Source organism: Chiloscyllium plagiosum, unplaced genomic scaffold (assembly GCF_037043375.1).
Source record: "Chiloscyllium plagiosum isolate Xiang-an unplaced genomic scaffold, Cpla_swu_hap1 HiC_scaffold_3, whole genome shotgun sequence".
NCBI classification, from domain to species: domain Eukaryota; kingdom Metazoa; phylum Chordata; class Chondrichthyes; order Orectolobiformes; family Hemiscylliidae; genus Chiloscyllium; species Chiloscyllium plagiosum.
In genome coordinates this window covers 117584631-117828423 of record NW_028270141.1, presented here as the reverse complement: position 1 = coordinate 117828423, position 243793 = coordinate 117584631, and the positions used below count along the sequence as shown (strand labels likewise).

General features: G+C 41.5%; 1 protein-coding gene across 5 annotated transcripts; it reads left to right on the top strand.

Annotated features, from left to right (window-relative positions):
- The first annotated feature begins 474 nt into the window (after positions 1–474).
- Positions 475–162133, top strand: atg5 (ATG5 autophagy related 5 homolog (S. cerevisiae)). Of its 5 annotated transcripts, none has more exons than XM_087982685.1 (9): positions 475–602; positions 3864–4019; positions 10636–10763; positions 26836–26914; positions 34107–34269; positions 84040–84134; positions 122545–122662; positions 150894–151051; positions 159281–162133. In XM_087982685.1, exons 2-9 carry the CDS (start codon positions 3912–3914, stop codon positions 159302–159304), a joined length of 873 nt encoding a protein of 290 aa, XP_087838811.1. In that variant the 5' UTR covers positions 475–602; positions 3864–3911; the 3' UTR covers positions 159305–162133. The 5 variants fall into 5 exon arrangements, with proteins under 5 accessions (XP_087838811.1, XP_043542976.1, XP_087838822.1 ...); XM_087982696.1 differs by lacking the exon at positions 475–602 and adding an exon at positions 798–890; XM_087982706.1 differs by lacking the exon at positions 475–602 and adding an exon at positions 815–858.
- Positions 162134–243793: the final 81660 nt, after the last annotated feature.

Here is a 243793-nt window from a genome sequence, read left to right as displayed (position 1 = left end):
AAAGCTTTGCAAACTTCAACTACTGCTGGAGCCACCAGCTATGTAAACAACGCTTACAATGAGTGTCAGGTAAATTGCTTTTAAATCATGGATAGCAGCTGCTGGTAGCTCTACAATTCTGAAGAAGAATCACTGGACTTGAAACTTTAACTAGTTTACCCCCAAAAATACTTCCAGTTCTGGAATATGGAAATAGTGCAAAAAAGTAGCATTGATGTGGATGATCATCCAGGATCTAATTCAATGGTGGGGCAGGATCAATGGTCTGTTCCTGCTGTCATGTTTCCGGCTGACTGTCCCAGTTGACTTTGAAGATGCAAACTCGGCGTATTGAAGGCAGACTGGACCACAGCTGTTGGAGACTGGCAGTGGTGGTTCCTCCAAGACGGCAGCGGCGCTGTGGCACCACTCTCACTTGGCCCGCGCCCATCCTGCGGCCGGTGGTGATGACGTGTTTGAGGACGCAGGTTGTGCGCGAGGTCACGGCTCGTTGGGGGTTGGGGATCCTGCGGGCGGAAGGACGGACCGGTACATCCGTGTGGGAGGGAGCCGCCGTCACCGCTACTCGGGATTTGGAGGAGGAGGGGAGGGGAGAACCTCGGGTAAGATGGCAGGTCTCAAACCCCCGCGTGGGCCGCTTCCGCCTCTTCACTGTCTCTCAAGGCGGCCTGGAGGGAGGGAAGGGCGGGGTTAGGGCTGCGCTCGTCCCAGGGGACTGGGACTGCGCCTGCGCCTCCCTCGGTTGGGGGGGGAGAGGGGAGGAGGAGGAGCATGCGCGACCCCGGTGGGGGAGGCAGGGGAACGTGTGGTGTGCGCGTGTCAGGGTTCAGTTCGAGGTGCGCGTCCCCGGGGAGACAGGTGTGTTTACGCCTGTGCGCGTTCCCGCGGAGGTAGGCGGGGGGTGGTATGTCCGTCTGTCTTTTGGGGGGAATTGAGACCCACATTTTGATTGTTGAAGGAAGAAGCTGGGCTGTGGGGCGAGTGATATGGTTTGATGTGAATGACTGACACTTCCTTTGACTGTGGCTTTAAACCGTGAATATCAATGTCTGACTTTGCTCACAGCTGCCCGTTAGTTTGGAGCTGTTTAGTTAATTAAGTTTCTCTGCAAAAAATCAGACGATTCCACGTACGTATGTTTGAAACAGAACAAGTTTCCGGAAGGGTTGTTGTAAAAAAAAGTCGTGAATGCTGTCCGAAATTTTGTTACCCTTCCTCTTTTGTTTGACGATGTCGCGATATGCCATCCTTTCCTTGTATGTACATGTATCTGGGCCTAGGGATGAGGTTTGGATTGCTTCATCATTATACATTTGAGTTTCTGATACTCTTATCAATATTGGACTAAAAAATAAATGGAGTGCAATTGGGGAGATGTAGAGTAATCCTTAAGAATTTGCGACATTCAAGTTATTGAATGGTAATATATGTAGCTTTGTGCATACGAGGGTACAGCAAGCAATAGGAGAGAAACTAGTATGAGAGATTTTGTTTCAAAAGTGTTAGAGTACCAATGTGACAGTACTTCAAAAGCTAGTGTTTCCAAATAAACCTATTGGACCATAAACTGGTCTTGTATGATTTTTTAACTAAGTGTGACAATGTTTTAAAATTATCTTTGTTATTTATGAGAACAGAGTCACCTGTACATTTTTGACCTCCTTGTCTATGGAAGGATGTACTAGCCATGAAGCAAATATGGCACCAACAGAGAAAATGCTGGAAAATCTCAGCAGGTTTGGCAGCATCTGTAAGGAAAGAAAAGAGCTGACGTTTCACGTCTAACTGACCCTTTGTCAAAGCTCAAAACATCAGCTCTTTTCTCTCCTTACAGATGCTGCGAGACGTGCTGAGATTTTCCAGCATTTTCTCTTTTGGTTTCAGATTCCAGCATCCGCAGTAATTTGCTTTTAAGCAAACATGACAAATGTTCTGTGGACTGGTTCTTGGGCTGAAGGGAATTGTCTTAGGATTTGAGGTGGCATAGATGTAAAAGATTTGAGAGGCATCTAATTGAAACACACAAAATTCTTAAGGGACTTAATAGGATAAGTGAAGTCAACAATTAAGGCTCACTACCTCTGACTGAAGAAATCAGTTTCAAACTGCGATGAAACATTAGGTCAGGAATTGGTACTTTTAGGGATAAGGGAATCAAGCTATGGGAATAATGAAAGAAAGAGGAGTTAAAAGGTCAACCATGACTCTTTAAAAAGCAGTACAGATTCAAAAGTTTGCTTGGCCTACTCATTTTTTTAGAATCCCAGAAGAATTTACCTTGATTATGAAAGTGAGCTGCTTAGTTTTGAGTGCGAAATATGAAGTAATTGCTTGATGGTACAATTCTTGAATATAGCTAAAAAGAGGGATGTCTTCCTTCTGTATACATTATTTGATTGAAATTTAATGTGGAGGTCCCAGTGTTGGACAGGGGTGGACAAAGTTGGAAATCACACAACATTGAGTTTAGTCCAACAGGTTTACAGTACAGTCTTGATTATCCAAATTTCGGATTATCAAAACAATATCTCAAGGTCCTGTAAAAATGGCATTAGGCAACTCAGCATTCAGTTATCAGTTAAACGGCATGATGGCGTGCATTGCTGGATAACCGAGAAATGTTTGATAACCAGAACTGAAATGACCACTTGTTTATGATAGATCAGTTATTGATTAAACAGCATGATGGCATGCATTGCTGGATAACTGAGAAATGTTCGGATAACTGGCACTCGTAAATTACCATTTAATTATGATCAGATCAATTATCCAAACAAAATACTCCCCACCCGTCTCGTTCAGATAATCAAGGTTCTACCGTATTTTGAAATACAAGCTTTCAGAGCGCTGCTCCTTCATCAGATAGCTAGCTACCTGATGAAGGAGCAACGCTCTGAAAGTTAGTACTTTCAAATAAACCTGTTAGACTATAATCTGGTGTTGTGAGATTTTCAACTTGCTTGAAATTTAGCATTCTTACATTTGTTTTGAGTGTAAGACAAAATTTTGGCAACGTTATTCTTTTCAGCAATGGTCAAACTGTGATTTTTTTCTTAATGCAAAGGACGTTAGATATCTACTCTTTCGCCAGAAAAGTATAGGAATCAAGCCCATTGTAACTTGCAAAAGGTGTGTGGATAAATACACAAAAGTCAAGAAACTAGGCAATGAGTTTGCTTTGACATTATCAACTGAATGGCCGTGGGCGGCACGGTGGCACAGTGGTTAGCACTGCTGCCTCACAGCGCTAGAGACCCGGGTTCACTTCCCGCCTCAGGCGACTGACTGTGGAGTTTGCACGTTCTACCCGTGTCTGCGTGGGTTTCCTCCGGGTGCTCCGGTTTCCTCCCACAGTCCAAAGATGTGCAGGTCAGGTTAATTGGCCATGCTAAATTGCCCGTAGTGTTAGGTATGGATGGGTTACGCTTCGGCGGGGCAGTGTGGACTTGTTGGGCCGAAGGGCCTGTTTCCACACTGTAAGTAATCTAATCTAATCTAAAAAATTCAGTAATTCTAAGTCAGTAAATTAATACCAGAGATTTTTAGTTTCTCTTGCAGATTATTTATTATTTGGAATTTGAAGGTTGAAGCAAAACATTCAGGATATTAAGATGTGGCTATACACTGTAATAGATATTTGTTGTGTTCATTATGAATTCAAGAAGGTTGACGGAATGTGTTCATGGCTGTATGCTCACTTTTTACTCTCAGGTTTTTAAGTTCAATCATGCTATGATGAATTTATTCTGGATTAATGGGAAGGGAGAAAAATGTTAGAGCTGAACACAACACCAGTGTTACCCAAAGTTTCACCAGCTGAATGTACGCTCATTTTAAAATTTTTTTTCTTTTTACTCCCAAAGCTGTGACAGGCGCAACTGTCTCTATGTGCTACGTTGAATCTTGGAAAAATGACAGATGACAGAGATGTATTACGGGACGTTTGGTTTGGAAGAATACCAACCTGTTTCACTTTATCTCAGGATGAAATAACTGAAAGAGAGGCTGAACCTTATTATGTAAGTCTGAGGAAGGAGAACAGTTGTTTGTAATCTTTGGCTTTACAGAACGGGACAAGACCTGTTCAGTTTATGATTGAGGCATTCAGTGCAAATTACTCAAAATGAATGTAACGTTTCATACCCATAGGCTGTACTTTTCTATATTCTGTAGGGATATTTAACCATCTGATTTTGTTTTGAACAGTTTATTTGATGAAAAGCAAGTGCTGTATTTGTGTCAGAAAGATATTTTTCTCCTGCTTGTTGACTTCTTTCTTTTCTTCCACTGCCCACCATGCTGATAGAAACTGTCCAGGAATAGTTGACCCCCTCTAGTTTCAAATGTTTTAACCGCAGGCTAATTGGGACGGGGTCAACAAAATTAAAGAGGTAAATGTGTGGCTCAATGATTAAAGTGGGAGAAATGGGTTTGAATTTATAGGACATTGTAGACTGTAGGGAAATAGATGATGACATCTTGCAAAATGTCCAGATTATACAGGAGGAAGTGCTGGATGTCTTGAAACGGTTAAAAGTGGATAAATTCCCAGGACCTGATCAGGTGTACCCGAGAACTCTGTTGGAAGGTAGAGAAGTGATTGCTGGGCCTCTTGCTGAGATAGTTGTATCACCGATAGTCACAGGTGAAGTGCCGGAAGACTGGAAGTTGGCAACTGTGGTGCCACTGTTAAAAAAGGGCAGTAAAGTCAATCCAGGGAACTGTAGACTGGTGAGCCTGACCTCGGTGGTGGGCAAGCTGTTGGAGGGAATCCTGAGGGACAGGATGTACATGTATTTGTAAAGGCAAGGACTGATTAGGGATAGTCAACATGGCATTGTGCGTGGGAAATCATGTCTCACAAACTTGATTGAGTTTTTTGAAGAAGTAACAAAGAAGATTGATAAGGGTAGAGCAGTAGATGTGATCTATATGGACTTCAATAAGGTGTTCGACAAGGTTCCCCATGGAAGAATGAGTGGCAAGGTTAGATCTCATGGAATACAGGGAGAACTAGCCATTTGGATACAGAACTAGCTCAAAGGTAGAAGACAGAGGGTGGTGGTGGTGGGTTGTTTTTCAGACTGGAGGCCTGTGACCAGTGGAGTGCCACAAGGATCGGTGCTGGGCACTCTACTTTTTGTCATTTATATGAATGATTTGGATGCGAGCATAAGAGGTACAGTTAGTAAGTTTGCAGATGACAACAAAATTAGAGGTGTAGTAGACAGCGAAGAGGGTTACCTCAGATTACAACAGGATCTGGACCAGATGGGCCAATGGGCTGAGAAGTGGCAGATGGAGTTTAATTCAGATAAATGCGAGGTGCTGCATTTTGGGAAGGCAAATCTTAGCAGGACTTATACACTTAATGGTAAGGTCCTAGGGAGTGTTGCTGAACAAAGAGACCTTGAAGTGCAGGTTCATAACTCCTTGAAAGTGGAGTCGCAGGTAGATAGGATAGTGAAGAAGGTGTTTGGTATGCTTTCCATTATTGGTCAGAGTATTGAATACAGGGGTTGGGAGGTCATTGCAGCTGTATAGGACATTGGTTAGGCCACTATTGGAATATTGCGTGCAATTCTGGTCTCTTTCCTATTGGAAAGATGTTGTGAAACTTGAAAGGGTTCAGAAAAGATTTACAAGGATGTTGCCAGGGTTGGAGGATCTGAGCTACAGGGAGAGGCTGAACAGGCTGGTGCTGTTTTCCCTGGAGAGTCGGAGGCTGAGGGGTGACCTTATAGAGGTTTACAAAATTATGAGGGGCATGGATAGGATAAATAGACAAAGTCTTTTCCCTGGGGTAGGGGAGTCCAGAACTAGAGGGCATAGGTTTAGGGTGAGAGGGGAAAGATATAAAAGAGATCTAAGGGGCAACATTTTCATGCTGGGGTGGTACGTGTATGGAATGAGCTGCCAGAGGATGTGGTGGAGGCTGGTACAATTGCAACTTTTAAGAGGCATTTGGATGGGTATATGAATAGGAAGGGTTTGGAGGGATATGGGCCGGGTGCTGGCAGGTGGAACTAGATTAGGTTTGGATATCTGGTTGGCATGGATGGGTTGGACCGAAGGGTCTGTTTCCATGCTGTACATCTCTATGACTCTAGTACCAGTACTGAGGAAGGAGGGAGCTGTTTCAATGGGTTGGACTCAACATGAATCATGCTGAGGCCAGAGACCTGGCAAAATGAGCTGATTGGTGTGGATAGGGCTTTAATCTAAATAGTGGGGGTGAGTTCAGTTGCATGGAAAATTATGAAAAAAATTAAAGAGTGGGAGGGCTCAGCAGAGGTTATTTGTGTTTCCAAAATAAGTAATAGGACAGACAGTGTGGAAAGGCCCAGGAATTTAACTTGAGGCGCAGCAGAGATCGGGACAACTATGTGAAGGGGACAGTCAACACAGGACTGAGGATATTGTACTTAAATGCACACAATGTTGGAAAGAAGGTAAATGAGCTTGCAGCTCAGATTGAAATCGGCAGGTATAATGCTGTGGGCATCATAGATGTGGCTGCAAGGTGATCAGGGCTGGGAACTGAATATTCGGGGATTAATTGAAAGAATGGGCAGAGGAGATGGGATTTCCTTGTTAGTAAGAAATTAAATTTAAATTGATAGCAAGAAATGATATACAGTTGCAAGGCATGGAATCTGTGTAGATAGAGTTGAGGAACTGCAAAGGCCTCTTAGAATTGTCAGGATGTGAGGCAGACAATACATGAGAAAATGGAAAAGGCATGTAAGAAAGGTACTATTATAATAGTCATTGGGGACTACAATATGCAGGTGGACTAGGAAAATCAGGTTGGTAGCGAATCCAAGAAAAGGAGTTCTGAGATTTTATTTTGGAGCAGCCTGTGGTAGAGCTTGCTAAGGAGCAGGCCGTTTTGGATTTCGTGTAATGAGGCAGACTTGGTTAGGGAGCGAAAGATGAAGGAACCCTTAGGGAAGGCAGTATGTTAGAATTCACCTTGCAGTTTGAGAGGGAGAAGCTGGAAGCAGATGTAACAGTATTACAATTGAGTAAAGGTAACTACAAAGGCATGAGCTGATTGGAGGGGAACCTTCAAGAAAGACTATGGAGTAGCAATGACAGGAGATTCTGGAGAGTACATCAGAAATTCACTCCCAAAAAGAAATGTACAAAGGGAGAATGAGGCAACGGTGGCTGACCAGGGAAGTCTGGGACAGCATAAACGCAAAAGAAAAGGCAAAGCAAACAGTGTGGTGAAGTTTAGTGGGAAGCCTTCAAAAGCCAGCAGAAGATATCTAAAGAAAGCAATTAGTGGAGGGAAATCAAATGAAGGTAAGCTAACTCGTAATATAAAAGAACATTGCAGGTGTTCTTAGATATGTAAAAGTTAAGCGAGTGCAGCAGAGTGGACATTGGACTGCTAGAAAATGAAACTCGAACAGTAGTAATGGGAACCAAAGAAATAGTGGAATACTGAATAGTTACTTTGCATTAGTCTTCTCAGTGGAAGACAACATGAGTATACCAAAACTATAGAAGAGTCGGTGGCAGAGGTGAGTGTAGTGACCATCACCATGAATAAGATACTAGGGAAGCTGAGAGATCTGAAGGTAGATAAATCACCCAGACCAGATGGACGACATCCCAGAGTTCTGAACAAGATAGCTGAGGAGATTGGAGAAATGTTGTTAGTGAGCTGTCAGGAATCACTGGAGTCAGGAAGGGTACCAAAGGACTGGAAAATAGCTAATGTAACACCCCTGTTTAAAAAGGAAGAGTGATAGGAAACCGAAAATTATAGGCCAGTTAGCCTGACCTCGCTTGTTTGTAAGATTTTAGAGTCCATTATTAAGGATGAGATTGTGGAGTATTTGCAAGCATTGTAAAAGATTAGAGTCAGCATGGCTTCGTAAAGAGGAGGTCATGCCTAACAAATCTATTAGAATTCTTTGAGGAGGTAACAAACAATTTAGACAGAGAAGAGCCAGTGGATGTGATCTGTTTGCATTTCTACAGGCCTTTTGACAAGATGCTGAACACGAGGCTGCCAAAAAAGGTAAGAGCACATGGTGTAAGGGACAAAGTACTGGCATAGGTAGAGGATTGGCTGACTGGCATGAAGGCAGTGTGTGGTAATAAAGAGGTCATCTTCAGGATGACAGTTAGTGACTAGTAAAGTTCCACAGGTGTCCACGATGAGACCACAACATTGAATTCAACAACTTCAGATGATTATTCCAGTTTGAGCCCTCTGTTTTCATTCTGCTCTTTTATTTATCTTTTTTTTAAAAAAATTTCACTGTTCTGTACCTCTTATTTTTTGATTGTTCCTCTTTCTCTCGCTCCCCACTCTCTCATCACCTTTTTCCTCTCCTCTTGCCCCCTTTCTCCCCTGTTTTCCATTTTGCCTCTGCTTCACCCATTTCCCCCCATCCCCCACATATTTTGTCACATAGCACTGACTTCAGCCTTGGTCATTCACAGCTCCTAATCTCCCGAAAATCTCTCTATGCACTGTCATTATCACCTCTTTATTGCTACCTTTGCTTCTGGAGTCATGACTCACCTTCTCTCAGCCTAGTATGAATACCTCCATATTTCTCCCTTTATTTAGCTTTGACAAAGGGCCAGTTAGACTCGAAAAGTCAGCTCTTTCTCTTCTTAGAGATGCTGCCAGACCTGCTGAGATTTTCCAGCATTTTCTCTTTTGGTTTCAGATTCCAGCATTTGCAGTAATTTGCTTTTATTGAGACCACAACTATTTGTGTTAAACATGAATGATCTGGGTGAAGGAACTGAGGGCATTGTGGCTAGGTTTGCAGATGATTAAAAGATAGGTGGAGAGACAGGTTGTATTGAGGAAGCAGGGAAGCTACAGAAGGCCTTTGACAGGTTAGGAGAGTGAGCAAAGAAATGACAAATAGAATGAGGTAAAGTATGAGGAAATGCACTTTGATAAGAAGAATAGAGGTGTAAACTATTTTCTCAATGGAGAAAGGCTTCAGAAATCTGAATCATAAATTGCCTTAAGAGAATCCTGAACTAGGGCTCCTAATGTTACTATGCAGATTCAGTCAGCAGTTAGGAAGGCAAATGCAATGTTAGCATTCATTTCATGATGGCTGGATAGAAGAGCAGAGGTGTATTGCTGAAGGTGGTAAGGTTCTGGTCAGTCTGCATTTGGAACATTGTGAGCAGTTTTGGGCCTTGTATCTGAGGGAGGGTGTGCTGATTTTGGACCGGTCGAGAAGAGGTTTACAAGAAATTATCCCAGGGATAAAGGCCTTGTCATATAAGGAGTGGTTGAGGACTCTGGGTTTGTATTTGGAGTTGGGAATGAGGGAAGGATCTCATTGAAGCTTACAGGATACCAAGAGGCCTACTTAGAGTGGACATGGATAAGAAGTTTCCATTCAGTTGGAAATAGTGAGACCTGAGGGCATAGGCTCAATGAAGGGACAGCCATGAGATGAAAAAGAATTTCTTCAGCCAGAGGGTCTCAAATCTGAATTCATTATCGTAGAAGGCTGTGAAAGCCAAAGCCAGATATAAAAGAGACCTAAAGGGGCAACATTTTCACGCAGAGTGTGGTACGTGTATGGAATAAGCTGCCAGAGGATGTGGTGGAGGCTGGTACAGTTGCAACATTTAAGAGGCATTTGGATGGGTATATGAATAGGAAGGGTTTGGAGGGATATGGGCCGGGTGCTGGTAGGTGGGACTAGATTGTGTTGGGATATCTGGTCGGCATGGACAGGTTGGATCGAAGGGTCTGTTTCCATGCTGTACATCTCTATGACTCTATGACTGATAATGGGATCAAGGGTTACGGGGAGAGGGCAGGGGAATGGGATTGAGAGTTCTACATCTTTGAGGATGTAATAAGGATTGATAAAGAGGTGCCAGTAGTTGTATTTGGATTTCAAAAAATATATTTGGTAATGTGTTACACAAGATCAGAGCTCATGCTGTGTGTGATGTGGTCGCACGGATAGAAAATTGGCTTACTAAGGAGAAATGGAGAATTAGGTTAAATGAAACATTTTCATATTGGCACAATAGGCTTCCCATGTTGTATCATTCTTGGAATTAAGAGTGCTGTCATAATGAATCCCTGAAGCAGAGAAACATCTGAAGAAGGTTTATACAAAGCTTCTTGTCTGTATATGTAATCACAGCACAGACTGAAATAAATTTAAGAATGTAATAATATTGAGTGAAATGCCAGGTTTCTCCAAGTAAGAAAATTGAATAGTGAGCTTTCACCAAACTGTACTCTTACGGATCCTCATTGCCTCAAGGATCAACACCAAACATAATAGATGTGGGAAAGATCAACTTTGTGACTGGAGGAACAGGTACACGTGGTTATACCTTCCATTAAAAAAGTTTAGAAAAAAAGTGATTTTAAAAAAAATTGACATCTGTGACTATTTCAGATAAGGGTAAAATTGAATTTTCAATTAACCCTTGTTCAGAAAGGTTTCTCTGGAACATCTAAGTAACAGATGTCATTGGCACTTTTAGAGATTTTGACTGCCCATTTCCACAGAATTCCCTTCCTCACGTCCTATGATTCTGTCATGATAAAAACCAATCTGACTTTGGCATGTTTGCAAGCCTAGAAATGTGCTAACTTGCTGAATTTCTTTTCAGCTGCTGTTACCAAGAGTGAGTTATTTGATGCTGGTCACTGACAAAGCTAAAAAGCACTTCCAGAAAGTAATGAGACAAGAGGATGTAGGAGAGATGTGGTTTGAGTATGAAGGAGTACCATTGAAGTGGTGAGCTTCTGTTTCATGTCATATATACATATGTTTTGTTTTGTGAATTTTACAATGCTGGTTGGTAGTCTGGTTTCTGTGATTGATGCAAGTCTTTTCATAATGGAATTTTATACCCCATTAAAATACACATCACAATTGCTAGCAAGAGACTCAAATATATCTTTTCAAAAAAAAAATCGACTAACTTGTACATGGAATAAAGAGGAGAGTGCTGGAGAAACTCAGGTCTGGTGGCATCTTTGGAGGGAGAAACAGTTATCCTTTTGAGTCTGGTATGATTTCTGAACAGGAGAAAGTGAGGTCTGCAGATGCTGGAGATCAAAGTTGAAACTTTATTGCTGGAACAGCACAGCAGGTCAGGCAGCATCCAGGGAACAGGAGATTCGATGTTTCGGGCACAGGCCCTGAAGAAGGGCCTGTGCCCGAAACGTCGAATCTCCTGTTCCCTGGATGCTGCCTGACCTGCTATGATTTCTGAACACCAAGCATGTGTGATTTGGGATAAATCAGATTAGTCAGCCGGCGACAGACACATGATTGTATGTTTAATTCCGTTCGAACAGAAGTCATACTGGAGTGGTCAATATGTGTTTGTCAAAACCTGAAGTAATGCAGCAGTTCAAGAAGACCGTTCACCATCATTTTCTCAGAGGCATTGAGGGATGGACAAAAAAAAATGTGCGTCTACCTTCCATGTACTTTTGCTGCAACTGTTCCAGATTCAGAGTCATACTCGTAAAGAGTGCAGTACTCTGAGTGTCATTCGCTGATGTACTAGGACACTATAAATGGAGCATTTGTCCCATATTGTAAATCTAATGTGAAAATATTGATTGAATATTATGGAAAGTAGTAATGTAACACAGCCACAGGTCCCACAAGTCCTTGGATTTATCCTTGAAGTAATAATTTGCATAAGCTTGTCAGTAACCCCCTTTAATTGTCAAGTACTGGGTGGGGGGGAGTGGGAGAGGAGGAGAAGAGATATCTTGTCTGATTACCCTATCCATGCCCCTCATGATTTTATAAACCTCCATAAGGTCTCGTCTCAGTCTCCAATGCTCCAGAGAAAACAGCCCCACCCTATTCAGAATCTCCCTATAGCTCAAACCGTCCAACCCTGGCAACATCCTTGTGAATCTTTTCAAGTTTCACAACATCCTTCCCACAGAAGGGAGACCAGAGTTACACACTATACTCCAAAAATGGCTTAACCAATGTCTTGTCCAGCCGCAACATGACCTCAAATCCTATGCTCAAATGTTCTGACCAATAAAGGAAAGCATACAAAACACCGCCTTCACTATTCTATCCTTCACCTGCGACTCTACTTTCAAGGAACTGAACCTGCATTTCAACGTCTTTGTTCAGCAACAGTCCCCAGGACCTTTATCAATAAGTATATTGGTCCTGTCCTGATTTGCCTTTCTAAAATGCAGCATCCATTTATCTAAATTAAACTCCATCTGCCACTCCTTAGCTCATTGGCCCATCTGATTAAGAGGAGAAACTGAGGTCTGCAGATGCTGGAGATCAGAGCTGAAAATGTGTTGCTGGAAAAGCGCAGCAGGCCAGGCAGCATCCAGGGAACAGGAGAATCGACGTTTCGGGCATAAGCCCGAAACGTCGATTCTCCTGTTCCCTGGATGCTGTCTGGCCATCTGATTAAGATCCCATTGTACTCTAAGGTAACCTTCTTCACTGTCCACTACACTTCCAATTTTGGTGTCATCTGCAAACGTACTAATACCCCTAATGATCCAAATAATTTATATAAATGATGAAAAGTAGTGAACCCAGCACCGATCCTTGTGGCATACCACTGGTCACAGTCCTCCAGTCTGAATAGCAATACCCCACCACCTTCTATCATGTTGACTATCCCTAATCAGTCCTTGCCCATCCAAATACATGTAAATCTTGTCCCTCAGGATTCCCTCCAACAACTTGCTCAGTGGTCGAAAGTTCCCTGGCTTTTTCTTACCATCTTTCTTAAATACTGGCACCACGTTAGCCTACATCCAGTCTTTCAACACCTCACCCGTGATTATTAATGATACAAATATCTCAACAAGGGGCCCAGCAATCACTTCACTAGCTTCCCACAGAGTTCTAGGGCACACCTGATTAGGTTGTGGGGATTTTTCCACCTTTATGCATTTTAAGACATCCAGCACCACCACCTCTGTGGTCTGAGCATTTTTCAAGATGTCACCATTTATTTCCTTACATTCCACGTCCTTCTCCACAGTAAACACTGATGCAATATACTCATTTAGTATCTCCCCATCTCTCGCAGTTTCACACAGAGGCTGCCTTGCTGTACTTTGAGGGGTTCTGTTCTGTCCCTGGTTACCCTTTTATCCTTAATGTGTTTATGAAATCCCTTTGAATTCTCCTTAACCCTATTTGCCAAAGCTTTCTTGTGTCCCTGTTTTGCTCTCCTGATTTCTCTCTTAACCATACTCCTACTGCCTTTATACTCTTCTAAGGATTCACTCAATCTCTGCTGTCTATACTGACATATGCTTCCTTTTTCTTATGCAAAATCTCAATTTCTCTAGTCATCCCACATTCCCTACACCTACCAGCCTTGCCTTTCGCCCGAACAGGAATCTATTACATCTGGACTCGCGTTCTCATTTTTGAAGGCTTCCCATTTTCCAACCATCCGTTTACCTGCGAACATCCGCATCCAATCAACTGTTCAAAGTCCTTGCCTTATACCATCGAAATTGGCCTTCCTCTCCCTGCACCAGCTCCTCAACCATGCATTCATATGCTCTATCCTCTTATTCCTACCCTCACTAACTCGTGGCAATAGGAGGAATACAGGTATTACTACCATCAAGGGCCTCCTTTTAAAATTCCTGCCTAACTTCCTACATTCTCCCTTCAGAATCTCATCCTTTTCCATTCTATGTTAGTTCCATTCCACGTTAGTTCCAATGTGTGCAACAGCCTCCTGCTGATCTCACTCCCCTTTGAGAATATTCTGCATTATGTCTGAGAGATCCTAGATCCTGGCACTAGGGAAACAGCATACCATTCTGATTTCTCGCTTTTGCTTGCAGAAGCACCTGTCTGTGCCTCTGACTACAGACTCCCCTATCACAATCGATCGCTTATAACCTGACGTACCCCTCATTACACTAGAGCCAGTTTTGGCAACAGAAACTTGGCTGTTTGTGCTACTTTCCCCTGAGAATCCATCATTCCCTACATTTTCCAAAACAGACTACTTGTTTGAATAGCCACAGGAGACTCTTGCACTACCTGTTTCCCTCCTCTATCTGCAATTTTTCCTCCATTCCTATAACTGCCATCCATCACACCCCCTAGCTTCTGTAAATTCCTCAATGCCTCTAAATTCCAGTCCAACCGATTCCTTGTGATCTGATAGGATTCACCACCAAACACACTTCCAGCAGACGTAATCATCAGTAACATGGAAATCGCCCCTAGCCTCCCACATTTGACAGGAAGGGCACATCACTCTACTAGAGGCCATCTTTGCACCTGAACAGTCAGCAGATCCAGAAAATAGCATAGGCTTACTGCTGTAAAAAAACACTGCTTCAGGATAATTTAGTACCTATATTTTATATTTTTAAATCCTAATCAAGAGACAGATCTCAATAAAACATATAATCAAAAAGAACCTACTCAACTCCCTATTGTAGATTTACAAAAAAAAGCAACTTTACACTTAAAAGTCATGCACTTATCTGCTCCTGTGCTGTGAGCTGTCCCACACAGGTTCCTCCAAGATCTGCTGTGAGTTTTGTTGTTTGTTAATTTTTCTTAGATGCACTCCAATGTCCAGAGATACTTCAATTCGAAACAACAAAGGCAGATTCACTGCTGTGTCAGACAGCAGTGTAGGTTTCTCTTTTTCTTGCTTTCTCGCGCTCTCTTCCCCCCCCCCCCCCCCCCCCCCCCCCCCAACTCCGACCATGTAGTCTCTGCTATTGTCTCCCTTCTGTTTAAACTGACATTGTTTGATTTTTTCCCCCGAAGTTCTAAAATAATGCAATAGCGCATAAAATAGTAATTACTGTTCCTGAAATTTGACAAAATCAGCTCCACCAACTAAAATACCTCAAAAAAGGAGCAGCTCTGACGACCACAATTTTTTTTTCGTCTTCTATCTTGCATTACTCAGAAGGTGGTATTGGGTGTGGAGGAGTGGACAAAGGTGTCTGGAGGGAATGGTCTGTGCAGAAGGCTGACAAGAAGGGGAGGGGAGTATGTCTCTGGTGGCATCCTTCTGGAGGTGGTGGAAATGGCGGCTAAGGATTTGAATGCTGGTGGGATGGTGGGGGAGGACGAAAATGGCGAGGTAGTAATGGGAAACTCAGAAATGGCAGAGACACTAAACCAATATTTTCTCTGTTTTCACAGTGAAATAATTCCTTCCTAAAGACTTCAGAGGAACTTGATGAAATTACTATAACTAGGGAGAAGGTATTAAGTGAACTGATTGAATTAAAGTCAGATAAGTCCCTGGTTCCTGATGTCCCGCACCTTAAAATATAAAATGAGATGGCATTGGCAATAGTGAATGCATTAGTAATGATATTCCAAAACTCCCTGGAATCTGGAAAGGCACCAGTTGGCTGAAAATATGTTAATGTGACACCATGATTCAAAAAAGGAGATAGGCAAAAAGTGAGAAACTATAGACCAGTTAGTTTGACCTTTTGCTGGGGTCAATCTTAAGGGCGGAGATAACTGAACTCTTCGAAAAATAAAGCAGAATTCACCAGTGTCAGCACGGTTTCATGAGGGCAAGTCATAGTTGATAAACTTGCTGGAGTTCTCTGAGGATGTAACCAGCAAGGTGGATAATGGGAATTAGGTAGATGTGTATCTTGACTTCCAGAAGACATTAGAGAAGGTGCTGCATAAAGGACTGATCCAGATGATTAGATCCCAGGGATTAAAGGTAGAGTCTTGGCTTGGATCAAGGACTGGCTGACTGACAGAAAGAAGAGAGTTGGGATAGGTGGGTCTTTTCGCTGGATGAACTGTAGTAATGGGGTGTCACAGGGTTCAGTTCAGTTCTCAGACCTCCACGATTTATAATCATTTACCTTGACTTTATAAATGATTTGCTAGTAGGGACAGAGTGTAACAGCAAAATTTGCAGATGATAGCTGGGAAATCAGGCAGTGATAAGAGAGTTTACAGATGGATATTTATAGGCTAAGAGAATGGGCCAGAATCTAGCAGATTGAGTTTAAAAGGGCATATATAGGGGCCATATTACTATATAAATAGGAAGTAGGTTCAAAATGCATCAATGTAAAGGGACCTGGACTTCATTGTGCATGAATCGCAAAAAGTGGGTATGTAGGCTGAATTGGTATTGGAGGCAGTGTAAAGGATGTTCACCAAGTTGATTCCCAGGGATTAAAAGGCTGTCACACTAGGAGCAGTTGGAAAGCTTGTAATTGAAGTTCAGGATAATGATGAGGTGAGTTCTAATTGAGGTATATAAAATGCTAAAGGGGATTGATAAAGTGGATGTTGATCAGATGTTCCCCTTCTGGAAGTATCAAAGAAGAAGTCATAAATATAATGTGAGAGGAAGTAGCCTCAAACCTCATGAGGAGAAACTGCTTCTCTGCTTGTGGTGAATCTGTGGCGCTCATTGCCCCAGAGTGCAGTGGCGGCAGAATTAGTCGACAGATTCAAGAAATAAATAGATATGTTCTGATAAAAAGTGAGATAAAGGCTTGACGCATAGTTAAGTAAGTGGAGTTGAGACCAAGGTAAGATCAAGCCCTTCCTGAAGAAGGGCTCATGTCCGAAACGTCGATTCTCCTTCTCCTTGGATGCAGCCTGACCTGCTGCGCTTTTACAGCACCACATTTTTAAGCCAAGATAAGATCAGCCATGATCCTGTTTAATGGAGGAGCATATTGCTGTTATGGGAGGGAAGAGAGGGAATGAGGGCTGCAGTGCAGGATATGGGTTGAACACACCTGAAGCCATGATGGAGGTGGGGAGGAATTTCTCAGTTGAGAAGAAGGTGGACATTTCAGAGGCCCCTCTTGTCGAAATTGGTGTCATTAGAACGGATGAGATGGAAGAATGGGAAGCAGAGTGTGAGGATATATAGTCAAGGTAACTTGGAATCAGTGGATTTACAGTGGAATTTGGTGGCCAGGTAATCCTCAAAATTGAACCAAACTTGTCGAGGAAGGGAGGAGTCAGAGCTGGATCAAATGAAGGTGAGAGCAGGGTGGAAATTGGAAACTAAATTGGTAAACCTTTCCAGTTCTGGGCAAGAGAGGGAAGCAGCACTGACTATGTCATCAATACATCGGAGAAAAGAATGGGTAGGGGTCGAAAAGTATTGTTCCATGTACCCCACATAGAGATAGGAATATCTGAGACCTATGTGGTTACCGACAGCTTCCTTTTACCTGAAAGTGGTGGGAGGAGTTAAAGGAGAAGTTGCTGAAAGTGAGGACTCCCTTGGCCAGATAAAGGAGGGTGGTGGTGGATGGGGACAATTTAAGCCTTTTGAAATGAAATGAAAAATCTGATTAGTCTCAATATTGTAGACTTGTTTGATGATTGTCTTTTTGAAGGCTTGAAATTTGAAATCAGCTCCAGCAGCTTTGATGGTTTCTATCGTCAGATAGTTGTAGGTGTTCCCACAGGTGAATTCAGCTTTTAGGAGTGAGTGACTGAATTCTCCTTTGTTTTATTTTCATGGTTGTGTGGGTTGTGACTGTTGGCAATCTGATTCAGATCAGCAGACCTTTAGCTCATTTTCTGTCAAAGACTTACCCTCTCTCCCTGTTGAGAGCATTTGTTTCAGTGTCTCTGTCATGGTGTTCAGATGGCTTTCATTTGCATGGCTTTCCAACACCATGTTTATCACAATCAAACACAACGGCTGCAGATGTGTGGTGCTGGAAAAGCATAGCAGATCAGGCACCATCCAAGGAGCAGGAGAGTCGATGTTTAATTGTTTGTGATTGATTCTTAATATAATGCAATCTATCTGCTTTGGCTACAGTTGAACCCACAGGAGAAGTCATATGGTTCTGAAAGCCATTTAGGAAAATTATTTGTGTCCATTTTAAAGACATTAGCTTGCTATACAAAACATGAGGTGACTATGTTTGTAACAGATGGATGCAATGCTTTTGGTGTTCATTGCTCTGTTTTTAAGGATGTGCTTTAAGTTTCAACTTTATAACCTCTTTGTAAAAATAATATGGCATGTGGACATAACTTATGATTCTCGCATTTGTTGCACATCCTTAATTGCCTTAAGATGGTGATGAACTAAAATGACTTCTGTCTGTGTGGTGCTGGTACAACAAGAATGTTGTTAGGTTGTTCCAGGATTTTGACCAAGTAGCACTGAAGGAAAGTTGATTAAGTTCCAAGTTAGAATGGTGTGTGGCTTGGCGGGGATGTTGCAGCTTATGGTTTCCATGCACCAACGGCCCTTCTAAGTGGTAGAAGACAGAAGTTTGAAAGGTGATGTTAAAAGAAGCTTGATGAGCTGTTGCAGAGTACCTTGTAAATGTCACCCATTGTTACCACAAAATGTTGGCAGTGGAGGGATAAGTATTAGTAACGATGGGTGAGGTGCCACTCATTGTTCTGCTTTACTCTTGCTGTCAAACTTGACGATTGTTGGAGCTGCATTCATCCAGTCAAGGCACTTGAATGTCACTATCAACTATGATTGCAAAATGTATTCTCATGAGTTAGGAATTCACAAGTTTGAGGAAGTTTCTTACTGAGATGCATATAAAATTAGCTAAGTAAACATACATTTATGAATTAACTCATCTTGAAAGATTGCTATTTTTAATAAGTTTATGACAAAAGCTACATAATGTGATGAAATTCAGTGGATAATTTTTTTCTGCTTAATATAAGAGACATTTTACATGATATTACAATAAGTATTATATTAGCCATGGTATCACTACTAAACTGAATGAAACTTGCTAAGAGAAAAGGAATTAGATTAGATTAGATTTCCTGCAGTGTGGAAACAGGCCCTTCGGCCCAACAAGTCCACACCGACCCTCCAAAGAGCAACCCACCCAGACCCACTTCCCTCTGACTAATGCACCCGACACTATGGACAATTTAACATGGCCAGTTCACCTGACCTGCACATCTTTGGACTGTGGGAGGAAACCGGAGCACCCGGAGGAAACCCATGCAGATACGGGGAGAATGTGCAAACTCCACACAGACATTCACCCGAAGCTGGAATCGAACCTGAGTCCCTATGAGGCAGCAGTGCTAACCACTGAGCCACCATGTCGCCCCGAATTCTGATTATTTGAAGCAGATTTTGATATTTGGAAGGCATTATCACGAAAATAAAGATGAATTCTATACTTAACAGGCATTGATAGATATAATAGATGTTGGTTGTTTTGGACAGTCCTTCTCTGACTCTCACCTGTCCTATATGACATCTGAGCTGTATGAAATTGATGTTCATCTGATTCAGTTCTGGTCTGTAAACTCAAAATACTTCTCATCCATTATTTCTTCAAATTTTGTATAATAGTACATCTTCTGAAAAGATAGGGAAGTTATTTAATGAAATAGATTTCTTTTGAATGCACTGACTAAAGGAGGGCATTATTGGTCAATTGACAATTTGTGGTGCTAAATTAGGCTTTTGGAAAGGGTTCTATACCCATACAAAGTGAGGGAATTTTTCAGGCTTGACTCTCTATTAAACACATTATTGTCATAGCTTAGAGGTGTGTGGTAAGTTATGATTAGCTTGGACAATGGAAATGCTGCCTGAAGGGAGAGATTCATTCAAAAGGTGATGGCAGCAGATTGGATCTCCCCTTTTCAGAAGGGAATTGGGAATATGTTTGAAAGGAAAAAATTGGAGAGTAATGGGAAATGAGCAGGGGAATGAAACTTACTGGACAACTCAAAGAGCAGGAATGTTGGCAGAATGGTTCCCTTCTATGCAGCAAGATTCAGTGGCTGTTGTTTACTCCTTTAAAATAACCTAAGGAATGAATGACCTGAATTAGTAAAATCTTCCAGAAATAAGTTATATTACACAGTTATTATCAATTTGAGCTTTGTTTTACAAATTAGTAGAAATAACTATATCACAATTTGAGAATAAAGTTAACTATGATACTTTTGGAAAACCACATTTATTAAACAGTGGAGGAAATGCATATGATATTTAAGTGTGCTTTGTCCAAGTAATTTAATGCAATGTCATGTAGTAGCATGATACCCAATAAAATACTGTACTAGCATAGTTAGCAAGAAATAGATTATCAAAGTCAACCTTCTTTGACAAGGCTAAAAATCAGCATTTCGGGCATAAGCCCTTATGCCCGAAACGTCAATTCTCCTGCTCCTTGGATGCTGCCTGACCTGCGCTTTTCCAGCAACACATTTTTCAGCTCACATCTCCAGCATCTGCAGTCCTCACTTTCTCAAAATTAAAAATCATACAACACCAGGTTATCGTCCCAACAGATTTATTTGGAAGTACAAGCTTTTGGAGTGCTGCTCCTTCGTCAGGGTAGCTACCCTGATGAAGGATCAGCACTCTGAACGCTTGTACTTCCAAATAAATCTGTTGGACAATAACCTGGTGTTGTATGATTTTTAACTTTGTCCACCCCAGTCCATCACCAGCACCTCGACATCAAACTTCCTTTGAAACTTGGGCAGACCAGCGATACATGCTTATAGTTTTTCTGTATAGCTAACTTAATCTCCTTTCATAATTTGTGGATTATTAGATGATTATTCCATCAATTGTAATATTTTGTTTTCAAGAGGACTTGCAATGCAAATTTTGTCCAATAGCAGTGGATACAGATGGGACATGTGAGCTGGTCCCAGATATCCACCAAAATTTTTCTGAGGTTCTTTCACTAATTTTTGAGAGTTCTGGTTTGAAATTCTTGTTTTGAATTCAAACATTCATCAAGATTAGTTGAACCAAGTTTAGCAACCAAATTCACAAGTGAGGCTGTACAGTAAAATCCTATTTTATTCATTCAGCTATTGATAATGCGTCCAGGTGGTAGGGTGAATAAAATGTTTTCTGATTCTATTTTTGTGAAATATTTGATGTACTTGGAAGTGTTTGATTATGACAACGTAGTCTAGGCCAATGCCCTGCTAATGTTAAACAACCCGAGTGTCTGAGCATTTAAACACAATTTTCCCACCTGTCTCTCCCATTGATAAGGTAAAAACAATGACTGCAGATGCTGGAAACCAGATTCTGGATTAGTGGTGCTGGAAGAGCACAGCAGTTCAGGCAGCATCCAAGGAGCTTCGAAATCGACGTTTCAGGCAAAAGCCCTTCATCAGGAAGGGCTTTTGCCCGAAATGTGCTCTTCCAGCACCACTAATCCAGAATCTCCCATTGATAAGTTCTAGCTTCATTGTATGTGTGTACATGCTTGCCACTAGATGGTGCTAGAGTGTCATGTACAAAGTAATTGTTCCCTTTACAACGCAAGCATGGTCAACACAAATACAAAATTCTATGGATACTCAAAATCTAAAGTAAAAAAAAAAGCTGTTGGATTCTCAGCCGATCAGACAGTGCCTATGGAGAGAGATAGGCAGACATTTTAGTTAATGATATTTCATCAGCATTTTTATTCTATTTTTTCAATGCCAAAGGCACTGGATACTACAAAGGTTTTGCCAATAGAACTAAAATGACTGTTGTTCTAGAATGAGCATAAAGTTACCAAACCTGTTCCAATATAATAATAATACTGGCTTGTACACAGTGATTTGGAAAATGCCCAGGTCTGTCCTGTGCGCACACTGCAGGACAAGACAATCTGGTGAGTTACTAACGTATCAGTCTGCTTTTGATCATCAGTAAAGAAATGGAAGAGATAATTGACCATCATGCTTAACGATAACCTGGTTGCTCACTAATCAGTTTGGATTCTGCTGGGACCACTCATTTCCAGACTTCCTTGCATCCTTCACCGATACATAGACAAAAAATACTCTACATTTGAGGTGAGGGTGGCTCACCCTCGACATAAAAACCACATTCAATTGAGTTCTGACTCCATCAAGGAGCCCGAGCAAAACTGGAGTCAATGGGAATTGGGGCAGAAAACTGTGCTCGTTGGAATCATGCCAAATTGTAATAGAAACTGGTTGTGGATTTCGGAGGTGAATTGTTTTAGTCCAAGGTCACCATTTCAGGGCAGACCCTATTTGATTGGTACCCTATCCCCTGTCTTTAACATTTACTTCCTCTACTACAGACATTGCAGCAACTCTCCAAACTGCTATGATAATTCCTTTCAGATCTTCAACCTCTACACCCTAGAAGATCAGGGCCAAGAGATACGTGGAAGCACATCCGCACCCCTCCCCAACCACCCATCCTAATATCACATTATCTATCACTTGGAACTATATTGCCTTTCTTCACTTGCTGGATTAAAATCTTGGGAGTGCTTCCCTAACAGCATTGTGGGTGTACCTATACCACACAGAACTGGAGTGTTACAAGAAGGCTGCTCAGCACGACTTCCTACAGAGACATTTAGATGGGCAATGGCAGTGCAATGATGATGACATCCTGTGAATAAATTTAAGAAACGATCTTTGGATTATGCCTACACTGAAACAGTATTAGACATACCACTTCCCCATATTGCTGTACAAATAATGAGCAAAGATGTTATTTTGTTAATCAGAGTTGTTCAGTTTTACTGTTACATTTGCAACCATTATCCTAGCATTTATTCTATAGCCAGTTAATCCAATTTAAGTAAATCTTTCAAATAATGACTTTTGTATGAGAAGAAAATTTACCACAAGATCTAAGAGTCAGAGTTATACAGCTGGAAACAGACCCTTCACTCCAACTTGTCCATGCTGATCATGTTACCAAATTAAAGTAGTCCCATCTGCCTGCGTTTAGTCCATATCTCCTCAAACCTTTTCTATTCATGCACTTATCCAAATGTTTTTTTAAGTGTAACTGTTTCTCAGATCTACCACTTCCTCTGGCAGTTCATTCCACACCCAAACCACACTGTTTAAAAAAAAAGAGTTTCCCCTCATGTACTACTTAAAACTTTCTTCTCTCACCCTAAAAATATGCCCCCATGGTTTTGAACTTCTCCATCATAGGGAAATGACCCTTGCTGTTCACCTTATCAATGCTCCTCATGATTTTATAAGCCTCTATAAGGTCACCCCTCAACCTCCTATGCTCCAATGAAACAAGTTCCAACTTATCCAGCTTATTTTTATAACTCAAACCCTCCGTTCCCAGCATCATCCTGGTAAATCTTCTCTGAACCCTCTCCAATTTAATAATATCCTTCTTGCACATAGCAACACAGAAGATGTCTTAGCAACCTCAACATGACATTCCAACTCCTATACTTAAGGTTTGAACATTGAAGACAAGCATTCTAAATGCTGCTTTAACCACCCTATCTACCTGTGATACAAATTACAAATAATTATGTACCTGAACGCTTAGATCTCCCTGTTTTAGAACACAATTCAGGATATTACCATCAATTGTACTAGTCATGTCCTTGTTTGTTTTGCCAAAATGCAATACCTTGCATTAATCCAAATTAAACCTCATCTGCCAGTCCTCAGCCCATTGACCCAATTGATCACCTTCTGGAAAGAAGGGCAAATGTTACATTTTCAGATTTCAACACTGAATAAAAAGCAATATATATAAGCTACATTGAATCATCATTAATGTAACTGATGCATGTCACTTCGTGGTAGGCAGTGATCTGAATGATAGGCGAAGTGGGGCATGTTGTCAATTGGTAATTGGCAAGAAAAGCTACATAGATTATTCAGTTACGCTTCAGGCTGGAGGGTTTGGAAGCTAGTGAGCAGGTTGGAAGAGAAGGTGCTTTTGTAGCTACGGGTGTAGCTGTAGATATGATCCAACAGTTTGATGTATGTTCTGCAGATAATTTACTTGTATGTTTCTGGTGTGGAAGTTGGTTGACCTACTTTACAGGTGTTCATTACTTAGCCCCAAGCATGAAGTGCAAATTTATACATGGTGGATACTTGCTCCCTGTTGGACAGAGGGTGTGATATATAAGAGAAGCTTGCAAGGTTGATGGCACGTGATATGATTTCGTTGTTCTTTGCAGTTGGGGTTAGGCCTCTGGTGTGAGAGTTATTTTGGCAATTTGATTGTAACTCTTGCAAAGTTTCACTGCAAAGATTGGTTAAAATTCAAGTGGTTGGAGAGGATGAATTCTGTTTAGGGAATGATTCTTGAACTGGGCTTTTTCATTTTTCACCGGTGGATGATTCGACTTGACTGCTAGTCAGTGGGAATTGAGACCTTCATGTAGGCAATATAGCACGTTGAGGGCAAAATTCTCAGTAGTTACAGTGTAAAAGGGGGCCATTCAGACTATCACATCTGCACAGTCTTTTGAAAAAGAGTGCTATGACTTAGTACTATTCTCCTGCCTTTTCCTCATAATTGTGAGATTGTTTCAGTTTAAATAAGTATCAAATACTCTCTTGAATGCCTTGATTAAACCTGCATCACCATGCTTCCAGGCAGTGCATTCCAGACCCTAACCAAGGTGTAAGGTGCCATGGTCTAATTGGACCTGTAGACCTGCTCTCTCATTAGTGAGAAATGACTGGTAATGGCTTAATTGGTGAGTATCACCACACCTCAGGCAAGAGAGGGTGAGAAGGACAGTCATCCTAGGCAATCTTGGCCAGTGTGGGAGTTGAACGACCAAGTTGGCATCATTCTGCATTGTAAGCTAACCGTCCAGCAAACTGAGCTTACGAACCCCAGACCGTAACGACTTGTTGTGTGAAAAAGATTTTTTTTCTCTTGTATATGCTTCCATGGCAAATTAATTTAAATCTGTGTTCTGATAAATCTTTTATGGGTTCGAACTGTTTCGAACCCTCGGACGTGTGGCGACTGATTTTATGATCAAGGCAAAATAGTGTAATTTGTAGCATTGCTAAAGAATTTCATTGGAAGTTGGGGTGTGGTGGTGGGTGGTCATGCTGTCTTTGGGAAGTTATCACGCTTGTTTTGAACTGATACCTGACATAGGAACCTCTTCTTTTCAGGACGCGAAACAGCAGCCTGGCAATAGTGTCTCCTGTAATACAAAACAAAAAGAAATTATTTTCTCACAGCAGCTGTCCTCTCTCTCCCAGGCAGTAAGAATCTAGCTTCCAATGCGGATCCCCCCCTCCAAAAAAAATCATTACTGCTCCCACACCCGTGCATGTTTAGGATCCAACAGATTTTTCCTAGTTTGGTTACTGTGATTGACAGGAATATATAAGTTATAATAAACCATTTAACACTTAAATGTGTGGCAGAATTGAGAGCATGACTACTCTATGACTGGCTCCATATATCTGTCAGTGTCATGTATTGTTTAAAGTCCAAATCTTTGGGTGACATGAAATCTATCATAAGACATAGAGCATAAGTAGAGCACCTGATGAAGGGCTTATGCCCGAAAAGTCAATTCTCCTGCTCCTCTGATCCTGCCTGATCGTCTGTGCTTTTCCAGCACCACACTCTGGGCACTGTTCACCTCAATGAACATGCTCAGCCATTCAATGAAATTGTGGCTGATTCCGATGATCCTCAACTTCACTTTTCTGCCTTTTCCTTAAAACCCTTGATTACCTTATTGATTAAAAATCTGTTAGCCTTGAATATACTTAACTACCCAGCCTTGATAGCCATCTGTAGTAAAGACTTCCACAGAAGAAATCCTTCCTTGTCTTAAATGTGTAACCCCTTATTCTGAGAATATGCCCCCTGTTCCTAAATCTTTCCACAGGGAGAAAGGACATTTTTGTATCTGCCAGATCCCTTAAGAATCTTGTGTGTTTCAATAAGATTACCTGTCATCCTTCTAAATTCCCATGAGTACAGGCCAACACTATTCAACCTCTTCTCCTAAAATAGTTATGATTATTATCAGCCGAATGAACTTTCTCTGGACTGCCTTCAATGTCAGTATATTCTCCTCCTTGCATAACGGGCCCAAAACTGGTCTAGTGCCTTGTATAGTTTCAGCAAAATTCCTGAACTGTTATACTCCTCCATTCTTTTGAAATAAAGGACTCCATTTGCTTTCACTATCCCCCTGAAACTGCATGCAAACTTTTTGTTTTTCATGGATGAGGACTCTCACATCCCTCTGATCTGTAACTTTCTGCAGTCTTTCTCCATTTAAATAATATTCAATTCCTCTATCTTTTGCCCAAGTGCCTAACCTCACATTTTCCCACATTATATTCCAGCTCCCAAGTGTTTTCACTTTTGCTTAACCTGTCAATATTCCTCTGCAGACTCTCTTATCATAACTTGGCTTCCTAACATTTGTTGTCACCTGCAAACTTAACTATAGTGCATTCATTTTCCTCATCCCATTATTAATGTATATCATAAATAATTGTGGCTTAGCACTGATCCTTCTGCACTCCACTAGTTACAAGTTGCCAACCTGAAAATCAATCACTGTTTTAAAATTACAATTGCTGTTTGCAGAAGAAAATTACAGGTCTTCACTGCCTTTCTACTCAAATTGGTTTTATTTTAATGATGAAGAAATAACCCTAATGTTTCAGGCAATAGTACTCCATACCAGACTTAACTTCCAGTATGCTTATGCACAATGAATTTACTTATCATTACACTGTAATTGAGAAATTAACCTATTTATGGTATTAAAGCTTGGTGAAGTGCCCTCTTGTGGTACTGTCCCTACCCTGAACTGAGACACCCAGATTCAAGTCCCATCTGCTCCAGAGGTGTATGATAACATCTCTGTATAGGTTAATTAGAAAAAGCAGGTTACAGGTTGGTGAGTACTAATGATTTTAAAAAATCTGGTATTAATAAAGCATCAGATGTAAACAACTAATTTTCCCACTTAGTCGAATATGTTACAAAATGAAAATGGCTGAAATGTTCAGGGCATGAAATTATGTAGAGTATTTTTCTTCCTATTTCAGTGACCAATCTGGTTTCCTTTTCTTTCATTAGGCATTATCCAATTGGGTTACTTTTTGACCTTCATGCATCGAACACTGCACTACCATGGAACATTATAGTACATTTCAAGGTAATTTTGCTACCTTACTTCTGTGTTAAAATTGTGATATTGCAAGCAAGAGCCTTTTAAAGGCAAATCAGCTTGAAGCTTCATAATACAAATTGTGTTTTAATCAAACTAATATTTGAACTAATGTTTATAACAGCAATTCATTTGAATTTGGTAGATACCAATCATCAGCAATATAGAAATCTTGGCAGTTAATATTTTACCTATTGTAAATCATGCTTTGTTAGTTGCCTTAAAGCAAAACTGGCAAATTTCAGATCTTATAATGTGAAACAAAATGGGTGGAAAGTTTCTACTCTGATTTGCAAAAACAATTCTGGACAGCCAATATTCTGTCTGTAAACCTATGTTCATCTATATCTCTGCCTTTATTCTAAAATGCACTAGTTCCCATTTACCCAGTGAGTTGTACATTCTCTCCATATTGACGTTCACTTCATCAAACTTTCCATTTTAAAATGCTTATTCCTGTGTTAAAATCTAGTCCCTAATCTCAGGAATTTTCAGTCCAAACTATTCTTCCTCTTTAGCTTTCCTTTAAAATGCTGCTTAAAACTTACTACTGTGACCAAGGGGAGTTGGTGGCATAGTAGTATTGTTACTGGACTAGTAATCTACAAAGATAAGTCACGATCTCAGGACAGAGGATCACATCCTACCGTGGCTGGTAGAACTTTAAAATCCTGGTCTAATGGTGACCATGGAATTGTTGTTAATTGTCATGAAAACAATTCCCTTTGGGGAAGGAAATTTGCCGTCCTCAATTGGTCTAGCCTACATGTGACTTCAGATCCACATGAATGTGGTTGACTCTCAACTGCCTGTTGAAAGAGCCCTAGCAAGCCAGTCAGTTCAAGTGACAACTAGAAATGGATAATAACTCTGGCACCCAACAATGTTCACATCCCATGAATGAATGAATTTCAAAAAAGTGTAAGTAAGCCAAGTTGTGAGCTTAGCTGACCATCTTAAATTAATTGCTAATGTACGTATGAGAACATACAGATAGTTTAGCAAGTGCTACTCAGGTGTGGAATCACATTTTAACAGTACAGTACACCGTTTTTTGGGTTTGCAAGTGCAGGCTGATTGAGCCAGTCTGATGTCTGCCTATTATAAGCGACCAAACTACCATTTGAAGCCCCTATCTGCATGTTTGAATCAATCAGCCAACAGTTGGGAAGTATGATTTATATACCTAACTGGTGCTTACTTAACATTCCCACATGCTAATAACTACATTACCAATCCATTTAAATGAATCAGTCAGCTTGTAACTTTAGGTTTGCTAAAAGTGACATACATTGATTTGCAGGGACCCATTCTCTGCAAACATACGGAATATATATTCAAGCCTTGGGCCTTTTTGAATTACCTAGAAACTCGGTGAGTCTAACATTCTTGTGTTTCTGGCTGACACATTGCCACAGAAAATCAGAGTCAACTTGCTAAACAATCAGCATCTTTTTCCTTATACTGTAACTTGTTGTGATGGGACATTCTTCAATTGTCCTGATGAATGCAAGTAAGAAAGTTTTACAACATAGATAGGAACATACGAACATGAGTAGGCCTTTGACCTTGTTCCACCATTCAGTGAGATAATGGCTGATTTGCGTACTTGCCTTTGGCCTATATCCCTTAACAAAATCCCTGAAAACTTAGATTAAAATGAACAACTGATTCTAGTATCAGTGGCTGTTTGTGGTAGAGCATTCCAAACCTCTACCATCATCTGTGTAGAAGTGCTTCCTATCATCTGTCCTGAATGGTCTGACCCCAGTTCTCAGACTCTGCCACCTAATTCCAGAATCCCTAACCATTGAAAATAGTTTATCTTTATCCACCCTGTCTTTTCTTGTTAATGTATTGAAGACTTGATAGATCATCTCTTTTCCTTTTATATTTTTGAGGAAACTGACCTAATTTGCATAATCTCCTCACACAATACCTGAAGTTCAGATTCCATTCTTGTAAACCCTTTGTTGGAATCCCTCCAGGGCCAATAAATGCTTTCAAAGGTGTGTTGCTCAGATCTGCTCAAGTAGTCCCAAGTGGTGTCTAACCAAGGTTTTGTATAGCTGCTGCATAACTTCTGTGAGTTTATACTCCAATCCTCCAGATACAAAGACCAGCATTGCATTAGCCTCCTCGATCTCTTTTCAGCAATATTCAGATTTACTGTGATCAAGCAATTCTTTCCAAGATTTCAGTAAGATGCTGGTAATGGTTGCCCTTTGCTGGGATCAGTCTGCTGAGGACAAAGAAATAGCCATATTTCCACTATGCAGTGGAAACCTAGGCCAGAAACACAGTTAATGAGATCCATTCCAGTTTGGTGACATTCTTTGTAGGCCCATGAATTATGAAAGTTGTTGAAGTCTTCAACATGTTGAAATATGTTGAATTATTGTTTAAAGAGACACATTTCAAGTTTGTTTGTGCTTAATAAGCATTTGCCACTTGAAATTGGTTACTGTTACCATAGCTGAAAATGTGTTGCTGGAAAAGCGCAACAGGTCAGGCAGCATCCAAGGAGCAGGAGAATCGACGTTTCGGGTATGAGCCCTTCTTCAGGAATGAGGAAAGTGTGCCAAGCAGGCTAAGATAAAAGGTGGGGAGGGGCGTTTGAAATGTGATAGGTGGAAGGATGTTAAGGTGAGGGTGATAGGCCGGAGTGGGGGTGGGGGCGGTGAAGTCAGGAAGAAGATTACAGGTTAGGGAGGTGGTGCTGAGTTCGAGGGTTGGGACTGAGACAAGGTGGGGGGAGGGGAAATGAGGAAACTGGAGAAATCTGAGTTCATCCCTTGTGGTTGGAGGGTTCCTAGGCGGAAGATGAGGCACTCTTCCTCCAGCCATCGTGTTGCTATGGTCTGGTGATGGAGGAGTCCAAGGACCTGCATGTCCTTGGTGGAGTGGGAAGGGGAGTTAAAGTGTTCAGCCACGGAGTGGTTGGGTTGGTTGGTGCAGGTGTCCCAGAGGTGTTCTCTGTAACATTCCGCAAGTAGGCGGCCTGTCTCCCCAATATAGAGGAGGCCACATCGGGTGCAGCGGATGCAGTAAATGATGCGTGTGGAAGTGCAGGTGAATTTGTGGTGGATATGGAAGGATCCCTTGGGGCCTTGGAGGGAAGTAAGGGGGGAGGTGTGATGTTACCATATCACATTGTGGCAAGTAGTTTGTGTGGACCTTTGACCAGCATCAGCTTTTTAAAAAAATTTATATGTGCTATGGATACCTCTGGCATTTGTTTCCTGTTCCTAGTTATCTCAGAGGACAATTAAGAGTCAACCAAATTGCTCTGGGTCTGGGGTCACTATAGGCCAGGTAAGAATAGTAAAGTTCCTTGCCTAAAAGATGTTACTTAACCAGATGGGTTTTTATGACAAAAACAATGGTTACACAGTTGTAAATATGATTACATTTGTGGAATAGATCGTTTTTTTTAATTAGTAATGAGTAAGAGAGTTATGGAGACCAGGCAGGAAAATGAATTTGGGTCTGAAATGAGATCAACCGTGATCATATCAAATGAAGGAGCAGGCTTGTGGGGCTGAATTGCCTACCCCTGTTCCTAGTTCTTATATACTAATTGGGCCAGTTTATACTTGCAGATTTATTGAATTCAAATTTCACCATTCAAACCATGTCCCCAGCATGCGTTAGCCTGGTTTGCTGTATTAACCTGACTGCCCCAGCTGACCCATTGTCTCAGCCTGCTCCTGCCCCACTGAACTCATCTCTGCATACCTTGACACGGTCCTGTCCCCCTTAGTCCAAGAACTCCCCACCTACGTTCGGGACACCACCCACGCCCTCCACCTCCTCCATGATTTTCACTTCCCCGGCCCCCAACGCCTTATCTTCACCATGGACATCCAGTCCCTATACACCTCAATCCCCCATCACGAAGGCCTCAAAGCCCTCCGCTTCTTCCTTTCCCACCGAACCAACCAGTACCCTTCCACTGACACTCTCCTTCGGCTGACTGAACTGGTCCTCACTCTGAACAACTTCTCCTTCCAATCCTCCCACTTCCTCCAAACCAAAGGAGTAGCCATGGGCACCCGCATGGGCCCTAGCTATGCCTGCCTCTTTGTAGGATATGTGGAACAGTCCATCTTCCACAGCTACACTGGCACCACCCCCCACCTTTTCCTCCGCTACATTGATGACTGTATCGGCGCTACCTCGTGCTCCCACGAGGCGGTTGAACAGTTCATCCACTTTACTAACACCTTCCACTCCGACCTCAAATTTACCTGGACCGTCACAGACTCCTCCCTCCCCTTCCTAGACCTTTCCATCACTATCTCGGACGACCGACTCAACACGGACGTATACTATAAACCGACTGACTCCCACAGCTACCTAGATTACACCACCTCCCACCCTGCCCCCTGTAAAAAAGACATCCCATATTCCCAATTCCTTCGCCTTCGCCGCATCTGCTCCCAGGAGGACCAATTCCAATACCGAACAACCCAGATGGCCTCCTTCTTCAAAGACCGCAATTTCCCCCCAGACGTGGTTGATGATGCTCTCCACCGCATCTCCTCCACTTCCACTCTTCGCCCTTGAACCCCGCCCCTCCAATCGCCACCAGGACAGAACCCCACTGGTCCTCACCTACCACCCTACCAACCTCCAGATACATCAGATTATCCTTCGCCACCTCCAAACGGACCCCACCACCAAGGATATATTTCCCTCCCCACCTCTATCAGCGTTCCTGAAAGATCACTCCCTCCGCGACTCCCTTGTCAGATCCACACCCCCCACCAACCCAACCTTCACTCCCGGCACCTTCCCCTGCAACCGCAAAAAATGCAAAACTTGCGCCCACACCTTCCCCCTCACTTCCCTCCAAGGCCCCAAGGGATCCTTCAATATCCATCAGAAATTCACCTGCACCTCCACATACATCATTTACTGCATCCGCTGCACCCAATGTGGCCTCCTATACGTTGGGGAGACAGGCCGCCTATTTGCGGAACGTTTCAGAGAACACCTCTTGGACACCTGCACCAACCAACCCAACCGCCCCGTGCCTGAACACTTTAATTCCCCCTCCCACTCTGCCAAGGACATGCAGGTCCTTGGCCTCCTCCATCGCTAGACCATGGCAACACGACGCCTGGAGGAAGAGTGCCTCATCTTCCGCCTAGGAACCCTCCAACCACAAGGGCTGAATGCAGATTTCTCCAGCTTCCTCATTTTCCCTCCCCCCACCTTTTCTCAGTCCCAACCCTCGGACTCAGCACAGCCTTCTTGACCAGCAATCTTCTTCCCGACCTCTCCACCCCCACCTCCTCTCCGGCCTATCACCGTCATCTTAACCTCCTTCCACCTATCGCATTCCCAACGCCCCTCCCCCAAGTCCCTCCTCCCTACCTTTTATCTTAGCCTGCTTAGCACACCCTCCTCATTCCTGAAGAAGGGCTTATGCCCGAAACGTCGTTTCCCCTTCTCCTTTGATGCTGCCTGACCTGCTGCGCTTTTCCAGCAACACATTTTTAAGTTGCTGTATTAATAGACCAGAAACATCACTACACCACGAGCTCCTTTTAGATACTGTATCCATGTTTTCGATAGATATTGTAGCTCTCATGCGTCTTAGTTTAAGTTGAGTGGGAAGATGAGACAGGATAATGTCTATTTTATGAGCATCTGTAATGTTCTGTATGACTGAATTCCTTATACCTGTTAGCCCTTTGATATTGAGTGAATAATAAACGAAGGACGACTGGGATCTAGCAGCACCTGCTTTCAGAGTCATACAGCACGGAAACAGACCCTTCAGTCCAACCAGTCCATGCTGACCATAATCCTAAACTAAACTCATCCACCAGCCTTCTCCTGACCCATATCCCTCCAAACATTTCATATTCATATACTTATCCAAGTGTCTTTTAAACTGATCCTTTGCGAACTTCATTACATATTGAATAACGACTACCAACTCTTCAGTGTGTTGTATTAATTACTTTGAAGGAGCAAGAGAGAAGGTTTGAAGTTGTTTAGGTGTTATAACGTAAATAAGAGAATGTAATTATCTTGAACCCATCAGGTCAATGTTGAAGATGTGTTGTCATCATTTTGATGTCCCTTTTGCCTGTTTATAACAACATATTTTATTTTATCTTGTGTGTAAGTTGACTGTCGCATTTTTTCTAAATTATAGACATTACTTAACTGGCAATATATCAATGTATTTCATTGACTAAAAGCACTTTTTGGAGCATCCTGTTGTCATAAGTACCATATCAATATAGGGGTGCTGTTCCTCAATATATTTAAATGTTAATTTGCAAAAAAAAGGTGTGATTGAAAAGTTAAATTTTGTACTCCGCACTGTTTACCCTTGTACTTTGTGATGTATTCTAAATGATAACATGAAAGTGTGATTTACATTGTTTCTTTTGACTTTTTGTTTAATGAGGTGGTCTTTTGTGAGTGTTCACATCCACTTCCAGCAAGTAACTGAAGTTCCAGCAGTTAAGTGTGACTCGTACCTGATTTGAGTGGCGGCTAAATAATGCTTTTTCATAGGCCCACACTAAAGATAACCCTGTATAGACCAAAACTGTATCTGAGGCTTAACTAATTCTGAAAAGCTTAATTAGTTATTGAATGAATTCACTGAGCCATTAGGGGTAAAGTTTACTTTTGTTTTTAATAAACATAAGGTCTTAAAATTAGTGCTGTAATATTCTATCACTATTTAACTCATTTTCAGGAACATGTTCAAAATAAGGCTGACTTTGAATCGCTGCTGGGTGAGGGGCATGGATAGGGTAAATAGATAAGGTCTTTTCCCTGGAGTGGGGGAAGTCTAGAGCTAGAGGGCATAGATTTAGGGTGAGAGCAGAGAGATTTAAAAAGAACCTGAGGGGCAACTTTTTCACACAGGGTGGTGCGTATATGAAATGAACTGCCAGAGGAAGTGGTGGAGGCTGATACAATTGCAACATTTAAAAGACACCTGGATGGATATATGAATAAAAGAGTTTAGAGGGGAAAAGGGCAAAGTGCTGGCAAATGGGACTAGATTTGTTTAGGATATCTAGTCGGCATGGATGAGTTGGACAGATTTTAAAATCTGTTTTAAAATAAATTTCTACTCATTGTCTTGTGCTGCTTGATTGTACATTTGTTTACTTAGCACCTATTGTGCTTTCTATTTTTCCAGAACTTCCCTGAATCGGAACTGCTTCATTGCCTCACAAAAGATGCTGTTGAAGCTCATTTTATGTCTTGCGTTAAAGAAGCTGATGCCTTAAAGCACAAAAGTCAAGTAATCAATGAGATGCAGAAAAAGGATCATAAACAACTCTGGATGGGCTTGCAAAATGGTACTTAATTCACAATCTCTTATGAATGGCTTGTTTTGCTGACTGTGTTGCAGATGTTGCCACCTTCCTGTGTTAGTCTTAACATAAAGCTGAATGTTCCAGAATTCATTTCCCTCTTTCAAATTTGATGTTTTCCTAAATGATTGTTTACTATTTTTAACCAAGGACTCTAAACAATAGTGCACAAGTGCACAGAATAGGTGGGAAAAGTTTCCTCCAGGGTATTGAGGACAAATGCTACCCTACCGATTCACTTCCTATATCTTGAACCTGTGATTATTTAAAATATACTTGTTATTTGGCTATTATTTACATTCATTGGTGGGGTTAACTAAGTTGGAGAAATCTTAAAGTAATTTTAAGTTTGCTGTAAAACATAGTTCATCGGTTTTTGTAGTGTTATGCTCATGGATAGTTCTAAAAACTGAACAATAAACAGTTGAATGTACATTAGGTAGTTACTGTACCAGATGGCACCTTTGTGCAGCACTTCTGATTGCAAGCTAGGAACATGGAATAGAAGAATGGAAACTTTAGAGCAAAGAGAGTTGAGCAGTTTCAGCAGAAAGGTGATAATATCCCAACTTCAATTTGAGGCACGGATCTGATCTTTTTATAAGAATGTATGATTTCACTTAAGTTCATTGGTAAAGCAAAATCAAAGTTTTTCACTGGACTGACTTGGCTTTTTTGGATTTTCTGTTGCGTGTGCTACTGCTTCTGTTTCACTCCAGAGCTATAAATTATGGAGTGTTAAGCTATCATCAGATCTATCTGTATTCAGAAACTGTGTTTTACAAGGTCATTGTTGAAGGCTGTTAGAATATTTGCTCTTGAGATTCAGGCTTATTTCTAGATTTACTTATAAATGTCTTAAAGTTATTAAGCAATATTTGGAGAGGGAGTGACCAGGACCAGGTAGGTGGGACTAGTTTAGTTTGGGATTATGGTCGGCATGGACTGGTTGGACCGAAGGGTCTGTTTCTGTGCTGTATGACTCTATAACATTGTTGCACTGAGCAGTAATCAGACTTGTATTACAGATTAATCACCTGTCACCAAGAACAACGTAATATTGTAAATACATGTCTTTTTCCCACCGACTCTCTCCAGCCCATTAATGTCTGTGGCTGTGTTCCGGATGAGAGCTAGCTTCTTTCCAAATATGTTCTTTTGTAGCACTTGTATGTGGAGATCTTGTATTCCCGTGCATCCCTTGCATTGCTACATCTGTAGTTACAAAAGCAATACATCTGCTTTTTGCAAAATTTTAGCCATCATTACTAGCAGAAATGTAAATCCATAACAAATGATTTTAAGAGCACTTTATTGTGTAAAGTGATTTCTATGTTTCCAAAGCACATACAGTTATGAACAAAAAACATTTTTTTTATGTTTGTTATCCTAGTTAGAAATATAGGGCCCACTCAAGTTAACATGCAAATTTTTTCGAAATAAGAGAACCACAGCTTTTGGCAAATATGAATGCCACATAGCTCTTAAGAAAAGTCAGGCAAATTTTTTAGAAATCAGCGAAAAAGAAATAAAAACTTCTGAAACTGATACAACTCTTTTAGAACATGTAGCATCTTTCTTTACTTTTTATAGGATTCTCGCATAGCTTTTGAATATCTTCTCTTACTTATGAAACAGTGCACACAACCACAAATGTAAAAGAAAGTACAATTTAGGCCCACCGAGTCTCAGAACATGATACATCTGCAAGTGTTTTCTTGTATTGAAAAGAGAAGCAAAACTGATTCTGACAGTTGTTGAACAAATGTTGAAATAAGCTTGAACATTGTGCAGAAATGAAGCTTTTTTTTGTTAAATCATTATTGTATTTGGATAAACCAACTGAAATTGTGCCTGCAAATATGTCCCTTCAGATGATTCATTTTGAAAATTTATGTTTCAGTAACCTTTTCCTCGTCTCTGACTGAAAGCTAAAGTAAGGTATACATTTGAAAAACTCCTTTAGAAATCATACATTGCAAATGTAAAAGTCAATGATGGGCTGTTTTGTTTTTGGATTGGGAAATAGGCATGTCAGCAAATTTGATATTTGCAGAAACAAATTGCATCAACAGTAACTGTGGGATGGCTAGGAGTATTGGCTGAATTTTCACTTTTCCTCTCTAGCCATGAGATACTAAGGCAGTTAGAAGTTCTGTGCTTATGATGGAACTATGATAGATTAACTTCACATACTGTGGATTTGCCTGTGGAGCCTTCATGATAAAGTTGTTCAGAAACTTATCACCCCAATTATTCTTCTTCTTTGCCTTTTTTATAGCTTTTCCTCACACAGACCTTTGGAATGCTGAATGATTTTCTGCCAGTGGTTTAGAGGATTCTACGATGGTTGGTAAATCCACAATTTGAGCTGCAGACTCTGCTATTTCTAGTGCAAATTTGGGTGGCACGATGACTCAGACGTTAGCACTGCTGCCGCACAGTGCCAGGGACCCGGGTTTGGTTTGAGCCTCGGGAGAATGTGCAAACTCCACCCAGACAGTCTCCCCGTATCTGTGTGGGTTTCCTCCGGTGCTCTGGTTTCCTCCCATAGTCCAAACATGTGCAGATTAAGTGAATTGACCGTGCCAAATTGCCGATAGTGTTCAGGGATGTGTAGTTTAGGTATGTGATTCAGGGGTAAATATAGAGTAATTGTAGGGCAGTGGGTCTGTGTTGGTTACTCCTCGGAATTGGGCCAAATGGCCTGTTTCGACACTGTAGGGATTCTATGATTGTATGGTTGGACTGATGAGGTGTTCTGAGTTTGCCCTGTCTGATGGCTCATTGCACTTCTGCCTGGTCCCAGTGAATTCTCTTGTGTTAGGTCCCTTCCTGTGGACAAGTTCTCTAATGTGGTTGTTCACAAGGCAAGAAGATTGAGTTTAAAAATGAAAACGTAAGGTATGTTTAAACACTTGACTCATTTTTCCTAATTAATTAGATTCTAACGGCTGAATGATTGGCAATTATTGAAAAATATTCAGATAATATAAGTGCTTATTTAGAAAGGTGCAGATTACTCAATGGTGATTGTTAAAGCAAAGTTGTCTTGATTGAATTCTTTGAGAAGCAACAAGAAAAGACAATGATGACACCTTTAATATGGTTAAATTTTAAGATTTTTGATATAGTCCTACTTAGAAAAAATAAAAGCTTGTGGAATCCAAGGAAAGTCACAAGGTGGAGCTGCAATTGGCTCTGTTTCAGTAAGCAAAACATAGTAGGTTTGTAACATTGTTTCTTGCGGAATTGCACAGATCTTGGTATTGGTGCTCTAGCTTTTTCTGGTATCTAACTTAATTGTAGGGTTTTGGTTCATAGAAATATTACAACAAATAAGAGGGCAAAATTTGGTAAATGGAAATAGATGCATACAAATGCAAGATCTTTGTTTGAGCAGTGGCCAACAAAGCAAAGGAATGTACAACAAATGTAAGGACGCTGAAAGATAGAAGGAAATGGATACATCGGAATGCATGTCCACAGGTCATTGAAGGTTGGAGAACCAGTAGTTCTGGTCATTAAGAATATAGTATGCTTACTTTTTATTTGCTGAGGCTTAGAGCTGGGAGGCTATGCTGGAACCAATGTAAAACACAATTTGGGCTACATCTAGAGCACAGCATATAGTTTTGGTTATAGCATTACAATAAGTATTGCACTAGAGAATGTTCAGAGGAAGTGTACATGGAGTTGTCAGAGCTGCAGAAATTTTAGAGAAGTTAGTTAGCCTGTTGATTTTTCGTCAAAGTAGAGGAGGCTGATTTAATTGAGGTGAGAAAATTGAGTGGCCTACGTTGGCTGGATAGTAACAGATCAATAATCAGAGGGCATAGATTTAAAGTAACCAGCAGAAGAATGAGAGGAGATTTAAGATTTTTTTTCACCAGAGACTGATGGGTATCTGGTATTCACTACATGAAACTGTGACTATAGGCAGAAGCCTCCATTGTATTGAAAACAAAACTTGGATATGCACTGAAAGATTATGGAGGAAGACCTGGAAAATGGGAGAACTTTTCTTGATTGGAATTTGATGTACCAGAATTTGAATGGCCATCATCTGCTACTGCAAATTTTCTGTGCTGGTTTAATATTCTAATATTTTGGCATGGAAGGTCAAAATGCATAGTGCTCTTAAATTATTTCAGTTTTATAGTTATTGCCACAGTTATTGACCCAGTTGATTTTTAATTAGACCTTTTCCACTAGGTGGCATCATATTCATTTAATATCAAACTGTATACAGGCGGCTGCTAATTGGCAAACATGTATACTTCCAAACTAGAATCAATGTTAATTTTAAAACCCTGATGTGAATATTTTCTTCTGCTTGCAAGTGCTTATTTTATATTCAATTGTGTTAAGACTTGCTTACAAATCGACTCTCGAATATACTTGAGAATGGATCTCATTCGTAACCCAGTTACTGCGTGAGCATTTTAATAGGGATTAAATTAGCAGATGTACAGGCACTGAAAAAATGATTGCAATGAGAATTGGGGAAATTATTCTTTGCAAACAAATTACAGTTGCAGTATATAGTAAATTTTACATTTTATGAACGGAAAATGATAATTAGCTTTTTCAGAGCAACAAGGTTTTTGGGCTTATCTGCAATGAATTATTGGTTAGAAATCATGCGGCGGCCAAGTGCTTTGCCATGCGTTTTCAGTAAGAATCAATTAATAAAATCATTTTTCACTTTTGCAGGTAACATGACCCAGAGTGGTTTATGATCAAAGTTCTGACTAAATATGATTTAACTAAATTAAACTTACTTTAGTTTAGTTGATACATGATTGTTGGACTGTGTATTACTTAACACTGACTTTATTTTTCACATTCTTTAATGTGATGTGAATGGCTGGTCCTTATTTTGTTATCCATCCTTAGCTGCTCTCAAGATGTTGGTGAGCTATCTTGAACTGATATTGTCGATTTGATTGAAGTACACCCAAAATGCTTTTGGGGAGAGTGTTATCAGATTTTGACCGTGTAACTCTGAGTGAATGACAATATAATTCCAAGTCAGGATGGTGAGTAGCTTGCAGGGGAGTTTGCAAATGGTGATGTTCCCATGTATCTGCTACCCTTGTCCTTCTTGGTGGTAGTGGTCGTGGGTATGGAAGGTGTTGTTTCAGGATTCTTGATTAATTTCTGCTCTGCGTCCTGTCGTTGACACTTAATGCACTTACTGTTGGGTAGTATATGCTGGTTGCCCAGTGACAACCACATGGAGCGTATCAATATTAGAGATACCCACTGCTTGATAGTGGAGGGAATGCTTGTTTGTGGATATGATGCCAGTGAAGTAGGCTGCTTTATCCTGTATGATGTCAAAGTTCTTGTTGGACCTGCATTCATCCAGGCAAATGGATAGTATTCCAGGACACTTTTGGCTTGTGCCTTCGAGACAGGCTTTGGTGAGCCATGAGTTCAGTAACTCAATGCATTATTTAGTCATAGTATTAATATGGCTAATTTAGTTGAGTTTCTGGTCAATGGTAATCCCATTGTTAATGGTGGGGGAATTCAGTAATGGTGATGCAAGTCAATATCAAGTTACATTCTCATTGGAGATTGTCATTATTTGCCGCTTGTTAGCACAAACCTGAATATTTTCCAGCTCTTGCTGCATTTGGACATGGAATGCTTCAGCATCTTAGGAATCACGAATGGTGCTGAACATTCGATGGTATTACAATTAATGAGATCCAACTATTGCAATTCCTGGGATTTCTTTTAATACATATTGATTCCTGGGATGTAGTTGCCACTGGGCAAACCAGCATTTATTACTTATCTGTAATTGCATTAAGTGTCAACCGTATTGTGTGTTTGGAGTCTCACGTAGGTCAAACCAGATAAGAACAGCAGATTCCTTCTCGAAAGGACATGATGTGAAGGTGCGGGTGTTGGACTGATGGTGGACAAAGTTGAAAATCACACAACACCAGGTTTTAGTGCATCAGTTTTATTTGGAAGTACAAGCTTTCGGAGTGCTGCTTCTTCATCAGGTGACTTTCTCTGAAGGACGTTAGTGAACCAGATAGGTTTTTTCTGACAACCCCAACAGTGGTTTAATGGTCATCATTAGACTCCTAATTCCATATATTCATTGAATTCAAATTCCACCATCTGCCGTGGCAAGATTCTGACCCAGGTCTCCAGAATATTACCAGTCTCTGGATGAATGGTCTAGTGATAACACCACTAGGCCATCACTTCCGATTACCATGAAACAGAAAATGAACCAATCATATAAGTGCTGACTGCAATAACAGGTGAGAGGCTGGAAATCTTTGGACAAGCGACTAACCTCCAGATCCCTCAAAGCCTACCTAGCATATATTGTACACTAGTTGAGTCTGATGCAAAGCTGTCCACTTGTCTGAATGAGTGCAGTTCCAACAGCATTTGGGAAGCTTGATCTCACTCAGAGCAAAACATTATAGGAATTTCTTTCAACACTTTTTTAATAGTAACTCTCGCAGTGTGTACTATCTACAAAATGTGTTGCAGCAATTCAATTAAAGTTCTTCTGACCGCATCTTCTAAACCCAAGACCGCTACCATCTAGAAGGACAAGAGCAGCAGACACATGGGAATACCACCAGCAAATTCCCTTCCAAGTCACATTTGCTCTTCAGTTAGCTGTTTTCTTCATTCTTCCATTGTCAGTAGGTCAAAACCCTGGATCTTTTTCACTCAAAGCACTCCGTGTAGAACTAAGGAAGTGGACTGCAGCAATTCCAGAATGTGGCTCATCACCACCTCCTCTAGGGTGTTTAGAGATGGAAAATAATGCTGGCCTAGTCAGTGACACCCACATTGCATGAATGAATAAGAATAACTTAAATTGAAATTCTTATTTATTTCATAAATACAACTGTATAACTTTAGGCTATTGAACAGTAGTTCTGATGTTGAATTCATTAAGACATTTTATTGGATTGATTTTACTTGTTTTAAATACAATTGGACAAATTGATTTAGTCATTTTCAATTTTGCTTTTTTTCTGAAAATGATTAGCTTAGCTTTAAGAGGAAATGTTCTTCATTCTAGTTGAATTGCAAGGACAGTGCTGGTCTTTATTTCTCTCATGTTGTTTGCGTACTTCCAGTTGCATGTTAAATCCCATCTGCACTATTAAAACTGATTATATGCGTGAGATGAATAATTGAGTTAAAGTAAAAGTTGAATTATCAACTTGTTTTGCAGCTTTGACATGAGGTAGGAATATTAAAGAGACAGTCATGTTAGATTCTAAAGTTGTCTTTATACATTTATGTGAAGTTTTGTTTTGAAGAAAGATTTGTAATTACAAAACTGTGGCAGTTTCTCATTTGCATATCAAGTATTAAACTGAAACAGTAATTGCAGGTTGAAACAAGGCTGTAGTATCATCATGTTCATCATACACTTGGTATGTTGTCTGGAGAGAATTTTAATTAGTGGTTCATGCTATCCTATAGCCAGGCATGTATCATTATCTTCTTAATGAGTGTAAGGTCCAGCATATTTTTGAGCTTCTATCACAAGAGTTTGGGAAAGAAAATGTAGTTAATAAATTTTGAGAGGTTAATTCCTATTTCCCACCGCTTTTAAAAAGTTGCTTCACTTGGTTAAAGATAAATATAGACATTTTCATGTCCTGTCTTTCACTGAACAAATTTAATTCAAATTATCCCTTACAAATCTTAATGTGTCAAACGTATTGAAATGAGCCTGCATGACAGAACTGTTCAGCTATTTAAAAAGGTAATATGTAATAGAGGAATATAGTAGTTATTCAGATTTATGACCAAAGATATTTTGGAGTTTTGCTTGATTGACTGCAGATGTTGAGAAAAAGCTTCATAGAATTTCCTGTTGAGCATTGTGCACACGTTTAAACAATCAAACTTGATTTCCATACTTATGGAGTCTAGAGTTGTACAGCACAGAGACAGACCCCTTAATCCAATTCGTCCATGCCCACCAGATATCCTAAATTAATCTACTCCCATTTGCCAGCACATGGACTGTTTCCGTCTAAACTTCTCCTATTCTTATACCTATCCAGCTACCTTTTAAATGTTGTAATTGTACCAGCCTCTACCACTTCCTCTGGCAGCTTATTCCACATACACACCACCCATCGCATGAAGAAGTTGCCCCTTAGATCCCTTTATGTCTGTCTTCTCTCAACTTAAACCTATGCCTTCTAGTTTTGGACTTTTCTACGCTGGGAAGCAGACTTTGATTTTTCATCCTATCCATACCCCTCATGCTTTATAAACTTCTACATGGTTACCTCTCAGCCTCCTTCGCTGCAGGTTAAATAGCCACAGCCAATTCAACCTTTCCCTATAGCTCAAACCCTGCAACTCTGGCAACTTCCTTGTAAATCTTTTCTGAACCATTACATGTTTAACAACATCTTCCCTATAGCAGGTTAACCAGAATTGAATGCAGTTTTTCAAAAGTGGCCTAACCAATGTCCTATACAGAGCAATGTGACATTCCAACTCCTATGCTGAATTCACTGACCAATAAAGGTAAGCATACTAAATGCTGTCTTCGCTGCCCTGTCTGCCTGCGAGTCCACTTTCAAGAAACTATGAACCTGCATCCCAAGGTCTCTTTTTATTCACAAAGCTTCCCAGATCCCTCCCATTAAGTGTACAAGTCCTGCCATAATTTGCCTTCCAAAACGCCACACCTCATTTCCCTAAATTATATTCTCTCTGTCATTCTTCGTCCCATCTGTTCAAGGTCCCGTTGTACTCTGAGAAACTTCTTCACTCTTCATTACACCATCACCTTTGGTGTCATCTGCAAACTTATTAACCATGTCTCCTATTTTCACATCCAAATCATTTATGTAAATGATAAAAAAACCCGATCCTTGAAGCACACCATTGCTCACAGGCCTCCAATCTGAAAAGCAACCTCCCTGCCCATCACCACCCTCTATCTCCTACCTTCAAACCAATTTTTTATTCAAATGGCTAGCTGCCTTTGAATTCCATTTGATGTAATCTTGCTAACTAGTCTACCATGTGGAACCTTGTCGAAGGCCTTGTGAAAGTCCATGTGGGCATCCATCACTCAGCCTCCATCTATCTTCTTGGTCACGTCTTCAAAAAAATTCACTAAGATTTGAGCGATATGAGTTCCCACGCACAAACTCATACTGACTGTCCTTTAATCAGTCCTTGCCTTTCCGAATATGATATAACTGGTCTTTCAGAATTCCCTACAACAACTTACCTGCCATTGATGTGAAGCTCACCAGCCTGTAGTTCCTTGGCTTTTCTTTACAGGCTTTCTGAAATAATGGCGCAACATTCACCACCCTGTAGTCATCTGTCACCTCACCTGGTGGCTGTCGATGACAAAATTATCTCTGCTCGGGGCCCTGCAATTTCTTCCCTAGCTTCTCTCAATGTCCTAGATACATTTAGATAAATCCCCAGGATGTGATTATCTTTATGCATTTTAAGACCTCCAGCACCTCCTGATCCACAATGTGGACTCTTTTCAAGACATCGCTGTTTATTTCCTCGTGCTCCCTAGTTTCCATGTCTTTTTCCATGGTAAATACTGATGGAAAATATTCGTTTAGAATCTCCTCTATCTCCAGTGGTTCCAAACATAGATGGCTTATTGACCTTTAAGGAGCCCTGTTCTCAAACCGTATCCCATTGATCACCAAGCTTCTCTATTTTCACCTACAAAGCAATACCTAGACCTTTTCTGTTAAACCCCCCACTGCTACCAAATCTTCATCTGCTTGGCTTTGCTAACTTTAGATTTGATATTTCTAGTTCACTTGGTTCTGGCCTCTAAGGTTGTATTCATCCTGAACACACATTATCCAGACTTGCAATCACCACTTGCCAAGCTGCTAACCAATCTTTAACTTATATTTACTTCCTGATGTGCTAGTTTTTACATTCCATCAGAGTTGCTCATTTCTATTCTTCCAACTCTAATTCTCCAAGAGCAGGCTGTGAGACAGAATTAGTTAATGACCTCATAGTGAAGCTACCCCAAGACAGCAATGATCATAACATTTAATTTCACATTCAGTTTGAAATATAGAAGAATAGATAAAAGTCTAGTAAATTCAGGCCAATTATGAGTGCAGCAAGACCGAATTGACAAAAGTTAACCAGGAAATTAAGGATTAGGTCAGTAGAGGTGCAACAGCAGATGTTTCCAGACAGTTTAGAATGGCTAAAAAATGTACATTCCAGTGATTTTAAAAAAAGCTCTGAAGGAAGTCTTCACTATCTGTGCTGACCATGCAAGGTAAGTAGAGTATCAAATTGAAAGAAAAATCATACAATTCCACAAAGGTTAGCGACTGGTTGGAAATTAGATTGCAAAGAGTATCAAAAATGACTGAAAGATTAAGAAAGTAAGAGAAGTCCTCATACAAGAGAAAGCCAAGTTTTAAAAAAAAAACATTTCTTTAAGTATTTCAAATGGAACAGAGTAAGTAAAAATAAGTGGCTGCCGTTAACTGATGGAATGGTACAGGGGTCAGTGCTGGGGTGATAAGTCAGAGCACAGCTGGAAAACTGCACAATTTTGGGATCCCTTCTCTAGGGACAGATGTGTTGGCATTGAGGCAGTCTCAACATTCCTGAAGAAGGGCCTGTGCCCGAAACGTCGAATCTCCTGTTCCCTGGATGCTGCCTGACCTGCTGTGCTGTTCCAGCAATAAAGTTTCAACTTTGATCTCCAGCATCTGCAGACCTCACTTTCTCCTCGCAGTCTCAACAGTCTCAGGCAATCCTGCCTGAGGCGGGAATTGAACCCAGGTCTCTGGTGCTGTGAGGCAGCAGTGCTAACCACTGTGCCGCCGTGCCAATTGAGGAACAGAAAGTATTATTTCAGAGTGAGGAGTCAGATAAAGGCGAGGATTTTTTTAACGATTGATTCCAGGTTTGGAAGGATTGCCTTATCAGAAGAGATTGAGTAAGTTGGTGTACTTGATAGTGTTTAGAAGAATGGGAGGTGACTTTATTTGAACATACAGGATTCTAAGGTGGTTGGCAGGGTGGATTTTGAGGTTTCCTATCATCGGCGAATTAGATTAGATTAGATTACTACAATGTGGAAACAGGCCCTTCGGCACAACAAGTCCACACCGATCCTCCGAAGAGCAACCCACCCAGACCCATTCCCCTACATTTACCACTGGCAATTTAGCATGGCCAATTCACCTAACCTGCACATTTCTCCGGAGCACCCGGAGGAAACCCACGCAGACACGGGAAGAATGTGCAAACTCCACACAGACAGTTGCCTGAGGCGGGAATTGAACCCGGGTCTCTAGCGCTGTGAGGCAGCAGTGCTAGCCACTGTGCCAATTGAGGAACAGAAAGTATTATTTCAGAGTGAGGAGTCAGATAAAGGCGAGGATTTTTTTAACGATTGTGAATCTGTGGATTCCTTGCAGCTGAGGGCTCTTGAGGCTGACAGACAAATTTTTAATCATTAAGGGAATTGAAGGTTATCATGGTAAAATGAAAGTGGAGTTGTGGACTACTCAACCAGTCAAGATATCATTGGTGAAATATACTCAATACGGCAAATGGCCTACTTCTCTTTTGTCTCTATGGTCATCCAGGAATTATGATTTGGAGATGCCAGTGTTGGACTGGGGTGTACAAAGTTAAATATCACACAACACCAGGTTATAGTACAATAGTGACACAGGCCAGGATTTTACAATGGCCAAATATTCGTTTCTGCAGTGTGGGTGGGAACTCTGTATCCTTCCTTGTGGAATCCTTAAAGTAACTAAACCTTAGAGAGGAGAAAGATTTTTTAAAAAAGGCTTTTTTTTTTTGCAGAGATGATGGTTTGTGTATGGAATGAACTTCCAGAGGAAGTATTGGATGCAGGTACAGTTAAAATGTTTAAAAGACATTTAGACAAGTACATGAATAAAAAAATGTGTAGAAGGAATTGAGCCAAATACAGGCAAGTGGGACTAGTTTAGTTTGGAATAATGGCTGGCATAGACTGGCTGCACTGAAGGGTCTGTTTCCATGCTGTATGACTCTAAGACTCTGACTCTAAGGTTTATTTGGAAGGACTAGCTTTCGGAGCACTGTTCCTTTAGGTGGTTGTGGAGTACAAGGTCATAAGACACAGTATTTATAGCAAAAGTTTAGTGTGATGTAACTGAAATTATATATTGAAAAAGACCTGGATTGTTTAAGTCTCTCCTCTTTCAGAGTGAACATTTCGGTTTCAGTTCTTTATGCAAATCGCAGAACTTTTTTAAAATTACATTCTCAAGTAAACTTTAACAACTGGTGTCATGTCGGCCAAGATAATGCATTTAAGATGTGAGGTGTTCTGTGTGAGACTGTCTGTGCCACAATGTTCAGACTGATTCTAATCTAAAAAACGGATTTACAGAATCTTACATGGATTCATGCAGTCTTTGAGCAAAATACGATGTAATTCTGCAAGCACAAATTCACCCCACAAACTTGTACATGTGTGTGCATGTGGATGTGTGAAGGAGGGGTGTGGTTATGAGTGTCTGCGAGAGTGTGTATGTATGTGTGTGAGTATAAAGGGGTATAAGCTTGTGAGAGGGTGTGTATGAGAGAGTGTTTGTGTATGAGAGAGGGTCTGCATGGGTGTATGGATCTCTGTGTGTCTGTCTGTCTGGCTATGTGTCTGTGTAGTGCAGTGGGGTCACCTGTAGTGTGACGTGAACCCAAGTTCCCGATTGAGGCCATCCCCATGGGTACAAAACTTGGCTATTAGCCTATGCTTGGCCACTTTGCATTGTTGCCTGTCCTGAAGTCTGTCTTGGAGGACCTAAAGGGCAGAGGTCAAATTTCCGGACCGCTGAAGTGCCCTCCAACTAAGAGGGAACACTCCTGTCAGTTGATTGTTGTGCAGTGTCCATTCATCCGTTGCCGTAGCCTCTGCTCGGTCACGCCAATGTACCACAGAAGTGTTCACTTCTGCTCGCCACATTACCAAAAGGATGTGGATGCTTTGGAGGGGGTGCAGAGGAGGTTCACCAGGATGTTGTCTGGTATGGAGGGCACTAGCTATGAAGAGAGGTTGAATAGATTAGGATTATTTTCATTAGAAAGTTGGAGGTTGAGCGGGGAACCTGATTGAGGTCTACAAAATTATGAGAGGTATAGATAGAGTAGATAGCAAGAACCTTTTTCCCATAGTGCGGAACTCAATTACTAGGTGTCACGAGTTCAAAGTGAGAGGGGAAAGGTTCAGCTGAGATATGCGTGGAAAGTTCTTTACACACAGGGTGGTGAGAACCTGGAACATGTTACCAGCGAAGGTGGTAGGAGTGGGAACAATGGCATCATTTAAGATGTATCTAGACAGACACATGAATGGACAGGGAGCAAAGGGATACAGATCTTTAGAAAATAGACAGCAGGTTTGGATAGAGGATTTGGATAGGCGCAGGCTTGGACGGCCGAAGGGCCTGTTACTGTGCTGTAATCTTATATCTCTACTTTCAACTTTACAATGAAATGGTGATCATTGATAAAGTTGAGGAAGGTAGTTGTGCTGAGGACTCTACCCTGAGGAACTCCTATAGTGATATCTGAGCCTAGGATGATTGGTCTCTAACAAACACCACCATTAATGTTTATGCTGTGTATGTATGACTCCATCCAGTGGACAGTTTCATGATGTCGTTGACTTCAATTTTTCTAGGCCTGATTGGTACCTCACTCATTCAAATGTGGCGTTAATGTCAAGGGGCAATTATTCTCACTTTAATATATTTGTTCCATTGTTACTAACAAAGTCAGGAGCCATATAGCTCTGGTGGAACTAAGCTGACTATCAGTGAGAAGGTTGTTGCTGTATATCACTGATGCTCTCTGCCACTTTGAGTCTAGATGTGTTGGTTTTCAGCCATATTGAGATTGTCCTACTTTTTGTAGACAAGATGTACTTTAGTAATTTTATATATTATCAGGTAGGTGGCAATGCAATAAGTAAACTAGGTTTTTGGCAAGTTCTGGAGCACAAGTTAGTATCACAGGATCGTTGTCAGGACCTATAGTTTTTTGCTGTATCATTGCCTTCATCCAACTTGATTCACTTCATTTGATATTGAAAAAGATTGAAGACTGACGTCTGTGATGCTGGCTACATTGAGGAAGCCATTTGACACTTCTGGCTGATTGTAAGAAAGTCTTTAACTTCATCTTTTGTCCTGATCCAATCAGTCTGTTCTGCGGCAAACTGCATTCTATGACTTTTGCAACTTTAAGGAATCTTACGGTGGGGTACTGACTCATTGGCTGAGGTATAGGGAGACAGTAGGTTTATAATCAACATGTTTGATGTGGTCATGAGGTGGTCTGAGTTAAAAATTGAGAACTTGTGGTGCATAACTCTTCTCACTGTATAACACTGTGTTGACATCTCTGCTGGGTGTGCCCTGCTGTTTGGAAAGTTCATAGCTTGGGAAGATGGTAGGGTCTGGTAAGGTATGATTTAACGAGTATTACTATGTAAGACTATTGCTTTCTAATGTGAGATGTTTCACCAATTCGAACTCTGAGTTTTGCAGGGTCAGCGAGACTGAGTGTGTCATTATTGTTTCAATGCCTCAGTTGATGTCAAGTGGTCTATTAGATTTGTTTGCTTTTAGTTTTTTTATAACATCATGGTATAACGAGTCGTTTCTAGACCATTTCAGGGGGCAATAGTTGCTGTGGGTTTGGAGTCAAATGTAAGCTAGACTAGCTTAGAATAGTAGATTGCTTTCCACAAAGGACATTAATAAACTAGATGGGTTTTAACTATAATTGCTGGTAGTTTCATTGTCATAATTACTAAGCTTTCACTTCTAGCTTTATTAATTCATTGAATTTCAATAGGCTGAGTTTCTGAATTGCTACTGTGCTACCATGTCCCTCTGGATAACGTAATGGAGGTGAAAACTCTTGAATCTTTCAAGAAGCAATTGAATGATTTTTTTTGAGCTCTAAGGATTTTAAACCTCTTTCTTGATGCATGTACCAGGATAAATCAAATAAGTGTTTCTAATGTTGTGATTTTATACAAAGTTTTGAACTCTTCAAATCGAATGACTTGTGTTGATAATAACACCTTTGTACTTTGAGACGTCCGAAGGCAGCTGAGGTGGTGATGTTGTAATGTCAGAAGTACAGCAGTTTGCCACAGCAAGCGCTCTTAATTAGCAATGCCATAGTCAGGTCATCTATTTTAATTATGTTGATTGTTAGAGAAATAATTGGCCAGAATAGTTGGGATAAGTCCCTTTTTTATTCTTTTTAGTGCAATGTGGGCATCGCTGGCTAGCTAGTATTTATTGCCTGTCCCGAGTCGCCCTTGAGAATGTGGTGCTGAGCTGCCTTAAACTGCTGCAGTCCACCTGCTGTGGGTTGATCAATAATGCCATTAGGGAGAGAATTTCAGGATTTTAACCGAGTAACAGTGAAGGAACAGTGATATATTTCCAAGTCAGGGTGGTGAGTGGTTTGGAGGGGAACTTGAAAGTGGTGGTCTTCCCATTTATCTGTTGCACTTGTTCTTCTCGTTGGAAGTGGTCGTGGCTTTGGAAGGTGTTATCTGAAGATCTTTAGTGAATTTCTTAGTGCATCTTATAGATAGTGTGCATTGCTGGTATTGAGTATCACTGGTGGAGGGAGTAGATACTTTAGGAAGTAGTGCCAATCAAATGGAATACTTTGTCCTTGATGGTATCAAGCTTCTTGAGAGTTGCTGGGGCTGCACTCGTCCAGACAAGTGGGGAGTATTCTATCACACTCCTGACTTGTGTTTTGGAGTTGATGGACAGGCTTTCGGAAGGTGAATTTCTCCAGTATTCCTAGCCTCTGACCATCTCTTGTAACCACTGCGTTTATGTGTGAGTCCAGTTAAGTTTCTGATCAGTGCTAACTCCCAGGATGTTGACAGGGAGGGATTCAATGTTACGACATAGGGGTAAACTCCTCTGCTAATTTAAAGCCGACAGACAGAAGTTCACCTCATGCTGTATTCTGTTAGATTTCGACAGGCAAAGAACTATCCCAGATTTTACTATTTAAAGTAAAAATTAGCAACTTTATTCTTCAAGTCCAACAGAAAATATAAAAACCACTATTTACAACTCCTTTCTCTTAAACCTATCTTTTACCTCCCACTCTACGATCCACTAAAAAACCCCAATTAAGATTTACAAAAATAATTATATTTCAAAACCAGATGGCTTGGCCGGTTTTTTTCCTCGTCTCGGTTTTCCTCGTCTCGGTTTTCCTCGTCTCGGTTTTCCTCGTCTCGGTTTTCCTCGTCTCGGTTTTCCTCGTCTCGGTTTTCCTCGTCTCGGTTTTCCTCGTCTCGGTTTTCCTCGTCTCGGTTTTCCTCGTCTCGGTTTTCCTCGTCTCGGTTTTCCTCGTCTCGGTTTTCCTCGTCTCGGTTTTCCTCGTCTCGGTTTTCCTCGTCTCGGTTTTCCTCCTCTGTAGGTTTTCCTAGGTTGTCTCTTCTGCACAACCTTTCTTATGGACAGGTACCTTTCAGAGAGCTATTTGGCTAGCAGTTTATACTTGTTGGTCTTCTTGGCATTTCTCCCCCTAACTGTTCAAAATGTCCGATTTTATACCCCAAAACATCAGATCATTTCATTTGTTTGATGTAATCAAAACACTAAATTCAAATTCGATTGGATTTTGGTATCTGGGGCATAATTTAAATTGGCCATATTTGAATTTGTTTTTGTTCCATGGCAGCACAACTCCAGCTATTTTATTCAACCAAATGTTGCATTTTTACCTTGTTCAGCACTCCGTGCTTTTGGTCAGTTCTTGCTAGCTTCCTCTCTCTCGTAAAAGTACAATACACAGCTGCACCATCATAACATCAGTAATGGGAACACCATTGAATGTGAAGGTGCGGTGTTTAGATTTTCCCTTGTTGTTGATGGTCATAGCCTGGCATTTGTGTGACGTAAATGTTACTTGTCAGCCCAAACTTGGATATTGAATAGAACTTATTACATTTGAACGTGGACTGCTTCAGTGTCTGAATTGTCACAAACAGTGCTGAACATTGTGCAATCATCAGCAAATGTCCCCACTTCTGATCTTTTGATGGAGGGAAGGTCACTGCTGAAGCAGCTTAGGATGGTTAAACCTAGGACACTACCCTGAGGAACTCCTGCAGAGATGTCATAGAATTGCAATGACTGACCTCCAACACCCACGACCATCTTCTGATTTATCAGGTATGACTAACCACAGGAGAGTTTGGCTTCAATACCCATTTCAGTATTGGTAGGGCTCCTTGATGCCACAAGGGCTGTCACTCTTGCCCATCCCTGTGGAATTCAGCTCTTTTGTCCATGTTTGAATCAAGGCTGTAATGAGGTCAGGAGCTGAGTGGCCCTGGTGAAACCCAAATTGGGCATCACTGAGCAGGTGCTACTTGATACCACTGTTAATGTTACCTTGCATCACTTTATTGATGGTCAAGAGTTGACTGATTGGGCGGTTTTGGCCGGGTTGGATTTGTCCTGCTTTTTATGTATAGGATGTACTTGGGCAATTTTCCACATTTGTCTGGTAGATGCCAGTGTTGTAACCATACTGGAAAGCATCCAGGGAACAGGAGATTCGACGTTTCGGGCACAGGCCCTTCTTCAGGAATGAGCAGAGAGTGTTCAGCAGGAGAAGATAAAAGGTAGGGAGGAGGGACTTGGAGGAGGGGAGTTGGAAATGTGATAGGTGGAAAGAGGTCAAGGTGAGGGTGATAGGTCGGAGTAGGGTGGAGGCGGAGAGGTCAAGAAGAAGACTGCAGGTCAGGAAGGCGGTGCCGGGCTGGAAGGATCCGGCTGAGACAAGGTGGGGGGAGGGGGGATGAAGAAACTGGTGAAGTCCAAGTTCATCCCCTGCGGTTGGAGGGTTCCCAGTCGGAAGATAAGACGCTCCTCCTCCGACCGTCGGGTTGTTGTGGTTTGGCGGTGGATGAGTCCAATGACCTGCATATCCTCGGTGGAGTGGGAGGGGGAGTTGAAATGCTGTGCCACAGGTTGGTTGGGTTGGTTCGTCCGGGTGCCCCAGAGGTGCTCCCTGAATCGCTCCGCAAGTAGGCGGCCTGTCTCCCCAATATAGAGGAGGCCACACCGGCTGCAGCGGATGCAGTAGATGATGTGGGTGGAGGTGCAGGTGAATCTGTGGCGGATATGGAAGTTTCCCTTGGGGCCTTGGAGAGAAGTGAGGGGGGAGGTGTGGGCGCAAGTGTTGCACCTCCTGCGGTTGCAAGGGAAGGTGCCGGGAGTGGTGGTTGGGTCGGTGGGGGGTGTGGATCTGACAAGGGAGTCGCGGAGGGAGTGGTCTCTACGGAAAGCTGATAGGGGAGGGGAGGGAAATATATCCTTGGTGCTGGGGTCTGTTTGGAGGTGGCGGAAGTGACGGCGGATGATGCGCTGTACATGGAGATTGGTGGGGTGGTAGGTGAGGACCAGTGGGGTTCTGTCCTGGTGGCGGTTGGAGGGGCGGGGCTCAAGGGCGGAGGAGCGGGAAGTGGAGGAGATGCGGTGGAGGGCACCGTCGACCACGTCGGGGGGGAAATTGCGGTCCTTGAAGAAGGAGGCCATCTGTGTTGTACGTATTTTGAACTGGTCCTCCTGGGAGCAGATGCGGCGGAGACGAAGGAATTGGGAGAATGGGATGGCGTTTTTACAGGGGGCAGGATGGGAGGAGGTGTAGTCCAGGTAGCTGTGGGAGTCGGTAGGTTTGTAGTAGATGTCCGTGTTGATTCGGTCGCCTGAGATAGAAACAGAAAGGTCTAGGAAGGGGAGGGAGGAGTCCGAGACTGTCCAGGTGAATTTGAGGTCGGGGTGGAAGGTGTTGGTGTAGTGGATGAACTGTTCAACCTCCTCGTGGGAGCACGAGGTAGCGCCGATACAGTCATCAATGTAGCGAAGAAAAAGATGGGGGGTGGGGCCAGTGTAGTTGCGGAAGATGGATTGTTCCACATACCCTACGAAGAGGCAGGCATAGCTGGGGCCCATGCGGGTGCACATGGCTACTCCTTTTGTTTGGAGAAAGTGGGAGGATTGGAAAGAAAAGTTGTTCAGGGTGAGGACCAGTTCGGTCAGTCGAAGGAGGGTGTCGGTGGAAGGGTACTGGGTGGGAGTAGCCATGGGCACCCGCATGGGCCCCAGCTATGCCTGCCTCTTCGTAGGGTATGTGGAACAATCCATCTTCCGCAACTACACTGGCCCCACCCCCCATCTTTTTCTTCGCTACATTGATGACTGTATCGGCGCTACCTCGTGCTCCCACGAGGAGGTTGAACAGTTCATCCACTACACCAACACCTTCCACCCCGACCTCAAATTCACCTGGACAGTCTCGGACTCCTCCCTCCCCTTCCTAGACCTTTCTGTTTCTATCTCAGGCGACCGAATCAACACGGACATCTACTACAAACCTACCGACTCCCACAGCTACCTGGACTACACCTCCTCCCATCCTGCCCCCTGTAAAAACGCCATCCCATTCTCCCAATTCCTTCGTCTCCGCCGCATCTGCTCCCAGGAGGACCAGTTCAAAATACGTACAACACAGATGGCCTCCTTCTTCAAGGACCGCAATTTCCCCCCCGACGTGGTCGACGGTGCCCTCCACCGCATCTCCTCCACTTCCCGCTCCTCCGCCCTTGAGCCCCGCCCCTCCAACCGCCACCAGGACAGAACCCCACTGGTCCTCACCTACCACCCCACCAATCTCCATGTACAGCGCATCATCCGCCGTCACTTCCGCCACCTCCAAACAGACCCCAGCACCAAGGATATATTTCCCTCCCCTCCCCTATCAGCTTTCCGTAGAGACCACTCCCTCCGCGACTCCCTTGTCAGATCCACACCCCCCACCGACCCAACCACCACTCCCGGCACCTTCCCTTGCAACCGCAGGAGGTGCAACACTTGCGCCCACACCTCCCCCCTCACTTCTCTCCAAGGCCCCAAGGGAAACTTCCATATCCGCCACAGATTCACCTGCACCTCCACCCACATCATCTACTGCATCCGCTGCAGCCGGTGTGGCCTCCTCTATATTGGGGAGACAGGCCGCCTACTTGCGGAGCGATTCAGGGAGCACCTCTGGGCCACCCGGACGAACCAACCCAACCAACCTGTGGCACAGCATTTCAACTCCCCCTCCCACTCCACCGAGGATATGCAGGTCATTGGACTCATCCACCGCCAAACCACAACAACCCGACGGTCGGAGGAGGAGCGTCTTATCTTCCGACTGGGAACCCTCCAACCGCAGGGGATGAACTTGGACTTCACCAGTTTCTTCATCCCCCCTCCCCCCACCTTGTCTCAGCCGGATCCTTCCAGCCCGGCACCGCCTTCCTGACCTGCAGTCTTCTTCTTGACCTCTCCGCCTCCACCCTACTCCGACCTATCACCCTCACCTTGACCTCTTTCCACCTATCACATTTCCAACTCCCCTCCTCCAAGTCCCTCCTCCCTACCTTTTATCTTCTCCTGCTGAACACTCTCTGCTCATTCCTGAAGAAGGGCCTGTGCCCGAAACGTCGAATCTCCTGTTCCCTGGATGCTGCCTGACCTGCTGTGCTGTTCCAGCAATAAAGTTTCAACTTTGATCTCCAGCATCTGCAGACCTCACTTTCTCCACCATACTGGAAAGCCAGGTTAGGGGAACGGCAAGTTCTGGAGCACACACCTTCGGTACTGATGCCGGAGTGTTGTCAGAGCGCATAGCTATTGCAGTCTCTAGTGCCTCCAACTGTTTCTTGATATCATGTAGAGTGAATCGAATTTGCTGAAGACTGATATCAGTAATGCTGGGGTCCACTGGAGGAGGCCAAGATGGATTATGCACTTGGCACTTAGACAATAGACAATAGACGCAGGAGTAGGCCATTCAGCCCTTCGAGCCTGCACCGCCATTCAATATAATCATGGCTGATCATTCCTAATCAGTATCCTGTTCCTGCCTTATCTCCATAACCCTTGATTCCACTATCTTTGAGAGCTCTATCCAACTCCTTCTTAAATGAATCTGCCTGTGGCAGAGCATTCCACACAGCCACCACTCTCTGGGTGAAGAAGTTTCGCCTGAGCTCTGTCCTAAATGGTCTACCCCGTATTTTTAAGCTGTGTCCTCTGGTTTGGCACTCACCCATCAGTGGAAATATGTTTCCTACTGCCAGAGTGTCCAATCCTTTCATAATCTTCTACGTCTCAATCAGATCCCCTCTCAATCTTCGAAACTCAAGGGTATACAAGCCCAGTCGCTTCAGTCTTTCAGTGTATGGTAATCCTGCCATTCCAGGAATTGACCTCGTGAACCTACGCTGCACTCCCTCAATAGCCAGAATGTCTTTTCTCAAATTTGGAGACCAGAACTGCACACAGTACTCCAGGTGTGGTCTCACCAGGGCCCTGTACAGCTGCAGAAGCACCTCTTTGCTTCTATACTCAATTCCTCTTGTTATGAAGGCCAGCATGCTATTAGCCTTCTTCACTACCTGCTGTACCTGCATGCTTGCTTTCATTGACTGGTGTACAAGAACACCCAGATCTCTCTGTACTGCCCCTTTACATAAATTGATTCCATTGAGGTAGTAGTCTGCCTTCCTGTTCTTGCTACCAAAGTGGATAACCATACATTTATCCACATTAAACTGCATCTGCCATGCATCTGCCCACTCACCTAATTTGTCCAGGTCACCCTGTAATCTCCTAACATCCTCATCACTTTTCACCCTGCCACCCAGCTTTGTATTATCAGCAAATTTGCTAATGTTATTGCTGATACCATCTTCTATATCATTAACATATATTGTAAAAAGCTGTGGTCCCAGCACGGATCCCTGCGGTACCCCACTGGTCACTGCCTGCCATTCCGAAATGGAGCCGTTTATCACTACCCTCTGTTTCCTATTAGCCAACCAATTTTCAATCCAATCTAGTACTTTGACCCCAATACCATGCACCCTAATTTTACTCACTAACCTCCTGTGTGGGACTTTATCAAAAGCTTTCTGAAAGTCCAGGTACACTACATCTACTGGATTTTCCTCGTCCAACTTCATAGTTACATCCTCAAAAAATTCAAGAAGATCAGTCAAGCATGATTTCCCCTTCATAAATCCATGCTGACTCTGTCCTATCCTGTTACTACTATCCAGATGTGCAGTAATTTCATCCTTTATAATAGACTCCAGCATCTTTCCCACCACTGAGGTCAGACTAACTGGTCTATAATTACCTGCTTTCTCTCGCCCACCTTTCTTAAAAAGTGGTATAACATTTGCCACCCTCCAATCCTCAGGAACCGACCCCGAATCTATTGAACTCTGGAAAATAATCACCAACGCATCCACGATTTCCCGAGCCACCTCCTTCAGTACCCTGGGATGCAGACCATCAGGCCCCGGAGACTTATCAACCTTCAGACCTAACAGCTTCTCCAACACCAAATCCTGGCAAATATAAATTCCCTTAAGTTCAGGTCCTTCAGCCACTGTTAGATTAGATTAGCTTACAGTGTGGAAACAGGCCCTTCGGCCCAACAAGTCCACACCGACCCGCCGAAGCGAAACCCACCCATACCCCTACATTTACCCCTTACCTAGCACTACGGGCAATTTAGTATGGCCAATTCACCTGACCCTGCACATCTTTGTGATGTGGGAGGAAACCGGAGCACCCGGAGGAAACCCACGCAGACACGGGGAGAACGTGCAAACTCCACACAGTCAGTCGCCTGAGGCGGGAATTGAACCCGGGTCTCTGGCGCTGTGAGGCAGCAGTGCTAACCACTGTGCCACCGTGTTACCTCCGGGAGATTGCTTGTGTCTTCCCAAGTGAACACAGATCTGAAGTACCCATTTAATTCCTCTGCCATTTCTTTGTCCCTAGTAATATATTCCCCTGTTTCTGTCTTCAAGGGCCCAATTTTTGTCCTAACCATTTTTTTGCCTTGCACATACCTAAAAAAGCTTTTACTATCCTCCTTAATATTCTTGGCCAGTTTACTTTCGTACCTCATTTTTCCTCTGCGTATTTCCTTCTTAGTAATCCTCTGTTGCTCTTTAAAAGCTTCCCAGTCCTCAGTTTTCCCACTTATCTTAGCTATGTTATACTTTTTCTCTTTTAACTTTATATGTTTCTTTACTTCCCTCGTCAGCCACGGCCGCCCATGCCTCCTCCTGAGATCTTTCTTCCTTTTAGGAATGAACTGATCCTGCAACTTCTGCATTATACACAGAAATATCCGCCATTGTTCCTCCACGGTCATCCCTGCTAAGGTATTGCACCATTGAACTTTGGCCAGCTCCTCCCTCATAGCTCCATAATTCCCTTTATTCAACAGAAGTACTGTCACTTCCGACTGTACCCTCTCCCTCTCAAATTGCAGATTGAAGCTTATTGTATTATGGTCACTACTTCCCAATGGCTCCTTCACTTCGAGGTCTCTGACCAATTCTGGTTCGTTACACAATACCAGATCCAGAATTGCCTTCTCCCTGGTCGGCTCCAGCACCAGCTGCTCTAAGAATCCATCTCTGAGGCACTCCACAAAGTCTCTTTCTTTCTTTCTTGTGGCCCAATACCATCCTGGCTGAAGATTGCTGTGAAAGCTTCAGCGTTATCTTTTTGCACTGATGTGCTGTTTTCTTCCGTCGTTGAGGATGGGAATATTTGTGGAGCCACTGCTTCTGGTGAGTTGTTTAATTGTTCCCCACCATTCACAAGTGGATGTGGCAAACTGCGCAGTTTACATCTGATCTGTTGTGTTGTGAGATCGTTTAGTCTGTTTATCGCATGCTGCTTATGCTATTTGGCTTGCAAGTTGTCCTGCTTAGTGGCTTTACCAGATTGACACCTCATCTTCAGGTTTGCCTGGTACTGCTCCTGGCATGCCCTCCTGCACTTTCTGTTGAATCAGGGTTGCTTCGCTGGTTTGATGGGGGATATGCTAGGCCATGAGTTTTCAGATTGTGCTGGAGTACAATTCTGCTGCTTACAACCCACAGTGCCTCATGGATGCCTGATCTTGAGGTGGTAGATCTGTTCAAAGTCTGTCCCATTTAGCTACATAGCATGATGGATGTTATTCTCAATGTGAAGGTGGGACTTTGCTTCCACAAGGACTGTGTGGTGATCATTCTTACTGATACTGGCATGGGCAGATGCATCTGCAGCTGGCAGATTAGCAAGGATGAGGTCAAGTATGTTTTTCCTTCTTGTTGGTTTCTTCACCACCTGCTGCAGACCTAGTCTAGCAGCAATATTCTTTAGGATCCGACCAACTTGAGTAGTGGTACTGCTGTTGAGCCACTCTTGGTAGTGAACACTGGAATCCCCCACCCAGAGTATATTTTGTGCCCTTGCCATTCTCAGTGTTTATCCTGAAGCCATGAGACTTCATGGGGTCCAGAATCAATGTTGAGGATTCCCAGAGTAACTCCCTCTTGACTGTATACCACTGTGTTGCCACCTCTGCTGGGTTTCTCCTGCCAGTGAGACAGGACACTCAAGATGGTGATGGTGGTGCCTGGGATGATTCCATGAGTGTGACTATGACAGGCTGTTGCTTGACTAGTCTGTGTGACTGTTCTCCCAGTTTTGGCACACATTATAGAGGAGGACTTTGCAGGGTTGACAGGGCTATATCTGCCATTGTCTTTTCCGGTACTTAGGTCGATGCTAGGTGATCCGTCTAGTTTCATTTCTTCGAGACTTTGTAGTGATTGGTACAACTGAATGGCTTGCTAGGCCATTTCAGAGGGCAACTGAGAGTCAACCGCATTGTTATGGGTCTGGAGTCTCAATTAGGCCAGATGATGTAAGAATGGCAGATTTCCTTCCCTGGAGAACAACAGTGAACCAGGTAGATTTTTCTGACAATTGACAATGGTTTCATGATCATTGTTAGATCCTCAAATCCAGATTTTTTTTTTATTGAATTCAAAATTCCACCATCTACTGTGGCAGGATTCAGACCTTGATTCCCAGAACATTAAATGGGTCTTTGGATTAATAGTCTACCGATAATACCATTAGGCCATTGCCTTCCCTTGAACCTTTGCATTATTTACCATATGTCCATTTGGGTCTCTGTGTATGACATGTCCATTTGAAAGATACCGTCTCTGACCTTGCTCCGATCAATACTGCAGTAGAATAGCAATCTAGCTTTTTATGCATTTTAAATCTCTGGAATGTGATTTGAGCCAAAAACGTTTTGATGCAGGCAAGAATGCTGCCAAATGAGCCATGGCTGACATAACCTCAAACTGTTGACATGAGAATGTGCTATTTGGCCAGCAGTGGGTAGGGTCAAAGAAAAGGTGCCATAGTAGAAAGAAAATATAGCAGCATAAGGACCCATAATTTAGTACGATGCAAAATATAGCTATGATTATTGCTGTCTTAAAATCTGCAGCTTTTGATATTTGTTAAAGGACATTTCTGTAGAAGGTGGATTTTAACTGTTCCTTCCTGGTGGAAGCAGGTTGACCTCCCATTTTAGATCCAATCTGAACTTGCTTTCTGTTGAAGTGACCTAAAAATCACCACCTCTGAAGCTAAAATTCTCAACAAAGTATCTGAGATCACAGGAAACAACCATTGATTAAAATCTGACATCCCAGCAAAACAATGGTGGCTTTAACTCTTGCATATGGAGAAATGTTTCATTTCTGGACTTTTTAATCTTGGGTGAAATTAGTAATCCAAATATGCAGAAGTTGTCAGCCAAACATTGCAATGATACTTCACTGCTCCAGAGTATTTGTAGCCCATGTGTTCAGATGTGTTGACAGTTTAGTATTTCATTGCTGGCATTATTGAGCAAGTCTATTCTAGTACAGTCAATAAAAAGACCATTAAAGTTTGCAATGCAAGTGTCTTTTTATGACATTGTTGGCAGACATTTCAATCTCATCATTTTAATGTAGTAGTGTGGTCTGTTGTGTTTTAATTTAAATGTGATGATTCTCTATTTCAAGGTGATTTATTGGTTTTTGTATTAAAGCTCAGTTTACTTTCAGGTATAAAGTGTACTATTTTTAAATGATACAACAAGTTGAAAGGTAAACTGTACCACCTTCCAACTTGTCTTTTGCACGTAGGTTGAAATTTAAATGATGAAACAAGTGTGTGTCTGCTCAGTAACAAATCCTGAGACAGAGAGAGGGAGCAAGGCAGGCAGAGTGAGGAAAAAGAAAATTTCAGAAAACTCTGAGCCCCAGAGGAGAGGCATTGAATCAGTTATCTGAATAATGAATTATCCAAACGAAATAGTGCCTGCCCAGCTTGTCGGATAATCGAGGTTCCTCTATATATGGGTTTTGCTGGTCAAGCTAGCATTTGTTGCCCATTTCTAATTACCTAGAGGACATTGGTCATTTTTAGACTATTAATTCTAGATTTTCATTGAATTCAAATTCAACCATTTGTCATGATGTGATTGAAACCCAGGCCCCTAGAAGATCTCTGGGTTAATAGTCTAGTGATAAAATCACCTAGGCAGAAGTGGGTACTGCAGATGCTGGAGATTAGAGTCAAGATTAGAGTGGTGCTGGAAAAGCATATCAGGTTAGAATTCCTGATGAAGGGTTTTTGCCTGAAACGTCGATTTGCCTGCTCCTTAGATGGTGCCTGACCTGCTGTGCTTTTCCAGCACTACTTTAATCTTAAGAAAATCAACTAGGGAAATCTGATAGTACTTAACAAGATGAACTCTCAACCTCATGAATAACCTGAGGTCAGAAGTTGTAATATATATTTTAAAAGTGCACTGGCAATAAGTTACTTCCTCTGACATATACAACAACTATGGAAAACCCCATTGACTTCCTGGGGGGTTACCATTGACCAGAAACCTAGCTGGGCTAGCTGTTCAAACATTTGTGGCTATGAGAACCCATCAGAGAGTGGGAATTCTACAGCATTTAATTCTCACCTGACTACTCAGGATCTCAAAAATTGTAATTTCTGGATTACCACTGGTGTCACTGAGTGTAAAAATAGGCAGGTAGAGCAAATGAATGTGTGTAAGAAGAGGGCTTTGTATTCATGCATCACTAAGTCGGTTTTTGGGAAATGTGCAACCTGTGCAAGTACCCTGAGGCATTTGCTCATGCTGTTGGGGTTTTAAAATAATTTGGCAGGGGAATAGTATATGTATTGTACGTGCGATAGTCGGATGGTGCATAAACAGATATAGAAGAAAAGCCAAGTCTTTGCAGGCAGAGCAGGTGTCTTCAAGTTTTAAGGGAGCTTGGCAAGGTTGAATTGTGTTTATTTAATGTGAAGAGCCTTGCAAGTTAGATGTGGTGAGGGTGCTGGTGGAGACACATGGAGCTATGTCATAACTGCCATCATGGAGACATAGCTCAGGGAGGGGTAGGACTGAAAGTTCAATATTTCAGCATATAAGTTCTTTGGGTGAGACAGAGTGTAGTGTAAAAGAGGAGGTGTTTCACAGTATTGATCAGAGAGTCAACGGCAATAAGGAAGGATATTTTGGAGCATGCTGTGTGTATTCTGAATTGGGAGGGAGGGTGCGATGAGCAGCCAGAGGACATCGTCCATGTTGGAACTAACAACATAGGCAGAAAGAGAGATGAAGGCCTGCAAAGGGAATTCAGTGAGTTGGGTAGGAAGTTGAAAAGCAGGACCTCTAGGATTGTATTCGCAGAATTACTGCATGTGCCACGGTATCGTGAAGACAGAAGTAGATAATACAATTAAGTATGTGGCTAAAGAGCTTTTTCTTGAAATTCACTGTGTGATGTGGGCATCGCTGGCTGGGCCAGAATTTATTGCCTGTGTAGTTGCCCTTTAAGAAGGTGGTGGTGATCTACCGTCTTGAAGCATTGCAATCCAACTACTGTTGTTTGATCCAAAATGCCATTTGGGAGAGAATTCCAGGATTCCAGCCCAGCGAGAGTGAAAGAGAGGCAATACATTTCCAAGTCAGGGTAGTAAGTGGCTTGGAGGAGAACTTGAAGGTGGAGTTGTATTCTCATATATCTGTTGCCCTTGTCCTTCTAAATAGAAGTGGTTGTAGGTTTGGAAGATGTTGTCTGAGGATCTTTGGTGAATTTCTGTAGTACATCTTGTTGATACTACACAGTGCTGCTGCTAAGCATCAATGGTAGAGGGAGTGAACACTTGTGGATGTAGTACTAATCAAGCGGACTGCTTTGTCCTGGATGGTGTCAAGCTTCTTGAGTGTTGTTGGGGCTGCACTCATGCAGGCAATTGGGGAGTATTCTATCACATTTCTGACTTGTGTCTTGTAGATGGACAGGCTTTTGGGAGTTAGGAGGTGAGTATTCCTAGCCTTCTAGCTATTTGAGGAGGGGATTCAGTTATCTGGATCATTAGAATCTCTTCTAGGGCAGGTGCCAAGAAGGACAAGTTACACCTAGACTGGAAGGGTACCAATACTTTTGCAGGGAGGTTTGCTTATGCCACTTGGGAGGATTTAAAATAGTTTGGCAGCGGAGCAGGAACCAGAGCTCTACATCATTATCTGGAGTGTTTCAGTAGAAGAGAGAGACTAAATCAACTAAATCTAGGAGGAAGAACATATAGAGCTGAAGATGTGTTGCCGGAAAAGCGCAGCAGGTCAGGCAGCATCCAAGGAACAGAAGAATCGACGTTTCGGGCATAAGCCCTTCAGGAATGAGGAAAGTATGTGAGGAAGAACATATAGAGCCAGATTAGTGAACACTGTGGGGCTCTTGCTCTGAAGTGTATTCATTTTAATGCAAGTTAATAACAGATAAGGCAGATGTGCTTAGAGAAAGTGAGGACTGCAGATGCTGGAGATCAGAGCTGAAAAATGTGTTGCTGGCTCCTCTACATTGGGGAGACAGGCCGTCTACTTGCGGAACGTTTCAGAGAACACCTCTGGGACACCCGCACCAACCAACCCAGCCGCTCTGTGGCTGAACACTTTAACTCCCTCTCCCACTCTGCCAAGGCATGCAGGTCCTTGGCCTTCTCCATCGCCAGACCATGGCAACACCGACGCCTGGAGGAAGAGCGCCTCATCTTCCACCTAGGAACCCTCCAACCACAAGGGATGAATGCAGATTTCTCCAGCTTCCTCATTTCCCCTCCCCCCACCTTATCTCAGTCCCAACCCTCTGACTCAGCACCGCCGTCTTGACCTGCAATCATCTTCCCGACCTCTCCACCTCCACCCCTTCTCCGGCCTATCAACCTCATCTTAACCTCCTTCCACCTATCGCATTCCCAACGCCCCTCCCCCAAGTCCCTCCTCCCTACCTTTTATCTTAGCCTACTTGGCACCCCTTCCTCATTCCTGAAGAAGGGCTTATGCCCGAAACGTTGATTCTCCTGCTCCTCGGATGCTGCCTGACCTGCTGCGCTTTTCCAGCAACACATTTTTCAGATGTGCTTAGAGCCTGGATTAGTACCTAGGACTACAATGTGATAGCCATTACAGAAACTAGGTTGAAAGGATGGCAGAATTGGCACTCCAAATTCCAGGGTTTGAATGTTTCAGGTGTGATTGAGAGAGATGTGAATGGAATGAAGGAATTGCATTATTGATTAAGGAGAGTCTTGCAGCTGCACTAAAAGAGGATATCTTGGAGGGCTCATCCAGCGAGGCAATCTGGGAAGAATTTCGGAATAAGAAAAGTGCAATCATTATGATGGGGTTATGCTATATGCCTCTCAATAGCAAGTAGAGATTAGAGGAACATATATGGAAGCAGATGATGGAAAGATGTAAAATAAAAACTGGGTTGAGATAGTGGTTGACTGGGGCTCCCTTAGTTTCAGGGACGTAAATGGGGCAGAATGTTTTAGGTGGGTCCAGGAGGGATTCTTGAAACAATATCTAGATAATCCAGTGAGGAAAGAGATCTCGTGTTGGGGAATGAGCCTGGCCAGGTGACAAAAGTTTCCAAGGGGCAGTGTTTTGGGAACAGTGATCAAAGTTTTGCATGTTTTAGAACAGTTATGGAAAAGGATATGGTCTTCAGATGAAGGTGCTAAATTGGGGAGAAGGTTAATTACAACAGTATTAGGCAGGAACTGGAAGAATTGGATCGGGGGCAGCTTTTTGAAGACAAATCTGCATATGACACGTGGGAATCTTTTAAAAACTCGTTGGCCAGCATTCAGGATCAGCATGTTCCTGTGAAGATGAAAGGTAAGGGTAACCAGGATTGGGCACCTTGGATGACAGGGAATAAAAGTTTTAAGTTAAAGAGAGAAAGGAAGCATATGTAATCTTCAGGGAATAAATCAAATCAACTTGAGGAACATAAAGGAAACAGAAAAATGAAATTAGGATTTATAGGATTGGCCATGAAAGGTCCTTGGCAGATTGGATTAGGAAAATCCCAACGCTTTTTATTTGTATATTAGAAGCAGGAGTGCGACTAGAAAACATTCAAGGAAGGTGGAGGGAATTTGTGTGGAGCGAGAGGATGTGGGTGACTTTCTTAATGAGTATTCCATATTGGCATTCCCCAAGGAGAAAGACTTGGATGATGGTATGTTTAGAGCGGAGTTTGTTGATACTAAATCATGAAGATATTAAGGAAGAGGAAGTGTTGGGTGTCTTGAAAAACATTGAAGTGGATAAATCCCCAAGCCCTGATGGGATCTATCCCAGGTTACGGAAGGAGGCAAGAAAGGAGATTGCTGGGGCCTTGACAGAGATCTTTGTATCCTTTCACCACAGGGTGAGATCCCCGAAAAGTAGAAAGTAGCCGATGTTATTCCTTTGTTCAAGAAGGGCAATAGGATAATCCAACAAATTATATGCCAGTGAGCCTTGCATCAGTGGTAGGGAAATTATGGGAGAAGACTCTAGGGACAAATTCACTTGCATTTGGTGAAGAAGAGTCTTATTCGGGATAGTCAGCATGGCTTTGTGTGGGGGAAAGTCGTGTCTCACAAACTTGGTTGAGTTTTTTAAAGAAATGACAAAGATGATTCAGGTTAAGGCAATGGATGGTGTCTATATGGACTTTATTAAAACATTTGGTGATGTTCCTTGTGATAGGCTGGTCCAGAAGATCAAATCACATAGAGTCCAAGGGGTGGTGATAGAGGATTGCTTTTCAGACTGAGGTCTGTGACCAGCAGTGTGCCACAAGAATTGGTGTTGGGTCCACTACTTTTTATCATTTACATAAATGATTTGGATGTGAACATAGGAGGTATGGTTAATAGGTTTGCAGATGACACCAACATTGAAGCTGTAATGGACAGTGAGGAAGGTTACCTCAAATTACAATGGGATATTGATCAGATGAGTCAGTGGGCTGAGAATTGGCTGTTGGAGATTAATTTTGATAAATGTGAGGTGCTGCATTTTGGTAAAGCAAATCAGAGCAGGACTTATACACTTAATGGTCAGATCTTAGGGTGTGTTAATGAACAAAGAGACCTTGGAGTGCAGGTTCATTGTTCCTTGAAAGCAGAGTCGCAGTGAAGAAAGCATTTGCCATGCTTTCCTTTATTGGTCATAACATTGAGTTGGGAGGTCATGTTGTGGCTGTACAGGAGATTGGTTTGGCCACTTTTGGAATTTTGCGTACAATTCTGGCCTCCTTCCTATTGGAAGAATGTTGTGAAACTTGAAAGGGTTCAGAAAAGATTTACAAGGATATTGCCAGGGCTGGAGGATTTCAGCTTGAGGAGGAAGTGAATAGGCTGGGGCTATTTTCCCTGAAGCATCAGAGACTGAGGGTTGACCCTACAGAGGTTTATAAAATCATGAGGGCATGAATAAGATAAACAGACAAGATCTTTTCCCTGGGGTAGGGGATTCAGAACTAGAGGGCATAGGTTTAGGGTAGGGGGAAAGGTATAAAAGGGATCTAAGGGGCAACTTTTTCACACAGTGGGTAGTGTGTGTATGGAATGAGCTGCCAGAAGAAGTGAGAGAGGTTCGTACAATTACAGCATTTAAAAAACATCTGAATGGGTATCTGAATAGGAAGGGTTTAGAGGGATATGGGCCAAGTGCTGACAAGTGGAACTAGATAAGGACAGGATATCTGGTCGGCATTGACGAGTTTGACCGAAGGGTCTGTTTCTATGCTGTGTATCTCTATGATTCTAATTCATTCTATATGACCAAATATTTTGCAGTAAATCAGAACTTAATTGAAAATATGTGCTAACAATCTAGGGATAGACTAAAAGTGAAATCAACGAACGGTTTAATTGTTGAGAAATATCTCACTTTTATATTTAGAAATTAGAGCTAAAATAGTTTCCAAAAATGACACAACCTGGTGACAATTACAGTGAAATTGTGTGCGTGCGTTCTGTAACTTATTGTAGTTCAGATGATAAGCAATATACTTGCAGTGGCTGGGAGAGGAGGTAGGTGTCAATTAAGTACTTCATAATTTTATAGTAAATGAACAAGAGCCAAGCTTTAATGATAGTTCCTTGAAGAGGTTAACAAGTATGGTTTCATTTGTCACGATGAAAGCTTCAGATTCTAAGCAAATTTGAAACTCCGGAAACCAAACAAGTTTAGTGTCAAAAGAAATTCCAGTTATTTAAGCTCAGTGCTTTTTTGGGGGGGCACTTGAAACCTGAACTGCATTCCAAGCACACATCACTTGCATTCTCAACCAGACCTGTTCCCAGTCCAGAGCGTCTCAAGAAATAGTCAAACTATGTAAATCCTTCTCAGGCGCCTCAGCTCCATGTCTTTATAACATTCAGTTTTAATTACCTATCCTCCTTCAACTTGGTATCAATGCTTCTCCACTATACTCTGGGAAATGTCTGACATATTGAAAATGTTAAAGCTGCTTTGTGAATACAGGTTCTTTTTGTGAAAACTGAAGTTATTTGAATTGATAGTCGGTTAACCACACGGTAAACTTGAAATGATATATCCAAGAAGAATTGGTGAAAGCGAGGGTGTTTAAAATGTTTTTTTTAATTTACCGTTAAAACCAGACTTTCAAAACATTAGAATAAAGTTCCACCATGCTGGGAAAGCTTAGCAAGGAATCACTGGACAAGTGCAATTTTAGAAATAAATATGCTACCCATATCCAATAAAGAGCAACAGAAAAATACTTTAAGTCATTGCATTCCTTTGATTCTGACTTTTGCCCTTTGCTTAGCTAAAGTTTTAAATATCTAAAATGTTCAAATGCTCAAAATTGGTTAATTCAGTTGGGGAAGCAGGCCATTTGCCCATCAAATCCACATCGAGCCTTTGAAGAGCAACCTGCCCACACCCACCCCTTTACTCTGTGTCTATAATTCTGCATTTCCCATGGCTAATTGATCTAGCCTGCAAATCCTTGGACATTGTGGATTGGCCATGCTAAAGTACCCACAACCTGCGCATCTTGTGGGAGGAAACCCACACAGACACAGGGAGGATCGACCCCGGGTCCCTGGTGCTGTGAGGCAGCAGTGCTAGTCACTGAGTAGCCTTTAATGCTCACTCTATCCTTAGTATGCTCTTGTATACTGATTTTGTATAAATTTCAGAGTTTTGAAATGCGAGCACATTAATTTAACTTCTGACTACAGTCTCCTTTTACTTCTACAGCAGGAGGGAATGGAAATACACAGCCATTTTGCCCAGTAATTAAAAATTGCAGATTGTTCTTTTACTTCCTTGTTCCATTGAGTGGCTGGCTTTCTTGCATCGCTGCAAACCCACATATTTTTAAGCTACATGTGGCTTCCAGACATTGCACAAGACGCTTGTAGGAGAGATAAGGTCAAATGACAAAAAGCCAGCCAGTACATGAAGAGTGCCGTTGCATTTCTTGAAAGACTGTGGATACTAATCATCCAGGGAAAAAGGTTCCTGGCAATTCATCTGCATGAGAGCATGTAAAGGAAAGTTGAGAGTAGTATTGAAAATGTAACTATGGCTGTCTTAAACGCTGCTAGCATTTTTGTTTTAAAATAAATAAATTATCCATTGCATTTTCTATGTTACTTTGATGTGTGTATACACCAAACTGATGGTGACAGTGTTCAGAAAAATACTTCAAGATTTACCTCTGAGGAAGGGTCACTGGACCTGAAACATTAACTTGGATTTCTCTCCACAGATGTCAGACCTACTGAGCTTTTCCAGCAATTTCTGTTTTTGTTTTTCTGTAATTGATGGACATTTATGTCATCTTGGTACTTCTTTGGAATTCTTTCTTAAAACTCCTTTCGGGGAGGATCCAAGATGGCGGTGATCTAGAAGTATCACTGTGCTGAGCTCCACACCGCAATGCAGGTAGGACAGAACCTCAACTCATCCTATCCAAGTCATTTTGGTAAATTAGGACTCGGGTAGAATCTGAGTCCTGTAACCTTACTTATGTTCGTTTTAGCTGTCTAGGGATGCCAAGGAAAAGAGCAAGTTCATCCAAGGCCAGGGCTGCGGCCCAATCCACAGGTCTGTGGACCTGATCACTTACCAGGCCTTGGTCTCAGAGCTTACCAAGTCTCGGAAGATGTTGGGGAAGCAGATCAAGGACAACCTGGCATTGAACTCTGCTATGCTGCAGAAGCATGAACAGCAGCTGGAAGACCTCAGGAAAAGGTCGAATGAGTTCGAACGCCAAATCACAGAGGTGGAAGCTGTGACTGACTCTTCTAATGACCAGATCCAGGCCCTGGAGACGCAGGTCTGTAATTTGCTTAACTAGGTTGATGATCTGGGCAACAGGGGCACAAGGAAGAATCTTTGTATTGTTGGTCTGCTGGAGGGGAAGGAAGGTGAGCAGCTAGTGGAATTTGAGGATTAGCTGCCGAAATTCATTAACTTGGAGGCTGGAATGGGAAGTCTGAAGATTGAAAGAGCTCACCGGGTCATGGCACGGAGGCCAGGTCTGGACCAGTGCCCTCTCCCTATCCTGGTGTGGTTCCATAATTATAGAGACAAGCAGAGAATCATGGAAGCTTCCAGAATCCAGGGGAAAAGATCCAAAGGCTTTAGTTTACGAGGGTTCCAGGATCATGTTTTTTCCGACTTCTCAGTGGCGGAATATGGGAAAGGAAATCCTGTGATGGCATCAAGAAACAATTGAGGGAGCTCTGGATCCAGTATTCTCTAAGGTACTCAGTGGTGCTTTGGATTCCTGTTAATGGATCTGTACACTTCTTTGACTCACCAAAGAAAGCAAGAGACTTTGTGGACAAGCTAACTTAGGCTGGATGATTTAATAGGTATAGATAGGTATAGCATTGTTTGCATATGTTCTTTTTTTCTAAAAAGGAAGTCTTGATGAGGTTTTCTTTTTCTCCCTTTCCTTTTCTTTTGGCAATAATCTGGGTTAAATTGTGCTCTGGGATGGATGGAGTACTCAATTTTAACATCTAAGTTAAGCTATACCAGGAGATGGGTCGGGTATTCACTAATCACTTTTAACTTCTTAGTTTACATCGCTATTCTTTTTTTCTCTTTTCTCTTTATTTGCTTGTGTTTGGGCTGCAGCTCTAGCCAGGAGGAGGGAAAGTGGTTGGGATGGCTGGATGCCTATTTACGGGTAGTTTACTGTTTTTGGTATTTAAATACTCTGGTTGTTGTATTGGTAGCGGGATGGGAAGTAGGGTTTTGGGGTGTGTTGGTGCCCACTTTGGGTGGAGGGGAGGTGGTAAATTCCCCTATTCTGTGCCATTGGCGTTTTGTATGTTTTGTTTTTGATACTTTTGTAGGTTTGTTAACTCTAGTGGCTTTAGTTTGTGTAGTTTTTATGTCCTGTGGATTTTCTTTCATTGAGGCTCAGCAATTTGTAGTTCAAGTTCTTCCTTTCTGGAGTCTAAATGTTACTACAGAAGGTTATAGCTAATGATTTGTTTAAATGGTGTACCTGGAACAACAAGGGACGTCACTCGCCAGTCAAGAGGAAAAAAGTACTCTCTAGTCTTAAAATGGAAATGTTGAATATTGCCTTACTGCAGGACACTTGGATGATAGGGAACATTTGGAGTTACAGCAGAATGGGTTTGATTGGGTTTATGTTTCATCTTTTAATACTAGGAATAGGGGAGTTGGCCACACTTGTTAGGTGAAATCTCCAATTTAAATTACTAATGTGTGTTAAAGACACATACGGGGAGATTTGTAATCCTTTAAGCCTTGATAAATGGAGAAGGGTTTGGTATTTTAAATGTCTACTGTCCCCTGGCACATCCCCTTAAATGTCTGAAATATGTATTGTCTAAATTGATTAGTCTTGCATCTCAGCATATCATCGTAGGGAGAGATTTTAATTGTCCTATTGATCCCGTGATAGACAGGTTCCCCGAAAGCCCCCCGATACCCTCTTTACAAACTAAACAATTAATGGGTTTGTGTGTTGAGTTACAGTTGGTGAACATCTGGAGGCGTCTTCACCCTACAGGCAAGGATTTTAACTTTTTTTTTTCCCAATCCGCACAGGTGCTACCCTAGGATTGATTTCTTTTTGACTCCTGGAGCAATCCTGAACACTGACATTCTGTGCGATTGATAATGTTACCATTTCTGATCACGCTCCACTGTTCTTTGTTGGTTAAGATTAAGGTCAGTGTAGTGGGTCTGAGACACTGGCGAATGGATCCCTTTATCCTTAAGGATAGTAACCTTGTGGAGTATTTTTCCACTGTACTAGGGCTTTCCTAGACATAGTTCAGGTTCGGCTAGTAGCCCGTCCAATCTCTGGGAAACTGCTAAAGCCTATGCTGTGGGTTAGTTATTTCCTACTCCGCCAGTAAGAAGTGGCAGATGGGTAAGCAGCAATGGCTGCTCAAAACACAGTTGAAGGCAGCCGAGCAGGCGTACTTTGACAAGCCCTTGTTGACTAAGCTACAGAGGATCACAGCGCTTCGGTCTGCACTGAACTCCATGCTCATGCAGACAGTTAAGAAAGAGCTCACATTTGCAAAACAAAGGTTGTTTGAGCATGGTGACAAACCAAGCAAGTACTTTGCATATCTTGCCAGCAAAAAGAGTGCTCCTCAAGCCATTATGTAGATCAGGGAAGGTGCTGGAAACCTAACCTGTGATTCTAAAAAGATTAATGTGTCATTTCAGAGATTTTACTCTGAATTAAATCAGCCTGAAATTTGTGAGGATGGGCTAGGATGAGGTCTTTTTTTTTCCAAGAATCTGAAGCTCCCGGGTGTAACCCCAAAGAAGAGTCTTTTCTTAATGTCCCGTTATCAGTGCAGGAGGCTGTAAAGCAGTTTGAGTGGAAAGGCGTCTGGTCTTGATGGACTTCCCAGAGAGTTTTATAAAGAATTTATAAACATGCTGACAGGCCCAATGCTCAACATATACAATGATTCGTACAGTCATGATCGCCTCCTGCCATCTCTGAGAGGCCAATATCTCTCTCATTCTTAAAAAAAAAGGAAAGCCCTGGAAGACTGTGCTTCCTATAGGCCCATTTCACTTTTGAATGTTGATTTCAAACTCTTTTCTAAGAGCCTTGTGTTAAGGCTAGAAACTGTGTTGCCTTTTGTCATTAAAGAGGACCAGACGAGCTTTATAAAGGGCCGCAGATCTTCCAGTACTGTTAAGAGATTACTTAATGTGATCCAAGCATGTCAACAACATTCTGTACAGGGGTTAATGATCTCTCTAGGTGCAGGGAAGACATTTGATTGGGTCAAATGGCCATACCTTTTTTAATAGGAGCAAGTGAGGACTGCAGATGCTGGAGTATCAGAGTCGAGAATGTGGTGTTGGAAAAGCACAGCAGGTCAGGCAGCATCCAAGGAGCATGTTTCGGGCATTCCTGATGAAGGGCTTTTGCCCAAAACGTCGATTGCTCCTCAGATGCTGCCTGACCACCTGTGCTTTTCCAGCACCACACACTCATACCTTTTTTTATACTCTAGAGCAGTTCGGCTTAGGCAATGCCTTTACAAGATGGGTAAAGGTTTTCTATAGTGACCCTCTTACTGCAGCTCTCACCAATTTTAATATCTTCACGGGCTGTCGCCTTTCGCCATTGCTTTTCACACTGGTGATCAAGCCACTGGCGAAGGCCATTCGTGGGGATCCTAATATATAGGCTCCGGAAGTGGGGTCAAAATCTCACAAGATTTCATTGTACGCGGACGATGACCTCATCTTTTTGTCAAACCCAGTAGTTTCGGTGACTCATCTGATGCAATGTATCAACTTGTTTGGCACTTTTCAGGTTACAAGATTAACTTTGCAAAATCCAAGGCTATGTCTATGGGTGGTCTTACGAAAATGCCAGGTTTTGAGGACAGATCTATATTCCCTTTTAAATGGTCACAGGGGGATTTTCTTTATTTGGGTATATTCATTACTCCCATTTTTGATCCTCAGTTTGAAGCTAATTTTGATCTTTATTCGACAAAATCAAACAAGACCTTCGAAGATTGGACGCGCTTCTGGTTTCTTGGTTAGATCGGATAGCCCTCATTAAATGAATATTCTCCCCCACCTACTGTACCCCATGTGAATGCTCCCTTTGATTTCACTAGGCAAGCGTTCAGGAGACTGAACGGCTGGTTCACGTCTTTTATCTGGTATCATAAGCAGCCTCTTATTAAGCGAACTAAATTGTATCTACTCCCACAGACTGGAGGGGGTGGATCTTCTGGACATAAGATAAAAGCAAGCTTAATTGAATTTATTTAATGTGAGTGACTGGGCCTGTGGGGACCCTCTTTCAATCTGGTTAGAAATTGAAACTTCTCAGGCAAGGTGCCCTCTTACTCACCTGCTGTTCCTGGACAAAATGAGGACAGTTAATAAATATTGTCACAACTAAATAGTTATCAATATTGTTAAAGCATGGAGGGCAATGTGGCAGAGTTGAAGGCATTATTGCCAAAACATCATTTCTTATACTATAAGTGGTATGCTGGGTTTTCAACCGGGGCTGATGGATTCTGGGTTTAAACTCTAGGCAGCTAAGGATGTGTCTTGCCTGGGTGATTTATTTGAGGGGGACACAATTGTGTTTTTACCAGTTAGCTCAGAAATACAAGCTACCTAGCAGGGACCTCTTTGCTTTTTTACAAATTAGGGATTTCTTTCAAAAAAGGACTACACGCTTAACTGATTCCTACAGATCCAACGTAGAGAAGAGGGTGCTTGTTAGCATGCGTTATCACTTGTTGGGGGGGGGGAGGGGGTGGGAGTAGCCTCTCAGATGAGACCAAACGGCTTTGCAGGGTGTGGGAGAGAGCTTTGGGCACTGAGATCTCTTCGGAGTCATGGGAAGATATTTGGAAGAATGCAAGGAAGATTTCGATTTGCAGTAGAACCCATGCTTCACAGTTGAAGATTCTCCACACGGTTGACTTAGCTCCAGATTGTTTATGAAAATTTAAAGCAGGAGTATCTTCAACATGTACCAAGTGCAAATAGAGTACAGGCACTATGGCACTCATTGCCTCTGGTTCTGCTGCAGGCTCCAGGCATAATGGAGTGCTATAACAGTTACAATAGAGTGGATCTTAGGAGCAAGGGTGGAGATGGACCCAGTTTCTCCTCTTATTGGCCTGCCCAGTGTATTCCCCTTTGCGCATAAGAAAAAACTTTTCAATATTCTTAACTTATTGCGCAAGAAAGAATATTCTGCTAGTTTGGCTGTCTGAAAATCCTCTGGGCTTGTTGGGCTCTCATAAGATAGTTATGGAGCATATCCCTTTGGACTTCCTTACAAGTGTGGTGCTCCATAAAACTGAGAATTTCTATAAGAACTGGCAGCTCTTTTTGGACTACTGGACACAGATTTGTCTGCCACACTAATAAGTACTTTTATGAAGCCACAATAATTGTGTTTTATGAATCTAATACCCAGAGAGGAAGAACTATGAATGTATGAATATGTGTAAATTAATGCTGTTGATGGTGGAGGCCTAGTGTTTTGTCTTAGCTGTTTTATTATTTATTAATTAATTGTTATTTATTTATGTGTTTAGTTTTTTCTTATAAAGTTGTGTATTTGTATATGAGTGTAGTTTGGTTTTTTGCTCTACTGTTTTGAATTGTATTTGTAATATTAAAACATACCTATTTTTGCAATAAAAATATATTTTAAAAAACATCTTTCATTTTATTTTTGTGGTATTTTGTATGAAACCATTTTTTCCAACTTTGTTCACATCCCCTAGTTTTGTTTTGCTGTGTAATGCCTGTTTTCCTCTGAAATACTTTTAGTGAATAAAGGCGGCTTTTCAACATATATGTTGAATGATACCACTAAGGAGAGTGTGGTGCTGGAAGAGAACAGCAAGTCAGGCAGCATCCGAGGAGCAGGAGAATCAACATTTCAGGCACGACCCCTTCATCAGCAATCTGATACCAGTCTGATGTCAGCAGATCATATTATTCTTCACTTGTACTTCAGCATTGTAGCTTTCTGCAAGGAGCTGCTGACTCCTGTTTAATACTTGTACAGAATTTAATTTCTTTAACCCACCTGAATTTTAAGAATTATTTTTTAGCAGTTGTTGTAAAACTCAAATCAGCAATCTTGCAGTTAGAATAGATGCTATTGTGGACAGATGTATTTTGACTATTTGTTCTAAATATTTTTTATGTTGCTGAATCGATGAAAGGTTTTACCTGCAATCTTAAGATGATTGCTGTTTTGCATTGCAGAAGCAGGCAGTGATATCAAGGAAAATAAAGAGGTTTATGTGGCACCTTTTTAGGACTTCACAACTTGTTCAACTTTAAAACATTTTTGAAGCATAAATGTTGTGTTGGAAAAAGTGTAGTTAAATTGCATGCATTTATAATAGCCAAATAGTCTGTTTTAAATACCATTTGTGCGAAATATTGAGTGTGCACCGATGTTCTTTTTCAATCTAATACGTCTACTCAAAATATTTAATGTCTTACCTGAAAAATGAAACAATTGGCAGTGCAGGTTTCACTTAGTACTGTTCTGTCTGTGTGTTAGCTTGGATTTTGTGCTTGGGATTCAGAAGAGAATTTAAACCCACAACCTTTGCCTCAGAGGTAAGCGTGCTGCCAGCAGAGAAAAGGCTGACTCTGCAGCACAAGAGATGTGATTTCAAAAAAAATGTGGTTGTGCAGTTTGTAATAAAGTAATTTTTTTCTCCAAAGATTTCTCTAGATGAGTGAAAATATTTCTAAATGGATGAAATCTTCAATTTTTGATTGAAATTTGAATACCGGCACAAAATGAATTTAAAATTAACAGAAACTCTTAAGCAATTCGTTAACTGTTTTTATAGTTTCAACATGACACACTGAATTTTCTTGGCATTAGTCATACTGTCATTAAAATACTGCTGTTTGAAAGCACAACATGCAAATGTTTACCACTGTATTTTTATAACGTCAGTGTACTTTTACAATTATTGATGGTGTGCCCAAACTATAAAAGAAGCAATAGTTTTTTTTTCAAATGTTTATGGAACTTCAGATTCCTTATTTCAATAGCATCAACAGCCAACTTAATGTAATAAATCCACTAGGTGCAGGTTTTGCTTTGCTTTTCAAAGCCGTTGGTACAAGCTGCATTTAGTGCTGTGCTTCGCAAATAGTGTTTAAATCTGATGGGTATAGTTTTTATGTGAAAGTTGATGACGTTTAGAGTCCTAGAGCTGTGCAGCACGGAAACAGACATTGATATTTCTTTTAATCTATGGATTTTGCAGCTGACTGTTTATTATTGGAGTCTTTATTTCAGTTCTTTGTTTTAGCTGAGCTTGACTTAAAATTTAATTCTACATTATTACTTGTTATTATGTATGGACCCTTAAATATCCCATTCTTTTCTGAACTTGTTTTACTTGTTTTATCTGGTAAAGGCAAACGTTTCCAATATTAATAAATTTATCTTGTTTAAAAACCATAAAGTACTCACTTTGCTGGAGAAAGTAAATTTGAGCTATGTATTAAATACTCTCAGTTGTGACTATTGGCATAACAAGAGTAATGCTCATTTGAAAATGTATTACATAGTGATGACTACAAATAAATAATCTCTCCTAGTTTGGAGAGCACTCTCATCAGTCAGTTGCGACTAAAATTGATGATGAGCTTAAAAAACAAATGTAAGAATGGCCACTTCTTGAAAATATTCACTACTGCTGACATGACTTTCATCAAATTAACAACAATGTTACTTCATAAGTATCTCTGGGCTCAATAAATCCCAGAGCAGTCAATTTATAGTGAATGAAAGCAAACTCTGCAAAGGGTTGTATTAAATGAGTCAGTGAATACAGAGAAGTCCTTGCAGATTGGAAAGAGGATGACTTTTCAAAAAGATGAGAAAATAATGTGGCAACTTTAATAATTAATAATTTGCAAAGAAAATTCAAATTTGTCACATTAATTATCTATAATTGAAATTGCTAATCAAAAAAGATTGGTAACCTAACTTAAATTTGGAAAGAGCTAAGGAATGGTCAGAAGGTAATGAGACAATGAGTATTCAAATTATCGTTTCACAGTACACAATGGGTGTTACATTTTGTGAAAGCTTTCCATCTTGCACTCGTCAGAGCAATTCACAATCAATACCAAAGTAAATGGAAAACAGCATTTAACAATCAGCACTCTCCTTGTTTTCCCTTTCCTTTGGTACCTCTAGTGAATTGTCCTGATGAGTGCAAGAAGAAAAGTTTCAAGCAAATGTCTTTTTCAACATTATATTGGATATTAGTTATGCAAGCAAACAGTTGCACTGAACAATGGCTCAGTTTTAGCCTACTGGACCCGTCTAAGTTCAGAAATCTAAAACTTAATTCAAGGTATCCAATTTGTGTACGATTCTAAACTAGGAGAACGTTAGAGTCTGATGAAACAAGGAAAGAAGTGCACCCTTTTATTAATAGCTTTATAGTAATAAAGCATCTGAAGGCACTTCACACATAAAATGACAGTGTCATTCTGGATGTTAGGCAGATGACCAAAAAGCTGTTCAATCATTAATCTTGGAAATAAATTAATATCTTTACAATTGTTTTATGTTTTGTGGCCTACATTCATGATTTAATAATATACTTCTGGCTATTGTTTTCCATCCTGTAATTGTTTGATCATATTACTCTTCAAAAGTTCTATATTTTGAGTCTTTTTTTGTATTTGTGTTTCGGCAACATCTTATTATTCTGCTTTATACCTTATGTCAAATCTCTGTCAAAGGTCAATGTCCCATAAGACAATTTGGGCTGGATATTAAATGTTGACCTTGACAATGATGCTCACATCCCCAGAATGTTGTTGTTTTAAAAGTAATGTTGTTGTTTTAAAAGTAATGTTTTTTGTTGCCGATCTGACATATTGCATTAACTGATATAAAATTATTTGAATTAACTGTGGCCCTCCTTTTAAAAATAAGTCAATTTTACATTGGCTTTGTTGCAACCTCTAGCATGCACACACCATACTCAATAAATCGCTGAAATGTAAATTCTCTCAACAATTTTCCTGCCAGCGCATGTTATCTTGTAAATATCAGTGTTAAAGTTAACTCGACGACTAGTTTAATTCTTAGGATAATGTCCTTATTCTGTAGCTTTGCAATCTCTCTTTGTGCTGTATGCCACAAATCTTTCAGCTGAAACTCTGAGTTCTTCCTCCTCAATGAAAATTTACTTTGAAACAGTCTGATATTCTAGGTTTTGTACTGGCTTGTTCTCTTTCAAGTTAGTTCTTAACCGTTGCATATTGTCACCACAAATTTCAAAGTGTTTATTTCTGGCTTGTTTTATTACTCATAATCTGATCCAGTAATACCTCCACCCTTATAGCTTAGGAACATACTGCTCAAGGAAGAAGTCTTTTACATGTTTTATATCTTTTTTTCTATTCTGAACCAATAGTCATGAATAATGAAACTCTCTCAGAAATGTTATTCTAACTCATCTTGCTAACCTAACTCAAACTTGCTTTTCAATTTACTTCCTGCAATTGATGTCTGCAATACTCCTCTAAATATGTAATGGGCCTTCATTAGAAACAAACTGTTGAGGTGAAAACCTATTGACAATCTTTTTCTTGTCTATGTTAACACTTAAAAAGAAATAGCTATGACCTGTACAATTGTATAGTTTCATCAGATGCTAAATGGAATGACGAAGGTTTTTCTTGAACACCAATTTAACCTACACCACAATTAAAGCATGAGGCTTTGGAAATACTGGTATAAGAAATCACTTTGTCATGCCAGAGCATGATCAATAGCTGGAATGCTTAATTTGTAATGATGTTTTCTCCAGGTTGATTAGATAATTCTAAATCAGCACAAATTAAGATGGAAGATTTTTGATTCCTTTAGTAGAGTGGAACATGGGAGATTTCTTCTCTAGTTTTGTCTTTAGAGCGTGATGTTTCAGACTATATAAATGTGTTCATATCTTGTGGACATCACTGGCTAGGCCAACATTTACTGCCCTCGGGGTAGTGTTGGCAAGCTGACTTCTTGAATCTTTGCAGTCCTTGTGGTGTATGTGTACACACATTGGTTAGAGTAGGTATTCCAGGATTTTGTTTCAGTCACAAAAGAATGATATATTTCCAAATCCATGTGATGTACACCATTGGAGGAGAACTTCTCCCCTTCCTCTTGGTGATAGAATTTGTAAGATTGGAAATTACTGTCAAGCAGAGTGAGTGATTTTCAGCAATGCATCTTGCATATGGTTGATGTTGCTTCTAATATGCACTTGGGATGGACAATTTCAACATTGGAGTCATGGATGGGGTGCTGAACAAGCAGGCCACTTGTTTCTGGGTAGTGTCAAACCTATTTAGTGATTTGGAACTGCACTTATTCAGACAAGTGGAGAATATTCTATCAGGTTTTAGATTTGAGCTTTATAACTCATAAACAGGCTTTGGAAGTTGTGAAATTAGTTTATTGTCAAATTACTCCACTTGGCTGTTTGTTTTTGTAATACATCTGTATAAACTGGCCCTGCACAGTCTCTGGTTGATGATATCCCCAGGATACTGGTATAAGGAGATTCAGTGATGATAGTGTGTTTAAGATAGGAAAATTATGCTTTTTTTTTACTCTTAGAAATAAATCTGATGTGGTACTGTGTAGGAGTGAAATAATGTCAAAAGGCTATCAGTTTGCTTTTACCCTCTTTTCTTTTTCTGGAACCGATGCTTATCTCAGTTATTTAGGTATTCGCAAGGGTAGTTAAAGATGTAGACCAGCAGGCATGGGCCATTTAACCCATCAAGCCCTCTCTGCTGTTCATTGAGATGATGGCTGATCTGCAAATCCTCTACTTTCCTCCCTTATTCCAATAACTCTTGATTCCCTCACTGATTAGCAGCCTATCTATTTCAGCCTTTAAAATGCTTAGTATGATCCAGCTTCAACAACCCTCTGTGATAAAGAATTCTACAAATTCACTACCTTTGAAGAGAAGAAATTTGTCTTCTTCTCTGTTTTAAATTGGTGACCCATTACTCTGAGATTATGCCATAAAATCCCAGACTCTTTCAAGGGAACGGAATTTTCCCAACTACTTTCTTAAATTTCTTAAGAATATTTTATGTTCCAATAATATCACCTCTCAAACTTCTAAACTCCAATAAGTACAGTGCCAAACTACTCCTCTTTTGCTCATAACATTGTCCCTCCATACTCTGGATAAATCTAATGAACGTTTTCTGGACTGCCTCACATGGTAATGTATATTTATCTTTCCTTCGATAAGGAGATCAGAACTGTTCACAGTATTCCAAGTGTTCTCTGATGAGTTTGTATAGTTTTAGGAAAGACCATATTATTTTCATACTCCATTCCCTTTGAAATAAATGCCAGCATTCCATTTAGCTTCTCTATCACCCATTGAAGTTGTGTGCTCACGTTTTGAAGTTCATGCACAAGAATCCCCAATCCCTCTGAGCTGCAGCTATCTCCATTTGAGTAATATTCAACTTTTTAATTTTTCCTGTCAAGGTGCATAATCCCACATTATATTCCGTCAGCTAAGATTTTGCCCACTCCCTTAACTAATTTTCCTTCATTGAATCTTCATCCTCATGACTTGATTTCCCACCTATTTTTGTGGTATGGTAATTCATTTCCACCATCCATTGTAAATAATTATGGCTTCAGTATCAATCCCTGCAGCACTGCACTAGTATAGGTTGCCACCCTGAACATGACACCCCTGAAAGCACCCCCCACCCACACACACACACACACACACACACACACTTCCAACTCCATCTTCTTATTAGTTGTCAATGCTAGCTAATTAGTTTAATGTTTAGCCAAATTGGCTTGCTGAAAGAAGACAAAGGGTGGTGGTGGATGGGAAATGTTCATCCTGAAATCCACTTACCAGTGGTATACCGCAAGGATCGGTGTTGGGTCATTGATGAACTGCTGTTCGTCATTTTTATAAACGACCTGGATGAGGGCGTAGAAGCGTGGGTTAGTAAATTTGCAAACGACACTAAGGTCGGTGGAGTTGTGGATAGTGACGAAAGATATTGTAGGTTACAGAGGGACCTAGATAAGCTGCAGAGCTGGGCTGAGAGGTGGTAAATGGAGTTTAATGTGGGCAAGTGTGAGGTGATTCACTTTGGTTGGAGTAACCGGAATGCAAAGTACTGGGCTAATGGTAGGATTCTTGGTAGTGTCAATGAGCAGAGAGATCTCGGTGTCCAGGTACACAGATCCCTGAAAGTTGCCACGCAGGTTGACAGGGTTGTTAAGAAGGCATACAGTGTTTTAGCTTTTATTAATAGAGAGATCAAGTTCCAGAACCATGAGGTTATGCTACAGCTGTACAAAACTCCAGTGAAGCCGCACTTGGAGTATTGTGTACAGTTCTGGTCACCGCATTATAAGAAGGATGTGGAAGCTTTGGAAAGGGTGCAGAGGAGATTTACTAGGATGTTGCCTGGTATGGAGGGAAGGTCTTACAAGGAAAGGCTGAGGGACTTGAGGCTGTTTTCATTAGAGAGAAGAAGGTTGAGAGGTGACTTAATAGAGACATGTAAGATAATCAGAGGGTTAGATAGGGTGGACAGGGAGAGCCTTTTTCCAAGTATGGTGATGGCGAGCACGAGGGGGCATAGCTTTAAATTGGGGGGTGATAGATACAGGATAGATGTCAGAGGTAGTTTCTTTACTCTGAGAGTGGTAAGGGTATGGAATGCTTTGCCTGCAACAGTAGTAGATTCGCCAACTTTAAGTACATTTAAGTCGTCGTTGGCCAAGCATATGGACATACGTGGAATAGTGTAGGTTAGATGGGCTTCAGATTGGTATGACAGGTCGGCGCAACATTGAGGGCCGAAGGGCCTGTACTGCGCTGTAATGTTCTATGTTCTAAATTAGTTATCCCATTGTCTATGCACGCTAATGTTGTACCACTCCTAACTGCATGAACTCTCATCTTATTAAGTAGCCTACTTTATCAAATTCCATTTGGAAAGTCAAATGTATTACATTTAACTTGTTCCCCTTTATCTATTGTTACCTCAAAGAACACTAATAAAGTTGTCAGGCATGATTTACCTTTGAGGCCATGCTAACTTTGCTTGATTATATTATGTTTCTAAATATTCTTGTTATATGTTTTATAATAAACTGTAATGTTTTTCCAGTGACTGATATTAAGCTAACAACCTATAGTTAAGTGTTTTTGTTTCCCTTTTTAATGAGGATACATGAGTTGGGGACCTAGTAAAAAGCCTTGTGATGTGGTTCTGTCTCCAAGATGTTTTGGAGATGTTTGCTGACAGTCGTCCACGAACTCCTGTTATTTCCTCTGTCTTATTGCCATGTATTTTTGATAAAATGAATTGTCTTTGTTTTTGGCTGGGGAGATGCTGATGAGATCAAAGTAGTTACATGCAAGGAAACCTCGCAACTGGGCAACGTACTGTACTTCTGAGACAAATACTTGGGAATTCAGATATGATTTTTCTCACCCCCTTCAAGGTGATGAAGATTGCACGTCTGTTACCCAGAAAATAGGAGTAGAAGTAAGCCAGTTGCTGCTTCAAGCCTGCTACACTATTCATTATAATTCTGGCTGATCTTCTAACTTGATTCTGTTTACACTTTTCCCTTTTATCCATTGATTTCTTTAGCCTCCAGTGCTATATCTAACTCATTCTTGAAATCATACAATGTTTTAGATTAGATTACTTAGTGTGGAAACAGGCCCTTCGGCCCAATAAGTCCACACCGACCCGCTGAAGCGCAATCCACCCAGACCCATTCCCCTACACCTAACACTACGGGCAATTTATCATGGCCAATTCACCTAACCCGCACATTTTTGGACTGTGGGAGGAAACGGAGCACCCGGAGGAAACCCACGCAGACACTGGGTGAATGTGCAAACTCCACACAGTCAGTTGCCTGAGGCAGGAGTTGAACCCGGGTCTCTGGCGCTGTGAGGCAGCAGTGCTAGCCACCGTGCCGCTCACTTTTTCTGCAATATTTACAGGAAACAAAAATAAGTCAAACACGTTTTGTCCTTGACTACATTTGAATAGCACATTCCACAGGCTCACCACACTCTGGATGAAGAGATTTCTCCTCCGAATCAGTTGTACAGCACAGAGATAGATCCTTTGGCCTAACCTGTCTATGTCTACCAGCTTTACTAAACTGAACTAGTCCCATTTGTCGGTGTTTGGCCCATGTCCTTCTAAACTGTCCCTATCCATGTGCCTTTCAACATGTAATCTTATATTTCATTGTAAGTTGAGATTCTCATTCTCTTCAGGTCTCTGGCAACTATCTCACTTCATTCATTCATTGGCGGTCCCTCGCAGACGAAGATGACTCTATTGCACACTCGGTGAAGTCTGTAGCTGGCTGAAAAGGCTGGTGCAGCTACCACAGACACTCATACACTTGGGGGAGAAGGGATAGGTGGGTTTTTGATGTGGCAGCGCTGTCCTTTCGCTGTTTTCACCTGGCTTCCACTGTCTGAGTCCTGTCTATGAAATGTCTATGCATCTAAATACATTACCCCATCCATTGCTTTAATCTTATGCGCTTATCTCCTACATGACATTTTGTCAAAAACCTTCCGAAAGTCCAAATAACCACACCCACTTGCTCCCCAACATACACTGAGAGTTACTCCTCAAAACATTCCAGTAGATTTGTCTAACCCTATTTCCCTTTCGAAAATCTATGCTAACTCTGTCCAATCCTGCCTCAGTTTTCCAAATATTCAGGCATTATATCTTTTATCGTGGACTTCAATATTTTTTCCTGCCTACCGATGTCGGGCTGACTGGTCCTTCATTCCTAGTTTTGTCTCTGCTTAAGTAAGGGGGTCTATGTTAGCTACCCTCCAGGCTGTAGGAATTGTTCCAGTGTCAATAGAATCTTGGAAGATGACCACCAACGTATCCACTAGAGCTAGTGCACTACTTTAAATACACTGAGATGTAATTCCCAGGACCTGGGGGTTTATCAGCTGTAAATCCTATCAATTTCGCCAACACTACTTCCAAACAAATCCTGATTTCCTCAGTTTGTCCCTCTCACTGAACTCTGTTCATCAACATTTCTGTTATGTTATTTGTGTCCTCCTTTCTGAAGGAGAAAGTAGCTGCAAATGGTGGAGCTGGCCTTTCAAGACTTGAGGAAGACTGCGGTCCTAGACTTTAATCAATTGAGTTAACCAAACAGCTGCATTTCAAATTTAATCAGACAAAATTAGTTTTGATTGTAATTTAAATGCTGAAACAAATATTGAAGTTTAATTTTTCTTTCTCTAGATAAGTTTGACCAGTTTTGGGCCATCAATCGAAAACTTATGGAGTATCCAACAGAGGAAGGAGGATTCCGATATATTCCTTTCAGGATATATCAGGTAACAGCCTTTATTGTGTAATAGATACATCATAGCTTATACGCTTTTCTCTAGTAAGGAAATTCTCTACTTTTTTTTCTATATTTCTGCAAAATTTGAAGTAGTCATTTGTCTACCTTTTAGGTGTTTGAAAGCAGTTGGGTTAACCACACTAAGTTAGGTTTTCCTATCATGTCAAAGAAATTGCTATTTTATTTTTCCTTCAGATAGAAATTTAATTTGACCCAGCGGCATCCAGTGTCATTCTGTGAGCTGTCACTTGATCTGTGAGCTTGTCAATTGATCATTTATTTGTAAAGGAGTGTACCTTCTTACAACTTATCAAAGCAATTCAAGAAGGCAACTCCCCACAATCTTCTCAACAGTTAAGGCCCGACAGTAAATGCTGCTCCAGCCAACGATGCCCATATCATGTTTAGATTTTTTTTAAAAAAGAAGCTTTGCATTGTCTGTCTTCGTAATATCAGATCAGACTTGATCACTTGCCTCCTCCTCTCATGTGTTATACTATGATGGAAAGAGTAGTGTTTTCTAAAATTAATGTGCATTAATTTTTATTTTGAGTCTCCTATTGTCTCTAAATACACTGCTGTTAGTGTGTGTTGGTGAAAGGATTGAATGTTGAAGCTAATTGGTGCCAATCAAGTGGGCAGTTTTGTCCTGAATGGTCCCTAGATAGTGGCAATCTTTCCATATGTGGAAGTGTATAAAACAAATTATTACTCAAGTCACTGCCATATTGTATATTAGAATTCAGCTCAACGTATTAAATGCATGATCCATCTGTTTCCCCTTGAGGCCCCACCATCTCACATGCTAGGGTTGAGAGGGAAATGGACTAAGTGCTGGCAAATGGGACTAGATTAATTTAGGATACCTGGTTGGCAGGGAAGAGTTGAACCGAAGGGTCTCTTTCCGTGCTGTACGTCTCTATGACTCTAGGTCCTTCTAGCTCCACAGATGTGTAATGACACTTCTGAACAAATTGATTTAAAAATATAAAAGTTTATGAATGCTCATGTGGCTCAATGGTAATGTTTCCTTTGAGCTGAAAAACTTGGGTTCAAGACCTATGTGCTCCAGAAGTATATCTAGACAAGTTGAGTGGAAAATTTAAACAATTTTTTTTGTCAAATAAGTTGTCTGTCAGTAGAGCAGGCTAGGGATATGTTTTCAAGGAGCTGGTTGGAAGAGTACTTGTAAAGAGCAACCTTTTTTTGTGAAGAATGAAGATAATCCTAGCAAATGGGTAACCTATTATTCAGAAATATTATAGACAAATTGTTTGGAACATACAGTTAACATTTACAAACTGCTAAATCAGAGACAGTCAAAAAATTGCATTGTGTACTTTCCAATAAAAAGATTTAATTTTGTATGACTTTGAGTAGTCAGTTTTTCCATTCTAGTAATTTGAATTTAGGATGACGGCTATTGAGCAGCTTGTTTCAGTTTATTTGACCTTGGAGTCAGTCGGCATGTTTTTAAACTCATGTATCATGGATTAATCTGCAAAGTTGCATTTTCACTAAGCACAACTGACTCATGAAACTAGAATGAACCAAAAGAGGAAGTACAAAACTCAATATAGGAAAGCATACTGAAGTAACTTAGTTTGCTGAAGTTCTTGGTAGTTAGTGATATATATGGGGTATTCTGCATTTCCTTTTGGTCTTGTAAGTCCTGTCTTAGAGTAAAGGAAGGTGTATATTGGTCACTTCTCGTAAAAAATAACTGTGCACCATAGATCAGATACTGTTCCTGGAAGCATTAAACATTCCATTTCATAGAAAACCTTTTTTTGCCTGCATTTGCTGTCATCACAATCCATGCTTGTGGAGTTGCCTGTATCTAAACATTTCCTTATGTGTAAAGTTTGCCAGAAAATGTCCCTTCCCACTATCAGAATTCCGAATTAGAAAATGTAATGCATTTGCCTCAATTATTTTTTCAAAAGCTCCTATTTATAAGTCTACACACAATGTTTTACCTGGTAGAACCTTTGGAAAGTTCCCTTCCTGCCTCTCTTGCTGCTATGGTCCCTGGAAGTAGCAGCAAATGGCGACAAGTGAAGCAGAGAACGGCAGCAGCCACAGATGTACAACAATGACTTAAGCACAGACCTCCTGTTTCAGCATGCTGGCGGACGGTAGTGTTTATGGCTATTTTATATCAAACTGTAATTAATTTTTCTTATTCGTTTATGGAATGTGGATGTAGCTGGCTCATACAGCATTTATTCCCTTCTGTAATTATCCTGATGAAGGTGATGGTGAACTGCTTTCCTGAACTTTTGCAGTCCTTGTGTGTAGGGATGCTCACAATGTTTTTGGAAGGAATTACCAGGATTTTGACCCAGCAGTAGAGAAGGAATGGCTCTATTGTTCCAAGTCAGAATATGAATGTACTGGAGGAGAACCTGCAGATGGTGGTGTTCCTGTGCATCTGCTGTCCTAGTCCTGCTAGTTGGTAGTGATTTTGAAAGTGCACTTGGGGGAGTTTTGATGAGTTACTGCAGCTCGTGTTATAGATGCTGTGCTGCTGCCTTTGTGTTGGTAGTGAAGGGGGAAGACAATATTCAGGGTGATGAATGGGATACCAGTAAGGTTATCACTTTGTCCTGGATGGTGTCAACCTTCTTGATTGTTATGGAACTGCACTCAACCAGGTACGTTGAAAGTATTCATCACGCTGCTGTCTCATGCTTTGTAGATAATGGCATTAGAAAGACCAGAGTTGCTGTGAAAATTACTTAATGCAGAATCATCAATCTCTGAACTGCTTTTGTGGACACAGTATTTATACGGATGGTCTAGTTCACCACCTTGCCAATGGTAATCCCCTAGTTATTATTAGTGGGTGGTTCAGTAATGAAACTGAGTATCGAAGGGTTATGGTTAGGGTTATGGACAGGATTGTGTTTGCCATTGTTGTTTCGGGCTCATAGGTTAATGCTAGGTGGTTCATCAGGCTTTATCCCTTTAGACTTGATAGTGGCTTCATACAACTGGGGCTGAAGACCCATGTAAGGCTGGCAGATTTCCTTTTGCTACAAATAGTAGGAAACCAGATGGGCTTTAATAGTTGTTATTAGGCTAATTTTTAATTCCAGATTTTTTTGAATTCAAACATCACAATCTAGTATGGAGGTTTTCGAATCCTTTTCTAGTAGCAATATTACTATGCCAACACATCATTTGGATGAATAATTTGAGTTTTTAATCTGTCCTCTCCAAGGATGCCCTATTGAAGCTATTTCTGCACACCGTGCAATGAGAAAGTAAGTACAAGCTGTGACCAACTCCATGTTGTGTGTGGAAGTACCATATCATTTAGTCTTCAGTTTAGTACCATTCTACTAGGCCATTCTCCTTGCCATTCTGTTGTTTAGTGCAGAATCCTGGCTTTTCCAGAGCTTTGATATGGCATTTGTGGAAAAGTTTCATCAAGGACACCTGAGCATAAGACATAAGAGCAGAAGTTGGCCATTCAGCCTGTCGAATCTGCTCTGCCATTTGTTGAGATCATGGCTGATGATGATCCTCAACTGCATTTTCCTGCTCAAGTGATTGGAATGAGGTCCAGGTGGAGTTCACTGACTAATACCCTTGATTGGGGTTGTTAACCTCGCCAATCAAGGAACCCTGGCTGACAGATATAAATTGGCAATTCAAGAGAGTCTCCCCATTATAGCAACTGGCTCTCTGCATCTCCTGTTTATATCTGTCAGCCAGTGCTCTCTGATTGGGGTTGTTAACCTTGGAGAAAGTGAGGACTGCAGATGCTGGAGTTCGAGTCAAAGTGTGGCACTGTAAAAGCACAGCAAATCAGGCAGCATCCGAGGAGCAGGTGAGTCGACATTTCGGACATAACCTTGGTGAATCCAGGATTTCACAGTCAATGAGATCCACCTGGCCCTCATTCCAATCACTGCACTCACCTTTTCCTCAATCCGATTCCCTTAACTGATTAAGAATCTACCTTTTATCGACTTAATAATCAAGCTTGGTCACATCTTATTGCTGTCTATAAAACTTGGCCATGTGCAAATTAGCTGCTATATCTACCTGCCCCAACAACAACTTCTTTTCAGAACCAACTAATTACTTTTGACATTCTTCAGGCCATTCCATACAAATAAAAATACTTCCTTAAGAGAAATATTAAAAAGTTATTTATAAAATTTAACAACTTTCAAAAGGTAGGTCACCTTGAAGTCATTCCAATTTCTTAGTTTCTCATCCTAAAAGTGACAGTCTGTAAACACAATCTTGGCTTTAGGAATGGTGGAATAGGTTGCGAGGGAAATTATTGAAACAGGCAACACCCAAAGTTCCAGAGATGGCTAAATACATTTTTAGAGACCAACACTTTTTGAGGTAGAGAGCTGGGAAAGAAACAGATGAATTTAGGATTAATTACATGCCTTTAATTATTTTAAGCCTGAAATATTCGCTATTAAACTGAATACTAATGTGAACGTTAAACTCTCAAAATACAACAGAAGCAAATGATTTAGGGAAGACAAAGTATTATGACATGGCAAATGAAACAAATGACAGAGATGGCAACAAAGTCAGCTCCTGATTGAATGTGTAACTTATTCATATATTTCCAAAACACCCTTAGAAATTTCTGAAAAAAATGCAAGGATGAACTCTGAAATGGCACAGAGTGCACTTAGATAATCATTAATATAGAATTTTACAAAGTAGAAGGCCATTCAGCCCATTGTGCCTGGGATTGCTTGCCATACTTTCACCACAAATGGACTAATTTTACTTGCGCATCTGATTATCTTATCAAGAGATTGGGTTTGAGAGCAGCCTTGATCGAATGGTTGAGCAGACTTTATGGGCTGAATGGCCTAATACTGATCTTATATCTTATGGTTTTACAGTCACAAGAAATATAGGACTGTTGACTTTGCCTTGTCCGTGGTCCCATGTTCTGAAAGCCACGTGATAAAACCAGATCCTAAACTACACCAGCAACCTTGTGAACACCCACAAGACGAGCTGCATTAGGACCCTTTTCAAATGAGGAGCAACACACTGCAGCAACTCAGAACTGTGAAGAGAGGAAGAACACCTACACAAAGTCTTTGCTAAAAACGGATACCCCCACAGCTTCATCCGCAGATATCTAGCGGACGAGCAACACCAAGACAACAAGACATGCTCCAACCCAATGGCTACTCTCCCATACATTAAACATATTTTGGAACTGACAACTAGACCACTAGTGACCTTGACAACACACAAACTGACAGCCACACTCAAACTGCGGCTCACCAGAATAAAGGACACAATACCCACTATATGCAGGATGAATGTAATTTACAAAATCCATGCAGCAACTGCACGAAGTGCAATTCAGGACAAACAGGCAGGCAGCGACCTGCAACTATGAAAACCAACTAGCAAATAAGCGACATAACCAACTTTCTATGGTATCCATACACATGGACAACAAGAACCATGAGTTTGACTGAGACGACACAACGATACTAGGACAGGCTAAACAAAGAGCAGCAAGGGAATTCCTGGAAGCATGGTACTAATCCTCAGACTCCACTACCAAACACATTGACCTGGACCTGAAATACAAGTTGCTGCAATGGGAAAGTGGAAGCGGAACTGGCAACTGGAAAAAGCTCAATCAGAACCACATCATTTCAGAGCAGAACAGTACAGCAGTGCTTCACAGGAGGCAACACAGCACTGATGATGTTACCTAGAAAGGGGGGGGCAAAACGTCTGCCAACAAACCTACCAGCTCAGCAAACAGACCAACAACGAATCCAACCAACTCCCAAGCAACAGATCTTCACAAAAATCTTTAAATAAAACCAGCGTTTGACTTATTCAATCAGAAGAATATTGGATCTAATTATAAAAAGGATAAAACCGATCGATAAAATTCTAACTTTGCATGAATACAAAGATCATAATTTGACCAAAATCAATTTTAAAAAATGATCATTTTGTTTAAAGCTAACTTTAACCTCAAAATCAAGTAAATACTCTCACCCTTAAACTAATTTTAATCACATTAATTTTAAGACCAAAATCAGCCATTAGAAGTTGTTAAGCTTTAACAAAATAATAGTTTAAAAAAATGTTGAAAGTCTCAATGACAATTCACAAGAATATCTATAAGGGAAAAATGAACATTTATATTGTATGAGAGAAGGTAGTCAGCATGAAATACAATTCATATTTAGCTGTACTACAGCACCCTCTGTGCCCCTCATCATAGCACCTAAGCATCCTACTCAAAATAAATACCCACAGTTATTTATTCGCAGCCAAGAAGAAAAGTTAATAAGAGAGCACAACAGCAAAGGATGCAAAATTGCAAATGTAACTTCAGAAGTTGTATCATTTGGCTGGCCAGTGGTAGTTAACTGTTATGACATCTGTCAGTGTTGCCCATCTCTCAATTTGTATTAAGAAATTATTTCTACTTCAGAAACCACACCCAAACATTAACTGGCATGTTGACAGTCAGATAAGGACAGTTCATTTCATGAATGAAGTTACATAATTTTTAGCATGTTTTGAATACTTGGACCAGATGTAGCTTCCATTTGAGTGTCTGGGAAAAAACAATGAAGTTATGAAAGCATACATTTAAAAGGAGGAATGTTAACAAAGCAATGTACCACAAGATAAAGGGTAAAGCTGCCAAAGTCTGACCAGACCATGGAGATGCTTTGTCCTTGGAGAGAAAGGACTGGTGTACCACAATTTGAAGAACAGGTCCTGCATTTACACATGCAATACAAACAGGAACGTTTGCCAACAAGTTGTAGCATGTTTTGTCAAAAGAGAAGTGAATACAGATTAATAGTTTCAGTTTGGGGATTTTAATCCTCATTGGAAAAAGCCTTCAGCTTATTAATTTTACAAATACAGACAAATCCTAAATTAACTTCACTCCATGAAAAATATTGGAATTTTGAGTTAATTGTATTTCAATATTCACTTTACCTTTCTAACGTTTGAAATTAAACCAGACTTTTAGGTTAATTTGTGACTTGCTTTGTTTTTTAGAAATGGCAAATTAAGAAGTTAGGGATCTCTGTACATGGAACACATTGTGCAATACAAACTACAAGTGAGAAACGTAATATAGAACATGTCAAAGAGTAAAAGAATCTTGTATATGGGAGCAGAGGAGTGGGAAACACATGGTACAAAGAGAAAAATCTAAAATACAATGTAGCATTGTTTCAAATTGTATTGTATAATAGTGCACTATCTTGAAAATAAATTACTTGCATTTATGTCTATCAAGAAAAGGAAGTTCTAACTGCTGAGATCACTGAAGCCTGACAATTGCGCAAGCTAAACAGATCGTACAATCTGATATGTGGCCTTTTGAAAGACCACAACATTTGTGTAATGTAACGCTCAGTGCTTTTCAAAATGATTCTTGGAAGATAATGAATGAAGATGCAGTTACAAGTAGTTGTCAACCAGCCTAACCAATGTCAAGTTTGAGACCACTGTGTCTTTTATACATAAAGACATTTAGTCTACAATGTATGACTGTACCATGTTCAGTGAACATATTGCACCTGTAAGGCATTCAACTGCTCGTTCTGGACAACCTTTTGAAGGCAATGGTTGAATGCTCCATTGGACATTTCATTAATTACATGTTTCTACTGTATACTTATGAAGTCAATAAATTTTAGGTTGGCAGGTAATTTTATCAGATCCTTTCAAATTGTGCTTGGAGACAAAGTGAGCAAAATCAGAAGGATGCATCATGCTGTTTCCATGAAGAATCTGCCTACTTCTATATGAATGTACAAATTAGGTGAATTCCAGATGAACTTCCTGTATGGTCACGCTTTGGAAACTGAACCTTTAAATGGTATTATTTGGTACCAATGGTCAAAAATATTCTTTTTCTGGAAAGTTCAACTCTATGGGTCAGATAAATTTAAGGTGGAATGTCAAGTTATATTTGGGATATGTAAAAAGTTTTAACATGCAGAATGTGACCAATGCAGGTGTTGAACTATTTCTCAAAATATGACAGTAAGAAGAGTAAAACAATTATGTCACTTTCACAAATTGGACAGATCACCAACACAGCTTTTGACATCACGACTTTGTATTCTCATTGTGACCAAAGTCTGGAGATGGTTAGGCGTTGTATGTGAATGTACCAGCTACTTAAGAGAAAGTTTACACAGAACCTGGGAAAACAAAATAACAAATGGCTGATCAGATGCTGAATGCCTTAAACTTGCACCCAGAATCAAGACTCTCCCCAGCATCACCATAGGGATGGTGTGAACTACCTCAACCAAATTTGCATTCCCAGATATTCAAGATATATTTTTGACCTTTTAGCCAAAATAGTTATTTCTGACATTAACTGAAATCAGCAACTCATTTCAACAAAATACATAATCAACATATCAAATCAAAACACCAACATACTGGAGGGTTTCATCATCACGACACTATTCACTCATGTATCTAAGTGTGACTTAACCTGCTCTCGGGCAACATTATGTGCAATCATCAAGTCACTTATAAACACAAAAATAATTGCTTAATTTCTCAATTATATGAACAAGCCAAGTTTGCAGATGACACAGAATAATTAGGAATACAAGTGGTGAGGATGATGCAAAGAATTTGTAGAAGGATACAGACAAGAAAAATGAATAAAAACTTGGCAGATGCAATATAATGTGGGAAAATGAGAAACTGCACACTTTGGCAGGAGGAATAGAGCAGCTGAATGTTATTTTAATAGAGAAAGATTACTGAAAGCTACAGCACAGAAGGTTCACAAAAAGCTAGAATCCAAGTGAAATGAGTAATTGGGAATGCAAAGGAATGTTGGGCTTTATTTCAAAGGGAATGCAGTATAAAAGTAAGTAGAGTTTTCTAAAACTGTACAAGACACCAGTCAGACCACAGTTGAAATACTGTGACCACCTTTTTTTCCTAAATCGGCTCATTATCTAAACAAAACGTTACTGGCATTGGAGGCAGTCCAGAGAAGGTTCATTCACTAGGCTGATAACAGGTGTAAAGGGACTATCTTCTAAGGAGAAGTTGAGAGGATTGAGATTGTACTCATTGGAACTCTGAAGAATAAGAGCCAGCCTTAATGAATCATACAAGATTCTTAGGGGCCTTGACAGGGGCAGACATGGAAAGGTTATATTAGATTCCTGTCAGTGTGAAAACAGGTTCTTTGGCCCAAAGAGTCCACACTGACCCTCTGAAGAGTAACCCACCAGACCCATTTCCTCTGACTAATACACCTAACGCGATGGGCAATTTAGCATGGCCCATTCACCTAACCTGCACATCTTTGTCTGGGTGCTCTGGTTTCCTCCCACAGTCCAATGTGCAAAATCCACGCAGTTGCCTGAGGCTGGAATGGAACCTGGGACTCTGGTGTTGTGAGGCAGCAGTGCTCACCACTGAACCATGGTGCCTCCCTAAATGTGTAATATGTTCATTTCATTTTACGTTCTTATTCAAGGGATAAATGTTGGTTACGAGACTTGTAAAATTACTCTGCTCATTCAGTGGTGTCGTTGGGTCTTTTACATCTTCCCTACAGGTTTGAGGTTCTTTCAGTTTGTTTGGATGAGGAGTGAGACTGCAACGTGGGTTTGATAACTGACCATTGTTACCATAGGACAGGAAGTTATTCAAATGTTGAATCAAATTGGTCCGATAGACAGTGAGTCTGAAGAATTAATAATGAGAAACGAAGGTACAGCAGTTGAATGGAACATGTATTTTACATTTGCCTTCACTATAAAGGAGATAAGATTAGATTACTTAGTGTGTCCACACCGACCCGCCGAAGCGCAACCCACCCAGACCCATTCCCCTACATTTACCCCTTCACCTAACACTATGGGCAATATAGCATGGCCAGTTGACCTACCTGCACACTTTTGGACTGTGGGAAGGAAACCGGAGCACCCGGAGGAAACCCACGCAGATACTGGGAGAATGTGCAAACTCCACACAGTCAACCGCCTGAGGCAGGAATTGAACCTGGGTCTCTGGCACTGTGAGGCAGCAGTGCTAGCCATTGTGCCGCCCACTAAGTAACTAAAAATTGGGAAATGGAAGGGAGAAGTAATTCAAAGCAAATTGTTAGACTGCAGCATGATTACCCCCTGGGACTGATGGCTTTTTTGTAATCTTTGTGAGATCACTAGAGACCTCGGGGGATGTGACAAGCTGTTATTAAAGATGTTATAGCAGGACTCTGGGAAAGTTCAAAGCAATCAGGCAGAGTCTGACTTTGTGAATTAATTTTTAGTTAATCTATTAAAACTGTTTTGAAGAAGTAACTATGCTGTGGATAAAAGTGACCAATAGAAGGTACATTGATTTCCAGAATGCATTGGGTAAGGTGTTACTCAAAAGGCTGTTGTGAAAAATGAAAGCTCATATTGTAAGATGTGGTATGTTGGCATGAATGGAAGACTGGCAGGTTAACAGGAAATGGAACACATGTATATGGATCATTTGCTATTTGGCAAAATGTAATGAACGGTATGCCACAGGAATAAGTGCAAGGGCCTCAACTTTTCACAGTTTACACAAATGACTTCATTGAAAGGACTAATAATGCCTTTACTAAATTTGCTGGTTGCACAAAAATAGACGTGAAAAGTAAATTGTGAAGAAGGCATGAGGCTACAAAGCAAGAAATAGGTTAAATATGTGGGCAAGGATGTGACAAATGGAGTATCAACCTGGGAAATATAAAATGTCCATTTTGGCAGGCAGAATTAAAAGAAAAACATGTTACCTCGCAGAGCTGAGATGTGGGGTTATCCAGGTGTTCTTGTGTGTGAGTCACAAAAGGCTGGCATGCAGGTACAAGTAATTAGGAAGTCTAATAGAATGTCATTTATTATGAAAGAAATGGAGTATAAAAGTAGAAGAGGTTATGTTTCAGTTTGCAGGGCACTGGGGATTACTATGTACTCTGGTCATCTTATTTGAGAAAGTATGTAAATGTATTGGAAGCAATTAAGAGAAGATTTACTAGACTAATACATAGGAGAAAGTGAGGACTGCAGACGCTGGAGATCAGAGCTGAAAATGTGCCGCTGGAAAAGCACAGCAGGTCAGACAGCATCCAAGGAACAGGAGAATCGACGTTTCGGGCATTCCTGAAGAAGGGCTTATGCCCGAAACGTCGATTCTCCTGTTCCTTGGATGCTGCCTGACCTGCTGCGCTTTTCCAGCGGCACATTTTCTAGACTAATACATAGAATGGACAAGTTGATTTGAGAGAGGATAGCTTTCTGTCTGAGAGAGTTTAGAAGAGTATGTCACCACTTCATTGGAACGTATGAAATCCTGAGGGATCTGAATATGTTTCATGTGGAAAGGATATTTCCTGTTTTGGGAGAATCAAGAAATAAGGTCTGTTTCAAAATAATGGATTGCCCATTTAAGACCAGAGTAAAAATTGTATTTCTACAGTGAGTTTGAGCCTCTGTTCCAAAGGCAGAGTTATTGAATATTTTTAAGGCAAAAGTAGATACTTTCGATTAAAGTGTTCATGGGAAGTAGGTATCGCAGCTAAGTCACCATTAATTGCCCATACATATTTATCCTGGATTGTGAGCTACCTTCTTGAATTGCTGTGGACCTTGGAATGTAGGTACATCTACGTGCAGTTAGAAAAGAAGTTCCAGGATTTTGGCCCAGTGACGATTAAGGAACTTTGATGTTGTTCCAAGTAAGGATTGTATGTGGTTTGAATGTGAACTTGCAGCTGGTGGTATTCCCATATATCTGCTGCCTTTGTCCTAGATGGTAGAGGTCGCAGATTTGGAATGTGCTGTTAAGGTAACCTTGCTGAGTTAGTGTAGAGCGTCTTATAGATGATACACATAGCTATCACTGTATGTTGATAGTGAAGTGAGTGAGTGTTGAAGGTGGTGGATAGTTTGGCAATCAGCCGGCTCATTTGCCTGGATGATGTCAAGAGTGTTAAGTGTTGGTCATTGCCTAGTATTTTGTGTGGCGTTATGTCGCATGCCACTTAGCATTCCAAGCCCAAATGTTGCCCAGGTCACTATAGACCAAGAAGGCACTGCCAAGAGCATGGTAAATCACTGAAGGAGTCTTTAAGTCCACAACGTCTGCATGCAGTGGCTGTCTAAATGACCAATTCGCCTGCACTCAGCATTCATGCAATCATGCACATTCTTCCTTTGCAGATGATACTATTCCTTCTTGAATACCTTGATTGAACATAATTCCACCAGGCACTCGGGCGGTGCATTTCAGACCTAACCACTCATTGCAGGAAAAGTGCTTTTTTCTTGTATTGCCATTGTTTATTTTATGATTTATCATAAATCTGTGCCCTGTTGGTCTTAATGCTTCCACCAGCGGGTTCATAATTTTGAGCATCTCCGTCAAATCTTCTCAACTTTTTTGAAGAAAATAATTCCAGTTTCTCCAATTAATCTCCATAACTGAAGTTCCTTATCCTGGGAATTATTCTCTTGAATCTTTTTATTGTATGCTGCAATTATGTATGGACATGTTTTTCCAAGTCCCTCTGCTCTGGTCCATTCCTTTACATTATATCCTTAATCTTATTGGGAACCTGCTCAGATTCACTTCTGGAGTAAGTGGGTCTTCAACCCAGGAATTATGGCCCAATGGTCAGAAAAAAAGAGAAATAGAAAAATGGGCGATGGCAGCAGGAATGGGCCATTTGGCCCTTTGAGCCTACTCCACCATTCATTATGATCATGGCTAATCATCCTTTTCAGTTCTCATGTACATGTGTCTTGACTGTGTCCAAAGTACATCCTCTGTTGATTTACAGAGCTTCCTGCCAATCTTTGATTGCAGTTTGTCTGCATCAGATCCATCTTTACCCCATTGATGTTAGTTTCCCCCCAGTTCATTATTCATTACTCTGCATTGTTGCTTGTCTTTTTTCTGATATTTTGAAATTTAAAAAATGATCACCAAATGACCATTGAATGGTTCACACTGTTTGCTATCCATATTCAGAAAGGATGCTGATAAACAGGAGCAAGTGGGTTGGGAAGGCAGCAGTGTGGCACATTACAAATTTACAATTTAATGTCAGATGGGACCTTGCTGTGTTTTCAGCTAAGAATTGATTTTAAAGCTACAAAATTCTTGGCATTCAGAATTGGAAAGAATGTAGCCTGAGCTCTCAAGAACTGCTGACTAAAACTTTGACAGCAATAGATGTATCTCCTGATTTCAACATCAAATGTCAGATTTCTATACAACTATGGCAAGGGTATGGAAGCAGTTTCTGTTGCCAGGTAGAAAAGTTTAAATAAATTCTTTGGTGATTTAGAAAATCACTGCTTTCAAGTTTGCTGAACTGTCCTAGCTGCAAGTCCTGGGTAGTCAAATCTATGTTGCCACTCAGTAATTTAAATACAAGAGTAATGAATTAATATGAATTTTCGTAGATAAAGGTTCATTTAAAATGTTTATAACCATAGTGTATAAGTATGTTGAATATAAGGTAATACTTGAGAAAACTGTCAAATTCTTTGAGCGAAAGGATGAAGATGGGATTTAAATAAGTGTTGCTCTATGAAATCTTTACCTGTTTGGAAATCTGGTTTTGGTTTGTAATTTTTATCAAATTGCTATTAGCATAATTTAAATTGCATGGAGGTCTAAAGCAGGCAGTTGTTGGTTTAGCAGTGAAGCATTGATTATAATTCTTTTAATGGAATGGTGTGCAATAACTCCTTATGCCCACTTTCAATAAAGGTGTTGAGTGTACTGGATGATCGCGGTAGCTTTCATGATGATGTGGACGAAGGGACCAGGGTTGTGGATTTGGTAGTCGAAATTCTGCCTGAGAAAGCAAAAAGACCAAGGTGACCACTATTGGGGAGGAGTCCACTTCGCCATCCTCTTCATCTCTTTTGTAAGATCATAAGATATTGGAGCAGAAGTAGAGTATTAAACCCACTGTGTTAGCTCTGCCATTCAATATGATCGTGGCTGATCTGATTATCCTTAAATCCACTTTTGTCCCTGAATCCTATAACCCCGATTCCCTTACAGAATAAAGATGTGTCCATCTCAGCCTTGAATGTGCTCAACAATCCGACCTCATCGGCCCCGGAGTCACTACCCTCAGAGAAAAGAATTTTTCACTATTTTTGGCATGATGTTATCTATCTGCTTTGAAACTCTGACACAAGTTTCTGTACAGCTGCATCTACCCTGTGAAATCCGCTAAACATGTTTCAATAAGGTTACCTTTTTTAGCTTGCCCAAACACCATGACACCTTATTAAAGTTCTTCTGGAAATCCAAATGTTTCCTATCCACTGGCTGTCCTTTCCCCTTCTCAAAAAATTCTAACAGATTAGTCAGACATGACCTCCCCTTGTTGAAGCCATTTTGCCTCAGCCCTGTTTTACAATGTGCTTCCACAATTTCATCGATAATAATGGACTTGTAAAATCTTACCCATGATTGAGGTCAGGTGAACTGGCCTATAATTTCACATAACCTGCTTCTCTCCCTTCTTAAACACAGCTGTTGCGTTAGTCATTTTCCAGCTCTCTTGGACTCTCCCTAACTCCATTGATTCCTGAAAGATCACCACCAATCTTTTCAGAAAACTCCTTTAGAACCTTGGGGAGATAGCCCATCTGGCCTAGGTAATTTATCCACCTTCTGAAACCCCCAGTTCACCATCACTGCCACCTTTGTGATGGCCACTAGACTTGCCTCTGCCCTCTGACTCTCTTCCACTGTGAAGATTTGATGCAAAATACAGTTCAGTTCCTGTGCCATTTCATTGTTCCCATTGCAACATCTCCATTTTCATTTTCCAGCAATCCAGTATTCACTCTAGCCTTTCTCTCTGACCTTTGATAAAAATCTTAAAGAAGCTGTTTTTATTACTAGCTTGCTTACCCTCCTATTCATCGTCTCCATCTTATTGCTTTTATTCTGTTGTTGTGTTCTGGTAGTTTTTAAAAGCTTCCCAATCCTCTGGCTTTCTATTAATCTTCGTCAGATTGTATGTTTTTTTTTCTTTTGCTTTTATGCTGTCCATGACTTCCGTTGTCAGCCATGGTTGCCTCATTCTCCCCTAGGATGTTTCTTCTTGGGGATGAATTTCTGCTGTGCCTCCAAAATTAGTGCCAAAAACTCCTGCCATTGATGTTCCAACCTATTCCCTGCTGGGCTCCTCTTCCAATCAACTCTGCCCAGCACCTCCCTCATGTCTGTAGTTACCTTTGCTCAATCGTAATGGATTACATCTGATTTTAGCTTCTCCCTCTCAAACTGCAGAAGCTTGTAGACATTACATTAATTCTTTTTCTTAGGATCCCCTTCTAACCCCCATGAGTACTATAGTCGTGAATTTGCTAAATGCTTTTTCCATCTTCTGGTTTTCTTTTTCTTCCCCACATCCTAGTTACCACTAGGAGATCTGTCCACGACTCCCATCAGGATCATCTTTTACTTTGAAGTTCCTCAACTGTACTCGCACAATTTCTGTATCTTCTGATCCTAAACTGCTTCCTGCCATTGATTTTATTTTATTTCATTTCTTTTCCTCCGAACAAGGCAATGCTGCCCCCTCTGCCCAACTGTCTGTTCTTTTGATCGGTTGCATATCTGTGGAAATTTAGTTTCCAGCCATGTTTCTCTGATGCCCACAGCATCATATCTGCGCCATGAGCTCACTTACCTTGTTTTATAAAAGCACTTCACACTCAGTCATGCATTGACTGCTCCCCTTCTCATAGTTGTTGCCTGAAGTTTAATTCCTGACCTTTCCATACTCTGTCTATCACTTCTACTGGAAACTTTAAGAATCTCTTCTCTCACCCCTAAAGTAGACAGTTCAGCAGGCGGTGCTGAGTTGGAGGGTTGGATCTGTGCTAAGCTGTGGGCAGGGGAAATGAGGAAACTGGTGAAATCGAAATTGATCCTGTGTGCTTGGAGGGTCTCAAGGCGGAAGATGAGGTGTTCTTCCTCTAGGCATGTGGCTAGGATTTGGTGGTGGAGGTGGCCCAGGACTTGCATGTTCTTGGCAGAGTTAGGAGAGGGAGTTGAAGTGTTCGGCCACAGAATGGTGGGGTTGATTGATGCGTGTATCCTGGAGATGTTCTCTGAAAAGTTTCGCAAGTTGGCATCCTGTTTGCCCAATGTAGAGGAGACCACATCGAGAGCAACGAGATGAGGTGTTTGGAGGTGCAGGAAAATCTCTGCTGGGTGTGGAAGGATCCTTTAGGGCCTTGGATGGAGGTGAGGGGGGAGGTGTGAGCACAAGTTTTGCACCTCTTGTGGTAGCAAGGGAGTGGAGGGTGGGTTGGTGGGGCGCATGGACCTAACGAGGAAGTCACAGAGAGAATGATCTCTGTGGAATGCTGAAAGAGGTGGGGTGGGAAATTTTCCCTGGTGATGGGATCTGACTGTAGGTAGTGGAAGTGGCAGAAGATGGTGCATTGTATCCAGAGGTTAGTGGGATGGAAGGTGAGGACCAAGGGGTTTTGTCCTTGTTCCAGTCCTCACTTCCTCCTGCCTTCCTGTTCATGACCACTGATCGAATTTGGGGTAATTGATCTAATGGCTGTGACTGCCTCCTGAAATGCCACATCATAATCAAAGGCTTAACATGTAAGCCTTTCCTTGTAATTTTACTATCTAATATCAATTATATTACTTGAATGGACTATAGAATGAATTCATAGATTGCCTTATGTTATCAACTAAGCAACCGTGATAGCTTAACTTCACGTACTAAGGATTTGTCTGTGGAACCTTCATGATAAAGTAGTTCAGAACCGTATCACCAAAATCAACCTTTTGATGTTCAGTTATTCTTCATTTTTCCTGCTTTTTATAGCATCTCCTTACACAGACCTTTGGGATTGAGAATGACTTGCTGCCATTTTGGTTTGGAGGATTCTGAATGGCTGATAAATCCAGAGTTTTAGCTGCAGATTCTGTCATATATAATACAGATAAAGTTAGATAGATGAGTCTCTTTGATGCCTCAATGCATTCCAGCCTGGTCCCAGTGAATTCTCTTGTGTTAGGTGTCTTCCCATGTAAACGTTCTCTAATGTAACTTTTCACAAGGCAAGCCTGAGAAAATGGTGGATGTGGGTCCAATTATAACATTTGGATAATGCATGAATAGGAAAGGTTTGGAAAGATATGGGCCAGGAGCAGGTAGGTGGGACTAGTTTAGTTTGAGATTATGCTCGGCATGGACTGATTGGACCAAAGTTCAACCAGTACCTTTGAGTTCTATGCAGACAGTTTGAGTCGTGGCGCAATCAGTTGAGTTTAAGACATCATCTAAGATTTTGAAATGAAACATTGTATGTGTAAAAATTGTTTCTCGCGGTTTTGAAGGTATTTAAGTATCACTGGACAAAATATGAATTGAATAAAACTTGTACAGCTGATGATGTGAGCTCTTTCACAATTGTAAAATACAGTGTAATAAAGGCTGAAATAAAAACAAAAATATTCCGAAAACACTTGGTTGGTCTGCCTGTATGTCTGGGTAGAGGAACTGTTTCAGGTTGATGACCTTTCATCAGAACTGGGCAAAGTTTGAAATATTAATAGATTTTGAAAGTGGGAAGAACAACTGAAGGAAAGCTTGGTGACAGTGAAAGGCCAGAGTGATTATATGACTAAATGTTTCATGGTGCTATGTCAAAGGGAATGGTAATGGGAGATGTAAAGAAACAAGTTATTTGAGAGGAGATATAAATGACAGGATTCCGAATGGTTACTGTCCAAAAGGAGAGGAAGTAAAAAGAGAAATGAGGGACAAAGAAAGAATAGGAAAAGGAAACAAAATTGGGAAAGATCTAAAATTTGTTGCGTTCAGATGTTGAGTCCAAAAATTGTAAAGTGTCCAATAAAAAGATGATGTACTCTTCAAGTTTCTGTTGAGCTTGATTGGAAAACTGCAAGAAGCTGAGCATAGAAAGGTTAGCATGGAAGCTAAGTGGAGAATTTTTAAAAAATCACATTTGCTGTTTGAACAGAGGAGATCTATTTAGTTGTCATCTGGTCTGTGGTCTCTAGTCTTCCCAGTGTAGGGACATCCACATTTGAATGGTGAATTTAATGTTTTTTTTCTACTGTCTTTCATAGGATGTGGGCATTGCTGGCAAAGCAGAATTTGTTACCCATCTCTTGTTAAACTATTTCAAACAATATCTACAGATAAACTATTGTGGAATTGTGGTCGCATGTAGGCTGGACCAGGCAAGGGTGGCAGATTTTCTTCCTAAAGTACATCAGTGAACCAGTGGGTTTCTACAACAATCAGTAATATTTGTCACAGTTATCATAACTCAGATTGTTTGAGGTTGATTAATTGAATTTAAATTCCAGTTGCTATGATAGAATTTGAGTCCAGACTCCCAGAGCCGTCCAGGGAAATGCATCACTGTGCCATTATCTCCCTATAATTCAATGAAGTACAATGAAATTGTTATTTTACTTGGAAGGAACAGCAAATAGATGCAAGTGTTGCACGTCCTGTACTTGCATGGAAAGGTGTTACAGGAAGGAGTGGGGTTGTCAGTTGCAACTGAGGGATGATCCAGGATATTGCTGAAGAAATGATCAATCTGGTATGATGGGAAGGGAATATAAATACATTTGGAAGTTCTAAAATGTTTCAACATGATGCTTTGAATGTGAAGAGAGAGAGACTGCGAGGACAAGGGATGCCCTCTCGTGGTCCTGGGAGAGAAGGAAGGGTTTGAAACTGAGAATCCTGTCAATTGTAGAGGAATCCTTGGTTCAGGGAAAGAGAACTGTATCAGAAACACTAATATGAATAATTTCATCATTAGATCAGGGCAATATAGAACGAGCTAGAAGAGCGTTCTGAAAAAATTATATCAAACTCAAAGCATTAACTGCTATCTCTCCACAAATGCTGCCAGAGTTCCTCCAGCATTATCAGTGATTGTTTTGTGAGCTGAATGTTATACTGGCTATGTATCTGGGGCATGAGTTGCAAAAGTAAGATCAGTCATAACATCAATCTATTGTGCTATCAATGAAATTATATAAAATGCACAAAGACCAGATGGTAGTGCAGAGAGATGGACACCCTATTAGATAACGCTTTCTTGTCTGCTGTCCAGAAAAGCAAGTTAATGAGGTGTTGAGGGTGTTTCCTAAAAACAAAAATTATCCTCACACCTTTGGATTTGTGCTTTTAAGAGTTATTGAAGGGAGAGAAATGTTCAGTGTGCAAAAAAAAACTTGCAGCTCTCGTAATGAAACTGTTGTGGAGGATTGAAATTTTGGCTCACATATTTTAATTGACTATTGAAAATGAGGTCACCTCAAAGGTAGGAGTTGTAGGTGTTAGACTTGAAAGAGACATGAAAAATCTTGCAATAATTTTTGTTACATCACAAACTAAACCATTGTGTTGTAGGCTGCATAAATGTGATGCATGCTATTGTTTGGTAATTTATGTTCAAGATTATATGCCAAATACAATTATGATTAGCAAAATACAAAGGCAACAAAGGATGCATTCTTTGGTGATGTCTCCTTAATCTCCGCACAGGCTGGTTATCTTAGTTGGTGCTTTATTTTGATCCATTATAATGAAACGTCATTCCACTTGACAGTGTAGAAGTCTGAGGTTTGAGTACATTTTAGGTTGTGAATTTTACTAGTCTATCCTAGTATTAAACGTTACAAATATTTTTTGTTTTGATTTTGGAGAGCTGCTGCTTGTAGAATTGTGTATAGAAAGAGTCTTTCTGTCTTACACAAGTGTCTTGTGTATGCAATCTCTAATTATTACCCAGCCATAGTTCAATACATGTGATGCTGATAGAATGAGATGTCATGTCAGTTCATCTTTGGAAACGGTGGTTCAGTGGTTTGCACTGCTGTCTCTCAGTGCCAGGGACCAGAGTTCGATTCTACCCTTGGGCGACTGTTTGTGTAGTGTTGTACATTCTCCCCATGTCTTTCTCTGGGTGCTCTGGTTTCCTTGCAGGTTAGGTGGATTGGCCATGCTAAATTGCCCATAGTGTCCGAGAATATATAGGTTAGCCATGGGGATACGGTAGGGAGTACAATGCTCTTCAGAAGGTCAGTGTGCACTCGATGTGCCAAATGGCCTACTTCCACACTGTAAGGATTCTATGATTCTATAAAATATTTTTGACGTCTCCTTTATACATCTACTTCTTTAGCAGTCGTAGCTCTTTCCTTCTACTGAACTCTTTCCCCCACTTAGATAGTTCATTGTGTTTGAAGTGTGATCAAAATAAAACATAATGGTAGTTCTGTCTTGCTCGCTTGCTACTTTGGAATAACTAATGAGATTTGCTCAGCGTCAGCCAGTTCAATGCAGAGAACCGTGCAACTGACAGAACTTAACATACCAGCGAGAGGAGTTTGTAATGATGGGAGTAACTTATTTTATTGTAGGGCAATGACTCTCTTTTAAAGTGAAACGGAAATTGAGTGACAACATATTCCTTAGTTCTGGAATTTATTGTTGAAAGCAGAGTTAGATTTGTGCAAAGCTGATTGAACTATATTTGGAATTGCAAAAAATAGTTTAAAGTCCCTGAATGAATTGGAAAATAAGTTAATATCTATTGAAAGAAAAAAAAATTAAAGTTAAAAGTTTACAGTATCAAAGTAGAGTGGCAGTCATGATCCAGCAGTGTTAATCTTGCCTCTGAATTAGAAATCCATGAATTGAAGTCCAACTTTAGAAATTTTCTTTTGCTTATTTTAGCCAAAACCTTGCGCCACACTCAAGCAAATTTTGTTTCAAATGATTAGGTGTCTTTCCCTTAGAAGATGCCTGCTCCTGCTTGCATACTATGGCAAGGCAGAATGGCTGATTTATTTTGGTCTCTTCCTGAGGTCCCCAGCATCACCAGGTTGATTCCTGGCATGATGGGTCTGTCTTCTGAGGAGAGATTGAATGGTCTAGGCATGTCTGTCTCCGGGTGCTCTGGTTTCCTTGCACAGTCCAAAGATGTGCAGGTTAGGTGGATTGGCCATGCTAAATTGCCATAGTGTCCAGGGATGTGCAGGTTGGGTGGATTAGCCATGGGGATACCCACCTATCCACCCTCCCTGGAGTAAAAACAACTGAAGCAATTTCATAGGAAACTCAAAAGAATTCTTAAAGGGCTAAGTAGAGTAATGCAGAAAAGATGCTTCCCTGTGTGGATTCCAGAGCCAGACAATGCAGTCTCAGAAAAGCCATTTAGGATTGAGATGAGGGGGAACCCCTTCACTCAGAAGTTAGTGAATCTATAGAATTCTATGTCTTAATTGGAGTGCAAATTAATTGGGTTCAGAAAAGATTTACAAGGATGTTGCCAAGGTTGGAGGATCTGAGCTACAGGGAGAGGCTGAACAGGCTGGGGCTATTTTCCCTGGAGTGTTGGAGGCTGAGGGGTGACCTTATGGAGGTTTACAAAATTGAGGGGCATGGATAGGATAAATAGGCAAAGTCTTTTCCCTGGGGTCGGGGAGTCCAGAACTAGAGGGCATAGATTTAGGGTGAGAGGGGAAAGATATAAAAGAGACCTAAGGGACAACGTTTTCACGCAGAGGGTGGTACGTGTATGGAATGAGCTGCCAGAGGAAGTGGTGGAGGCTGGTGCAACTGCAACATTTTTAAGAGGCATTTGGATGGGTATATGAATAGGAAGGGTTTGGAGGGATATGGGCCGGGTGCTGGCAGGTGGGACTAGATTGGGTTGGGATATCTGGTCGGCATGGACGGGTTGGACCAAAGGGTCAGTTTCCATGCTGTACATCTCTATGACTCTTAGATGTGATAGTGGCTAGGACAATGTGGCATTTATGCTGAAGGTTGGGGAAGGGGGTGGGACGAGAGGTGAGCAGATTGGTGAGATGGAGCCCAGAGAGACGGATAGGTAATTAAGGGATTATGGATGGCAGGCCAGCACAAGAGAAGCTGAACAAGTGATAATGAGAGGTGAGGATACCAGAGAATGGGTAGTCTGTCCTTGAAACAAACCATGTTATGTGGTAATAAGTGAAAATGGGGTGGTTGTGCTAAAATCAATGCCTGTCATAACAGGACCAGGTGTGGCGTGGGTAAAAAAAAAACATTAGAAGGATGGAATCAGCTTCCAAAGTTATTGAACTCAATGATTAGCCCCAGAGGCTGCAGGGTCCCCAAACAAAAATAAATTTTTCTTCAAGCTTGCGTGGTTTCCGTATTTGTTCTTTAATATCTCTGCTGAACAAAAATGTATCTATCTAGATTTAAAATTAACAACTTTGAGCTACAGGGAGAGGCTGAACAGGCTGGGGCTGTTTTCCCTGGAGCGTTGGAGGCTGAGGGGTGGCCTTATAGAGGTTTACAAAATTATGAGGGGCATGGATAGGATAAATAGACAAAGTCTTTTCCCTGGGGTGGGGGGAGTCCAGAATTGGAGGACATAGGTTCAGGTTGAGAGGGGAAAGATATAAAAGAGACCTAAAGGGCAACCTTTTCACACACAGGATGGTACGGGTATGGAATGAGCTGCCAGAGGAAGTGGTGGATGCTGGTACAATTGCAACATTTAAGAGGCATTTGGATGGGTATATGAATAGGAAGGGTTTGGAGGGATGGCAGGTGGGACTAGATTGGGTTGGGATATCTGATCGGCATGGACAGATTGGACCGAAGGGTCTGTTTCCATGCTGTACATCTCTATGACTCTATCTGTGCTGTAATCATCCTGTGATTGTCTCCCTAGACAGGTGGAAAAATATTTTGAAAACTGTTAATTTGAGTTGTAGAATTTAAAAAGTGATCTTAAAGTATTTAAATAAGGGATCTGATGAAATTAAACCACTATTAACATTTAGAAATGTTAAAGAACATCTAGTTAAAACTATCCTCCAGTAGCTTTCCAAATAGAAAAAGCAAGTGGTTGTGTAGTATTAAGTTACTTTCTTGTCAAACGAGAAAGAAGTTCAAATGTCAATATTATTACGTCTTTGTAATAAAACAACTTTAATCAGTCTGAAATACAGAGGAACCTCGATTATCCAAATACCAATTATCCAAAAATCAGATTATCCGAAGGAGATCTCGAGGTCCTGATAGAAGCATTGTGCGGGGTTGGGGGTGGGGAGCGCTGTTGCAGGGGGTTGGGGCGAGGGGCGATGTTGTAGGGAGTGGGTGGGCAGTGTTGCATCGAGTTGGGGGCGGGGGGTGTTGTTGCAGAGGTTTGGGGGTGGGGGTGGTGTTGCACGGGGTGGGGGATTGGTGGTGGTGTTGCACGGGGTTGGGGGCAGGAGGCGGTGTTGCGCAGGGGCGGGGGTTGGTGTTGTGGAAGGGGTGGGGTTGGATGGGGGCGGGGCCTCGCACGGTAAATGCTGCTGCTCATCTCCTGAATGAGGAGCAGACTTTTTAAAACTCTGAGACCCAGAGGAAAGGCATTTAATCGATTTAAACGATTAATTGATTATCCGAACGAAATAGTGCCTGCCCATCGTATTCGGATAATTGAGGTTCCCCTGTAATTCTCTCCCATTGCATTTCTTAATCTGCATATAGATTTGGACAAGGTATAGATTAGCAATCACAAAGGACTAGAAACACTGTTTGGAAAGGCAGTACAAAACTTGAGGATTTTGATCATCAGGCAATATTTACATTAAGATTTGTTTTTTTCTTCATCCTTGTATGGGATATGGTTGTAACTGGCAAGGCCAGCATTTATTGCCCATCCTTGATAGAATCAAGTTGAATTGAGTAACTGGTGTCATTACAGTGGGCAGTAAAGAGTCCTCCACATTGCTGTAAAACAGACCAGGTAAAGAACAGCAGATTTTCTTCTCTAAAGGGCATTAGTGTACCAAAGCGGTTTTAACAATAATGAACAATGCTTACATGGTTGCAATTAAACTAAATTCTATTTCTAGATTTTACTGACTTCATGTTTCACCCTCTGTACAGCTTGAACCCATGTCCCCAGACATTAGCCTGTGGCTCTGGATTACTAATCCAGTGACATAATCCAGTGCTGGATTACTAATCCAGCATCATCGACCCTCTACACCCACGCTTTAGAACTCAACTTCTGGGGCGATCTGACTGCACAATTATTCAAAAGGATGTGTGCTTACATTTAACTGGCACCAAATATCATTTTTAAGAATTAAGGCTTCTGGATTATTCAAACACAAGGCTGTCGTTAGCAAAATTTTCATTAATGTATCTTGGTTGCTGTATATTTTTGAACATTGACTTTCTGGATCAAACTTGCTTTGATATCAAAGATTGTTGGAAAACTTTCATTGTATGCTACAAAATTGTTGGCATTTATATCTCCAGCTTTTTTGCAGCTACAGTTGAATAAGAACACTGAATACAGCTCTTCTTTGTTTTTACCAATTAATCTCATTGCCAACTTTTATAACATTGCTGCAGTTTCTTTTCTTGTGACGTGTACATCAATTTTGTTTGAAAAGTTATTGTTAAATCTGTTTTTCCCCATTGCAGACTGAATATTTCAAGTTGCTATAACTTAAGAGTGAAAACAAAATTATTATTTCTCATTGCACCTCTGATTTTTTTTATTGCTACTTCCAATTATTTTAAATGTGTATGTCCTTGGGTGCCAAAGTTTCCCTCAAGTAGACATAGTTCTCCTTACAACTCTTTCAATACCCTTGATGATTTTGAACCTTCTTGAGTTAAGCTCTAATAATAAGATGCAATGGCTTGGAATTTGCTGAGCTGCTGGTCAATGAATGTAACTCTTTGCTGGAAAATTATTGATAATAAGTTGCAGAGTTTAGTAACTGTTCAGGGGGACTGCACCCAACCTTGCAAATCCAAGGTGCCTTTCGAAATGGGAATGTTTTACATCAGTGGCCTCATCAGAGAATAATGTTTTATTCTCAACCTGCAGGGATTGCGGTGTGTACAGAACACCCAAATTGAGTTTAATTTGTTCTGCGTGGTGGAGTTTGTACTGCGATTGTATAAGTCTATATATTGATATTAAGATGTGATCTATAATGCACTGTGTTGTCCCCTGAGATATATGCAATCTCTAAACATCTCCTTGCACAATTGGAATGCATCTTTAGTACATAAATTTACGTAAAAATAAAACCAATAATTTTTTTTAGTTTGTTGATTGGCTAGGCCAGCGTTTTTTTGGCCACCCCTAATTTCCCTAAGAAAGTGCTGATCACCAAACATTGAACATATTACTTAACTGAGATTGAAGATGTCTATCAGATTCTTACAAAACGTTAATGACAACATTATATTTCAGATGACCAGGGAAATGATTGAATTCTTTACAAATTCCAAACCCTAAAACATTATTCTCTGATGTTCTAAGTGGCTGTGCTAATCTGACCTGGGTTGACTTTAATAAGAGTCTGAGCAATGACAATTGCCTATTGAAAAGTTTCCTCTGAGTCACTCTAGCGCAGTGTAGAAGTTGTATGAGTGAGGCATCACTAAAACTGACTAATGTTTCATTAATGGGATAACCCAAAGTTTAGAACTTCAGTAAGGAATTCTCTCTTTTCATTTTTTAAATAGTTTTATTCATTCTGAAGAAGTCCTTCACTATTGGCAATGTGATCATTGAAACAACCTGATGGAAGCTAGTTTAACTTGAAATCTCTTTGTGGAGTAGATACTTTTGATCAACCTATTTAGAAATGTTATTACACATCTCCTGGAGAGGTGGGACTTGAACCAGGTGTTCTAGCCTGGACATAGGGACACTGTTAGTCTATCACAAGAACCCTATTCCGTGGTGTTATAGAGTCATAGAGATGTACAGACCCTTCGGTCCAACTTGTCCATACTGACCAGATAACCCAACCCAATCTAGTTCCTCCTGCCAGCATCCAGCCTATATCCCTCCAAACCCTTTCTATTCATATACATTCGGGTGCCTTTAAATATTGCAATTGTATTGCCTCCACAGTTCCTCTGGCAGATTATTCCACGCACGCACCATCTTCTGTGTGAAAACGTTGCCCCTTAGGTCCCTTTTATATCTTTCTCCTCTCACTCTAAACCTATGTCCTCTAGTTCTGGACTCCCCTACCCCAGGGAAAAGACCTTGTCTATTTACCCTATCCATGCCCCTCATAATTTATAAACCTCTATAAGGTCACCCCTTAGCCTCCGATGCTCCAGGGAAAACAGCCCTAACCTATTCAACCTCTCCCTATGGCTCAAATCCTGCAACCCTAGCAACATCCTTGTAAATCTTTTCTGAACTCTTTCAAGTTTCACAACATCCTTCTGATAGGAAGGCAACCAGAATTATATGCAATATTGCAAAAGTGGCCTAACCAATGTCCTATACAACTACAACATGACCTCCCAACTCAATACTGTGACCATTAAATGAAAGCATACCAAACACCACCTTCACTATCCTATCTCCCTGCAACTCTACCTACAAGGAACTATGACCCTCCACTCCAAGGTCTCTTTATTCAGCAACACTCCCTAGGACCTTACCATTAAGTGTATAAGTCCTGCTAAGATTTGCTTTCCCAAAATGCAGCACCTCACATTTTTCTAAATTAAACTCCATCTGCCACTCCTCAGCCCATTGGCACGTCTGATCAAGATTGTGTTGTAGTTTTAATCACCAATAAAGTTATTTTCAGACATTTTTATCATTTCTCTCTCGTCCACCAGATCCTTTCAATTTGACTTTTTGTCTGAGAGGGAGAAAGGAAAGAAATGAACACTTATGTAAATCATTTCCAAATGCTCTAAATTTCTAATTACCTACCCCTTGGTACTCCTTTTTCTTTCCCCAGTATACCTTTGCAGCACTTCTCATGCTTTTCTGCTCAGATAAGTCTGCATGGTCTCTCAGCTTAGTAGTTTCTCTTGTACAACAATCTCTAGTCCAACTGAAAAGCATCTTATCTAAAACTGACTTAACCCATCATCGCCAGGTCTGACTTAACCCACTTCAAGCTTGACGAAGTGATATTGTACACTGTAATATCGCTATTACTCTCATGTCTTTCTGAAGCATAAAGTGAAGGTGCCAGTATTGGACTGGGTTGGACAAAGTCAGAAGTCGCATCACACCAGGTTATAGATCAGCAGGTTTATTTGAAATCACAAGCTTTCAGAGTGGTGCTCCTTCGTCAGGTGTAGGAGCAGCACTCTGAAAGCTTATGATTTCAAATAACTCTGTTGGACTATAACCTGGTGTCATGTAACATCTGACTTTGGAGTATAAAGATAATCGTGCTGCTTTTCCCACACTGTCAACTGCCTGCTTAAAGTACATCCTGTCAGCTAACATTATAAAGAATTCACAGATTTCTTCACAGTAAATAGATTTTGTTGCTTCTTCCTTTTTTGGGCTGATGAAGTCAAGCTTTCTCCCAGATCCCCTACCTATTCTAGTCATGCTCTTTCTCTTCAGAACTCTTCAACCATGTCAGCATCAAGAAGTCAATCCAGTTTGAAATCTGTATCCTTACCACTAATTCATACTCTTCTCGGCTACTATCAGCCTCACTAGACTCTGATTTGAAACCCGAGTTGAGTTTTTAATCCACTCCTCTCCACCTTTCCACACTGCCACAATTCATTCATTTGTTATTGAAAGCTTCTGTCATGTCACTTTTGAACCCAGTTTTGTCCAATCCTCCTGATAAGTTCCCCATCCTAAATAAATTTCAGTTCATGTGAAACTGTGCAACTTCTGTCTTATTCAGCTGGCAGCTGTAAGCTAGTCCATCATCCCCATCCTCTCAAATCTGTATTTGACTCACAGTTCCTCCAGCACCTTGAATTTAAATCCCCTACCCTGGTGTTTCAGTCCAGTGTTCCCTTTATCTTTAATTTGCTATTTTCACCCCAAGACATGTCCTAGCAAATTAAATCTTTTTGCCTATTACCCCACTGCTGCCTTGACCCTCCAACATTCAAGGCCCACTGACCCCTTCTACGATCTATCTGTTTATATTCCTTCAAGATCTTCTTTAACAGGAACGGTGACCAGAAAATTGAAATGTATTTTAATGTGTCTTTAGTGTACACATTTCCTTGTGCATCTGAAGTATCTTCTGTTATTTTACGATTTTGAAGGTACCGTGTAAATATATGATAAATTCCTAAGGCAAAATTGTCTCAATTGACAGCAGTTTTTTTGGTAATGAACAAAATGTAGGAATGGAATATTTAGAATATTGACAACCTTGTACTGAATTGGCTGCATCTGGAAAATGTGCAGTATTAGTTTAGATACTTTGTAATAGGAAATGACTAACTGTTGTAACCTCATTTTTTTTATAAATAGGTCTGAAACAGAATATTAGTAAATACATACGGTACACCGATACATCAGCTGATTCAGATAAAGCCTGAATTTCAGCTCATGTGAGTCATTTGTCTACTTTATAAGGGCTAACGCTGCAGGTGTGTAATGGATTTGTTCGCCAAGCATTATCTGCAATCTCCTGTAAAAGTGGATCTGAGTGAGCAAAATCATGTGCTTTTACTATGCATGCATTTTCTGACTTAATGACGCAACTATCAATTTTCTTGGTGCGTTTGGGTTCATCGTCTGTTACTCATCTAAAATTATTTCAGTCACCTTATGATGAGATAACCAATTACAGTGATAACATTCGCAACCTTTTTTGTGATATTGTTTAGGTTGAGAGATAAAAGTTTTTAAATTTCAATGGCATTGTTATGGGTGTGAAGTTTTATAAGTCTTATGTTATTAAGCTGTCTCTTAATTCAAGGCATAAAGGAATAATAAAGTGGATCATGTGTCCTGGGACAAGTTCTGCCTGACAACAAACCTGTGTGTCATGTTACTTTTGGGGAACAGGCGTACAGACTGAGTGTTATTGAAATGCATGTGCCATGTTTAACACCTGAACACACAAGGATGGACGTGCTATTGCAGACTTTATACCTTTGAGGCATTGAAACAGAGAATGACAGATTCCTGAGCATACAGGGAGAGCACGGCAGATAGCAGTTACTGTGATTAGTAAGAGGAGAAATGATTCGTACAACCACCTGATGAAGGAGCAGCGCTCTGAAAGCTAGTGCTTCCAATTAAACCTGTTGGACAATAACCTGGTGTTGTGTGATTTTTAACAAGAGAAGAAAAGCTGCTTATGCTGATGGCTAGCAGACAATGCTTGTGAGAAGCCACTCTCTGGTTGAAAATTGAACCATTGGAAATTTACATACTTTGGTAGATTCAACCTGGCATGGGCAAAGGTAGTTTGCATTGGTGTGAGTCTGGCTGCTGGAATGCTCAGTTTGCGAATTACAGGAAGTTGAGGGATAATGCCTTTGGTCACTGAATAGAGAAATGGTAAAAGATCTGGCAACATCTGTGGAGGGAGAAGTGGAGTTAGTGTTTTGAGTCCAACATAATACAGGTACGCAATCCTTTATCCGAAACCCTCGGGACCAGCTGGTTTTTGGAATTTGGAATTTTTTGGATTTCGGAATAAGTGACAGTTTGACAGTTTTTAAAAATCTTACTGAATAGCAGATGCACCTATGAAAACTACGAGCCCTGAGACAGAACTGATGCCTGCCAGTGCTGGGTCACGCCCCCAGTGTGATGTGGGTTGAGTGGGTGTGGGGTGGGTTAACTGTCTACACCCCAAACAACATTGTAAATGAGGAAAAAAAACTTCAGATTTCAGAGCTTTTCGGATTTCGGGATTTCGGATAAAGGATTGTCTACCTGTACTACTTCAGAACGCACAAGAGGTAGGATTAGAAAGAAAGCATCCCAAAGTTATTCAGCCACAGAACATACTTGTGGAAAAAGTTGTAGGTCGTGGAATATCAGGGGCAACAATAGCATGGGTATAAAATTGGCTGAGGGGTAGCTAATAAGGAATATTTAATGGGTTTTTGTTTTGGGCTGGTAGAACGTCAGTAGTGGAGCTCCTGTGGTCAGTGTTGGGACCCTTACTTTTTCTGAATTCCCCATAAATCCCTGGATCTGAGTATGCAGAGATTAGTTTCAAAGATTGAAAATGATGCAAAACTGAGCTGAACAGTATAGAACTTCAAAAGGACAGTGAGTGGGTAGATATGTGGCAGATGGAGTTTAATGTGGAGAAGTGTGAAATGATGCACTTTGGTACAAAGAACATAGACAAGCGAGGTCACTCAACCTAAAGCGTTAACTCTGATTTCTCTTTCGTGGTGCTGCCAGAGCCTCCTGAGCTATTCCACTGATGTTTGTTTCTCTTTGTGTATAAAACAAAAGGAATTATTCTGAAGGGTGTGCAGATGAAGAGATATCTCAGTCTGTATGTACATAAATCATTAAAGGTAGTAAGATAAGTAGAGAACTGTCTGTGATTCTGAATCAAGCATACAGTACTCTAGGCTTCATAATTGGGTCATATAACATGAGCAGGGAGATTATGATAGTTTTATAAGACATTGGTTAGATCTGAGTTGGAGTTACTGTGTATCATTCTAGGCGCCACACTATAAGAAGGACGTGAATGCATTTGAGAATGTAGAAGAGGTTTCAGAGAATGGTTCTAGGGATGAGACACTTAAGTTATGAGAAAAGATTGGAGAATTTAACTGTTTTGCTTTGAGAGGAGAAAACGGAGAGGAGATTTGCTGGAAATTTTCAGAACCATTAGGGGTGTTGACAAAGTGGATAAGGAGGAACTCCCCACTCATGAACAAATCAAGAATGAGAGGGCACAGATTTAAGCTGTTTTCTAAAAGAAGCAAATGTGAGGTGAGAAAAAGCTTTTGGGTATGGAATGTACTGCCTGGAAATGTGGTGGAGACAGACTCACTTGAGGCATACATGAAGTCATTGGATGATCATTGAAACAGAAACAATGTGCACGGTTACAAGGGAAGGGGATTGGCACTAAGCTAATATGCTCAGAGAAGCAGTGCAGACATGATGGTCCAAATGGCCGCCACTTGTGAAGGAGCGATGGAGTCAGTTGGAAAAAGTGGGGAGAAAGGATCCAAAAGTATTGGATCTTGAGCTATTGGAATCTGTGTTCCTTAACATTTGAAAAGAAAGGAAATTGTTTATTGTAGAGACATCAAATGAGATGAAATTGGACTGAGAATTATGACAGCTTTGAAATAGTAAAGGGTGGTACTGATGGAGAGAGAGGTCAAGAACGTGCATATGACAGTGTAGCTGTAAGGAGCATAGTATGAACATAGAACGTAGAAAAATACAGCGCAGTACAGGCCCTTTGGCCCTGTTGCGCCGATCCAAGCCCACCTAACCTACACTAGCCCACTATCCTCCATATGCCTATCCAATGCCCGTTTAAATGCCCATAAAGAGGGAGAGTCCACCACTGCTACTGGCAGGGCATTCCATGAACACACGACTCGCTGAGTAAAGAATCTACCCCTAACATCTGTCCTATACCTACCACCCCTTAATTTAAAGCTATGCCCGTCGTAATAGCTGACTCCATATGTGGAAAAAGATTCTCATGGTCAACCCTATCTAAACCCCTAATCATCTTGTACACCTCTATCAAGTCACCCTAAACCTTCTTTTCTCCAATGAAAACAGCCCCAAGTGCCTCAGCCTTTCCTCATATGATCTTCTATGTTGCAGAAATACCTGTATCCTAGGTGGATTCAAATCATGAAGGATGGAAGTTCAGTTTGGAGTAAGTCAAATCCAGGGACAGTCACTTAAGGAAGAAGTGACTGAGAGAGCACATTTTGTTAAACATGTTATCAAACCCTCTGAGTAATGTAGGTAACAATGAAGATGAAGCAATTAAGGTTCAAACAGAAATCCCTTCCGAGAGAAGAGCAAAAATTCAAGGAAAGCGTACCTGAAAGAGAAGTGGCAATGAATTAAATATTTAAATAAGAACAAAGTGCTGCAGGTGAAGGAGATGCAAAATAAAATAGCAAATCTGCTAACATCTCTGGAGAGAGAAACAGAATTGATATTTTGAGCCCAGTATGACTCCTGTTCAAAAGAAATGCTAACACTGACTTTGTACTCGTAAGTAAAAGATTGCAATTCTACAGATATCTGGCCTATCAGGTTAAAACTCTCTAAGTAACTTGTTCAGCAGTTTAGAGTATTAGGTTTCATAATAATACATTTAGTTAATGTTGGTCGTTGTCGCAATAAAAGCCTTATTGGTTTCTACTGGAATCATAAAAGGATCGTTGTTAAACTTGGTTCTGTCCTCGCCTGACCTTTAACTACATGCACTTGCCAGTATAGATCTCAAGATAGGGATCAGGAATGTACTCCATGGTTGTCTCCTTCCTTGAGTCTTATATTTCCCTGGAATTGAAAATGTTTCAATCTTGTGGGACACTAAAGATTTTCTTAAGCCTCTCACACTAAAACTTAGATAATTGAATGAGATGCATTGTGAGTTGCACTTAATTCTTTATTTCGTTTGCATTGTTTTTTATTTGATCTGGAAACTTTGGAACGTAATTTGAGGTTTACATGTGGTCATTATAAAATTGATGATTCTCATGTGACCAATAAGTTATAGGGTTGAAATCTAAATTAAATTATGTTCTCCAGTATTACAACTATCTGATAAAGGATTAACTAAATTCAACATAACAGCATTGGACCACAAAACTGTTCCTAATGCACTCTTAAAAATATTTATCTGTTTGTGGCATAGGGAATTGAAATACAGCAATGGGATTAGCATTCCTTTTATATTGAAAGAGTTAATTATTGATGGATCTAATTAAAAATGTATTAAAATGTTGTCATCTAATTACAACCTATGCACTCTCACCTTCTAAACTTTACAGCTAATCTTGCAAATCCTTCACATCCTGCCAGTGACTCAGTTTTTCTGGTAATCCTATATGTGCACCACTGTTAACGTGCGCCGTATTTCTGTTTTGTTTGCTCTCAATTCCCCAACCTCCTTAAAAACAGAGGGCTTTTAGTTACAGGTGTCAAGACCAGGCATCTACATTTGCAGAGCTGAATGATTACTTATCTCCAAGCACTGTGTGTCTGGCACATAGGCTCAGGTGTTACATTGAATGTGAGTGATTGACAGTTTGGATACAAAATATAGGACATGCCAAGACCTACATTGTTTTTAGAAGACAGTTAACTTTTGCTGCTTACAAAATTAAGGCGTGAAACAAAAACGCTGAACAGTTGTGCATACCTATTTGAAGTATTACAGTTAGAAATGATCCTTTAGCATATACCAACAACACCACCAGCCACACAACCTTACCACTCATGAAATTTGGAAAACGTTTAATAAAAATCCATGATTGTAATTGTGATGAGATTTAGTTAATAGTAAAACTGCAAACCAAATCAGTTCATGTAATTCCTTCATGACTGTGAATCTCTCGTCAGGAAATAGAAAATGACAGTGGCACAATTTTTAACAGAACTCAAATGCATGGTCGAGTAAGCATTGAAATTGAACTTTGTGTGAAGGCATTTTTTAAAATGTAAACATGTACTCAGATCCCAGAGAGATCTTTTAGTCATTTTCATTGTAGTGTAAGTATTGGTGTTGGACTGGGGTAGACAACATTAAAAGTCACACATGTTACAGGCTAGGCCAGACCCCTCAAAACATTCTTAAGCCGGTAGCCCCAGATCATAACTTTGCAATTTGTTTCAGTAAGTGTACAGTGAAAAATTACCCGGATTGACTACTAGATTTTAAAACAGACAAAAAATTGTTCACAAAATTACACAATGAAATACAAAGAACAGAATAAAGAACCCCTACAGAACTCAGCCTATCCAACTGGACTTAATTATGCTGTTCCGAATTTACACAACAGTCCCAATAACCAAACTCCCTTTAAAAACCAGTATAAATGGAACACCTGCTTACAGGTTGAAGTTGAAGGGCAGAAAAAGAGAGAGAGTGAGTTTCCCCACAGCTCCCTGTTGAACAGAATTGAACTCAAACAGCTCAACTAGAGAGTTGACCACTCCCGTTTCTTTATACAGGTCACTTCTAAAACATGACCACTTTGTTCTGAAGTCTCATCTGTTCACATATAAACAAAAGGCCTCTCAAAGTCCTTTTTCATCTTTGCACCAAACCAGGCTGATTGCAGCCCTGCCAGTTCATTACCCCTCTGAAAAAAATCAAGGACAGTGTACCCTTGAGCCAAGAAACAGCTTTAAAAAAAAAGGACTAGCTTTGTGACACACAACACCAGAATATAGTCCTTATTTGGAGGTGCCCGTGTTGGATTGCTGTTACAAAGTTATAGTCCAACAGGTTTACTTGGAAGCACTAGCTTTCGGACCGCTGCTCCTTCATCGGTAAGCTATACTCCACAACCACCCGATGAAGGTGCAGTGCTGCGAAACCTAGTTCTTCCAAATGAACCTGTTGGACTATAACCTGGTGTTGTGTGATTTTTAACATTTTCATTGAAAGCAAACCTACCTTCCTTCCAACTGGGCAGAACTCTTAATTTATGCCATTCATTTTTCTCTTCTCAATCAAGACCGTTGACAATTATGGTTACATAAGATCCTTGATTCCTTCAGGACATTATGATTAATTTTTTTTTGTGTGAACCCCTGACAGTGAATACGAATAGCTATTTGACTACGTGAAACCTCAGTTATAAACTGTCTTTGCATGACATTTCCTGTACTTTTTCGGCATGGCTACTGCATAACACATGATTAATGTCCTAGCTCTTTCCTTCCTAACAATTAATTGGGCAGTGACTGGTTTGAAACAAACCTTATCTTGGTGATAAACTGGCAATTTCACATCTAGTGAATGGCACTTCTCTGATTAAGTGTCATACTTCATTTGCCTTGAAAGTTTCTTTTTGTTACCTTTTCAAATAGGTTAAACCTCATTCCCATAACTTTACTTCATTCCATTCTTGCACTTCTAATTTCAGCGAGTTATCTGGGATGGCTGCTGCTTGTGCTCCTGAAGTGTTAGACCTGAAAATGTGTTGCTGGAAAGGCGCAGCAGGTCAGGCAGCATCCAAGGAACAGGAGAATCGACGTTTCGGGCATAAGCCCTTCTTCAGGCATAAGCCCTTCCTGAAGAAGGGCTTATGCCCGAAACGTCGATTATTCCTGAAGAAGGGCTTATGCCCGAAACGTCGATTCTCCTGTTCCTTGGATGCTGCCTGACCTGCGCTTTTCCAGCAACACATTTTCAGCTCTGATCTCCAGCATCTGCAGTCCTCACTTTCTCCTCCTGGAGTGTTATCCAAGTACCTATTTTATAACACTTCCTATTTCTCATCTATTTGCTGTCTGTAGGCAACATCATCCAAAAGCACATAATTGATTTTCACATTGTACACTGGCACCCTGCTGTATCTCTGTGCTTTTCTCAAAACTCTGACAGCACCATTGCTCGATGTCATCTGCTGCTGGAACCTTCATCTAGTTTTGTTACTTTTAGACTTGACTTTTCCAATACATTCATGGCTGGCCTCCCACCATTCCTGTAGGATCTAGCTGTGCATGATCCCATTAAATTTTTTGCACAGCTGTTCACGGAAGTTCTATATCCAAGTAATAGGTCCTCTGCACTTTCTTTCAGGCTGTATGTAGCCTGTGGCCTCTTGAGTTCTCTGCTCCAAACTCACTGATCCACATTGGCTCCCCAATTTAAACAATACCTTGTTTCTAAATTAACTTCCTTTTTTTCCCTCATGTACTTGCTTGGCTTCACCCCTCCCTACATCTGCTCTCCTATAGCCCTTCATCTCTCAGATGTATGCTGTTCAAATTCTGACCATTCTGCTGCAGTACTAATGACAGTGCTGACAATAGCCTAAGATTTGAAATTACTCCCTAAACTCCTCCCCCCCCCCCCCCCCACTTCTCTCTTCCTTTAAGAATCTCCTTTAAACCCACTTTTACTATGCTTTTAGAGATCTGCTCCAATACGTGTTGTGTCTTAATACAATTATTTCCTGTAATACCTCCTGTGAAATGTTTTGTAATGTTTCATGGTAAAGATGCAATGTGAATGCAAACCACTTTAAATTTAGTCTCTTACATTGAAATTTAGAAAATTGTTTAGAACAAAGACTTCTGATTTGTAACATGATCACTACTTGTCATTGAAAACACTGAAATCATTGAACAGTTCTATGCATCTATGGGGAGACCTGACAAATGGGCCATACTTGAAAATGTTACTTTGTTTTTACCCCAGCTAATGACTGGTGTCAACCATTTTCTGGGTTTGCTTTAGATTTACAGTGCCTACGGATTTTTACTAAGTTGTGTGATATGTAAGAAACAGTTACCTTTAATTTTTAAGTATGCTGTAAGTTCATTATCCTTGGCATCTTGCAAAATCTGTGCCATTGGCAAAGGATTCATCACGTACACTTTTCTAAATGGCAAGTAGTATTTTGTTGCATTTCTACTACTTCTAAGTAATTTATTTGCCTTGATTATTTTTATTTGGTGTGTTTTGTAAAGTAACTTCTTTGAAGAGTCGGGCTGTACAGGACATTGGTTAGGCCACTTTTGCAATATTGCTTGCAATTCTGGTCTCCTTCCTATCGAAGGATTTTGTGAACCTTGAAAGGGTTCAGAAAAGATTTACAAGGATGTTGCCAGAGTTGGAGGATTTTAGCTATAAGGAGAAGCTGAATAGGATGGGGCTGTTTTCCTTGGAGTGTCGGAGGCTGAGGGGTGACCTTATAGAGGTTTATAAAATCGTGACGGGCATGGATAGGGTAGATAGACAAGGCATTTTTCCTGGGGTAGGGGAGTCCAGAGCTAGAGGGCATAGGTTTAGCGTGAGAGGGAAAAGATATAAAGGCGACCTAAGGGGTAACATTTTCATGCAGAGGGTGGTGCATATATGGAATGAACTGCCAGAGGAAGTGGTGAATGCTGGTACAATTACAGCATTTAAAAGGCATCTCGTTGAGTATATGGATAAGAAGAAAGGTTTGGAGGGAAATGGGCCAAGTGCTGGCAAATGGGACTGGATAGGTTGGGATCTCTGGTTGACATGGATAAGTTGTGCGAAAGGGACTTTTTGCATGCTATACATCTCTATAACTCTATAACCAGGTTGAATCAAGTAGTGTTGCCCTTTAATTGTATAAATGTGAAGGTTATTCTGCCCTTGTTTAAACAAATGTTATCTTTTCATGTCGAAATTTAATTTGTGATACTCACATTATGGTGGTGTGTTCTTCCCACCACAGGAGGTATGCTGTTAGCTGTTAAGATCAGTTTGCATCTTTTATAAATGATGAACTCATTCTTATGACACCCTTCTTATGATGATTAACACTTTGAAGTAATTCATTACATGTGAAGTACTTGAAATTTAAGAGACACAGCGCAATATATTATGCAGTTATACAAGATACTAGTTTAACATCATAGACCAAATCATTGCCAATGGAAACTTTAATTCCCATTAATTTATAAGTAAACATGGTAGCTAACTTGTACAGAGCAAGTTTTCTCAAAGGACTAGTAATCTGATTAACTTCCTCAGTAGTATTAGTTGAGGGATGAATTTTCTCCAGGGCTGCCAGAGAGCTCATGGTCCATTTTCAAATTGTACCACCCACATCCATATGATAAGCCTGTTTCAGAGGAGTTGTTGAATTCCCCCTCACCTGAGATTAATGTTAAATGAGCAATAGTTTAGGTTTTGGGGGGAAAAAACATACAGCCACGGGAAAGCTGAACCAATACGGGCTGATTGGTTCAACTGCTAATCAAATCAATTTAGATTTTCATAAAGCATTCCAAGACATTTATTGCCTCCTTTGTCTTTGATTTGCACAATTGTTTTCACATTTCCTATGAAATCCATGATGTTTTTTGGAATATGCAAACCACATACACCTTACAGCCAATCAGTAGTTAATATGAGTGAACCTTCATGCCCAGGATCAATTGGTGAGAGTAAATAAGCGTTCTGAAGAATTCAAGAGCTGTTTATAACTTCAGAAACAAACATGTCATTTAAACAAAATGGGAAGAGGATAATAGACAATGAAGCATGTTTAGAGATGTATTGTACGCAGTCTCCTCTCATATTGAAAAGCTACCTGATGCATTGTCTTGAGCTGCAAGGTTAAACAATACATAATCTACTCTATTGAAATAGCAGTGATGCATTAATGTAAGAACCTTAATTTAGTATTTGATGTTAAATGCACAGCCAAGATTCTTTTTAAGGACCATAAGCTTTTGTTATAATACATACATACATTAAGACGGGCTGCAATTTTAGTACAGTAAGATTTCAAGCTGTGTGGTGAACCAGTGATTACAAGCTAGTTTATCACAATGTAAATCTGCATGCTGAATTTTAAGCAAAATTAATTCTTTGTATTACAGCCATTAAATGAGCGGCCATTTATTCAGAAACTATTTCGCCCAATTAGTTCAGAAGGACATCCACATAATCTTGGTGACTTGTTGAAAGAAATGTTCCCTGCTGCTGTAACTCCTGAAGGTAAGATTCTGATCCTTCATTTAGTCTAGCGATTCCAGTTTTGAGTTCAGTTCTGTAGCTTTTGAGAAATATTGCCCTTTATCTAATTTTTGTTTTGTACAAGATATGTTTAAATTATCTACAAATAATTTCAGCAACCAGGAGAGGTTGACTAGAAAGAGCATGGATTTCTAAAGGGGGCATCATGTTTAACTAGAGTTTTATGAAGAGGTAACAGGCTCAATGAGAGTACCATTATTGATGAGATGTACAAGGACTTTCGGAAAGTGTTCGGCACAGTGCCATGCAAAACGTGCGGGGAAAATTATTGATCTTGGAATAAAATGGATAGCAATATGGATACAAAATTAGATGAGTGGTGGAAAGCAGAGTACTCAGCTGGAGTATTGTGTATAGCACACATAGGAAGTATGTGAATGCACAGAAGAATGTGTGAAAGCTGTTTAGAACAACGATTCCACAGATGAGGGATTTCAGCATCGATTGAAGTTAGGACTGGGTTTCTCCTCAGAAAAAGTTTAGGAGGCGATTGATTAAGGTTTTCAAAATCACAAACAAGCTGGATAGCGTAGTTAGGGAGAAATTGTTCCCGTTCATGAAAGGAACAAGGGAAAGAAAGCCTAGATTTAAAGTGGATGGAAGTGCATACTGCAGATGCTGGAGATCAGAGTCAAGATTAGAGTCGTGATGGAAAAGCACAGCAGGTCAGGCATCATCCGAGGAGAAGGAAAATTGATGTTTTGGGCAAAAGCCCTTCCTGAAGAAGGGCCGTTGCCCGAAATGCGGTTTTCCTGCTCCTCGGATTTGCCTGACCTGATGTGCTTTTCCAGCACCACTCTAATCTAGATTTAAAGTGATCTACAAAAGAAGCAAGCGTGAAGTGAGGAAAAACTATTTTTACTCACCGAGTAGTTAGGGTATGAAATGTACTGCCTGGAAATATAGTGGAGACAGATTCAGTTGAGGCAATCAAGAGGGCATTTTTTTGAGTTTATTTGAGTAAAAATAATGTGGTTTTGAGAAAAATGGGAGAGTTTAGTTAATGGTCATTTAATGAATAGGATTTCTGTGATTTTCTATTCTGATTTTTAAATTCGCTACTCGTTTGTCAAAGCAAAGCACTGAAACATTCCTTACTGTTGGTTTCAAAGCAGGAGGCATGAAGACAACTGATTTTTATCTTTCATTTAACGTAATATTTTAGCCATGTAGTATATGTCAACAAATATGGACTTGTGGCTTCTTAAGTTCAAGTTAACAAAGCACCGAAGTTACAAAACCCATTGTTCTCAAGGTGATTTTATTTTCACAAAGCTTACTGATTAGAATTTTCAATACCATAAAACCAGACAAATAATTCAGAAATTCAAAATGCTGCTTTGCTATCGACCATTATAAAATGCTTTTGAATGGTGGTTAAGTTCTACAGCCAAATTTCTAGTTTAAAGCATAGGCTATTCTCAGACACTCCTTTTGTTTGTCTGTGTAGGTCCAGTACATATGAAAATTCAAGGCATTCATCCCTCCATTCTTCTGGTGTCATTAAAAACTAGACAAAAAAGATGTTCAAAAGAAAACCTAGTAAATTGAGCTTTGGTATTTTCTGGGTTTATTTTGAGTAATTAGTTCCTTCTTCCAAGCGATTTGAGTTGTTGTGCATAGTAGTTTTGTTTCATGGTGTTCAAGTGCAGCTGTAACTTTTTCCCAGAACAGTACTGCTGTAGATCACTCAGTAGGCTTCTTAAGTTTGTTCTTGGGACGTGAGCAGCTCTGCCGCTTCCTTTGACTATTTTAGCTCTTGCCTTCAACTGCAACAATCCATATTGTGTAAAGGAAGAATTATCAAGGTTCTTACCCTGCATCAAATGAAGGGTGGTGATTATATTTCCTAGTCAGGGTTGCATCTTTATTGCTTCACTTTGCACAGTAGGCTTTGTGACATTATTCCTTTCAGCCAGCATACTTCCGTATTATAATCAGTGCCGCTAATAGCCATGAAATACATTTCATACTTGGAATATTTATGTTTTCAATGCAACAGGCCTGGTTTGATTACACACTTTTGAAACGAGCAATCTCAATGCATGTTCTCCTTGTGTTCAGAGCCTTCTTAGACTGCAGAATCAAATTTTACATTGGCATAAATTTGATTCTTTTTTAAAATTCAACTTATTTTTCTAATCAACCTATTCAGTGATGTTATTACACACCTCTGGAGCAGGTAGGACTTGAACATGGGCTTCCTGGTTCAGGGGTAGGGATTCTATCACTGTGTCACAGGAAGAGGAAGTTAGGAGGAAGAGGGTGGTGCGACATCGCTCAGTTGCATTCTGGGAGTGAACTTCGCAGTTGGTGCGGGTGTGAAGGGTATCATGGAAGAATCTCTGTTAAGGAATGGTCAGCCCCAAACATTACGTTACAGTAGTGCTTCCATCCTTCTTTCCTTCTGTAACCAAAAACAAGATAGGCAAAGTTCAGAGGAGAGGAGACAAGAACATAGTGAGAGAAAGGTTGGCAGCGAGAGTTCAGTAGATAAAGACGCACAAGCGTAAACTGTTGTTCGTGAGCAATGAGTAATCTTTGAGACACAGTTATCGGAGCAGAGAGTATCAGCAGCTTCAATTTAGTTTGAAAAGTATTTGACATTGTAAGGATTAATTAAGTTAAAGGGTAAGATATGGCAGACCAGCTCCAAATCATAGACTGCTCCTCTTATTCGATGTCAAAGGTTGGGCACATTTCCAGCGCCCAGGACCTGCATCTGTGCAGGGAATGTCTCCAGCTGCAGCTCCTGGAAGCCCGAGTTTAGGAGTTGGAGCGGCATCTGGGGACGCTGTGGAACATTTGCAAGGTGGAGAGTTTCGTGGATAGCATATATAGCGAGGTGGTCACACTGCAGACTTGGACTTCACAGGCAGGAAGCGAGTGGGTGACCACCAGGCAGAGCAGGGGCGTGAAGCAGGCAGTGCAGGAATCTCTTGTGGATATTACCCTGCAAAACAGCCAAATTCATGGGTCTGCTGTAGAGGGAGGAAGAAATAGGCATAGAAATGCTCTTGTTATGGGCATTCAATCGTACAGGAAATAGATAGCTGTTTCTGTGGCTGCAAATGAGAGTCGAGGATGGTGTGTTGCCTCCCTGTTGCTAGGGCCCTGCATTTGCAGGACATTCTGGAAGAGGCCAAACAGCTAGTGGTCATGGTACATGTTGGTACTAACAACCTAGGTTTAATAAAAAAAAAAGGAATGAGGTCCTAAAAGCAGAATATAGAGAACAAGGAAGAAAGTTGAAAGGTAGGATCTCAAAGGTAGTTGTCTCAGGATTACTATCAGTGCTATGGGCTAGTCAGAGTAGAAACAGGATATATCGGATGAACAGATGATGTGGGGTAGGGGGAGGATTTCAGATTCGTGGGATATTGGGACAGGTTCTGAGGAAGGAGGAATCTTTACAGACTGGATGGGTTGCACCTGGGTAGGACTGGTGCCTGGTCCACTACTTTTCATCATTTATATAAACGATTTGGATGTGAGTATAAGAGGTATAGTTAGTAAGTTTGCAGATGACACCAAAATTGGAGGTGTAGTGGACAGTGAAGAAGGTTACTTCACATTACAACAGGATCTTGATGAGATGGGCCAATGGGCTGAGAAGTGGCAGGTGGAGTTTAATTTAGGTACATGTGAGGTGCCGCATTTTGGGAAAGCAAATCTTAGCAAGACTTATACACTTAATGGTAAGGTCCTGTGGAGTGTTGCTGAACAAAGAGGCCTTGGAGTGCAGGTTCATAGCTCCTTGAAAGCAGAGTTGCAGGTAGGTAGGACAGTGAAGGCAGCATTTGGTATGCTTTCCCTTATTGGTCAGAGTATTGAGTACAGGAGTTGGGAGGTCATTGTTGCGGCTGTACAGGACATTGCTTAGGGCACTGTTGTACTATTGCGTGCAATTCTGGTCTCCTTCCTTTTGGGAAGATATTGTGAAACTTGAAAGGATTCAGAAAAGATTTACAAGGATGTTGCCAGGGTTGGAGGATCTGAGCTACAGGGAGAGGTTGAATAGGGCTTGTAATGGATATTTATGGATAGACCTTTCTGTCTCCATTTCCAGCAATAGTCTATCCACTAATATCCATTACAAGCCCACTGACTCCCACAGGTATCTGGACTACAGTTCTTCTCACCCTACGTCCTTTAAGGACTCTATCCCTTTCTCTCAGCTCCTTCGCCTCGGCCGCATTTGTTCTGTTGAGGCCACTTTCCAAAGTGGTGCTCTTAATATGTGCTCCTCCTTCTCCAACCGCGGCTTCCCACCTACAGTTGTTGACAGGGCTCTCGACAGCATGCAGTCCATCTCCCGCGCCACGACCCTCACCTATAATCTCTCTATACACTGTCATTATCACCTCTTTATTGCTACCTTTGCTTCTGGAGCCATGAGAGAAAGTGAGGGCTGCAGATGCTGGAGATCAGAGCTGAAAATGTGTTGCTGGAAAAGCGCAGGAGGTCAGGCAGCATCCAAGGAGCAGGAGAATCGATGTTTCGGGCATAAGCCCTTCTGGAGCCATGACTCAACTTCTCTCAGCCTAGCATAAATACTTCCTATTTCTCCCTTTTTTTTGTGGCTTTGACAAGGGGTCAGTTAGACTCGAAACGTCAGCTCTTTTTTTCTCCTTATAGATGCTGCCAGACCTGTTGTGAATTTCCAGCATTTTTTCTTTTGGTTTCAGATTCCAGCATCCGCAGTAATTTGCTTTTATCCAATGGTCTCTGAAATGCATGTGTTTCAATGCAAGAAGTATAATAGGCAAGGTAGATGAACTTACAGCTTTGGTTAGTGCTTGGAACTATGACAGTATTGCAATTACAGAGACTTGGCATAATGTCCAAGGATTTGAATGTTTCAGGTGTGATAGAAGGGGATGTAAAAGGGGTTGGAGAGTTGCAATACTGGTAAAGGAGTTGTACTGATGAAGGATGCATCAGAGAACTCATGCAGCAAGGCAATATGGGTAGATCTCAGGAATGGGAAAGGTGAAATCACAATGCTGGGAGTACACTGCAAGCCTCCCAACAGCCAGCGGGAGAAAGAGGAGATAATATGTAGACAGAGTTTGGAGAAAAGGCAGGGTTGTTTTTACAGGTGGATAATTTTAACTTCCCCAACATTGTCTGGGACTCATTTTGTTCTAAGGGCTTGGATGGGGCAGAATTTGTAAGGACCATTCAGGAAGGCTTCTTGACACAGTATATAAACAGTCCAACTGTTTATACTGGACATGAGAAATGAGCCCGGCCAAGTGAGTGAAGTTTCAGTGGGGTGGCATTTCAGGATTAGTGACTAATAATACCATGAGTTAAGATACTCTTGGATAGGGATAACAGCAATCCTCGGGTGAAGTTCTTAAATTGGGGAAGGCAAACTACAACAATATTAGGCAGGAACTGGACAATTTTATTGGAGATGGCTGTTTGAGGGCAAATCTATATCGGACATGTGGGAGTATTTCAAACAGCAGTTGCTAAGAGTTCAGGAGCAGTAGTTCCTGCGACAAATATGGTAAGTTATGTGAACCTTGAATGACCAGAGATATTATGTCCTTGGTCACAAAAAAAAGGAAGCAAACATAAGGATGAAAACTGACAAAGCCCTTGAGTATATAAGGAAATTAAGAAAGAACTTAAACAAGGAATTGAAAGGGCTAAAAGTCATTAGCGAACAGCATTAAAGAGAATCCGAAGGCTCTTTATACATACAAAGAAGCGAGAGATTAGCTAGGGAAAGAGTTGGCCCGCCCAAGCACAAAGGAGGGAATCTGTGTGTGGACCCAGAAGAGATTGGTAAGTGAGTTCCTAAACAAATACTTTGTGTCAGTATTCACCAAAGAGAAGGAACTGGTGGAGGATGATCTCAGAGAAGGGAGTTGAATTTCGAAGTCAAGTTGTTATTAAAAAGGAAGGTAGGTTGTGTGCCTTAAAAGATATTAAGGTAGCTAAGTCCCTGGGTCTTGATGGTATCTATGCCAGAATATTGAGGGAGGCAAAAGAACAAGTTGCTGGAGCAGTGACAGACTTCATTGTATTCTCTTTGACCACAGATGAGGTCCCAGGTGACTGCAGAGTAGCCAGTGTTGTTCTATTTTGAAGAAGGGTAGCAGGGATAATCCAGGAAATTACAGGCCTGTGAGCCCCTCATCAGTGGTAGGGAAATGATTGGAAAAGATTCTCAGGAACAAGGTCTAAAAGATTTAGAAGCAAATGGACTTATTAGTGATAGACAGCATGGTTTTGTGCAGGGGAAGTCGTGCCTCACTAACTTGATTGAGCATTTTGAGGAGGTGACGAAGATGATTACGAAAAGAAAAGTGGTTGATGGTGTTTACATGGACTTTAGTAAAGCCTTTGACAAGGTCTGTCATGGCAGACTGGTACCAAAAGTGAAGTCACATGGTATCAGGGTGAACTGGCATAATGGAAGAGAACTGGCTTAGTCAGAGGAGACAGAGGATAGCGGTGGAAGGAATACTTGCAGAAAGGACGGCTGTGACTAGTGGTATTCTACAGGGATCAGTACTGGGAACTCTGCTGTTCATGGTCTACATAAAGTATTTGGAGGAAAATGTAGTTGGTCTACTTAGTAAGCTTGTGGATGATGCAAAGATGTAGATAGTGAGGAGGATTGTCGAGGATACAGCAGGATATAGATCAGTTGGAGGCACGAGCAGAAGAATGGCAGATGGAGTTTAATCCAGACACATGACGTGAAGGCGTTTTGGAAGGTCAAGTACAGATGGAAATCAGAAGTGTGAATGGCAGAAACCTTAGGAGTATTTAATAGCAGAGGGACCTGGGTGTGCAGGTTCACAGATTATTGAAGAAGGCAGCGCAGATGGATAAGATAGAAAAAAAAAGCCTATGGCATGTTTGCCATTGTAAAGGGCATTGAGTACTATAGACAAGTTATGCTGCAGTTTAATAGAACTTTAGTTAAGCCACATTTGGAATATTGCATACAGTTCTGATCACAATCCTACCAGAAGGATGTAGATACTATGGAGAGCGCACAGAAAAGGTTTACCAAGATGTTACCTGATATAGGGGATTTTAGCTATGAAGAAAGGTTAGATACCTTAAATTTGTTTTCACTGGAATGTAGGATGTTGAGAAGTTTATAGGATTTTGAATGGCATGGATAGAGTAGAAAGTATGCGGCTTTTTCCCAGGGTGGAGGGGTTAATCAGTAGGAACACAGGTTCAAGATGTGTGGTGGGAGGAGGAAAGTTTAAAAGAGATGTCCGGGGCAAGTTTTTCACGCAAAGGGTGGCTGAAACATACTGTCAGGGAAGTGATGAAAAACACAATAGCAGCATTCAAGAAGCTTCTGGCCGAATTCACAAATAGGAAGGGAATAGAGGGATACGGATCCTGTAAGTGAAGACAGTTTTAGTGTGGAAAGGCAAAATGTGTCGATGCAGGCTTGGGTAGAGGGCTGAAGGGTCTGTTTCTGTGCTGCAGTGCTCTTTGCTCTAAGAGGGCCCATGTGCCAGGATGAACGATCATCAGCATCTCCAAATAATTAAAATTGTGCTTCTAAAATCTCTCAGTATTGATTCTGCACAGATAAATCACATAGACCTTATTCATTTACTATTCACAAAGATGGCACACATTTCATTCTAGAACAATACTGTTACTAAGCAATTATTAATTGTCCTTTTTATTATATACATGTTTTATTTGCTACTTTTTATTTTCAGTAAAAAGTGTTCAGTTTAGGGAAGGAACTTAGGCAATGGCCAACGCAATTCTTAAAATTGGAACAATGTGATTATTTTTTCTTCTCGCTTTGGAGAGATTTGATTATTTCCATTTATTCCTGTAATTGGCTCTTCTGTTTGATGAGACCTTTACTTATGATCCAAAATGAGTAATTCTGAAATGGATATTAATGTTCTTCCTTTCTATGTGGCTGTTGAGCATTCTTCAGCACTGTTGGTTTAATTTTATTAAATGGAAATAGAATGTAATATCATTCCCCTAACGTGTGTGTTCGCTGAGATTTCTGCACAGAAAAGTAATTTGTTCTTTTATTGGTTCCCAGCACAATCTGTATTTTCTTGAGATCAGCTGCATGAACAAATATAAAGATGGAATAGTCTACATCTGTTCTGAAGAAGTGTCACTAGTCTCAGAACGTCAACTCTGTTTTCTCTCCACAAATGCTACCAGAGCTGCTAAGTTCCTCCAGAAATTTCTGTTTGTTTGTTATGCATCTGTTTCTTTGGACTGGGGATGGACATGCAGCTGTTGCCTTAGGGGAGATGGTGGTATGGGGACGGCAAACACGAGGGGACACAACTTTAAAGTGAGGGGAGATAGGAATAAGACAGATGTCAGAAATAGTTTCTTTACTCTGAGAGTAGTAAGGGTATGGAATGCTTTGCCTGCAACGGTAATAGATTCTCCAAGTTTAAGTGCATTTAAGTCATCATTGGACAGGCATATGGACGTACATGGAATAGTGTAGGTGGGATGGGCTTCAGATTAGTATGACAGGGCGGCGCAACATTGAGGTCCGAAGGGCCTGTATTGCGCTGTAATGTTCTATGTTCTAAGATGTCACTAGAGTGATAATCCAGAGGCTGAGCTTTGGGGACGTAGGTTGAAGTTCAACCATGGTAGAGCATAAAATCAATTAATAAGTCTGGAATTGAAAGCTGGCCTCAGTGATCATGAATTCTCACAAAGACTCATCTGTTTCATTATTGTCCTTTGGGAAGGAAATCTGCCATCCAAACCTGGTCTGACTCCAGACACACTGTAGTGTGGTTGACTCTTTTTTTCTTGCCCTCCAAAATGAGTTACTAAGCCACCCAGTTCAAGGACAATTAAGGGAAGACAAGAAATGGTAACCTTTTCGGTGACATCCATGTCTTTTGAAAGAATAAAGAAATAACAATATTAGAACTTGTACCTTTGGAAAGTAAGTGGGAGGAGTTGACTTTGTAAACAGTGCGTACATATGGTAAACTATCAATCATAAACATTCACGTTAATGCATTAAATATATTTCACATGAGTTGGGGGTGGTTCTTTCATTGCACTGTCAGTAGAGCTGCAGTAGGTGGCAGACATCAGTAACATGTCACAAAACATTATGTCATACTGGTCAGCTAAGCCTCAGGCACCAAATTTCACATATATGAAATAGATAATAGAACAGCCATCCTATAACTTTCCAAGATTTCTAGCTAAATTGCTAATATTTGTAGAATCCTAAAATTCCTACAGTGTTGAAGGAGGCCATTTAGCCCATCAACCAACCCTCTGAAGAGCATTCACCCGCAATTTTATCACCAGGGTGCCTCTTGCTAACATTCTTGTCACTGTGCCCCTCCATTTTGTTTTTAAAAAGGGATAAAATAGGAGTATTGTACCTTTCACAGTCAGCTGCTCAGTGTGTATCTCTCAAAAAGCTGGTATCTGTACAGTACCCCTCATAGAAAGCTGCTCTGTCAGCAGCTGACAACGGCGCATGTGCAGAATGCCATGGAGACTTAGTGCATGTGCAAAATGAAGGGAGCAAAATGATCACTGCTGGAATCGTGCTATTGCGAACAGAGGTAGGTGTTCTTGAAAATACCATTCCATACTTAGCAACCTTACAGGTAAATCGTGCTGCGAGAACGTGTGTTATCTGAGAACTACCTGTACCAGGAATGAGGGATTTCATATAAAAGGAAAGATTAGAGAAATTGGGCTTATTCTCCTTGGAGCAGAGAAAATTAAGAGCTGACCTTATTGCAGTGTTCAAAATTAGGAACAAGTTTGACAGGGTATGGAACGATATTCTGTTTCTACTAGCTGGTATGTCAGTAACTAGAGATCCCAATTTCAGGATTGTCAACAGGAGAGCTGAGAGTGGGATAAGGAGAAACTTCTTTACTTAGTTGTTTGGACTGGAAGTGCATGCCTGGGAGAATGGTGAAGGCAGATTCCACAGGAGGTTTCTAAAGTGAGCTGGATATCTATTTGAAAGTGACGAATTTAGAGGCCCTCAAAGATAGGACAGAGGAATGGCACCAGCTGGGTAGCTCTTTTGGGAACCACACACACAGTTGTAAAATTCTATGATTCTAGGTCTAAACTGGAAAGTAAAAGTCCCTGGATTCATAGTTCTGTGACGTTGCTTATATTCCTGTCAACACATTAGAACATGACAGAGTAGATTTTTAAAAAAAATTGTGTTAAACAGCCAAACGTTTAGTAGTCTCCCTCTAAGTTTCTCAAGTTGTGTCAAATTATCATTGATTAGTTGTTGAGCAATTGTACAAGCTTTGGATATTATGTTTGTATACCAATTAATAATGACCTTTCCTAATGATAGCTCAGCAGTGGAAAATAACAGTTGACACCAATGTATTTATTTATTGAAAAGCTATCCTGACCTTTGTCTTTAATAATTTCCATGTTTAATTATGGTTGTATGCTGGTTCCAGACTGCCAACAAAGTTTATTGGTTAGTTTCTCGCAAATCTCTTAAATTCTGAACCTGTGTTCAACTATTTAGTAATTTGATTTCTCTTTTCTACTTTAACTGTTCTGTCATTGTCCTTCCTTCAGCTATAGCTATATAGCTGATAAGTTACACTAAAATTTCCATAATTTTACAAGTTTTTAAAAATTGGTGTTTTGTCTGGTAATTTTATGATAGTTCCATATTGTTTCCAGTGAAAACACAGAAGCACATTTAGGAAGCACAGAACACTGTTATTCCATAATCTATTTCAAAACCTCAAGCTGTGTGCTCACCACCAGTTTTAATCTATTAAATACAACTTGAAGGTTCTTCTGTACTTGTTTTGTTGAGTTAAGCACTATGGTGCTGCAGCAGAGCAGTCGTACTGGTTCTAATGTGGATCATGATGGCTAGATGTTCATTTTCACACTCTGTAACCACTCCGTGACATCCTTGAGCCTGGTGCCAAGGAAACCAAACACTATCTTCTGTTCATGTTTATAGCTGCCACATAATCTATCTGTTCCTGTAACTATTAAATCACCCATCACAATGGATCTTGTAGATTTCCTTGAATCTCAATGTACGGATGGTACCTACAGTACCGTCCTGCTCAAGAGTACTCAGGATGGGATTCTGGTTGTACAGTGGGATGTATTCAGGAGACTCCTGGAATTCCCTCACTGACAACATTGTGGATCTGCCAACAGCACATGAACTGCAGTGGCTCAAGAAATCAGCTCACCATCACCTTCTCAAAGGCACCTGGGGACAGGCAATAACTATTGGCCCAGCCAGCAATGCTAATGTTTCTCAAGTGAATTTTAAAAATTAAATAAGTTTATTAATTCTTAGTTTGGTTATACCCATTTATCTGCATGCCAACAAATTGATTTTGCAGTTCATGACTAAAGAACAGTGCTCATGCTCTCTTTGATGATGGATGCCCATAGTGTTTTTTTTTTTGCAGCTTTCAGATGAAATTATGATTTAACATTATGACCCTTTGTTAAATTGATGCTAAATGTAATGCCACCAGTTAGCAATGCTTAAGAACACAAACCAAATCCACAGAGAAAGAGAATTTAAAAAGAATTTAAGGAAGTTGTGCTTGATCTGTATTGAACCTTGGTTAGGCCACATTGTTCCAACTGAAATGGGAGGACTGTGCTGTCGATCTAGCCCCACTTCCTCATGGATTGCAATATGCATTGAAAATATTACCCAAGTCCTAATATTGCCAATCATATGCTTTCTCTATTTCAGACTTAAAATAAAAAGATCCGTCAACCAGGTTTCATTACTGAACATAGTTATTGATTTGTTATAACTGATACAATGACAATTTAGAGTGGATTTACGACAATTTGTAGTATGGCAATATAACTGTTTACCTCTCTGAAAAACACAAAATGCACTATCTTCCATCAGGTAAAGATAAAAAGCAGATTTCTCTCTACTGAAATTCACTTTTACAAAGGAAAACACTTTCTGGTTAATGGTAATTAATCTTGAAGGCAAAAAGGTTATCCAGAAGATAATTTGGAGTCTTCAATCTGGTGTTCTTGTATGTATGATAAAGCCAGTTCTCGTGCAGGATTGTCTCTGAGGGGTCTTGACGGAGGCAGGAAATGTGACCTTGATGCGTCTTTAAGTCATCACTGTGCCAGATGAACAATTGAGTTTCATAGCAAAGGTGCATCAGAAACATGAGATACAGGTTAAGTAGCCTGTACTGTACCAGGCATTCTTCAACTGAAAAGTCCAATAACAAACGCCATGCTTGCAACACAGTTCAAACATAACAGCCATAAAACCCAGTCACAAAACAGTCAGATGTTTTCCCCGAAGTGAGGTCAAGCCATTAAGACCAGTGATTGTCTGGAGCTATGTGGTTTCCAAGAAATGCCTTATTTCTTCAAAAAAAAAGCTTCAAAGTGCTTTTCATTGACATTTTTATAAAAACAGTCAGGCATGGAAAATAGTCTGCAAGCTTTCAAAATCAAGTCCACAAGGTGGTGGGGGGGTTGTTGTTCAGACTGGAGACCTGTGACCAGTGGAGTGCCACAAGGATCAGTGCTGGATCGATTACTTTTCATCATTTATACAAATGATTTGGATGTGACCATAAGAGGTATAGTTAGCAAGTTTGCTGATGACACCAAAATTGGAGGTGTAGTGAACAGCGAAGGTTACTTCAGATTGCAATTGGATCTTGATGAGAGGAGCCAATGGGCTGAGAAGTGGCAGATGGAGTTTAATTTAGATAAATGTAAGGTGCTGCATTTTGGGAAAGCAAATCTTAGCAGGACTTATACACTTTTTTTGTAAATATATTTATTAGCAAATTTTTTTTAACTTTACAAGCATATAAAACTATTGAAAAATACAATCAATAACAAATATCAGTATAATAGAAAGAAAACAAACAAAAACAATACAACTACTATCTCCTAACTATTAACCTACCCTCTAATACACAACAAACCCTAACACTGTGCAAAGCAACACCAAAAAAAAGCAAAAAAAAAACAGAATACAGAACAGTTATGTTTGGCGCAAAGCTCCCAAACAGAGGAACAGGAGCATTGTATATATACCCGTATTAACTCAGGAGATCCCCTCCAGGGTTTGACAAATCTAACCATCCTGGTTAAACAAATGCCCTAGTTAGGACAAATTAGTTTCCAAATAACTCAAGTAGGGCTGCCATGTCTTATAAAAATGGTCTGTTGTGTTGTGCACCATGTTTGTAAAAAAAAGTCCAAGGGAATGTGCTCCATAATTAATTTCTGCCATCCCAGCAAGCCCGGTGGGTTCTCAGACAACTAGTTCATCAGAATATTCTTCTGTGCACAGTATGCAAGAATATTAAATAGTTTTTTTCCCATGTCTGTCTAAAGATGGTAAATTCGGTAGACCTAAGAGGAAAGATATCAGGTCTACTTTGACTTCAGTTCTCAATACCCTCCCTATCTCTCCCGCCACAGCGCTCCAGTAAATATGGAGCCTGTGGCATGTCCAGAAGGAATGAGTAAGAGTACTTATACTTATTTTACATTTGGGGCACACTGAAGATGCTCCTTTTTTAAACTTCGCCAGACGGTCTGATGCCAGATGAGCCCTGTGCAGAACTTTTAACTGCGTAGCGCATGTCCTATTATAGATTGAGATCTTTCGAGTATTCTCTCATATGTTCTCCCATGTTTCAGAAGAGATCTCCACTCCCAGCTCTTGCTCCCAGACCTCTCAGAACTGGTTAATATCCTGCCAGGCCCTGCCACCCAGCAGGAGATAGAGGGCACTAACCGAAAGGGTGCTTGTGGAACGTAGCAACAACTTCTCTGTACCGAGCCTATAGGGCTTAGTGAGAAGCATAGTCGTCTTCTGGATGAAATCCCAAACCTGAAAAAAATGGAAAAGATCTCTGCTGGGTAACCCGTATTTGCAGCTCAGTTGCTCAAACTTCAACCTTCAACTGCCACCTTCAACTTCTGGCACATGCTTAAGGTTCCCCAAAGGCATAGCCTCTGATTTTGCAACCTTAATCTTATATCCTGAAATAGCCCAAAATGAATTGATATATTGTATCAAATGGGGTACAGAGGTCATCGGGTTCGATTAAAAACAGAAGGACATCATCCGCATATAATGTAATCTTGTGTGTCTTCGATCCCACTTCCGGAGTGGTTATGTGAATGTTCTGACGAATGGCCTCTGCCAACGGCTCTATCACCAATGTAAACAACAACAGTGAGAGGGGGGCAGCCTTGCCAACTACCCCTACCAATCGTAAAATTCCCAGACTTCACCCCGTTGGTGATGACCATGGCCAGAGAGTGGCGATATAAACCTCCACCCACCTAGCAAAAACTCCACCTAACCCAAACTGTTCTAAGACATAAAAAAGATACGGTCATTTCACCCAGTTAAGTGCTTTCTCTGCATCTAAGGAAATCACCAACCCCTGAATCGATCGTTGCTGACAAACTTGGATGACATTCAGCAACCTTCTAATATTATTAGAGGACCTTCGGCCTCTTATAAAGCCTCTCTGGTCCTCTTTCATAATATGGGGCAACACCCTTTCCAGTCTCAGCGCTAGGATCTTGGACAGAATCTTGAAATCTGAATTTAATAGAGAGATGGGCCTGTATAAGGGTCAATCCTCAGGAACCTTCCCCTTCTTAAGAATTAAGGAAATATTAGCTTCTCTCAAAGATGGTGGTAGGCGTTCATGCATATAGGAGTGATTGTACATCTCCAACATCGGCCCTGACAGAATCCCTATAACCTCCTTATAAAACTCACCCGGAAGACCATCAGGGCCAGGCGCTTTTCCACTCTGAAGTTGCCTAGCTGCCTGACAGTATTTCCTGAACTGTCAAGGGAGCATTAAGGAGAGAGGCCTGTTCCAAAGTTACCCCTGGGAGGTCCAGGTTCTTAAAAAAGGTCTCCAGTTTAGCCCTCCTGTCTTCACAACCTTCAGACCGATACAATTCAGAGTAAAAGATCCAAAAAGCGTCAATAATCTTTTTAGCATAGTATGTAAGGACCCCGGCGCTGTCTCTGATTGCAATAATGGATTGGGGAGCACGCTTTTTCCTAGTCAGGTACGCTAAATACTTCCCTGGCCTATCCCCATATTCAAACAGCCTCTGTCTAGCAAAAGCAAGTTCTTTCTTTGTGTTTTGTGTCAGTATTGAATTCAAGGCAGCCCAAAGGGCCTTGATCACCTGTAGCTTAGTCACCAAAGGCTGCGCAAAATGTGCTTCCTCCGCGGCTTTCAACCGCGTCTCAATTAGATGCTGCTGTTCCTCTTTCTGTTGTTTCCGGCTAGCCGAATAGGAAATAGCTAATTCCCTAGCAAAAGCCTTAGCAGTCTCCGATAGCATGGACGGTCTACTAGCCATGCCTGAGTTGATAGTCAAGAATTCCTGAAACTCCTTCAAAAAATATTCCACAAATTTGGAATCCTGAAGGAGAAAAGGGTCCAAACTCCTTCACTTTTGGCCTTAACCTCCAAATATACTGCCGCGTGATCAGAGATAGCTATATTTCCCAACTTTACAACTCATAATCGAATCCAGAAGGGCCGAGGGAGACAAAGAGTTCGATCCTCGTGTGACATTTATGTGGGTTTGAACAAAAGTGAAGTCCCTGCCAGTAGGGTGAAGACATCTCCAAATATCCACCAGCCCCAACTCCTTGCATAAGTCAACCACCTGCTTGGCCTGTGAAGAAATAGTTGGGGGCCCACAAGGCATCCTGTCCACTGTTGGATCCAAAAGACAATTAAAATCCTCCCCCACCATAATAATGTGCCATGTTCCAAAAGCACTCAACTTGGAGAAAGCACTAATCAAACATTTGAGGGGATGTGCCAGAGGACAGTAGACGTTTAAAATGCCATATTCCTCCCCATGTATCAGGGCTTTAAGTATCACAAACCGTCCCTGCTCATCTTTCACCTGCTCTAATACTGTGAACGGAAGGCTTTTCTGGATAAGTACTGCCACTCCCCTACTTTTAGTAGTAAAGGATGAAAAGAATACCCGGTCATAACCCCCCCTGTTGTAATTTCAGGTATTCCCCATCATCAAGATGGGTTTCCTGCAACAAAGTGATATCAACCCTATCCCTCTTAAGGCTAGAAAGTACTTTTTTTTTTCCTTTTAACAGGCGAATGACTTCCCTTAATGTTCCAGGCGCACCATTTAATAAGACACTTAGCCATATCCCCTTTCAGACACCCTTGCTTGTGACTAAAAGAGCAGGAGAACAAACAAAAAGGGGGAGAGACAACAAAGAACATCCACAAAATTTCCCATCAGAAAATCCAGTTATTTTAAAAAAAAGGAACACCTTATTCCAAAGTCTTTCTTCTCTCTCTCTTTCCCCCCCCCCCACCCTTTCCAAAAAGGAAATTATTAGGGAGAAAGAAAGGAATAAAAAAAGGAAGGGAAAACATGGGGAAAGATAGAAAAGAGAACAAACATTAACCATATTCTTCAGGCCAATCCGTCTATTTTAAAGTGTCCACAAAGTTTTTAGCCATATCCGCCAAGTCAGATGTATAAACTGAGTCCTCACGGCTGAAACAAAGTACTGCGGGGTATCTCATGGAGTACTGGATGCCCAGGTTCTTCAGCCTCCTTTTTAACTTCATCGAAGGACTTTCTCTTTCAAATTACAGCTGATGAAAAATCCTGGAAAAACATGATTTTTGACCCCTTGTACAGCAGTGCCTGCAGATCTTTTCCCAGGGATCTGGAAGCTTCTGTGACTTTTTGCTTGTCCTTCTATGAATGGAAGTGCACTAGGACAGAGCAGGGGTGCTGCACCGGCCCTGACCTGTGCACCTTAACCTGATACGCCCTTTCAATCTGAAGCCTACTGGACTCTATGTGAAGGCCCAAAAACTTCGGCAGCCAGCTTTCAAAGAAGCTGACTGGCTGCTCACCTTCAGGGAGCCCAACAATTCGGAGATTTATCCTACGACCTCGATTTTTGAGGTCGGCGATATGATTTCACAAGACCCGCACCTCTTGCTCCAGCACCTGGATCTGACTGGATGAGGTCTCCATCACAGCTTCCGAGGACTTAGTTCGACCCTCCACCCCTTCCAGCCTCTTCCCGAGGCCCTGGATCTCCTGCTCATGCTTCTGCAGCGTGGATGTGATAGGTTGGACCTGGGCACGAATCTCCCCAGATTTCCTCAATCGCAGCCACAACTTTCAAGGTAAGTCTCTCCATCCCTACAGTCAATTCCTGTCAGTCTGTCAGGTCCCCGGGGGGTTCAGGAGAGGCTGCTGCAGTCTTTGGTATGCCTGATGCTGCAGGGAAGTGTCCTCCCTGCTGCTGTTTGCTTGCTCCTTTTCCCTTTGACATCTTCCCACTCCCAAATATTAACAATTGTGTTCTGTAAGGTTTTAAACTAATAATTCCACCACATAAGTTGGCCAGGGATGGCAAAAAACATTGGTATGCCTTGCCTGTTAGGCAGAGCTGTCCACAGCAGTTCTACAGAATTGCCGCCATCTTGCCGAGTCCAGGACTTATACACTTAATGGTAAGGTCCTAGGGAGTGTTGCTGAACAAAGAATCCTCGAAGTGGAGTCGCAGGTAGATAGATAATAGGATAGTGAAGAAGGTGTTTGGTATGCTTTCCTTTATTGATTTGGACTCACCTTTTAGATTAGAATCAATCTAAACATCATGCATAGACAGAGAACACAGGGGGCTAACACCTTCAACATATTGTCTCACTAACACCAATTGTTACAGTTAACCTGAGAATGCAACTTTTAAAAAGAAAAGGTTTTGTGATTTACATATAAAAGAAATGAAACTATCATGATATTTGAACAGATGAAAGACTCAACAGACAATCAAGGTATTTTTCAATGTATAATTTCAGATACATCACACTAAATTTTTGCTACAAATTCTGTGCCTTACAATTGTGTCCTCTACAATCACCTGATGAAGGAGCGGCACTCCGAAAGCTAGTGTGCTTCCAATTAAACCTGTTGGACTATAACCTGGTGTTGTATGATTTTTAACTTTCTTTTATTGGTCAGAATATTGAGTATAGAATTTGGGAGGTCCTGTTGCGGCTGTACAGGACATTGGTTAGGGCACTGTTGGAATATTGCACGCAATTCTCGTCTCCTTCCTATCGGAAAGATGTTGTGAAACTTGATAAGGTTCAGAAAAGATTTACAAGCATGTTGCCAGATTTGGAGGATTTGAGTTATAGGGAGAGGCTGATTAGGCTGGGCTGTTTTCCCTGGAGCGTTGGAGGTTGAGGGGTGACTTTATAGAGGTTTATAAAATCATGAGGGGCATGGATATGATAAATAGACAAAGTCTTTTCCCTGAGGTGAGGGAGTCCAGAACTAGAGAGCATAGGGTGAGAGGGGAAAGATATAAAAGGGACCTAAGAGGCAACTTTTTCACTCAGACCATGGTACTTGTATGGAATGAGCTGCCAGAGGAAGTGGTGGAGGCTGGTACAATTGCAGCATTTGAAAGGCATCTGGATGGGTATATGAATAGGAAGGGTTTGGAGGGATATCGGCTAGGTCTTGGCAGGTAGGACTAGATTGGGTTGGGATATCTGGTCCGCATGGACGAGTTGGACTGAAGGGTCTGTTTCTGTGCTGTACATCTCTATGACTCTACATTTTACAAAATGTGATGTAACATCATAACAATACTGAAGTACACCTAAAAGTTCTGGTTGCCACCTTATAAGTAAAAAGATGTGCGCAGGCTGCAGAAAAGATTTACAAGAATATCAAATGAGCATTGTGTTGAAAAAATGTATATATATTTAATTTTTGGAATTTGATTTCAAAATAGTCACAAGTGTACTGGTTACATTTGTGAAGGGTTTTCATTTGAAAAAAAAATACAAGGCCAAAGTGTCCTTTCGGAGCGGCCACTAAATCCAGAATTTATCAGAAGCCAGAAGTCTGGGCTCCTGTGGTGTTAATGGAAAGATGTTTATATTATGGTGTTTACAATAAGCAGGGTAAACATTAGGCGCCATTAGTTTTCAGTGCGGATGAATCTGGGATCCAAAATGTTTTTTTAATTCAGATCAAAAAACCCAATGGTTGAGTTCAGTACCAAGTTTAATTTTGCTCCTAGAGGGAGTTCAGGGCACCAGTTATCTCAGAAGTGTTTAGTCTATTTCACTTCTAAACAGGAGAGTTTGGTCAGAAATCTGCTGGCGATTAGAACTGAGAAAGTTCAAGATGTTGATGTTGTCATGATATAGGTTGATTTCTGGAGTTGGGAAAAGTTCTTTCAAGGTGATCGATTTATTATGCTAATATAAAATGCATCTCAGGCATGAATGTTTGCTGGTTGTTAGCTACCAGTATGTGGGTATAGAATTCATGTCAACTACTAATATTGATCTCTGAAGCCTGGAAAAGTTCCTCCAAAGCCAGTGATCGACTAATACTGAGCTCAAAAGTAACATCTGTGCGAATACCAGAGCTAGTACTGAGGAGGTTTCAGGTGAAAATGAGGACTGCAGACTCTGGAGATCACAGTCAAGATTAGAGTGCTGCTGGAAAAGCACAGCTGGTCAGACAACATCTGAGGATCAGGAAAAGCCCTTTTATCAGGAATGAATGGTTCCACACCAGAGGTAATAGCTTTCGATAAGAATTCCCAACAACCTAAACTGGATTGAATAAAGGATCCTATGGTACTATTTCAAAGAAGATCTAAATGTTTTCCTTGTGTTTGGCCAATATTTATTCCACAGTCGTCTTCATAAAAGGGAAACAAATTATCTGATTATGTCTTGAGTATTGCTGAAAAACAGCATATTTTGTAGAAGCTTTTCATAGAGTTGTAGAGATGTACAGCGTGGAACCAGACCCTTCAGTCCAACTTATCCATGCTGACTAAATATCTTAAATTGATTAGTTCCATTTGCCATCAGTTCGAACATAGAACAGTACAGCACAGTACAAGCCCTTCAGCCCTTGGTGTTATGCTGACCTTTTATTCTACTCTAAGATCAAACTAACCTACATGCCCTTCGTTTTACAATCATCCATGTGCCTATTCAAGAGTTGCTTAAATATCCGTAATGCATCTGACTCTACTACTACCACTGGCAGTACATTCCACACGCCCACAACTCTGTGTAAAGAACCGACCTCCAAAATCTCCCCTAAACCTTCCTCCAATCACCTTAAAATTATGCGCCCTTGTGATAACGATTTCTGCCCTGGGAAAACGTCTCTGACTATTCACTCTGTCTTTCGTCATCTTGTACACCTCTGTCAAGTCGCCTCTCACCCTTCTTTGCTCCGATGGGAAAAGCATTCGCTCCCTTAACCTTTCTTCATAAGATATGCCCTCTAGTCCAGGCAGCATCCTGGTAAGTGTTTTCTACACCCCCTCTAAAGCGCCTACATCCTTCCTATAATGAGGCGACCAGAACTGAATACAATCTTCCCAAGTGTGGTCTAACAAAGGGCTCTGTAGATCTGCAGCATAACCTCGCAGCTCTTAAACTCAATTACCCCCCCCCCCCCCCCCCAACGAAAGTCAACAGACCATACGCTTTCTAACAACCCTATCAACTTGGGTGATAATTTTGAGGGATCTATGGACACGGACCCCAAGATCCCTCTGTTCCTCCATACTGCCAAGAATCCTGTCTGTAACCCTGTATTTTGCATTCAAATTCGACCTTCCAAAATGAATCATTTCCCACTTTTCCAGGTTGAACTCCGTCTGCCACTTATCGACTCAGTTCTGTAACCTGTCAATGTCCCATTGCAACCTACAACAGCCCTCCACACTATCCATCATTCCACCAACTTTCGTGTCATCGGCAAACTTAGGAACCCATCCTTCTGCTTCCTCATCCAAGTTGTTGATAAAAATCACATAGAGCAGAAGTTCTAGAACAGTTCCCTGCCGAAGACGACTGGTCACTGAGCTCCAGGCTGAATACTTTCCATCTGCTACCACCCTCTGTCTTCTATAGGCCAACCAATTCTGTGTCCAAACAGCCAAATTTCCCTGTATCCCATGCCTCCTTCCTTTCTGAATGAGTCTACCATGGGGACCTTTAAAATCCATGTACACCACATCCACTGCTGTACATTCATTAATGTGTTTTGTCACATCCTCAAAGAATTGAATACGGCTTGTGAAACATGACCTGCCCCTCACCAAGCCATGCTGACTATCTCTAATCCTGTCTCTCAGAATCTTCTCCAATAATTTGCCCACCACACACATAAGATTGACTGGTCTGTAATTCTCAGGATCATCTCTGTTCCCTCCCTTGAACAAGGGAATAACATTTGCCATCCTCCAATTATCTGGCAGTACTCCAGTGGACAGCGAGGACACAAAGATTATCGCCAAAGACGCAGCAATCTCTTCCCTTGCTTCCTTTAGTAACCTTGGGTATATTTCACTTGGAAATGTGTTGCTGGAAAAGCGCAGCTGGTCAGGCAGCATCCAGGGAACAGGAGAATCGACGTTTCGGGCATAAGCCCTTCTTCAGGAAGGCCCGAAACGTCGATTCTCCTCTTCCCTGGATGCTGCCTGACCTGCTGCGCTTTTCCAGCAACACATTTCCAGCTCTGATCTCCAGCATCTGCAGACCTCACTTTCTCCTCATATTTCACTTGGCCCAGGGAATTATCTATCCTTACGTTTTTCAATATTTTCAGCATATCTCTGTCTTAACATCAACCTGTTCCAACTTATCACCCTGTTTCATGCTGTCCTTACAAATGTCAAGGTCCCTTTTAGGAGTGAATACTGAAAGAAAGTATTCATTAAGGACCTCCCCTACCTCCTTAGACTCCAGGCACAAATTCATTGCATCGGCCCTACCCTCATGCTGGCCATCATCTTGTTCCTCATAAGTGTAGAATGCCTTAGGGTTTTCCTTAATCCTACCCACTAAAGCTTTTTTTCAACCCCTTCTCGCTCTCTAATTCCATTCTTTAGTTCCTTCCTGGCTACCTTGTAACCCTCTAGAGCCCTGTCTAATCCTTGCCACCAAACCGCTCTCCCACCGAGAGATCTGACACCTGGCTTATATCCCATTAAGCCCCATCCTATTCATATACCTATCCAGATGCCTTTTCTCTGTTGTAATTGTACCAGCCTCCTCTGCAGCTCATTCCATACTCTTGAAAAAGTTGCCCATTAGGTCCCTTTTAAATCTTTCCCTCCTCACCCTAAACCTATGCCCTCTAGTTGTGGACTCCCTCACCCCAAGGAAAATACCTTATTTATTTACCCTATCCTTGTCCCTCATGAGTTTATAAACGTCTATATGGTCACCCTTTGGTCTCTGATGCAGCACGGAAAACAAAAAAAAAGCAGCCCCAGCCTATTCAGCTTCAAACATCCTTCTAAATATTTTCTGAACCCTTTCAAGTTTCACAATATCCTTACTGTAGGAGAGAAACCAGAATTGCACACAATATTCCAAAAGTAGCCTAACCAATGTCCTGTTAAGCTGCAATATAACCTTTGAGGAGAAAGTGAGGTCTGCAGATGCTGGAGATCAGAGCTGGAAATGTGTTGCTGGAAAAGCGCAGCAGGTCAGGCAGCATCCAGGGAACAGGAGAATCGACGTTTCGGGCATAAGCCTGAAGAAGGGCTTATGCCCGAAACGTCGATTCTCCTGTTCCCTGGATGCTGCCTGACCTGCTGCGCTTTTCCAGCAACACATTTCCAGCTGCAATATAACCTTCCAAATCCTATACTCAAATGCTCTCACCAATAAAGGAAAGCATACCAAACGCCATCTTCACTATCCTGTCTACCTGTGACTCCACTTTCAAGAAACTATGAACCTGCACTCCAAGTTCTCTTTGTTCAGCAACACTCCCCAGGACCTTATCAATAAGAGTGTAAGTTCTGCCCTGATTTGCCTTTTCAAAATGCAGCACTTCACATTTATCTAAATTAAAGGCCATTTGTCACTCCTCGGCTCATTGACAAGATCACATTGTGCTCTGAGGTCCACTACATCTCCAATTTTGGTATCATCTGCGAACTTACGAACCATACTTCCAATATTCACAACCAAATCATTTCTCTTAAAATGATGAAAAGCAGTGGACTCAGCACCAATCTTTGTGGCATATCACTGGTCACAGGCCTCCAGTCTGAAAAGCAACTGTCCACCACCACCACCACCCTCTGACTTCTACCTTCGAGTCAGTTCTGTATCCAAATGGCTAGTTCTCCCTGCATTCCATGTGATCTAACATTGCTAACCAATATACCATGAGGACCCTTGTGAAACACCTTACTGAAGTCCAGATAGATCATGTCTACTGTTCTGTCATCTTCAGTTCTCTGTGTCATTCCTTCAGAAAACTCAATCAAGTTCAAGACATGATTTCCCAAGCACAAAGCTATGTTCAGTATCCCTACCCAGTCCTTGCCTTTCCAAATACATGTAAATCCTGTCCTTGGGGATTCCCTCCAACAATTAGTGGGCGGCACGGTGGCACAGTGGTTAGCACTGCTGCCTCACAGCGCCAGAGACCCGGGTTCAATTCCCGACTCAGGCGACTGACTGTGTGGAGTTTGCACGTTCTCCCCGTGTCTGCGTGGGTTTCCTCCGGGTGCTCCGGTTTCCTCCCACAATCCAAAAATGTGCGGGTCAGGTGAATTGGCCATGCTAAATTGCCCGTAGTGTTAGGTTAAAGGGGTAAATGTAGGGGTATGGGTGGGTTGCGCTTCGGCGGGGCGGTGTGGACTTGTTGGGCCGAAGGGCCTGTTTCCATACTGTAAGTAATCTAATCTAATCTAATCTAATTTGCCCACCACTGATATCAGATTCACTGTCTTGCACTTGTTGGGAAAATTCTCAGGAATACAAATTCAAGGGGAAACCTAGCATTAATTCTGCATGAGAGGAGAATGCTGATTCGTTAGCAAGTTGACTGTAGTCAAGGTATGCCATGGAGAATGCATCCATCAAAGCTGATTGACAGTTAACTGCCAGTCTGCTCTCTTCTATATTTTGAACAATATATTTGAAAGATGAAGCATTTTGTACAGATTTTGATGTTAAATGCACACTTAAAATCAAGCAGGAAAGCTTTTTTGCATTGGATTCTCTCCATTGCTAGCAATTTCTGGCAGTTCAAAAGTTTGAGATGTTGAAAGTAGGTTTTGAAATTACTGCATAGCTTGCCTAGTTAATATTTGGAACTCTGAGTATAAATGTTCTTGTTTGATGTGTAACTTCAATAAGCAGTAACATTTCTGTAGTGGACAATTTAACAAATAGAATTGACTTTTGGTTGAATTACGTTATAGAACATAGAACATAGAACATAGAAGAATACAGCGCAGTACAGGCCCTTTGGCCCTCGATGTTGCGCCGATCCAAGCCCACCTAACCTATACTAACCCACTATCCTCCATATACCTATCCAATGCCCGCTTAAATGCCCATAAAGAGGGAGAGTCCACCACTGCTGCTGGCAGGGCATTCCATGAACTTACGACTCGCTGAGTGAAGAACCTACCCCTAACTTCAGTCCTATATCTACCCCCCCTTAATTTAAAGCTATGCCCCCTTGTAATACCCGACTCCATACGCGGGAAAAGGTTCACACTGTCAACCCTATCTAACCCCCTAATCATCTTGTACACCTCAATCAAGTCACCCCTAAACCTTCTTTTCTCTAATGAAAACAGCCCCAAGTGTCTCAGTCTTTCCTCATACGATCTTCCTTCCATACCAGGCAACATCCTGGTAAACCTCCTCTGCACCCGTTCCAGTGCCTCCACATCCTTCCTATAGTATGGCGACCAAAACTGCACACAATATTCCAGATGCGGCCGCACCAGAGTCTTATACAACTGCATCATGACCTCAGGACTCCGGAACTCAATTCCTCTACCAATAAAAGCCAATACGCCATATGCCTTCCTCACCGCACTATTTACCTGGGTGAAGAGACAGTAGCAATCGGTTTCTTTTTGCATAATCAAGTATCTCTGTGTCAATTGAACTTTTAGAAAAATAGTCCAACTTAATTATAATATTTGCTTGACAGGACTCTAGATGCATCATGTTTGTACCTGAGAGGTTTATTAATTGAAAATAAACCTGATTTTGAAAGAATGTTATTTCAAATGTTTAGGAAATTTCTTTTTATTAACTTCAGTGTTTCCATCTGGCAGTTAGCCAACAGCAGCATTGAAGCATCTTCTGTGGCTGAGTTTTTTTTCCCTAATCAGCTGGTTTATGGTTACAGTATTCAAAAGTCATGATTAAATTGCTTCTGCCACAATCTCAGGCAGTATATTACATTATCAAACTAAACCAAAATATAAAGAGCTCTGGCTGCCTCTTGGTTCATCTGTCTCTGGAAAGTTGCTCATGCCTTTTAATGCAAATGTCTTTATTCAACATTGAAGAAGACCATCCGGTGTGACAAAGGCCGGATGGTCCTTTGTCACACCGGATGTCCTTTTGCTTGGGGTGTCGAAAGATTTTCCCAGTATCTATGTAACAAGTATATTTTGGTTCAAAACAAATTGACAGTGCCATATGTAGCAGTACAGCCTTCCTCATTACCCTCAGCACAGGCTTCGTTATCTTCCTAAGATGTCCTTTGAAAATCCTGTGTGAAGGCTGAAGCTCTAAAACTACTATTCTTCTTGAGGAGCTGCTAGAAGATTTCCTAGTAACATCCCATGAACAGCCGATATCTGAAGAGATACCAGTGACAACTGTGTCTGTGATCAGTGACCCATCCGCGTGTATTAAGATGTGGAGGTGCCGATGCTGGACTGAAGTGGGCAAAGTCAGAAGTCACACGACACCAGGTTATAGTCCAACAGGTTTATTGGAAATGACAAGCTTTTGGAATGCTGTTCATTTGTCAGATGAGTGTTGTCATTTCACTGATTCTTTGCCATTAGTTTTAAGAAAATGTTGTCACAATATCTGGTGTCTAGCATCGGTTGGAGGTCCTGTGCAGTGAAGAAGTCTTGCTCAAACTTGTGCATGAAAATGGTGTATTGGAGTGCAGGTTTGGTCCCCATGGCTGTTCAGTGTGTCTGGATAAAGAGTTGATTGTTGAAGGTGAAGACGTTATGGTCAAGGTGAAGTGGATGAGTTGTGGATGGCATCTGGGAATTGGCTCTTGTCGGTGTTGAGTACTGAGGCAGTTGTAGCGATGCTGTCTTCGTGGAGATGCTGGTGTAGAGTGACAAAACGTCCATTGTGACAAGGAATGCTCCTGGTTCAACTGATCCGTGGGTGCTGAGTTTCTTTAAGATGTCTGCAATGCTGTGACAGAAAATGGGGGGTTCCTTGTACAATGGGTATTAAGATGCCCTCGCCATAGCCAGAGAAGTTCTCTCACAGGGTTCTTTTTACTTTGTCTTCTGTGTGTCTGTGTGCGTGTTAGATTATAGGGTCGCACATTTGTACAGCATAGAAACAGGGCCCCCTCCTATTCCAACCACAAACATCAAACTGCACTAATCTCATTCACCTGCACTTAGTCCATTACTACCTATGCACTGGCATTTTAAGTACTCATCCAGATGCCAGTTAAATGTTGAGAGTACCTGTCTCCATCATCCTCTCAGGCAGCATGTTCCACATTCCATATTTTTACCATTGGCTGGTTGAAGAAATTTTTCATATGTCCTCTGAACCACCTATTCTTAGACATGGAAAAAAGATTCTCTTGGATCTATCTGATGTATGACTCTTAATTTTGAATACATAAGTCAGATCCCCCGTCAGCATCCACACTCCAAGGAAGACGAACACGGTCTATCCAGACTCTCCTTATAACAAAGGTTTTCATCCCAGGCAACATACTGGTAAATCTCTTCTGCACTCTTTCTGATGGTCTCATCCTTCTGATGGTCTCATCCTTCTGCATACAGTATTCCATCTATGCCTAACCAATGTTTTACAAATTTGTAACAAGATTTCTTTGTTCCTATATTGTGTGCTCCAGTTAATGAAAGCAAGCATCCTATGTGCTGACTTCACCCGATCTCCTGTGCTGACACCTTCTGGGTCTACGGATTTGTATGCAAATAATTCTTTGTTCCTCAGTATTCCCTAGGAATCTACTATGCATCCTATATATCCTTCCCTTATTAAGCTTCCAAAAATGCATCAGTTCATACTTATCAGAGTTAAATTCCATCTGCTGTTGGTCTGCCCAATTTGATATTATACTATAGCTTGAGACCATTGTCCTCATTGTCAACATCACCACACGTTTTTGTGTAATCTCCAAATTATTAATTATAGCTTCTATGTTCACATTCAGGTCATTAACATATATAACAAACAGCAGGAGTCCCAAAATCTTGGTACATCGCTGGTCACATGCTTCCAATCTCAAAAATAACCCTCCACCATCAGCCTCTGCCTTTTGTTTGGAAGCAGATTTTGGATCCAGTTTGCCAACTTGCGTTGGATTATATGGGCTATTATCTTTCTGGCCAGCCTTCCATCTGGGACTGAAGTCCATATAAGCCATCGACTGCATAATGCTCATCAGTGTATTTTGTCACCTTCTCGAACACTCAATTAAAGTAGACAGAATCCTGCTCAATAAACTATGCTAACTATCACTAATAAATGCCTCCCTTTCCAAGTACTGATTGATCCCATCCTTCAGAATTTTTTCCAAACATTTCCCTACCACAGGCATCAGACCAACTCATCCATAATTAGCTGGCCTATCTCTGCTGTTCTTCTTGAACAAAAGAACTGTATTAGTTATCCTCCACTCATCTGACACTTAACCTGTGGTCAGCAATGTGTTAAATTCTCTGCCAGGGCACAACAGTCTCCTCTCTTGCCTCCCATACCAGGCTGGGATACACATCATCAAGCCCTGGGGACTTAGCCATCTTTATGCCTGCTAAAGCATCTAATATCTCCTCCTCAATAATTTTAACATGTTCTGGACTTTATCATTCCAACTGAAATCCCTGGCTACAGTGTCTTTCTCCTTTGTAAATACAGATGAGAAATATTCATTTAAGACCTCCCCCTGCATCTGTTGTTTAGAAGAGTAAATGTACTTTAAAATTCAAACTATGTTAATCAGTTTACATATTTATTGAATAAGTTAGTTTATTTGCTAAAAATCAATGTGTACTTGTTTATTAAATAAAGTTGTATTTTTTATTTATTTGCAGGCGGCACAGTGGTTAGCACTGCTGCCTCACAGCATCAGAGACCTGGGTTCAGTTCCCGCCTCAGGCGACTGTCTGTGTGGAGTTTGCACATTCTCCCCATGCCTGCGTGGGTTTCCTCCGGGTACTCCAGTTTCCTTCCACAATCCAAAGATGTGCAGGTCAGATGAATTGGCCAGGCTAAATTGTCCGTAGTGAGAGGTGCATTATTCAGGGGTAAATATTGGGAGTAGGGGAATGGATCTGGATGGGTTACTCTTCGGAGAGTCAGTGTGGACTTCTTGGGCCGAAGACTCTGTTTCCATACTGTAGAGAATCTAATCTAAGTTATTAGATAAATTAATTTATTGGCCATATTGGTATCCGGTAACTCCCTATATCTTGGAAAGATTGGAAAATGGTCCTGTGAACACCTATTTCTTAAAGTCATACAGCCTGGAAACAGACCCTTTGGTCCAACTTGTCCACGCCAACCATATTCCCAAACTAAATGAGTCCCACCTGCCTGCATTTCTCCCATGTTCCTCTAAACCTGTGCTATTTATGTACTTATCCAATTGTCTTTTAAATGTAGCTGTACCTGCACCTGTCACTTCCTCTGGCAGTTCATTCCACACACTATCCATTCTCTGTGTTTAAAAAAAAGTTGACCTCTTGTCCTTTTTAAATCTTTCTCCTCTCACCTTAAAAATATGCCCCTAGATTTGAAGTCCCCTACCTTAGGGAAAAGACCTTTGCTAGTTACTTTATCCGTGCCTCTCATGATTTTATAAACCTCTCTAAGGTCATCCTTCAACCTTCTATGCTCCAATGGAAAATGTCCTAGTCTATCTCCATAACTCAAACCCTCCATTCCTGGCATCATCCTGGTAAATATTTTCTGAACCCTCTACAGTTTAATTGTAGCCTTACCATAACTGGGTGACCAGAACTGGAATAGTACTGCAGAAAAGGGCTTATCCATAGCAATATAATTTAAACATGATGTCCCATATCATATACTCAAAAACTCTAAGCAATGAAGGCAAGCATGCTAAATATCTTCTTAACTACCCTGTCTACCTATGACACAAATTTCAAAGAATTATGTATCTGAATCCCTGGAACTCTCTGTTCTGCAACACTACCCAGGGCTCTGCCATGAGTTATATAAGGCTTCCCCTACAACACCTCAGATTTATCTAAATTAAACTCCATCTGACACTCCTTAGCCCATTGATCCAACTGATCAAGATCTCTTTGTAATCTTAGTTAACCATCTTTGCTGTCCATTATACCACCAATTTTGGTGTCATCTGTAAACTTAATAACCATGCCTCCTGTATTCTCACCACCACACTCCACCACCACCCTCTGTCTCTTACCGTAAACTCAATTTTGTGGCCAATTGGCAACCTCGCCCTGAATCCCTGTGATCTAACTGTACTAATTAGTCTATCATATGGAACCTTATCAAAAGCTTTACTTAAGTCCAAGTAACTAACGTCTCCCTCTGCCCTTATAAATTTTTTTGTCACTTCCTATTTCCTCACTGACTTTCTTCAATAGCCTGGAATGTAATTTGTCAAGCCTTTGTGATCTATCCAACTTCAAGGAGATCAGTCCCTCCAGTACTTCTCTTCTCATTATTCTTATCTAATATTTCACACTCCTCCTTTTATCTGCATTATCTCTCGCCTTTGTGAAGACAGAGACAAAATTCTAATTTAGGACTCTGCCCACATCTTCTACATTCATGCACAAGTTTCCTTGTACATCTGTGGTAGGCCTCTTGTTTAGTCATACTTTGCTCTTAATGTACTGACTAAAGAGCTTTGGATTTTCCTTAATTTCACCAGCCAAAATATTTTTGTGTCCTGTCTTTGCTGTCATATAGATATGTAGCATGGAAACAGACTGTTCAGTTTAATTTGCCCATGCCGACCAGGTATCCTAAATAAATCTAGTCCCATTTGACAGCATTTGGCCCATATCCCCCTCAATCCTTCCTATTTGTATACTCTTCCAGATTTCTTTTAAATGTTGTAATTGTACCAGCTTTACCACTTCCTCAGGCAGCTCATTGCAGACACGCACCACCCTGTGTGTGGAAAAAGTTGCCCCTTAAGTCCCTTTTATATCTTTCCCCTCTTACTTTAAACCTATGCCCTCTAGTTTTGGACTCCCCCACCCTGGGGAAAGAATCTTGTCTCTTTACCCTATCCATGCCCCTCATGATTTTATAAATCTCTATAAGGTCACCCCGCAGCCTCTGATGCTCCAGGGAAAATAGCTCTAGTCTATTCAGCCTCTCCTTGTAGTTCAAACCCTCCAGCCCTGGCAGCGTTCCTGTAAATCTTTACTGAATTCTTTCAAGTTTCACAACATCCTTCTTATAGGAGGGAGACCAGAACTGCAGACAGTGTTCCAATACAGGCCTAACCAATGTCTTCTACAACCACAACATGACTTCCCAACTCCTAAACTTGATGCATGACCAATAAAAGCAAGCATATCAAACGCTGCCTGCGACTCAATTTTCAAGGAACTTTGAACGTGCATTCCAAGGTCTCTTTGGTCAGCAGCACTCCTCAGGACCTTACCATTCAATGTATGTCATGCCTAAGATTTGCCTTTCCAAAATGCCACATCTCACATTTAATTAAATTAAACTCCATCTGCCACTCCTTGGCCCATCTGATCAAGATCTTATCGTACTGTGAGGTAACCTTCTTCACTGACCATTACACATCCAACTTTAAGTGAGGACTGCAGATGCTGGAGCTCACAGCCGAGAATGTTGTGCTGGAAAAGTAGAGCAGGTCAGACAGCATCCGAGGAGCAGGAAAATCGACGTTTCGGGCATAAGCCCTTCATTAGGAACTTCGGTGTCATCTCCAAACTTACTAATTGTATTTCCTTTGTTCACATCCCAAACGTTAATAAAAACAATGAAAAGCAGTGGACCCAGCAACAATCCTTGTGGCACTCCAATGTTCACAGGTCTCCAGTCTGAAAAGCAACACTCCACCACCACTGTCTTCTACTTTCGAGCCAGTTCTGTATCCAAACAACTAGTTCTCCCTTTATTCTGTGAGATTTAAACTTGCATATAGTCTACCATGAGGAACCTTGTCGAACACCTTTCTGAAGTCCGTCTAGATCACATGCACCACTCTGCCCTCATCAGTCCTCTCTGTTACTACTTCAAAGAACTCACTCAAGCTCGTGGGACATGACTTCCCAAAGCCATGTTGACTATCTCTAATCAATCGTTGCATTTACTGTTTTCCTTTTCCTCCTTCCCCTGTACATTCTAAACTTCTGTAAGCTTCTTAACATTTTTTTTGAGACTGCCCCATAAACTCAATTTTTTTTTCAGTTTTATTTTGACCTATGTACTTATGGATGTCCACAGGGAATTCTAGATTTGGCAAAACTGCGTTTTTCTTTCCGGGTACATGTTTACACTTTGTGTCTGTAGAATCATGCTTTTGAATGCCTCCCACTGATTTGTTACTAACTTTCCTTAAAGTGGCTTTAACTTGGTAAAGTTTTTCTTTCCCCAAAATAGTACTTTTATTGCTGTTCTACATTTATTCCTTTCCACAATAATGCTAAATTTAACTGCATATGATCACAACCTTCAAAATGATCACCCACTACTACTTCACCTACCTGCTAAATTTCATTTAGGTGGTAGAAGTTGAGTGTTTAGAAGGTGCCGTTGAAGGAGCCTTGATGAGTTGCTGCAGCATATCGTATAGAAGATACATACAGTCGTTACTGTTCCGTGGTGGACAGAATAGCTATACTAGAACAGTGCCAAGCAGCATGGCTTATTGAAGAACTTCAGTACTTCAACTGAGATATTGTCAAGGCATAATCTTTGCTATATGCTTTGTAATATGCTGTAGTTCTGTTCGCCGAGCTGGAAGTTTTTGTTGCAAACGTTTCATCCCCTGTCTAGGTGACATCCTCAGTGCTTGGGAGTCTCTTGTGAAGCGCTTCTGTGGTGTTTCCTCCGGCATTTATAGTGGCCTGTCCCTGCCGCTTCCGGTTGTCAGTTTCAGCTGTCCGCTGTAGTGGCCGGTATATTGGCCACTACAGCGGACAGCTGAAACTGACAACTGGAAGCGGCAGGGACAGGCCACCATAAATGCCGGAGGAAACACCACAGAAGCGCTTCACAGGATGTTCCCAAGCACTGAGGATGTCACCTAGACAGGGGACGAAACGTTTGCAACAAAAACTTCCAGCTCGACGAACAGAACCACAGCAACGAGCACCCGAGCTACAAATCTTCTCACAAACTTTGAGCTTTGTAATATTCTTGAAATTACACGTTCTGAGTTGAATTGGCTGAAGGCTGGCATCTGTAATGCTGGGGACCTCAGGAAGAAGCTGAGATGGATCATCCACTCAGCAATTTTGGTTAAAGGTGGCTGTAGTTGCTTTAACCTTGCCTTTTGCACTGATGTGCTAGGCTGCACTATCATTGACAGTGAGGATAGTGGTTCTTCTCCAGTTAATGCTTTAATTGTACACCTGCATGCCAAACTAAAATGTGCCAGGAGTTGAGCAGATGCCAAGACCTCAATTGTGCAGAAATCCTGGAAAGTTGTACAAAGTGCAATAGTGATATTAAAAAGAAGAATATTAAGAAAGCAAAGAAAGAATACGAAAAATGTAGGCAAGCAAAATCATGAAAAATGATGACTTGAAATGCATTAGGAGCAAGACAATAGCTAAGGAGAAAGTAAAGCCCATTAGAAACCAAAAAGCTATCTTCTGTGTGGAGGAGAAAGAGAGAGACCTCTGTGTGGAGGAGAAAGAATTGGCCATCATTATTGATTAATACTTTGCATCCTTCTTGACAAAGAAAGGGGATGTTTTAGTTGAGAAGCAGGGATGTGAGATATTGAGGGAGGTGAACAAAGAGAGGAAACAAATATTCAGGGGTGTTAACTCTTTGAAAATGAGTAAAACAGGTGTAGATGAGTGCTAATGAAATGTTAAGAGAAGTAGGGGATGAAATAGAGGAAGCTTTCACCATAATTTTCCAATCCTCTCTGGCTGTAGGTGTGGTGTCAGTAATATACCTTCCTTTAAAATGGGAGCCAATGACAGATTGAGTCATTAAAAGTCAATCAGCCTAACCACCGTGGTGGGCAGATAATTCCCAAAGGATCATCCCAATAAATCATCTTAATTTTATGTTTTGCTTAACTAGCTGGCTCCCTTCAGCCTGTCTGTGGCTAATACTTTCATCCAACACGAATCTGTGTTGAATGCAGATAAATATTTTGATACCTCAAAATATGCTAACATCAAAGTAAGGTCCTTCAAGTTCCCATCTACCTTAGATTATTGTGAGGCAAGAGAATCAATCTGTTTCCATCTTAAGAAAAAATTCAATAATCCACCTCCACTGCCTTCTGAAAGTGAGTGCTCCAGAGTGTCTCAATAAAAAAAACCCTCTTCACTGTCCTAATAAGGTGATCCCTAATTTTTACACAATATCTCTTTGTTCTGGATTCACTCACAAGAGGAAGAATCATGTCTACATTCAATTTATGAAGACCTTGAATACTTTATTCAAGTCATACCTTATTCCTTAAAACTCCAGTAAAAAGAAGCCCAGCCTGACCTGTTTTTCATCAAGACAACCTATTCCTTTTAGATGTTGGTCTAATAAACCTCTCTGAATTACCTCCAACAGAACTAAATCCTTCCTTTAAAAAAAGGTGACCAAAACTACCATTGTGTTTGAGTTGTGATCTCAACAATGCCCTATAGATATTTTCTAATCAACCTGTTCAGAGATGTAATTATACATCTCTGGAGTTTTTTTTAAACTCCCTATCCTTTCCTGTCATTCTCTGACCTTCATTTCCCATTTTATTGTTTAGCTTATCTGTCTCAACTCTTGCCCTGATTTGCCAATTCTACGCAAGCTTTACCTTCATTGAGTAAATGGGGCAGTTCAAACATAAGTGACATTAGTCTTAAAAGCTTCTTTAAAAAGTGCTGTAATTAGTATATGCATTCTCTGCCTGTCCTTGATATCTGGAATAATTTTCTGCAGTTACCAATAATGAAAGCTTACAGAGCAGTTGATAACTAAATGATATCTGGATATGGTTCCAAGATTATTGCATACTTGAAACAGGATATATTTTGTAATATTTAGTAACCATTACACAAATCAAACACTTTATCTTCTATCTCTATCCATCTCATCAAAAAGTGTCTTCATTTTATCTTGTGTTCAAATCATTCTTTGCAACTCCATCTCAACAGGCAATTGTTCCAAGGTATAGTAGATTTCAAATACACTTTTTTTTTGTCTGTACAAGAGCATTTAGAGGGTTTCATGGGCCACCTTATTAAGGCAGTGATGATATGAGTCATGTAGACCGGGAAAGTTCCACATTTTAATTCTTAAAGTCTGTAGTGAATAAACTGTTTTTTGTGAAGTTGGTGGTATTAGACTTGAGCTATTCTTTTCCAGATTAGCAAAGGACTACTTAGGTGGTGTATAGTGGCCCAGCATATATAAATGACAGATGAGAGTATAGAATCACCAGGCTTTGTTACGATATTCTATGTAGCTGAATAGCCTTCTGTTATCCCATGTGCAGACTGAGGACAGTGTCTTGGGCAGGTGTTTTTACAAATTTTCTTCAAAACACAAAATCAGAGTAAAGAGTGTGATGCTGGAAAAGCACAGGTGGTCAGGCAGCATCTGAGGAGCTGGCGAATCAACATTTTGCCCAAAACATTGATTCTCCTGCTCCTCTGATGTTGCTTAACCTGCTAAGCTGTTCTAGCACCACACACTCGACTCTGACCTCCAGCATCTGCAGTCCTCACTTTCTCCTAGCGAAATCAGAATTGGCAACCAGCTCAACTTGATAACATAAGTGCTGATCAAAGATCCAGATAGCCTTATTTTTCTCTTTGGTGTCATGACCGCAATACATAACACAAGGAAGATGGTCACATCAGAATTGTCCGTTGCTGATTCAATTGAAACCTAAAAGACATCTGGAAAAACAGTGTATTCAAAAAGTTTGACCTTTTGAAAGACTGAAGTAGAGAAGAAAAGAGAAAGTGACATTTGATTTATTTTTAATCAATTCTTTCTGCAGGTCTGCACTTTGACTATCCCTATAAAATTTGATACAAATTTGCTTAATGTGTACTCCTTTATGGATTTGTGTTTTTATGATAAACAAAACTGTTTGTTCGCTATCACAGGATGAAAGCACTTAGCCCCATGTGTATATGTTTGTTTTACTGCTACATCATGTATTGCTTGTAAGATTGAGATCTCATTCACCAGGAAGCATTAGGCCAAGTTTTCTTTCAAGATTAATTACCCTTTTAAAATGTGTGTTTGATGTCTCCCTTTGGTGTATCCTGGCTTGGTTAATCCGCTTTGACCTGACCCACTGGCTATTACTGCAATTGCCATGGTAAAATCTTTCTCCGTGATGTATGGGCTATAGACGTCAGCCTGTGGTTTTTCATGTAGATGGATTCAATTAAATAGATTTTTACTGATGAGTAGAATAAAGTTTAAGCATTTGTCAGAACCTACACAAAACTGTCCAGACTTTCAACTCAGCTATAAGGCTTGTCTGGTATTCAGTTTTTAATTTCCCACTAACTCTGAAAATGTAAAGTTAAAGCAACTTTTCAAATCTCAACTGCTGTAGTTGTCCTGTAGTACTGTGCTCTTAGCTTTGATTTAATTTTCCACATTTAAGCAATAGAATGTTTGAGGTTCCAGTTCTTCTTTCACCACCTAAATACAGGTCATTTCATTGTGATTTAATTGAATTGAAAAGATTGGCATGTCCAATTGTTCTTGTATGTTAGAATTTTTACTCATGCGTGGACACACATCCTAACATTACTTGGCACAGCTGTATAACCTCTCTGTTTTAAATCAAATTCCCATTTTAAGACCTGATTTTGCAGAAACTACAATTTTAAAATGAATCTTTTGAGTACCATGGAACATTTTATGAACACTTTATAGGGAGTTCATAAAGTGATAAAAACTGGGCAATGCTAGGACTAGGGTAGGAAGTGATATGGTTAAGACCCTAAGAACTAAGATGTACTTATTTTTACATGTAATGCTCTGCAAATTAACTTGTAATAATGTGTATTACCAACAATCCTAATGTTTTTGAATTTGATGCATTCAGAAATGTATCTTATCCCTAAATTAAAAGTGTATGACATCGGGACATGCCATAAGCACTGAAATATCTAAATAACTGTGGTGCGTTAGTTTGGCTATAAAACAGAAGTTGTTCGGTGTTTTTGTAAGATTAGACATTTCCACTGAACTGTGAATATTTTATATAACTCTGTTTTGTTTATACTTGAACTAGATATGGAGAAACAGTATCAAGTAGTGATTCACGGAATTGAACCAATGCTGGAAACACCAGTACAATGGCTCAGTGAACATCTGAGCTACCCAGACAATTTTCTGCACATTAGTATCATTCCTTTACCTAGAGACTGAGGAAGCAGGCAACTCTGAACAGGAAAGAAAAGCAAACCACCCTGGACTTGCCAGAACAGTTCTATCTTCCACTTCTACAGAACTTGTCAGAAGCAACTTGACCAGAAATACTCACTGCTGCAAGCCAAACAGGAAGAGATCTCACAACCTGATAAGGAGCTGGTCCTAGTTTTCATCACTACTGTAATTCTGCTGTCGTCATAAAACCTCACTTGCAGCATGAAAACTTCTCAAGACCACTTCTATCATTTTCTAGTAAAATGGTAAACATATTTGCTAAGGCACCAAGCAGTGGAAACATGTAGTGCTTATATTGTCCTTCTGATTAACAAATAACTGGGGGTATTTCCAAAAGTGACCGTGACCATATTGAAGAATGAGAGAATGGAAAGAAAAATGTTTGTACTTTCCAAAGGATTGTAATGGCTCACAGGAAAACAAGTAGCATTCTTTGCAATGATGCTGGAAAGCATTATACAGAAATTGTTCAGTCTCTATCTCTGTGTCTCTCTTTTGCTCCTCACTCTTACATCTTTCTTCTGTGCCTACTCCACTCTCTCCCTTTTATGCATTCACCCTCCTCTCTTTTCACTTTCTATCTCTGTTTCCTTCCTTCCTTCCCAATTTTTCACTTTCCCTTTCTGTATCCCCCACTTTCTCTCTCCTGGTCTCTTGTCTCCTTTCGCTGCTGTGTTATTCCAGTTATTGGGCTTGATGTATTAAACCTTGACACATTTTTATCCATTAAATGAATCCCAAACCTTAACTCAAACATTTTTGCTTAATACAGTTGTTTGCATTCAAGATACTGAATTAGACTCAATTTGGTATTTTTAAATATATTCATCTGGCAATTGTTTTGTAACTTGATAAATAACGAGAATGTAAAATTTTTATTTCAGTTGTAAGACTGTATAACATTTTAAACATGTCATTTGCACTTCAATAAGTACTTAACACTCCAAGTTTTCAGAATCATGTGTTTTAGGCATCCTTTTGTCCCTATAAATAAAAGTCTCAAAGTCAATAATACATCGTGCAGATGACTGTGAAATATCCTCTAATCTAGATTCCTTGTTTGTTGAATGCCCTTACTTCTTCTGGGGCATGCAGTTAGTGGGTTTGGGTTGCTCTTAACAGCAGTCGCGAAATTGCAGTCTGTAATTATAATGGAACCAAATTTGTTTCCCAAAGCTGCATTCAACATTGTGGCTAAAAGAAAATATTGGGGTGCACAAGAAGGAAATAGAGAATGATTATAGAGGAACCTCAATTATCCGGCATTTGATTATCCGAATTTCGGATTTTCTGGAAAGATCGCAAGATCCCAATGCTTGGCTAAATTATGTTATCCAGCATTCGATTAACTAAACGATATACTCCCCGCCCGTGTCCTTCAGATAATCGAGGTTTCTCTGTATTACCAAATCAGGAGTCACACATTCAAGGACAGAAATACTTTCACAGTACTAATTATTAAATAAAACTCTGGCCTTTAGAAAATATCTGCCAATGTCCTCCTTTTGCTTTAAGTTGAAATGCTGATGCCTTTGGTTCTAGCTTATTGTGTGCACACTTTGCATATAGGAAATTGTGACTATAAACAGGAGGAAAATCTGGCGTTTAGAAATGCAATTTATTCCAAAACTATGTGCAATAAATAATTTGATTATACTTGCCAGACTTTTTTTTTGGGGTGGGGAGCGGTGATGGTGGTGGTGGACAAATTCCCAGAAGTTTCCTTATAAAAGATTACTCTCATTGGTTCAACTCAATTACAGAATCACTTACAAGTAATAATGCATTTCTGTGTATTTACCAGTGTCCATGAATGTTTAGTGTTAGCTATGCTGTTTCATAAGTATGGAAAATTTCTAATTTGCAGATCCAAGTGAGCGTTCAACAAATGAAGTTAGAATTAAAACTTACCATTGGTGGTGAGATAGCTGTTTATTCTGAAAATAACGAAATCTTGAAATCTTCGTAAAACATAGCAATTTGGGAGTGCTGCACGTGATTTAGACCAAGTGCTTTCTAATATGTTTTCTTATTTTTCACTTTTGTGGTTCACTATTCAACCAGGCAATGAAGGTGCTCACTTTCATAATATATAGTAAGCCTCTCGCATATGGCCTTTTAACAAAGTTGTAAACTTTTACTTAGTTTACCACTGCTAAATGAATGGCTTCTGTCTTCTTTCAGGTATGCATGCTATTGGTGTCCTTGGAAGAAGAGCTACTATGATGAGAGTTATCATCTGCAATGTAGCATTTCATGGGTTTTTTTTTGTAGCAGGAAGGTGGGTGGCATCAACATACTTTTTAAATTTGCCATGGTATAATGATTGTATTAAGGGTTATTTTAAAGGTTTAATGTGTTGAATGAAAATAAACAACCCAACTTTTTATGTAGTGAAATCTTTTATTAATGGAAAATAGTTTGATGTATGATCACTGCCCCTTTGTGGTTGCCATACAGAAAATTCTTAAGGCATTATTTTGTTGCTTTGTGGTATTGGTCAAGGTTCAGGTTGGTAGATGTTTGTTCCACCTATTGTACAGATTCAACTGGTGAAAACTTTCTTCTAATACCTTGTACACTTGTCCAAATAATGTAATGCAATACTTGTGATACTTAAGTAATCTTGTTATTTGTTTTAATTATGCAATGAGACTAGTTCTTTTGATAATAAAAAAACAGCAATCCTGGCATTTTACTTCACATTTTTACTGGGTTTTTTTTCTCTTATTTTTGGAAAATACTTTCAATACCATTAGGTAGGATAGTATTTGGATTTCAAATTCAAATTTTAAATTTCATGGTGCTGTACCGAGCAGTCTTTTGTAAATGCAAAGTGTTTACAAGATGTGTAACTTTATAATCGCTCCAAAATTTTCCTCGCCTATTAAAATTAAGTTTGTGCAAAAATTGTGTTGCCACTTGGTTAAATATTATGTACAGGTTTATTTTGACTGTTTGTCTGAAAATTGGCCTTTACAAAATAGTATTGTACAATAGGCAGGATTACCAGATTGCTGTTAAGTCCTATCTGCTAGTGCACACAAGCTATGCTGTAAAAATCCAGACCTCTTACCTACCAGTAGTTGAATTTATCAGATACACTGCAGCACTTTAACAGAACTTCTTTGATAGCAACTTTCAAACCTGTGACCCCTACTGCCTGGAAATCCAAGGGCAGGAGGTGACAGGAACATAACCACTAGTCAGTTCCTCTTCCAGTCTGAGATCATTATGACTTGGAACTATATTACTGTTTCTTCACTGCTTACTTAAAACTTTGAACCACCTTCCTCAATGACATTGTAAATTTAGCTTGATCCCAAGGACTGAACTAGTTCGAGAAAGCAACCATCCTTTCAAGAACAATTAGGTATGGGCAATAAATGTTGACATTGAATGAATAAATATAATGGGTTGCTAATATGCCTTATCTTTAATGGTTCAGGATACTCACTCAAGTACAAATGACAGCCAGTTCCAATGCTGTAGTCTACAGTATTCCAGAAGATTGCAAAGAGCAAAATTGAAAGGAATGTGGCTATCAAAAGCTATTTTAGTTGCTCAAATGCTATACTTCAAAATCTAGGGACGTGACAACTATTGCATAACTACAACACCCGTATTGATTTGACACTGGAAGTGATTGCGTCTCTTGTTAGAGAAAGATGTGATCAGAAACCATGCATTTCTTCCCTACTTAGCTTAAATGATAGAAGAACTACTTAGGTTTGTATGATTACATTATTTGCAGAAATGACATTGACAAACTATTGGGATAATATAAAAGCAAAATGATTAAGAATATTTATGCGTAGACAAAGGTCACTAAGACCTTGAGGAAAGCTGACTAATTTTTAGAATGCTTTATATGCTGGGGACACCCCAAAGCATTTTATAACTGGAATACTTTTGAAGTGCTGTCACTATTGTTATGCAGGTAAACATGACAAACTAGTCTGTTCTGTTTCATGAATCATCTAAGTCTTTTTCTCAATTTGTTTTGTTTCTAGAAATGTATGCAGTTGTCTCTTGAGCTTGTTTATATTATGTCCTCCAAGAGCTTATCCTATTGACTTTTCCTCCACATTCCTAATACTAATTTCTGTATCATTTTGACTCTCTTACTGCTTTCACCTTTTAATAGATATTTCTAATTGATCAGTTCAGAAGTATGATGAACACAAGTGGAGCAGATGGGACCTGAATCCAGGCCTTCTGGCCCAGAGATAGGAACATTGCCACTGCACCACAAGAGCCCCTATCAATCCGCTTTGTAATTTTAATGGGATCACAATCTATCTGTCTAAAGTAAATAATCCCAAACACCTTAAGTTTTCCTCAGTAATGAAACTTTTAACATCTGAATGATCCTGGTTACTACTTTGTGATTAGTGATATATTTCCTATTGCTAGGTTACCAGATACATGTTTTTGGACAAGTCTAGTTAACATGATGCTATTACAGTTCTTTATTCATCCAGCCTCATTAACTGATTCAAAATAGCCTGATGCTTTGTTAGATCCATCATATGTTGCTCTAGAAAATGTCATGAGTACTCTTTTTATGAATTCATCCTCATTGCTACCTTTACCAATTTGATTTTCCCAATCGACGTGAAGATAAAAGTCATCCATGATGAATGTGCTGTCTTTCTTGCATGACCTCGGATTTGCTATTGAAGTTATTCAATCTTGTCCTAGCAAAGCTACTCCACCACTCTTTCCTCTCTGCCTGTGCTTTCAAAATGTAATATATCCCTTTTAGTTCTCAGCTTTGATATTCTTGTAACCATGTGTCTGGAATGACAGTAAGACCATACCCTTTAACATCATTAATTAATTTATTTTGTTTCAAATGCTATAAATATTTCAGTTTTTTAAACATTGATTATGCCTTCTTAGTCTTTTCCCTTTTTACCATTCTTAATAACTGCAGTGTGGGTAAACCTACAGTGCATGAATTGCTGCAATTCAAGAAGGTGGCTGACCACCTTGTCAAGGGCAACAAGAAATAACTTTTGGCCCAGCCAGCAATGCCCACATCTGATGAATGAGTTTTTGTTAAATTTGCTGTATTTCTCAACGTAGACTTAGTCCCTTCCCATTCTATGCTGATTATCTAAATCGCTGTCTAGCACTGCTGCCATATCTGTTGCTTTGTATGCTTGTAAATCCCCTATCCAGAACCTTTCTCACTCTCATTGAGTTTAATGCCCTCTCCACAACTTTAGTTATTCACCAGAATACTGTTTCCAGCTTAATTCAACTGCAGCCCATCCTGCAAGAACAGCTGCCTTTTACCCCGGCACTGGTGCCAGTACTCCATGAGCTGAAACCCATTCTACCCAAACCAAACTTTGAGCAACAAATTTAACTCTGATTTTATTTACCATAGGAGAAAGTGAGGTCTGCAGATGCTGGAGATCAAAGTTGAAACTTTATTGCTGGAACAGCACAGCAGGTCAGGCAGCATCCAGGGCACAGGAGATTCGACGTTTCGGGCACAGGCCCTTCTTCAGGATTCCTGAAGAAGGGCCTGTGCCCGAAACGTCGAATCTTCTGTGCCCTGGATGCTGCCTGACCTGCTGTGCTGTTCCAGCAATAAAGTTTCAACTTTTATTTACCATATGCAAGTTTGCCCATGGCCAGCTGATAATTCTAAGATTATTACCTTGGAGGTTGTGCTTTTTAATTTAGTTCCTAATGGTACAAAATCTTTCAGTAGAGCCTCCTTTTAACTCCTATCAATATCATTGTTAACAATTTGGATGATGATAAGTAGACCCCTCTCATTATCCAAGTTTCTCTCCAGCCATGAGGCACCACAGTCTCCAGGATTCATTCACAGCTACAGGGAAATGTTTCTATCCTGTAATTATATTGTCTCCTACCACTACTACATTTCTATTGACTTCACCCACTTGAATGACTTTCTGTACTAAGATGCTGTAGTCAATTCATTCAATCTCATTGCAGCGCCCAGTCTCGCCCGCATAGTTTGAAAGAGTCTTCTAACTGTTAGATAATTGCAGAGACTGTGGCTCCTCAAATGCTATTCCCTGAATTCCCGACCTGCCTCACCTGTATTCTCCTGACCGCAATCACAAATTTAAAATACCTAATCGGAGAGTTATGACTTCCTCCAGGAACAAAGAGCCTAGATAACCATCCCATTCCTTGCTGTGGCATCGCCTGCAGCTCACATTCCAGCTCCACAGCTATGATCTGAAGTTCCTAGAGCTACAAATATTACCGATGTGTTTACTGTGGATCATATGTATCCCCAGCAGTGGCCACATGCTGCAATAGGAACACCTCGTTAATCTAGCTATCACTATAATTCAATTCACTTATTAATTAATTACTCTGTTATCACCGTTTTTTAATCTTGAAAGTAATTTTTATTTAAACACCAATATCAATCTTAACTTGTTAAAGAGAGAAAGACTGAAAAAGGACGAGAGCCCTGAACACAAATTAAAGACTTATTTTAAAGATTAGAAATGTCAATCTTGTGCTTCCCTGCACTCACATCATGATATAGTTTGTGACATCACTCCGCTGCTGGCCTCACTTCTAAGACTATAGAACAGTAGAGCGCAGGAACAGGTCCTTCAGGCCACTGTGTCTGTGCTGACCATAGTAGCATTCTAAACTCATCCCATCTGTCTGTGTATAGTCTATATCCCTCGATTCCCTTCTTGTCCATGTGTCTGTCTAAATACTTCTTTAAATGTTATCATATCTGCTTTGACCACCTTCCTTGGCAACACGTTTCAGGCACCTACTATGCTCTATTTTAAATGAAACTTGCCTCGGACATCTTTAAACCTTTCCTCCTCTTGCCTTAAACCGATATCCTAGAGTATTTGGCATTTCCACTCTGAGAGAAAGACTCCAACTATCCATGCCCATCATAATTTTGTATACTTCTATCTGTTTGCCCCCTCAGCCTCTGATGCTGTAGCAAAAACAATCAAAGTTTGTCCAACCTCTCCTTATAGCTATTACACTCCAATCCAGGCAATATCCTGGTAAACCTCTTTTGTGTCCTCTAGCCTTCCTATCGTGTGGCAACCAGAATTGCATACCATATTCGAAATGTGACCTAACTGAAATTTTGTACAGCTGCAACACGATTTGCCGGAATTTTCACTTGGTGCCCCAACCAATGAAGGCAAGCATGCCATACGCCTCCTTTACCACTTTCAGGAAGTTACGGACTTGCATCCCAGGATTCCTCTGTATTTCAGTGCTCCTAAGGATCCTGCTATTTACTGCATACAGCAAATCCTGTGTATCTGTGAGATCATGACTCATGAATTCATTTATCAGTGCCAAAAAGTAAGTAATAACAAAATTCAGCATCCGTGGGCAAACTCGCATTTCCGTGATTTTTAATGAGCTCTATACTTGCAAATTTCACTATTCGTGGAGGTTCTCAGGAGCAGATCCTTTGTGCAAAAGGAGGTGTGCCTATAGTTTCCGCTTGCATTTGACCTCCCAAAATGCATTACCTGACAAGTCCATCTGCCATTTTCCAGCCCACTTTCCAACTGATCAATATTCTGCTGTATCTTTGACAATATTCCTTACTCTTTAGCCTTCCACCAACTTTTTTCTGTCATCTACAAACTTGATAATCAGACTACCTACATTTTCATCCAAATCATTTATATCCATTGTCATCAACAGAGGTCCCAGCACTGATCCTTGAGGAGCACGACTAGTCACAGAACTCCAGTCAGAAAAATACCCCTCCAAAACTACCCTCTGTCTTCTATGACCATGCTATTTCTGTATCCAGCTAACCAACTCATGAGTCTCACCTGACTTTATTTTCTGGACCAGCCCACCATGATGGAATTTGTCAAATGCTTTAGCAGACAGTATTCACTACCATGCCCTCATCAATCCTCTTCATCACTTCAATCAAGTGAGACAAAATCTCCCCAAACAAAGCCGTGTTGACTATCCCTAATAAGTCCATTCCTCTCCAAATGTAAGTAAATCTTGCCCCTAAGAATCTTCTCCAATAATTTCCCTATCACAGATGTCAAGCTTAGTGGCCTATAGTTTCCTGGATTATCCCTGTTTCCTCCTTAAACAAAGACACAACTTTGGCTATTCCTCACTTCTGGGACCTCATCTATGGCAAACGAGGATACAAACACCACTGTCAAGGTCCCAGCAACCTCCTCCATTGCCTCCTTTAGTATGCTGGTATAGATCCCATCAGGGCATCAGTACTTGTATACCTTAATGATTTTCAAGACATCCAACACTTCCTCCTCCTCAATATCAGCTAGCCGTAGAATGGCAACATATCCCTCCCTAATTTTACCATCATCCATGTCCTAGGTGAACATCAATGTGAAGTACTCATTAAGGACCTCACCCACTTCCTTTGACTCCACACACCAATTCCTCTCTTTCCTTGAGTGGAACTACCCTTTCCCTAGCTCTTTCACCTAATATATGTACCAAGGGGGTCTCCTTAATTCTACTTGCTAAGGACGTTCTGTGGCACTTTTAGCCCTCTTAATTCTTTCTTGCTTCCTCTGTATTTCTCAAGGGCCTTGACTGTTCCTTGCTAATGTTATTCTAATTAGCCTTCCATCAATTTAGCAAGTTCACATGTGGACCAGTCTTATCCTTATCCATAGCTATCTTAAAACTTGGAATTATGATCACTGTTCCTAAATTGCTACTCCATTGAAACTTTGGATCGTCTAACCAGGCTTATTCTCCAGTCTCTGCCCTAACTGGATAATCTACATACAATTGGTTCTGCTATAGCACGGTAGTTCCGTTCTTGTGCTACCCCATGTTATAAGAAAATCTTGTAACAGTAGCACCATTTAAGCTAATGGAGCCTGAATTGTGTTATAACCAATACAATCTTTAAACGTTTGCGCTATGGAAACAGTGTCCCTGATTCGTCAGTCATGTTATAGTGATTTTGCATTAACAAAATGCAACGTTATAACAGAATGACCTATGTTGTTTCAAGACTACCCCTGGATGCACCTAACAAGTTCTGCCTCTTCTAAACCCTGGGCACTGAGGGAATCCCAGTCAATATTGAGGAAGTTAAAATCATCCACTTCAGCAACTCTGTAGTTTTCACAACTTTCCCCAGTGTGCTTACAAATCTGTTCCTCTATCTCCCTCTGGCTATTGGGAGGCATGTAGTATAACTCCATCATAGTGATTGCACCTTTCTTATTCTTAGGTTCTACCCATATTGCCCTGCTGGATGAGCCCTCCAAGATATCCTTTCTTAGTGCAACTGTGACGTTCTCCTCAATTAGTAATGCAACTCCCCCACCCTTTTTACATCCCTCTCTATCATGCCTGAACCATCTAAACCCTGGAAAGTTGAGCTGCCAGTCCTGCCCTTCTCTCAATCAAGTTTCTGTAATGGGTCCAGTATCATAGTTCCACGTACTAATCCAGGTGGTAAGCTCATCTACCTTATCTATTATACTCCAAAAACTTTGTCCTCTTCCACTCACTTCTCAATCTGTTGACCTTCCTTTTTGCAGTAAAGCTCACTTTAAGCTCCTGTTTCTCCCTTGTACAATTGCCATTCAGGCGCGGTCTCCCTCACACTGACCGTGCATCTTACTTGATTTGATCAGATGCCTTCTGACCAGTTGTGTATTTGAACAGTATGTTCTGTCCTTATTTCAGGTTTCTGGCATCCTCTGTCCTTTTTTTAAAAATTTTCTATTAATCTTTTATTAATCTGGGTATGTTAGCTGTCCACGAAAGCAACATTAGCTACCTGCCTTGGCAAGAGATAAGCATACAGAAATAAAAGAATTGAGATGAGAGAATTACTGACCAACCTGGTAAATTGTCAGAAATACAAGCATAGTTTGTGTAATCTCTCCTTGTACTTTAACTCTTGGAGTGCAAGCAGTATTGCAATAATCCTGTGTGTGAACTTATGTCATTCTAATGCAAGAACATTTTCCCCAAGGTGTAGTGCCCAGAACTGTTTGCAGTAGCTAAGTTGTTTGGGTATTAAAATGATTTCCTTATCTAAGAAGCCAGCAAGCTCTTTATCACACTTCACTCAAAATAATTAAGGCAGACCGCCAGAGTAGGTTTTTCTGTCTAGACAAACAGAGTGATTCCATGAGCTAAGTATTCTGTCTTAACCATCTTGGCAAAATCAAATGCTGTTGGTTCCAATTTCTTTCAAACCATTTTGTTGTCTTAATAGTAGCTTAGAGTGGTTTCAGTTGACGAGACTAGATAACCCAGAAGGTAGAGTCCTTTACTTCAGTTTTTTAAGGACCCAGGAGACGTCAATTATTTCTGTGGTTGTAAACCATAATTAAATTCACTGGTAGGCAGACCAGTTAGAATTGAGGTGCCAAAAGGAAGAGTGAGGTCAAAGTGAAGGTAGGCCCCTTAGGAAATGAATCTAGCAGATAGTTATGAGGAACTAGGAAATGGCAAAAGAGTTAAACAGATATTTTGCATTAGTCTTTATGCTGGAAGATACTTCAAACATCCCATTAGTGCTAAAGAATGCAGGGGAGGAAATAAGTGCTATCGCCATTACTAGAGAGATACAATAGATGCTGTGTATCTATAAGTTCAGAACTCGCAAATTTACTTATGTGCACCAGAAAGGAAGTAGTGACAAAATTCAGCATCGTTGGCAAACTGGTGTCCGCAGTCACGAATTTCATTATTCGCAGGAGTTCTCAGGACTGGAGTCCTCGTGCATACAGAGAAATGACTGTATATTAATTTGGCTAAAGGCAGTTAAGTCCCCTGACCTTGATGAGTTGTGTCCAAAGATCCTAAAAGAGATAGCTGCAGAGATACTGACTGTATTGGCTATAGTTTTCTGAAAATCCTTGGATTCTGGAGAAGTACGAAAATATTGGAAAATTGCCAATGTAATACCCCTATTGAAAAAGGGAGTGAAGTAAAAAGCGGGTAATTATAGGCTGATTAACCAAGCATCTATTCTTGGAAATTATTGGAATTAATCATTAAAGAAGTTATGGACCATTTGGAAAATTAAAATCTAATCGAGCAGAATCAACATGGCTTCATGAAAAGGAAATCATGTCTAACTAATTTATTAGAGCTTTTTGAGGAAGTCTCAACCAGAGTGATTAGAGGGGAACACCTAGATGTATTTGGGCTTCCAGAAGGTGTTTGACAAGGTAGCTCACAAAATGTTACCTCATAAATTAAGAGCCCATAGTGTTAGAAGTGGTATATTGGTGTGGATAGAGAATAACTAGTGAGCAAGAAACAGAGTATAAGGATAAGGGGTTCTATTTCAGTTGACAACCTGTAACCAGTAGGGTTCCACAGGGACCACAAATGTTTACTATGGAGGAAGGAAGTGAATGTGCTGTAGCTAAACTTGCAGACAAAAAAACCTGGAAAGGCAAGTTGTGAGAGGAATACAAAGAGTTTAAGTGAGATGTTGATAGGTTAAGTGGGAAATAAGTTATCAAATGAAGTGAAATTGTGCATTTTGGAAGGGAGTACAAAATAACTATTATAAAAGTGGAGAAAAATTGCAGAAAGGAACTTAGAGGTACTTGTGCATGGAACACCGCTAGCGCACAGGTTCAGCAGATAAGGCTATTGGAATGTTGGCACATATTTCAAAGGGGTTGGAGTATAAGAGTAGGAAAGTCTTATTGCAAAAGTGATGGTGAGATCACATCTAGAATGCTGTGAGCAGTTTTGGTCCCTTGGTTTACAGGAAGATATTTCATTGGAAGTAGTTCAGAGAGGATTCACAAGGATGATTCTCAGTATTGTGGGATTGCCCTTTATGCTAAGGTTAAGCAGGTTGGGACTCTACTCACTGGAATTTAGAAAAATGACAGGTGATCTCATTGCAATATATAGGATTCCTAAGGGGCTTGACAGGTTAAATGCTGAGAGGATATTTCCCCTTATGGGAGAGTCGACAAGCAGAGGGCATTTTCTCAATAATGGGGTGGCAGTTTAAGACTGGGATTAGGAGGAATATCTTCTCAAGGGGTTTAGTGTCTTTGGAACTCCTTGCCACAGAGAGCTGTGGGCACAGAGTCCTTTAGTTTCTTTAAGGTTGAGATAGATCCTTAATCAATAGGGAATCAAGGATTACAGTGAAAAAGCAGAAAATGCATGTTGAGAATGTCGAATCAGCAATGATCCTATTGAATGGTAGAGCAGGCTTGAGGCGTCCTTTGGCCTACCCCTGTTCCTATTACTTATGGTTTTATGGTCAAAACTAGAAAGGAATTCCTATGCCCCAACTGTACCAACTCTGTTTACTATTGCCCATCTATTAAAAAACTCCAAATTCTATGTGCATTCAGTTGTTAAATTTAACTTTTTCAAGGTGTGTTATGTATTTTATGCATCACAAGGACTTCACTTCTTCTTTCTTTCCTTTTCCAAATGACTGTTATTTACTCTTGGATGATCAGATTTAAACAATATGTACCTTCCTATTGTAAACCAAATGAACTCCTGTTGTACCTTACCTAAATTTACATGTAATAACAGACATACCATTGAAGGACTAAGATTTAGCTAGTCAATGCAACCTTACTCTTTTCCCAAAGCCTGCAGCATTTGCTGGATTAGGTTTACCTCTCAGACTCAGCAGACCACAATATAGTGTAGTAATGTTATCCTGAGTAAAATCTGATGCTCAGAGAGTGGACACCTGGCTGCCCTAATTTAGGAAGCAAATGAACAGTCTTCCCTTTCTTTTCACACTGCCTTTTAATCATGAGTGAACTTTGCAGAGCAGTAACGTAAGTTGAACCTACTATTAAACAGAACCCTAAATTGCAAGTTACTTTTGCAGAAGCTTTAGATGTATTGTGATCAGTCATGGAGAAAAATGACTAATACTAGTCACCTACTTCCCACCACGCCTTCTTGTCGTTTTCTTCGCCTTCTCTAACTACTATAATGACAACGACTGTTCCATTTAGAAAGACAGCTGGAAATTGTTACACGATTGTAATTTTGGCTAATAGTGGATGTAGGCAGTTTCACTGCTACTGAATGAAAGCTTTAGTAGAGGAGTTAAAGGCTCCTGAATGGCTGCAAGATGTTGAAACCATCATTTAAGGCCTAGTTGAGGGCAGAAATAGAATGTGACACCTTGTGTTTTCTAAGCAGATGTGGACAAATGTGAAGCAAATTGAAGTTTGGAGAATTTTTATCCCCCTGATTAGATGGTCAAGTGACAAAGTTTTGTCATTGGCAACTATAATAAGGACAAATGCCTGTTGAATTATAGCATGGTAGTTTGGAGAAATTGCACTGGACACCAAAATGATGTGCATGCTTCAGCAATCCTGATCAGCTTTTGAATGTTGTGAATTGCTGAAGGTACACTTCAGAAAGCAACAATATCCATGAGTGACTTTCACAAAATATGGAGCTATACCTATGGCAGTGTGGTGGCACCCCTACCATTACGGCATCTAAAGTTAGTGAACCACGCACAGGAGTTGAATCTGGGAAACCCCTAGTCTCTATGGCTCAGGTTCATACATTAAACTAGCAGGGAGCTAATGAGGAATCTTAAATTGTAATGTAAACAGCGTTTGGAATTTTTTCCTGGAAAGGTGGTTTGTTCTATTTATTGAACATTACAGGGTGAAACTGGACAAGGCTGGGTACACAAATTTGGAAGTATCCCATCTGTTGCTTGTTGACCCTCCTGTCAGTATTCAGTATCCATAACTTTGACAGAACTCAATTTTGGAAACTGTAAAATGGTCAGTCAATATGTCTGTGTTCAGTGCACTTCCCTTTCTCCAAATCCACCCCCACTAAATATTAGTAATGTTAACTTCAGTCTTTACATCGTTACCTACTGGTAATATTTTATTTTATGTTTAGATTGTTAGAAACAATAACATAAACTTATTAGAAGCAAATAAATGATGGAATTTACAAAACCAAAATATTGAGTCCTTGACTTTCAAGTCTGCCTTGAGAGTAGTGCTAGTTTCCCATTTCAGATCGACACAGTCTAAAGGGATTTGGACAGTCACATGAAAACTTGAAAATACTGAACAGTCTTATTTGTTATTTGGGAAAAGTGAATGAATGTGCTTCAATTGTGAATGGGGCTTTACATTCATAGTGTTTATATGCATATGTATTTTGCATTTGCAGTGTATATGTGCAACTGTTAAAACAATGCTTTAAACACTTTGCCTCATTACACTGCACGACAGACATTTTCCATCCTAACAGTGTGGTGACACCTACCTGATGCATCCCTGTATTAGGTTGATAAATTATAGTCACTCTATTTGGGGGGGGAGGGGGGAACGGGCGGTGGTGTTAGTAAAACTCAAGTACAAGCTTTGAACAGCATACACAAATTATTTTTATTAATTTGCAGCATAAAATTCAGAAATGGACAAACGACAATAGTGCTTTCACTTTCATACTGGAGCTAATTAAAACTCTTTGAAGGGTGTGTACTTTGTAGTAAGCAACCACACCAAATGAAGCAGTCGCAATAAAGGGTTTGACTATCTGACAGTATGATTAAGTGCGACTCAATGTGCTGTACTTTCTAACCACTGGATTTGCATATCATTAGCTTTACAGCTTTCAAACAATTGATTTCCTATCAGTCCCAGAGATGAATATCTTAAAGGAAATGTTATAAAATAGAGAATTACTTTTCACATTTCCATCAGACTTTTACTCAATCTACTCTTCTCCATTTCTAAGGATACCAGATCTCTCAGTGGAACTCTGCTTATGGGTCATCATCAACATGTGACCTGTAATGTTATTGATTATGCTCCGATTTGGCATACCTCCCAAATAAGAAGAGACTACAGCTATCCTGAAAAACTGTAAATTACTAACACGTCCCTCCAAACTGAGATCACTATTGCACAAGTTTCAAATATCCAATTCCTTTCCTTACAATCTTGTGCCATTTTGCTTTGTAATTCACATTGCAATGAAGATCACTGTAATTGTTCTCAAGTATCTATATTTCCACTGGTACTTTCCCTTCTGCAGGCAATCAAATGGCTGCAATAGGAAGACCTGACTACCGATCTTGGTGATCATTCAAGAGTTCTTACAGTTAAGATCATTGTTCATGGGTAGTGGATGTTGCTAGCAAGACCATCTGTAATTGCCCTACAGATGGTGGCGATGAGCTACCTTCTTGAATCAAAGCCGTCCACAAGCTGTGGTTGGGCACACGTTGCTGTTCAAAAGGGCTTTCTAACCTCTTGACACAGAGACATTGAAAAAATAATTAGGAAGAAAGATTTAGTAAGGTGATAAAAACATCCATCTCTAAGCAAGGAAGTTAAAAAGATAAATTATGAAAAAAAACCAGAAAATATAAATAGAGGTAGGAAAAGTTTCTATAGTATAAAAAAAGAGAAGAGATTAGCTAAATGAATGTTGGTCACTTGGAGGACGAAACTCCATGATTAAGGAAGTATGGAACTCAAGGCCATAGGACTACTGAATACAAGCCTTTAAACATAGATAGAAAAAAACTCACTGAAACCTTGTGTGTTTTTTAAGCCAAAGTTCTTCATTCTGAAGCAGGAAAGCCTGTATTGATTTATATATAATTTGCAGAGTAGTGAAACTGAAAACCTGAGTAGATCTGCCTAAAAACCAAAGAACCAACTTCTCACCAATGTAGGCTAGACTGGGAAAGCTGAAAAATGAATAACATTTTACCCGGCATCCTGAAACAAAGCTAGTGTTTCTGATAGCACTCCAAAACCCCAGTAGAAGACAATACATGGTGCTGGGAGAAAGCATAACTGAGCTCTTTTGAAAAAGTCAAAGAGATATTGACATGATCTGATATTTTAGCTCACCATGACTCAAAGCCAATCTTTATTGCTAAAGATTCATCCTACTGAGGACTGGTAGCTGTAATTTTTAAATATGAAGTCGAAATGTACAACAGTTTACTATGCAACCTATTTGCTGACAGGGACTGAACAGAAATATGCTGAAGGAATGACGCATTAGCTGTTACACAGACTTGTAAAGGTATGCACGGTATGTTTCTAAGTCTCCACCTCAAGACAGAGACAGTACACAAATCTTTACTAAGTTAAAAATCACACAACACCAGGTTATAGTCCAACAGGTTTAATTGGAAGCACTAGCTTTCGGAGCGTCACTCGGAGCGACGCTCCAAAAGCTAGTGTGCTTCCAATTAAACCTGTTGGACTATAACCTGGTGTTGTGTGATTTTTAACTTTGTACACCCCAGTCCAACACCAGCATCTCCAAATCAAGTCTTTACTGACCTTGTTATATTCTAAGACACTAAAAAAGCCTCTGTGACTACAATAGTTCAGAGTGGGGATGACACAGTTCGCTGCAAAGACAGAATATATGCCAGGAAAATAGCAAACAGCAAGTGCTTTGTCCCCAAGCCTGTAGCAAGGTCCACTCGTGGAAATGTGATATTTGTTTGAGGTAGAAAGCCTTTTACTGATAACAACAACTTTACCAGCAACAACACAGTAACTAAACAAAATTGGCATTGTACAAAAATCTATTGAAGAATGGGTTCAGGTCAGACAGTATTGCATCACAGAATGGCCAGCAGGCATGCTACAAAATCCCTTTCTCAAGACAGTGTTATGTACAGAGTTAAAAATCACACAACGCCAGGTTGTAGTCCAACAGGTTTATTTGGAAGCACTAGCTTTCAGAGTGCCGCTCTTTCATCAGGTGGTTGTGGAGTAGGACCATAAGACACAGAATTTATAGCAAAGGAGTACAGTGTCGTGCAAGTAAAATGATATATTTAACAAACCTCAATTGTTGTAAAGTCTTTCATCTTTTAGAATGGGTTACAGGTTTCGGTTCATTAATATGCAAATTCCAGAAATTCTTTTAAGTCACATTCTCAAGATAAGTTAAGGTTTTGTTTTAAAAAGGGTGACGTCTCAGCTCAGACAATGCATTAAAGGTGTGAAGTCAGAGCCTGACTGTAACCCAGTCTTGACTCAGATTGGTTCTATTTCCAAAGTGGAATTTATAAAATATTATATGGATTGACTGTCTGCATTAACAGCCTACCGATTGTGTATTTTTGAGCAAAATAGAATGGATCTGTAAATATAATTCTTCAAATACAAATTCACCCATAGACTTATATGTGTGTTCACATGCAGGAATGAGTGTGTGCGTGAGTGCATGTGAGAACGCCTGTGTTTGTGTGTGTGCAAGCTTGGTAATATGTATGTGTGATGTGGTATAGGCCTGTGAGAGGGTGTGAGTGTGAAGAATGTATGTGTGCGTGTATGAGAGAGCGTATGAGTACGTATGTGCTTGTATGTGTGTGTGAGTATATAGTGTATTGGGGTCATCTGTAGTGTGACATGAACCCGAGGTCGTGGTTGAGGCTGCCCTCATGGGTACCAAACTTGGCGCTCAGCCTCTACTCGGCTACTCTATGTTTTTGCCTGTCCCGAAGTCCACCTTGGAGGATGACCACCTGAAGGCTGAATGTCCCTGACCACTGAAGTGTTCCCCGACTAGGAGGGAACACCCCTGTCTGTGATTATTGTACAGTGTCCATTAATACATTGTCATAGTGTCTGCTTGGTCTTGTCAATGTACCATGTCTCAGGGCAACCTTGCCTGCAGCGTATGAGTTAAGACAACGTTGGTCGAGTTACATGACTACCTGCCATGTACATGGTGTGTGGTGTCCCCACATGTAATGGTGGTATCCGTGTCAACACTCTAACACGCCTTGCAGTGGTTACCATGACAGGATTGTATGGTGTTGTGGTTGATGTCCTGAAGACTGGGCAGTTTGCTGCGAACAATGATCTGTTTAAGGTTTGGCGGTTGTTTAAATGCGAGAAGTGGAGGCGTAGGGGAGGTCTTGGTGAGGTGCTCATTGTCATCGATACTGTCGATAATCATCTCTCACACGCACACTCACGCACATTCAATGCAGATAGTTAATCATATTATATTTTGTTAATTCAGCTTTGGAAATAGAACCAATCTGAGTCAAGGCAAACTGACCTCACACTTTTAATGCATTGTCTGAGCTGAGATGTCACCTTTTTTTTTGTAAATCCTTAAGTTATCTTGAGAATGTGACTTAAAAGAAGTTCTGGGATTTACATAATGAACTGAAACCTGTAAACCATCTAAGACGAAAGACTTTACAATAATTGAGGTGTGTTAATAGATCATTTTACTTGCATGGCACTGTACTCCTTTGCTATAAAGTCTGTGTCTTATGGTCCTACCCCACAACCACCTGAAGAAGGAGAGGTGCTCCAAAAACTAATACTTCCACATAAACCTGTTGGACTATAATGTGGTGTTGTGTGATTTTTAACTTTGTCCACCCCAGTCCAGCACCTCATTATGTACAGAGAGAATAGCTGTGTAATGGGTGACTTACTCAATTCTCAAATATGACAGAGAGCTCAATTCAAGAATTTTGAGACTCAGCATACTGCAGTGATTGGAACAAGAACCTGTATCACAAAAAGTGATGGTTTGGCAATGGGGTCTCTCAAAATGATTGGAAGGGATTGATGCTGACTGTTGCATCCTGTTCCATTTCTTATAAACCTTTATAGCAATATGATACATACTGAGTGGATTACTGGGCCATTTCCAAGGGCAGTTAAGAGTCAGTCATGTTGCGATTGGACTGAAGACTGTAGGCTAGACCAGGTGGGGTTTGCAGAATATCTTCGCAGAAGCCAAGAACCAACAGTGGTTTCATGGAAAATGTCACTGAGACAGGCCTTTCTTTTAGAGCTTTGAGAAGCATATTGGGACAAACTCTTGTAAAGATGAAATATCCTTCTAACATGAAGGTAATGAACAATAATTTGATTTCTCATACATTGCAATCTGCATTATTCAATGTTGACTGGTTCATTAGGACATTACTTGTCCAAATACCTTTTGAGTGTTGTAACTGTACCTGCATCCACCACTTACTCTGGAAGTTTATTCCCTACACAAACCACTTTGTATGTAAAAAAAAAGTTGCCTCTCGTGTCCCTTTTAAATCTTCTGTTCTCACCTTAAAAATATGCCCCCTAGTTTTGAATTCCCCCACCCTAGGAAAAAAAAACTATATCAATTTTCATGGAAATTTTTCTCACTGCAGCATCTTTAATTCTATAATATATCCCAACGGTCTTTACAGGAACATCTTAAAACAAAATACGATACTGAGTGACGTAAAATATTAAGCTGACTAAGGGTTTGGTCAAAAAGTTGATTAAGGGAGAGTCTTAAAGGAGGGAAGTGAAGTATAAAGTATGGAGGCAATTCCAGAGCTCAGGGTTTAGGCAACAGAAAACAGAGCCACCACAAGTGGAATGATTAAAGTCAGAGATGTTCAAGAGGCCACAATGAGAAAAGTACAGATATCTTGCAAGATTGTGTGGTCAGAGGAGGTTACAGAAGTAGGGACAGGACAGACAATACAGGATTTTGACAGCTGCATCAGAACATTAAAATTGCAATGTTGTTTGGGAGATAAAGAAGATCAGCTTGCAGGTATATATCAACAATCACAGGTCAGACGTGCTTTACATGTAATCTTTACATCCCATTTGGTAAGCTTGGTTTCTCCCTCTAGAGTTTGCTTTACACCCTACGTCCAGCCATCCACCAGTGCACAGCATGAGCCAGCCACGAAGATATATATGACAGGAATTTTGGGAGTGTTTCCACAGATTGTCTCAAAATATTAGCGGCATTTGGAATTGTGTGGGGAAGAGAATCCAGATTAATGAGCCTGGGTGATTTTGATCAACGATAATGTAAAATACTTTGAACACACTAAGGGGCAGTAATAGATATGCTTTTCTGTAACTGCAGACCATTGTCGTGTTTACTGCTTTCTTTCCAATGTAATTCCAACCTGGACACACCTAAAGTGTTACTGTGACACACCATGCAAACGAGTTTTGTAATTGAAAGTGATGTAACTACCCCAATGAAATGGAATCTGAAAATTGTGAACTTCACAGAGTTGTGGTTTTTCGGCACGCAACACCACTTAAAATAAACCTTCCAATATTTTCATGATCTTATTTACTTCCTTCTTTAAATTCCTTGGCCAGATTTCCAATCTGAAATGCCGGAAGCTAACCTGCTGTTAGACATGGGCTTTGATTACATAAGATACAAGGCACAAAAGCAGTCCATTCACCCTGCAAACCCATTATTCTCCATCAAGCCTCCTACCATTTTTCTTCATCTAATTCCATTACTGTAACCCTCTATTTTCATTTCCTTGTGTAGTCTATTTTTCCCTTAAGTGTATATATATGTATGAGAACATTTAATTAAACAGTAAAACCATAACATGTAGGAGCAGAAGTAGGCCATTCAATGAGACCATACTGATCTGGTAATCCTCAACTTCATTGTGCTGTCTTTTTGCAGTAACCCTTGATTCCCTTACTAATTAAAAATCTGTCAACCTCAGCCTTGAAAATACTTAATGATCCAGCCTCAACAGCCCTCTGCGGTAAAAAACTCCACAGATTCATTACTCTCAGAGGAAAGAAAAGTTCTCGTCATCTCTGTCTTAAATAGATGACCCATTGACTGAGATTACACCCTCTGGTCCTCGAGTCTCCCAAGAGGGGAAAATACCTCACCACATCTACCCTGCCAAACTGATGAAGATTCTTGTTTGTTTTGATAAAGTTTCCTCTTGTTCTTCTGAACTCCAGTGAGTACTGGCCAAACCAAGGCAACCTTTGCTCATAAGAAAATCCTTCCATGCCCAAAATGAGTTTAGTGAGCTTTCTCTGAACTGCCCCCAATGTCAAAATAGCTTTCCTTGATTAAGAGGACCAAAACTTCTGTGTGTGGTCTTGTATAGTTAAGAAAGACTTATATTTTTATATTCCATTCCTTTTGAAATAAAGGCCAACATTCCCTTTGCCTTCCCTATTCCGTGTTGAACTTGTCGACTGGCTTTTTGTGATTCATCACTTGTTTCAACCATTCCCTGTGGTATTGAGTTCCACACTCACTGGTTAAATTAGGTTCTTCTGAATTCCTGTTGGATTTCTTGGTGACTATTTCAGTTATATGCTTTCTCATAACAGGAATATACTTTATCTGTATTCATTCTATCAAAAGCTTTTAGAATTTTAAAGACTTCTATTAGGTCACCTGATGATTTTATTTTGCAAATGAAAGCAGGCCATTTAACCCATCAAATTCACACCAGCTATCCAAAGAGCATCCCACCCTATAACCCTCATTTACTATGGCTAGTCCACCTAGCCTGCACACTATGGGTAATTTGCCACTGTGCCGCCCATATTTCTGGTATTTTTCTTGTAAACCTTCTGTGTACCCTCTCCAGTGTCTCAGTATCATTTTTATAATTGGGTGGGTCAGAACTCCATGCAGTAGTGTCGTCCACCACAGTTTGATATGGAGCCGGCATAACTTCCCTTACGTTTCAGTCCTCTAGAAATAAAGCCCAGTGCTTGTTTTACTTTTTCTGTGGCTTTGATGTACTCAAAGATTGCTTGATTCCCCTAATCTTGCATGTAATAAATGACCTTATTTTTCACACCAAAAGGTACTAGCATTGTAGAGACATAGCATTGTTGGTAAAGTAGGTGTTGGTGCTCCCACGAGGAGGTTGAACAGTTCATCGTGCTCCCACGAGGAGGTTGAACAGTTCTTCCACTTTAACAACACCTTCCACCCCGACCTCAAATTCACCTGGACCGTCTCAGACTCCTCCCTCCCCTTCCTAGACCTTTCCATTTCTATCTCGGGTGACCGAATCGACACGGACATTTACTATAAACCGACCAACTCCCACAGCTACCTAGACTACACCTCCTCCCACTCTGCCCCCTGTAAAAACGCCATCCCATATTCCCAATTCCTTCGTCTCCGCCGCATCTGCTCCCAGGAGGACCAGTTCCAAAACCGTACAACCCAGATGGCCTCCTTCTTCAAGGACTGCAATTTCCCGCCAGACGTAGTCGACGATGCCCTCCACCGCATCTCTTCCACTTCCTGCTCCTCCATCCTTGAGCCCCGCCCCTCTAACCGCCACCAGGACAGAACCTCACTGGTCCTCACCTACCACCCCACCAACCTCCATGTACAACGTATCATCCGCTGTCATTTCCGCCGCCTCCAAACGGACCCCACCATCAGGGATATATTTCCCTCCCCTACCCTATCAGCATTCCGAAAAGACCACTCCCTCCGTGACTCCCTCGTCAGGTCCACACCCCCCACCAACCCAACCTCCACTCCCGGAACCTTCCCCTGCAACCGCAAGAAATGCAAAACTTGCGCCCACACCTCCCCCCTTACTTCCCTCCAAGGCCCCAAGGGACACTTCCATATCCTCCACAAATTCACCTGCACCTCCACACGCATCATCTATTGCATCTGCCGCACCCGATGTGGCCTCCTCTGTATTGGGGAGACAGGCCGCCTATTTGCAGAACGTTTCAGAGAACACCTCTGGGACACCCGGACCAACCAACTCAACCACCCCGTAGCCCAACACTCCCACTCCGCCAAGGACATGCAGGTCCTTGGACTCCTCCATCGCCAGACCATGGCAGCACGATGGTTGGAGGAAGAGTGCCTCATCTTCTGCCTGGGAATCCTCCAACCACAAGGGATGAACTCAGATTTCTCCAGTTTCCTCATTTCCCCTCCCGCCACCTTGTCTCAGTTAAATCCCCCGAACTCAGCACCGCCTTCCTAACCTGCAATCTTCTTCCTGACCTCTTCGCCCCACCCCACTCCGGCTTATCACCCTCACCTTGACCTCCCTCCACCTATCGCAATTCCAACGCCCCTCCCCCAAGTCCCTCCTCCCTACCTTTTATCTTAGCCTGCTGGACACACTTTCCTCATTCCTGAAGAAGGGCTTATGCCCGAAACATCGATTCTCCTGTTCCCTTGGATGCTGCCTGACCTGCTGCGCTTTTCCAGCAACACATTTTCAGCTCCTAGCCTATCTAGCCTCTCTCGAGAACTCAAACCCTCCATTCCTAGTAACATTCCAATTATCTTACTTGAACTTAATTTACTAGTTGTTTGCCAGTTCAGTGATGAGCCAGCTAATTGGACATGCAGAAGTATAATATTGAGGTGCCCCTTCATCCATGAAAAAGGAGATACAATTTGGGGAAATTCTTTATTATGTGCTCTCTACTTCCTTCTATGATGTTGTGTAATGAAAGCTACTTTAGACTCTGCCTTCAAGTCTTTGAATAAATAAATTGTTGCATGACAACTTCTTAGCTTCTTTTCAAAATTAACAGAACATGTTCACACTATAGTTTATATTGTTCTGAATATCAATGTGCCAAAAAAAAATTCAAATATTGATGAAAATACGTTCAAGAATTGTGACAATGTGGAATTCGACAGGGTTACAAGACAACTCTTTTAGACAATAAAATGACTCATTCCAAATGCCAAAACAATGAGTAGGAAGAAACCTGTGGTTATTCAAATTGTCACTCTTGGTTTTGCAGCATCGAGTAAATTGTCCAAATACACCTGTACACATGCGTGTGTGAGGGTGTGTTCATTGTTTTATGCAATTATGATACTTGAATCAAAGGGATAATTCCTAGTTATGTCAATCCTGGATTTGTTTTTGGGACAGGTCATAGACCTGAACTGAAACATTCTCTCTCTCTGTCTCCCTCCCCATCTCTTTCCCCTGCCACCCCCCCCCCCCTCTTTCTCTCTCTCTTTTTCTCTCTCTCGGGCATTTAATTGGACCAGTAAGACAGAGGTTTGGATTAATAGTTCAGCAACCATTACTTTAAATGCCTTCTATTGCAATATTTAGTTTAAAACATCTTAAAATGTTGGTACTGTAGTGATTGTAAGGTCAGCCAGGTGGATAGAAATTCCCTGATTGGGCTTGTTGATCTGGTCCAATCAGGGATCCCTGACTGACGGACACTTACAGAAGTGTCAGACATCCTGTTCACACTGAGAGCTGGCTCTAAGGGAGCTGGGTCAGTGTCAAAGACTCTCCAAACATGAATGAAGGGTCATTTGGTGATGGTATACCGGCCTGTGTGGAGGTATTTCAGTGGTGACGAGATTCATGATGTAACAATGCAAAAGCATTTACTCGCTGAAGCCCAACTGGACTTTGAACAGGTGCTACAACTGGCTTTGGGCCATTGAAATATGCACCAAGTAGAGCATGTGAGATGCAGGTTATTCTGATGGAAATGGAGACCCTTGCCAGTCCAACTGAGCTTGTGGAGCACCACTTGCGTAAAAACAATTGCATAGCCTCACTCAGGACATATCCTGAACAGAGGCACTCTAGGTCAGCCCACAGCAAAACCCCAGAACAAAACCAAGCCTCAGCAAAATGGTTCACATTTTCCTCAGGATCTGGACGGGCAAGCCATTGTAGCTCCTGCTAGGATGCAGACTCGAGACAGCAAGGACCTAAATTGAGTAATAAAACTCATTGTTCGGTACCTAGGTGAGTACACACTCTGGAAAGTCCACCTACGTTTGGCTTGGAATAATTAAATTGCTTAAAAATATCCAAATGTGAGCTAATCAAAATGAATGACTGGTTAAATGGTCACCTGGTTCTAATGGAAGTTGGTACCTGCACAGCCATTTCAGTGATCACAGAGCCTGTCTTTAACAAAATTAATTCTATACTCCAAACCTTAAGTTAGCGCAAAACCTTGGTTAGACTGAGAACCTATTCCATGGACCCCTTACAGATGAAGGGTACAACTTTGGTTCCGGTCTTTTACGAGAAGCAGCTATTCAGTTAGTATTGATTGTAGTAAAGGGCTTGGGCCCGAACTTGATGGGGCGAAATTGGTTGAGAGACATTCACAAGATTGGCTCAACATTTTTTCCATTAGAAAATGGCTGTCTGAGTGAAGTCCTAATTAGATACCTGAAAATTTTCAGGAAGGTCTAGGAAATATCAAAGGAGCCAAGGCCACATTGCATGTTGACCGGGAAGTAATTCCACAATTCTGCATGACCCGCCCAGTGCCGTTTGCCACGAGGTCAAAACTAGAGGCTGAAATCAGAAGGCCGGAAATGGAAGCAATGATCAAAACAGTCCAGTTTGCGGAATAGGCAGCACTAATCGTACTGATTATAAGCACAAGGTTGCTTTGCCTTTGTGGGAATTTTAAGTAAACAGTAAAACGCTTTTCGCAACTGAATAAATACCCAATCTCTCACTTTGAAGACTTATACACAAAGCTGGCAGGGGGGCTGTCCTTCACGATGTTGGATATGAGCCATGCATACATGCAGTTGTGGTTAGATGAGGACTCCCATATGTACGCTACAATTAATACCATAAGGGTTTGTACCAATATACAAGACAGCCATTTGAGATATTGTCAGCCTGTAACATTTTTCAATGGATGATGAAAACATTTCACAGGGTCAACTCCGGTCTCCATTTATCTGGATGATGTGTTAATAACAGGAAAGACCAATATAGAACACTTACAGAACTTGGACATAGTCCTTAGACATTTCTCCCAGGCAGATATAAGCCTTAGAAGGGAAAATTGTGTGTTTGAGGCACCCCAGCTCTGTAGCCCATATAGGTCACTTGGTTTGTTGGAAGATAAAGTGAGGGAGATCAAAGGTATCCTGGCTCACACGTCTGTACTGGAGCTTAGGTCCTTCCTTGAGCTGGTAGATTATTACGGAAAGTTCTTACATAACCTGGCCTCCACCTTTGCATTAACTCTTAAAAAAGGATCAGCCTTGGAAACAATTGCATCACCAAGCCATTGTTTTCAGGGAAGTGTGATCCCAAGTGAGATCCGGTATTAACATGCAATGCCTGCCTGTTGTGCTTTGGCATACTTAGCTCATGGGTGGTCCAGTGGAAAGGATTATAGGACCACCCCTCAAGCAACTACAGGTTTTGCTCCAGCAGAGTTGCTAATGGGGAGAAAACTCTGCACCAGGTAAACTCTGATTTTCCTGAACTTGGTGGGAGGGGTGAGATGGCATCAGGAATGCCAATGCCAGATATTAAATGAGAGAGACAGTTTCCATTAGGAGACAAGTTTGGTGTACGAATGACAGGAAAACCCTGCATAGGGAAGAGACACGGTCGACACAAGGTCAGGTCTGGTGACATATAAAATTTGGGAAAGATTGTGAACCATTATGAAAGCTGCAAATCCATCAACAGTGCTGGAGCACAACTTGCTTAGCTCCTCAACGGCCTTTCCAACTGTTCAGGTTCTCCTTCTCTGTCAGTTGTTGAAGATACCTCAGAATCGCAGGTGGACACGGTGGATGTCACCGCCTGGAAGAGGAGAATTTATTTCTTCTGAGACACTCTGGGTGCAAGAGGTGAACTACTGTGTATTACACACCATCTGCATCAGAGACAGAGTTGGAGGGACCTGACTTGGTGCTAAAATGCCCCAGGAAGAGCCACGAGAAAAAGAACCAGCGTATGTCCTTGGACTCAGAAGGGGTGGGATGCCAGTTGGACCGCATAGAATATCAATTCCCTGATTAGAGCTGTTAATATGTTCCAATCAGGGAGCCTGGGCTGACAGATATAAACAGGAGAGGTTCTGATCACTCTGAGAACTGGCTGTGAGGGAACTGGAGCAGTATCAAGTGCTCTCCATGTGTAAATGAAGTGTGACTTGGTGACAGGATGCTAGCCTCTGTAGAGTTATTTCAGTTTCCTGCCACAATTACCCTCCCAGGCATGCATTCCAAATTCCCATAACCCTCTGGGTGAAAACAATTTTCTTCAAATCCCCTCTAAAATTATGCCCACCTTGCTCTTGAGTCTTCAACTAAGCAGAACCGCTGCTTTCTATTTACCCTGTCCATGCCCCTCATAATATTATACACCTCTGCCAAGCACCACCTCACCTTCTCTACTCCAAAGAGAACAATCTGAACTTATCCAGCCCCTTCAATGCTAAAATGGTCCATCCCATACAACGTCCTGGTGAATCTTCTCTGAATCCCCTCCAGTGCAACCATATCCTTCATATAGTATGGTGACCAGAACTGCACACAATATTCCAACTACATTGCTGTACAACTTCTCTGTATCAAAAAAGATATGTCATTTATTCACATTATAAAACAATAACTCCTGAAGCCTAATGAGTAAGAGATGGATTTTTATTGGCTTGCGTGACTCTAGTTACCAAGGTGGGGTTACACCTGACAACACTTACCTTAAACCAATAAAAACAGTTCATTTGAACCTTTAATCATAAGATGTCCTCAGAATTAAGACTAAGAATTGGCAACTCAGAATGTTTGCTGACACGGTTTTATCATGATTTTTGTGGTATACTTTTTCTGAGACACAGATCAATGGGAAATCACTTCAGAGACAGGAAAAGAAAGACATCATCTATGCTGACAACTTTCAAGAAATCCTATGCCTTACACATAAGAAACTTGTCTGTTGTTTTTGCTATTCCTTGTTAAGCATTTTAAAAATCTTTCTTAATAAATTCTAACTGATACATACAGACTGGTTATTTATATCTAATTAGGTCAAGCACAACTGAAGATCTCATTAATATAAAGAATTTTAATCTTAAAGGTTTAAAGTAAAAGGTTTTTATATCTCAAGTACCCAAGTGTATTTTTCTCCAACTCTAACCATCCTTGTGTTTTTATTTTAATTATTCTTTTATAGAGTCATAGAATCATACAGCACAAAAACAGACCCAATCTGATCTAGTCTCATTTGCCAGCACTTGGCCCATATCCTTCCTATTCATAAACCCATCCAGATGCCTTTTAAATGTTGTTAAATGTTTGCCTGCCTCCACCACTTCCTCTCACAGCTCATTCTGTACACGCACTACCCTCTGTGTAAAAACATTACCACTCAGGTTTTTTTTATATCTTTTCCCTCTCACCTTCAACCAATGCTCTCTCGTTTTGGACTCCACCACCCTGGGGAAAAGACCTTGGCTGTTCATATATCCATGCTGCTTATGATTTTATACACTTCTATAAGGTTACCCCTCAGCCTCCTATGCTCCAAGGAAAGAAGTCCCAGCCTATTCAACCTCTTCCTTGAGCTCAAAGCCTCCAATCCTGGCAACATCCTTGTAAATCCTTTCTGCACCCTCTCATGTTTAACAACATCTTTCCTATAGAAGAGCAACCAGAATTGTAGACAGTATTCTAAAAGTAGTCTGATCAATATCCTGTACAGCTGCAACATGACATCACAACTCCTGTACTCAATGCTCTGACCAATGAAGGCTAGCATGCCAAGTTCCTTCTTCATCACCCTTCAACCTGTGACTCCACTTTCAAAGAACTATACACCTGTACCCCTAAGTCTCTTTGTTACGCAACACTCCGCAGAGCCCTACCATTAACTATATAGGTCCTGTCCTGATTTGCCTTACCAAAATACAACACCTCATAATTATCTAAATTAAACTCCATTGGCCAATCTGATCAAGATCCCTTTGTATTCTGTGATAATGTTCTTCACTGTCCATTACACCACCTATTTTAGTGTCATCTCCAAACTTACTAACTATGCCTTCTATATTCACATCCAAGTCATTTATATAAGTGATGAAAAGCAGTGAACCCAGCACCAATCTTTGTGAATCATGGCTGGTCATAGGCTTCCTGTCCGAAAAACAACCTCTACCACATCTGTTATCTCCTACCTTCAAGCCAATTTCTTTTATCCAATTTGCCAGTCCCCCCTAAATCCCATGTGATCAAACGTTTCTAACCAGTCTACATCAGAATGCCTCACCAAAGTCCATGTAGACAACATCTACTGCTCTGCCTTCATCAATCTTCTTTGTCACCTTTTCAAAAAAACTCAATCAAATTAGTGAGACACAATTTCTTATTCACAAAACCATGTTGTTTATCCCAAATCAGTCCTTGCCTTTCCAAATGCGTAAAAAATCTGTCCTTCAGAAACTCCTCCAACAACCTACCCACCACTAACATAAGGCTCACAGTCTATAGTTCCCTAGCTTTTCTTTACAGCCTTTCTTAAATAATAGCACCACATTAACCAACTTCCAGTCCTCTGGCACCTCATCCGTGGCTGTAGATAATACAAATTTCTAAGCAAGGGGCCCAACAATCACTTCCCTAGCATCCCACAAAGTCTGGGAAACACTGGATCAGGTCCCGGGGATTTAGCCACCTTTACATGTTTTAAGATCTCCAGCACCTTCTCTTCTGCAATATGAACTCTTTTCAAGACATCATTATTTCTTTCCCCAAGTTCCCTAGCTTTTATATCTTTCTCCACTGTAAATATTGATGTGAAATATTCATTTAGTATCTCACCCACCTTCTTTAGTTCCACACATAAACCACCACGTTGATCTTTAAGAGACCCTATTCTCTCCGTAGCTACTCTATTGCCCTAATTTAGATTCTGCTTAACTCAATTTGACAAAGCTATCTCAGTTCCCTTTCTGCCCTCTTGCTCTCCCCCTTAAATATACTCCTAGTGCCCTTATACTCCTCTAGGGAGTCTATCCATAGCTGACATAATGCCTCCCTATTTTTCTTGACCAGAGCTTCAATTTTAATTATCATCCAGCATTCCCTACACCGTCAAGCCTTGCCCTTCACACCAACACCAACGTGTCAGTGGAGGCAAGGTGGCGTTGAAGAATGGCAACAATGTTCCAGCAATGAGGCTCCATGCCATGGCTGGGCCGGGTCCCTGACAGCGGAGACAGTGGCGTTCAAGCTGCAGCAGTTTTCGGGGGACCTGGATACCTGAGTGTTCGCAGACTGAGGGATGAACTTTGTTTCTCTGATGGTGAAGACTCATGACAGAGGTTGGGGTGAGATCCAGACATTTCCTTTCCATTTGGCTGTTTCTTTAGTTTCTGCTTCTGTCTTTAATCCTGTCTTTTGTATAGTAAGATGGTGCTGGAGAATGGGGACTTTGTACACTTTTCATTGTAATCTTCTATTCTTGTAATCGAGTATGCACGCCAATAAAGTCTAAATACTGTTCTCTGAACTCTCGTTGTCTCATTTTTAAAGGCCTCCCATTTCCCAACCATTCCTTTACCTGCAAATAGTCTCTCTCTGAAGAAGTTTGTAAGATCCTGATTAATACTGTCAAAATTGGTCTTACTCTAATATAGAACTTTAACTTTTTGATCAGTTCTATCCTTTTTCATAATTATTTTAAGGCTAATACAATTATGAGCTCTTGCCCCATGGTGAAATTTGTAAAAATACATTTCTAAATTCTTTTACTATTTCTCTTCATGGTTATGAAAGTTGGAGATCAAGTAGAAGGAAAAATGGAAGGAGAAATCAGTTGCAAGGGTGACAGAGAGATAATCTGTAGATGGAAAGGAAACCTTTTATGCAAATAAGTGAGACTGCTGGAAATCATTATGTACTAAACATCTGGTGATAGGCAGACAGCAGGAATGAATGGAAGGGAGGGACTAATGTACAAAGTATCTCCTACAGGTAGTCAGTGTCACGACATGGTGTGTAAGGATAGCTACCACATTGTATTTCAACATTCGTACAAAACTGTTTTACAGATTCAAAGCAGCTGGGCATTTGATTTCTAGTGATCAGTCTACATAAACTTCATATTATAGTAGAGAAAAATAATAAATATAGGAATCAGGAGGCAGCCATTTGGCTCTCAAGCCTGCTTCACCATTCAAAAACATTGCGGCTAATCTAATTGTTGTCTCTCTTTATTTTCTTGCCTGTATTCACAAACCTTGACTCCCCTCTCTATCCAATCTATCAAACCCAGTCTGATTAAATTTAAAGACTCAGCCTCCACTATCTTTGGGGGAAGAGAATTCCACACTGAAACAATTCTCTGACAGAAAAAGAAATCTCATCTTCGTCTTAAAAGGGAGACTTATTCTTAAAGCTTGTCCACTTGTTTTAATCTCTCTCACAAGAGGAGAATTCCTTAAGGGGTGTATCTTTTTCCAATTCTCTCAAGATCTTACATGTTTCAAAAAGGTCATCTCTCATTCTTCTAAATTTCAAATGGTAAGAGTTCAACCTGGCTCCATAAGATATGTTCCTCATCCCAGCAATGAGTCAAGTAAAACTTCTCTGAACTGCTTCTAAAGCAATTATTAGTCTTTTTTTTTCCCAAGTAAAGAGACCAAAACTGTATACAATATTCCAGATGGGGTCTCATCAGCACAGCTACAGTAAAGCATTGCTATTTTCATATTCCATTCCTTTTGCAATAAATAACAACATTCTATTTGACTTCTTAATTACTTGCTGTACTTGCATATTTTTGTTTTGTGATTCATATACCAAGGCACCCAGGTATCTATCTACCACCAAGTTCTGCAATCCTTCTCCATTGAAGTTGTTTATTGTTTCTCTATCCTTCTTGCTAAAGGTCTTTATCTGAGAAAATTTTGATGGTTGCGGGCGTTCTTGTGAGAAATAATTCAGTCACTGATCTAAAAATAGCAAAGAAGGAAATGGCATGTGGGAAGGAAGTCTCCACGAGAAGGAAAAGCAGTAAAATGAAGACCACACCAGCTGTACAGAGAGGTTATAACTAGCCTTTGGGTGAAACTGACATATTTTAGAAGATGTAAAGGAACAAGTTGTAATTAAGATTCAGAGTCACATTCAAAAAAAAAAACCAGCTGAGGATAACTAGAACATTGTCAGTGATGGGGAGGGAAAATAAATTGGTCTGTCAATATCAGCAAGAAAGGTCTTCAGAAATGTTGGAGATGGAACATATTCCTAGATTCTTTTAAGGATACATTAAAACATAACATTGTGTCAAGATATTGGTAACTGTTAGAAAACAAACAATTATATCATTGTCAGAAATGACATTATTTATCAGAAAGAACATTACTTGAAATATCATTGAAGCTGAGATTTAATTGCAGAGTTTGGCAAAATGGTTTATCCTCAAAGTTTTCCAGATGGAGTGAGAAATGGAGACAGATTTTTTAATGGAATTCCATAAATTAAGCCAATTGCTTGTGAAAGCTCTTCCACCAATTATGCGTCAAGGAAGGGATGAGTAAAAGGCTGGAGTCAGTTACTAAAGTGTGAGAAGGTAATAAAACTGGGGGAGCTTACAGAGATTGGGTCGGGAGAGAGAATTTGCAGCAAGCTTAACAATTTATACTAAATATTGTTTGAGAACTGGGAACCAAAGTCCCAATGAGGATAGATGATGGAAGGCCAGCAAGGAATATACTTGAGGCACTAGCTCTGATATTAATTCTTCCTGATAAATAAAAACTCTCGTGCTGGCCAGTCGATCTACTGGGATGCTGAGCATAAGTCACTGAAGGGGTATTTAAATAAGGCCTGCCATTGAATTTAGCCATACTGCTGCAGCTACCTACCTTGTAGATCTATGCCTGGTTCCCCCACACCATCATGTCAACAGTGAGGCCACTGGGAGTAGAAGTGACAAAAACTTGGATCCTCAGTTGAGCTGAGGTGAGATAATATTGTGGAGCTGAAACTAAGAAATCTTACCAGTGGGCTATAAGATGTGGGTTATAGAGTCTAGCATTCTTTGGAACAATGTGATATTGTGTCCATTACTTGAATGCCCATATCCATTTCCATCGTACAACTTTTCAAGATAGAGGGCATGCAGTTAAAGTGAGAGGAGGAAGTTTTTTACACAGTGTCCAGGGGTAGTGCTGGAGTTAGATACGATAGGGGTGTTTAAGGGGCTTTTAGATAAGCACATAAATAAGCAAGGAGTGGAGGGATATGGACCAAGGGCAGACAGAAGAGATTAGTTTAATTTGGTATCATGCATGGCAGAACATTGTAGGCTGAAGGGCCTGTTGCTGCACTGTACTGTTCAATGTTCTTTCGCTGCTTTTCTTAAGTTCTCAAGGAAAAATTCAGTTGTGCACTCCCCCTCTTACATGCCCTCTGACTGGTATTTGTCCGTTCAGCATCCAAAGTGCTGAGCTTTGGAACTTCTTTCCTAAATGCTTCTACCTTTCCCTCAATTCTTTTATAATGCTTCTTAAATCCTACCTGTGTTGACTAGGCCTTTGATCACATGATTTGTATCTCCTTCTGTGTCTCAGGACCAATTTATTTTTGACAATGGTCCTTCAAAGGACCTTGGGGCATTTTATGATGTTAAATCCAAGTTGTTGTTGTACTCTGGTTTGATCTGAGTGACAAGTCAGGGAGAGGAGTGAAGCAAAACAGTCACCACATTAGTTCTTAGGAAAATTCTGTTCAAGTTTGCTCGGGGAGCTACAAAACATGTTGAGTATATATTATGATAAAACTCAAAAATATAATATTCACCTGGAAACTATAAATAAAGGACATTATGTCAAGTAGTGTGGTAATACAAATGCAAATTATGGAATGAAATAAGACATGAAATATGTAATCAGATGTTGAGTTCAACATTAACTGTGAGCACAGTGTTTACAAACATTAAGCAATGTGTTCTCAATTTTTGATTCTGTGATTCATCTGAAGAATGCAGCGGTTTCAAGGAATAATCAGCAGGGATCGTGAAGCTGCAGGTCATACCTCACAAATCCATTCCAATTATTTGAGGCGGTGACCAAGTAGCCAAGCTATTTAAATTTTTAAGATGAAGTTGAGAATGTTCCACATACAAGGCTTGCAAAGAAGGCCTAACTGTTTTGTGATTAGCGCGAAATTAATAATTGATTTGAAAAATACAATGCCAACAAAAATACCAATTATTTCATTTATCCGCCTTTAAAGTATAATCAGGGCCAAGATCGATTTAGAAAGGTGTAATCTGACAAAATCAAAGCTGAGCAAAAGGACGGATGAATGAAATAACAACAATGTGCATTCATATAGCACCTTTAAGGCAATAAAATATCCCACAGTGTTTCACGGCATTGCTATCAAAGAAGGAGATTTTAGAATGGCTGGTCAAAAGTGTGGACAGAGGTTTTAAGGAGTGTCTTAACAAAAGGAAAGGTAAACAGACAGATTTAGGGGCAGAATTCCAGAGGCTGGGGCCTAGCCAGCTCATGGTCCAACCACAATGGTGGTTTGATTAAAATTGGGCCTGCTCCATAGGCTAGAGTTGGAGAATTGCTGAGACTTCAGAGAGTTACAATGCTGGAGGAGAGATAGGGATGTGGCTTTGGAGAGATCAAAGTTTTATCAAAGAGGTGAGTCTTAACAAGAGGAGCAACTTGCATTTACATAGTGCCTTTAATACCGCAATATACCTAAAATTACAGGGCAATCCAACAAAATTCCTCACTGAGCCAGAAAAAAGAATATTACAACAGGAACTGAAAATTCAGTCAAAGCAGCCAGCTTTTTGAAAAAAAATCTCAGTGGAGAAGAGGGAGAGGCGGAGAGTGTGTGACATAAGCTTAGGGCCTGAACAGTTAAAGGTACATAGGAACACTGGAAGAGGAGTAGACCATTCAACCCCTCAAGCCTGTTCCACCATTTCGTGAGAGCATGGCTGATCTGTCCCTTAATATCTTTACCGAATAAATTTACTGATCATACATTCACTGCCATTTGTGAAAGGTCGGACTTGTAAAAGTGGGACAAGGAATTGGAGTACGCAGAAGAGGCTGGATTTCAGAAGAACAGAGATTTTAATGAGGATGAAGTATTGGACGAGATTAGAATCATATGAACGCATGGAACAGGAGCAGAGGTAGACCTCTCAGGTTCCTTAATGTCCTTCAGGAAAGGGAAATCTGCCATCCTTACCTAGTCTGGCCTATTGTGACTCCACATTCACAGCGCTGTGTTTGACTCTTACTTGTTCTCTGAAAATATCCAGTAAATCCCTCAATTTAAGGACAGGTAGGGGTAAGCAAACAACTGCTAGCCTTGTTAGTGACACTGACATGTCATCAAGAAAAAGAATAAAAATACCAATGGGGTGACAGAGTTTTGCTCTGACCAAGACTAACATGTATATGTGTGACCATGAGTTACCTCAATACATTTTATGGTGCCATTTGAAGTGAGGTAAATGTGGTAATTTAGGAAACACAGCAGCCATGTTTTGCAGATAAGGCTCCCATCAACAATGACCTGATGACATGACAATCAGTTTTATGACGTTGACTAAGAGGTAAATATCAGACCAGGGCTTCAGTCCCTGCTGCACTTGGAAACAGTGTTATCAGATCTTTCCATTCTCTGGAAGAGCCAACAGACCTTTGGTTAACCTCATTGGAAAAACAGCACATCTGACCACGCAGCATTTCCTCAATTCTTTGGAGTGAAACTTGAATGCATGACCTTCAGATTCAGAGGCAAAGGTATTACCGACTGAGCCGTGACTAACGCTGGGATGATTTGGGCTGGTTTGAAGAGTGGGGCCTGACAGTATCTGCTATGGTCCAGTCTGAGCACATGATCAATGACGAAACCATTTGTGTACCAGGAATGCCATTAGTAGGTTTCGGTGAATGAACCTAAGCTGTGTGCCAGATTGGGATAGAGCAAAGACTGTGAAGAAGAAGCTAACACAAAAGGTGGTAGTGAGGGAAAGTTAGGTGCTTTGACATTTGTAATGTAGCAGATAGAGGGTCACTGGCTGGGAAGTCAGGTTTATTATGAGAAGCAGTTCTAAATGGCTTACATTGAGAAACAGTTCCAGGATAGATACAGAAGGAAATGGGATGATGTGGAATACAAGCATGTGGTCCTTGTCAGTAATCAAACTAGTAATCATAGGTACCATGTGAGATGCTAAGGTGGAGGAAGTAACCATGAATTTGGATTGGAGAGTTTGTATGGAATGTGAGACCTGGAGGACAATGAAATTGGTGTAAAGATGTAATGGGAGCTAGAATGGAGATTAAAATGCTCACAGATTAAATTGTGCAGAGACTGAGGGAGCAAAGGTTTGTGGCTGTGTCAGTGTGAAATTCAGTTTGAAGCCGTGTGAATGGGAAAGAGTTAGGATTTAGAAGCAAAGTCAAGAGTAGTCGATCAAGAAGTTGACATAAAAACAAATAGAGCTGAAGAAACACAGCAGGTCTGGCATTTTCTGCGGAGACAGAAACAGAGGGCAGAATTTTCCCAGTCTCTGAACGATGTGAGCTGTCGTGAGTCAGTTGGGAAAACATGGTGAGACTAGAAATTGAAATTCTCAACCCCAAGATTAAAAAATGTCTGATTACCCACCCTAAGATGTCACAGTTAGATGAGAATCTCGCCATTAGTAAGGAGAGGCCTGTTTGGGTTAGTGAAGATCCAATATCAGTTCATCTCACCTCATTACTATGCAGGTCAGTATTTTCTCAGGAAGCAGAGAGAAAGAAGACGGAGATAATTCCTACATGAAAGTCAGAGTGGGGACCTAGCAGCTGTAACTCACCAGCAAGTTCTCACCATCATGACCCAGTGTCTCAGAGCACACTTCATGGTCAGTGACAACATCCATGAAAGATGGCATCAGATACACACAGGCATCATTACATTATCATGGCACGTCTTGGACACACTGACAATACAGCTCACTGCTTTGATTCTGCACTTCAGAGCTCACCGACATCTTAAATTGCAATGCTGCTGCCAACTACGCAGCTAAGGGCAGCTGTCCTCGGTCAAACCTAAGGAGTTTGCTGTCACTCAGTGTCCTGCCACAGTGAATAACAGACCTCATCTGACCTCAGCTCAGGGTTTGGATATAATGATTTGGCCAGTTGAGGCAGTTTCATTACAGTTCAGGGAGCAGGTCATGGTCTGTCCTGCAGACCCAGAACAATCAATCCAGGGATTAATAGCACTGGCCAAGTTATGATCAGTCAGGGCTGTTATTGCAGGTTGGGAAGTGGGCCATGGGCAGATCTGTGTCTGTTCACTGAAATCCAAGGGTCAGGGTCATACGGGCCACTGCTATAGTGAGGAAGTCAGTGTAGGGACTGGAGACAGATATTAGGATGGACAGGAGCTGGTCATTGAGAAGGTCTCCACTCAACATGGGGGGAGGGGAATGACTATGGGATCATTTGTCATTGACAGTTCCCACAACCCTGGCTTTAATGGGGGGAAGCAAGGAAAATAGAACAGTATACCACAGTACAGGCCTTTCAGCATTTGATGGTGTGCCGACCTTTTATCCTACTGTAAGATCAAACTAACCTATATACCCCTTCATCGTACTAACTTACATGTGCCTATCCAAGAGTTGCTTAAATGTCCCTAATGTATCTGACTCTACTACCACCTCTGGCAGTGCATTTCATGCACCAACCACTCTCTGTGTAATGAACTGACTTCTGACATCTCCCATAAACCTTCCTCCAATCACCTTTAAGTTATGCCCCCTTGTGATAGCCATTTCAGCACTGGGAAAAAGTATCTGGCAATCCACTCTATGTATGCCTCATCATCTTCTACACCTCTATTAAGTCACCTCACATCCGTCTTCACTCCAATGAAAAAAGCCCTAGTTCCCTCAACCTTACTTCATAAGACATGCCCTCCTGTCCAGGCAGCATCCTGGTAAATCTCCTCTGCACCCTCTCAAAAGCTTCTACATCCTCCCTACAATGAGACGACCAGAACTGAACACAATATTCCAAGTGTGGTCTAACCAGGGCTCTAGAGAGCTGCAGCGCAACATCACAGCTCTTAAACTCAATCCCCCTGCTAATGGAAGCCAAAGGTGCATCACAATGATTAGCATAACTCAGCTGGAGGCCTGGGGTAAAGTGGGGAAGATCAATAGTTAATTACTGGAATTGGATGGAAGTTTAAACCTGGTGGCATCGACAGGGAGCGTATTGAAGAAAGGAATGTGAAGATTTGAAGGAGGGTCACTCGGATTGAGAACTGAGCCTGTGACTCTCTCTGTGAACCATGGCCTTCCATCCTGATAGAAATGGCTGTTACCACACCCAGAGTGGATAAATAGTTGTTTCCTGGCTGCTCCAACTGGAGAGATGTGAGGCCCTACACAAATATCCCTCTGTGTCAGTATCGTCCATGTCACACCCTATCGAAGACAACACTGAACTGTCATTTGTGTGTGATGTAAATACTGATGGCTCACATGACTGTTCTGTTTCTGATATTCCCTACAAGCGATCATGGGAACCATCAGTAACACATCCACCTGCAGCCGGAGTCATTGTCACTGGGCCTGTGGTACTACAATGGTGCAGGAAAACTAAGGAAGTACAGTTCCAGCAAGCTCAAGACAAGTAGCAGCATAGTGGCTCAGTGGTTAGCACTACTGCTTCACAAAGCCAGGGATCGGGTTCAATTCCAGCCTCGGGCAACTGTCTGGCTGGAGCACATTCTTCCCGTATAAGCGTGGGTTTCCTCTGGGTGCTCTGGTTTCCTCCCACATTCCAAAGATGTGCTGGTTAGGTGAATTGGCCCTGCTAAATTGTCCATTGTCTTCAGGGATATGTAGGTTAGGTGTATGTCAGGGGTAATTGTAGAGTAGTAGGGGAATGGGTCTAGGTGGGATTCAGAGGGTTGGTGTGGACTTGTCAGGCTGAAGGGCTTGTTTCCACGCTGTAGGGATTCTATGATTCAGTGACATCCTGCAGTTGCTGAAATTCCTCCACATGAAGACGTCACACCTGAATATTCCACTCCTTCCCTCCCTAGCAACATTGTGAATCTACCTGCAGCACATGGACTACAGTGGTACAAGAAAGCAGCTCACCACCACTTCTAACTGCAGTTACAGTGATAGTCAGATAGGTGATGGTTTCAAGTGACTTTATAATTTAAAATATGATGTTCTCTTTATATCCATTCTGCCTTTGTGCTGCAAGAAACTCTCCTTTTCTGTTTCCTCCCAGCACAACCACTGGGAATGGTTATTCCTGGCTGGCCAAGTGTGACCTGAGTCACAGCTGGGATTTAAACATGGGGCCTGCAGCATGAATCTCGGAAGGTCACAGCAAAGGTGAATACCTGATCCACCAATGAGTGCAAGGTTTCACCAGTGTGGAACAGTACAACATAATTACGGGATGATGGCATCACTGGCTAACCCAGCATTTATTGCCCATCCATAATTGCCCTGTGGGCAGTTAAGAGTCAACCCCATTGTTGTGGATCTGGAGTCATAGGTAGGCCAGACTCAGAAGGGATTTCTTCCCCAAAGGACCAGATGGGCTTTTCCAACAATCAGCAATGAATTCATAGTCATCATTAGTCTCAATTCCAGACTTTTATTGAATTCAAGTGCCACCACCTGCTGTAGCAGGATTCAAACCTGGATCGTCTGAACATTACTTGGGTCTCTGGATTAACAGTCCAGCGATATTACCAGTAGACTGCAACCTCCCCTATGCTTTGAGGTAGACAGCAGTGAATTATATGAGATAATTTACTAGAGCTGACAGATAGAAAACTTGTATGAAATTCCACAAAATTGACATGGTTGAATTTTGGGAAAATTTGGTTTAAAGTGAATGTTTAGAGCCCAATGACTCCTTTTTCAGATCTGGTTTTGAAGAGGAATCTGTTTTCTTAGTATCTGCAGTATTTTGCATTTATTATAGAACAAATAGTAGCCCAGTCAAGTTGGAAAAAATACCACTGAAGTAGGGAGAAAGGCAATTGCGCAGAAGTGGGCAAAGGTTGGGCAGCATGGTGGCTTAGTGGTTAGCCCTGCTGCTTCACAGGGCCAGTGACCCAGGTTCAATTCCAGCCCTGGCTAGTGGTCTGTGTGGAGTTGGCACATTGTCCCTGTGTCTACATGGGTATCCTCTGGGTGCTCCAGTTTTCTCCCACAATCCAAAGATGTGCAGGTTAGGGAAATGCAGGGTCACAAGGATAGGATGGAAAGGATGAATCTGGTTTCCCCAAGATCCACAAGCCCAACTACCCTCACTGACCCATTGTCTCGGCATGCTCCTGCTGCACCGGACTCATCTCGTCCTACCTCGACTCCATCCTCTCCCCATTAGTTCAGGGACTTCCCACCTACATTTGCGACACTAACCACATCCTCCATATCTTCAGCAACTTCCAGTTCCCCAGCCCAAAGCGCTTTCTCTTCACTATGAATGTGTAGTCCTTATACACCTCCATACCTCACAGGGACGGCCTCCAAGCCCTCCACTCCTTCCTCTCCAGCAGACTCATGCAGTCCCCCTCCACTAATGCCCTCCTCCGCCTCGCTGAACTTGTCCTCACCCTCAATAACTTTTCTTTTAACTCCTCCCATTTCCTCCAAATCCAGGGAGTGGCCATGGGCATCCGGATGGCCCCCAACTATGCCTGCCTCTTTGTTGGCTATATTGAACAGTCTCCCTTCAGTACCTACACAGGCACTGTGCCCCAACTCTTCCGCCATTACACCGATGACTGCATCAGTGCAGCGTCCAGCACCCAGGCTGAACTAGAACAGTTCATCGACTTTGTGACAACTTCCACCCTGCCCTCAAATTCACTTTGTTCATTTTAGACACCTCCCTTTCCTTTCTTGACCTGACCGTTTCCAAGTCCGGTGACAGTCTCCAGACGGACGTTTACTATACATCCGGAGTCTCCCGTAACCACCTGTACTACATCTCCTCCCACCTAGTATCCTGCAAGAACCTCATCCCATTCTCCCAATTCTTCCTTCTCCGCTGCATCTGCTGGGATGAGGAGACGTTCCACTTGCAAACATCCCAGATGTCCACCTATTTTGAACAATGTGCTTCCCCCGCCCCCCCCCCCCCCCCCATCATCTAGACAGCCCTTCCCCGCTCCACCATTCTAAACTCTCCCCAATGCAATAAAGACAGAATCCCCCTTGTCCTCACCCACCATACCACCAGTCTCCGCATCCCCCACATCATCCTCGAACACTTCTGCCAACTCCAAATAGACCCACCACCCCCTCCCCAGGTCTCTCTGCCTTCAACAAGGACTGTTCCCTTCGACAGTCCTTGATTCACACCACCCCTGCCACCGAGCTCTCAGGGACCTTCCCCTGCCACTGGAAAAGGTGCAAAACCTGTCGGCACACCACCCCTGTCACCTCTATCCAGGGCCCCAAACAGTCCTTCCAGGTGAGACAGAGGTTCACCTGCCTCTCCTCCAACCTAGTTTCCTGCATCAGGTGCTCCCGATGTGGTTTTCTCTACATCGGGGATGTCGAACGTAAACTTAGGGAATGGCTCACCGAGCATCACAGCCAGGCCTGCAGGGGCTGACCAGACGTCCCAGTCACTGCCCATTTTACTTCCCCAACTACTTCCTTTCTGACATGACCATCCTTGGCCTCCTCTATTGCCACAACGAACCAAACTGCAAATTAGAGGAGCAACACCTCATCTTCTGCCTGAGCAGCCTACAGCCTGGAGGACTCAACACTGAGTTCTCCAATTTCAAATAACCTCCCTTCCCATCCCCACACTCACTTCCCAGCCCCTCCCCCTCCCTTCCACTGCTCCCTGCCACCAACCGGGTTCATTCTTCCCATTGACCAACCAGGTTGTACCCTCTACCTGGCTTCACCTATCCCCACCTCACCACCCTGCCTCACCACCCCCTTTATCTGCAGCTCCCCCACACCCACCCCTAGTCTTGAAAAAGTGTTACACCTGAAATGTCGACTTCTGCACCTCCTGATGCTGCCTGGCTTGCTGTGTTCTTCTAGCCTCCTGCCTGTCTACTTAGGATGCTTTGCAGAAAGTCAGTGTGGACTTGATGGGCCACACAGCCAGATTCCACACTGTAGAGATTCCATGATCAGATATAACTCTGTGAAGCAAACAATGGAATGCCAATATTTTCAGAGTCAGCAACAATCCTCATGGCATATTTTTCTGTATTAAAGAAATGTTATGTAAATTACATATAGTTGTGGTATGATTTTGGGTGGAATTCTGCCTGTTACTTCTGGGTGTCAGAGGCAGCAAACATCACCAGCATCATAGTTCAGCAGGTTCTGCAACTTCCAGTCCAAACATGGCCAACCTGATTTCTTAAGCTATCCATTCAGGCTATCAGTTCCCTTTCTGCCTGTTCGGAGCAGTGTTAAAATTCTGGAGAGGAATTAGGGAATTCCCCAATGTCCTGATTAACATTTATCCTTCCACTAACATTGCTAAAGGAGATCGTCAGATTGTTTATCTCATTTACTATTGCAACTATTTGCAAATATAAAAATGACTGCACTTCAGAATAACTGCATCATTAACTATGAAGCACTTCAGAACATCCTGGGCTTGTAAAAGGCACTATATAAATATCACTGCTTCAGTGGTGGTCTGAAAAACCTAAGTCAGGGACAATGATCTTTAACTTAGATCCATTTATGCTTAGAGGCAGGACAATTAGACTTCAGAAACAAATATATTTATTGCTTGTTTTACAATGGTTATCAAGCAATGATGGCAATTTATCCATATCTAAAATATAATGAACTATTCGAGATAATTGCATGGTAAGATTTATGATATAATTCATAGCAATAAAAGGTTGTAATTTATCCAAATGAATGCAGTCGTTCAGAAGTTGCCAAACGACACTTTATGCCAAAATGCAAATTTTTTCTTCGTTACTTACTCATTGTACACTGCCTTTACATTTTCCATCCCCATTTGTCCTTGACAAAGTGGTGCTGCCATTTGAATTGCTGCCATCTGTGAGACGCAGTTTAGGTTGGGAAAGCCAGGACATGATTGAGGAACGGTTTATTTTCCGGGACAGGAGCATCATTAGACATGGCAGCAGCAGTCAGCTATTTGATCTCACAAGGTCAGTTCTGCTATTCACTGAGTCCCACAACTCCATTTCCTGCCTTATCCTCAAAACCTTGGATTCCTTTACTGATTAAACATCTGCCTATTTCAGCGCTCTATTGTGACTTGAACTCAAGTGCTGTGTTGCATTGGGTTGGTTACTTATAGACTTTCCAAACACAAAAGAACCCAGCTCCCTCAGTAAATGAAGATATAGTTTCAGCTTGTTCTCAGTTAGGCTGCTCTTTCAATGCACCTCTTGAAAATAAGCCAACTCAACAACTGTGAGTGCAGAATGTAAACTGCAGGTTGGCATTGGTGGCTGGGCCAGCACTTCTTGCCCATCATTAATTGGCGTTTCCTGCAGGTCCTTGTGGTGTAGGCACAATCAAAGCTGTTTTGGAGGGTGTTCCAGGATTTTGCCTGAGTGACAGTGAATCAATGGTTGTTTAGTTCCAAGTCAGACTGGTGAGAGACTGGAAGAGGGATGTGCAGGTGGCAATGTTTACATGTCTGTTGCCCAGGTCTTTCTAGTGAAAAGGGTTAAAGTGAATATCTAAATGGGATGGTCAACTAGGAAGTGTGGCAAGATCACATGACCACGAAGAGATGGCTGCCTCCAGCAGTCTAGTGGTTGCAGTGAAATCTCGTCCTGTACGTAGTTGGTATTTAACACATATAAATACGAGGCAATGTTTGCCATCAACAAAGATATCTGCAATCTTTAGTAAACCACTTCCCAGACCAAACCAAGCAGAATAGCAAATGGTGGGTCACAGAAGAGAAGAACAGCCAGGGATCACTCACCACATGGAGAGCAGCAACAGAACAGAGGAATGAAGTAGTGATTGTTATTAGTTGAGATCTGCAAGCAAGCTGCAGGCCCAAGCTGTGCTGCTGAATAGTGGAACCAGCACCACAGACTTACAAGGTGCCATTTTGCTTTGGGGCTAACTGCAAAGTCTAGTAAAGCTCAATTCATTACTCTGTTGTACATGATGGGAGGTAGCACAGATGATATCCTAGTCAGCCAAGCAACTAACATAAAATAGTTCCATATGATAAAATAATTAAAGCAGTTGATGTCTATTTCAGAGCCAGAAAAGAACAGTATTGTTAAGCTGGCAACTGACTGCAGAACAGTAATGACCTATATTGGCTTTCTGAAGTTTGTGAATTTGCAAATATAATGATCAAGTTGTGCTGGGTCTTAAAGGAGACATTGTCAGATCTTTTGTAGTCAAAGTAGGACTTGAGTTTTGTACAATCAGAAATTAGAAACAAAACCAAACAATCATTTGAGGTGACGGAGATTTGTTGTCAAGAAACAACTGAGCCCATGCCTATTGCTAAACTCTGGATTAACGTGTGGCTGCCCAGAAACAGTGGAAGCACAAAGGCCCTCATGCATGGCCATATCCTGACACTGTTGGTTTTACAGCAGATAGTGTATGGATGGTCCTGCTAAAGCTACAGAGTCTAGATTAGAGTGGTGCTCGAAAAGCACAGCCGATCAGGCAGCATTCGAGGAGCAGGAGAATCGATGTTTCAGGCAAAAGCCCTTCATCAGGAATGAGGCAGGCCTTTTGCCCGAAATGTCAATTTTCTTGCTCCTCGGATGCTGCCTGACCGGCTGTGCTTTTCCAGAACCTGTCTAATCTAGACTCTAATCTCCAGCATCTGCAGCACCCACTTCTGCCTAAAACTGCAGAATGCCTGTTTTTAACTGGCTGGGTTATTTAATAATGTGCGTTTAAGCAAGAAGCTTATATTTTGGAAGCAAAAGGGAAAACTCAAAGTGTCATCCAAGAAATCGAAGATGTTAATGATATAAAGGTTTCATTCCTGCTTGAAATTTAAGGATTTAAGGCACAAGATATTGTTTCGGCTGCATTTAGAATACTGTGTACAGTTCTGGTCGCCACATTACCAAAAGGATGTGGATGCTTTGGAGAGGGTGCAGAGAAGGTTTACGAGGATGTTGCCTGGTATGGAAGGTGCTAGCTATAAAGAGAGTTGAGTAGGTTAGGTTTATTTTCACTAGAAAAAAGGAGATTGAGGGGGGCCTGATTGAGGTCTACAAAATCATGAAGGGTATAGACAGGGTGGATAGAGACAAGCTTCTTCCCAGGGTGAAGGATTCAATAATAAGAGGTCACGTTTCAAGGTGAGAGGTGGAAAGTTTAAGGGGGATACAAATGGCAAGTACTTCACACAGAGGGTGGTGGGCGTTTGGAAAGCATTGCTAGCAGAGGTGGTAGAGGCAGGCACAGTAGATTCATTTAAGATGCGTCTGGACAGATGCATGAGTAGGTGGGGAGCAGTGGGATACAAATGCTTAGGAATTGACCGACAGGATTAGACAGTACATTTGGATCGGCTCAGGCTTAAAGGGCCGAAGGGCCTGTTCCTGGGCTGTAAATTTTCTTTGTTCTTTGATTGTTGGAAAGCAGAAACTTTAGGATACAAATCACATTTTAAATCAAGTATTGGAGGTGGGATTTTGGTTCTTTATACTGCTGAACTGTTAACTTCAGCCACCAAGTGTTAAACTGCATGGACTGGGAGTCTTTCAAATTAAGGTAATCAGTCAGGTGACTGCTATAAAAGGAGAGAAGTCACAGCCACTTTTTACAGAATCCCTTTATCTAGGTGGTACAGGTAACAGCTGATTTCTTTCTTTGTTCATTCATGAGATGTGGGCATAACTCGATTGGCCAACATTTACTGCCCATCCCTAATTGTGTTGGAAAATGTAGAGGTGAGCTGTCCTCATGAACCACTGCAGTCTTTGGAATGTAGGGGTATTCACAGTTCTCTTTAGGAAGGGAGTTCTGCGAGGAGTGTGCTGCTAGTGGTTTTCTCGTGCCCAACTGCCCTTCTAGATGGCAAATTAAGTGTTTGGGAAATGCTATTGGAGGAGTCCTTGCTGGGTTTTCTCATAAATGTTGCATACTGCTGTCACTGTGCAGCAGTGGTGAAGGGCAGAATGTTGAAGGTGGTGGATGTAGTTGGATGCTTTCTCCTGGATGATGTTGACCTTCTTTAACGTTGCTGACTTGTGCTTTCTAAATGGTGGGCAGAATTTGGGAGTCAGAAGATGATTGAGTTACCTCAGATTTCATAGCATTTGACCTGAGTAGATTAGATTAGATTAGATTAGATTAGATTAGATTAGATTACTTACAGTGTGGAAACAGGCCCTTCGGCCCAACAAGTCCACACCGACCCGCCGAAGTGCAACCCACCCATACCCCTACATTTACCCCTTTAACCTAACACTACGGGCAATTTAGTATGGCCAATTCACCTGACCTGCACATCTTTGGACCGTGGGAGGAAACTGGAGCACCCGGAGGAAACCCACGCAGACACGGGGAGAATGTGCAAACTCCACACAGTCAGTCGCTTGAGTCGGGAAATGAACCCGGGTCTCTGGCGCTGTGAGGCAGCAGTGCTAACCACTGTGCCACCGTGCCGCCCATCTTTAGCCCTATTTATGGTATATGCAGTCATTCAGAAATTTTACCTCAGAAAATTCCATTTCCATAAACTCGAGGCTGTGAAAAAAGGCCTAGTCATTCAATACCTTACCTGGCAGCATTCACTGAACACGAACCAGAGTGCACACAGCACCTGCTCCACCCTTAACCGGTTTCTGAGGAGACTTTGCGTTTCTCTACCAGGAAATATTAAGACCGGTTTGATGAGAATCACGAACAAATCCAGCTTTAATCCAACTTAATCACAAGTGCAAGTCAGTCCTGAACTGGAAGCACTAACCAAATTCAAGGGAAAGAATGCAGGTCTACAAACAATAAAGTCCCAGATGTAAAAACAGACACCCCATGACCCAAAGACGACATGGTGGGTAGATAGACTGCAGGAAGTCGAGCTGAAAGCTTTGTGTGTGTTGATTTGCAGTTTTTCTTCCACCATCCCCCCAACAGTTAACTCCTTAAAGTACCTACCTGGAGGGAATGGAGAAAGGAGTCAGAAACCAGCCCAGAGTGGGAACAACATGAGCATAGGCTGGAGCAGGAGCAGTGAATGTGGGCTCGAGCAGCAGCAGAGTGAGTCACAGCCAGAGCAGGAGCAGAGCGGGTCAAAGGCTGGGCAGGGAGCAGGGTGAGTACAGGCTAGAGCGAGAGCAGAGTGAGTCAAAGGCCGGACTGGGAGCAGAGAGAGTGCAGGCTGGAGCGGGAACACTGTGAGTCACAGCAGTAGTGGGAGCAGAGCAAGTCAAAGGCCAGACTGGGAACAGAGCGAGTCATAGCATGGTGGGAGCAGAGTGAGTGCTGGCTGCAGCAGGAGCAGACCGAGCGTGGGCCGGAGCAGGAGCAGAGTGAGTCTAAGGCTAGACTGGGGGCAGAGTGGGTGTGGGCTGGAGCGGGAGCAGAGTGGGTGTGGGCTGGAGCGGGAGCAGAGTGAGTGTGGGCTGAAGTGGGAGCAGAGTGAGTGTGGGCTGGAGTGGGAGCAGAGTGAGTGTGGGCCGGAGTGGGCGCAGAGTGAGTGTGGGTTTGAGTGGGAGCAGAGTGAGTGTGGGCTGGAATGGGAGCAGAGTGAGTGTGGGCTGGAGTGGGAGCAGAGTGAGTGTGGGCCGGAGTGGGAGCAGAGTGAGTGTGGGCCGGAGTGGGAGCAGAGTGAGTATGGGCTGGAGTGGGAGCAGAGTGAGTGTGGGCTGGAGTGGGAACAGAGTGAGTGAAGGCCGGAGTGGGCGCAGAGTGAGTGTGGGTTTGAGTGGGAGCAGAGTGAGTGTGGGCTGGAATGGGAGCAGAGTGAGTGTGGGCCGGAGTGGGAGCAGAGTGAGTATGGGCTGGAGTGGGAACAGAGTGAGTGAAGGCCGGAGTGGGCGCAGAGTGAGTGTGGGTTTGAGTGGGAGCAGAGTGAGTGTGGGCTGGAGTGGGAGCAGAGTGAGTGTGGGCTGGAGTGGGAGCAGAGTGAGTGTGGGCTGGAGTGGGAGCAGAGTGAGTATGGGCTGGAGTGGGAGCAGAGTGAGTGTGGGCTGGAGTGGGAACAGAGTGAGTGAAGGCCGGAGTGGGCGCAGAGTGAGTGTGGGTTTGAGTGGGAGCAGAGTGAGTGTGGGCTGGAATGGGAGCAGAGTGAGTGTGGGCCGGAGTGGGCGCAGAGTGAGTGTGGGCTGGAGTGGGAACAGAGTGAGTGTGGGCCGGAGTGGGAGCAGAGTGAGTGTGGGCCGGAGTGGGAGCAGAGTGAGTATGGGCTGGAGTGGGAGCAGAGTGAGTGTGGGCTGGAGTGGGAACAGAGTGAGTGTGGGCTGGAGTGGGAGCAGAGTGAGTGTGGGCTGGAGTGGGAACAGAGTGAGTGTGGGCTGGAGTGGGAGCAGAGTGAGTATGGGCTGGAGTGGGAACAGAGTGAGTGTGGGCTGGAGTGGGAACAGAGTGAGTGAAGGCCGGAATGGGCGCAGAGTGAGTGTGGGTTTGAGTGAGAGCAGAGTGAGTGTGGGCCGGAGTGGGAGCAGAGTGAGTGTGGGCTGGAGTGGGAACAGAGTGAGTGAAGGCCGGAGTGGGCGCAGAGTGAGTGTGGGTTTGAGTGAGAGCAGAGTGAGTGTGGGCCGGAGCGGGAGAGTGTGGGCCGGAGGGGGAGCAGAGTGAGTGTGGGCCGGAGCGGGAGCTGAGTGAGTGTGGGCTGGAGTGGGAGCAGAGTGAGTGTGGGCCGGAGTGGGCGCAGAGTGAGTGTGGGCCGGAGCGGGAGAGTGTGGGCTGGAGGGGGAGCAGAGTGAGTGTGGGCTGAAGCGCGAGCAGAGTGAGTGTGCGCTGGAGTGGGAGCAGAGTGAGTGCAGGCCGGAGTGGGAGCAGAGTGTGGGCTGGAGTGGGAGCAGAGTGTGGGCTGGAGTGGGAGCAGAGTGAGTGCAGGCTGGAGCAGGGTAATGAGTTCCTGGATGAAGGCCAGTGTGTTGAAGCAGTGTAGCCTCATGTTCAGAAACCTAGTGGGCACCGACCCAGTGGGAAAGGACTGTAACTTGATTACTTTGAAGACACTTTTTTTATTTTTGGCCTTTTAAACTCTTTATTCTCATGCTAGGCTTTCTTTTCACTATTTCAATTCTTTTATGAAACTTAAAGTATCTGTATCTAGGTACCTTATATCTAAGATGGTGCTGAGAGGCCACATTACAAATGTTTCACTGCACTCATTCACCTGCACGTGATAATAAATGCAGCACAGAAAAGACCATCAATGGCTCAAGGCCCCAAGGGCCTAAATCACTGAGAGTTATCAATAAGGTTCTGCAAACTTAGGGAACGGTTCACCGAGCATCACTGCCAGGTTTACAGGGGCCGACCGGATCTCCAAGTCACCGCCCATTTCAATCTCCCCAACCACTTCCTTCCTGACATGATCATCCTTGGCTGTCTCCATTGCCAAAACAAACCACAGCGCCTACTGGAGGAACAACATCTCACCTTCTGCCTGGGCAACCTACAGCCCAGAGGACTCAACACTGAGTTCTCCAATTTCAAATAACTTCCTTCCCCATCCCCTAACTCCCTTCCCAGCCTCCTCCCCTCCGTTCCACCGTTCCCTGCCACCAATTGGATTCATTCCTCCCATTAACAAACCAGGTTGTACCCTCTGACTGTCATCACCTATCCCCACCTCACCACCTTGCCACCACCTCCCCCTTTTTCTGCAGCTCCCCCTACACCCACCCCCAGTCCTGAAGAAGGGTTATACCTGAAACGTCAACTTCTGCACCTCCTGATACTGCCTGGCTTGCTGTATTCTTCCAGGCTCCTGCCTGTCTATTCAGGACATGAAACAGTCAGCGCTTGTTGGAAACAACACTTTGAAGACCCAAACTGAGACTTAGTCCTTGATGTGGGGCTCTTGACCATATCTTGCAGTTTGCTACTCGTGACTATCTCAGCACAACCCCAGTCGGAGATGAGATTACCAAGGCCATTGGTTCATGTGGAATCCCTGCCAAATATTGGAATATAGCAGAGAAGCACTCTTAGCATGTATACGTGACTTTAGCTGTCTCATTGAAAGCCATGCCATGGAATCTCTGACTATCTTCAAGAACACAGATAGGAACAATCACGATGGATCCAGACAGCCATCCTGTTGTTCACCTAAGGGATGATCACACTCAGAATCCTGCAGTGGCTGCAGAGCTCCTCCCAAAGTCAAAATGTGAATTCTCTCCATCAAGAAGCATGATAGGATCTAAGCTTCAAAACAAGGGAACTCCAAGAGAAATGCAGAGTGTAGCAACAAACTCTATACATGGCATTCTTTAATCTCATAAAGACCTTCAATTCAGTCATCTGAGAGATTATGGAACATCCTCCACAAATTTGGCTACCACAGAATGAATCACCATCTTCTGTGCAGCAGACAATGTCATGCAAGCCATGATTCTTTCCAATGGATCCAGTACAAGTGCAAACCAGAGTTGAGTGAAGATGTGTCATTGCATCAACGCTATCCTCTATCTTCCTCGCTACAAGGCTCCATCCCAAATCCACTGGTGTGCAAGTAATCTGCAGGATGAATGGAAATCTCTTCAAGCTGCATCATGTCCAATCCAGACGCAAAGTTACCCCAATGTCTGTCAGCAAGATGCCATATGAAGAAACTTGCATGTGTGCACACTCAGACTAAGCTCCAATTCATCATTTATGGAAGCATAGGAACAACTGGGCCTTAGTCAAAACTTGCAGAAGAACATAATCATCCGCCAGACTGTTCCTCCTGCACAATGCTGCCCTATCAAGATGCACAATGAGCCACTAGGTAGTGTAGGTCAATTCACATACTTCAGCACCCTTGTCTCAGCATGAGAAGATATCGATGATGACATTCAACATCCAATCCAGTGTGCCAGTGTAGCTTTGGCCATCTGATGACAAAGGCCTCCATCTCAGCACCAAGCTCATGATCAACAGAGCAGTCATGCTTCCTGCCCTTCCTTCCCCTCTGCATGTGCTGCAAACATGGACAACTTACAACAGACACCTCAAATCCCAAGAGGAATATCACCAGTGATGCCTCTGCAAAATCCTGCAGGTTATGAACTCCAATATTGGCATCCTCTCTCAGAATAACATCTCCAGCATGGATTAGCTTGGTTGGATGGGGCACATCACCAGCATTCCCCATGCAAGATTTTCAAAGTAAGCTCTCCATTTCGAGCTTTGTCGTGACAAGTGGTTACCAGGGTAACAGAGAAAAGGCATTAAGGATGTCTTCAAGGCTTCCCTGAAGTAATGCAAAATCCCAGCTCATGGGAATTCTGTGCTCAAATCTTGCCAAACTGTAGCACCTGTGAAGGTGCCAACCATCTGAAACATTTTCGACAGACCCAGGTGAATGGAGAGCACAAACATCAGAAGGAGTGTGCAGGCATCTGAGCATGTCACCTCCTGCCTCGCCAAACATTACTACTCCATCTGTGGCAATCCAGCACTGGACTAATCAGTCACATCGGGACCCAGAACAAAAATGACAGATAATCGTTCTCAATCCCCAAGGAACTGCCTGAGAAGAAAAGGAAATGGTATAGGAAAAGTGAAATATGTAAATCAGGGCATAACATCATTGTGACACACCTAATACTGATGCTTGATACATGAACAACCACAAGCATTAAACTGGATTCTGGCATGGTGCAGTTTGTATTTAATGAAATTACTGGAATTGTAACTTGTGCCTGTCTGAGTCAGAAGATTAGGGGTTCCAGGTTCACTTTAGAGCTTTCAGCACTTAATTTAGGTGGAAATAGCAGTGCAGTATTGACAGATGCTCCTGAAGAGATCAAGCGGATGGATAGTAGCAGTCTCATGATGCTTTTTGGAGAGATCTCTGGGTAAACCTTGCAAACAGAAGGTTAGCTTACTTTAGATCTCATGGTGGATCTGGTTGTTGTTTATTTTCACATATATTTATTCATGGCAAGTGGGTGGCACTGGCTGGGCCAGCATTTATGACCCAGCCCTGGTTACCCTTGAGAAGGTGGTGGTGAACTGTCTTCTTGAGCCACTGCAGACCAGTTAGTGTAGATTAGGGAGGTATCCAGGATTATGACTCAGTCCAACTGCAGGAATGAGAATATGTTTCTAAGTCAGGATGGTGAGTGGTTTGGAGGGGAAGTTGCAAGTGGTGGTGTTCCCATGTATCTGTGCCTTTGCTCTTTTAGAGGGGGTTGCATGTGTGTTTGGAATGTGCTGTCAAAGGAGCCTTGGTGAATTTCTGCAGTTTGTTGACATTGTGCAATTGTCAGCGAACATCCACACTTCTGATCTTATGATGAAGCAGCTGAAGGTGGTTGAGCTGAGGAGACTACCCTGAGGAGCTCCTGCAGAGATGTCCTGGAGCTGGGATGACTGACCTCCAACAACCACGACCATCATCCTCTGAGTAGGGTATGGCTCCAGCTGGCGTAGAGATACCCCCCAATTCCCACTGATTCCAATTTCTTGCGAGAGCCTTTTGGCTAAATGTGCTTTGATGTCACCTCACCTCAGGAATTCAACTTTTTGGTTCATGTTTGCACAGAGGCAGTAATGAGGTCAGGAGTTGAATGGCCCTGGAGGAACCCAAACTGGGCGTCACTGAGCAGAATATTGCTGACCAGGTGCTGCTTGATCGCACTGTTGGCACCTTCCATCACTTTACTGATTGAGTGTAATCTGATGGTGGGATGTTGGCTGGATTAGATTTGCCCCTGCTTACATCTGAGCAATGTTCCAGTGGATGCCAGTGTTGTAGCTGTACTGGAAGAGCTTGGCTAGGGGAGCAGCAAGTTCTGGAGCACAAATCTTCAGTACTATTGCCTGAATTTGTCAGTGCCCGTAGTCTTTGCAATACCCAATGCCTCAACTATTTCTTGATATCTCTTGGAGTGAATTGAATTGGCAGAAAATTGGCCTCTGTGATGCTGGAGACCACTGGAGGAGGCTGAGATGAATCATCCACCTAGTACTTCTGGTCAAAGATTGCTGTGAATTTTCCAGCCTTATCTATCACATTGATGTGCTAGGCTCCTACATCATTGAGGTGGGAATATTGTGGAGCTGCCTCATCATGTGAGTTGTTTAGTTGTCCACCACCATTAGATGTGGCAGGACTGCAGAGCTTAGGTATAATCCTTTGGTTGTGGGATCACTTAGCTCTGTTTATCACTTTGCTGCTTATGCTGTTTGGCATGTGAGTAGTCCTGTTTGGTAGCTTCACCAGGTTGACACCTCATTTTCATGTATGCCTGGTGCTGCTCCTTGCATTCTCCATTGAACCAGAGCTGATGTAATGGTTGAGTGGGAGATATGCAGGGCCATGAGTTTGCAGACTATAAATCTGCCACTGTTGATGGTTTACAGCATCTCATGGATGTCCAGCCTTGAGTTGCTAGATCTGTTTGAAGTTTGTCCCATTTAGCACAGTGATAGTGCCACACATCAGAAAGGAGGACATTCCTGATTGTGAAGTTGGAACTTCATCATCACCCTTACTGTCATGAACAATATATCTGGGTAAGGCAGACTGGTGAGGTTGAGTATATTTTTCCCTCACCGCCTATCCCAGAACCAGTTTAACAGCTATATCCTTTGGGGCCTGATCAGCCTGATCAGTAGTGCTGCTGCCTAGTCACTCTTAGTGGTGGATATTGAAATCCCCCAACCAGAATACATTATTTGCCCTTGCCACCCTCAGTGCTTCCTCCAGATGTTGCTCAGCATAGAGGAGTACTGATTCATCAGCCAAGGGAGGATGGTACGTGGTAATCAGCAGGATGTTTCCCTGCCCATGTTTAACCTGAAGCCATGAGACTTTGTGAGGTCTGAAGTTAATGTTGACAACTCCCGTTGTAACTCACTCCTTACTGTGCCACCATTCTGCTGGGTCTGTCCAGTTAGTGGGACAGGACATGTCCAAGAATGGTGATGGTGGTTTCTGGGATACTGTAATGTATGATGCTGGGAGGCTGATTAATCTGTGAGACCACTAGATTTGAGATTGCAAGTTTGTTTCTGGTTCCTAGATCAATACAATGTTTTTTGAGACTTTCTAGTGATTGTTACAGCTGAGCAGCTTGCAATGCCTTTTCAGAGGGCAGTTAAGAAGCAACTACATTACTGTGGGATTGGGGTTATATTTGAACCAGACCAGGTAAGGTCAACAGTTTTCCTTCCCTGAAGGGCATTAGTTAGCCAGATGAGTTTTTATGACAATGTTTGCACTGTCAGTAAACTTTGTTTCCAGATTTTATTGGATTCATATCCTAGCATTTTCCGTGATGGGAATCAAACCCAGATTGACTTAACATTAGCTGGCTTTCTGGAGTGTTAAAATGACATCAATACCCTACACTATCACCGTGGCGATTGCTGGCCTTCTGACTATTCCCATACTGTTTGCTTGGTACTCTGAATTGCCCTCTTTTGTTACACATTACTGAGGAGAGCTCAGAGCCAGCATTGATAAGCCTCTGAAAAAACTACCAGCATTTTTTGTTTTTATCTCCAGTTTCCTGCAGTATTTTAGGGGCATAGCAACAGGATTGGTCCTTCCAGTCCCTTCAGCTGGTTCTACTATGACAGTTCAATCAAAGCTGATCTGTATTTTAACTCCATCCTCGTCTCTTTGTTGCGTAACTCTTAATGCCCTTGACTAACAAAAATAAAGACGACCATTTCTGTTCAGGAATCTGCAATTGACCTAGCCTCAACTGAGGAGGAGCACATTCTAAAATGTAGCTGTCCTTTGTGTGAAAAAGTGCTTCCTGACATCACCCTGGAATGGTCTGGTTCTAACATAAATGTTATGCCTCTCACACCAGAGGAAATAGCTTCTCTCTATCTACCCTATCAAATCCTTTAATCATCTCAAATGGGACTGATGCTGTTCTGGTGAAAGTTCGTTGACCTTTAGCTTTTGATATTCTGTCTGTTCCTGAGTGCTGCCCCTGGTGCTGAAAAGTGCCTTCAATTGACACTCATCCGCTCCAGAGCTTGAACAGTGGCGGGGTTGAGTGGGGGAGGGGAAGGAGAAAGTGGAGACATTCTCTATGAGTCTTATGACAGGCTTTACAGGGGGTACACTGCTTCTACCAGCCCTCCAGAAAAGACATTCCATTTAAGTATATTTTGTGGTTCACAGCACCTCCCTGGACAGCAGCCAGCCACATGTAAAGATGAGTTAATCCAACAAGAATGGTTTGACAAGAAATGTGTTTGTTGTTGAGAGTAGCCATTAAACCATGAGATCCCCTATCCCACAAACTTGAGTCATGTGCACTCCAGTGAAACATTGTTAGACAGAAGGAATTTGTCTTTGGAGCAATGAATAAAAAACATATGATGTTCCAACAACCTAAAAATGTATAAAGTGATTTTAGAAATGTCCTTTTGGAGTTCCTTACACAACAGGAAGCACACATTTCCAGTGAAGTTTGTTTATTTTATCCCTTCCGCACTATTGCCAAAGTTAGTTGTGAAAGCAGCTGGAGTGATAGCTTCCAACTAGATGCCTGTGGATTAGCTCTCTCCGTGTGCCTATTACTCAAGGTCTGGTTTGCTGTGGTTAGCTAAAAGCTCTGTTAGTCCTCAGCCCAAATGATACATGGGTCAGGACGTTACACCCACCTGAGGAGGATAGAGGGACTCTCATTATACAAGCGAGCTATGATAAATAAATCAGAGAGAGAGAATATTGAGTCAGACAATAAAAGGAAACACAGGGAAACAAAGAAGTGAGCAGGCCACATAGAAAATCAGATTTAAAAAAAGGAAGACATGATCAGAAAAGAAATAAAGATATCAGGAAAAACAGGTTCGGGGCATCCTCCCTATTAGAAGAGGTACAGGTAGAAAGTGAGAGAGGAATCACATTGGACTATGTAAAGGAGAGACACAGATCTAACAATGAAAGAAAAGAGAGAAAGGAAATCTAGAATCTAGTATAGAGGGGTGGACAGGGATATCTGTCCCTGGAGCAGGCCACTGTCCCTGCCTGTTTCAAGAGGGCCAACATCATCCCTGTGCCTAAAAAGGCTCATGCAGCATGTCTCGATGACTACCACCCAGTGGCCCTAACTTCGGTGGTCATGAAGTGCTTTGAAAGGCTGGTCATGGCATTATGAGAAGGTGAGGACTGCAAATGCTGGAGATCAGAGCTGAAAATGTGTTGCTGGAAAAGCGCAGCAGGTCAGGCAGCATCCAAGGAGCAGGAGAATCGATGTTTCTTTTCCAGCAACACATTTTCAGCTCTGGTCATGGCATTAACCAACTCCAGCCTCCCCACTACTCTTGACCCACTCCAATTTGTCTATCAGACCAACAGATCCATGTCAGATGCTATATCACTTGCCCTTCACTCCTCCCTCAAACATCTTGACACCAACAACAGCTACATAAAAGTCCTACTCATTGATTACAATTCAGCCTTCCATACTATTATCCCCTCGAGACTGATTACTAAATTTAGTGATCTTGGACTAAGCCCCACTCTCTGCAACTGGATCCTCAGTTTCCTAACCCACAGGCCACCATCAGTGAAGATTGGGGACAATACTGGAGCCCCCAAAGGGTGTGTACTCAGCCCCGTACTGTACTCACTGTATACCCATGATTGCATCACCAAATACCAGACTAATGCCATTTACAAGTTCACTGATGACACCATCATAGGCGATTGAATCTCAGATGGCGATGAAACAGATTACAGATGGAATGTGGAAGACCTGGAAAAATGGTGCACTGAGAACAACCTAGCTCTCAATACCAGGAAAACCAAAGAACTAATTGTTGACTTTCGGTAGGATGTTACTCATGCCCCCTACACATTAACAGCACAGAGGTGGAATGAGTGGAGAGTGTCAAGCTCCTGGCAGTGGTCATCCACAACAAGCTTTCTTGGACTCTTCTTCCTCAGGCAGCTGAGGAAATTTGGCATGATGGCGAATCCCCTTGCCGACTTTTATAGGTGCGCCATCAAGAGCATTCTGTCTGGATGTATCACTACCTGGTATGACAACTGTACCATTCAAGATTGGAGATGGTTACAGAGAGTGGTGAACTCAGCCCGGGCGATCACAAAGGCCAACCTCCCATCTATAGAATCCATATACCAGGCCCGCTGTAAAGGAAAGGCCGCCAGCATTCTCAAAGATCCATCCCACCCTGGCAATGTTTTTCTGCAACCTCTACCATCGGGGAGAAGGTACAGAAACCTAAACACTATGCCAGCCGGTTTCATAACAGTTTGTACCCTTCTGTTGTTAGAATATTGAATGGACTCACAAACTCTTAACATTCGCCTGTCCCTGTGTTTTTATTTTTGCTGTTGTTTACCTATTATTTACTATCTATGCAATTTAACTATGTGATCTGCCCATATTGCTCACAAGACAAATCTCTTCACTGTGCCTTGGTACATGTGACAATAAATTCAATTCAATTCAGATGCAAAATGGGTCGGTGTGGACTTGTTGGGCCGAAGGGCCTGTTTCCACACTGTAAGTAATCTAAAAGAAAATGCTGGTTTTTCAATGAGTACTCTGCTGAAAGAGAGAGAGAGAGAGAGACATAGTGTACTTGTGCTGGAGCGTGGGATATGATATGGGCTCCTTGCTAGCATTCATTCTTTTGCTCTCGCTTTTCCGATTATGTTTTACAGGATGTTGCTAAGGCTTCTTCTGGAATACTGTGTCCAGTTTTGGGTCGCCCTGTTATAGGAAGGATACTATGAAGCTGGAGAGAGTTCAGAAAATATTTACCAGGATGTTGTTGTTAATGGAGGGTTTGAATTATAAGGAGAGGCTGGACAAGCTGGGACTTATTTTCATTGGAGTATAGGAGGCTGCCAGATGACTTTAAAGAGGAGTGAACCACAGGTGTCTTTTTCCTAAGGTGGGGAATTTCAAGATGAGGGGGCATATTTTTAAAGTGAGAGGTGAAAGATTTAAAAAGGACATGAGAGACAAATTCTTTACACAGAGAGTAGTTCATGTGTGGAACGAACCTCCAGAGGAAGTGGTGGTGTGGGTACAGTTACAATGTTTAAAAGACATTCAAATCAGTACATGAATAAGAAATGTTTGGAGGGATATGGGCCGAGAGCAGGCAGGTGGAACTAATTTCATTTGGGATTATGTTCAGCATAAACTGGTTGGACCAAAGGGTCTGTTTCTCTGCTGTATGACTGGATGACTCCAGGTGGAGTTCTGACCCTTCTTCACTTCCCCAGCCTTGGACATCCTTTCTGTCCGGGGGCTGTTTTCCTACAGATCTACTTGCATCATGCCCATCCATCTCCTTCTTGGTCTTCCTCTTTTCTGGTACAATCTGCCCAATGCCTTTTTGCTAAAGTGATCTTCTGACCTTCATTCCATGTGCCCAGACCATCCCAATCTCCTCTCCTGAGTCTTCTTGAATGTTTGATTGGCAAATTCCTTTGATCCTTCCCATGCCAGGACAGTGAGATGGTAAGCATTTAGACACTGCATGGCAAGGGAGGTAGAGCTAGCACATGAGTTGCTCGCATCGTTCTCTTAATATCATAAGTTCAACCCACAACGTACAAAGAATGCATTCCAACCTTGAAGTTCCACACACTTTGCTTCTCTGTTCTAGCCTAAAGCACTTCTGCCTGTAATTGCAAACTCTGATTTCACTCAAAGACACACCTTGACTTATTTTATAATTTTCCTAAACATGAATGTTTTTTGTAATTATGGAATGCATGAATGAGCAATCTTGACCTTTAAATCATATTATATTTTGCAATATTTCTAGTAAGTATTGCCTGAGAGTTTCGCCCTCTGAATTCTTTATTCCAACAACCCTCTTTCCTTAGTCATTCGTTTTTGTTTACCTGAGATCTATTTTGATTCTTTTTTGTGGTAAATTCCCTCAATGCCTTTCATTTGACTGGTACTTTTATTGCAAGAATATTTAGGCTGTACTGCAAATTGCAGGGCATTTCAACATATTAAACTTCTGCCACTGTTTAACTAGGGTTTTCTGTGCCGATGTGTAACTGCAACATAAAGTGTTGGCCAATCTAAATTAGCTTCCAATGCCGAACATACACAACTTACCGAAGGTTAACTGCGGAGTGAAGAGCTATTTGCAATGTTCATATCAACTTAATATATCACCATAAACATGTGACTGAGCACAGTGTTTATACAAGCTTTAAGTGAGACAAGAACATCTAAAGTATATCCAACTATCGCAGCCTGAGTGAAGCAACTTTATTTGGTGCATCACATTCATTCCTATGTAAGTTAGGTGTGTAACAGTAATTGGTCATTGCACAAGCCAGTGCCACCATGATGCACTGTATGTCTACTCATTAAAGTGTTGACAAAGGCCACAAACCTCTGCCTGATTGCTTTTAAATGTCCCAGAAAGCTGAAGAGAATAAAAACTATATTACTAGCCACTTATGAAAGAAATAAGGTGAACAATTGTTCAGGGGAAATAGTGACGTATTTGTAATTTTACTGGATAATTATTCCATCGGGCCAGGTGAATGTTCTGAACACATGGATTCCAAATCCTGATAGAATTTAAATTGAATTACTGCATCTGGAAAATGAAACTTAGACTCAGCAATGGTGATCATGACAAACATCAACAGTTGTAAAAACCCAGCTTAAGGAAGAAAATCAGCTGTCCTTGTTCAGTTTGGTCTACATAGCAATGTGGTTGACCCTAAACCACTCTCTGAAATGGCCTAGCAAGTTCCTCCATTCAAGGGCAATTAGATAGAAATAGAAAGAATTGCTGGCCCTTCCAGAATTTCATACCCCAGAAGTGTCATGTAATAAATTGAAACATTTAATGAGATGAAAATGAAGGAAAAAAGAACAAGGATAAACCGAATAGGAAGAAGTAGATTTTAGATGTTCAAATGACTGTGCATGTTAGAACCATACTTTCAGTGCTTATTGAAAATGATGAATCTTTGTTTTCATAGTTTCATTACGATAGTGTCAGTGTTTGTGCTTGTTTTTCAATGTGTGAAATGAAAATATACAAATAATTAAAAAAATTTCCTGAATCTTTTGTTCTGACAGTTAATGGTGGTAACGTTATTCAACAATTTTATTGTCTCCATCCTGTATGTATTACACAAAACAAGAAATTTCTATGAGTACACATTACACCATAAACATGAAAAGTGAGTGATCTATAATTGTCATCCAGATTCATGAACTCTCTCCAGCATATTTATTATTTTTACAGCACTGTGAGTTTTACGTGGTTAAAGGAAATAAGTTATATGATAACTTGATTGCTGTACCACATAAAGCACAATATACTTTCCTGCTCATCAAATGGCATTCTGTTTAAACTAACTTATTTCTTGAGGGTTTCAAAGTATAAGTAAACTGCCCCTTATGGGTCTGTCAATGGCAGTCTTGTACCTGAGGAAGAAGATTGTTGGGTTAAGTCCCTCTTCAGAGTTCATAACTAAGGCTGATGGTTCATTGCAGTTCTGAGAACATGCTCCTATAATGGTGGTACTCTTTCTTGATGTGACCAGAATGTCAATCCAAGAATAGATCTGCACTTAAAAATGACAGAGATTATTATTATTTTTAAAAAAACATTGGCAAAATTAATGGAGCTGTAAGATGAAAAATCCCCAAAGCTTAATGATCTACATCTTAGATTAATAGAACATAGAACATTACAGCGCAGTACAGGCCCTTCGGCCTTCAATGTTGCGTCGACCTGTCATACCAATCTGAAGCCCATCTAACCTACACTATTCCATGTACGTCCATATGCTTGCCCAATGACGACTTAAATGTACTTAAAGTTGGCGAATCTACTACTGTTGCAGGCAAAGCATTCCATACCCTTACTACTCTCTGAGTAAAGAAACTACCTCTGACATCTGTCCTATTTCTATCACCCCTCAATTTAAAGCTATGCCCCCTCGTGCTCTCCCTGTCCACCCTATCTAACCCTCTGATTATCTTATATGTCTCTATTAAGTCACCTCTCAACCTTCTTCTCTCTAAAGAAAACAGCCTCAAGTCCATCAGCCTTTCCTCGTAAGACCTTCCTTCCATACCAGGCAACATCCTAGTAAATCTCCTCTGCACCCTTTCCAAAGCTTCCACATCCTTCTTATAATGCGGTGACCAGAACTGTACACAATACTCCAAGTGCGACCGCACTAGAGTTTTGTACAGCTGTAGCATAACCTCATGGTTCCGGAACTCGATCTGTATAAATAAAAGTTAAAACACTGTATGCCTTCTTAACAACCCTGTCAACCTGGGTGGCAACTTTCAAGGATCTGTGTATATGGACACCAAGATCTCTCTGCTCATCTACACTACCAAGAATCTTACCATTAGCCCAGTACTTTGCATTCCGGTTACTCTGACCAAAATGAATCACCTCACATTTGTCTGCATTAAACTCCATTTGCCACCTCTCAGCCCAGCTTTGCAGCTTATCTATGTCTCTCTGTAACCTACAACATCCTTCGTCACTATCCACAACTCCACAAACCTTAGTGTCGTCTGCAAATTTACTAACCCACCCTTCTACACCCTCATCCAGGTTGTTGTAAAGTAGTTTTATAGATAGTTGACACATTGGTGATGAAGTGAATTCTGCAGTGATGCCTGCAGATGGAAAGCTGCAGATGTAATCCCACTATTTAAGGAAGGAGGGAGGGCAAAACACAGGTCTACATGACCTGTTAACCTGATGTCAGTAGTTGAGAAAATAGAATCTAACATCAAGGATGTGATAACTGAACATTTTGAAAATAGTATCTGCTTGGGTAGAGTCAATATGGATTTATGAAGAGGAAGTTATATTTAGCTCCCTGTTGGGAGTTTCTGATGATGCAATTAATAGAATGAGTATAAGGGAACCAGTGTATGTGCTTTTACAGAGGGCTTTGATAAACTCCTGGACAGGAATTTCCTCAACAAAATGACAACACATTGGATAAAATACTGGCCATAGGTTGAGGACTGGTTATACGTAGAATCCCTGGTTAACAGACAGAAAGCAGTGAATAGGAATAAATGGGTCATTCTCAGGATGTAGCTTGTGACTATTGGAGTCCCTCAAGAATCAGTTCTTGGACCTTAGTCCAATAATTTGGATCTAGGGATAAAATGTAATTTTTTCAAGGGTGATATAAAACTAGGTGGGAATGTATAGATAGTGTATAGATGATGTATTAGATGATGTATAGATGGTGTATAGATGATGTATAGAAGCATCAAGGGAATTTGGACAGGCTGCCTGAGTGGACAAGGAAGGAATATATGACAGATGGAATATAATGTGAATAAGTGTGAGTTTATCCAGTTATCCAGTTACGATAGGAGAAGAGGTGCAAATACTTCTTAAACAGGGAGAGATTAAAGTGTTGATGTCCAAAAGAACAAGATTGTCTTTATTTATAAGTCACTAAAAGCTAATAGGAAGGTGGAGTAAGATGTATGGTGTGTTGGCATTTTATTGCAAGAGGATTTAAGTATAGGAATAAGGATCTTATGCTTCAATTGTAGAGAAACTTGACTACACAGGATATTGCATGCAGCTTTGGCTCCCTTGTCTAAAAACGATGGACTTGCTTTTGAGGGAATGCATTGAAGATTCACTCAATTGATTTTTGGAATGACTGGATAGTGAGAAAGTTTTGAGGAAACTGAGCCCATATTTTGTAGAGTTTAGCAGAATGAGAAGTGATCTCATGACATTGTTAAAGCTATAGGCAGGATGAGTGCAAGAAGTATCTGTTCCCTGATTGGAGCGTTTAGAACCAAACCACGCAATCTCAGAATGAAGGGTAGATCTAAGATTAATAATTTTCCCATAGTATTAGTCAGAGGGAGATGGGTCTGGGTGGGTTACTGTTCGGAGGACTGGTGTAGACTTGTTAGGCCAAATGGCCTGTTTCCACACTGTAGATAATCTAATCTAATCTAAGTAAGGTTGTTAAGAAGGCACACGGTATGTTAGTTTTTCTTGGTAGAGGGATTGAGTTTCGGAGCCATGAGGTCATATTGCAGTTATACAAAATTCAGGTGCAGCCGAACTTGGAGTATTGTGTACAGTTCTGGTCACTGCATTATAGGAAGGGTGTGGAAGCTTTGGAAAGGGTGCAGAGGAGATTTACTGGGATGTTGCCTGGTATGGAGGGAAGGTCTTATGAGGAAAGGCTGAGGGACCTGAGGCTGCTTTCATTAGGGAGCAGAAGGTTGAGAGGTGCCATAATTGAGACATGTAAGATCATCAGTGGGTTAGATAGGCTGGACAGGGAGAGCCTTCTTCCTTGGATAGTGATGTCTAGTATGAGGGGATATAGCTTTAAATTGAGGGATGGTAGATATAAGACAGAAGTCAGAGGTAGTTTCTTTACTCAGAGAGTAGTTGGGGTGTGGAATGCATTGCCTGCAACAGTAAGGGCATTTAAATGGTCATTGGATAAACGTATGGATGAAAGTGGAATAGTATAGATTAGATGGGCTTTAGATCGGTTTCACAGATTGGCGCAACATCGAGGGCTGAAGGGCCTGTACTGCAATGTACTGTTCTATGTTCTAATTCACCACTCAACAAAGGTCCTCCTGAGACCAGCCTCCTTTGGAAGATGGCATGACCACAAAGCCCATGTGGACCTGCAGGAGTGTTGCCATCTGGAAGCTGTGCTGCTTGGCTGTGGTAGGAGTGCGAAAAGATGGCAGAGAAGTAAGGGTTGGCACCACGCATTTTTGAGAGCGTCCTGGATATCCTTGTTGACAGGGTGGTGGAGAGGAGAGGAGAAGGGCAAACTTCCCAGGTAGCTGGCACAGGAGGCTATTCCATCATCTCATGTCAATATAGTTGGAGATCGGTACCATCTTCAGAGTGAGGAAGACTGGGAACATGCAAGCAGATTCATTGTCCACCATGTTCTGTTACCTCATACTTACCTGTGCCACCACATCCACCTCCTCCTGATGCTAATAGCCTCTGTCCCTTTTGTTGCATCCAAAATTTCTCTCACATGCTTTCGTTATTCCCCATCCTCCCACTAACCATGCTTTTCAGCCTAGCTGTCTCCTCCCTATGCCAGATCGCTTCAATACCTTTCCCATGCAAGCACCAGCTCTAACAGCTATGCCGCCCACTTGCATCTTTTTCATTTGGGCCCTAAATGTCAAGAGAAGACCTCCCAATGGGGAACAGTGATGTAGAGTAGGTGATGGGGAGCCAGATAACCATATCTTTACCCACTGTAACAATCCCAGTAACTGTATCCAATTCAGCTGTGCATTGTCGGCTGCCGGTATACCCTGAATAAAGGCATTGAGCCTGAAGCGTGAAGAGATAAGCTAGGGGAGGGTGGGAGTGGGGAGAGAGTAGCATAGAGTACAATGGGTGAGTGGGGGAGGAGATAAAGGTGATAGGTCAGGGAGGAGAGGATGGAGTGGATAGGTGGAAAAGGAGCTAGGCAGGTCGGACAAATCCGGACAAGTCATGGGGACAGTGCTGAGCTGGAAGTTTGAAACTAGGATGAGGTGGGGGAAGGGGAAATGAGGAAGCTATTGAAGTCCACATTGATGCCCTGGGGTTGAAGTGTTCCGAGGCGGAAGATGAGGCGTTCTTCCTCCAGGCGTCTGGTGGTGAGGGAGCGGCAGTGAAGGAGGCCCAGGACCTCCATGTCCTCAGCAGAGTGGGAGGGGGAGTTGAAATGTTGGGCCACGGGGCGGTGTGGTTGATTGGTGCGGGTGTCCCAGAGATGTTCCCTAAAGCGCTCTGCTAAGAGGCGCCCAGTCTCCCCAATGTAGAGGAAACCGCATCGGGAGCAACGTATACAATAAATGATATTAGTGGATGTGCAAGTAAAACTTTGATGGATGTGGAAGGCTCCTTTAGGGCCTTGGATAGAGGTGAGAGAGGAGGTGTGGGCGCAGGTTTTACAGTTCCTGCGGTGGCAGGGGCAAGTGCCAGGATGGGAGGGTGAGTTGTAGGGGGGGCATGGACCTGACCAGGTAGTCACGGAGGGAACGGTCTTTGCGGAAGGCGGAAAGGAGTGGGGAGGGAAATATATCCCTGGTGGTGGGGTCTGTTTGGAGATGGCGGAAATGTCGGCGGATGATTTGGTTTATGCGAAGATTGGTAGGGTGGAAGGTGAGCACCGTGGGCATTCTGTCCTTGTTATGGTTGGAGGGGTGGGATTAGATTAGATTAGATTAGATTAGATTAGATTACATTACAGTATGGAAACAGGCCCTTCGGCCCAACAAGTCCACACCGACCCGCCGAAGCGAAACCCACCCATACCCTCACATTTACCCCTTACCTAACACTACGGGCAATTTAGTATGGCCAATTCACCTGGCCCTGCACATCTTTGGACTGTGGGAGGAAACCGGAGCACCCGGAGGAAACCCACGCAGACACGGGGAGAACGTGCAAACTCCACACAGTCAGTCGCCTGAGACGGGAATTGAACCCGGGTCTCTGGCGCTGTGAGGCAGCAGTGCTAACCACTGTGCCACCGTGCCGCCCACTGAGGGCGGAGGTGTGGGATGTAGACGAGATGCGTTGGAGGTTACTTCCATCTCAAACATCAAAAACTGTAAGTACAACAAACTTTTATCTACCCACCTCCACAACCAGCGCTCCTCAAACATTCCAGAAGATTCCCCTGGCCTCGGAATGTTCTCAGACGCCATTAGCCATGTGGCTGATGCAGCTGCCACCCCTCACGCTGATTGATGATGTCATTTCCACCCCCATCATGGCCACTCCCACAACCACTTCCACCCCTCACATTGTTTTTACCTTGCCGGTATACCCTGCTCGACCAGTCTGCCAATGCAATGCCAGGGCATTAGAGGATGCCACGGTTGTGGATTGGCACTCTCAGGGAGTCAGTGTCCAATGTAGAAGGGCACATACAGCTGGTGGCGAGGGGGTCGTGCCCTGCACTGCAGTCTATCCATGAGTCAGGTGGAGAGCTTTTGAAACAAGCTCCGAACTGAACCTCCCAAGAACCTGCTCTGGTTGCCCTGCCAGGTTTTTCTGACTGTTATCTTGTATGGTGAGTTTGATAAGATCTGTTAACAAACTGATCAACAAGTAGTGATGAGCATCAACTGGGAAGTTATCACAGTCTAGTGAGAATCTTGTCACACCACTTGAGAAAATCCAACAGGTTGGACCGAGATGATCTCGGTGTTGGGATAGGCCTTGCCTATCTCTCTGTAATTCACGCCGTTCAGACCCCTGTGAGATTCTATCCTGTGATTCTAGCATCTGCAATACTTTGTTTTTATTTTAGGTGTTTTCAGACATATTTTACTAGCACAGGTATTTGACTGCTCTAACAAGGCCAAAACACTATTTTGTAAATAAGACTGCTTCATTTTCATTGTGCCGTACTGACAATGTGAACTATGATCAGCAGCCAGCAATAGATGATATTATTAATTAATCTGGTCAGAGATTATCATACATTTCTGCAGTAGGCGGGATTTGAAACCTGTGCCTCCAGGCTCAGAGGTAGAGACAGTGCCACTGCACAATAAGAGCCAGTCAGTCATCCACAGTATTAGACACATTTCAATTATTCTGTAATTGTATAATCATGAGTGAATGAAGGCTTTTTTTAAAATTAATTTTTGACTTCGAAGTCTTGTTAATTTTTTGTATTTTTAAAAGTGCTGTGAGGAGAAGATTGACAAGATGCCTCTCCTTATTTCCTATCAGTCATGACTGTCCTTGCACAGAAAACACACAGCAATGAATGGGACACTGTTCTCTTCAAGATAAGGTGAACATTATGAGACACTCCTTTGTCTTAGAGTGACAGATCATGTATGTATAGAAAGGTCCAATCATATTAAGCCTTCCACACATTAGGAAATTGGATTTTAACAATAACTTTTAACTGAAAAGGGGTTAACCCCAAAGACACCACAAAGTAAGATTTTCAGGCATGTTTTGCACATGCAGGTGCAAGTTCTTCAGAAAACTGAGGATACTGAGGCATTTCCACAGATCAGCTGCAGATTAGATTGATCCGAAGGTCAGGCCTGTTAATCAGAGACTTCAGCCTGGGATGTTTTGTCTTAAGGAAGGAAAAGGATTCATGGGTTTTGGATCCAATTTGAAATCTGCGATGCATTTCTAATATGTATAACTTCTGTTTGTTACATAAATAGTTTTTTAGTTGTTAACTGAGTTTCTAACTTTATTATACTGAATAAAATCTGATCTTGTTCATAACTCATGTTGTTGTCTTGCCTTGGGGAATATTTCTGTTGAACCAGGGATATTTAGGCTGTCTCATTTTAATTGGAAACTTTTACTTAGGCAGCTCAACCAAACTGGACAAATCTGAAATTCATAAACTTTTAGAACATACAAAGATTCATCAGTGAAAGTGTGGATAAGATTTAAGGTGAGAGACCACAATGAGACCATAAGAACAGAAACAGGAGTAGGCCACTCAGCCAGTCATTCAGCCTGCTCTTCCATTTAATATGATCATGGCTGATCCAACATTCCACATGACCACTTTGCTGCATGAAATAACTGCACAGAGGCCAGTATCCTGTCACCAAGTCACCCTTTGTTTACATGTGCCTAGTACTCTGGCTATGGCCATCCAGCTCACAGTGAGATTCTGAATCCCCTATTTATATTGGTTCACAAAGAGTGATAGAGTTTTGGAACTCTCTTCCACAAATGGCATGGATAATGGATCAGTTGTTAATTATAAATCTACGAGATAAATAAATTTGTGTTAACCAAATGTATTAAGGGCTATGGGCCAAATCCAGATGTATAGAGTTAGGCCACAGATCAGCTATGATCTCAATAAATAGCAGTACAGTCTCAGGGTCTGAATAGAACATAGAACATTACAGCGCAGTACAGGCCTTTCGGCCCTCAGTGTTGTGCTGACCTGTGGAACCAATCTAAAGCCCATCTAACCTACATTATTCCATTATCATCCATATATTTATCCAATGACAATTTAAATGCCCTTAAAGTTGGTGAGTCTACTACTGCTACAGGCAGGGCATTCCATGCCCTTACTACTCTCTGAGTAAAGTACCTACCTCTGACATCTGTCTTATATCTATCATCCCTCAATTTAAAACTATGTCCGCTCATGCTAGCCATCACCATCTGAGAAGAAAGACTTGCACTGTCCACCCTATCTAACCCTCTGATTATCTTGTATGTCTCTATTAAGTCACCCCTTAACCTTCTACTCTCTGACAAACACAGCTCAGGTCCCTCAGCCTTTCCTTATAAGATCTTCCCTCCATACCAGGCAAAATCTTGGTGAATCTCCTCTACACCTTTTTCAATGCTTCCACGTCCTTCCTAAAATGTAGCAACCAGAACTGTAAGCAATACTCCAAATGTGGCCACATCAGAGTTTTCTACAGCTGCGACATGACCTCATGGCTCCGAAACTCAATCCCTCTACCAAGAAAAACTAACACACCGTATGCATTCTTAACAACCCTATCAACTTGGGTGACAACTTTCAGGGATAAATGTACATGGACACTGAGATCCCACTGCTCATCCACACTACCAAGAATCTTACCATTAGCCCAGTACTCTGCATTCCTGTTACTCCTTCCAAAGTGAATCACCTCACACTTTTCTGCATTAAACTCCTTTTGCCACCTCTCAGCCCAGCTCTGCAGCTTATCTATTCTCCTCTGTAACCTGTAACATCCTTCTGCACTGTGCACAACTCCACAAGCCTTGGTGTCATCCATTAATTTACTAACCTATCCTTCTACGCCCTCAACCAGATCATTTATAAAAATGACAAATAGCAGTGGCCCCAAAACAGATCCTTGCAGTACACCACTAGTAACAATTCCAGGATGAATATTTCCCATCAAATACCACCCTCTGTCGTCCTTCAGCTAGCCAATTTCTGATCCAAACCGCTAAATCGCCCTCATACACATGCCTCTGTATTTTGTGCAGTAGCCTACCATGGGGAACCTTATCAAATAATTTATGGAAATCTATATATACACCACACCAACGATTTTATCCTCATCCACCTGTTTGGTCACCTTCTCAAAGAACTCAATAAGTTTTGTGAGGCACGACCTACTCTTCAGAAAATCATGTTGACTATCGCTAATCAACTTATTCCTTTCTAGATGATTATAAATCCTATCTCTTGTAACCTTTTCCAACACTTTACCCACGACCGAAATAAGGCTCACTGGTCTATAATTACCAGGGTTGTCTCTACTCCCCTTCTTGAACAAGGGCACAACAATTGCTATCATCCAGTCTTCTGGTACTATTCCAGCAGACAATGACGAATGGCCTATTCCTGTTACTATGTTGAATCAACCTCTCCTCATAGGACAGTCCTCTACACTTGGCATCAATTTGTCAACCTTTGCTGCATAGGATCGGAATGCACTTGTAATTCTCAGCTCCAGGTCAGAAAATAAAAGCCCTAAAGTACATTTTTAAAAATTCTTTAATCAATTCAAAGTGTGACGTTGAGCTTTTTCTCATCACTGAAAGAAAAACAAAGTTTTGTTTCCAAATAGCACCTTATTCTCAAAACCATCTTAACCATACTTCAAATATGTCCCACATCAAGTCCCATTTAGCCAGACCTGTCCTGGCTTCCTATCACCTCAATGCCTCACATTAAATATTGCTTCACTGCATCATCTGTCCTTATCTGCACAACCTCCTTCAGACTTCCAATGAACTCTTCTGAACTCTATTCCTCTGACAGGATTCTTAAGCATTCCCTTTCCTACCTTCACCACAGTTACTGTCTTATAAGAAAGTCAGTAGCCCTTCAGCATACTAATTCTATGCACATTAATGAAACAATACAGAAAGTCATGATCACAGAACAGAAAGCTTCTGCAAATAAAAAAAACACATTTCAAAGTTTAGTTCTGGGCTCCTTCTTCAGAACTGAAAAGAGAAGGCAAAAACTCTTTTTGTGACAAATGAAAGAGGGAAGGATGACTAGTGAATGTGGTTGACCAGATATATCAAAAACCCAATATTATACAGTTTATTACCTATTTTTCACAAAAATGGAAAGTACGCAAAAATGTACAACAATAATTTCAGGCAGGCTGTAAGAAAGTGAATAAAGCAGTTCCAAAATAGTAGTGCACGGACTGGAATGTGAGTGGGAGAAGCAAGCAGCAAAATGGGTGCGATGATTGAGGTCTTGATGATTAACAGTTGTGAAAGCCACCACGTGTTTTGAATAATAATGGATATTACATAAGAATATGATAAATGCATAGAATGAGGAAAGATAATTAAATCCCTTTGACTCTGCCTCTTCCTCTGGCCATATCTGACCTGACATGAAACTCTACCCTCCTCCAGCAACAAGCTTCTGTCTTAAGGAAATAACCTTCATAAACATTGATTGATCCCTAAAAACAGCCACATAAGACTTCATCAAATTTATGCATACTTGGATTGAATCAGACATCGTAACCAGTGGGAGGCTATGCAGCCCAGAGTAATGCTAGCTCTTTAATTGGAGGTTACTATTATAATCCTCTATTTCTGTCCTTTTCCGAGACCCTTTTATTATCTTTCTTTTCAAGTATGTATCCAATTTCCTTTCACTTTAAAATATAGGGAGAGTAAATTGAATCTGTATTAGAAAAGGAAGAGTAACTTGGTGAGCGTCAGATTTTTGCTCTCCAGAAGACTGTCTAAGGCATTTGGGTACTTATCAAATTTTTCAGTGCATTCATTTTGATAGATAAGGGATCAGAGGAACTAGGAGTGGGCCATTCAGCCCTCAACCTCATTCTAACACCCAATTCAATCATGATTGACTGTAATCTCAATTATTTTCGTTTCTTTGCTCATTCGATACTCTTGCACAAACAAACTCTTTTTGATTTTAGTCTTGAAAAACAAATTGATCCAGACTTTACAGCCTTTATAGTATTGAAAGTCCAGAATTCTCCTGACCTCTGTGTTAAAAGAAACGACTTCCTAATTTTATTCCTAAGTAACCTAGTTATAGAATCATAAAATCATACAGCACAGAAACAGACCCTTCGGTCCAACAAGTCCATGCCAAACATAACCCCAAACTAAACTAGTCCCACCTGAAATTTCATATTCATGTACTTATTCAAATGACTTTTAAACATTGTAAATGTACTTGCATCCACCACTCCCTCTGACAGTTCATTCCACACACAAACCACTCTCTGTGTAAAAAGGATGCCCCCATGTCTTTTCTCCTCTCCTTAAAAATATAACCCTCGTCTTAAATCCCCACCTGAGGGAAAAGACATCTGTCATTCACCTTATCTATACCCCCTTTGGGGTGGCATGGTGGCTCAGTGGTTAGCACTGCTGCCTCACAGTGCCAGGGACCTAGGTTCGACTCGCAACCTAAGATGACTGTCTGTGTGGAGTTTGCTCATTCTCCCTGTTTCTGCGTGGGTTCCCTCCGGGTGCTCCGGTTTCCTCCAAAGATGGGCAGGTCAGGTGAATTGGCCATGCTAAATTGCCCATAGTGCTAGGTATATTAGTCAGAGGGAAATGGATCTGGGTGGGTTACTCTTCGGAGGGTCGGTGTGGACTTGTTGGGCCGAAGGGCCTGTTTCCCCACTGTAGGGAATCTAATCTAATCTATACCCCTTTATAAACCTTTATAAAGCCACCCCACAACCTCCTGCATTCAAATGAAAAAAAGTCCCAGCTTATGCAACTTCTCCTTATAACTCAAATCCTCCATTCCTGGCAATATCCTGGCAAGTCTTTTCTGAACCCTCTCTAGATTAATAATATTCTTCCTCTAACAAGGTGACTGGACATAGTACTCCAGAAAAGGCCTCACCAACATCCTGTACAACCTCACCATTGGGTCCCAACTCCTATATTCAAACGTCTAAGCAATGAAGGCAAGTGTGCTAAACAGCTTCTTCACTACCCTATGTGATGCAAACTTCAAAGGATTATGCACCTGGATCTCTCTCTTCTCCAACATGACCTAATCCCTACTTTTTACTGTATACGACCTGCCTTTGTTTGATTTACCAAAATGCAATACCTTGCATTTATCCAAATTAAACTCTATTTGCCCCTCCTCAACCCATTGACCCAATTAATCAAGATCTCTTTGTAATCTTAGAAACCCTTCCTTACTGTCTACTGTACCACCAATTTTGGTGTCATCCACAAACCTACTAACCATGCCTCCTATATTCTCATCTACATCATTTATGTAAATGACAAACAGAAGTGAACCCAGCACCGATCCTTGAGGAACACTGCTGGAGACAGGCCCACAGTCTGTAAATCACCACCACTCTCTGTCTCTTGTCGTTAAGCCAATTTTGTATCCAATTAATAAGCACACCCTGAATCCGATGTGACCTAATTTTACAAATTAGTCTACCATGTGAAACCCTGTTAAAGGCTTTACTAAAATTCAAGTAAACAACATCTACCGCTTGGCCCTCATCATTTTTCTTTGTTACTTACTCAAAAAACTCAATCAAGTTTGTGAGATATGATTTTCCTCACACAAAACCATGCTGACTATCCCTAATCAATCCATGCCTCTTCAAATGTGTACAAATCCTATCTTTCAGAATCATCTCCAACAACTTACCCACCACCAAAGTCAGACTCACAAGTCTCTAGTTTCTAGACTTCTCCTTACATCCCTTCTTAAACAAAGGGACAACAATATTGATTGAGACATATAAGATTATGAAAGGATTGGACACTCTGGCAGCAGGAAACATGTTTCAGCTGATGGGTGAGTGCCGAACCAGAGGACACAGCTTAAAAATATGGGGTAGACCATTTAGGACAGAGATGAGGAGAAACTTCTTCACCCAGAGAGTGGTGGCTGTGTGGAATGCTCTGCCCCAGAGGGCAGTGGAGGCCCAGTCTCTGGATTCATTGAAGAAAGAGTTGGATAGAGCTCTCAAAGATAGTGGAACCAAGGGTTATGGAGATAAGACAGGAAAACGATACTGATTAAGAATGATCAGCCATGATCATATTGAATGGCGGTGCAGGCTCGAAGGGCTGAATGGTCTACTCCTGCACCTATTGTCAAAAGAAAAATCACTCTCCAGTCATCTGGCACCTCATCCGATATTATAGATGATAAAAATATTTCTGCAAGGGGTCCCACAATTTCCTCCCTAACTTTCCACAACATCCTGGGCTACACTTGATCAGATCTCAGGGATTTAGCCACCTTTATATTTTCTAAGACTTACAACGCTTCTTCTTGTGTGACGTGAACTGTTTTCAAAACATCAATATTTATTTGCACGAGTTATTTAGCCTCCACTTTTTTCTCCACAGTGAAAATTGACATGAAATATGTATTTACTATCTCTTCCATCTTCTGGGGTTTAACACAAAGATGATCTGTTTGATTTTTAAGGAGCCCTACTCTCCCTCTAGTTGCTCTCTTACTCTTAATGTACTTGTTGAATCTCTTTGGATTATTCTTAACCTATTGGCCAAAGATATCTCATATCCCATCTTTGTATTCCTGATCTCCCTCTTAAAAATGCTCCTGCACTCTTTATACTGTTCAAGAGATTCATTTGAACCCAGTTATCTATATCTAATATACAATTTTCTTTTGTTTTTGACTAGAACCTTTATTTATTCATTCATTGTTCCCTAATCCTACCAGCCTTACTTTTCACTCTAACAGGAACATAATGACTCTGAACTCTGGTTATCACACTTTTGAAAGCCTCCCACTGAATAGATGTCCTTTTATCTGCAAAAAGTCTACACGATTGAAGTTTTGAAAGTTCTTGTCTACTCCAATTAAAAAGTTTAACTTTTATGAAAAATTTATCCTTTTCCATAACTATTTTCAAACAAATAGACTTATGATCACTCGACCCAAAGTGTTCCCCCACTACCACTTCAGTCACTTGCCCTGCCTTATTACCTGAGAGAAGGTCGGGTTTTGCTCCTTCTCTAGTAGGAACATTTACTTACTGAAAAAGAAAGTATCCTTGAACACATTTTACAAATTCTTCACCCTCCAAACTTTTAATGCTATGGTAGTTCCAGTCAATGTTTGGAAAATTAAAATCATCTACCGTTGTAACCTTAGTTGTCTCACATGTATTTGAGATCTCACAACATATTTGTTCCTCAATTTCACTCTGACTATTAGGGTGCCTGTAGTACAATGCCATCAAGGTGATTATTCATTTCTTATTTGTAATTTCAATCTGTATATTTTCACTTGACAATTTTTCAAAAGTATTTTCTCTAGTTACAGCAGTAATGTTTTCCTTAATTAAAAACCCCACTCCCTCTCCCTTTTTGCTCCTTTCTATCCTTCCAAAGATTCTGAAACTTGGAACATTGAACTGCCAGTCTTGTCAATCCTTCAGCCAAGTTTCTGTAATAGCTAAGATGTCTCAAACCCATGTACCCAAACATACCCTGAATTCATCAGCTTTCTACAACAGACCCCTTCCGTTGAAATATATGCTGTTTAATTCTTCAGAGTTACTTTGTTCTCTGACTTGCTCTTGTCTGTTTTTTCTAATTACCTTGCTCTTTTCCGATTCAGAACCATCTGCATCTGTCTTTCTGTTTACTTTGCCACTTAGGATCCCTCCACCACTCCCTCCTCTAATAGTTTATAGTCTGCCTTTAATAGAACAAATAAATCTTCTCGCTATGATATTGATCTCTTCCCGGTCCAGGTAAAACCCATCCTTTTTGAATGCCAGATGAGATTCCAATGATTCAAGAACCTGATTACATTATCTCTTCAGCCATTGATTTGTTCCCTTTATCCTTTTATTCCTTGGAGCTTGGCACTATGTGTTTACCACAGATTGCTACTCTTGTGGTTCTTTTTTTTAATCTTCTACCTAATCCCTTATATTCATTCTGTACAGCCTTAATCTTTTCCCTAACTATGTCAGTCCTACCAAAGTGTACAATAACTTTCAGCTTCTCACGCTCCCTTTTAACAATATTCTTAATCCTGGCAGGAAAGCAACATATCCTAGATTCATGCTCACTGATGCAGAGTCTTCTCTCTGTGTCCCTGACAGAACGGTCCCCTATAACAATTACTCTTTTTAATTTTGTTGAACCCACCTGACATGAGATTCATTCCTAATGTCCAGGATCTGACTGCCTCTTCGATTTTTCTCTGAGCGACAATCCTTTTCTACAGTACCCAAAACTGAGCTTCTCCTTAAGAGAGAAATAGCCACAAGAGACTTCTGAACTACTTAGGTTTTTGGACAGTCACCCATCTGACTGATCGTGCTCTGTAATCTCTTCTCTAAATCTACAGCTATCTAACTCTGCGTCTTTTGTATACCCTCAATGATATAATCCTAAAGGTTTCATTAACACCTTATATGTAAAATAAACTACTTCTCCTTACCCGAAGAATAATATTAAGCATTGAAAAGAAAATCAAGCATATAAATCTTAAATAAAATCATCTTGAAATATATTTCCTTTCTGAGAGTTAGGATTGGTGAGCTGCTCAATTTCCATTGGTGCAGAGACAACCCCTCTTCTTCACCCACCCCTGGTGAAGTCGCCAGTCAGAGTTCCTCCTGGTTCCCTGAGCATCATTCTGCTAAGATTAAGGGAACTATCTCAAGAGTTATCATGACTGATGTCTAACCCTGTAGAGATCTCTTCCACTAATTCTGATTCACATAATTAAACATGTACGGCTTACAATGTCATTTGCAGATATAAATTAATAGTGATATAAGCTACTAATTTAGTGGTCTTAAAACTATGTAAGGCAAAAACTGCATCATTTAGCATTTATTGAAGATCCACTAAATAAAATATCGTTACTCTCTTCATTATTCAGTCCTTTATTACAGATGTTGCCAGACCAATATCACCACGTAAATAACTAAAATAAATGATACTCAGAAATAAATCCATTGGTCTTAGCCTCCTGTTTATTTTTATATTAGAGTGACGACTTGCACCAGTTACTTGGTTTAAAATATAGCGTAGATTGAAATCTTAAATTAATTTATTATTAGTACTTTTTGAATCAAGTGTATCTTTTAATGTAATCATTTTGGTTATTTTCAGCAATCTCATTATGGGTTAGCCTAACTACATTGCATCAGGTACTAGATCTTAGTGAAGGATAATTAAGCCTTTTAGTTGGATGACTCACAGTTAGAGTTCTATTTAGTCATAAAATGCTGGGGAATTTGCAAACAATTATCTACAACTACTTCAGACATGACTTAGCATGGTCTTGATAACGCCAGCCCAGCTTATCTGACTAGAAGTTGTTCTTATTAGCTGTGTTTACTTCACCATGCACCACTTCACTGTGATTCAGTTCTGCACCTGCTTGTATATGCCCTAAATTGGATTTGTGCCAAGGTAAATATACTAAGAGCTTTACAAGTAAAATAACTTCAGCATTTGAAGCAAGCTGGAAAAGCAGCTGACCCTTCTTAAAAATTCAGAAAATTATTTTAATCTTTTATACCTGCACCAAAAAGTATAGAACTTTAGTTTGGTCATGTTTGGAATATTGTGTACAGTTCTGGCCACCATACTCCCAAAGGATGTGAAGGCTTTAGAGAGGGTACAGAAAGAGTTTACCAGGAGCTGGCCTGCTATGGAGGGTATTCACTGTGAGGAGGGATTGAACAAACTTGGTTTGTTTTCACTTGAACAACAAAGGATGACGGACAAACTGATAGAAGTTTACAAAATTATGAGAGGCAGGGATAGAATGATAGTTGGAGTCTTTTTCCCAGGTTAGAAATGTCATTACTAGGAGACACAGGTTTAATGTAAGGGAGGGAAGGTTAAAGGAGATGTATGAGGCAGGTTTTTTACATGGAGGATGCTAAGTGTCTGGAATGTACTGCCAGCGAAGTGGTGGAAGCAGATACAATAGCAATATTTAAGAGGTATCTTTATAGATATATGAATAGGCAGGAAACAGAGGGAAAAACAATGACTGCAGATGCTGGAAACCAGACTCTGGATTAGTGGTGCTGGAAGAGCACAGCAGTTCAGGCAGCATCCAAGGAGCAGCGAAATCGGCAAAAGCCCTCCATCAGGAATAAAGGCAGTGAGCCTGAAGCGTGGAGAGATAAGCTAGAGGAGGATGGGGGTGTGGAGAAAGTAGCATAGAGTACAATAGGTGAGTGGGGGAGGGGATGAAGGTGATAGGTCAGGGAGGAGAGGGTGGAGTGGATAGGTAGAATAGGAGATAGACAGGTAGGACAAGTCCGGACAAGTCATGGGGAAGTTTGGAACTAGGGTGAGGTGGGGGAAGGGGAAATGAGGAAGCTGTTGAAGTCCACATTGATGCCCTGGGGTTGAAGTGTTCCGAGGCGGAAGATGAGGCGTTCTTCCTCCAGGCGTCTGGTGGTGAGGGAACGGCAGTGAATTAGGCCCAGGACCTCCGTGTTCTCGGCAGAGTGGGAGGGGGAGTTGAAATGTTGGGCCACGGGACGGTGTGGTTGATTGGTGCGGGTGTGACGGAGATGTTCCCTAAAGCTCTGCTAGGAGGTGCCCAGTCTCCCCAATGTAGAGGAGACCATATCGGCAGCAACGGATACAAAAAATGATATTGGTGGAGTTCCTCCGCCTCCACCGTATCTGCTCCCAGGAGGACCAGTTCCACCACAGAACACACCAGGTGGCCTCCTTCTTTAGAGACCGCAATTTCTCTTCCCACGTAGTTAAACATGCCCTCCAACGCATCTCGTCCACATCCCGCACCTCCGCCCTCAGACCCCACCCCTCTAACCGTAACAAGGACAGAACGCCCCTGGTGCTTACCTTCCACCCTACCAACCTTCCCATAAACCAAATCATCCGCCGACATTTCCACCACCACCAGGGATATATTTCCTTCCCCACCCCTCTCTGCCTTCCGCAAAGACTGTTCCCTCCGTGACTACCTGGTCAGATCCACGCCTCCCTACAACCCACCCTCCCATCCTGGTACCTTCCCCTGCCATCACAGGAACTGTAAAACCTGCGCCCACACTTCCTCCCTCACCTCTATCCAAGGCCCTAAAGGAGCCTTCCTAAAGTTTTACTTGCACATCCACTAATATCATTTATTGTATCCGTTGCTCCTGATGCGGTCTCTACATTGGGGAGACTGGGCACCTCCTAGCAGAGCGCTTTAGGGAACATCTCTGGGATACCCGCACCAATCAACCACACCGCCCCGTGGCCCAACATTTCAACTCCCCCTCCCACTCTGCCGAGGACACGGAGGTCCTGGGCCTCCTTCACCGCCGCTCCCTCACCATCAGATGTCTGGAGGAAGAACGCCTCATCTTCCGCCTCAGAACACTTCAACCCCAGGGCATCAATGTGGACTTCAACAGTTTCCTTATTTCCCCTTCCCCCACCTCACCCTAGTTCCAAACTTCCAGCTCAGCACTGTCCCCCTGACTTGTCTGGACTTGTCCTACCTGCCTATCTCCTTTTCCACCTATCCACTCCACCCTCTCCTACCTGACCTATCACCTTCATCCCCTCCCCCACTCACCTATTGTACTCTATGCTACTTTCTCCCCACCCCCACCCTCCTCTAGCTTATCTCTCCATGCTTCAGGCTCACTGCCTTTATTCCTGATGAAGGGCTTTTGCCCGAAACGTCGATTTCGCTGCTCCTTGGCTACTGCCTGAACTGCTGTGCTTTTCCAGCACCACTAATCAGGAAACAGAGGGATACAGAAAGCATAGAGGCAAAAGGTTTTTAAATTTAGACAGGCATCATGAGTCAGTGCAGTCCTGGTGGGCCGAAAAGCCTGTTCCTGTGCTGTAGTGTTCCTTCTTAAAAACATTAGGATTGTGGCCTGTCCTCACTTATCTACAAGGACATCACAAGCATGCTGGTTGCTTTATTACAGATTTGAAGGAAGTACCAAGAATACCAATGATGACATAATGTTTAGAGCTGAAAATGTGTTGCTGGAAAACCAAAGCCAACAAGTACAGAACCAAGAGAAATTCTTGCAGCCATTGCTGGTAATAAGAGGGGTGAATTTCCTGCCTTTCTGCGATATCTTCTGTTAGTTGTTAGGTAGCATCGATGCCAACATATTCCAAGAGAACTTTATGAGCGATAGTGCACTGCCAAACAAGATAGTTGCTAAATGACCTTTCTTGGACAGATTACTGTCCTATTTTTGTGAGTGTCACAAAGATTATTCATCTTCTTGTACAGCCTAAAGGCCCAAAATATATCTAGAATAACAAACACAATAAAGGAACTCAAGCAAACAGCACATTAAGCGTCATTATGAAAAGGAACATTTTACAAATGGAACTGAGCGAATTTGGAGAATGTGAATGGAGAAAACTGATATGGGCAGGAAAACTACTTTGACCATGGCTCCCAATTTTTTTTTTAGGAAGGAAATCTGCCATCCTTACCTGGTAAATTCACAATATGGTCACTCTTACCTAATCTCAAGGGAAATTTGGGATGGGTCATAAATGCTTGCTTTGCCAGCAATGCCCACATCCCAAGGAAGAATAAACACAAGGCACCAGACTCATCCAACAGAGCTACTGGATACAAATTAGTTACCATCACATCAACTGAGATCAGTTCACTCAATTAGGCTGGGAGTTGGATCAGTACTCAGCACTAATAATAAAAGCTCTTTTGCAAGTTATTGATAATCACTCTCCCTTCCAAGATAAACACTTGCTTGTCTTATCATATTGAGTATACTTCAATCACAAAGGTACACGATCATTGGTTCTTACCATATGTACTCAAATAATAGTCAAATTTTTTTGACTACATTTTAAGGTTAAACTTGTGGAGTTGACTATTACATGGGTACTACTTCTGAGTGGCTAAAATTCAGGTCTGTCAAAATTCATACTGTGTCATCAGCAGAAGCCCAACTGTTCTCTAAATGAATAAAGATAAAAGGCACAATGAATTACAGGAATTGTGAAAGTCCGGAGCAGAGCAGAACAACTGGCAGACTGACTCATAAATGTTGATCTGTTATCTGTGAAGAACTTGGGTCGACTTTTACATAAGAAATATGGAAAATTCCAGATTTTTGGTCTTCACAACCACTGGACAGCTCAAAGGACTTTACAGTTAATGAAGTGTCTTTTGAATTGTAGTCGCTGCTGTGATGTAGGAAACACAACATCTAATACGTGCCCCAATCACCCACCAGCAGCAAGCTGTTCATGTCCAGATAGTCTTTTTTTTTGCAAAATTTATTAAGGGCTAAATATTGGTTAACACGATAGGGATAACTCACTCCCATGTTCATTTTTAAAATAGTGTGATAGGATCAATATTAAGGTGGATTGTGTTCAGTATAGAATCATAGAGTCATAGAGATGTACAGCATGGAATCAGACCCTTCGGTCCAATCCATCCATTTTGACCAGATATCCCAACCCAATCTAGTCCCACCTGCCAGCACCCAGCCCACATCCCTCAAAACCTTTCCTATTCATATACCCATCCAAATGCCTTTTAAGTGTTGCAATTGTACCAGCCTCCATCACTTCCTCTGGCAGCTCATTCCATTCACGTACTACCCTATGCATGGAAAAAGTTGCCTCTTAGGTTGCTTTTATATCTTTCCCCTCTCACCCTAAACCTATGCCCTCTATTTCCCTCCCCCACCTCAGGGAAAAGACTTTGTCTATTTATGATATCCATGCCCCTCATGATTTTGTAAACCTCTATGAGGTCACCCCTCAACCTCTGACGGGTTCAGGGAAAACAGCCCCAGCCTGTTCAGCCTCACCCTATAGCTCAAATCCTCCAACTCTGGCAACATGCTTGTTCTGTAGTAACAAACATATTTCTACATTTCTATTATTTTCTAATTTTTTTTGTTAAATTCTATTATGTCTTGTAGTCAGTGGCAAAGCTGGCATTTGTTGATAATCCCTGATTACCCCTGAGTGGTTTGCTAGGTAAATTCAAAGGACAGTTGTGAATCAAACACAATGTTTCCTGTCTGGAGTCACATGTAGGCCAGATCATAGGAACATAGAAAAAGGACTAGGCCATTCATAAATTGAACCCATAACCGTAGAGTATCAGTCTAGGCCTCTGGGTGATTTATCTATAGATATTACCATGATTTTACTATTTCCCTCATTTGTAAATGGTACCCAAACATTTTTTGACTGCAGTGTAGCCCTTATGTTCCAAATGAATGTTGATAAATGGAAAAGATTGAAGCAAAAGCTGGCAAATGGGACTAGATTAATTTCGGATATCTGGTCAGCATAGACGCGTTGGACCAAAGGGTCTGTTTCCATGCCGTATATCTCAATGACTCTATTTGAATTTAGGAATGATTCATGTCAAAAGTCTTCGCACTACATTAATTATATGCAAAATTGGAATCTAAACTCTTTCAATTTGTCATTTTGAACTGCCAGAAAGAATGGATATCAATAATTGCTAGCACAGATTTTGACACAAGACTTTGAACAGTGAGGGCAAATGCTTATACTCAAGCTGAGGTAATTACAACACAAGATTTATCTTCGCAGGAGAGTTCTGGCAGCTCCTGTGATCTGGCAGGAGGCAGTGTTATTGCTTCACTCCTGTGTATCCTCTCACTAACATCAATAATCAACATGACTTTTATCAACATCCTTATGTAGCTAATGTCATGAACTTTTCCAACAGCAGTTCACCTCTATTTCTTAATCATAGCCCTAATGTTTCACTCTACTTTGGCCAATATGTTAAATCCACTGCTCTAATCTTTCTCTATTTCTCCTTCTCTCTGTACTCTCCTTGATGCTTTTGTTTCATTATCAAGAAAGTCATACTAGAAATTGGCATGTATTTACTCTTCAAGACTCTGAAAGGGGCAAGTTAGCATAAAGACCTCCAGAGAAGTCAACAATTCACCTTTCCAAGGCACCTTTAACAGACAAAAATGCCCTGTGGCACTCACTTAAAACATAAGCAGTGAACAATCAATGATAAATTAATAGAAGGATGATATCAGGAAATGACAGCCTGCACACTGCCACTATGAGGGGTAATGGAACTGATAGCCCAGGAATGGATGTAGTGAAGCTCACAATCCAATGGACAAAGATTGTAAATCCACAAATCAATGCAGAGGAGGAATGATGCCCACAGAATATCGGTAGGGATGTGAAAAACCCAAGTGGGGAGAGTTCATTGAACCCAATGTTACAAAGCATCATGGAGGAATCAGTGGTCAGAAGAAACAGGTAAACAAGAGGCAATCAGTATTTCTCCCTCTTCATAGTCTTAAATGTTGGTCACTTATCCTGAGATTGTGCACCAATGCACAGCAATTGGTTGAAGGACTGGAAGCAAAGGAAGGCACCATTCTCACTGAGGATTTATCAGTAAGAGTGGACTTTCACTCAGAGCAGCAGTGCCACAGAATGTGTGCCCCTTTGGATGAGGACCTTTGGCTAAAGGAACAGGTGGATATCATTGTGTTTGGTGACTGACGTCCTGAATATACTTATGGCTCTTTTCAGTCTTGACACTCAACATGGGTTAAATTTCCCCATTGGAGAAACATGACCACATAATGCGGGGGACAGGTATTCTGTGTTGTGAGCACATCATGGGTATGGTGGGCTTTTCATGGATGGGACAAAGGGTCCTAGAGGGCTGTGAGCTTCACCTCAATATCACAATTCCCTCAGAGACAGAGTGTGGTACAGTATATCCATGTGGCCATTAAGATACCATCAGTATTTTGGGCTCATTTATGACCAGGGAGGGCTTCAACTTCCTCAACTTGTTTGTGACTATTGCGATAGATTAAATCAAGTTTTGCAAAGTTTCCTGGCTGCCATTTGTACATCTGGTGTCAGTTTCATTCTGTATGGGTGGCTAGCTCTCAGTGACAGGGAAGACATGGCTCACACCACCATCGAGAGGCACAGGAACATTACAATTACTGCCATGTCTCCACCAGTGAGCAGGTATTGGGCTGCCTGAAGATACATGTCCACCATCTTGATTAGGGGTTGAGTGTGTGCCTTCCACCATTATAAGAGTTTCACACATTTGTAGGGATGGTCCAGAATGGAGAGCAACTGGAGCCATGTGCTGGGGTTGGGCATTCAGAGGAGCAGGAAGATGCTCAACCAGACCAGCCACATCACATTAAGGTCAGGGGATGCAGCTGTGTGGCAAGGTAATCCAGGATTACCTCTTCCATGTAAGAATCACCCAATATTCACACTCTTCCTAAACCCCCTTCCCCTCTACTTCAGCTCCAACAACAAGAACAACTCATGGACCCATTTGTCACTAAAGACCAAGACCATTCTGTCCGCTGCCTGTTATATTCCTCCCTTCCACTGGTCCACTAGACTAAACATTCCCTGAAGGATCCACCCCTACTCTAGCACTGAAATTGGTCTTTCCTCCGTCTGTCTCACATCTCCCCTCACACTGTCTCTGAGTCCATCTTGTTCATGAAGAAAGTGAGGACTGCAGATGCTGGAGATCAGAGCTGAAAATGTGTTGCTGGAAAAGCGCAGCAGGTCAGGCAGCATCCAAGGAGCAGGAGAATCGATGTTTCGGGCATGAGCCCTTCTTCAGGAATCAAGCCTACTATTCTATTCCCAATAAAATGATGATCTTCCTGCTTTCCCTCCTGATCTTCATGTAAATTGACATTTTTAATGAGCATGTCTTTTCAGGTGTGGCCTGTCTCTCTTTTAAAGCTGCTTCCCTCACCCTGTCCTGAAAAAAATTACCCTTGACCTCACTGTCCTGTCATGCTACTGTCTCATCTCCAACCTCCCTTTCCTCTCCAAAGTACTTGGCTTATTAGAGTAGAGGCAGCCTTGGTTGTGGGGGGTCGAATGCAACATGTCAGAGGGTCTGGAAAGGCAAGGAGCAGTTGATGGCCATGGGATAGTTTGTGAATGAGCAACTCATATCTGCAGTGGCTGCTATATTACAACTAAAAAGTGGGGGAAGGGGAGTGTGCCCGTACTTCCATGTTTGCTGTGTATTGTAACTACAGCTGAACTATCAATTCCCCTGAAGCATTAAGACCACTTTGCTGCTCATGAATCTTATTGTTGGTTGGCCTATGGAGGTGCCCAGAATATTCCAGAATTCTGACAAACCTGTTAGAATCTTTTGATGAGTTAACAAGCAAGTTAGACAAGGAAGAGCCAGTGGACGTGATCTAGTTGGATTGCCAGAAGGCTCTTGACAAGGTGCTGCCAAATAATGTAAGTGCCCATGGTGTTAGAGCCAAGGTACTGGCATAGGTTGAGGATTGGTTGACTGGCAGAAAGCAGAGAGTAGGGATAAAGTGGTCTTTTTCAGGATGACTGGTGGAGTTCTGCAAGTGTCAGTGTTGGGACCACAGCGATTCACATTACATATTAATGATCTGGATGAAGGAACTGAGGGCATTTTTGTTAAGTTTGCAGATGACACCAAGATAGGTGAAGGGGCAGGTCGTGTTGAGGAAGGGGGGAGACTGCATAAGGACTTGGAAAGGCTAGGAGAGTGGGCAAAGAAGTGACAGATGGAATTCAATGTGGGAAAATATGAGGTTATGCACTTTGGTAAGAAAAATAGAGAATCATAGAATCCCTACAATGAAGATA

Excerpts from the sequence above, each read along its gene's own strand:
- atg5 (XM_087982685.1), top strand. The coding sequence starts at position 3,912 with ATGACAGATGACAGAGATGTATTACGGGACGTTTGGTTTGGAAGAATA. Across the intron at positions 84,135-122,544 it reads TTCCTTTCAGGATATATCAG|CCATTAAATGAGCGGCCATT; the intron begins GTAACAGCCTTT and ends TTTGTATTACAG. Across the intron at positions 122,663-150,893 it reads TGCTGCTGTAACTCCTGAAG|GCGGCACAGTGGTTAGCACT; the intron begins GTAAGATTCTGA and ends ATTTATTTGCAG.